Source organism: Pygocentrus nattereri, chromosome 5 (genome assembly GCF_015220715.1).
Source record: "Pygocentrus nattereri isolate fPygNat1 chromosome 5, fPygNat1.pri, whole genome shotgun sequence".
NCBI lineage: Eukaryota > Metazoa > Chordata > Actinopteri > Characiformes > Serrasalmidae > Pygocentrus > Pygocentrus nattereri.
The window spans coordinates 24,514,890-24,803,247 of NC_051215.1; the positions used below are offsets into that span (position 1 = coordinate 24,514,890).

At 40.1% G+C, this 288,358-nt stretch overlaps 9 protein-coding genes, 1 long non-coding RNA gene and 1 other non-coding gene across 14 annotated transcripts; 6 read left to right on the top strand and 5 right to left on the bottom strand.

Annotated features, from left to right (window-relative positions):
- Positions 1–13,932: 13,932 nt before the first annotated feature.
- On the bottom strand, positions 13,933–27,867 carry LOC108425458 (p53 apoptosis effector related to pmp22). Its single transcript, XM_017694114.2, has 3 exons — positions 27,573–27,867; positions 21,347–21,487; positions 13,933–15,273 (listed from the first exon to the last, which is right to left on the bottom strand). The coding sequence occupies exons 1-3, from the start codon at positions 27,775–27,777 to the stop codon at positions 15,062–15,064; spliced, it is 558 nt and encodes a 185-aa protein (XP_017549603.1). The 5' UTR covers positions 27,778–27,867; the 3' UTR covers positions 13,933–15,061.
- A 4,793-nt stretch (positions 27,868–32,660) lies between these two features.
- psmb1 (proteasome 20S subunit beta 1) lies at positions 32,661–38,619 on the top strand. The gene is made up of 6 exons (XM_017694113.2): positions 32,661–32,878; positions 35,362–35,469; positions 35,565–35,646; positions 36,028–36,157; positions 36,741–36,847; positions 38,306–38,619. Exons 1-6 carry the CDS (start codon positions 32,778–32,780, stop codon positions 38,489–38,491), a joined length of 714 nt encoding a protein of 237 aa, XP_017549602.1. The 5' UTR covers positions 32,661–32,777; the 3' UTR covers positions 38,492–38,619.
- A 2,262-nt stretch (positions 38,620–40,881) lies between these two features.
- LOC119263446 lies at positions 40,882–42,859 on the top strand. The gene is made up of 2 exons (XR_005130272.1): positions 40,882–41,119; positions 42,709–42,859. It is a non-coding gene; the product is annotated as an uncharacterized LOC119263446 (long non-coding RNA).
- Positions 42,860–44,435: 1,576 nt separating this feature from the next.
- On the top strand, positions 44,436–70,579 carry LOC108425413. 4 transcript variants are annotated; one of them, XM_017694041.2, is made up of 19 exons: positions 44,436–45,378; positions 45,455–45,621; positions 47,001–47,131; positions 48,021–48,187; positions 48,298–48,383; positions 48,474–48,554; positions 48,646–48,760; positions 51,045–51,220; positions 52,355–52,579; positions 54,056–54,258; positions 54,851–54,982; positions 56,185–56,322; positions 57,531–57,762; positions 58,289–58,490; positions 60,883–61,117; positions 63,336–63,454; positions 68,035–68,204; positions 69,772–69,994; positions 70,194–70,579. In XM_017694041.2, the coding sequence occupies exons 1-19, from the start codon at positions 45,153–45,155 to the stop codon at positions 70,331–70,333; spliced, it is 3,168 nt and encodes a 1,055-aa protein (XP_017549530.1). In that variant the 5' UTR covers positions 44,436–45,152; the 3' UTR covers positions 70,334–70,579. The 4 variants fall into 4 exon arrangements, with proteins under 4 accessions (XP_017549530.1, XP_017549531.1, XP_037394384.1 ...); XM_017694042.2 differs by having other exon boundaries at positions 68,038–68,204; XM_037538487.1 differs by having other exon boundaries at positions 47,025–47,131.
- Positions 70,580–71,698: 1,119 nt separating this feature from the next.
- On the bottom strand, positions 71,699–82,090 carry wdr92 (WD repeat domain 92). Its single transcript, XM_017694109.2, has 8 exons — positions 80,625–82,090; positions 77,761–77,861; positions 76,401–76,531; positions 76,216–76,317; positions 75,993–76,108; positions 75,598–75,732; positions 73,785–73,882; positions 71,699–72,386 (listed from the first exon to the last, which is right to left on the bottom strand). Exons 1-8 carry the CDS (start codon positions 80,808–80,810, stop codon positions 72,179–72,181), a joined length of 1,077 nt encoding a protein of 358 aa, XP_017549598.1. The 5' UTR covers positions 80,811–82,090; the 3' UTR covers positions 71,699–72,178.
- On the top strand, positions 81,965–88,028 carry pno1 (partner of NOB1 homolog). Its single transcript, XM_017694110.2, has 7 exons — positions 81,965–82,266; positions 84,131–84,280; positions 84,380–84,463; positions 85,299–85,359; positions 85,448–85,565; positions 86,377–86,447; positions 87,485–88,028. The coding sequence occupies exons 1-7, from the start codon at positions 82,069–82,071 to the stop codon at positions 87,550–87,552; spliced, it is 750 nt and encodes a 249-aa protein (XP_017549599.1). The 5' UTR covers positions 81,965–82,068; the 3' UTR covers positions 87,553–88,028.
- On the bottom strand, positions 87,805–119,912 carry ppp3r1a (protein phosphatase 3, regulatory subunit B, alpha a). The gene is made up of 6 exons (XM_017694111.2): positions 119,637–119,912; positions 103,442–103,481; positions 92,601–92,777; positions 91,850–91,909; positions 91,571–91,755; positions 87,805–89,401 (listed from the first exon to the last, which is right to left on the bottom strand). Exons 1-6 carry the CDS (start codon positions 119,895–119,897, stop codon positions 89,354–89,356), a joined length of 771 nt encoding a protein of 256 aa, XP_017549600.2. The 5' UTR covers positions 119,898–119,912; the 3' UTR covers positions 87,805–89,353.
- Positions 119,913–123,508: 3,596 nt separating this feature from the next.
- Positions 123,509–131,119, bottom strand: cnrip1b (cannabinoid receptor interacting protein 1b). Its single transcript, XM_017694112.2, has 3 exons — positions 130,941–131,119; positions 125,857–126,001; positions 123,509–123,948 (listed from the first exon to the last, which is right to left on the bottom strand). The coding sequence occupies exons 1-3, from the start codon at positions 131,117–131,119 to the stop codon at positions 123,784–123,786; spliced, it is 489 nt and encodes a 162-aa protein (XP_017549601.1). The 3' UTR covers positions 123,509–123,783.
- LOC119263543 lies at positions 127,667–127,830 on the top strand. The gene has a single exon (XR_005130344.1). It is a non-coding gene; the product is annotated as a U1 spliceosomal RNA (small nuclear RNA).
- A 3,269-nt stretch (positions 131,120–134,388) lies between the features above and the next one.
- plek (pleckstrin) lies at positions 134,389–154,334 on the top strand. The gene is made up of 9 exons (XM_017694107.2): positions 134,389–134,766; positions 138,126–138,281; positions 141,324–141,505; positions 145,890–145,981; positions 146,332–146,516; positions 148,888–148,992; positions 149,163–149,246; positions 150,380–150,452; positions 151,935–154,334. Exons 1-9 carry the CDS (start codon positions 134,725–134,727, stop codon positions 152,072–152,074), a joined length of 1,059 nt encoding a protein of 352 aa, XP_017549596.1. The 5' UTR covers positions 134,389–134,724; the 3' UTR covers positions 152,075–154,334.
- Positions 154,335–255,276: 100,942 nt separating this feature from the next.
- prokr1b (prokineticin receptor 1b) lies at positions 255,277–278,669 on the bottom strand. Its single transcript, XM_017694040.2, has 3 exons — positions 278,569–278,669; positions 266,651–267,276; positions 255,277–256,930 (listed from the first exon to the last, which is right to left on the bottom strand). Exons 2-3 carry the CDS (start codon positions 267,109–267,111, stop codon positions 256,234–256,236), a joined length of 1,158 nt encoding a protein of 385 aa, XP_017549529.1. The 5' UTR covers positions 267,112–267,276; positions 278,569–278,669; the 3' UTR covers positions 255,277–256,233.
- Positions 278,670–288,358: the final 9,689 nt, after the last annotated feature.

A 288,358-nucleotide genomic window follows, 5' to 3' on the forward strand; every position in this document is an offset into this window, starting at 1 on the left:
AAAAGCATTTTAGCTTTACACAAGGTAAAGTGTAACCAGCAGCACGGTTATTCCCCCAGTGCTCAAAGTTCATATTACAGTTCAGAGTACAGCGCACGTGTGATTTCTGCTCAGGGAAAGGTTAAATGTGGTTTTGAAGATCCAGAGGACTACTTTCCATAGGCCTACTGAGAAGTATGTTCAATGGACAGACCCCACTGACAGAGTAATTCAGGACAGATGGTTCATTCCTTATTCATAACCATGCCAGGTGCTCTGCTGTGTCTTTCCCCCAAATACTGGCAAAGAAAGAAAAAACCTTAAGAGATTAACACTCAGGTGTTAAAATATGACTAACGCATTATTAATTATTAAATATGACTGGGGTCTGGGTCCCGTATGAGTGGGTGTCCCACTGACACCGGTCACCAAAATTAGTCAAGTTCCCAAATCAGAAAGCCCCCAAAAGGAGACAGAGTGTGCCCAATAAAAGTGAAAAAGAAAACCCAAGACCTTTTTTGGGCACCACAGGGTTTTACTGGCCAGCGATACGTAATCAGTGAGCATGTTGAAAAGGAAAGGGAATTCCATATTTATTACTATGCAGCAATGTGCTCTTTGTCTGGCCATATCCCATGAGTCAGGAAAAGTTCCAGAGTTGATTTGATCGCTCAAGGTGCATTCCAGGAAGGCTTCATCAAAGCTGCCAGTTCTCAGCTTCTGAAACAATGAGCAAATAGCTCAGTGTAGAGTTTTAGTAGAAATTTCTCAGAACAGATTTTCGGTAAAAGAAGAAAAAAAAATGCTCTAAATTTCTAATTGTGATGGATGAAACTATGATGTATACACACTTCTGAACAATTTATAAATAGACTCACAATATTTGTCCATGTATACATAGATAGATATGAAATTTTCACACAATGAGTTAAAATGATGCGCTCATTGTCCATTTTATCAGCTCCACTTACTCTATAGCTGCACTGTGTAGTTCTACAGTTACAGACTGTAGTCCATCTGTTTCTCTGATACTTTGTTAGCCCCCTTTTACCCTGTTCTTCAGTGGTCAGGACCCCCATGGACCCTCACAGAGCAGGTACTATTTGGGTGGTAGATCATTCTCAGCACTGCAGTAACACTGACGTGGTGGTGGTGTGTTAGTGTGTGTTGTGCTGGTGCGAGTGGATCAGACACTAGTGCTGCTGGAGTTTTTAAACACTGTGTCCACTCACTGTCCACTCTATTAGACACTCCTACCTTGACAGACCACCTTGTAGATGTAAAGTCAGAGACGATAGCTCATCTGCTGCTGCTGCACAGTTTGTGATGGTCATCCTCTAGTCCTTCACCAGTGGTCACAGGACGCTGCCCACAGGACGCTGTAGGCTGGATATTTTTGGTTGTTGGTCTATTCTCAGTCCAGCAGTGACAATGAGTTGTTTAAAAACTCCAGCAGCACTGCTGTGACTGATGCACTCAGACCAATGTAACGAACACACCACCACCACATCAGTGTTACTGCAGTACTGAGAATGATCCACCACCCAAATAGTACCTATCTATCTAGTATAGTAGATAGATAGATAGATAGATAGATAGATAGATAGATAGATAGATAGATAGATAGATAGATAGATAGATAGATAGATAGATAGATAGATAGATAGATAGATAATTTTGGAGCATTTCTATCACTCCACTCCTCATGAAATTAACATAATAATTATACATACAGATGATACATTTGTTCATTTCAAGACAGTTGAAACACCTCAGCAGGGTGGAAAGCACCCAAGGTCTAAAGTTCATGGTACAGTTTTGTGATAAAGTGAAAGAAAAGACCCTAAGATCCATCAGCGCTCACTGCTGTTACAGTAAGTCCACGCAGATGTCCTCTTGTTGACACCCTGGAAACGTGTAAAGTATATAAAAAACATTGCTGAGCGGAGTAAGATCACTATCAGAGAGACCAAAACCGAAAGTTTCTCACGTGCTCAGCAGCCAAGAGAGTGAGGCTGGGAATAGGAGTGATTTGCATGCCCGTATCTGATCCGGGGCCCTTCTAGCAGTCGTAAGGGCCTCGCTGACTCATCCTCTGTTGAGCAAACTGGATCCCGTAAATTTAACCAGCATTTCGTTCTGATTCAAGAAGGGCAGCGAGCTTGGAGGTCAGGGGGTTGTCCCCAATGAACACGGTACGTCTGAGCTAGAGCTCGAGTCAAATGAAGCCGGGCTGAGAACCCCCCCACAGTGTGAATGAGTGAATGGCTAAAGTGGGGGAGTGCACTTGGGGAACATTCAAGGCCTTGAAGGGGAATCACTTTGTCAGGTTTTTTTTTTTTTTGGGCAACTTTTCACTAAGATACCTTTTGAGTCACAGCCTAAACAGCCAGACGCGAGAAGCCTTTGAAGAATGGCAACAATGGTAGAGTTCCCTGGTAGACTTTCAGCACTGCTGCCACAAGCCCTGCACATCTCAGGGCTTCAGGTACGGCGCTGAATGCCCAAAAAAGGGCATTCATATTTGTGTCACAGTGTTAGAGACAGAGGATGTGGCCTGAAAACCCACCGATAAAGTTTAAAACAACACTTTTCACCTTGTGGTGAGCCATTTAAATGGCCTCTCTGAAAACAATACCAGCCTATGAGGAAATAAGAGCAGGAGAGGTTCCTCCTGGAGAAATTACCCATGCTTTGTGATTTGTGCTCAGAAAAGGGAGGGAAATGCCAAGTGGTTTGATCACTTCTGAGTATTTTTTACTCTGCCAGGGACTTGAGAAGACCCATTCACAGCAGGTGTGCCTATGCAGATGCTAATTCAGCAATGTTTAAGCAGAATAGCTGATGAAAAACAGTGGCACCAGTCAGAACGATGGTGCTTTTCTTGCAGTAAGACTGAAAGGTGAAGCACAGAGAGCTTTGGAGTAAAAGCTACGGACTAAAACTGAGCTACAACTCTATTTCTAGCTTTTCATATTGACTCTCCACATTTGCAATGACATCATGGGCAGACACCTTTAATGACATCATGCACATGGATGTGTATAGTGTCACGGTGTTTAAAAGATCAGATGCCGCCATCTAGTGGTGAGAGGAATGTTGGCACATGTATTTCTATGAGTTTCAGCTAGTTTTTTTTGGCGCACACTCAAAGTCAGTGTACAGGAGGAACATTTCTTATCAAAATTCTTCCTTTCTTTTCAGGAGACTCAGCTCCTCAAAGAATCTTCAAACACACCTCCAAAGTTCAGTCTGAGAAGCTGGTTGATGATTTTCTGATGTAATCAAACCCATTCAGTGGTGTCGAGGTCTGGACTCTGTGGTGGTCAGTCCATCATTCAGCTTCTTTGTTTGATGTGTCTGTCTCCTTTTCTCAGTGAGGTTCTTCTTGATCAGCTACACATCCTTTCAGACCCACAGGGCTGAGTGGTCTTCTCACAGTGGAAGGATGGACAGAAACACATGTGGATGTTTTCAGATCTGAAGCAGCTTGATTTTCTCCTCTCTCTCAAAGATGAAAGCTTTAAGTGCTGTTTATCTGATGGGGGCAGTTTTGGTGTCCACCAGGTCTTCCAGGTGGTTGTTAGGAGGCCCATTTTCTCTGTAGCTTTTAACCGTTTTCTAAACATCATTTTTGGAAGTTCCTGTTTTTACACTTTGACTTTCTCCTTTTTTATTATCTTACATCTAATATATACATCTAATAATCTCTCCTGAAAAATTAATAACTTGTGAACACATTTACACATTTTGAGAATCATCAGCCAAAGTTGCAATATAAACAATCTTATTTACTCTTTAATGGGCCAAACTGCTGTTCCATTTAGAAAAAATAGGAACATGTATTTTTATATATTTGAAATACATGTCAAATACCTCACAGACTAAAATGTATATCAGAATATGCTGCCATATTAACCAAATATATTTTAAAATGTATTTATTTTTAAATGTATGGGGAAATTTTACACAAATGTATCAAATACATTTGAAAATGTATGAAAACAGCCAGAACCCTGTTTAATGTACTTTACTATTTGGATTCCCTTTTAAAATGAATTTCTTGTCCAGTATCTTAATTTTAAATATTAGCAAATGAACCTTTTACATGGCAAAAGCAAGTGTTGTAGGTGTTGAGACTCCGTGGAAATGCAGTTATGCTATCTTGTTTATTTGAAATACATATTGTGTGAGCGTACATGGTTAATGTGCAGTACAAAACACAGAAGTCAGTTCTGTTCATTTAGCTGATGTATATTTAGTCACACCTGTAACCTTTGTTAAAACTACATACTGTTGAAAAAATATAATGACAAATACAAATAAATGCATTTAAAAATATATTTAACAAATACATTTTTGGGCCATTTTCATACATTACAAAATTATATTTGCTAAATACATTTGGTATATTTTCTTTTCCTTGTGGGATTTCACGTCCTTAAATGGAACATCAGTTGCCTGTTTAGCCAACATGAATCTAATAAAGTACAACTCTGAAAATAAGACTCAGCTGCCTGTTTAGTACAGTATATTATGTATAATGCTGTGACATTTTGGTTCAGGTGTAGCAGCTCTTACCTGCCTCACATTATTAACCTATAAACTGCAACAGATCTGCAAAAATGAAAAGAATAAACTGGCTGATTGAGGATTTGTTTGGAGCAAAAATTGATTGTACGCTGATTGATAATCTACTAAATATTCCTTGTTTATATCAGAGGGAGCCACTGCTACTCCATGAATTTAATGTGTGAAAGAGCAGAAGGTAGTAAAGCACTAATTTATTGCATTTTTATTGCCCATGTTGTCCCGGGACAAGGTTTGGGGTGGGGAGAGGGGGGCAAGCGCAGAGCTCAAACAAAGGAACCTCATTAAAAGGGGAAAACTAAAGAAACACAAAAGCACTCACGAGCTTGAGGGGAAAATCAAACAGAGTGTGAACAGTGCACAGCAGGTAGATCCGAGGCTGAGCTGAACTTATTTTATTTTTGAATTTCCCCTTTAGATTCTCTTTATTTTATTTTCTTTGCTGATTTCCTTACTTTAAATTTACTCTCTCTCTCTCTCTCTCTCTCTCTCTCTCTCTCTCTCTCTCTCTCTCTCTTACTCTCTCTCTCTCTCTCTCTCTCTCTCTCTGTCTCTTACTCTCTCTCTCTCGCTCTCTGTCTCTGAGACTCTCTCTCTCTCTCTCTCTCTCTCTCTCTCTCTCTCGGCTACACTAACTGCAGTTACTGTGAGCTTTTATGCAGCGCTCCCCTGGAGCAACTGGTTAGTGCTGATTAGCACTAGGGCTTCTGGGAGTTGGACTTATTGGAGCTGCACCAAGCAGCTCTTCTTGAACAATGCACAACAAATAAATATGAGCCTGATCTCTGTAAAGAATCTTTTAACTTCAAAAATCATCCAGATGGTTTTAAAGTTTTGCATATAGCAGCTGTTGGAAGAACACCCCATATCTCCTTTTTTGACATTTGACATTTGTGGATTTTTTCCTGCACAGTAAAATCTCTGAAATTTCAAAAGAAGCACTTTCTGACATTCTGAAATCACAAATATGTCTTCGTCATCTAAACAGGTGTTGTGGATTTAGAGAAGTTACATATTGATAAAATCACCTATTAAAATGGCCGTTGCTATGTGGGAGATAAGAACTAAACAGACCCAGTTCCTGTGTGGTGGTCTTTCGGCCTTAGGTCAGTTTTAGACAAGCATGAATCAAGGGATCAGTTTTGAGCGGGAGGTTATGTTAAGTCTGTTTGTCTAAAGTATGTCAGATGCTCCAGAGTTCAGGGAAACCAAGTTAAGTCACATTTTTGTTCATTTCGAGGTTGCTGAGTTCCTTTGCTAGGTAATGATGGGCTGTAAAATCACTCATGAGAGATATATTAGGGGAAAAATGTGTGCTGCCTGAGGCTAGGGGGACATCTCTAAAATTTTGCACTACACTATGTAGACCAAAGTACAGTGGGTTGCAAAAGTATTCATACCCCTTGAACTTTTCCATATTTTGTCACATTACAACCACAAACATAAATATATTTCACTGGAATTTAATGTGAAAGACCAACACAAAGTGGTATACAATTGTGAAGTGGAAAGAAAATTATACATGAATCAAAACATTTTTTACAAATAAAAAACTAATAAGTGCGACGTGCAAAAGTATTCAGCCCCCCTGAGTCAATACTTTGTGGAGCCACCTTTTGCTGCAATTACAGCTGCAAGTCTTTTAGGGTATGTCTCCACCAGCTTTGCACATCTAGTGACTGAAATTCTTGCCCATTCCTCCTTGCAAAACAGCTCAAGCTCAGTCAGATTGGATGGAGAGCGTTTGTGAACAGCAGTTTTGAGATCTTGCCACAAATTCTCAATTGGGTTTAGGTCTGGACTCTGACTGGGCCATTCTAACACATGAATATTCTTTTTTTTAAACCACTCCATTGTAGCTCTGGCTTTATGTTTAGGGTCGTTGTCCTGCTGGAAGGTGAACCTCCGCCCCAGTCTCAAATCTTTTGCTGACTCCAACAGGTTTTCTTCCAAGATTGCCCTGTATTTGGCTCCATCCATCTTCCCATCAACTTTGACCAACTTCCCGGTCCCTGCTGAAGAGAAGCCCCCCAGAGCATGATGCTGCCACCACCATATTTGACAGTGGGGATGGTGTTTTCAGAGTGATGTGCAGTGTTATTTCTCCGCCACGCATAGCGTTTTGCATTGTGGCCAAAAAGTTCTATTTTGGTCTCGTCTGACCAAAGCACCTTCTTCCACATGTTTGCTGTGTCCTCAACATGGCTTCTGGCAAACTGCAAACGGGACTTCTTATGGTTTTCTTTTAACAATGGCTTTCTCCTTGCCACTCTTCCATAAAGACCACATTTGTGTAGTGCACGACTAATTGTTGTCCTGTGGACAGTTTCCCCCACCTGAGCTGTGGCTCTCTGCATTTCATCCAGAGTCACCATGGGCCTCTTGGCTGCCTCTCTGATCAGTGATCTCCTTGTTCGGCCTGTAAGTTTAGGTGGACGGCCTTGTCTTGGCAGGTTTACTGTGGTGCCATACTCTTTCCATTTCCGGATGATGGATTGAACAGTGCTCCGTGAGATGTTCAAAGCTTGGGAAATCTTTTTATAACCTAAGCCTGCTTTAAACTTCTCCAAAACCATATTCCTAACCTGTCTGGTGTGTTCTTTGGACTTCATGATGCTGTTTGCTCCCCAATATTCTCTTAACCAACATCTGAGGCCGTCACGGAGCAGCTGTATTTGTACTGAGATTAGATTACACACAGGTGGACCCTTTTGAGTCATTAGCAGTCATCAGGCAACTTCTGAATGCAATTGGTTGCACTCAGGGAAAAGGGGGCTGAATACTTTTGCACGTCGCACTTATTAGTTTTTTATTTGTAAAAAATGTTTTGATTCATGTATAATTTTCTTTCCACTTCACAATTGTATACCACTTTGTGTTGGTCTTTCACATTAAATTCCAGTGAAATATATTTATGTTTGTGGTTGTAATGTGACAAAATATGGAAAAGTTCAAGGGGTATGAATACTTTTGCAACCCACTGTATTTTGACACACCTTCTAATTTTTGAGTTCAGGTGTTCCAGCTACACCCATTGCTAACAGGTGGTTAACAGGTCTCACATAGTCTCCATAGACAAACATTGGTAGTAGAATGGGTTGAACTGATGACCTCAGTGACTTTAGACATGGCACAGTCATAGGATGTCATCTCTGCCACAAGTCCGTTGGTGAAATTTCTGTCCTGCTAGATCTGCCCCTGTCAACTGTAAGTGTTATTATTGTGAAATGGAAGCCCTTAGAACAACAACAGCTGAGCTACAAAGTGGTAGACTATGCAAACTCACAGAGTGCTGAAGCACACAGTGCTTCCAGAGGCTTATCCTCTGTTGAATCACTCACTAACGAGTTCCAAATTACCTCTGGAAGCAACATCAGCAAAAGAACAGCAGATTAGGAGCTTCACAAAATGGGTCTCCATGGCTGAGCAGCTACACACAAGCCTAAGATAAAAATGCACAATGTCAAGTAAAGTGTTGTAAAGAGCCTCCCACTGGAACCACGCTTCTCTATCTGTCAGTCTGATGGACAAGTCTGGGTTTGGGGAATGCCAGGAGAACATTAGCTGCCTGACTGCATTGTGCCATTTTCAGGGCTTGGATTAGAACCCTTAGTTCTAGTGACTGCCTTTGGACAACTGTATGCTTCCAACTTTGTGGGTTTAGAACAGTTTGGGGAAGAACCTTTTTTGTTCCAGCTTGACTGAACAACAGTGGACAAAGCAAGGTCCATAAAGGCCTGACTGGGTGAGTTTGGTGTGAAAGAACTTGACTGGCCCTCACAAAGCCCTGACCTCAACCCCATCAAACACCTTTGGGATGAATTAGAGTGGAGATTGTAAGCCAGACCCTCTCATCCAACATAAGTATCTGACCTCACAAATGCTCTTCTGCATGAATGGACAGAAATTCCCACAGACACTCTCCAACATCTTGTAAAAAGCTTCCCAGAAGAGTGCAAGCTGTTAAAGCTGCAAAGGGTGACCAACTCTATATTAATGCCTATGGATTTAGAATGGGATGTCATAAAAGCTCCTGTAGATGTAATGTGTTGGTGTCCTAATAAAACATAGAACAGGACTCACTGAACCAGTCAACCTTCTTCCATCGCTCTAAGGTCCAGTTCTGACATTTGTATGCCTATTGTAGGTGTCTTTGACAGTTGACAGGGGTCAGGGGCACTCAGATAAGTTATCAGCTACACATCCTCATACAAAGCAGGGTGTGGCCCTCACACATCTATGAGCCCAACACTCTGTCACCAGTTCATGGTTTGTCCCTCCTCGGTCCACTGTACAGTAGTTATTCATCACTCCTCTGACCAGGAAGCACCACACAAGCCTTGCCATTTCAGAGAGGCTCCAACAGGGTCCTCTGACCACAAAGATTTAGCTCTTGTCAGATCTGCTCTGGTCTTCAAACTTGCCTATTCCTGCCACACCCGACATGTCGACTACGAGAACAGACTCGCTTAACATCTAATAAATCACAGACCTTGATATGCACAAGATAATAAACGTTATTGGCTTCTTTATGAGCAGTCATAATGTTGTAGCTCAGCGTTGTATGTCATTAGCAGGGGAGGATATATATTATAGGAGCGAAAGTATGAGAATTACTGAAAGACTCAGTGACGTCAAAAATATGTTTAAGTTTGTTTCTTGACTAAAACATAATGTAGTTATGTTATAACTGAAGTTTGGAGGAACATGCCTAAACCCCTCCTTCTTCCAATCTAACACCCTATAAATTTATATCCTCACCTTCCGCTTCCAAGGCGAAGGGTTTGCAATCCCCACTGCCACCCCATCTCCTCCATGGGGGTCTGGCCACGTCACCAACATGGAACATTTCCTGATTCCTTATTCGGATCACCATCTGCCAAACCGTTCTCATTTCATATGGATGTTTCCTTACTTTTGAGACACACTGCATAAAAACACACTTAAAAATAGTTATTTAAGGTTTCTTTAGTACAAAAAAAAGGTTCTATATAGAACCATTAACATGTCAAATGGCTCTTTGAATGATTGATTGATGAAGAATGTGTTGAATATGGTTCTAAATAAAATCTTTTTGAAAAAGGTTCTGTATAGCACCAAAAAGGGTTCTTCTGTTGTTACAAACCCTTTTTGGTGATATATAGAACCCTTTTCAAAAGGTTTCTATATAGAACCATATTCAACACTTTCTCCATTTGGCCGACATTTATGTCAGTTCACTCATGTCTGTGCTGAACAATTTTCAAAGAAAGTTTCCTTCAATACAATAACAAACGATGTTAATAAATGGGCCGACATGGTGGCACAGTGGGTAGTGCTATAGCAAGAAGGTCTTTGGTTTGATTCCCCAGCCACGGGGCCTGCAGTGGGTAGCGCTGTCACCTCACAGCAAGAACGTCTTGGGTTCGATTCCCCAGCCACGGGGCCTGCAGTGGGTAGCGCTGTCATCTCACATCAAGAAGGGAATCCGTTCGATTCCCTGGCTACGGGGCCTGCAGTGGGTAGCGCTGTCACCTCACAGCAAGAACGTCTTGGGTTCGATTCCCCAGCCACGGGGCCTGCAGTGGGTAGCGCTGTCACCTCACAGCAAGAACGTCTTGGGTTCGATTCCCCAGCCACGGGGCCTGCAGTGGGTAGCGCTGTCATCTCACATCAAGAAGGGAATCCGTTCGATTCCCTGGCTACGGGGCCTGCAGTGGGTAGCGCTGTCATCTCACATCAAGAAGGGAATCCGTTCGATTCCCTGGCTACGGTGCCTGCAGTGGGTAGCGCTGTCATCTCACAGCAAGAAGGGAATCCGTTCGATTCCCTGGCTACGGGGCCTGCAGTGGGTAGCACTGTCACCTCACATCAAGAAGGGAATCTGTTCGATTCCCCGGCTACGGTGCCTGCAGTGGGTAGCGCTGTCATCTCACAGCAAGAAGGGCCTGGGTTCGATTCCTCGGCCAGGTGACTAGTGACTTTTCTGTGTGGAGTTTGAGTGTTCTCCTTGTATTTGTGCTCCGGTTTCCTCCAGTGTGTGAATGTATATGTCTGTCTGTCTGTCCTGTGATAGACTGGTGGTCCTGACTTGCTCCAGCTCCCCCTGCGACCCAGAAAGATAAGCAGCTTAGAAGATATGTGTGTTTCTAAATGTACTCCTCTGCTAACGTGTCCTGTGTGCTACAGGGGTTTAGTGTAAGTGCTACAGATACTACCAGTTAGCCTGAGCAGCGGTAACAAAGACAGACAGGACTTTGCGAAAGAAAAAGTGAAAAATCTTCTCTGGTCTGGTGTAATGAGTATTTAAAGGTTTAAATCAGGGGTGCCCATTTATGGTCCTGGAGATCTACCACCCTGGAGATTTCTGATCCAACCTACCTTGCATAATTGTCAGATGCTCCTGGAGGCCTTCATCACCTGGATCAGGTGTGTTTGATCAGGGTTGAAGCTAAACTGTGCAGGATGGTAGACCTCCAAGGCCAAGACTGGGCAGCCCTGATCTAAATGAAATTTCCTTCTGGAAATACAGTTGTGTAAGTTTCAGTAATGCTCAAATAAAGCATAAATCTTACAGGATTGTTCTTAAGTAAAGAAACAAAGTACCACTGTTTATTAGTCATGTAGAATTAAACATTAAACAGATCGAGAAGTGTTAAGGCATTCAGGCTTTGTTCTCATATCAGGTTGTTTTGTTTTCAGTTGACTTACAGTGGGTTGCAAAAGTATTCATACCCCTTGAACTTTTCCATATTTTGTCACATTACAACCACAAACATAAATATATTTCACTGGAATTTAATGTGAAAGACCAACACAAAGTGGTATACAATTGTGAAGTGGAAAGAAAATTATACATGAATCAAAACATTTTTTACAAATAAAAAACTAATAAGTGCGACGTGCAAAAGTATTCAGCCCCCTTTTCCCTGAGTGCAACCAATTGCATTCAGAAGTTGCCTGATGACTGCTAATGACTCAAAAGGGTCCACCTGTGTGTAATCTAATCTCAGTACAAATACAGCTGCTCCGTGACGGCCTCAGATGTTGGTTAAGAGAATATTGGGGAGCAAACAGCATCATGAAGTCCAAAGAACACACCAGACAGGTTAGGAATATGGTTTTGGAGAAGTTTAAAGCAGGCTTAGGTTATAAAAAGATTTCCCAAGCTTTGAACATCTCACGGAGCACTGTTCAATCCATCATCCGGAAATGGAAAGAGTATGGCACCACAGTAAACCTGCCAAGACAAGGCCGTCCACCTAAACTTACAGGCCGAACAAGGAGATCACTGATCAGAGAGGCAGCCAAGAGGCCCATGGTGACTCTGGATGAAATGCAGAGAGCCACAGCTCAGGTGGGGGAAACTGTCCACAGGACAACAATTAGTCGTGCACTACACAAATGTGGTCTTTATGGAAGAGTGGCAAGGAGAAAGCCATTGTTAAAAGAAAACCATAAGAAGTCCCGTTTGCAGTTTGCCAGAAGCCATGTTGAGGACACAGCAAACATGTGGAAGAAGGTGCTTTGGTCAGACGAGACCAAAATAGAACTTTTTGGCCACAATGCAAAACGCTATGCGTGGCGGAGAAATAACACTGCACATCACTCTGAAAACACCATCCCCACTGTCAAATATGGTGGTGGCAGCATCATGCTCTGGGGGTGCTTCTCTTCAGCAGGGACCGGGAAGTTGGTCAAAGTTGATGGGAAGATGGATGGAGCCAAATACAGGGCAATCTTGGAAGAAAACCTGTTGGAGTCAGCAAAAGATTTGAGACTGGGGCGGAGGTTCACCTTCCAGCAGGACAACGACCCTAAACATAAAGCCAGAGCTACAATGGAGTGGTTTAAAAAAAAGAATATTCATGTGTTAGAATGGCCCAGTCAGAGTCCAGACCTAAACCCAATTGAGAATTTGTGGCAAGATCTCAAAACTGCTGTTCACAAACGCTCTCCATCCAATCTGACTGAGCTTGAGCTGTTTTGCAAGGAGGAATGGGCAAGAATTTCAGTCACTAGATGTGCAAAGCTGGTGGAGACATACCCTAAAAGACTTGCAGCTGTAATTGCAGCAAAAGGTGGCTCCACAAAGTATTGACTCAGGGGGGCTGAATACTTTTGCACGTCGCACTTATTAGTTTTTTATTTGTAAAAAATGTTTTGATTCATGTATAATTTTCTTTCCACTTCACAATTGTATACCACTTTGTGTTGGTCTTTCACATTAAATTCCAGTGAAATATATTTATGTTTGTGGTTGTAATGTGACAAAATATGGAAAAGTTCAAGGGGTATGAATACTTTTGCAACCCACTGTATTATCTGACTGCAGTTCATATTAGTCCTTGGTGACTCCATGAGTTGGTATTTTATCGGTGGAAGGCATGTCTTCTGTCTGCTCCGTTGCGTCTTGTCAGTTGTCGTTTTCATTCTAGCCAGAAACCAGATTCCTGGATTATCATAATTCCTCACAGTTTCATTCTGTGAGGCTGAAACGGTGCAAACTTACAGGAACCGTACGTCACCCACAGCTGCACAGCGGGAGCTACTTCAGCACATTCACCTTACCTGATTGATCATTTTAAATAAGAAATGTTGTAAAATAACAAAAAGAAATGTATATTATATATATACTACACCTATATTAGAACCCAAAAGCATTTTATACACTAACATAAGTGTCTTAGACCAAAATACCTTTTCTGCGCTCCAGAAATAACAGAAAATATTCTATATTTCAGAAATATAGAAAATCGTCAGTTTTTCTTTGGATTCATTTTTCAAAATCTTCCTGTACCTAATTCCAGTGTCCAGTATACTGGACAGTGAAATCCATTGAAATAACTAAAAAAGTCCCAATATTATTCCCAAATTTACATAACAGCATCTATTGTGACTCCTACATATACAATTTAATACTAATTTATACTTAAATTAGTTTACTTATACTTATATTAAAACATAACTTACTACATAGAGTCCAAATGTCCACTTTACTGGACATTCAACATTACCCCAAAAATAAATATCTGTTCTATTCTGTAGAAATAAATATCTATTTCCTCGTTGATCTTTCATGAGAGATCTTCTACGAGGACATTCCTGAAATACATACAGGATCATTCAGAAACAATATTTGGTTTCGGAGGCAGCGAGTGTCCATTTCATCGGCTGCTGTTTGTTTTTGTTCATGACCGGATAAAAACAGGAAACATTACAATACAAAGACTGAGTTCTGTAGAAACACATGAAGGTGTGTGTGTGGTACCTGCTTCTCGAAATGAGGAGGATGTTTATTTTCCATGTTGAGGTGCAACAGAAACCAGAATCGTCTTTAACATCTCAATGGAACGACACCAACACAGTCACAACAACAAATACTTTGATGTGTTAAGAGTTTGGTCTTTATTTTATTAAGCATCGTTTTAGACCGAATCCTATACAGAGTGTAGTTTAAACATCGGAAATAGGAAAAACATTAGTAATGTTGGAATTTAGTTCAAGAAGTAGGAAAGGTCATGTATTAAAACTGGCAACCCTAAAATTCAAAATCCCACTGTATTGCATAGTGTCACATATATATATGTTTAATGCTTTCTGATAAGAAAAAAACAAAAACAAAAAACAGTTTGCTTCAGCAACACAAAAACATCATCAATCCACATTTGTACCAGGCAAACACACACAATCTATACAGCATCTGAGGACAGTAAGAGCACTTTGGTGATATGTTGGAATCATGCACAGAGAATGAGATGGGAATGACTTTAGCCAAACTGGGACCAGTGTGAGACACTTAATGGTAGACATTTAATACATTTCTAAAAACATACATGCACTTTTACTACACAAAGCATGAGAAACTAATAGTGCTATTCTTTGCAAGCTTATAGAATAACATTCAATTGGAAGAATGAGGCCTATACAAACACAGGCCTAATAAGGTGACTGAGATACAACCATTACAGTAAATCGGTCAGTATGTATCAGTTAATGCTCAAGTGCCCGCCTGGATCGGAGATCTGCACTACAAACCCACTGTTTCTGGCTGCTTAAAACTGATCCAGGCTGAATGATGCACCAAAGATAAAGGCCTAAGCTGGTCGTAAAATGATAAAAACTGAAATGCTGTCATGTTGATATGCCTCAGGAATGAGATGATTCCCCCAAAAAGGTACAAAAACAAACCCCAAGAGCAACCAGTGTCCTTACAAACTAAAACTAAAGCGCCTTAAAACCCCAAGCAGGAATTGCCCCAAAAAACACACTGGCAGTTTTCAGTATAGGCCTTTGAAATTAGGCGTTCAAAACAACTGTAGAGTCTGTAATACTGTACATATCTTAACCATGCTGTCTCGCTCAGTATACTCAGATGTAGTCTGGGCACGCTGTGGACCTGCTTTTATAAAATTCCTGATTGGGGCTTTCAATAATGTCGTTTATGCAGTCAAAAGTGTAAAGCCTTGGAAGATGTTTTTGGAGAGCAGTGCTCGAGCTGTGTGATGGCAGTTTAGCTGGAGGTGTAGATGTATTTGGTCTTTTCCAGGCCAGTTAGATAGTCGTCATAGCGGGGCAGACAGCAGAAGAGAACTCCGCAGCCCATCATGAGGATGGTGGCTCCCCAGCCAAAGCCGTACGCCCAGGTGTAGTCATAGTGGCCTTCGAAGATCAACTCGTTGAACTTCACTGGATAGATGATGAGAGCGATGACCTGGAGGACGACTGAAAAGACGCACGACATAAGGTCAGTTAGTACAACTATCTTCTTTCATACAGCTCAATATAAACATTTGAATATGTTTCCCTGACCAGAAAACCTGTTAAGTGGAAACACACTTACAATAGATAATATAAATGTGTTCGGAATGAGTTTTTTCTGTGGTTTTATGAGGTTGAAATATGCTGAAGTGCCCAAAGGAGCGCACAGTTCTTCCTCGCTCTTAAGCTTTTATATTAGGTATATTCGTATTATATAACAGTTAACTCTGACAGCACAATCTGACTGCATGAGAAGCGTTTCACTAGGGATGTGCTCTGGTACTGAAGTACTCAGTGCCAGTATCTGAGTACTGAAATTACTGTTTGGGCATTTGTTGCACTTCATTTTGTGGATCGATGAAGAGAAACCACACAAACAAATGGAAAAAAAAATAAAGAAAAAAAAAAAACATTCTTTACTTTCAATGTAAATGGAAAAGTTTGGATCATTTCTATTGGTCCAATCATTACATTTTCCCACAATGTAAAGGACAGCTGCTGAGCTCAAATGATGCAGAAAAGTGAAAATCACAAAAAATGGAGATACGTGTTTATCATTGGATTTTTTTATATCAGAATTGGGAAAAAGTGGTGTTGTGCCATTTTCAGTTAGAGTAATAATAAATGCTCTATTTTACAGAAAATTCGGCAGTCAGAATTGTTCACAGTGGTGGTGATACATTTACGGCATTTGGCTGACGCTCTTATCCAGAGCGCCTTACAGTTTGATCATTTTACACAGGTAGGCGAAGGTGGTGTTAGGAGTCTGGCCTTAAGGACTATACTAATTTTGGTGGTGGAAGGAATTGCCAGTAAAGCATATTTGATATAACGTTCAGGGCTTCACTGATTTACTTTTTTTCTTTAGCTTGCAGAACTGTTGTGTGAAAGAAATAGAAGCTTGACGTTGTGCGTTATCGCAAGGAAAACCTCGCCTGTGATGATCGACTGTACTCCCCTTCAACTTGTGCCTGCGACCGAATCACAGCTCTAATGTTATTCCTGATATCGCACCCCCTCCCATGTTCTACTGCGTAATTATGCACTGAATAATTCATAGTAGCTACTGAATAATAAGTCTTAAATGTAATAAGTGAATAATAAGTCTGCAGTTTAGGGAGTCAAACTGATAAAAGATTCATCCATGCAACCCGGGATGTAACAGGCTCTTCTACTGAACAAATACTGCTTTGCACTTAGGTTTTTTTCATGCTTGTTTACTTTCTAACAGAGCGAAACAACAGGAACCTATTGGCAGGACAAAGGGGACATTCAGATCTTACAATTCCCGCTGGGAACAATAGAATATCCTAAATGGGCTTTCAATAAGGCCACAGAGTGACGACTGCCAGGACTGATAAGCCATTAGCAGGCCCTCAGTGTCAGGTCCTCCACTGTAGCCACTACTATGTCTATCTCAGGCAGAGCAAATCCCATTTATTTCTTTACTTATTTGTTTATTTTTAAAAGAGAATTACAGTTAAATAATTATTTCTGCAAATGAAAGCTTGGACCATACACTGAGTGATACTGATACCAAAGTTTTTTATTGAACATATTATTGAGCATTAGTAACAGCTACTGAAAAATAAGGTTAAAAAAAGGAAAAAGTTTTAAAATCCTGTGTTGATACTTTTTTTTTAAAAGCACTTTAAACATCTTGTTTCACACCAAAGGACTGACTTACATTAAAAGTAAACCCCTGGTTCCTATCACCTCCACTGTAAAGAAGACCACTCAGAATGACTTTGTTTACACCTCAATGGTTGAATTATGCAGACTGGAAAATGGGCGTGAAAAACGAAGTCTTCTTAGTACATAAAACCACATGTATGTCATAAGAGGACTTTGCGGGTAAATAAAAAAAAACTTTTCTTTCCTTTTTTCCCCTCTTTACGTTAACTTTTACTTCCACTTATGAACGTTTCAAGCTTCTAACAAAAACAGAAGCACTTCCGTCACCGCAGGCGAGGGCTGAAGGCTGACGCTCGGCTGGGAGTTTGCAGTGTACATGTGAGTAAGTGCCTCGCCCTGCTCGGGTGTGTAGCTGAAATTCTTTCACACAGCCGTGTGGCTTTGCCTTCGGCACAAAAGATCAGACACAGAGGAATCTTCCTGGCCTCCTGCCGAATTCAATCCAATTCGGACGCAGTGTGGAAGTCTAAAGGTGCTGTTAGGAAGCTGATACAAAGACTCAGCAAATCTGATTAGACCGTGTCTACAGACGGGAGAGCCACGGTGAGGTTCGCTAAGAGGGCAGGTGGTGTCTAATTTAACCAGGCCTCACTCCCATGCCTGTATGTGTGCCTGTGGGGGGCGGGGAGGCGTTCACTATCTCTCTCTTTCTCTCTTCCTCTCTCTACGCTCTGTGCTCTCACATTAGTCACTTAACAATCCACTCCCAGGCCTCCATAGCAACGGCACAACAAAAGCTCAGGGTGACGCTCAAAGGGGCACAACTCATGCGAATTACTCAGTGAGAGCTCAAGGCTAGTTGGTGGTGTTCAGGCTTGCACTGAGTAATGCTAATGCAACCACTTTCCCTGCCATTACCTTGTGCTGGGAGTTAAAGTGACAGTTCAGCAGCAAATCAGATTTGCACAATATACACAATCAGCCAAGACATCTCTGATGTGGAGAAAATTCATGTGTAAAGATGTGTGCTGTGACTGTTTCAGCTAGCCAACATACATTTCTCCACATTCATAGACAACAGTGTGATAATACAGTGTCGGAAACCACACAAGCAAGTTTATTTATTTAGCATTTAGGAACTCTATGCGGTTTCAAGGTGGATATGTGATGGTTTAGGCATGCTGATTGGACAGTTGTGGTATAAGTTATATGCAAAAATAATGCATTTACATATATGTTCAACATATCGCTACTGTTGGAAGAAAACCTTGTATCCCCATTGTTGTTGTTTTTTAGTTTTTGTCATAATTTGAAAATGCCTGTTGCTCTTTACATTGTACGTAAATTTCATGATGAATGGACCAAAAGAAATGGTTCAAAACAACTTGGAAAAATTCTGGTTCCATTGACTTACATTAAAAGTAAAGCATGTTTCTCCTTTCTCCTGTAAAGTCACTATTTTAGACATACAAGACATACATTTTCTTCCAACAACATGTAACTGTGAGGGTTTTTGAAGAAATATGTACTTAAATCACAATTAATAAAAGTTTTGTAAGACTCATTAGCTTGGAAATGATTAAAAATAGAGTTATAACCACTAAACTGAGACAGACAGACCTATAAGGGTTTAACTGAGACAGGCAGACTGATTTACCAGAATAGCAGGCCTAGCAATTCCACAAATGGAATGGAGTGAATTTCCACTCCAGACATAAAGCAGGGTATTGTAAGGAAAGGAGCCTTTGTGGTAGGAAAACAGCTGGAAGGTCAGGGAGAGTGAGAAAACACTGCATGTACAGTAGAAGCTGGCTGGGAATAGGAAGACTAGCTGATAAGGGGTGGTAAGAACCGGTCTTTCAGCCAAATTAATAAGAAAGTGTTACAAACAACGGCTTCAGGGAGGACAGGAAGACCTGATAAAACAAGGCAGAGAAAATTAATTTAAAAATATATATCTTAAGTTGGATGAGAAATAATGGTTACCTAACATCTCAGGAAAATTAGACATATTGGGAATCAGAACTTGAGTCCAGGGACATTAAAAAAGGAGGGGCGATGAAATCACCCCAGGGAGGGGTGATAAACTCACCCAGAGGGATATAAAGTAAAATGTGTTTGTATTGTCTTTGCATTTTTGGAGCCACCTTATCAGTTGGAACTTAGTAAACGAAGAAAGCCATTTCCTTCCTTTAAAAACTGAACCTGCGGCTGAAGTTTGGCTTTTCATCTTTCTGACATAACCATAAAAATGAACACTATTACCTACATTTAAATTATACATGTGCATCTCATCTCTGTCCAAACAAAACCTGGTATCACCAAAATGGCAACTTTTACGGGAGAAGAAAAAACTTTCAATGGACAATTTTTACTTTTTATGAAGTTTTCAGCCTTTCTTTTGTTCCAATCCTCGTGAAATTTTAACAGTTGAAAAAGCAGCCTTTTCAAATTCTGAAAAAATATAAATAAATGACAAAAATGGAGACTTGAGGTTCTGTTCCAACAGTGATTATTGGTTTTAAATATACTAACATACCTTCACAGGCCACTTTATTAGGTACACCAGTCCAGTTGCTTGTTAACACAAATAGCTAATCAGCCAATCACACGGCCGCAACTCAGTGCATTTAGGCATGTAGAGGTGGTCAAGACAACTTGCTGAAGTGCAAACCGAGCATCAGAATGGGGGGAAGAAAGGGGATTTAAGTGACTTTGAACATGGTGTGGTTGTTGGTGCCAGACGGGCTGGTCTGAGTATTTCAGAAACTGCTGATCTACTAGGATTTCAATGCACAACCATCTCTAGGGTTTACAGAGAACGGTCCAAAACAGAGGAAATATCCAGTGAGCGTCGGTTGTGTGGACAAAAATGCCTTGTTGATGTGAGAGGTCAGAGGAGAATGGGCAGACTGGTATGAGATGATAGAAAGGCAACAGTAACTCAAATAACCAACCAAAATCTCTGAGGAATGTTTCCAACACCTCGTTGTAAGTCTGCTAGGAAGAATTAAGGCCGTAGGCAAAAAGGGGGTCCAAACTTTTACTAGGTGTACCTAATAAAGTGGCCTGTGAGTGTATATGCACATATAATGTTTAAATATTTAAAACCGGCACATATAAATTTAGTTTTGCACATATATTTTAAAAACATCACAGAGTGCACACTGATTTATAATACGGGCAAATATATGTACACATACATTAATGTGCACAAGTTTTAGACACCAGTGAAAAACAATATTTGAAAAAGCTTAAAGGTTTATCTGGGCAGTCAGGGTTTATTTGCTCAGAAAAACACAAAAGCATTGAACACTCATCTCCTCGTGGCAGCCCAGATTTATTTGTTTTTATACACTAATACTTTCATTTGTCTAATCAATCATAAATTAAGTAAGGTTTGCTGGTGGCATCAAGGGGAAATCTGAAACGACAAAGCCGAGTTCTTCTAAACAGCTCCCAAGATATTGACTACATTTTTAAAGCAAAAATTTCCTGCTGTTTTAGTGCATGTACATTAATTTGTATAGATTCTATTGCTATACAGGATTTCTACTAGCAAAAAAGCACTTATTGCTGTTATAAAGGCTTTTAAAAAATGTGCTTGGAGGCTTATGACTTTTTCACAGTGCTGTATATTTCTTCATAGCTACATTAATGTTCAAAAAATAAGGGGCTAGGCTACAATTCACAAATATAGTAGGGCTATCGTCTTCAAACTGTACTGACTAAAGGCCTCAACATACGTCTTGCGAAGCCGACGTTCACCTGGCTTCAACGAACAATGACGTAATTGCAGAGAAAGACGTTGCGCGGAGGCTTTGTTCACTGTGTCACGCACACGGCAGGTGGGCGAACTCCGTGGACAAAGACGCTACACGACAGAGCCTCTGATTGGTTGGTAAAAAAGAGGCGTGCCATTAAACGAAGACGAACAACTTTGAGGGCCTTCAGCTTTCGCAGAAACACACATTTGTTAAATAAACAATGAATATCTTCTAAATATAAGGGGTTAAGTCTATTACTCAGTAGTACTAACTAGTATTAAGCACCAAAACAGACAGGTTCTCTTATATTTAGTTCATGAGAGGATGAGGCTGAAGTTGGCTTTCTTCTGACCAGCTTCCTGTTAGACTTTTCCTGTTCCACCTTAAATGGTGTTCAGTGTTCTGAACTCAAACGTCACCATAGTTAGAACTGTGAAAGAATCGTATTCCATCGGCCAAGAAACTCCTCATAAAATGAGGCTAAAAAAGCTTGTAAGCTCGTGAAGACGCTTTCAGCTTCACACAATTCTCAAGAATTTCGTTTTGCTGAAGTTTGTTTAATAATGCCGGGGCCTTAAGATAGAAAGGCTGATTCAGATCATCTCTGAGACAGACATAATCAGTGAGGCTCTTACCGGCGATGATGAGGAGGAGTCCGATGAACGGCAGAAGAGGAATGTTGAGGCTACAGCACAGCGCTACACACGAGATGATGAAGGCTATGATGAGGATGATCAGGCCGATGATCATCAGTGCAGCAACAGCCTGGGCCCAAGCTAAAGGAGAGAAAATCTTTTTAGTGCAGGATCAACAATAACGGCTTTAAGCATTGTTAGCAATTTCAAAGCCATAACATTAAAACCACCTCCTTGTTTCTACGCTCAATCTTCTATCAGCTCCTCTGACTGTATAGGTGCACTTTGTAGTTCTACAGTTACAGACTGTAGTCCATTTGTTTCTCTGATACTTTGCTACCTTGTTCTTCAGTGGTCAGGACCCTCACAGGACCCCCACAGAGCAGGTATTATTTGGGTGGTGGGTCATTAACAGCACTAGATGTGGCGGTGACGTGTCAGTGTGCGTTGCGTAGGTGTGACTGGATCAGACACTGTGTAAACACTGTGTCCACTCACTGTCCACTCTATTAGACACTGCTACCTCACTGGCCCACCTTGTAGGTGTAGTTGGCTGGATGTTTTTGCTTCTGAGTTGTTTAAAACTCCAGTGTCTGATTCACTCAGACCAGCACAGCACACGCTAACACACCACCACCACGTCAGTGTCACTGCAATGCTGAGAATGACCCACCACCCAAATAGTACCTGCTCTGTGGGGGTCCTGTGAGGGTCCTGACCACTGAAGAACAGGGTAAAAGGGGGTTAATAAAGTATCAGAGACTGTAACTGAAGAATTATAAAATGAAACTATGTCAGTGGAGCTGATAAAAATGGACAATGAGCGTAGAAACAGGGACTTGATGTTATGGCTGATTGGTGTGTATCACTTATATCTGTATACTGGTACAATATTGATGTTCAGTTTTATTAGTATTGACAGACAAGTACCTGGTGAACTGAATGTTACCTGCCTCGTCATTAAAAAAAAAGTTTCTAATATGATGTTAATACTCTCATACAACTTAATAAGTTTGTACAAAGCTTTAGAAAAGAAATGTTAAGAGCCGTAGATGATTCAATAATGACTGAGAAAGCTGTAGAATATCAAGAATGAAGTTCTATTAAAATGAATATCCACAATAATTCACACTTGAAAAGTGCTGATTCAGTCTCAGACAGAAAACTTATGAAGAAATTACTACAAATAGATCATTTCAGTATTATTTATCATTTAATACCATCTTACTGTTCTATTACCTAAGTTATGGTGAAATATCTTTGGTGTCTAGCTTTCAGTCTTCAGTCAGTTATTAGTTATTATCCAATAAAATAACAGTGATTATTGATATAACAAGTGTTTAACTGCAGCACACTTAGGTTTTCTTTCTGGGAATGTGCTTTCCGTCTGGTCTAGGTTTACGATGCTGTCTTAGATTCCCTCCGGTGTGAAAGGAAACGGAAGCAGACAAAAGATTCCAGCTGACAGATTACAGTCAAACATAACATCCCTGCTCACATTTGTGTTTTGACGATTTTAAAGTGAAAATAAGTTAACAAAGCCTCTACCACCAAACAAAGTTTGTATTTTTCTGCCAAATTCAGTGTTTCTATGTATTTGCTAAGCTAAGTTTGAATATGTGCAGTTAAAAGGCGTTTTATTGACTTTCTAAGAGTAAATAAGTGAACACATCCTCGACAGAGAGCAGACTACTGAAGATGTTAATGCACAGGTCTTGTTTATTTGCTGAATTTAACATATTGGGGAAAGGACACAACATTAAAGTATGAAACATAATTTTTGCACAGGGCACATTTTCTGTTTTATTATTTTTCCCCTCCATGTGTAATTGCAGCAAATACACAGTAATTGTGCATTGAAATGTGCAGCTGTGCATCTTATTTACACGTAGAAAATAAACAAAATGGGTCAAAAACTTTTGCATAGGACTGTATGTCAGATTTGTAAGCATTCAGGAAGCACATGTTCATGGAATATATTCACGCAAACCTCTAATACTCTCTAGTTCAGATGGCTTGTTGTTGCAGGGCAGGGTGTGGCTGTTTGCATGAGGTTTAACCCTCTGGTTGGAAGTCAAGTCAGACACTCTCACTGTTCTGTAGTTTTATGTTAAAGTTTTGGCTTAAAATGCAATTTAATCAATTTATTTTTATGAATTGATGGGGGTTGGTGGGGGTGCTTCATTATGCCAATTTTAACATTGTCCTTAATATAAAAACCCAAACGACACGTGTCGGTTCACTGGTGGTTTTGCATAATAAATGTCTATATAAGTGTTGTAGTCATGGCGACCCCTGCTCCCTATCACCACCACTGTTAAGTCTCCATAATTTTATCAATACCGCCCAGCACTCAGAGCTTGTTTTACCTGGTAAAAACACGATTACTCATCGTTAAGATGGCCTGTTACTGCAGGGCAGGGTGTGGCTGTTTTCCTGAGGTTTAGATTGTAAGATAAGTCAGACGCTCTCACTGATCTGTTGTCTATGACTCAGGATGACAAAATATGAGAAGCAGAGAAAGAACGGTGGACATCTGTAAGTAGTAGCTCCACCCTGTGACTGTCACCTCGAATTTAACCCTACGATCTCTTCAAAATCGAGACAAACACAAGCAAGAACCTGACTGATAATACAGGCTGTGCATTAATGAAGCTGGAGCAGCTAGAGCACTGCCCAGCTCTACGCCATGTAAACCAGCACTGCGGCTCTGCTTTCTCAGCACTGAGAGATACTTGGCAAGCCTGTCGGGTGCGTTTAGGTTGGGCTGGTGTGTCAAACCACACCCTGTGAAACAAAGGTGGGAGGCAAAGGGTGTGACTATTGAGGTTTACCCTCATTTAATGCTCTGAATTCAGCTCATGAAGGCCACAGTAATTAGCTGATCGCCTGAATCAGGTGTGTTTATTAATGAGGTATTTAATGAAGTCTACAGTGTTTTGGCCCACAAGGAATGGAGTCTGACACGTGTGCTGTAGAGGAGGCATTCACTCGCTTTCACTTAGGAAATCAGCAAAACACGTAATCTCACTGTGGACATTCAGACGCATGCATACAACTGTATATTCAGTTAAGGCTGGTTAGCTGTCGCCACATCAATAAAACATAATAGCAGCACAGGCAGCCTGAGCGAAACACATCAGTAATGATTCCAGCATGTAAGAACCTGTTTATTGCGAGTGCGTTTTGGGGTTGTGTTTCTGGTGAATAACTGAAAGCACCCCGAGGCAGACAGTCAGGCCTACATACACAGTGTACCACAAACTAAATGGTCTCCCTACTGGTTAAACAAGTTTTGTACCACATACAGAGTCACATGTTGGTGAATAAACAATGAACAAGTCTGTGTTTCTCAATTCAAAACGATGGAAATGTTGAGATGCTCAAATTATTCCGTCATGCCTAGAAAAAATACATTTTTAGTCGCCACTCAGCAGTTCAGTGTTCCAGCTGGACACTATTGTAGCAGTGGACCATATGGCAAAATATCATATCACAAGATTAAGTTGTTCAGAGTTTTGATAACAATATTATTTTGTGCCCTGCGATGGACTGGCGACCTGTCCAGGGTGTATCCTGCCTTCCGCCCGAAGACTGCTGGGATAGGCTCCAGCATGCCCCCGCGACCCTGACGGAGAAGCGGCTTAGAAAATGGATGGGTGGATGGATATTATTTTGTTGTTTTTTATTATGTGTAGCCCCTAATAGTTCGACAGTTACAAGCTGTTCAGAGCATCCATGTTTAAAATTACTATTAAAAACTGTGTGTGCAATAAATTTGCACTAAACTGTGTATAACAGAACTGATTATGCAATCTTCATAATAAAACTGGTCACTGACAATAACCATGATATGCGAAGCATATTGCGAAGTAATTTATCACCATAATAAAAACAGTCATATTTCCCAGCCCTACAGAAATATTTTGCTGCGCAGTTCATGTTCACAAATAGAAATACAAAATGCTGCTCACTTTCACGAAGGTGCTGAATTCCAACACCACCTAAGGCTACAACCAGCATAATGTCTCTCTATATATTACATTCTGATGGATTTCCTTCCTTTTATTTTTGTATGTAGCTATATTTGTACTCTTTTTTTCTTTAAAATTATGTGTATAATGACATTGGGTGTTTAGGTGCTTTCCAAGCACATTTCTATTACCTCCACTACTACTACTGTTTTTTGAATTAGTAATAGTGAATACAGCCTAATAGTTACAAGGTCACATCGCTGTTACCAAAACAAAACCATTTTTGTCGTATTTCCAGTTTTTTACATAATTTTTACATAATTTTCACTTAATACCTATTGTCCTTTATATTGTGTCAAACATTGATGATAAATGGGCCTAAAATTGCTTAGAAATATGTCTGTTTCCACTGACTTAAATTAAAAGTAAAGAGGTTTTTTTTCCTTCTCCTGTAAAGTTACCATTTTGGAGATAACAACGATATATTATGTGGATTAACACAAAAAAACACTAAAAAAACTAAACTCAAATGACTATTTCCCCTCACAGAAAGTATTGCCTAAATGTTTCCATGGAGGACAAGGCAGCACTGAAGAGGAGTGAAAACAACAAAATGGTCAGTGCCAGCTCTGCACCTGTGTCCTGAAGTGAACAGTGGTGGACAGTAACTAAATAAATGTAATTAATTACTGTACTTGAACTAAGTACAATACTAACTTTGTGTAAATAGAGCACAATATAGAAATATGTCCACATATGCAGTCGTGACTGACGCTGCTTTTTTTCTGAATTTATACAAACACTTTCATTTTATAGTAAATTAGTTTGGGCTGGTTTATGTTTATGAACAGAGACCTACAGATCAACATAGTAAAGGAGCTCATTTGTGATCCTGAGTTTAAAGCCAGTTTTTATTTAACTTAAACTTGGAACTAAGTTGTAAATAAATCTTAAACTGAAACTTTGCTTGTGTGTAAAAAGTGATTTCAGAGCCACTCGGTTCTCCCTGATGGAAACTGTTTACCTTCAGTGTTTTGTGCTTATGATCATTTTAATAGACGTCAGCGTCACTAATTAATGACCTTCTATTAAAAGACTGGTTTACCAAGAGAGACACTGGAGGATTTTCACCTAAAATGAGTTCATGAAGCGAGTCTTGTTATAAAAATGATAACAGGACATCAGAGCCATAATTAATCTTTTAGTACTTTTACTGTTGATACTTAAGTACATTTGAAGGCAAATACTTTTGTACTTTTACTCAAATTGAGGTCTAAAGGGAGGAACTTCTACTTTTACTGGAGTAACATTTTACCTTGGGTGTCTCTACTTTAACTCAAGTACATGGTTTGTGTGCTTGAGTCCACCATTAGAAGTGAACTATTTTTGTGGCTTATTAGCTACTTTTCGAGTTGTTGTTCCACAGCTTTTAAAAGTCTACTTCCAAACACTTTAAGCTTAAGTGGAATTCCACCAACTTTTTAATATGTCTAAATAATTCAGTCCTTGAAATGTAAACAGTCATTCAGAGTGGTTTGGTGTGAAATGGCTGTAGAATTCTTTACAGTGGTTTTGATAGGAACCAGGGGTCACCATGACTACAACACAAATATAGACATTTATTTATTATCCAAGACCACCAGTGAACCTGTTTGTGTCTGAGTTGTTACATGTAAGGTCAGTGAAGGTAAAATAAGTTTTCTTTGGGGACTATTTTGCTTTAAAACACCTTGCATGTACCCCTCCACCATGAATTAACTGAAATAAATGGATTAAAATGCCTTTTAAGCCAGAACTTCATCCAAAACTGACGAAAGTGTCTCAGACATCAGGCACTGTATTTATGTAATATTAGTTAATAACCTTCTGTGAGGGAGCTTTTAGAGGTAGGGAGCTTTTAGAGGTGGGTGTCTGGTTCCTATCACCACCACTGTGAACAATTCAGACTCGGGAAGGTTGTCCAGAATGGAGCGTTTCACACCAAACCGCTCCTAATGAATCTGTTTTCATATCAACCATTTAATCATGCAGAGTTTTTTGAAGTCGGTGGACTTCCCCTTTAAGTTGTCTTATTCGAATTTTTCGCTCCACCTTAAATGGCCGAGTCCTCGAGTCTGAGGGAAACGAGAAACTCGAACAAGAAGCTGCGGAGCAGGAAACTAACTTAAGCCCGGCTCTAAAACCACTTATACCGAGCTTGTTTAAGCAGCCTAGGCTGTACTAAGCCCGTCGTGGCTGCCCGGCTAACTTACAGAACTCCATGAGCGACTTGCAGGTCCAGTTGTTGTTCCGGCCGCGGCACTGCTCCCACATGCTGGCGTAGTGGGAACTGGCGTCCTCGTCCTCCACCCATCCGGACTGCGCGGCGATGGCGATTATGTCAAAGATGACGGCGAAGAGCAGGAGAAGAGGAAGGATCCACCTGCACCGTGGATACGCGATTCCGCAGCGAAACATCTCTGAAAGTCGGCCGTGTGCGTTAGCGTGTGTGCTCGCGCTCCGCACGGAGTCCGAAGTTGTCTGCGTTCCTCTTCAGCCTGGACTCTGAGCCACAGCCCCCGGAGCTCCACCCAGTGAAACCTGATCAGGGCAGGACAGCAGCGGGAGTCGCCCAGACAGGCGCTTTTACTTTTCCACACCTGTAAAAGAGCGTTTGTCTCTCAAAAAAGACAGTATAGTAAGTAGTAACAGAACGTTTTCCATTAATATGACTTGATATCTCATAGTTATGATTTACTATCTCATAATTACGATTTAGTAACTCATAATATTGACATCCATCCTCATTAGTGTTACTTAATATCTCATAATTATGACTTACTTCCATAATTATGACTTATTATCTCAAGATTATGACTTAATATCACTAAATTATGACTTAATATCTCTCTAATGTATGACTTAATATCTCATAATTATGGCTTCCTTCCATAATTATGACTTACATTCTGAAAATTATGACTTAATATCTCTAAATTATGACTTAATATCTCATAATTATGGCTTCCTTCCATAATTATGACTTAATATCTCTAAATTATCACTTAATGACTCATAATTACTTAGTGATTACATAATGACAGTGGCTCATAATATTGAGATCCAATTTCATACGTATTACTTAATATCTCATAATTATGAAGTAAAATTGTGATAATCCAGCATAAAACTTTGAACGTCTTTAAAACCTGAATTGTCGACGTACAATGAGTTTTATTAAAATGTTTAGCCTTTTTTACTCTCAGTAGCTGTAATATCCCATAAAGCAGTGCGGTACAGTGCAGCGTCTGTGTGTGGTTCTGAGATGAGTGGATTTCACAATGATGAATTACAGTATCGTACTGTGAGGAAAACAGTGTTAGTAAAATCCTAGCAATAATTAACAGTGTAAAATAGTGGTAAATTTTTTTGTTGATGAATATTTTGCCTTATAACACCATGCATGCTCCTCTCTGCCATGTGTGCAATTAAGAAAGCCAAAACTTGCTAGCTTTTAGAGGTGGACGTCTGGTTCTTATCACGACCACTGGGAACAATTCTGACTTGGTAAGTTTCTATAGAATGGACCGTTCTGAATTCACTCATTAGAAAGTCTGTCTGTACACTTTTGGTGTTCCATCCATGGAGTATTTTATGCTAAGGGTGGGACAAAGTTGAGTCAGAAACAGCCTAAATTCAAAGACTGATAGTGTCTCGGCCGTCTGTGATACAATTATCTGCTCTACAAAGCAAAACATCAGTCATGCAAGGAATATTAATTATTGCTCCAGTTTGAAAATAACAGTAGTGGAAAATAGTTCCTGTGTAAATCAATGAATTCCGTGAAACAGTGTCAGATGAAGTCATTTTACAGTGTAAAACTGCATTCATGTTTCTCACTAAATAATTAGTTGATGATCTCACTGTTTAGAGCAGTCTGACAGAAGAGAAGAGTCCCTGAAGAGTGATCAGCAGGGAGTGGCTGAAGACGTGTCCTATTACTAACCTTCGTCACGACTTCACAGCTTTGATTTGTCACATGAAAACATGAAGGGAAAAAAATGTATCTTGTATTGTGGGCAGTCCTGTGACCGGAACTTCGTCGGTTTGATCTTCTGAGTCCCTTGACCGTACGTGACTGAAGTGCCCTTAAGCAAGACACCTAACCCCCAACTGCTCTCCAGGCGCTTTGGATAGGGCTGTCCACTGCTCCAAGCAAATGTGCTTACTGGCCCCTAGTGTGTGTGTGTGTGTGTGTGTGTGTGAGTGTGTGTGTGCTCAGTAGTGTGTATGTGGTGTTTCACTGCACGGATGGGTTAAAATGTGGAGGTGAAAGTTCACCGTTGTGGGACTAATAAGGGTCACTTAATAATATTAGCTTGCACAAACACAGTTTCCAAAACCTTTGAAATGTATCTGGATATACAGAACTGTGAAAAAGTCAGAGACCGTTTATTCAATTATTTAAATTCAGTTATTCGTTTTTCAGAAGATCTTTAAGATGAGATTAAATATAAGGTAATCCACTTGCATAATGAAGGAGAAAGCAGGGAAAATTAAGTGATTTTTCAAAAATGAGTTAAAAGTTACAGAGAAAATGGGCCTCCTAACAACCACCTGGAAGACCTGGTAGACACCAAAACTGCCCCCATCAGATAAACAGCACTTAAAGCCTTCATCTTTTCATGGCCACGCATTATTTTTATTTATACAGGATGTCACCAGTGGGGCTCCATACAGTAACAATAATGACAACAAAAACATGACATTAAGGCCCAGTCCCATTTCTTCTTTTTACCCCTACCAGTTGTTTTTGAGTGTCATTGGAGCTGAATTACAAGGAGTGGGACCCTCAAATAATAAAATATTAATAATAATAAAAAAAAAACTAACTGCTGTATAGGTGACCTGGCCTGTCTGCAGTGACAGCAGAGGAGGGTAAAGTGGAAAGGGTAAAGGGCTTTGGTTACATTTAGAGAATCATATGATCCTCAAAGGGAGGTTTGGGGGGGGGATTATTTATTATCGCTCACTGCTAATTCTTTGGTGGTATAAAGCTGATGTCAGATATTCACCAGCTTCTTGTTTGAATTTTCCTGAAATGGTTAACACACAGAACAATCAAAATGTGTTGTTTATCTCTTTAGTTATACATCGTCACTGTGCGAAAAAAAAAAGTATCTCCAGTTGTTTTGCTGTTCAATTTTCAGGATCATTAGAGCCGAGCAGCTGCCCTTTACATCCTGTCAAAATTTCACGATGAACGGACCACAAGAAGTGCTCCAAAATGGTTACAAGAACAAATCTCATTTTGACTTACATTAAAAGCAAAGAAAGTTTTTTTTACCTTTTCCTGTAAATTTCCTGTTTTAGAATTACTAGATTTCTTTAGACAGTGATGATTTTTCTACTCGTAGTGTTTTTTAACACTTACTGTTTTAAATAAAAACCCAGAGGTCATTTTCTCAGTTGCCTAGGCCTTTTGTACACTACTGTGCATGTCTTTGACCTTATCATTATTTTACTCTGTATAAATACCAAATGCCAATTTTGGGAGGTAAACGATCAAAGTACTTTAGCTAAGCTGCGCCGCAGTGAGGAATGAAACAGGTCTGTGAGGCCTGGATGAACTCTTCATTGTTCTAACACGCCTGCACAACTTGGCAGACCTGATTTTCACACTGATAGACATGCTATGCCATTTCTCACAAGTTGTGCTGCCAGTGATCAAATATCATCTTCCTCTATGTCTCGGGGGGGCCAAGGCATAATGTTTATGGTGGGCACAGACAAAAATGAAGAGGGTTGGTAGGCGTCAAAGTAAGATTTCAGAATCTTACACTATATTTTCATACAAAAATAGTTCAGAACAGCTGTAAAACAAGAATAAGAATGGAATAACTTGCAGATAGTAGAAACAAAAGCTATAAAGTTAAGTGACCCTTATTAGACCGACAACAGGTAAATTTCACCTCCGCATTTTAACCCATCTGTGCAGTGGGCAGCCCTATCCACGGCGCCCGAGGAGCAGTTGGGGGTTAGGTGTCTTGCTCAAGGGTGCTTTAGTGACGTATTGTCAGCTCAGGGGATCAAACCGGTGACCTTTAGGTCACAAGGCTGCCCACCCAACTAATCAGGCTCCTCTAATTTTTAGCAATGTACCACGTACACACCAGCAAATTAAAGTTCTTTTTTAGACCATATTCGTGTGATTAGCATGTAAAGAACCTGTAGTATCTGTACGTTGATATTTATGGCAGTGAAGGCAGATTGTAGTGTTGTTTTGTTGTAATGTAAAGTTTTTAGAAACCCTCAGACATTATGCTGAGTGGATCAGGCACAGCAGCGCTGCTGGCGTTATATACCCCAATAATAAAATCACAATTTTTTTTCTACTGAAAGTTGACCTGTTTTTCCACAGATCTGGGCTATAAACTATAAAGTAGAACTACTCCCCCACCCCCCAGTAGATCCTCCTCCACCCCCCATTACACCTCACTCACCTACAGAATATACTGTGAATCTGTCACCTTTTCCTGTGTGCAACATAATCAACACTCCATATGCATTATATATATATATATATAGATAGATAGATAGATAGATAGATAGATAGATAGATAGATAGATAGATAGATAGATAGATAGATAGATAGCATTGTGTAAATGTTCTTTAGCTTTCCATTTTTAATTTTAGTACCTCATGTGTAAAACTCCATATCCTAACAGTGTAAATATCTTAGCTTTTTATTTATTTATAATTCTTTATATTGTTCATTTTTCATGAAAGACAGAGCTTATATTTTTATCTTATTTTTTTCTTTTATTATTATTATTATTATTATTATTATATATATTGTCTATATAGTAACAAACTGTAAAAGAAAACCCTGTTAAGTACTCAATAAAGTTAATTACTTGCTTGTTGAGTCTTTTCTTGTTACTTATTTTTTTCTTGAGTGCCTTGCTGCCCCTTTGCTGCTGTTACACTGAGAGCTTCCCCGGTGTGGGACTAATAATTAAATTATTATTATTATTGTTATTATTATTATTAATAATAATAATAAGATAAAATATTTTATCTTATAAACAGATTGCGTCTCTTCAGTGATCTGCTCTGTAAAAAATATATTTATTAAAAAAATGTTATATCATTTTCTGATCATTTGAGCGGAGATTTTTTTAATAAATATTTTTTTTATGCAGTTACTGAATAATTGTTACTGTAAATTCGGATGGACAAACCAAAATATACCCTGGAGAACAGGAGGCCAAATCTGTGAGGGGAAAGTTTATCCAGTTCTCTGGTTTATCGCGTTTCAGGCGCCCAGGACTTTTCTTTAGCTCATTCGCACCACCGGAGGAGGTGGAAATCAACTTCCGTCCTCCATGTTGCAGTGAGACAGCGAGTTTAGTGAGGTTTTTGCAGGTGAAGTTTCTGTTCGGCTCAGTTCGGCTCAGTTCGGCTCAGCCCAGCCATGCTGTCCACACACTCTTTAGGAGAAAACGGGAAGATGAAGGAGTATCACTACACCGGGCCGGTAGAGCACAAATTCTCTCCTTACGCCTTTAACGGAGGGTAAGAACCGATCAGAGAGGAGCCGCGGGCTCAAGCTGGCTTCCTATTCGCCGGCTCTTCTTCCAATTATCCGTTCCACCTTAAATGGTGTAGCGGTTACGTTCTGGTGCCTCAGGGGCTAGATCGTAACCGCTGCCCATTTAAGGTGGAACGGAAATTCGAGCAAGAAGCAGGCTGCTTGAATGGGTTTTTTTGTTTGCTTGTTTTCCGTTCCACCTTAAATGTTGCAGCGGGTACCGTCCGGCTCCTGAGGCACTGCCTCGCCATTTAAGGTGGAACGGAATGCTTGAATGGTTTTTTTTATGGAATGGGAGTTTTACAGTGATTTTTTTTTGAGTAATCACATCAAAATATCATAATGAAGAGTAAATAGTTGGTCTTACTTCTAGCTGATGTTCAAATTCGTGATAAAAACTTGCGGAGCTGTGAGGCTAACGAGGCTAAAACAGCAATATTAGCATCTTTTTAGACAGACTTTTATTAGTTGACTGATTATATTACTCTTGTGGCTCAAGTCCAGAACTGAAGAAGCAGAGTTCGGGCATCAGACATGTCGATAAGAGTGAACTTTATTTAATGCTACACTTTATTTTTCGTAAAAAGCGGGTTGCTAGCCTGGCTAGCTAACACTAGCCAAGCTAGCTAGGTGAGGTGTTTTGAGCGCTGCTGTGTTTTTGAAGAATCGGGTTTCGGCAGCGTTGTCTTTTATTTCTAACTACCAGAGTAAATTCCGTTTAGATTCCGTTAGAACTATATAACGTGAAGTTAACACAGTTTAATCCACAGCAGCCGGTTCTGCTCGGAGGTGACAGCTAACTTGCTAATGTTAGCATGAAGATCTGCAGATTCATCTTTCGGTTTTGCTTTAAGGCGGTTAAAGAGCCCATGTCCTACGTTTTTACTGATTTTTGTCTTTGTACCAGAGGATCACTTGGATCATTTGGGGGGTGTTATGTACCAAAAGCAGTCATACGTCCTGTCTACGTGATCATTTTCTTTTATTTCTCTCTTATGGGTGGGGGATATGGAATAGTATATCATTAGTTACATCAGCCATAACTTTAAAACCACCTCCTTGTTTTTACACTCATTGTCCATTTTGTCAGCTCCACTTTACGTCTAGGAGCTGAGCATAATATTCCTACAATTACAGACTGTAATCCATCTATTTCTTTATTGCGCTGGCACAAGTGGATCAGACACAGCAGTGCTGCTGGATTTTTTTAAAACACCTCAGTGTCACTGCTGGACTGAGAATCGTCCACCAACAAAAACTATCCAGCTAACAGCGTCCTGTGACCAGTGATGAAGGACTAGAGCAGGGGTTGTTCTCTGGCTCAAACGCACCCAGTGAACCTTGCAACAGGTGAGTTGAATCAGGTGTGTTTGAGCAGGTAAATCACAAAACTGTGCTGAATACTGGCCTCTGGACTAGAGGATGACCAACACAAACTCTGCAGCAGCAGATGAGCTATCGTCTCTGACTTTACAACTACAAGGTGGACCAACAAGGTCAGAGTGGACAGTGAGTGGACACAGTGTTTAAAAACTCCAGCAGGACTGCTGTGTCTGATCCACCTCTACCAGCGCAACACACACAAACACAAAACCACCACGTCGGTGTTACTGCTATGCTGAGAATGATTCACCACACAAATAATACCCGCTGTGTGAGGGTCCATGGGAGTCCTGACCACTGAAGAATAGGGTAACAAAGTATGCAGAGAAACAGATGGACTGCAGTAATTGTAGAACTACAAAGTGAGACTTTATGGTCAGTAGAGCTGATAAAATGGACAAAGAGTGTAGAAACAAGGAACGTTATGGTTGATCAGTGTACTGTGCTGTACTGAATCCATTCCAGCAGGACTGATTATGGACTCTTTGTAATTAAACATCAGTGTCCTTTAAGTATTGATGATCACAATAACAAAATCTGTTACGACAATGAAAAAATGTCACATTGCCCACTCGTGCTTTCTTTATCTGTTAGAATTAAAGGGTCTGTTTTTTGTACTGTGGCCTTTATGACTGGTATATGTAAATGAACTTCGTTCTGATTGGCCTCGATGAGGTCCTGTGTTGTGTGTGCGCGCGCAGGTTTTTAAAAAATTATTATTTATTTATTTAATTTCATTTAAATGTACAAAATGGCTGAAATGCTCTTATAACTTCCCTGTTAATAAGCAGTGCGAAGCTGCTGTAGGCTGATTTAGCAGATATATGTCAATATGTTGGGTTCCACAGTCTCTCAAAACAGCAAATTCAAAATGAGCCGCTTTGATACTTGGACTGTATGGATTGAGGAGTGAACGGTACGTTTTTAAAAGTTTTAAGGAAAATTTGCTTTTCCTTGCTGTGGCCCCTTTAGTACCTCCTTGGATTTCTTGCCCATTTTACCATGTTAAAGAATTGGTTGTCTTAGATGCCATATGTGGTTGCCTCACTTGTTTTGAGTAACTTTCTTTGTATCTGTCTTGCAGGACGGTGCTGGCGGTGGCTGGTGAAGACTTTGCTATTGTGGCCTCAGACACACGTTTAAGTGAGGGTTACTTGATCCATAGCCGGGACTCCCCGAAATGTTATAAACTGTAAGTGACCACAGCCTTTGGTTTCTGACACATCTACACAGCAGAACTGTGTACAGAAATGTGTTTCAAAATATTTGTTCGGGCTTTTTTTACAGAACAGACACTACGGTTATTGGCTGCAGTGGATTCCATGGAGATTGCTTGACGCTGACCAAAATTATCGATGCAAGGCTTAAGGTAGATTGATTTCACTTTTATAACTGTGGTTTGTGGGAGACTGAAACCCCAAAACCATTACCTGCAATGCTATATCTTATTCATTTACACAGTTTTACTGTATGGGCTTCAGATATTGCTCTTATTGAAGGTCATATAATGATGAAGACGATGATTGTGGGCTTAGACTGATGAGAGCTTGAGTAAATTTCAGCACAGTATTATCAGTCGTTTAATGCTTGATGAAGAAATCAGAATGTGGAATTGCCTGAGCTGAAGCCGCTTGCAGGTTTGTTGCTTATTTGGTAACAGGTTTCCTTTTTGTTCGAGACATCAGCCATAAATGACTAATATGAGAATCCTGCCAGTAGTATATATTCACTTTTTTGTATTCCCTTACAGATGTACAAGCACGCAAATAACAAGACCATGACAAGTGGAGCCATTGCAGCCATGCTGTCAACAATTCTGTACGGACGGCGCTTTTTCCCATACTACGTTTACAACATAATTGGTGGGCTTGATGAGGAAGGTAAGCTGGTCATCATGGTTCAATTCCAGCAGGCTTGGTTTATTTTCACTGTGGACTTCATATTACTTTTTATATGGCCCCCTACCCCAGTCTTACAAAATAATAAGGGAGGGAGAGGCAAATGGAAAGAGAGAAACAGAGATAAGAGAGATAGAGGCAGTAAGCGAGAGAGGGCGAGGCAGTAAGCGAGAGAGGGCGAGGCCGTAAGCGGGAGAGGTAGAGGCCGTAAGCGGGAGAGGTAGAGGCCGTAAGCGGGAGAGGTAGAGGCCGTAAGCGGGGGAGAGAGAAAGAGGGAAGAAAAAGAATTAGAAGCAGAGAGCGAGTGAGAGCAAGAGTGGTAGAGGCAGTAAGCGAGAGAGAGCAAGAGGTAGAGGCAGTAAGCGAGAGGGAGAGGGCGGGTGGAGGAAAAAGAGGGAAGAAAGAAATGTAGAGGCCATGAGAGAGAGCAAGAGGGGAAAAGGGAGGGAGAGAAAGATTGTCAGCCTGTGCTGTGACTGAAAAAGAAAACCAAGACTAGCACAGAAAAAAGAATCTTTTCTTCCTTTTTCCAGCTTATAAAAGCCATGCTTCTATCTTGTTCAAGGTCGAGGTGCAGTGTACACGTTTGATCCGGTTGGGTCGTACCAGAGAGACACTTACATAGCAGGTGGATCAGCAAGTGCGATGCTGCAGCCACTGCTCGACAACCAGGTGAGAAGGATAACAGATTTACATACAGTAGAAAGTCTTTATTAACACAGGTGATGGAAATGTTAACATAGCAGCTGCTTTTATGGAAATTGGAGCTGACTAGTCTGAATTATTGATCAAATGACATAAGAGGAATCTTACTAGTCATGTGTTTTTTTTTTTTGTTTTTTTTTAATTGAATGACTGTATCCGAGATGGATCAGTTGAGCAGAAGAAGAGCTTGATCGGTTGTATGCTGTTAAAGAGATTACCCATACATGGTTGTCAGTTATTTTACACGCCCCAGACAGACAGTACGTATCTGTTTGCTCAAGAAAGACGGTCAGTTTTGTTATTTGTTCATTTCTAAAACCAATGGATGAATTTAAAGTCTGGTTATAAGCTTATAAACACGAACTGACATGTCTGGGAAACTAAGCAGTCAAATCTCATGCTGTGGACTTCTTGGCGAAAAAGGGCCTGGAGCTTATTTTCCACAAATTGTACTATCTCATCCTAAACTCCTTATCCTTAATTAAAGCAGTAGATGACCGATCACACAGCTACTACTATGGCTACTTCAGTTAGATGTTTCCTGACCTGTGGTAGAGGGCTTTCTTGTTCCTGATAATGGCACAAACAGTTATTTGTTTGGGTTTACAACAGAATGTCTGTTATCCTCAGTATAGGCACAAACAGCTGCCTTTATACCCCATAACAGAGTAGATGTTGTCCTGGCATACCTGTTGGGTTTTCTGCAGATGGACCGGGCGTTATTCGAATAAAGACAACACACCCTTCTCTCCTGAACTCTCTTCACTTGGCAACGAAACAGATTTACATGACTGTAGATCCAGTATTATTTACATAACTACACATATATAGATGAACATCTGCTGCACCAAAAGAATCTAAACAAGAAACAGCACGTTGTCTTTATTGGCTCTATTTAATGTTATCGGTGCGTTAGAGACTCCTCTGATAATATTCATGTACATTAAAATACTTTAGGGCTCATTGGAAAACTCCAAGATAGAAATGTTACCTTACCTGATTGCCTGTCAGAAATATGTAATATGGCAACAAACAGATCACACTGGCAACTATTAACTGCAAGATTGCGAGTAACAAAAGTTGACAGAAGAGAGATCCTGAGTGGCTCCTGAGTGCCGCAACCATCTAAGCATTGGCCCTCTCATCAGGGGGATCACGAGTTCAATCCCTGGTGATGCTGTAGCCGCCCGTAGCCGGGAGTCCAAGAGAACACAATTGGCCTTGCTATAAATGTTCATTTAAATGAGCTTTTTTGAAAAATTGAATGTGATGAATATTCCAATATAACTTTTTTATTTTGTTTTGTTTGGCAGATGGTTAGACAAAAAAAGTAATTCTGCTTCATGTCTTTTCACTTAAATTCTCAATACTTGGACAATCAAATTAGCTAAACGTTTAGACTAAACATGCTTTCTTTATGCTCAGATTGGATTCAAGAACATGGAGAACGTTGAGCACGTGCCCCTGAGCCTGGAGAAGGCAGTGCAGTTGGTGAAGGACGTGTTCATTTCTGCTGCGGAGAGAGATGTGTACACCGGAGACGCCCTCAAAATTTGCATCGTCACCAAGGAGGGCATCCAAGAAGAGGTGGTCCCACTCAGGAAAGACTGAGGAGCCTTTTCTGTCATGCCAAAATCAGCCCTCTTCTGTTTTCCTGGAATGTCTTTCACTCTGGATTTTTTTGCTCTGCTGTTCTTTTTATATTCTATCTTAAGAATTAAAATAATAAATAGATCACATTCAGATTGTATTATTTATTTCACATAAATGTATTTTAGGCTGTCTTTATGAAGTGAAAAGGCAGAAACGCTCCCTGGAAAACTTTTTTTTGAGAGGGAATGTTGGTACAAGGTGTCAGGCTAGGCAGTGTAGAAGTAACTAGCCTTAAGCCAGGATTGAGGAATATAAATAGGGGCTGTTGTTCAGCTGCTTAATTAGCAGTGGTGGACGAAGTACACAAACCATGTACTTGAGTTAAAGTAGAGACACCCACGGTAAAATATTACTCCAGTAAAAGTAGAAGTTCCTCCTTTCAGACCTCCACTTGAGTAAAAGCACAAAAGAATTTGCCATCAAATGTACTTGAGTATCAACAGTAAAAGTTCTAAAAGATTAATTATGATAAGCACAAAACACTGAAGGTAAACAGTTTCCATCAGGGAGAACTGAGTGGCTCTGAAATCACTTTTTACAGACAAGCAAAGTTTCAGTTTAAGATTTATTTACAACTTAGTTCCAAGTTGAAGTTTAATAAAAACTGGCTTTAAACTCAGGATTGCAAATGAGCTCCTTTACTATGTTGATCTGTAGGTCTCTGTTCATAAACATAAACCAGCCCAAACTAATTTACTATAAAATGAGTGTTTGTATAAATTCAGAAAAAAGCCGCGTCAGTCACGACTGCATATGTGGACATATTTCTATATTGTGCTCTATTTACACAAAGTTAGGTTAGTTCATCATTTATGTTGAATAGACTCTCCCAAAATTTTACGCTGATGCGCTGACATTGAACCGTGTGCTGCACTGGGTCAGTATGACCAACAGGTCAAAACAAGCTCAAAACAAAGTGACCGCTGTGCCCTGATTGGTGTTCTTGCTTTGTGCTTCTTTCATTTTGACATGTTACGTTTTTATACACACAGAAACCAAAAGGAACGACAGATTTCTCAAAATGTAGTGGAGGAAAAAGTCAGAGATTTGACTTTGAAATGTAGTGCAGTGAAAGTAAAAAGTCGCCAAAAATGGAAAAACTTCAGTACAGATACACAAAAAAACTACTGAAGTACAGTAACAGATTACATTTACTGAGTTACTGTCCACCACTGTTAATTGTAACACTTCTGTGATGTTTTCACGGTTATGAAATGATTAATAGTCTGAGGCCGGAGATGGTGTTTAATCTCAAAGGGGCATTTTGCCATAAACCTGGTTTACAGTATATCGTTGCTATGGGGGCAAAACCTTGTATCTCCATTTTTGTCGTTTTTCATTTTCTGACATCATTTGGGAAAAAAGCCAGTTCTTTGTGTTGGCTCAAAATTTGGTGGTGATTGTACCAACAGAAATGGTCCAAAATTACTTGGAAAAACATTATTTCTCCATTTACTTCCATCGAAAGTCGAGCATGTTTTCCTTGTCCTGTAAAGCTACCTTTTCAGAGATTTTAGTTGTGTACTGTTATCTACGTATATAAGGATTTTTCTGTTGTTTTGAAGAACTTTAGATTTGATGTCAGGGAACATTTCAGGAAAAGATTTTTTTTTGAGACAAGGGCATTAACAAGGGAATTCCACAGATTTTTCATATCTGCACAATTCACACCCTGAGATGTAAAGATCCATTCAGAGTAGTTAGATGTAAAATAGTTTACTGGGGAGAAACTTCGAGTCAATTTCTTTACAGTGGTGGTGAAAGGAACCAGGGGTCTGTGTCTACAACACAAATCTGGACATTTTATTGACTATATAAAACCACCGGTGTGTCTTTTGATATTTTATATGGATTGTTGATGGTAAAATAGAGGAAAGCCCACCCTGCGTGTGCCTCCCCTTCGCTCGCCCCTTGCCATGAAAGGGTCTTTATGTTGAGTCACAATTGGATGTAATAAGTTTCTGTGAGGGAGATTTTGGAGGTGGGCGTGTGGTTCCTGTCACCACCACTGTGAACAGTTCTGATTCTGCAAGTTTCTCTAGAACAGCGTTTCCCACCGAACCGCTCTGAATGACTTTGTTTACATCTTAACCACATAATCATGGAGAGAATTAGAACATTTAGTGGGATTCCCCTTCAAATAAGCTGATGATACACTGATCACTGCTGTAACTAAACAGTATCTTATGAAACAACCTAAATCAGACGACGTCGCGAGTTTCTCTAGAACAGCGTTTCCCACCGAACCGCTCCGAATGACTTCACATGTGCAGAAACTTTGAAAAATCGGTGGACTTCCCCTTTAACGTGTAAGACCCGTTGCCACAGCAACAGCGTTGAACATGAAACCTGTCCCAGAGTATCTACAAACATTGAGCTGAATGCTAAGCCTGGTTTGAAGAGTTAGGCGAAGGTTTCTGGTCCAGAATGGATAACTGTGATTTAGAAAAGCTTTCAGTGGATGGTGTAAAACTCTGTCCTCCGTTCCAGCCCGAAATAACCCTCTATACAGCGACTGTTCCGAGCAACATCAGCACAGTGACACTCGACCTGCTAACGAGCGACTGCGGGGCTTCCTATAGGATAGTAAGTATGCTGCATGCTAACGTGATTTTTTCACTGATTTTACAAAACTGTCTGCATATTTAAGTGGCTAAGATGTAAACAGAGTCATTCAGAGTGTTCACAGTGCAAGCGCTGTAACCTTAGTTGAGATAAAGTAGAGACACCCAAGGTAAAATATTACTCCAGTAAAAGTAGAAGTTCCTCCCTTTAGACCTCAATTTGAGTAAAAGTACAAAAGTATTTGCCTTCAAATGTACTTAAGTATCAACAGTAAAAGTACTAAAAGAGTAATTATGGCTCTGATGTCCTGTTATAATTTTTATAACAAGACTCGCTTCATGAACTCATTTTAGGTGAAAATCCTCCAGTGTCTCTCTTGGTAAACCAGTCTTTTAATAGAAGGTCATTAATTAGTGACGCTGATGTCTATTAAAATGATCATAAGCACAAAACACTGAAGGTAAACAGTTTCCATCAGGGAGAACCGAGTGGCTCTGAAATCACTTTTTACACACAAGCAAAGTTTCAATTTAAGATTTATTTACAACTTAGTTCCAAGTTTAAGTTGAATAAAAACTGGCTTTAAACTCAGGATCACAAATGAGCTCCTTTACTATGTTGATCTGTAGGTCTCTGTTCATAAACATAAACCAGCCCAAACTAATTTACTATAAAATGAAAGTGTTTGTATAAATTCAGAAAAAAGCAGCGTCAGTCACGACTGCATATGTGGACATATTTCTATATTGTGCTCTATTTACACAAAGTTAGGTTAGAGTCCCACTAGTTCGGTATGACCAACAGGTCAAAACAAGCTCAAAACAAAGTGACCGCTGTGCCCTGATTGGTGTTCTTGCTTTGCGCTTCTTTCATTTTGACATGTTACGTTTTTATACACACAGAAACCAAAAGGAACGACAGATTTCTCAAAATGTAGTGGAGGAAAAAGTAAAGTCAGATATTAGACTTTGAAATGTAGTGGAGTGAAAGTTAAAAGTTGCCAAAAATGGAAAAACTTCAGTACAGATACACAAAAAAACTACTTAAGTACAGTAATGAATTACATTTTCTGATTTACTGTCCACCACTGCCAGACGTCCACTTCTACAAGCTCCCTCATAGAAAGTTATTATAGGAAATGGTTATGAATAAACTGCCCGATTTCTGTTTTAGGATAGTTTTGAGAAGATTTTGGACTAAACATTTTGTTTAACTTCATTCATAGTGGAGGGTGTAGGGTATTGTGAGGCAAAATACCCACCAAACAATTTATTTGTTTATTTCTGTTCTAGTATTATGTTCTAGTATTTTACCATCATCAACCTAAATGTGAAACCTCAGAAGACATATGTAGGTGGTTTTGGGTAGTAAATAAAATGGCTACATTAGTGTTGTAGTCATGGTAACCCCTGGTTCCTATCACCACCACTATAAAGAAATCTGAGTATCTGCAAGTTTTTCTTAAGTGAGCCATGTCACATCAGACCACCCTGAATAATTATTTTGGTCACTACTGAGATCCTGATTCTTCTTCTTCTTCTTCTTCTTCTTCTTCTTCTTCTTCTTCTTCTTCTTCTTCTTCTTCTTCTTCTTTCGGCTGCTCCCTTTAGGGGTCGCCACAGTGGATCATCTGCCTCCATCATGCCCTATCCACTGCCTCCTCTACTTTCACACCAATGAGATCATGATTATTGAACATGAAAAATCATTGGCTTTGGACATCATGCATTTATTGAACTTAAAAAAAAAAAAAAAAAACTTTAACAGTGGATTTCCTTGCACTTTAAATACACTATATTTCCAAAACTATTCGCTCGTCTGCCTTCACACGGATGTGAACTTAATGTATAGGGTCTAATATGATGGCAGCCCACCATTTGCAGCTATAACAGCTTCAACTCTTCTGGGAAGGCTTTCCACAAGGGTTAGGAGTGTGTTTATGGGAATTTTTGACCGTTCTTCCAGAAGCACATTTGTGAGGTCATTCACTGATATTGGATGAGAAGGCCTGGCTCACAGTCTCCACTCTAATTCATCCCAAATGTGTTCTATCGGGTTGAGGTCAGGACTCTGTGCAGGCAGGTCAAGTTCTTCAACACCAAACTTGCTCATCCGTGTATTTATGGACCTTGCTTTGTGCACTGGTATACGGTAATGTTGGGACAGGAAGGGCCTGTCCCCAAACTGTTCCCACAAAGTTGGGAGAATGAAACATTAAGAGTTCCTTTCACTGGAACTAAGGGGCCAAGCCCAACTCCTGAAAAACAATCCCACACCATGATCCCCCCTCCACCAAACTTTACACTTGGTGCAATGTACCATTCTCCTGGCAACCGCCAAATCCAGACTTACCCATCAGATTACCAGATGGAGAAGCATGATTCGTCACTCCAGAGAACACGTCTCCACTGTTCTAGAGTCCATTGATGGCGCTTTACACCACTGCAATCGAAGCTTTGCATTGCACTTGGTGATGTAAGGCTTGGATGCAACTGCTTGGCTATAGAAACCCATTCTGTGAAGCTCTCTATGCTGATCTTGAGCTGATCTGAAGGCCACATGAAGTTCAGGAGTCTGTAGCGATTGACTCTGCAGAAAGTTGGCGACCTCTGCGCCCTATGCGCCTCAGCATCTGCTGACCCCGCTCTGTCATTTTACGTGGTCGACCACTTTGTGGCTGAGTTGCTGTCGCTCCCAGTCGCTTCCACTTTGTTATAATACCACTGACAGTTGACTGTGGAATATATAGTAGTGAGGAAATTATACGACTGGACTTGTTGCACAGGTGGCGTCTGATCACGGTACCACGCTGGAATTCCCTGAGCTCCTGAGAGCGACACATTCTTTCACTAATGTTTGTAGAAGCTGTCTGCAGGCCTAGGTGCTTGGTTTTGTACAACTGTGGCCATGAAAGTGACTGGAGCACCTGAATTAAATTATTTGAATGGGTGACTGAATACTTTTTATAAGAGTTTTTAAGAGTGTGTGTGTATATATATATATATATATATATATATATATATATATATATATATACACACACACACACACTCTTAAAAAGATGGTTCTTCAAGGGATCTTAAAAACATTGGTTCTACATACAACCATGAGCACTCAAATAATTATTTCATGCTTTGAGGGGTTCTTTGCATGATGAAATAGTTGTTCAGATTGATGGAGAATGTACTTCATATGGTTCTGTATAGCACCAAAAAGAGCAATCTTTTGTTAAAAGCTTGACATCATAACAATAAAAGAATACTTTTTGGTGCTATACAGAACCTTTTTAAAAATATATCTGTATCAAAACATATACAACGTTTTCCATCAGTCCAAAGAACCTTTTCACGAAAGAACATTTTAAGCATGCTAAAGGTTCTGCAACCATTGTCTTCACTAGGACTGTCTTTTTTAACAGTCCACACTTAAATAAATAAAAAATAATCAACAAAAATAAGATCAAAATAAACCAGATCAACTGTGTTATATTGCACTTCCACAACCTACTAAAAAACTCCTAAAACTACTAAACGTATATAAGATTATTTATAAGAATAAATTAGTCCAAAATACATTAAATCAAGGGTTCTCCTTTTCCACCTGAAGGCCCATCTGTTCATCACTACAAAGCGTGAAGGCCCACAAGAAAACAAAACTCAACATTTTTGCTAAAATATGTCATTTTTGTGAAATTTTTAACTGAGTGATGTTTGGGCATCTACCCTTGCAATATGTGATGTTTATTTGTGGACATAAAATATCAGCAGAATATTGGTGTAAGTGGACAACTGAAAGGTCAGGTCTTTCTAGAGGCAAAGGGCGAAAACATGGACAAAGCTGCTTTTGTGCACTGCTATGGTGAGGCTTCTATTAATGTTCTGAAGTGTCTGAAAACATTTCATATTTCTTTTTTTACTTGAGTCAATTATTTTTCACTGATTTTTAAAACAAAGTGCTATCACAGGCTCACTACAGACCACTGCCCCCCTCGGAACAGGTCCAAGGACCACCAAGGGGTGCTTTGTGGCCCACTTGTGGTCCTCGGCCTACTTACATGCCTATTTGCCTTTTTGAGTTATGTGGTGATGGGTCAAGGACAGTAAAACTGGAAGACGGCTTAAACCAAGTGGACGTTGAGGTGACATCAGAGGATGGCACGCTGAAGAAATACAGCATCGAGCTGACCAAGCTTTCGGCCAGTGAAGCCAGTTTGAGTGCCCTCATTATAAAGAGACAACAACTCCATCCTGCATTTTCTCCAGATACTCACGAATACTCATGTAAGTGTTTCCTGCAGTTAATTTAATTTGCTCATACAAATTTCCCTGATAATGTGGATTAGTTTTATCTATTTAGGCCAGGTGAATTTTGACCGTCATGTGGTCACTGTGGAAGCCCAAGTGCCTGACCACAACATGCAGGTCACAGTGAAGGAGGCTTGCAGCTCCGGGTCTGTGAGGTTAAACGTTGGAGACACGCTGGTCACTGTCAACGTCTCGTCACCAGATGGCACCAATTCCCAAGTAAGCTGCAAAAGCCACTGACATCTAGAGCGTGACATAATGTAGCTGCTGGTTGTGATACTAACATTGATTTTGGAGGTGAGGGAGGAACCTTCATGGGGGTCAGCGATGTGGGAAGTTAATAGTGAGTATGTTTAGCAACAGTGAGCTAAAAATCCTAGTTATGCAAGGCTGCCAAATTCAGTATAACTTCCCATTTACATGGAACAAGCCTACTGTGTGCACAAATGATCATTTCATTCATTTCATTTACAGCATTTAGCAGATGCTCTTATCCAGAGCGAGTTATCAGAAAGTAACTTTGTTAGTTACCTATAGGTCAGAGAGAAAGTCCTGAGCTCAGATTCTGCTAGAAACAAAAAGCCCATGTTGACATAGAGGTAAGAGAAAAAGGAACAACATTGAACACAGAGCAGTGCAATACAATACATTGTAATAAGTGCAATACATTACAATAAATACTTAACTCAGTGCTCATTTAAGTGCTGTATAAAGAGATGCGCCTGCGTTTGAAGACCGCGAGAGACTGTTCACTAACATTAAATGTAATATTTTGATGAAATTCATACACATAAAAACTGCTTCTGCAACACATATGATGTACAAGCAGTTCTTTCTGTGTTGTAAATAAAGTGCAGAGCAGATAAACAACTAGGCAGTGACAGTTTCTGTGTTGGCTCTGCACTCCAGCGCATCGGATTTGATATAAAGAGTAATGTCTGTGAAATTAAAGTGCGTGCTGGCAGCTTTAGTACACATTTAAGTATGTCTATATCAGTTATAGGAATCCAAGAGTTTATGAGTATTGTCTTCCTTATTTAATACCATAGTCGGCTGCTGGGTTGTTTCTCAGCCGGCTGTATTTCATTGCATCATTAGTTCATGCACAAGAGAGCTAACAAATGGCGTGCAGGGTCAAAACAGCAAAAATGGTCACCATCCATTTACTTACAGGCTACACTGTATTTCTAAGGGATGCATTGTGCCATATGGCAACAGCATGTGACAGTGGAACAGCACTATGCAGCGCACACAGTGAGAGTAAACCAGTCCTCGGCATCAGACACAGCCACATTCGTCCTCCATTAAAAAGTCATGTGCATAACATCTGTATAATCATTCATGTTTAAAGAATATAAGTTTGAAAACAATATAATAATAAAACAAAATGTGGAAATGGTTTTATATTCATTTAGTCCTATTGTATGTTTTGCAGATTGTAGTTCTGTTGTCATGCTGTTTACACATTTATTGTAGTTTTTGCAAAAATTTAAAGAAAAATAGTTCTTTTTCTTGCTGTGTGACAGCATGTAGTAAAAGACTAGGCTTGTCTGATAGGTTGCTGTCTTTTGGCTGTTGAAGATGTCTTGTGTTTTCAGGTGTACACAATCTTGATTACTCAGGAACAGATTCCTTTAGCCGTCAGCTTTTGTGAGATGAACGATCAGAAGGAGTTTGAGTGTCCCGTGTCTTTAAGTGCACTTTATAGGCCTTTTTCAATAAATCAGAGGTAGGAAACAATTCAATAACTGTAATATTGCCTTTATTATGCACAGGTTTTTAAAGGAATAAGATGCAGGATAGTATTTAATTATTATAATATTAAACAATATAATATAATGTATAAAAATATAATATAGTTACATAATTATAATAATTGTTGTTGATTGTTGGTGATTTTGTTGATCAGTGTTCCATCATGTCTGTTGAAGCAGTCACATACAGACACCTTACAGGCGTCATGCTGGAATGTGGGAGTGTCATTGTTTTTCTATTCTGACATTAAGCACCATGTTGGTGGAAAAGTGGACTAAACTGGACAGGAATTTAAGAGACCTGGCAGGACTGATGCTCTCATTAAAGGGCCCATATCCTACATTTTTTGTACATTGTACATTTTATTTTCCCCTGCGGTCCATTCATAATGTTAGTGTGGTTTTGTTTCCCAAACTTTATGTACTTTTTATCCCTTAAAACTAATCAGGCTGTTTTTATTACTGTGGCCTTTAATTGTGCTTTGTGCCAGTTAGTTGGCCTGTATGCCTTACTTAAAAAGCAGTACAGGCTAAATAGGTGGATGAATATGAATATTATAGTTTTTGTGACATCACAGAAACAGGCTGTTTTTGCAGCTTAGCTTCCATGTATGGCCCTGTATGGACTGTGGAGTGTATGGCATGTTTTGAAACTCTAGCAATTTAGTATTATGTCAAACTCAATTATTTAAAAAAGTAGCTATATTCAGTCTTTTCTGAAACTTTAAAGCAGTTGGATTAACCAAGTATATATTTATGTGTGTGTATGTTGAGTTTCATACAATGACTTTGAAAGGGGCTGTGCTTTCAGGTTTTAGATGATACAGTGACTCTTTGATGCTTATTTTGACATGTTTTATGCAGTGACCCAAAGGCCGTTTTCTCAGCCCCATATATTGACATGCTGACACGGAGGTCGAAGGTGCATCCGTTTACTGACAGACCTTTGGGAGACTCATGGAAAGTTCCAGAGAGTGAACTCAACAACAGAATGTCTAGTGCATCTGTCAAATGTTTCTTTGCGCATCGTGGTATGAATTTCATTTTAGAAAAAACTGTGCAAAACTGTAACAGTGCATATGAAGCTTGTTTAATGAATGTGCTTATGACTGTCATTAATATTTCGCATTCGGTTGCTTAGGTTGTGAAAGCGTGCTGAAGCTTGCAGAGATTGGAGCACACGCAAAAGGCTGTCCCAACAGACCACCAGTCAACCTGGATACGAAGGTACTAGATATTACATTTAGCATGAAATATTTCATATTAAACGTGTGACTTTTTGTCTGATTCCTCTATTACCTTCTTAAATCCTAATAGGAGGTCACTGAAATGAGCTGGTACAAAAAACATTTCACATCCTCAAGAAGCCTGGAAATTGAGACAAAGCACTGTCTTCAGGTGGAGGCAACATTTTCATTAAAATATTTCACCTTTTCATGACTTTTAAATGAGCTTACCTTAAGCAAAATTCTTCTTGTTGCTCTTTTAGGTTCGAAACTGGGAGAAAAGGCTTCAGACTGCAGTGGACGAGGGCAATATAGACGACTTGTGCGGTCATGCTGAGAGCCAGATAAAGCTGTACAAAGAACAGCTTCCCAAACCAGGTGTGATGCTTTAAAACAGCACACTCTTAAAAACAAAGGTGCCACAAAGGGTTCTGTGGAGCAATGTCACAGAAGGATGAAAAATCTAATTTATCCAAATTGCAATTTCCCCCACGTGATCAGCTGAGATGTCTGGAGTCCAAAATGCTTCTTTAGTTTGGTTTAGTTTAACTGGTGCTACAAGGCTAGTGTTGCTAACACACACCATAAATTAGTAGTCACTAAAATAATCCAAATCTCTTCTGTAAAAACACTTCCCCAAAACTTCTCTCAACTCGCTCAAACTGTATCCAGCTCTATATTAAGGTCAGGCTTGCTGATGTAGTTTAGAGCACAGTATGACTCACTGTGACCTTTAAAAATTAAGCCATTTCAGACATCGCTTGGGTAAAATGGATCACAGTCCTCTGTATTTTTGATGGTTATTGTCACAAATACTGCTTCTAGATCAGAGCTCCTAAGGTGATTTGTGAATACAGACCCTGTTGTCTAGAGTGGCTGCTCACAGTTTTGCTCATTTTTATAGCTCACAGTAAGTCCTACTGTCTTCTAAACCACATAGACAAGCCAGAGCGACCTTAATGAAGACCTGGATGTAATTTGAGTAGATTGAAAGAAGTTTTGGGGATATATTTTTACAGACACTATTTTGGCTATTTGGGTGACTATTGAGTTCTAGTGTTTGTTAGCTACATTAGCTTCACTGCTCCAGTTCTAATGTAAAGAAGCAAGACTCACATATCTGTTGGCCAGTCGACTTCATCTGGGCGAAGTGGAAAATTATGTAAATTAGATTTTTTTGCCGAACCATTTCTTTAATAACCTTGCAATGGATTGTTTTGTCTAGGGCTGGGCAATATGATATTTTATTGTTATCGTGATAAATTATGTCACAATTTGTTTTTGTTATCATTACTGAAGAAAAAAAAAACATATATATGTATAGTTATTATATATATATATATATATATATATATATATATATATATATATATATATATATAGTTATTTTTATTATGTTGTTTTCAGTAGTATTTACAGTATTGGGACTTTTTGCTCTGTTCTAACTTACTAACACAGAAACCTGAAATATCATGACCTGTATTGTGTATTATGATATTGTTTTGAAGTATTGTGATATTACATTTTTGCCATATTTCCCACCCCTAGTTACACCATTGCCAGACCTGTTATTATCTGGGTCAAATAATGTTCACTAGCCTATTACTGAATTATTATGATCTATTAACTTGAATATAATGATCTATATTTTGCTGTTTAAGTTATAGACCTGATTTTCTCACTCACTACAGCCAGAACTCTGCTTCTTTATGATTGATTGATTTTTATTCTGTGCCAGTCAGGACCAGTCAGAGTGCTTTTTGTAATTGAGTAATATCCATAGACTTCATACAGCCAGTTTTGTCTCTTTTTTTTTTGCTTTTTATTTCATTTTTTACTTAAAAAATTAAGTTAATATGAGAAGATACACCTTTAAAACTCAGGCAACAAAAGGTAAACAATTGAGGACCATGTTGTACCTTTGAAGGTAGATTTGCTTTATTTGTGATTTGAATGACTCAGATTTCTATGACAGCATCTTAGTGCCATTGTAATTAAATAATAAAAAATAAAAATAGTAGACATTGAGAAGAAAGTTGTAATATTATGAGAATGCCATAATAGGGGGCTGCCATAATGCTTTGGAGTCTCGGTTGCTGTACTGGCACCGGAGTTCCACATGCTCCTTGTCTCTGTGGATCGATCACTTTGATTATCATTCTCACTGTAAAACTTCATGCCCTCTGTGAATGGCATGAAGATGTAGCCCCAGACAGCTGTGTAGACGGTCAGTGCCTGCGATTCTCCTTCAACAGACAGTTTCCTCCGAGTCCGTCTGGCTCTTTCATCTAAATAATAAATGAGTGTTTAGAACAGACCTTAATCTTTAAAGAAATAATGTGGTTGTTGTATGAAAACTGTGCTACTCACTCTGCTTTTCCCTCTTGTGACGGTTCTGGGGTATTAATTAAAGTGGTACATTTGATTATTGGTTACCAATCAATCCCAAATGAAAAGACAGAGACAAGTTATACCTAACAGGGTGCACTAATCTGTAGGACATATTCTGCTGACTACTGATTAGAGGTTGTGACATCAGAGAATAATAAAGGATTAAACATTCCCATTTTCACTGACCCGTGATGGAGAGAAAACTTTGGTGCTTGGCCATACAAAATGTCTTTTTTTTGTATCTACTAATCTTTCGTTTTTAATTTTGCAGGTGATATGATGCAGTATGAGGCAGGACACTCACCTCTGGATTATTTGGAACAGGCAGCCATCCACTATGCTACTGCCATCAAATTCAAACCCAGGGATTACAAACTGCATTTCCTGCTTGGAAAGACTCTAGAGGAATACTACTATGCTACAGAAATGTATGGCCTGAAAAAGAGGGTATGGACACATTTTAAAAACAATCACTGTACCACAGATGTTATGAGAGAGAGAGAGACTCAAATTCACCAGTCTGTTAGGAAAAATACGACAGGAATTTGTATGTTTTTGTAAATTGGTAAACAGCACATGCAGTCGTGGGCTGGAGGTTAGGGAAACAGGCCTTGCGACCGGAATGCCCTGAGCCGACAGTCTGTGACTGAGGAGCACTTGAGCAAGGCACCTAACCCCCAGCTGCTCCCCGGGTGCTGCGGGTACAGCTGCCCACCGCGCCGAGCAAGTTTGCTCACTGCCCCCTAGTGTGTGCCTTTATTAGTGGGTATGTGGTGTTTCACTGCACGGATGGGTCAGATTGCAGAGGTGAAATTTCCCTGTTGTGGGACTAAGGGTCACTTAATCTTAATCTAATACAGCTACTAGATGTGTATTCTGGGTTGCTGAAGACCAGCCCAAAGTGACACACTGAGTTGACAGTTCATTGAGTACACTTACGATTTATCTACACTCATTGGTGTAGACAGTTTATCAGGGACAGTTGTTTTACAGGAGCACTTCATACCTTACCATTACTGACTGTAGCTCATCTGTTCGTTCATCAGCAATTCATCAGCTGTTATGAAAAGGGATCACTATAGGACCACCAATAAGCAAATATAATTTGTATGGGTGTTCTGTGGTGCCTCTTAATGAAAAACTAGATGACTAACACAAATAGTGTTTGCAAACAGAGGGGATATAGTTTCTAACTGTACACGTACAAGGTGAAGTGTGACTTACAGAGTGGTCAGTAAGTGTATACAGTGTTTAAAAACTCCAGCAGCACCAGTGCCACATATATTACCATGTCAGTGTCACTGCAATGCTAAGAACCCCTGTCACACAGATAATCTGGTTAGTGGTGGTCCTGTTCCACTGATGGATGGAGAATGGTGTTGCTGATAAACTGTGCGACAACAATTGGGATATAGTAAGTACAGTGCACCTATAAAATAGGCAAAAATGAATGTAGATACAAGGTACATGTTGTGCGACATATTGGTCCCTAAACCCACCATTACAGGGCTTATGTGAAAACCGAAAACTCAAAGGGTAAGTGAAGCGGATGTTCTAACATGGTAATTTTTTGTTTCCTAGGTTCTTGAGGAAGATGACCAGAATCTTAATGAAGCCCAGACAACAGGGAGGCAGGAGGAGATCTTGGCCATTTGCAGGCTTCATGGCTTCTTGGGAACACCCACAGTAGAAAATCAGCTGAAAGCCCTTGACAAGGAGTTCCACCAGCTGAAAGAGCAGGGCCAGTCAGGGAAGGCTGATTATGTCCAGACTCTTTTCATCTGGCTTTCCAAAAAAGGTGGAAAGGTACTTTTGGAGTACAATGTTTGTCATAATAAAATGTGCTCATTATGGGTTTGTTTCTGTGTATTGTGCTCGGTAGAGACCATATACAGTGCCTTGCAAAAGTATTCGGCCCCCTTGAACTTTTCAACCTTTTGCCACATTTCAGGCTTCAAACAAAGATATGAAATTTGAAATATGAAAATTTTTTTGTGAAGAATCAACAACAAGTGGGACACAATCGTGAAGTGGAACGAAATTTATTGGATATTTTAAACTTTTTTTAGAAATAAAAAACTGAAAAGTGGGGCGTGCAATATTATTCGGCCCCCTTGCGTTAATACTTTGTAGCACCACCTTTTGCTGCGATTACAGCTGCAAGTCGCTTGGGGTACGTCTCTATCAGTTTTGCATTTTGAGAGACTGAAATTTTTGCCCATTCTTCCTTGCAAAACAGCTCAAGCTCAGTGAAGTTGGATGGAGAGCATTTGTGAACAGCAGTTTTCAGCTCTTTCCACAGATTCTCGATTGGATTCAGGTCCGGACTTTGACTTGGCCATTCTAACACCTGGATATGTTTATTTGTGAACCATTCCATTGTAGATTTTGCTTTATGTTTTGGATGATTGTCTTGTTGGAAGATAAATCTCCGTCCCAGTCTCAGGTCCAAAAAGGTGACATTTGAATGCCACTGAAGAACTGTGATGCACTCTTATTGGAACAGCACTGACAGTGTTCACTGTATTATTACAGCAGTTGAAGTATTGACTGTATGGTTACAGAGGCTACAGTGTTGACTGTATTGCTACACCAGTTACAGTATTGACTGTATTGACTGTGCACTTACAGTGTTGACTGTGCTGACGGCATTGACTGTACAAATACAGTGTTGGCTGGAACAGCTGTTAACTGTATTGTATTGTGAAAGTGGTTAGAACATTGGCAGTATTCTTACAGCAGTTTCAGTGTTGATTGCTTTGTTAGAGCAGTTACTAATTACTGTATTGACTGTACAGTTACAGTATTGACTGTATTCTTACAGCAGTTACAATGTTGACTGTATTCTTACAGCAGTTACAGTGTTGACTGCATTGTTACAGCAGTTACAATGTTGACTGTACTCTAACAGCAGTTACAGTGTTGACTGTATTCGTACGGCAGTTAGTGTTGACTGTGTTGATACAGTAGTTACAGTGTTGACTGTATTCTTACAGCAGTTACAGTGTTGACTGTATTCTTACAGCTATTACAGTTTTGACTGCATTGTTACAGCAGTTGCCGTGTTGACTGCATTGTTACAGCAGTTACAATGTTGACTGTATTCTTACAGCAGTTGCAGTGTTGATTACTTTGTTAGAGCAGTTAATGTTGACTGTATTGACTGTACAGTTATAGTGTTGACTGTACTGACTACAGTTACAGTGTTGACCATATTCTTACAGCTGTCACAGTGTTGACTGCTTTGTTAGGGCAGTTACAGTGTTGACTGTATTGTTTCAGGACTGCAAGGCTGGAGTGTGTGATGAGGAGGGCTGGCTCCACAGAGCCTTTCTGAAGTACCTGGACGCCTGGTCTCTGAGTCCAGAGAAATGGGAGTTGAACCTGCAGGTGGGCCGCCTGCTGCTCTTACAGGGGAAGAGCAGAGAGGCACTGCAGCATCTACTTTCTGCACTGGCCCTCGCACCCTCACAGGTGGTGCTCAGGTCAGACCTGGCTTTTTGGTTGGAATTTTTTTAGGATTGTTTAGTTTCCAGTTGATTAGGTACACGTAGATTCCTACACTTATTGGCCACTGAAAATCTACACTATAAGTCGGTCCAGAAGTATCTAAATGGTGAATTCAGCTACTTTAAAGTGAATTTATTGCTGACACATGAATTCAGTTGAGCACACAGCTTGTATAATCCCTGTCAAAGCATTGACCAATGGATTGATGTGCTCTGGGGCAACCGCAAGGTCAGCATGCCTGATGTCAAGTGTCAGGATTCACCCACCAGAGCATTAGTGAGTTCAGACCCATCATGTTAGATAACTGGATCTCATACACCATTCCAAACACCCCCCCCCTTGAGTGTAAAGCCTTCTCAGAAATGTAGAGGCTGTTTTTGACACAAAAGGTGGTTAACACACTATTAACACACTTGATTTAGGGAAAAAGAACAAGGAAAAATGTGTCCAAAACTAGACACTTACAGACATACAGTGTACCATAGCAAAGCAGTGTTGTGTGGCGGAAAACATCTGTCGTTTTAGATCAGATAAGCTTTATACTCAACCAAAGTCTTGTCACTGTAGGTTCTACATGGGCCTGGCTATCCTGCAGCAGAATGGAGTATCAGTGGAAGAAGAGCGAGAGGCAATTTTGTTCCTCCAGCAGGGCCTAGAGTATGTTATGGACCAGTACTTTACCTCACCAGACCAAGACCGGTGAGGATTATGACCATTTCATCATTCTAAATAAGCTAAAAGAATTGTTTGACACAAACAGATTTGGTCAGAATTCTCTGAAAAAGTGATAGATAAATGCAAAATGCATTGTCCTAACTTTATTCAATAATGTATTCCATTACAGTACACAAAAAAGTATGTAAAATATGTTTAGAGCTCACCTTTATAAGACACATTGGAAAAAAATTACCTGCCATTTTAACGACCTAAATTCTCAACATTTGTATGTTATTTATTTTATGACATTTTAGCTGTCTTAATTTTGACAATGAATCACCAAAAACAATCATGATGCAGTCCTTAAAACTAATTTTGCCAAATAAATAAATATGGAATTTTGACTATACATATACGTATTGTCAGATTTGTTGTCCCATTTGTGCTAATTACACTAAACTAAATAATAATAAATAATAAATATTTTCTTTTAAATATAAATATTTTTTTCCGGAGAATGTTGTTTGTGTGTTTACTATGGAGATTAATAACAAGTTGTAAATAAATAAATCCCACTTGAAAGTGAATTGAATAGCTATGTGATTATTTACATGCCACAAAGTTTAGTATAGCACAAATGCTGACCTTATCACTCATCAATGTGTCCACTACTAAAGAGAGCATGTCCACTGTTTTGGAAATTTATCAGTCTACTCAGGCTTTAGCAGAGCTCAGTAATGCTGAGATTAATAATTGATCACTTTGATTCATCAAGCTCAGTAATGCTGAGATTAATAATTGATCACTTTGATTCATCAAGCTCAGTAATGCTGAGATTAATAACTGATCACATTTAGTTATCAATGTACTCAGGCTTTAGCAGAGCTCAGTAACACTGAGATTAATAACTGATCACATTGATTTATCAGTCTACTCAGGCTTTAGCAGAGCTCAGTAACGCTGAGATTAATAACCGATCACATTGATTTATCAGTCTACTCAGGCTTTAGCAGAGCTCAGTAACACTGAGATTAATAACTGATCACATTAATTTATCAGTCTACTCAGGCTTTAGCAGAGCTCAGTAACGCTGAGTATTGTCCTAAAAATGTAAAAGGGTTTCACCTTCATAGTACTGCCTTTTAAAATTTTAACCTGGACTTCATTCTGTATTCCGAACATGAATTCCATATATTATGTTACATTTCAACCCTGAATACAAACATAGTTTTTTTCCTCCACAGAGAACAGAAGCAGGATGCTGAATATGCTCTGTCCACTGTGAATGTCCAATTTCTGAGAGGCTGTCTCAGTCTGGGAGCACTGCTGTCCAAACATATGACCTCAGGGCAGAAGATTTGTCCAGTGCCGGTCTATCACACGTATGTACCAGTGACAGCCATGAAATGTGTTGATAATGAATGAGTTCTCTTCATTGTAGCAGGGCTAGACATGTTCATGTTTGCATACTTATTTGCACCAGACAACATTATAGAAAAGTGACACTAAAACCAAAACGTGCACCCAAAGGTGGGACTGTAGAATGACTAAAATAAGAAACTCTTAATCCAATAAAAACAGTGCCCAGTCACCATTTCTTGTATACCCAGGCTTTAAGTTATAAGCATGAGAGAATGCAAATGTGTTAATGTCTGTGGGCCTATTGGCGGACCCAAAGTTAACATTACATTTACATTTCTATAACCTAAGAATAGCTCAGCCAGTTTGCATTGAAGTCCCTGTAGTTACTGAATAATAAGCCATAGTATGTAATAAGCCTGGGGTTTTAAGGGGTTAAATGGATTAGTATGTTGGTTACAGTACAATCTGTGTAGTGTTATTTTATTCTGTATTTTAAAACAAACAAATTTATTTTATCCCAAATATATTCAGTCAGCTATGATACAGATCATGTCCAAAAGTTTCCAGACATGCCTAATGAATTAAAACTGCACTACGTAAATTTTATAAGTGTTAAAATTGAAAGAAGTAGTGTTACTGAGTCAGGAGAATAAAAATAGGCTATAATGTGGTGAGCATGCGCTTCTGTGTGTCATCCTGTAATGCCTGAAATAATCATTAGAAATCAGAGGCGTCGGGTCGGGTTGGGAGTTTTTCATACTATGTCAGACATCTTTTCCTCACACGCACAGGTTAGGTCTGGCTCGATGTTTAGGCCTCAAATGCCAACATTATACTGATGAAGATATGACAATAGTAGATCATTCACTCACATCCTCAGAAGACACTTTTTGACTAAGTGCTCTCCCTAGTGTAGCTTTAACTGAAATGCTTCAAGTTGCACCCACTGGTGGCACAAACATTCACTTGTGTGCAAACAGCTGGTCACCTTGCCCAATGTCAGGCACCCCAGCATTGGGCTGTGAAGCAGTGAAACTGTGATCTCTGGAGTGATGGAGCTCCAAACAATACCATGCTGGAGTGATCCAGCACCAGACATCCAACATCAGTACGTGACCTCACTAATGCTCAATCAGATCCTCACAGCAATGTTCCAACATCTAGTGTGAAGAAGAACAGGTGTTACAGCAGCAAACCAGGACAAACTCTCTATTATTTTCCTCTGCAGTGTTGCTTTGTTCGCTGCTCGAGCTGTTAGCATGTGTGTTGGTTGGGGTGAGCTGATTCAGCAGTTGGAGTGGGTGCTGCTCGATGCCCACTTTGCTTTGCTTGAAGTCCTCATGCAGCAGCAGAGCATGAACAGGCAGGTGTGGATCGCTCAGAGATGCCAGGCACTCACTGCTCTGATACGGCTGTCTTGCATCGCCCCCTGCAGGGAGCTCCTGGACATGCAGGAGAAAGTAAGTTCACATTTTAAGAGTAAGATTAAGGGAAATTTTACCTCTGCATTTAACCCATCTGTGCAGTGAAACACCACATACACACAAGTGAGCACACACACACACACTAGGGGGCACTTGCCCGGAGCGGTGGGCAGCCCTATTCGCAGTGCCCGGGGAGCAGTTGAGGGTTAGATGCCTTGCTCAGGGGCACTTTAGTCCCATGCTGTTGGCTCATGGAATCAAACTGGCGACCTTATTGTCGCAGGGCTGGTTCCCTAACCTCCAGCCCATGACTGCCCTTATATTTGATGTTGACTCATTGATGTTTCAATTTAAGCTTGAAATAGCTTAAGTCTTAAAAATGATGCATTGTTCAGAGTGATGTTTTTGAAGAACACCTTTTGGTTCCATAAAGAACCTTTAGTAGCATTACTAAATTATAAAAAAACAAAACGCTGAAATTGTAATTTAGCTTTAGTTCAGCTTTGGCCAAAGTCAGTCAACTTCTACTGCAGGTGTTATTCTTTCTTTCCGATCTGTGCAGGTTTGTGAAGTGGGGGTGATGACCACACCCCGCAGCAGCGCTGCGCTTTGCCTGCTGGGCCTGAGCCAACTGGCCCAGTATGACAGTGACCCCAGCTCAGAAAGTGGTCAGGCAGCCATGGCCGACGCCTGCCTCAGTTTTCAGGCTAGTATCGCATTGGAGGGATCGGAATTGACTGGAGATCCTCCTGAGCAACTGACCAGTAAGTCTTTAGGGTTATCACTTTAAAGTGGGCTCATGCATTTTATACATACTGCTTCTTTACTCTTTAGGTCTTGTGTAATGTTTTAGATATTTTACTTTCATAATGGAAGGCGGGCGGCACGGTGGCGTGGTGGGTAGCACTGTCGATGGGTTCGATTCCCTGGTGGGCGACCAGGGTCCTCTCTGTGTGGAGTTTGCATGTTCTCCCCATGTTTGCGTGGGTTTCCTCCGGGTTCTCCGGTTTTCTCCCACAGTCCAAAGACATGCAGTCAGGCCAATTGGACATGCTAAATTGCCCCTTGGTGTGAGTGTGTGAGTGACTGTCTGTGTCTGTGTGTCTGCCCTGCGATGGACTGGCGACCTGTCCAGGGTGTATCCTGCCTTCCGCCCAAAGACTGGTGGGATAGGCTCCAGCAGCCCCCCGCGACCCTGACAGAGAAGCGGCTTAGAAAATGGATGGATGGATGGATGGATAATGGAAGTCAGAAAATATCTAAATTTCTGCATAATTCGGTCATAAATATATAAACAAAGTCATTCAGAGAGGACTGATATGAAATGAGCTGTGTCAGTCAAACTTACCTGTCAGAACTATCTGAATTGGTTACAGTGGTGGTGATACAAACCAGACATGTAAAGGGTTTAATAACTCTAAACGCTCCCCCACAGACAGTTATTACATTAAAAGGTTATGAATACACTGCCTGATCTCTGTGTCATGAGATGAAGCAGTTTTTTCTTTATTCATTTATGATTGATGGGTGCATGCAGGGCTCTGTAAGGCAAAGCAGTCTCCAGAAAAACTTATTGTTTCAGGTTTACCACAATTTTACCATCATCAACATTACATATAAAAAGATACATGTAGGCTCACTGGTGGTTTTGGATAGAAAATAAAATGGTTATATTCTGAGACCCCTGGTTCCTCTCACCACCACTGTGAGTTGGTGATTTTCTCTAAAATGAACAATTTCACATCAAACAACTCTGAATGAGTCTGTTTACATCTCAGTGATTTAATTATGTACAAATTATGAAAATTTGATGGACTTCCTCTCTAATATATGCTAATGTAATATCTGTTGTCTCATTCATCATGAAATGTTCTCACATTTTAAAAGGCAGCTGGAAAATGTAATGGTACACAGTTTTGAAATAACAGTCGTGATATATATGTGTGGATTGTGTACTCAGTCATTTTGGCAGAATACCTGTCCAAGAAATGCTATTATTATGAGCAATGCCTTGTAGAGGGCAGTCATGGGCTGGAGGTTAGGGTACTGGCCCTGTGACCGTAAGGTTGCCGGATCGATTCCCAGTGTTGACTGTCCATGACTGAGATGTCCTTGAGCAAGACACCTAACCCCCAATTGCTCCCTGGGTGCTGTGGATAGGGCTGCCCACCGCTCTGGGCAAGTGTGCTCACTGCCCTCTAGTGTGTGAGTATTCACTAGTGTGTGTATGTGGTGTTTCACTTCATGGATGGATTAAATGCAGAGGTGGAAGTTCCCCATTTGTGGGATTTTAAAAAGTATCGCTTAACTTAGAGACCACATAGACTGACAGTGTTGTGATAATGTTAAGTATGATAATTAATATGATAACAGAAATAATTCCAGTGCATTTCCATGTAGTTAAAAATGGAGCAAAACTTGCTTCCAGGTGTTTTAGTCAAAAGGTTTTTTTCTATGTACAGAAAAATACATTGACATTATTGTTCATGCTAACAAACCATATCACTGCTGTATAGTATGAAAAGGCCTGTTGCCCTTTATGATGTGACTAAAATTCATGATGAATGGACCAACAGAAATGGTCTACAATTACTTATACATTTACTTCCATTAAAAGTTACTTTTTTGGAGATTAAAGGTTTTGTTCCGACAGCAACACCTTGGGAGCCACAACATTTTATGTCCATTTTACCATCTTGGCTGTAAATATGTCTCAGTATGTGCTGATGAGCTATTTCGGCTAACAAATACAATATAGACGAAAACTTCAACGAAGACTTCACTCTGTTTTAAACTTTAGCTCAGCTGTAGCTGCTTTTCTCACATCTCCAGCAGGAAACTTTTTCAAATGTAGAACAGTTTCTTGTAAAATATCTCTCGACATTCGACTATTACAAAGCTGAAGTCACTTCTCACTCATCAGCTTGTTGTTCAAATTTCTTTGTTCCACCTTAAATGGAAAGAATTTAGAATGCTGCACGATTTAAGGTGGAACAGGGGAATTCGATCAGCAAGCTGGTACAGATAGCTGGCAGACAACGATAAGTTTAGAAGATGCTGCTACATTTAACTGGTTCTGTCATTAATTGTTAACATCATTAGCATTTTGTATGTTTTACCTTTTAAAAGTCTGCTTATGTTTTTGGCTTAATTCAGAGCAGAAGTGGTGGAGGGACCATTTGGCTAAAGAGAAGAAGAAAACAGACAGGCAGGCCAGCGTTAAGGCCACAGAAGCAGCTGGACCTCCTGAGGCCACAGCAGCTGGGAGAGCAGCTGGAAGAGGCATACGTGCTGTAGGCCGAGGTGGAGCCACAGCCAAGAGCGCGGCATCTGCCCCAGCACGTGGGGTCAGGACTGCTGCAGCAGCCAAACAGTCTGGCCAAACAGCAAGGTTACCATTTGAGACACATCTCTTCTGATGGCATATGTACGAAGGACAGGAGAGCACCACTTAAAGGAATAGTTTGGCAGAAAAATCAAATTTACACATTTTGCCCTTACTGTAAACATGGTGAAGGCAAGATATGTTTGGTGTCAGAAGTCTGCACTCCAGCTACAAGGCTAAGACTAAGAAATGGCTGGCAGCTTATCTAAACCAGTTATCATGGTGCTAACTGCATGCCGAATTGATGTTTGCCTCATGTCACAGTGTTCAGTAATCTTACAGTGTGTTTTTGTGTGATGGTGTGTTTTCTGACGCTGTACGCCATACTCTTTACTATAAAAAACATGGAGAACTGTATAGACAAAATTCAGGCTTTGAGGTGGCTGCTACTTCACTTTAGTTATGTTAAGTATTTTTGTCAATTTAATAGATAACAGGTGTCCCAGTGAATGGTGTAAAAACACAGCTTAAAATTACTACTGATTAGACAGGGGTCGGCAACCCAAATGTTAAGAAGAGCCATTTTGTCCTTTCAGCAAAAATCAAACCACCTTGGGAGCCACAGCGTTTTATGTTCATTTTACCATCTTCGCATGTCTCAGTATGTGCTAATGAGCTATTTACGCTAACAAATATAGACAAAAACACAGACTTTGCTGTTTTAAGCTTTAATTCAGCTATAGCTGCTTTCCTCGCATCTCCAGCAGGAAACCTTGTCAAATGTAGAACAGTTTCTTGTAAAATGTCTCTCAACATTCGACTATTACAAGGCTGAAGTCGCTTTTTGTTCGCCAGCTCATTGTTCACATTTTTTTGGTCTACCTTAAATTTAGAATGCTGCATAAATTAAGATGGAATGGGGGAATTCGGTGAATGAGAAACTTCAGCTTTGTGACTTTTTAGCGTTTGACCGTTTCTAGTTGCAGATGAATTGTATCAGGAAACCAGCTGGAGTGATTATAAATGCAAATAAGTCTATTCGTCTCTAAATTCTTTGCTGTTTCATTAGGTACTACCTATGGGTGATTGTTGTCTGTATTGCTATGGTGACCAAACTTCAGGGTTAAAGGGTGAATCAGCAGTTCTACATTAACTCCAGCGTTTAAGACCATTTATTGGTAAACTGTGTTGAACGATCAGCAGAGATTTATTTTACTGCAAAGAGGATTATTTTATTTTTACCTAAAAATCGGATTCTGCCATGGAGCTGCAACAGGGCAGTAAAACAGCCGAGACCCCTGTGATAAGACCTATGTGAGAACTGTCTGGGCGTGGCCTAATATTCTAATGAGCATTATAGCCCTCAGTCCAACACTCCCAGCCGGCCACACCGCTGTAGCAGAACTAAACAGAACGGAGCGCATGAGGAGAAATGAGTGAAACAGGCTCTGCAGACAGAGGTGGTGGTGTTTACCCACTAAAACATTATTCAGCTTTTATATCAGACATGTCACTAAACACAACCACTAAAAGGGCCATATTAAAAAATCTTAACAAATCCGTGGGCCAGCAGTGTTTTTACTTTATTTTTACTTAACATTTTGAACATTTTTAAAATATGCCAAATCTGCAACAGCAAAATAGCCATTAAATACTTTTTTCAAATATAATTCTAAATAAAAATAAATTGTTTTCTGTAGTTTTTTTTTTTGTTAAATTGCCTATTTGCTTGAACTAGGCACTTGGCATATTTTCTTTTTGCTGGCCCACAGATTACTGTTGAGGGAAGGGGATCAGAACACACACTGTGCAGCAGTGCATGCTGGGGACTGTTGTGCATCTCAGCGTGAAACGAGTGTGTTGTGTTTGACACATGGGTTTAATGAGGTGGCATCTTAAAGACAGTTCTTATTCACTTTACGGCTGGAGGTACATCCAGAGAATTGGATGAACAAACTTCCTCTCTACGTTTTTCTGACTTTACGGTGTGAGCAGGTCAGTCTTGTGATTGCAAGAGTACTACTTATGTATGCATGAGATTAGGATTGCCTGGTTTGCACTGAAAGAGCACAATATTACCAAAATGTATCGGCCATTTAGTGGACATGGAAAATCATTCAATGGACATACTCTGTACATGTATATTTTGTGCCCATGAGGATATGACTATGTCTTTTTAGAAAGAAAACATGGATTTAGATTCAATAGTTTGAGGCAAAACACACACTATATAGAATACATGCATCTGCTTAGTATGTGTCTAATTTGTCATGTTTTGTATTAGAGGTGCAGCCGCTAAGAGTGATGGTGGAGGGAAGAGTGCAGCCAAGGCGAGTTCTAAAACTCAGCTGTCTTCCTGCAAGTCCAAACAGGAGTGCAGCCCTCCACAGGCTGAGCCAGCAGGTGTGTCCACTTTGAATTTTGAATTTACTGTGATTGCCAGTTTCAGGTTTAATCATGTCTACTGATCCTTTATTTATTGCTGTAACACTGGCATGTGTTTTTGGGTGTGCCCTGCTATCAGTAGGCTGTGGTGAAATACAGCGTCTCTGATGACTGGGCGTTTTGCCCATCCTTTTTCCACCCATCTGTGTTGTTTGATGAGTAATACATAACAAAATGTATTAGCCAAGCTTCTTGTGCATTTTGCCCTTGGTTATTTTCATTAAAAGGCAGGGCTGATACTATATCAGACACTATATTTAACGTTTTGGGTTGGTCATGTCAAAAGTCACTAAATCCTACATAGACTAAAATTAATAAACTAGAATTTAGGAGTGGCCAGAATAAAGTGAATACCCGAGTACTTGTTTGTTATGTTGTTGATTTAATAGTTAACAGTCGTCCGGGGAAACAGTGTAAAAACACAGCTTAAAATTACTACCGATTAGACAGGGGCGACCCAAATGTTAAGAAGAGCCATTTTGTCCTTTCAACAAAAAAGAAACCACATGTCCATTTTACCATCTTGGCTATTTAGACTAACAAATATAGATGAAAACACAGACTTTACTTTTAAACTTCAGCTCAGCTATAGCCGCTTTTCTCACATCTCCAGCAGGAAACTTTTTCAATAGTAGAACAGTTTCTTGTAAAATGTCACAATGTTTGACTTTTACGAGGCTGAAGTCACTTCTCATTCGCCAGCTTGTTGTTCAAATTTTTTGGGTCCACCTTTAATGGGGCCTGACGCGCTAGAATTTAGAATGCTGCACAATTTAAGGAGGAATGGAAGAATTTGATCAATATCTGATACTATATTTGACACTGTATTTGATGTTTAGGGCTGGTCAAAGCCCTTTCAATAAAGCAGTTATGGTTAATATGGAAAATGTTAAAAGTAAGTCAGTTATAGCTAGTATAATGCTAAAGCACAGATGCCTCAACAATCAAACGTGAAGTACCTTAAATGATCAGATGAAGAAAAACATTGGGAAAATGTTTGAGAAGAGGCTGGAATACCAAAGAGAGACAACATGTTTGATGAATCATGTCAGATACACAGTGATCCTTATTCGAGAACCACCATGCGTCCTATCCACACTGTTTAACTCAGCTTTGTTATTTAACTGCTTCAGACGGAATATCAGCTCTTTTTCTTGCTTTCTTTTCTAATGAGACAGTTTTTCAGCAGTTTGAAACCCTGAGAGCACAAACTGCTGATCTGTTTTAGACTAAATCACAATCACAGGTTTTTTCCAGCTGGATCAGAAAAGATTGTCCTCCACGCAGAGTTAGTACAACTATCACACCTACAGCATCTCTGCATTTTAGTAATTTACTACTTTCATAATAATTTAGGGCACTGTAATGGGAGCGTGTTATTTGGCTGGATCACTCTGGAGTTTTTTTTTCACTCATGTACACAGCAGTAAAAAAAAAAAAAAAAAGACAGGTTGGAAAGGCTTGTGTTTTCCCAGACGTGATCACTGACTGAGATGGTCTCTAAAGTGTGTCTGTTCCATCAGTGGAACAAATGAAAAGATACTTCATTTGTTTTGGAGCACTACTCAGCAATATCAGCGAGTGGTTGAAGGCTGTAAACAGCTGTTGACGCCAGCTGTAGTACAGTCAAACATTTAGAGTCACATGCAAAAGTTTGGGTGCCAAAACTTTTCTAGGTGAAAACAACACATCCTCTACAGAGATCACACTTAAATATGACGTTTTTCTACAGACTTTTTTTTTAAATGTGAATTTTTTAAATTAGCTGAGATTAACATGGTGGAAGGAACTAAAATATGAAAGTATATAATGTGCTTTAACTTTAGCAGAGGCCACATTTTATGCTTTTTATTTTTATATTTTCAAAATGTTAACTTCAGCAGATAAACAGTACCTGGGTAGGAGCTTCTTAAGCTCTTTGGAACCACCGGTGGTTCCAAAACACACTTCATCATATTCTTCATAACTTTCATATTTCATACATTCAGAAGGTGGGCGTCATTTGAGGCTGTAACTCTTCTCGCCAGTCAAATAGATGGTGATGTCATTTTAAAACCTTATAATAAAAGAAGCTGAACTGTGTTTTTTTTCTACTGAAAGTCGACCAATTTTTCCACAAATCTGGGCTATAAACTACACTGCTCAAAAAAATAAAGGGAACACACAAATAACACATCCTAGATCTGAATGAATGAAATATTCTCATTGAATACTTTGTTCTGTACAAAGTTGAATGTGCTGACAACAAAATCACAAAAATCATCAATGGAAATTTATTAACCAATGGAGGCCTGGATTTGGAGTCACACACAAAATTAAAGTGGAAAAACAAACTACAGGCTGATCCCACTTTGATGTAATGTCCTTAAAACAAGTCAAAATGAGGCTCAGTATTGTGTGTGGCCTCCACGTGCCTGTATGACCTCCCTACAACCCCTGGGCATGCTCTTGATGAGGTGGCGGATGGTCCCCTGAGGATCTCCTCCCAGACCTGGACTAAAGCATCCACCAACTCCTGGACAGTCTGTGGTGCAATGTGGGGTTGGTGGATGGAGCGAGACATGATGTCCCAGATGTGCTCAATCGGATTCAGGTCTGGGGAACGGGCGGGCCAGTCCATAGCTTCAATGCCTTCATCTTGCAGGAACTGCTGACACACTCCAGCCACATGAGGTCTAGCATTGTCCTGCATTAGGAGGAACCCAGGGCCGACCGCACCAGCATATGGTCTCACAAGGGGTCTGAGGATCTCATCTCGGTACCTAATGGCAGTCAAGCTACCTCTGGCGAGCACATGGCCCTCCAAAGAAATGCCACCCCACACCTTTACTGACCCACTGCCAAACCGGTCATGCTGAAGGATGTTGCAGGCAGCAGATCGCTCTCCACGGCGTCTCCAGACTCTGTCACGTCTGTCTCATGTGCTCAGTGTGAACCTGCTTTCATCTGTGAAGAGCACAGGGCACCAGTGGCGAATTTGCCAATCCTGGTGTTCTCTGGCAAATGCCAAGCGTCCTGCACGGTGTTGGGCTGTGAGCACAACCCTCATCTGTGGACGTCAGGCCCTCATACCATCCTCATGGAGTCGGTTTCTAATCGTTTGCGCAGACACATGCACATTTGTGGCCTGCTGGAGGTCATTTTGCAGGGCTCTGGCAGTGCTCCTCCTGTTCCTAATGCACAAAGGCGGAGGTAGCAGTCCTGCTGCTGGGTTGTTGCCCTCCTATGGCCTCCTCCATGTCTCCTGGTGCACTGGCCTGTCTCCTGGTAGCGCCTCCAACCTCTGGACACTACGCTGACAAACACAGCAAACCTTCTTGCCACAGCTCACATTGATGTGCCATCCTGGATGAGCTGCACTACCTGAGCCACTTGTGTGGGTTGTAGAGTCCGTCTCATGCTACCACGAGTGTGAAACCACCACCAACATTCAAAAGTGACCAAAACATCAGCCAGAAAGCAGAAAGGTACTGAGAAGTGGTCTGTGGTCCCCACCTGCAGAACCACTGCTTTATTGAGTGTGTCTTGCTAATTGCCAATAATTTCCACCTATTGTCTGTTCCATTTGCACAACAGCTGTGAAATTGATTGTCAATCAGTGTTGCTTCCTAAGTGGACAGTTTGATTTCACAGAAGTTTGATTTACTTGGAGTTATATTGTGTTGTTTAAGTGTTCCCTTTATTTTTTTGAGCAGTGTATAAACAGACGGTGTCTCTTCAGTGATCTGCTCTGTAAAAATTATTTTTATAAAATAATGCAAAGAGCGTCTGAGATTTTTGGCTTTCAGCAGTAAATTGTAAGCATATAGGAATATGTGTGATCAGAAAACACAGGCTCTGTTCATTTGGGAGCTTTTAAAAATAAATAAATAAATAAATAAATAATAAAAATTACATTTATTTCATGCAGTTACTGAATAATTTGCCTTAAGATTTGTTCATGTAAATTCAGATGGACAAACTAAAATATACCCTGGAGAATAAGAGGTTAAAATGTGCGAAAGGGTGTCTCTGTAGAGTATGTGTTCACTTATTTTCACTTAGAAAATCAACAACATGTCATCTGACCAGGGACGCCTAAACTAAATGACAGAAAGGTTTGGACATTCATTTATAGCCAATGCTGTATGAGTGAATTTGGGACATGTTTTGGATGATGTCTGTTTCCTGGTTTTATGTGTCATTCAAAGCTAGTGCCTTCATGTATTAGGACTTAGTTTAGGGTTTGTGGAAGTGCCTTTAAGCAAGCATAAAAAAGTGCCCCAAGTTTTTAATTATTGCATTTTTTGTAATCTTAGTACTGGACACCTCAGCCCACATCTACAGTGTTTTAGCCGCTGCTGTTATTCTGTGTTCAGTAATTAAAACATAGCTTCTAATCTTTGGATTATTACAGTTCATGAAAGAACATCTGCTGAGTTTTAGAGAGGCTTGGAGCTCCTGCTGAACCTTACTGTATAACTGTAGACACTTACTGTGACCAGTAGAAAGCTGTTTAAACTGAAAGGTTTGCATCTTGGTTGTATTGTGTATTTAAGCAGCATCAGTAAAAGAGGAGAGCAGTCTCAGTGGAGCGGCCACGCCAGCCATTATGAACGTGAAGTCGCATGCTCCTCGGCTGGGATTAGCCAGGGCCCTGTCTCGCTCCTCAGACTCGCACCAGCAGGCCTGCTGTCTCTACGAAGAAGTCATCGCCATGGCCCAAGAGGTCAAGTGATAAAAATCTAATTTACCAAAAACGTCCTCCCCAGTTAATCAACCAGACCTGTTTGATGTTTGTACTTAGCTTGTTCTGTCTTGGGCTAGAGCTACAAGGCTAACACCATTGCTATGTCACCAATAAGCATCAAGCAATCTGCGTTCACACACACTTGCCTGATGTGATATTGAAAATGAGTATCGCTCCATTTTCCCCCTTATCCCAAATGTAGGCAAAAAGTGAGGACATGTCTGGGGTCTTGCTTATTTAGTTTTGCACTGGAGCTAAGATGCTTACGTCTGATACTGCTTACAGAGAATCCTATACTCCTCAGTTAACATTATGCAACCGCACGACTAAATCACTGCATATCAAACTACTAAAGACCCCAGGCAGTGTGTTTTTTAACTGGTTAACTCCTCCTGGAGGGCTTATTATGATTATCCAGACTGATATTTCTATCATATATCTTTTTTTCTCATTTAAAAACAGAGATTTTCTAAGATCTGAAAAAAGCCATTTGTGCAGTGCTACGTATGGGATTAGTTCCTTATATCACGTGTCACAGTTAAAAATACTAAAATATATTAAATAATAATTATTTAATATATTACTAAAATACTGCCCTGCGATGGACTGGCGACCTGTCCAGGGTGTATCCTGCCTTCCGCCCGAAGACTGCTGGGATAGGCTCCAGCTCCCCCCCGCGACCCTGACGGAGAAGCGGCTTAGAAAATGGATGGATGGATGGATAATTATTTAATATATTACTAAAATACTGCCCTGCGATGGACTGGCGACCTGTCCAGGGTGTATCCTGCCTTCCGCCCGAAGACTGCTGGGATAGGCTCCAGCTCCCCCCCGCGACCCTGACGGAGAAGCGGCTTAGAAAATGGATGGATGGATGGATATTACTAAAATATATTAAAATATGATAATGAGAGGATCACCACATGGCAACAGGAAACTTGGAGCTTCTCAAATGTGATGTGGTGGTGGTGTGTTAGTGTGTGTGGCGCTGGTGTGAGTGGATCAGACACAGCAGTGCTGCTGGAGTTTTTGAACACTGTCCACTAGACACTCCTACCTTGTTGGTCCACCTTGCAGATGTAAAGTCAGAGACGATAGCTCATCTGCTGCTGCACAGTTTGTGCTGGTCATCCTCTAGTCTACAAGACACTGTTGGCTAGATGCTTTTGGTTGGTGGACAATTCTCAGTCCAGCAGTGACACTGAGGTGTTTAAAAACTCCAGCACAACACAAACTAACACACCAACATCACTTCAGTGTTACTGCAGTGCTGAGAGTGATCCGCCACCCAAACAGTACCTGCTCTGTGGGGGTCCTGACCACTGATAAATAGGGTGATGGGGGGCCAACAAAGCATGCAGAGAAGTGGATACCCTGCAGTCTACAGACTACAGAGAATATAGGTTTCTATGTTAACTACCTTAGCATTGTAGCTCCAGGGCAAAAGTAAAATGGCTCATAGACCACATTCTGGTCAAGGATAAAATTGTGAGTTACTCATTTCTCACATTTGATGCTCATCGTAGTTCATACGGATGTATTTCAGGTCCACGACGCGTACATTGAGCTGGCGAACCTGCTGGTGAAAAGTGACCCTTTGGCTGCTGTGGACGTTTACAGCAGGTTCCCCTTAAAGCCTGTTAATGAACAGACGTTTGATGACGCCTTCATTACAGGGGAGATTGTTCGTATCCTCATGAAACAAGAGCTGTTTGATCACCCACAACTGGCCCCTAACCTGATTGCCTATGGAAAAGTCATGGGGCTCAGTAAGTTTCTTATTAATGAAGACGATTCAAAATCTTATGGCCTAAATCTAAGGCCTTGTTTTGTTTATGTGTTATGGTCATCTCGGCAATCACACCATTTAAAACGATGCTTGCTGTCTGTGCTGTGCGGCTTTGAGACACTCGCCCCTCTCTGTAGTGCCTCTGTCACTCTGACCGGGTTTGTGTCTCTTTTTTTAAGGTTGCCTTGAAAAGTACATTGACATACTGGATGGGAAGTTCATGACCAGCCTGCTGAAGACTGTTTACGCAGGAATTCATGACAAATCAGTGGATGACGAGGACCTTCGAGAGTTTTTCAGATTTAAGTGCTGGATATGAACTTTCCAGCACTTTAATGGAGTCATTCCAAAGAGTCCACAAGAGTTGATGCCATGTAAGAAACAAAAAATCGGATGTTTTTCAACCTTAAATACATTCATTTAAAAAATAACATTAACATAGAATGATATATGCATAGCTAAAAGTATATTATATAGAGTATATTATCTGAGTGTGCAATTTTATGTTTATAGACTGTTACGGTTTCATCTTAAACATCACAAAATACAAGTCATTGTAACATTACTTCATAGCCAAATCCTATTTCACATTAACACTACATCACTGCTGTCAGAGCAAACCTTCAAATATCTCCAAAACGGGAACTTTACAGGAGAAGGAAAAAACCTATTTTACTTTTAGTGTAAGTCAGTGGAACCAGAATTTTTTCCAAGTCATTTTGGGTCATTTCTGTTGGTCCATTTATCATGAAATTTACACACAATATAAAGAACACCAGACATTTTGTTCCTAAAGCAGCGATATATTGAATATAACACTACAATGTAATACAGAAACATTAATTTTAAGAAATATATATTTTTCTGTTATTGAGTTTTGCTTTTCATAGCATTACATCAGCTTATTTAGTATTAGAAATAATATTCTGTTAGCATTTAAGCCTTCACAAAAGCCATGCTCAAAAGTTTTACTTTTATTCAACATTGATAGTTTGTTGTTTTCCATCAAGCAAAACATGTCCAAGTTTTTGGTTTTGATTTTTGGGCTTTTCCATACAAGACGGTTAATTTAGTTCTAAAAAACAAATTAGAAGATGTCTAACCATGTTAACAGGGAGTTTGGTGGGCAGGAAAAATATTTCACCCTGTCACAACTTCAGTCCTCAGAGAAAACACACTGGGCCTCACTCCTCAATATCTTCCTACGTGTGTTCGCGAACTTGCTCTCGAGAAAGCTCCTAAGAGTCTGTCAGATTCATGACGTGTTCTTAAGCCACAGAACTGTTCAGTTCTTTGTGCTCTTGATTGTGTGTAGATTCTGTTTTTATTCCTTGTAATCAGTATCTTTATAAAAACTAAGTGGGGTTTAAGAAGAAATTTCTTCTTAAGAACAGTTCAGTGGTTGCCTACAGACTCATTTTCACTTTTTCATTCTGAGGAATTTATTGGCAGGGTTTAGTCTAAATACATTGAAACATACAGTCACAGGCAAGTGTCTGAACACCAGTGATCAAATGACGTGTTTTGTTGATTTTCTAGTGAAAAAAGCTACATAAAAAACTACAGAGAACACACTTAAGTTTGGCTGAGTATTTTTCTGCATATTTGAGTGCAATATTTTAATTTGCTGAGTTAAGGGAAAATCTCTACTAGGAAAAACTTAAATATGGCATTTTCCTTCAAATGTTAGTTCACTATTTCTATTTGCTGATTTTATCATCACATTATAAAACAATATGCAAAAACTTGTATTTTTCCCCAATATGCAAAATAATCAGTAAATAAGCCGTAATTGTGTAGAAGTGTGTTCTCTGTACAGGATGTGTTCACTTATTTTCACAAAACATAATTTGACCAGGGGTGCCCAAACTTTCACATATGCCATATCTCAGCATGTGTGTGGGGAAAGTATCAGAAATTCAAAACAAATAGAAAAAGTAAAAATTGAGAATTCTGTGTGTGACTGAAGAAAAACTTACCATGCAACGTCATTACTGTGTAAAACATCATTTAATAATTCTATAACAATAGCAGAAAACAGTTTGAAAGAATAGAGACACAATACGTCTCTAAACTGAGGCTTGGAGTCTGTTTGCATATTAAGTGGATTCATTTTGAGTGGAAAAAACAGAGTAACTTCATACAGGTTTCACAGGCTTTTTGCTCAGACTCTGTTCAGCTTGGTGACGATAAGGACTCGCACAGACTGGTCGAAGGAAGAACACACACACAGGCCCTGCTTGTCTGGACTCCAGTCCAGACTGGCGATGGGTTGCGTGGACAGGTTGACGTTCTGCAGAAGGTTAAGTGTCCCAGCCACTCCTCCGTCCACCCCATCTCCATCTTTTTCACTCCTCTTGGCTGGATACTCACTGCAGCAGGTCAGGACAGTTACAGCGTCAATATAAAGTAGTGCTAGAGTAGCTGCTCCTTGCATAAACTCTTAGCTACATTTTATTTGATCTAGATTTAATTTTTTGTTGTTTTAAACATCCTTAATGTTCATAGAAATGTTTGTGTATTTCTATGTATGTACTTCTAACAGTTCCGGCCATGCAAGCTGATCGTTCTAACTGTGCTGTTGTTTCACCATAACATCACAGGTTTACCACAAATCACTTTGTTGAGACGTCGTTGCTAAGCAACGACTTTAACAGCAGTAGGAGACGCTCAAGCCATTTCAACGTTTTTACCTCTTACTTAGCCACAAATAGAGAAAAGACCCTTAAGATCACGTTTGACCGACAGCTGATTTGGTCTCTGAAGATGAGACGATACTAAATTTCCCAAACTGTCAGTTGGTTTGTGTGGAGCTGGAGAACAAACTGTCGGCTGAGCAGCGAGTGGGCAGAGCTCGTTACTCTTATGTAGCAACAAGCTACTTGTTAAGGAACTAAAATTTGGAGGAAGGAACTGAACGTTAAAACATATTAAACGCCGCGTTCACGGCCCAGTTTATTAATTTCTTACTGTATTTATTTAACTGTTGTATTAAAGCAATAGAACCCTCCAGGTCGTGTGTTATCGCTATAACATGACGGCTGTGATGATCTACAGCAACCAAATCACAGATTACCAAATTAATTACTATATTACTGTACTGTATTTTGTTGCATCTCTTTCAGGGCCCCACTATAAATGGGCTAACTAGTGGGCTAACCTGAACGATATGATAAATAATAGAAAGTATTTATTTCTACTTATTTATATGCATGACATGTCAAGCTGTCAGCATGTATTTATTACCATTTTTAAGTTCATGTAATAAAGCCAATGTCAGCATGGTCGCTTTTTCCACCTGCATACAACAACACAGTCCAGCTTATCAGCCTGGCATTTTAAATGAAAGTGTTATTTATCAACTCTTAATAAACATATTAACAGACTGATGAGAATAATTTATGTCACATGTCAGGCTCGAGTCCTTGCAGGTCAAAATATTGCAGACTTCAGCACACTGCCTCATTAAACACACCCAATTCAGCTAATTGGCAAGGCCTTCATGAACTGAATTCAGAGTTAGATGAGGGTAAACGCTGATCTCCACAGCACTTTGGCCCAGAAGGTCCCCAGTTTAACATGCCTGCATTGTGCCTCATGTTAAAACTGAGTTGTGCTACATGTTTAATAGGATTTTTGGCAACGTTCTCTAAAGCTTTTCCAACGCTGCAGTAGTTGCAATGAAAGAAACCATTTGTGGGCGGAGCCTGGATAGACCAAAAATGCTAAAACACTCAACTTTCTAAAACTTTCAGCACTGATCGACTTACTATTTCCATAAATACAAGCTGCCCGCTCCGCCTGCTGTCATGAAGACGTCTCGGTTTTGAGGCAAATGCCTCACTTGCCATACTGTAGATTTATGGGCCTAAAAGCAAAAAAAGAACATAAAGAGTAAACGTGTATAGGTAAAGGGTTCATAAGACATGGTGGGCTGAGTTTTCTGAAGCTTTATTTCAGGCTTCTGTAAAATAAAGTGTATCTAAACAATCAGTATTTCATTTTCTTCTTTCTCTCCTTGAAAAGGCCTGTATCCTATCCTTGAATTTTATTGTTCCCCTGAGGTCCACTTACGAAGTTTTTGTACTAAGAACCGTCAGTTACATAATTTTTCAACGCCTCAGTAAACAGTATACAGGCTATTTTTGTTACTGGGCCTTTAAAATTGACATATGTAAATAATATCTGCTCGTATTGTGCCTAGTAGTGGGCAGTATGGGGAAAAATTAATATCATGGTATAATTAAGATTAAGGATAGTTTCGATATACATCATGGTATAGTGTATTTATGCATTATTGTTGGATAGTTAAGGAAACCTTTTTTTGCAGATTAACAATGGCACTTTATCCTGTATGTCCCTTCACTTTTAATAAAAAACATATTTAACAACTGAAGTAAATCTGAAAAATTCTTATGGGATGAAACAGAAATGAACAACATACAAATAGATGTCAGTATTGCTTTGTAACCCTAACGAAATAAAGGCAAGTGTACGTAAAGCCCACAGGAGCTTCTCTGAGTGCAGAAAAAATTGTACAAAGCTGAAATCAGCTCCTTATTTACCAGCTTCTTGTTTGAATTTTCTTGTTCCACCTTAGATGGTACAGCAGTTACATTCAGGCATGAGAAGCTTTCAAAGAAAGCCAATTTCAGCCTCGTCAAACCGGCCCTGAATGTTGGTTTACATCCGAAAGTAGTTCGTCTTCTTATGTGTATCTCTTCAGCTTTAATGCACGAGACGCTGCTGGAATTTAGTAAATATTATAGCCAATTTTAGCTGAGCTGTTGCCTCAAGCAGCTGGCTGAGTGAGGAGCACCATAGGCAGTGTACAAGAGACTGGCTTTTCCTCCCACCCTCTTTTCCCCTGTTAACTCACTAACTCATTACAGTCTGATGTCTGGTCCTCTGACAATAAACTGGACTGACTTACCTCCAACTGCAGCTCACCACACAGGAGGTGAGGGAATCAGCATGTTTTGCACTGCTTATACGTTGCATTATCTGCATTTATTTGTATAACAATAAAGACAGGACTAATACCTTAAAAAGAATTTCAGCCGGTATATTAGATGAACTGGTATTTCGCCAACCTCTAATCATGCCTTATTCTAAAAGCATCCCAGGCTGAATAGGTGGATAAGCGCAAATGTGTTTGTTTCTGTGACATCATCAAAACAACAAATTCAAAATGGGCACAGCTCAGTTTCATTATATGGACTGTATGGAGTCGGGGGGTGAATTGTACAATGCGAAACTTTAATAATGTTTACAAACTACATCAGACACTTATGTCAGCCACTTAAAACAGTCTGATATATAAGAGTTTTTAGTCATATTCGTTATACAAGTTAAATGGGAATTTCACAGATTAAAAAGAAAATGAATAAATAAATAAAATCATGTAATACTTAACGTAATAATATTAAAATCCACATATTTCTTCCACGTCTACAAACCAAATATACAATTTGTAAACATACACCCATCTTCTGTATGTCTATATGAAATATTTTAGCGCTTTGTGGTAATTATGGGGGGAAAAAAAAAACCAAAAAAAAAAAAAAAAAAAAAAACACATACCTTTTCTGAAACAGATGCAAAGCCTTTGGTCGGGTGCTGAGTTCTCATGTCAAAGACATGGAAATTGCCCTCTAAAGATGTCGCCACGAGTTTGTTCATACTGATATCCTTCCTGTCGAATTCAACACTGCACACCTAACAGAGGCATAAAAAAATGAGTTTAATTCAGACCGTCAGGATAGCAGAATTCACAGACACTCACTGTTTATCATCAACACACTTAAAATATTCTTACATTAAAAAGCTCTAGAACACATCAGAACTGTTTTATGAGCAAAGCCTGTATATCTCTCATAGCCAGGTGTGCTAAATAATGCATCCACTCACACATATGAGGGAAAGTGAAAAGAAATCTCTGAAAGCCAATCAAGGCCCAGAAACCTGCTGCCACTTACGCCATTTTTAATGTTGTTCTCCCATCGCACAGACATATTTCGGAGGTCAAACAGCTTGACATCACCGTTGTCATAACCAGCACACACACAGCGGTCCTGATCATTGAAAGCGTGGCCTTTTAACAAAAATAAATTTAAAAATTGGCGATAATTAAACTGAGTTAAATGTTTTTGGCATTTTTGCACTTTTCATGCATTTATTAGATTCACTGTAAATACATGCCAAAGGCAACTGTCCAACAGTCTCTCTTGGATTCCCCTTCAGCTGGCTCCATGTTTGCCACAGGCGTGTCTTTTTGCCTTGGGTCCCACACCTTCACTGTCCCTATAACAACAAGCCCAAACAATAGAAACATTTGGCCACAAACTGCTACCACAAATATCCCTCAACAGTAACTGCACACTTACCGTCTCGGCTTCCGGTAACAATTTCTGGAGCGCCACCTCCGATACCCAACCCTCCAACTCCATCAATGCAGTTTACTATTTCTTTATGGGCTTTCACCGAGTACACCGGCACCTCTGGCGCTTCCAGATTCCTGAAGAAGCAATTCACATTGAAGTCTGCGTGTTACCGAAAACCAGGATGGTGAAAGTAGTATCACTGCGTTCACACTAGCTCTTGTGGGTGTTCGAGGCCACACGTGTGGACATGCACAACGTCCAGGTTCCGACAAAGAAAACTGTACAGCTGATTTTCCACTGTATCGTACCGACATTACTAAACTGTACTCACCTTTTTTTCCCCACTAGGCAAATCTGGCACCTGGTGGCACCTTTTTATTAATACCACCTCCGTTGAGGTTCCAAGTGATTAACAATTTTCTCCAACCAATCAGTAAACACATATGCTAATGTTAGTGAACAGGTTAGCGTAGCCTTTGGGGTCACTTTTTTTGAGCAACCAGAATCGTCTTGTCGTCTGACTGCTGATGTAGTTTTTCCCCAAATTCTCCTTTTTGTCAGCAGGCTTTCTCGCTGATATCAGCCTCTTCTGAACAGAATTTCACCTCACTTTCATCTGGCATCACTATGACGACTGGCTACATTGAGGGGCACTGCATCTGAAGAGGAAAATTAAGTAGCTGGTACTAAAATGGAGTTGAGCCGTGTCGAGTCGAGCCGGTACCATGTAGATAAAAAATCTCTTTTTTTTTTTTTTTACCCAATTTTCTCCCCAATTTAGTCATTTCCAATTCCACCTGTTACTTAGGACTCCCCCGGTCACATGATACTATCAATGCTAGGAGGGTGAAGGCAACACAGGCTTCCTCTGAGACCTGTGAAACCAGCCACCGCTTCTTTTCGAACTGCCACTCACACAACGTCACAGGACAGCCGAACGCGCTCGGAGGAAAGCGCCAAATGCCAGATCTGTTACGTCAGCTAACAGATACCTGCACTGACTAGTATCATGTTGAGTGATGGGAGGAGAAGGTGGGCCATCCTACTCACCCAGAGAGAGCGAGGCCAGTTGTGCTCTCTTGGACTCCAGTTCTAAAGGCAAACGAGGGTCAAACCTTTTACTAGCAAGATGTACCTAATCAAGCGGCCGGTGTGTGTATATTTGGAGGGAAAAAAAGCGCCGTATAAATAGCCTCAGAGGCTAGACCTCAATAGACCTCAGACCCCGTGCCTACAGCTGGTCAGAAGAGGAGGCTACAAATCGCACACTCCCACAGGAAATGACTGGACGCTTGTCGCTCTGCCGTCTCCTAGTGTGAACAGAGGGTAAGAGAGGAGACAAATGTAATTCATTTTATCGTACCACACGTGAAGATTGCCACCAAAGTCGCCTGTGGCCAAATGCCTCTGCTGGAGAGATGTAGCTCCAAACGTTCCACATTTTATTGGCTTGGGTTTCTCTATCTGAAAGACAGAAAGCAGGACATAAACACAGCATCGATTTATGCAGCTCCGCTAGCACACAGATTTGAGCACACCTGGTTTGACTGGATGCCTCAGAATCAGTGCATGTTTTTATGATCTAAAAGCCATTCTATAAAACGCAGGATGATAAATACTGATGCCTGTTGGTGAAGACTTTCGAGAGCACCCTGGACAGCCAAGAAAACAAATGGATCCTCGACCAAAGCCTCTCATTTCCTCTTGCTATAAACCCAGATAACCAAACTGAATCTCTTAATTCGGACATTTTGTGAGGGGACACAGTTCAGTAAAAAAGATAACTATGCTTGAAAGAGTAAAGGAGAAAGAGGAAAGTCAGTAACAGGATGGATGGATGGATGGATGAACAAGACATTAAGAAGCCTGAGGACCCAAGCAGAAGACAAGTGTCTGGAGAAAAACAACCCATAAGGTCACCAGGAGTCAGAAACAACTTGGTGACACTTAATAGTAATAATAGAGACATTCTGAAGTTTTGTGCTTAAATGCTTGAACTTCGCTTCTAGGAGCAACATAAGGAGCAAATCCGATGCCTATGTAGGAAAAACAACCTAATATTCTATAAAGTAGTTTCAAGCCAATTCAAATACCCAAACTATCCTAAAGAAGTCTGAAAATACTCATGGGAATCCTTTAAATGGGTCTGTTATACATAAGCATAACACAAGACATAAACCTAGTTTCAGTGTACTTAAGACATCCAGCCAGTTTCAGCCTACTTAAAAACTACTACATCTCGCTTAATTAGTTTACACATAGGATTACAAGATGGAAGTTTAAGCAAAAAACTTTAACTCAATATCCTCCCACAAATATTTCAGAACATTTTAAAGTCCAAACAAAGTTTTAAGGAGATTTACTTCACTAATATTTGTTGAAATTACTAATACAAATCTAGTAACACACACTTTCGTTTATAATCCATAGTTACTGACGTAAATCTAGTTAAAACCAGCTCATTTGGATCGGTTTTACAGACTGAAGAGTTGTGTCCAAAAAGCTTCCCAGCATTCAAATAAAATCGAAGTTTATTTACGTAGCGCTTTTTACAACAAGTGTTGTCACAAAGCTGCTTTACAGAAAAATCCGGGTCTGAGACACCGTGAGTGTCGCTAATGGCAACAGAGGCTAGGGAAATCTCCCTAAGAGCGAGAGGAAGAAACAGTTGTTTTATTTGATGCCAAAAATATTACACTAATTCAGATTCAAGTTAACCTAACTAATTAAAAACGAAGCAGAACTTAGTAACGGCTATGGTTCTATTTAGAACAGTTGGTTCTATGTAGATCCATTTTATGCTGAAGGGTTCTTTGCATGGTGAAATGGTTGTTCGTATGAGTGGAGAATGTGTTGATGGTTCTATAAACAGCCTTTTTGAAAATCAAGAAAGGGTTCTGCTATGGTTACGATATCAAGCTTGTACACAACAGAAGAATGCTTTCTGGTACTCTGTTAAACCATGTACTACACATTCTTCTTCAGTCTGAAGAACCATTTCACCATGCAAAGAACCATTTGAGCACAAAATGGTTCTATATAGAATGTAATGGGCCTTTTTCTTAAATGTGTTCTTGATTAAGATCCCAAGAAAAAGTCAAAAGTCAAAGTCAGAATCGTCCTGAAAACTGCTTAAGCGGGTTTTAAGAAGAAATTTCATTTTAAGAATGGTTGGTGAATGAGGCTCATTGCTCTACACAGATGGCCTTCACGAAAAAAAACCCTTGAAGAACCGTGTTTTTAAAGAGTCTAGAGTGCTGCCAGCTCAATGGACACTGTGTAAAATGAAGGGGCTGTGTAAGTTAACCATACAAACTCCTTGTTTCTACGCTCACTGTCCATTTTATCAGCTCCACTTACTATATAGGTGCACTTTGTAGTTCTACCACTGATCTGGTGGATCATTCTCAGCTCTGCAGTGGCGTCTTAGCGTGTGTTGTGCTGGTACGAGTGGATCAGACACCGTAGTGCTGCTGGAGTTTTTAAACACTGTGTCCACTCACTGTCCACTCTATTAGACACTCCTACCTTGTCGGTCCACCTTGTAGATGTAAAGTCAGAGACGAAAGCTCATCTGCTGCTGCACAGTTTGTGTTAATCATCCTCTAGTCCTTCACCAGTGGTCACAGTCTACTGCCCACAGGACGCTGTTGGCGGGATATTTTTGGTTGGTGGACTATTCTCAGTCCAGCAATGACACTGAGGTATTTAAAAACTCCAGCAGCACTGCTGTGTCTGATCCACTCAGACCAGCACAACACACACCAACATACCACCACCACGTCAGTGTTACTGCAGGGCTGAGAATGATCCACCACCCAAATAGTACCTACTCTGTGAGGGTCCATGGGGGTCCTGACCACTGAAGAACAGGATAAAAGGGGGCTAACAAAGTATCAGAGAAACAGATGGACTACAGTCTGTAACTGTAGAACTACAAAGTGCAGCTATAGAGTAAGTGGAGCTGATAAGATGGACAATGAGTGCAGAGACAAGGAGGTGGTCAGAAAGTTATGCCTGACTGGCGTTTAACTCGTATATAAGGTGATTTAAGTTTGAATCTGTTCAGTAATTTCACTTAATTCCTTCGAGGCGGTAAGTCTGCATGACGCTGCCTCTGTCTTGTTGCCATGACAACGAGGCGCGGAGAGGTTTCTAGAAATCAGGCGGTTGTCAGTAAACAGTAAAGAAAACCATTAGAAACATTTATAAGCGGACGAAGCTCACCTCTTTCACCAGCTGGGCGTCTCCGTGCTGAATCTCGTAGATCTGCAGGACTCCGGTTCCTCTCGCGAAGTTACCCAAACACACAAACTTGGCGCTGCAGGGGATCCACCTGCAGTCGAACACCGTGTAGTTCAGACTCTTCTGGACGTGAGCGATAATCTGAGGCTTCTCCAGAAGCGCCGACATGCTGGTCACAAAACGGGATATCTGACAAAATCAGACTAAAACTCCGGAATCTGGTCTAAACCTCACACTTCACACCACAGCTCCACTCTGCCTGTCTGAGTGGGGTCCGTCGGCGCAGGGAGAGTCGTTCACACCGCTGCCTGATCTCTCGCCCGCGATATGCGCCAACAGTACTGTTAATGAGACTTCAGTCGAAGAAACACTGGCCTGAACACATTTATAAAGCCATTACAATATTACTCATACGAGTCAAGTGGGGTTATTTTCTATGTTTGCGTTGATACGGCTGTTTATCCATATTTTATCCCTGGCCGGACAAGCGGTGCCGAGTTTCCTGGAGTCGACTCCGACTCGCGACTCCTGCCGCTGGAAATGACTCCTCGTCTCAGTTTTAGCCAAGACAGCTCCAAAACTGGTTATAAAAGGGTTTTGACGACCCGATAACATTAGCGACTGTGGTCAGAATTCTTTGAAACTGATCCATTTTCAATTCCATCCATTTTCTAAGCCGCTTCTCCCTCAGGGTCGCGGGGGGTGCTGGAGCCCATCCCAGCGGTCATCGGTCGGAAGGCAGGATACACCCTGGACAGGTCGCCAGAAGTTGGGTGTTCTGTTCCTCATGAGGCTGAGGCGGGTTTCGTATTCGCCAGCTTCTTATTCGACTTCTTAGGTCCACCTTAAACGATGCAGCAGCTACTTTAATGGATGTACCTGCAGTGCCATTTAAGGTGGAATGGTAATTTGAATAAATTGGTAAATAAGGAGCGAGTCTCAGCTTCACCCTCTTTTCCTCCTTTTTGTTCCTTGTTCTGTTTGTAGTCTATGTTTATTGCGAGGAGGAGACTTCAAGCATTTCGACTCTTGGAGTCGTTGGCCGAGAATCGACTCCATCTCCCAGGCGTGTTGGAATCGAAGAACCGATTCTTCTGGATTCGACTCCCCATTACTACATAGCTGTTCACATTCCTGCCTGATCGCTCGCCCACGATATGCGCTACTGTTTATGAAACTTTAGCCGAGGAGATTTTGGCCATAACACATTAACCGATTAATTACAATATTACTCATATTACTCAGGAGGATGTAGTTTATTTTTTGCTTCGGCACGGTCGTTTACTGGCACTCTGGCTCTGCTCGGACAAGACTGAGGTCCTTTCAGTAGAATGGCCGCCGCCGTGTGTCGGAGATAAACAGTCCTGCTGGATTATTTTGCGCGTTTTCATTAATTCTGAGTCATTAATCGTCCCACGCGTTCACAATGGCCGCTGCCGATAACACCACACCTGAGCTGACCGCTGTCATGGACTGTGATGGCGAATCGGAGGGTTTCGAGAAAGTAAAATCGAAGAAAAGTCAGAAGCGCAAACGCGTCGCGGCTGAAGCGGAGATGGAGACTGGAGACGCGGCGGCGCCGAAGAGACCGCACTTCCCCCCCATATCGGGGGACAGACTCACGGTAACGGACAGTGGCGTGTTAAACACGTTTAAACGTCACACGTTTAATCCTCTGCGGTGTAAATTCAGCTTCATAAAGCCACGGCTAACTTTAAAGCCCTCCACGTGTCTCTCCGCGCATGCGCGGAACGCAGCTGAGGCCCACACTGAGCACGAGTCCGTCTGATGCGCGAGTGTGGCTGATCAGTTACACAAGTTAAAGATGAACTCCGTCGATTTTTTCACATTTTCCGCCTAATTCAGTCTTTGCGGTGTAAACAAAGTCATCTAGAGCGGTTTGATGTGAAATTATTCGCTTCAGGTGAACTCACCTCTTCAGGGTTGCTCACAGTGGTGGTGATAGGAACCAGAAGTCGCAGCTCTTCAACGCCGCTGTATCACATTCAGAATACTTTATTGAGCCCAGAGGGAAATTGCGGTTATTACAGTTGCAGCCATTTATGTAAAAGAATTCAAAATTTTAATGATTTAAAAAAACAAAAAAGAAATTTGCAATATGAGCATGAGATTTAAATTCTTATGAATACAGTAAAGCAGCAGTGAGTGTGATAATAAAACATGCTGTATAAAGCAGTTCAAGTTATTGCACCTCTGAGTTATTGCACACATTATTATTATTATTATTATTATTATTATTATTACACACATGAACAGTACAGTTTGGTATTGCGATTTGCGCAGATGAACCACAGTATCACACACTGAGGGTGGAGTTATAGAGTTCGATGGCCACAGGTAAGAGTGACTTCCTGTGGCGCTCTGTGGTGCATTTTGGTAAACAACTCTGACTAAGGTTCTTTATCATGACAGACTCCTGACAGTTTAACCCACTGATAACAGAGGCTGATTTTCATCAATCTGTTGGTCACTGTGACTCTAATAGGCCTCTGACAGTAGTAGTCGGCTGTCATTGGGTTATCCAAGTGCTTCTGTCCAGTGACTGGCTGGTTTCTTTTTCCCTTTCCAGTGTTGTACTTTAAAGTCTTTTCCTCTGTTTATGTTGCTCTTGTGTTTCTGTTTTGCTGTCTGGTGTGGACCAGAGGAGGATGGGTTCTCTTTTTGAGTCTTGGGTCCTTTGAAAACTCCTTTGAGTTTTTCTTCCTCTGAGGGAGTTTTTTTTGCCCTTGCCTTGCTCAGGGGGGCCTGGACAACAGCTGCTGTGAAAAGCCCCATATAAATAAACGCTGACTGGACTGGAACAGAGCATTTCACATCAAACTACTCTGAGTGACTGTTTTGTAAACACATCTCAGCCATTGAATTATGCAGAAATGTTGAAAAAAAGTTTTGGCCCTAAATGTTCACTTAAACGTATTTTATGTTAAGAAGGGAAATCTTTATGTGGAAAGCAAAAAAAAAATGTCCGTAGTTGTTTTGGATTCTAAGTTTTGCCGTTCAAGTTTTTGACAATTTGATGATGTAAAAATGCAGCTTAATGTATCCCATGATCAAAATAATTTTTCTCAACTGTGGCGTATTTTATTAATATTTTGAGATACTAGATCAAGGTAATAAATCTTAAAAGGTTTAATGATTGAGTATTAAATTAGAAGAAAGTAAGTAATTATTTCAGGATTATGTTACTTCAATATTAGGAGTCTTTTTTTGACATATTAAGTCAATATTTTGAGAAGGGAATTCATTATTTTGTTATTTTGCCATATGAATCTTTTGGGAAATTAAGTCAGAATAAGTTGTTTTGAAACTTTTTTTGCTGCCAAAAAAAAAAAAAGCAATTTTCTTCTCGCCTTCAGCCTTCAGCTATTTCGTCGTGTTGCCGACCGCAGTGTTGTCCGTCTGTTAAGATGTGTTTTTAGCCATATCGGTAAGTTCTCGATGTGTAACTGTTTTGGTTTGTTTTTCAGGGAGGTGCTGTTGAAATGAGGAAAATACCTGTTCCTCCCCATCGCTACACGCCTCTGAAGGAGAACTGGCTCAAAATATTCACACCCATTGTTGAGAACCTACAACTTCAAGTCAGATTTAATCTCAAAACAAGAAACGTTGAGATTAAAGTAAGAAAAAAAGAATCTCCGTAATTAACGTGATGAAGTGGTGATTCGTTTTCAGTGCATGTTGTTGCTCCCTCCTTTACTGTTCCTTTATTTTTACAGACATGCAAGGAAACACAAGATATTGGTGCTCTGACGAAAGCAGCAGATTTCGTAAAGGCATTTGTTCTAGGATTTCAAGTCGAGGTGGGTATTTAAACAGTATTTTCCAGGTTAAACAGGGTGATTCGAAAAGATTAATCTGGTTGCAAAGTGCCACATTTTTACAACCGTGAGGCGCCTATAGGAACCAATCACATACTAATTGGGAGTCATAGAGTTTCTGACTGTCACTAAGTCGGTTGCCTTCAGTCTGAGAGATGAGACATATGAGCAGAAAGCATTCTGCGTTCTCCACTTCAATTAGAGTGAATCCATCATAACTGCAATGTGATTTTCATGGGCAGCGAAGCTCCAACAGCTTGGAGCGTTCGTCGTTGGTTCCACAGCACTGGATGACCTCCGAAATCACACTGAAAGAGCCGTGAGTGCAGCGACACCGACATGCACAATCCAGTATGGGGTGAATTTTACTATGGTGTTGATGTCGGATAGTGTAGCGGTTAACACCTTTGCCTTCTATGCTGTAGACTGGGGTTCAATCCCCGACCAGGGCAAACACCCTACACTATACCAATAAGGATCCTTGGGCAAGACTCCTAACACCACCTTGGCCTACCTGTGTAAAATGATCAAATTGTAAGTCGCTCTGGATAAGAGCGTCAGCCAAATGCCATAAATGTAAATGTAATGTCGTCTGTACAGCTGGAGGGGATTCAGACTGAGCTCTTAATAAACTTTATGCTCATTTACAGTTTACTGCATTGCTCTGTAATGACTTACAAGTGAAATAAATCATTTTGAAATCGGATGAATCTTTTTGAATCACCCTGCATTTAAAACAGTTCTTAATTATGTTCGTTACTCTGTTGGAAGCAGCTGTTCTTGTCATATAAGCACTAATCTTATGAATATCCTACAGGACGCTCTTGCGCTCATCAGACTGGATGAACTCTTCTTGGAAACATTTGATATCACAGATGGTAAATTTATACCCAGTGTTGTTTCAGAGAAAACATATTCTTTATTTGTAAATGTCTCATTATAATGTCTGCATTTATTTTGGTGCAGTTAAACCTCTCAAAGGAGATCACTTGTCTAGAGCTGTTGGCAGAATAGCAGGCAAAGGAGGAAAAACAAAATTCACCATTGAAAATGTCACCAAAACCAGGATTGTCCTTGCAGACACGTGAGTGTAAACGTTACAAACTTTCACTTATTCACTCTTGATTTTAACGTTACAAACTTTCACTTATTCACTCTTGATTTTAACGTTATAAACTCACTTATTCACTCTTGATTTTAACGTTATAAACTTTCACTTATTCACTCTTGATTTTAACATTATAAACTCACTTATTCACTCTTGATTTTAACGTTATAAACTCACTTATTCACTCTTGATTTTAACGTTATAAACTCACTTATTCACTCTTGATTTTAAGGTGACAAATATAAATTGCCAGTGGTAAACATTAGCAGGTTAACTGGGAACATATTGTGGAAAACTGAATATTCCTGATTTTTCTGAAAAAAAAAAAAAGACTAAAATTTCGACACATGCTGCTCACTTTCCAGTCCATATATGGAGAAAAAAAAATGTATTTCTTGTGATGTTACAAAATTCAACGCATTTACATAAACCCACTAATTCAACAGTTCCTATAGCAGTTTAGCTCCAGCTTACAATTTATAAGGATTGTTTAAGCCTGGACTGCTTTCTGAATGAGGGCAACAAGTTAGAACAGAGCTTATTTCCACATTTTAAAGGCACAGGAACAAAAAAACAGTCTGAGATATTTTAAGATTATTTATCTTTTTCTACTAATTCTAAGAGATAAGAGGGTGGAAATGGTTGTGTTAAAATTAATTATTACTGTTTTTGCTGAAGAAACCCCACTAACATTGTAAATGGACCTCAAGGGGGATGCAAGATGCAAGAAAAAAAAGTTTGCATAGCATGGGCTAAGATTCGTGTTTATTCCTTTCATATTTTGCAGGAAAATTCATATATTGGGATCTTTTCAAAATATAAAAATGGCACGGACAGCGATATGCAACCTTATCTTGGGTAAGTGGAATCAAAAGATTGATATTTTGGGTGTTTTTCTGTTGCACGTTCAAAAACATTTGTTGCAAACATGCATCGAACAGAACTTACGGTTCTAGTTCATCTTCCAACTACTTGACTGATGGCTAGAACCATCACAACAATGATGAACAGTTTTGTCTTTTGGTCATTTTATGCCACTGTAATCTGGCCAATTAGAGGCTTTCCTTGCTAATTATAGCTTAACATATTAACTGATATGAAATGGAAACTAAAACTAGGGGAGCAGTGATGCCCTGTTAACAGCAGGAGGCGCACTCACAAGGGCTTCATTCACCAATGTCTTCCTGTTTTTTTTCTTAAATGTGTTCTTGAGAAAGATCCCAAGAAAAACTCGAGATTCATGACGTGTTCTTATAGCGCAGTACTGTTCACTGTTCTTACCCAAGAACAAACCCCAAATAAGGTTATGCAGAAAACTGTGGCTGTTAAAAGTAACTTCTTAAGAACAGTCGGTGAATGAGGCCAACTTCTGAGTTCATTGCACTATAATAACAGCAGTAGTCGTCAGCTAACTAACATACTTCACATTATATAATGTTATTATTTATTCAGCTGTGTGTATATCTCTTGTTGCTTGGTGAAAGATATAGCAGTTGATTGAGTCCCAGTTGAGTAGTTTAGGGTTCCCAACTTGAGAAGATGTAAAATAAGCTGTAACTCCTCAATACAGAGATTAGCTTCTGTAATAAGAGTGAGACGTAACAGTGTTTGGTGACTGTCTTCACCTGGAAAAGTAAAGAGTTTGCTGTTTGTGTCATTAGCAAAAGCAGAAATAGAACTTCTTTGAGCACCATCACATCCTGTTGCTGCCAACCTTGAGCAGCTACCAAAACCCATGAAACTAGAACCTTTTGTCCTGGGCTGATGGCCAACAGTTCCAGTTTTGTTACCAAAGGTTTCAGTGTTCGTGCAGTGGAAAAACAGCCCTTGTTTGTATGTCATGGTGCTGAAACAAACAGCAGGAACTGGACTGATGTTTCCTTTTGCCCCAACAGGGAGCCCGCCATCAAAGGTGTATGGCAACATTCGGGCGGTTGCCAGTCGTGCAGCTGAGAGATTCTAAGACTGGTTGGAACCATAACATGCTGAACAGCTCATGGACTGATACGGAAACGTGTCGATTTATAGACTCGCAGGAATACCGGCCTGAAATCAACTGACTGGACTCATCCAGTCATCAGAAGACTCGTCTTTGATTCTTATGGATCACTTCACTAATTGCTATGAACATTCACTCGTTGAGTATAACTCAAAAAAATAAAAATAAACCACATCCCACTGGAAATGAGGCAAGTCGTGAATTCAGTAAGAAAGATGGTATTTTAAAGATTTATTTAATTTTCATACAGTATCCCGCAGTAGACAATATAATGCAGCATGCACTGTGGACATCTCTCACCTGAAAGAGGGGGATTTTCAGATGTTGACTCATGAGTGAAATACCCATTTCGCTAAAGTGGAGTGAAATTAACTCTCATATTAAAGATGAGACTTTTAATCTGAAAAAAAAAAAAACTCCACAAGGTATTCTGCTTGAAGGAATATGACTCAAGTCAGTTCACTGCCACTTTTGCAAAGAACTAATTTTGTTTTTATTCAAGAGTATCATCAATTTTCATTTAACTAAACTTGGGCAACATTCATAACTCTCAGATCAGTGATATTTAACATCGTAACCTACGTGTAAACAGTAGGAGTGCTGTAAATCGGAAAACATGCAGAAAGGAAAATGTGCATGCAAGCACTGGAGAAGCTCAGGGGGTTTCAGGATGCAGAGTTGCGATTAAAGAAAGATGAAGATGCACAGAAACGGGTAAAGAGGCAAAACCTTATTTTCAGCCAAACTATTTAGTCTTGACATGCCAAAATCTTAACGCTATGAAAGAGGTTACGTAGTTGACAGTTTGGGTGTGTTGTATTTAAATTACAGTGCACAGTTCTTCCAGATGGGGGCATCACAAGTAAAAAATGAAATGTACTGTTAACGATGATAAAATCTCAGACATTATTTAAATGAACAAGTGCTGCCTGCAGATAAACTATCAATATTTAATCAATGAAATGCTCCTAACGAAATAGTAACTTTTCAAAAGATGTTGCCTTAAATAAGATGTTTAACCATATGTAAACCATAAATACAGCTGTTTTCTTGGCATCTGTTTCTACTGGACTGTCTCACTGAGTTAAACAGAAGAGAGTTACTCTGCAATAATATAAACATTTATAAATAAATATTCTATCACAATAAAAAATGCTATTGTGGAACTTGATTAAATGCAAGTGAAACATCTCATTTCACAAAAATGGAAAGGAAAAAAAAAAACCTGTTCACTTGTAAATAAAAACTGCATCAAAACAGAATGCAAGTCAAACCAGATTCCCCAAAGAATAATAATAATAATAATAATAATAATAATAGGCAGTATTTATGTCTGGTTTCCAGGTTCTGCTTGGCACATTATAACCTACGTCTGTACTGTACTGAGATTTTGAATATTTTCCTCCTTTGAAAGCAGTCTATATACTTGTTTAGAAAAGAAAAAAAAAAAACAAAGACAATAAATATTCCAAAAAATAACCATTACAAAACAAAACTGAACAAGCCAACTCGTCTTCCCGTCTCTGGACAAAGATGCTCTTAGTCGTTCTTCAGTCAGTAAAGTGCTACACCAGGTTATTGAGAGGACTAGAGTTCAATAACACTTACACGTTGGCTTCACCAGGCTCGTGTTAGCAAAAATGTAGCTTCACAGAGTAAATACTTCCATTGAAATATAGAGAGCATTTGCTGGATATCTTGAGCAGATCATCAGAGATGGAAAGGAAAGCGCATGTTGTAGGGGGGCAGGGGACTGGCTGGACGCTCACACGTCCACTACCATTTTTTTGTGTATGTCGAGACCACCGACAACCTGGAAAAAATGTGAGAAGTTTGTCAAAATCATACCAAAACAGCCTGGCAGTAAACCTACTAGCCACAAAGAAAAATGTAAGATTATGTAAAGTGAAAAGAACCATGTAACAGTAAGGCAAAGTGGGATAAATATAACGATCTACAACATGAATCATGATATTTGGGGATTCACTGATATGGGAATTGCAGCCTGATGCAGATATCTAATATGTTTCATAGACTACCTGGATTAGCGTTACAGGGAAATAAACTTATTTCTGTAGAGTTCAGCAGACATTTTATCCTCGCATTCTCCAGGGTGTATTTTGGTTTATCCATCTGAATTCAAATGACCAAATCGTAAGGCAAATTATTCAGTAACTGCATGAAATACATGCCAATTTTTTTTTCTTTTGTAAAAACTCCCATCAAATCAACAGAAAATGTGTTTTGTGATCTCACATATTGCTAAATATTTACAATTTACTGCTGAAAGCCAAAAATTTCAGACGCTCTGTGTGTTATTTTATAAAAGTCATTTTTACAGAGCAGATCACTGAAGAGACGCCGTCTGTTTATAGTTTATAGCCCAGATTTGTGGAAAACGTCTCGACTTTCAGTGAAAAAACAGCTTCTTTTATTATAGGGGATTAAAATGACATCATCTGTTTGACTGGAAAGAAGAGTTACAGCCTCATACGACACCCAGCTTCTGAATGTAGCTTATGAAATATGACAGTTATGAAGAATATGATTAAGTGCGTTTTGGAACCACCGGTGGTCTCAAGGAGGTTAAAGAGGTTCACACACTAGCCCTCTTCCAGAATACAATTACTCTGTATAACAAAACATCAGCTAAATCTAAACATCTGTCCAATGCAGGCTTTGTTTTTAAGCAGTAGGTCCAATATCACCATGCAACTGCAACATTATTTTACAAGTTGGCACTAAATAAAAAAAAAGCAACAGCTGTGCCACATTGAAAAAATGTCATCAGAATTCTTTCTGATGAAAGAATACAGGGATTCCTACTTAGTTGAGATGGAGCTTTCAACTCCGAGCTTAGCATACAATGTCAACTCAACATGGGCTCACACAGTCAATAGTAATAAAGATCCACTTTTCTACGTCTAAATGAGATTTGTTTTAGATCAAATCCACATAAAGGACAGTAGCTGGTTAAATCTACAACACAAAGTTCACCATTTTCAGAATAAAACATCACAAATGTTAAAGTTATCACTCATATCACTGTATGTATGATGTAACCTGACGAGCTTGTTGCTAATAATCCTCTGTCATGAAGGTGCCCATGATTTTTCCCTATTTGTAGCTCAAACATGTGGAGGAAAGTGATTCCAAGCTCCAGCTTCCCACTTCTGACCCAAGTTGAAGTCAGCAGTAGTTCTGCTTGGCCCATAAAAATAAAATGCATCCGTGGGTTGGCTGAATAATGACCAAACAGCTGCTCTGCTGTGTTCAGGGAAGAGGAGCGATTTTCTCTGAGAATAACCTGCAGCCAGCTTCCCCACCTTCCCAAAATAAAAACTCATCACATCTTCATGTTTAACATGAATGACATGCTCATCATATAAATATGATGAATTTTGAAGGGTGATAAATTTGCATGTATGCAAGTAAGTGTAATGTAGATCATTAAAGTTTGAAGCAAGGGATGATTTGGGCCCAATCCCATTTCTTATTTTTATGGCAAGTAGTGGGTGAAGTCTTCCTCTATGAAATGGAACCCTCAAATAAAAAGTGTATAACTTCATTAACAGCTACTTAGTTACATTAAGGGCATCATATGCTTTCCTATGAGGGGCTTATTAATCACCCACCCCTAATTCTGCAGTGATATGAAGCTAAAGTTAGATATTCGCTAGCTACTCGTTAGAAATTTCCCATTCCATTTAAGCTGGAACAAGACATTTAGCTAGCTACCTACTGAGACTTCAGCAAACTACTAGAAATTTGTTGTGCTTGTTGTGAAGAAAAAGGACCAAAATAATGCTAATGACTGAGTGGTAGGGGTGAGGGGTGAAATGGGACTGGGCCTCAGTCCTGTACACACATACAAACACACCCCATGTCTTGGCTGGTTAACTATATGTGTGCTGTGGTAAGTGCTCCTCCTTTAATTTCAGTAACTGTTTAAGCCTGGCAGCACAAAACAGGAGACACTTACAGCACAGAACTCTTCAAATGATATTCTCCCATCGCCATCCTTGTCTGCATTGATGATGGTCTTATCTACAATCTGCTGCAGTTGTGTGTCCTTCAAGTTGTTCCCCACCATCATCTTCAATACTTGAAATAGTTCGCCGTTGGAAATATAGCCGTCCTTATCCATATCATAGATCCTGAATGCGACTGGAGACATTCAGAAAGGGGTTTAGACTCTGACAGAGAGCATCACTACATTACAGCAGGCATGAATAAGGACAGTGCTAGTTGTTGGACTCACATCGGAGCTTCTGTTCCTTATCCCCCTTCACGCTGAACTGCGAGACACCTTCGATAAACTCTGCAGGAAGCAAAGCATGAATAAAAGTGGTTAAGAAGCACGAGGAACTTCAGATATGAAAGTGGAAGAATCTGTTTCCTGCGCATTTATTTGAAAAGAGCTCACCTTTGGCTCTGGGGTGAGTTTAAGTCCAAGTGCTATACAGAAAATGTTTAGGTAGTAAAGTTTAAATAAAGTCTAAGCATTAACGGTAATAAATGTACTAGAAACCTTTTTTGACAAAGACAATGGGTCTGCTTTAATATAATGATAAAATAGTATTTAAACAGAGATTAAATTAATTTTTAATCAAATTTAATTTATTATATATTTATTTTATTTTTTTAAATATTTTTCATATATACTATTTTATGTATGTCTGGGTGCTCATGGTCTATCAACACGTTTTGATGATGTTATAAGTAGGAAATAAATACATAAAATAATACATTTCTTTATAATATAAATGTAAATGTATTAATAATATAAATAGAAGTGTTCCATAATGACACCATATAACATCAACTTGCATTGAAAGTTAAGAAAATGGTTTCATTCTCCTGTAAACTGAATGTATCAGCAGATTGGAGATGCATTCACTTTACAGCAGAATTATGTGGGAGACACCAGTTTTTGCTCTGACAGTAACAACATGTCAATGCTTTTTGTCTCTTGTTAAATGATTAATTATATGTATTCATTGGATCCTCACCTTTGAAGTCCACCTCCCCGTTGCCATCTGTGTCAAATATATCGATAACCCTCTGCACCAGTGGATTCTGCTGCAGCTCAGGCAAGGACATGAACTCCTCCACGCTCAGGGATCCAGAGTTATCTAGGTCGAGTTTCTTAAATCTCTTTCCTAGCCTCTTAATCTCATCAGCATCGACTGGAGTGAAGGGAAGGCAGAGAGAGAAACACGAAGAGCGGGGAATAAACAAACAGATAGTAAGCCAACAACCTACCACCTGTGTCCTCTTAGATGACCACTGTAATGACCCGAATGACCAAAGCTGTTGCATGTAAACACCTTAATTTAGTCCTCCTGAGAACAAACTGCAACCTAACGAGTATCTAATAGTAAATTAAACGCAGAAGAGACTTACATTCTGTAGTTTGGTCCCTTCTTCCAAACAAAGGCTTAATTATTGCATTATACCTCCAAGCCATGCTGCTCCCTGCACCCTTGCACAACACTACTGACAAGCTCAGCTATAAGATAACTCCCTTACTGACCATAAGCTCATTCACATTGTCCCATAATCCTTTACACCATTACTCCTCAACTCTAATCAGTTCTATGAAAGATGTGTCTCAATCTTTAGATGAGCTTTCAACACTGCAGCATATGGAACTTGGCTCTGCAGCATATGGCTTTGTTCACACAGCAGGTAAAAATGGCCCAAATCCAATCTTTTCCTTCATATGTGACACAGAGGTGTGTCTGTGCATCAGTGTGAATAGATAAACACACTGAATCTGGCGATTTCAATTCCGATTTGAGACGCTTTCATATGTGGTACTGACATCTGATCCATATCCAATATGCAGAAATGCGACTTCGCCTGAACAGCCAGATCGGAATTCATGCAACTTTTCCGTCAGTCCAACTTGACAGTCGTCATATTTTAGCGCTGCTGAGACCTCAAACATTGGGGGTGATGTTTCTGTACAAAAAATGATTAGACTCATCCAAAACCCTCCGTGTTCAAAGAGATTTTGAAAGAAATGTCCAAATGCAGATGGAGGAGAGCGAGGGTTCAGCATCAAAGAACAGTTAAAAGTCTGAAAGCAAATTTTAAAGAATACGTGGACGCGAACCAAAGAAGTGACCACGTCTTTTTTACGGCGAGCGCGAACACACTCTGGGTGATGAGCACAGCTGTCAGTCAGTGAAGCTTCATGACGGCGAAGATGAAATTTCCCTCTGGCATCCGTGATTGTTTACCTCTGGATGAGCCATGTGAAGCTCTGTTCTCTTACACACGTGGGTCAGTTTAGCAGCTGATTTGTTCAGACTGATGTCACATATCAATCACATTTAAAAGACACAGTGAACAGCCAAACAAAAACAACAAAAAAAAAGGATTTGGTGACAAAATCAGATTTGGGCCACTTTTGCTGCGTGAACGTAGCCTTTGTTATTGGTTATTGTGTTTTGAGGCTGACATGTAAATGAGTTTGTTCTCATTGGCTCACCTGTATCATGCCTCATTATAAAAGCAGTCCAGGCTGAAACACTGCTTATAACTTAAAAACAACTGGGCGGAGCCAACCTGCTGTAGGCAGATCAGGTGGGTATATGTACATGCACTCATTTTAATGACATCATAAAAACAGTGAATTCAAAATGGGCTTTTGCTGGCTAGTTTCCATTTATTGACTGTACAGAATGGATGTTATGAAACTTTATAACTCATTACATTGTACATCAAAGTGTATGATTACAAAAAAAAGTGTAGCTTTTCAAAGTGTATCCTCTCAGAGCACATTTATATTTCTACACCAGCATAAAATGCAAAAATGCATATTTAAGCGCGTTGTGGTTCCTTGTCTTTGTTTATACATCAGAGCTGGCGACAGGCAAGTGAGGTGAAGATCAATAAATTTACTCCCCTGAGAAATACTGCAGTGATCTAAATCACCCTGCAGTGTAAACAGATCGGCAGGCTGTCAGTGTGTTTCTGGGTCATTCAGTGTGTAGTATGGATTCCGACTCACTCAGCCCCAGGTCTTCAAGGCATCAAGAATAAATGCTTTTTTTGGGGTTAACAGGCTCAATGACTAAATTGCTGATATCACTGCATTTGATATAATATCAAGTTACCAATCACTGACAACCTAATACATGTGGCCCACTACAATAGTGTGAAAAGTAGCATAAATAACATTATTATTTCACCACCTGCAACTAAAACATGCTTACACATCAATGGGAATCAATGTAGATGGGGACAAAATAATGGAGTGTCCCTTCTGGGTTGTATGGAAGCCCATTCCTGCCAGGTGCTGGTTGAGGGTGGGGGTTCTGTTTCAGACAGCAACATGTCAAAATATTTACTTAGTTTCTCAAAATAATTACTTCAACATTCACTAATAGCAGTTAAATATCTAAAAGTAACGACTTGGTATCTCAAATCATTCATTTTAATGACTTGAAATACTTTAAGCAGGATATTTTGAGCAGTCGCACTGAGAAAATGAAAACGTCAAAATAATTTCTTAAATTTTAAGAAAGTAATACTTATTTTGGGATGACAAGTAATTAAGTGAGATACTATGTCACTGACGTACTAAGTCGATATTCTGAGAAAATAAACAATTATTTTGAGATACTATGTCAACAATTCGAGTTCCTAGAAGAACTAGGTCAATATATTGAGAAAAAAAAAATATTATTCTAAATACCAAGTCTATATTTTGAAATAAGTCATTATTTTAAGATGATGCAGTTGACAACAGTGGAGGAAGAGAAAAACTGTTTGCTCTACCTGTCAGGAATCAGCCTTCAAAGAGTACAAAAATAATCTGCCAGCCAAAAATATCCAGGCAAATATGGTTCATACGTGATGTAAACGCAATGCAAAACTTGCATAGGTTTTTTTTTTAATCACTCCAAAAGTGTTTTGCTGCGTCTCGCGGCAACACTGCTTGTTTATTTCTGGTACCGCCATGTTTTTGCACATGCTCAGACAGAGAAATTTGAATTTTCATGCACTCAGAAATCTGATTACTGAACTAAAATTAAGCTCTCTTTTTCAGATTTCTTAATCAGATTTCTAGACCTTACTCTGACCTAAAAAATCTGAGTATGCTGTTTACATGACCATTTGAATGATCAGATAACTGCAGAAAATTATGAGCAGATTAATGGGTGCATGTAAATGCACTCAGTGATTTAAAACCTCCAATGCTGGATTTGATCATTTCATACTCGTATGGTAAATGAGTATTTCTTGTGGTATTTCTGTTATTTTGTACACTCCCTGCACATGCTGGTCCATTAGGCAGAGGCACAAATAAATAAGTTCCACAACTGTTTTTAAAAGCTTTACTGTGTTGTGCATTAACACCTTCTCAGGATAATATCCTGCATTAACCTCATCAGCTCCTTCCTGCTGAAATCAGCTTGAATTAATTGCAGGTTGTATCGCAGCAATAATTACAATCTATAACACCAATTATGGCAATAAGAGAAGTCACCCACTGGCCTGGTAATTGCCTATGGTGAACACATCCATTCCATTAGTATAATTTGTCGTGTTAAAATGCATGACGGCGGGACAAAAAGAGCCATGCTTGATTACGATGATGCCCACGTGTCTCAGTGTTTAAATGGAATAGAAATTAAAATTGAGCTCTCCCAAATGGCTTAGAAAAAATGCCTCTCGACATGTCAAACAAGCTGCAACCTTTCTTTTAAAACATATCAGCCACCAGGCAGCATCATCATCCAGAGAGAATGGAGCTCCTTCATGTCACAGCTTTCCGACATCATTAAAGCCATTACTAAAATGATCCTGTCTGAAGAGCCGAATGCCGACACCATTACATTAATGAGTGCAGGGTAGGCGGGTTAGGCAACAGCTAGAATGCCTGTATTTTTAACCGTGTGGTCATGAGAAAGCCTTGTCCTTGTTGCCCTGACCCTCGGGGCCGGCCAGGGAAACCCTTAGCAACAAGGGACTCCAGCAGAGCAGGATATTTTGAGCAGTCGCAGGCAGCCGAGGATGGTTTTAGGCACTGCTGTGTGCCTCTATAGGTCACCTCATGCTGTGTATGCTTCATAAAATACGCCACTGCTGTGAACAGAGAGGTGAAAATCCAGTCCGATCATAACTCACAGAGGGGGAGTTTCTCTTAGATGTCAATGGCACATTAACATTAGTCATGAACTGACTCATTACAAATAGCAAGAATTAGCATTTTTCACTCAAGATGTAAGTGATTTGTAAGTGTTTGCAATAAGTGGAGGTTCTACAGTGTCATCTAGCTGAGCAATTCCTGCCAAGAGAATCTACAGTGGATTAACTTTATCTGTATGTAGGAGCAATGCATTTCAGCTCAGAACGTGGAATTAAGGATCTCGCTGCAATGAGCAAAAGTAATAGTACACTGCATATGTGGGTTATTCTCATAAAACAGCTTTAGAGCATGTCTGTATACATTTCAGTGTCAATCATAATGCAGATATTCATATTATTTAGAAGATTAACTGGAACGCTGTATGGTGCAGTAAAAAGTTAAATTCATTTTAAAATTTTAGATTTTACCCTAATTCTCTTTACCACACCATATCCACACGTTTCTCGTTAACCACTATTTCAATTACCTACTTTGCTTTCTTTATTTAGAAAAAGAATGAATAATGTCTCTATATCACTTGTAACTACTGAACCTCTAACACTATCCTTGTAAACTCTAAGCAACAAAACGAAAAACTGGTTTTCAGGCAACTTCGGACTGGTTTTTGTTGGTCTGTTTATCATGAAAAAAAAAAAAAAAAAAAAAACAATGCAAAGGGACTAACTGGAGTTATTTCAAATATAAATTTTTTATGGTATTAACAAATTAGTAATCAGATAAAGTAAGCTAGTGTAGGTCATCTTTTCCTTTGGATTTCTTTAAATGTTGGAAGTCTTGTGGAACTGGCAGACAACTTTTTATACAGAGAGAGTATTTTTCCACTCTGGTGGCTTCAAACAGATGAAAAATATCGTCAAGCTTGTTTTTGTTTAATGGTCTCTCTACAGGGTTTAAATCTGGCCAAAAATGAGTAGAAACCATTCTATGCAGGTGTGTATATTATATATACACACACACACACACACACACACACATATACATATATACACACACACACACACACACACACACACACACACACACACACACACACACACACACACACACACACACACACACATATATATATAACCCTAACCCCAACCCTAACACACACACACAGGCTTTCTTCTAGTAAATCAGCACATTTCTCGATGTACTTAAAATGCCAGTGTCTTCACAGCCAGCGCATCACAAGAACAGTGTATGTGAACACAAGCGTTACTTGCTGTGGTGGTCTGCGTATGCAGTGTAGTGGACTCCTGGGTCCAGACACATACAAAGAAGGTTTGCCAGGGATTAAACCAATCTTGTTCTGGCAGCCTTTCATGCAGACAGGTCTGTATGTGTGAGACCGTCTGTCTGGCTGTGCTGTTGACAAGCTGAACAGCTGGGCTGAGGAAGTGGGAGTGCAGGAGGGTGTGTGTGTATGTGTGTGTGTGTAAGGGACTTGCAAATATCACACGACTGAAGTCAGCAGGCCAGCAGCAGGTCAGAGTTATACACCTGTTTATCTCTTGTCTTTCCAGACGCATTACCATACCAACAGACACAGAGGCCTTTTAAGTACACAAATCCAAGCACACTGCAAAATCAGGGCTTTCAAATAAGTCTCATCTGTTTCATCTCTGATCATTTCTGCCTAATCCAATGTTTGAGATGTAAACTAAGTCATTCAGAGTGGTTTGATGAAACAATCTATTATAGAGAAACTTACTGGCTCAGATTTCTTTACAGTGGTGGGTGACAGGAACCAGGGGTTGTGATGTCTACAACACAGTTTCATTTTATTTACTATCCAAACCACCAGTGAACCTACATGTCTTCTGAGTTAAGTTATGTTGACGGTAAAATAGCTAAGTTTTAAATAAGTTTTATTTTTATTTTGCCTCACAACAGCCTGCATGTATCCCTCCATAATGACTGGACTTCAAAAAATTACGCTTTAGTCTAAAAGCTTCTCAAACATAAAAACAATGTTTCAGAAACTGGGCAAAGTATTCATAAGCATTTCATGAAAAACTTTCTGTGAGGGAGCTTTGAGAGGTGGACGGCTGGTTCCTATCTCCACCACTGTGAACAATTCTGACCTGGTATGTTTCTCTAGAGCAGAGCACTTCACACCAAACTGCTCTGAATGACCGTTTATATCTTCAGCTTTTAATTATGCAGATTCTTTGTAAAAATCAGTGGAATTTCCCATTAAGGCAAAAAGGGAGCGAACGGATTCAGATTCACAGTTAAAAGGCGAGTTTAGAGATGAAGTAAAGAGGAAAATCTGTGTTGAAAGCTGGGCCTTGCCACTCATCAGGAACACCCTGGGGCCCTTAAATTGTCTACATTATTTTTGGTCTTGTTTTTTTTCCACTGAGTTCATTAGCTATAATTTTTGTGATCTTTTCAGTCACTTTTTAAAATGATATGACAATTTTCCAATCCCTCTTAAACCCTCAGAATTAAACAGACTGTAAGGCTGATATGCAGTTTGAACCCTTAACAAAATCACACATTTTATTGACTTTGAAAAGTAGAAATGCTCTACAATTTAAACACATTTTAATGCACAATTACTGTTTATTTGCTAAATGTAACATATTGGGAAACATGTAAAATAAGACCTATGCAAGAGCTTTGGCACATTTTATATATATATTTTTTTCCAATGATAAGTTCAGCAAATGAACAGAAATTGTGCAATAAAATTAGCAGAAAATACCACATTTAATTATGAATCTCTGTGGAAGATGTGGTAAATTGCAGGAGTATTAGAATAACTTTCAAAACATGCAATTTGACCAGGGGTGTTCAAACTTTCAACTGTATTTAAATTGCCTTTGTTCTGATTGGCTACCTTGCATTGTGTCTCATAAAAAAAATAAAATAAAATAACCATTATGAAACACACACTTATGTTGGGGGGGGGGGGGGGGGGGGGGTTTTACGCTGGGGGCTTTGAGTTCTTTATGGTTTTGTCAAATACGATGAACTCAAAATAGGCTGTTTTTACCGCTTACTTTCCATTTAAGGACTGGATAGTGGAAGGTGTGGTAGGGTGTTTACTCTTGTTTTAAAAACAAGAAAGATGCGATTTTCCATCAAATGGGCTCTTTAAAAAACTTGCTTATGTTCAATATACAAAAACCTTCATGGAGCAATTAGTCCCCCTGCCCCCTTCCTTCTCTCAGACTCATATTTTCTTATGTTCTACGTGTCAACGATGCCCGGGACACTGAGGAGCAAGAAACCAATTAAAATGGCATATCAGGACTAAAAATAAGCGAGGCTCCATCTGCAGCACTGGAAATGACCTTCACATTAGAGGAGGGCATTTTTAGCCAGGACACTGAGCAGAACTCCTCTTGGTTTCTAGCTCTATTTTCAAACTTGACTTCATATTATTATGAAGAACGTAAGGCACAGGTTAATGTGTGTTAATTAAAGCAGGAGAGAGCAGAGCATAAACTAACATGGATATTATATGTAGTTAAATAAGCTGCAGTAGCTCATGGTCTTCTCGTGTTCTCATAGCAACTTCATCTGTGAGTTTTGACAGCAGTCAGATAAATATTCTTCCAGATTACCATTTTTTCCCCATAAAATAACCTTTTCCATCATATATGTTTTGAGTTTGTGTAGATATGTTACAGAATCCACTCCTATATTATTTCATCTTCAGTTAGCACGGTTTTGAAACAGATACAGTGAAAGCTGGCCAGTCTAAAGCACAGCCTCCACAAGGAGGAAGGGGTGGCTTATGGGGGTGGGTTAGTTTAACACAGTGTTACAATTAAGCCTCCTAAAATAAAAGTTTTTTGGAGGTTTTTGTGCATAGATTCATCAAAAATATACTACAAAAATATACTACACATACTACATTCGCTCCTCTGCTGACTCCACTTAACACAGCTCTGTTTCACTGTTCATATTTATTTTGATTTACTTACTTTGAACTGAACTGTTTGCATCAAGTGACCAGACTTTTTAGCATCTGTTACAGCTAGGCCCTCAGTTTGTAACATTTAACCCCACCTACAGTAATCCCTCGCTACTTTGCGGTTCATCTTTCGCGGATTCGCTCTCTCCTTTAATGAGACGGTAAAGAGTGATTACGGTTCGTAATAAAACCATCATCCGTATGGAAGCTGCTTTGGCTGTATGGATAAACGACTGCCGAAAGAAGAACATAGCCTTGAAACTGAATGCCATCCAAACCAAGGCTAGGAGCCTGTACGAGAGTTTTGCGGGTAGCGATCCCCGGCAACAAAGAGGAAGAAGACAATGAACCGCAACCAGGAACGTCCAGCGAGTCTCAATCTAGCCGTAAAAAATCTTTTACTGCTAGCAAAGGGTGGTTTGCAAAGTTTCAGCAACGCTACGCCCTGCAAATTGTTTCCTTGTGTGGAGAGGCTTCCTCTGCTGGCAAGGAAGCTGCTGAAGCATACGTGAACGAAGAGTTCAAGAAGATTATATCGGATGGTGATTATAAGCCCGAACAAGTTTTTAATATGGACGAGATGGCCTTATTTTGGAAAAGAATGCCGTCAAGAACTTTCCTGTTTAAAGAAGAAGCAAAAGCATCTGGCTTTAAAGCCTTTAAAGATCGTGTAACCCTCGTGGTGTGCGGCAATGCTGCGGGATATTTGTTAAAGCCATCGCTTATTTACAAGTCTAAAAACCCAAAGGCCTTGAAGAATAAAAACAAGAATTTGCTACCTGTACATTGGATGTACAATTCCAAGGTGTGGAAGAAGAGGAAGAGGAAAACGTCAACGTCAAGATAACTGGCAGCAGTACACAATTGCTACGTGCCTTCAAAATATCCAAAAGGCATTAAAAGACATGAAGCCTGCTAATATTAATGCGAGCTGGAAGAAGTTGTGGCCGGCTGTCGTTTATGACGACAAGGGCTTTACACCTGCCGAAATCCAACACTCCGCCGTTCAGAATGACAGCGCGAGACATTGACGAGTTGTTGGACTGTCATTCCCAGCCACTAACTGACATTGAACTCGAAGAATTGACCAAGTCGGGCAGCGAGGAAGAAGAAGAGCAGCAAGAGACTGAAGTTGTCGAGCAAACCGGCTTGACTTTAGAGCGACTCTCTGAGATCTTCAGTCACATTCAAAGAGCAAAAGTGGCTACCCAGGAATGGGAAGTTGCAATTTTGTAACAAGCTTGATGAGGTCTTGCAACCCTACAAGGTGCTCTTTGAGTGGAAAAAGCAGCAGCGACAACAACTTCCGATCACAATGTTTTTCCATCGTTGCAAAAAAGAGTCAGCTGCTACTAGTGCTGCTACTGTCACTATCACTACTACTGTAACTGTTACGACAGAAGAGGAAGAGGAGCTGCTGTCGTTTGCAGAGACATAAAAGTAGTAATGGCTGCGCAGTAAACGTCAACTTCATTAGCGTATTCATTCTTTTTAAAGCGCAGCTAATTCATCATCATCATTCAAGTTTTAGAACTTCGGCTTCTTTCATGGTGAGTACAGTAACAATGATTTTTTTTTAATGTTACGTGGCTTAGACTAAGGTTTTTTATGGTGTGTAAATGAGTGTTTTTTTATTACTGTACTACTGTATTTATTAGAGTAGGTGTGTAAATGAAAAGTTTTTTATTAGTGTACTGTAAAGTATTTATTAGACTAGGTGCCTAAAAATATCATTTTCTTATGGTGTGTAAATTAAAAGTATTTTTTAAAAATTATTTACATGTATTAGACTACGCCTGTAGGTGACAAAATATATCATTTACAAGTATTTCGTACGAACAGTACATGTATTCTTCATGTCCACATCCGAGAGAAATTTACTTACGCTAAATCACAGCTGAGGAATTACTCTATTAAAGAAACTGATAGGATATCACATGAAGTTCCAGCTGAAAACATTATAGAATAACTGTTTAATGCAAAGGGTGGGTTGTTAACAGTACATGGAGGGTTTTAAAAGTCTTGGAACGCATCCCCCGCGAAAAAAGAGGGATCACTGTACTTCCAAATCCCAAGAGCTGTTACTGTACTTACAGCCTACATTATCAATAATGTTGCCTTTACAAGTTGTAAGTGCAGAAATTTTGCCTATTAACACAGACCCCACGAGCTGCCTGTAGATGAAATTAGACTCATTAAAAGTAATCAAACCAAACCAAACCAAACCATGTGCCGCAACATCACCTCAATTAACTGGCAGTCTGGCACACTATGTAAAAAAAACAAGTCTGGACCTTAATTTATAGAAAATAATTCAAATCTCAGTCACAATAATGGTCAGAAAATTTTGTTTTAAACAAACAAACAAATAAATAAATATTAAAATTATATTTTAAATCTAATAAAAAATAATTATCATAATTTTTTTTAAATGGCCTTTTCTTTTAAAGTTGATATTTTGGACAGTGATGTCTTCCCTAAATCATGCAGCCTTAGCTACATGTAAGAATGGCACAGCAGCAATGTGTTAAATATAGACTGAAAGATCAATAATTCAAATCTACTCAGCACCACACAGATTATATAAGAATTACACCATCATAAGTGCTGAATCAGATCATACGATACTGTGGCGTTATATCTTCACTGCAAGGCTACCAGACACTGCTTTTTTTTTTTTATGAAGAGAAGTTGTGACAAACATCCCAACAATAATGATTTGCATGAGTTCAGTGTGGAAAAAGCAAGGGGGCACAATTAATTGTGATACTTACAGTGCGAGCACATCTCCAGGGGATAACTTGCTTCATTTCCCTACAGAAGAGAAAAAAACAGTTATACAACAGAATTACACAATTCTAACATATCCCTGTTCTTCATCTAGGCTTGACAGTCTGGACTGAAAGAAGACTGATTGGTGATAGTGCACCATATTGAGCCAGAAATTAGTTTATTTGGGGGACATCAGTAATATTTTACAGCACTGGTGAAGAAAAAAACAAAAAACAAAAACAATACAACAGAAACTTATTTTGCAAAAACATTAACGAGATTTGGTACCAGATGAACAGGGTTTTGAGTCCTAGTCTAATTACAGACTCATAACAAAGATACATAAATTCTGTAACAAATCAAGAGGGAATTCTATTGATCTTTGAAAAAGACCACATGTTTCCATGGTTAAGATGTAAACAAATCCATTCAGAAGGGTTTGGTGTGAAAAGCTCCATTCTAGAGAAATTCAGAGTCAGAAATGTTCAAAGTGGTGGTGATAGGAACCAGACGTCTTAAGAGTTTAATGCCTGTAAAAGTTCCATCACAAGAAGTTATTAAATGAAACGGATATGAATACACTGCCTGATACCTGATACACTGGTTTATGATAGTTTTGAGAAGATTTTGGCCTAAGACTTATTTAAATCCATTCTAAGTGGAGGGGCATGTGCAAGGCAGTGTAAGGCCTTGTAAGGCCATTGCACATTGGGGCAGTCGTGGACTGGAGGTTAAGGAACTGGCCCGGTGACCAGAAGGTTGCCGATTTGATCCCCAGCATCGACAGTCCATGACTGAGGTGTCCTTGAGCAAGACACCTAACCCCCAATTGATCCCCAGCGCTCTGGGCAAGTGTGCTCACTGCCCCCTAGTGTGTGTGTATTTACTAGTGTGTATGTGGTGTTTCACTTCACGGATGGGTTAAATGCGGAGGTTTGTGGGATTAAAAAAGCATCACTGGCAAAATCATCCAGAAATAAACATACGCTTTCAGATTCATCACCATTTTACCATCAACATTATGCATAAAAACTCAGAAGATATGCAAATTTACTAGTTGCTTTGGACAGCAATTAAAATGGCTATATGTAGTCATGGTGACCCGTTTCCTATCACTACCACTGTACAGAAAGCCGAGTCACCAAGTCTCTCTACAATAATTAATTTACAATTTTTTAAAAATCACTGGAATTCCCCTTTAAATGTGTTTCTATATGCCAAACATACTGTGTTTCTACATCTCTGCCCACCAGTCTCAGTAATCATGATAAGGCTCTGTGCTCTGTGGACACATCTGTGATGTTCCCCCGACAGCTTCTTATTTACATATCACAGGGAGAAAAGGCACGGACTAAACAGATGACTCACATGAGGTGTGTTAGCTCATGTAGCTATAACTCGCCACTCTCACTGCTGCGAGTTAATTAGAAGACTCTGTACTCGTATCTGAACAAGGTTCTAATGAGGTAAAAGCCACTGGTGGCATTTGAGACGGGTGAGTCTAATGTACAACGGGAAATCTGCGGCACGTTACAATGAAGCCATTTATATCCTATATATCCTACAATTCAACAGTGACTTAAAGTTTAAGTGGGGAAAACATGACCCAACAATATAGATCCTATCAACTGGAAGTCTGAAAGCTAACGTGTTGATCTTCTTGGTAAAAAAAGAAGCATCGTATGTTTTTCCTATATCTTAAGTAAGCTGCGTAAAATCTCTTTAGGAACGTGTTTAGGTGGAAAGTGAAAAGCCTCTGCAATAAAGTTTTGTGCTTCTGAAATACACTTAAAACTGTACATTATAACAGTTGCAAAATGTATAAAGTTAAATACTTAAGACGTTTTATGCAAACTGCCACTAGAGCTGAAATGGGAACGTCGCAATTTTGTTTTTAAACTTTGTGCCTAGTAATTGTCAGGAAAGTCATTCAAAGTGGTTTGGTGTGAAACGCTCTGTTGTAGAGAAACTTACTGAGTCAGAGTTGTTCACAGTAGAGCTCATAGGAACCAGACATCTGAAGAGTTTAGTAAAAGCTACAGCACATGAGGCTATTATCCAAAATTGTCAGAAATATACCACCTAAAATATTTTATTTTATGGTAGGTCTTGGATATAGAGCAGTCCTGGCCTAAATTGTACTTTGTTTTTTTTTTTTAATTTTAAACATTTATGGTTGAAGGGTGTATGCAGGGTGTAGGTTGTAAGGCAAAGTAGTTCCCAAAAGCCTCCTGCACCCCCCCCCACCAAGATTTACCACTATTTTACCATCATTACATATAAAAACTCAGATGCATGTAGATTCACTGGTGATTTTGGATAGTAAATAAAAAGGCTATATTTGTGTTGTAGACAAGGTGACCCCTGGTTCCTATCACCACCACTGTAAAGAGTTCATAAGTGACTGATTATAATTCACTATGCAGCAAATTTGCCAGTTACCATTTAAATGTACAGAAAATTTTAATCACATTTAAATTGCAATTGTAATATTTTCCCCAAATCATTCAGCCCTAATACAACAACAGGAAAAACACATCTGTGAGATGTGCATGAAATTCACAAAAATGTATGAAGCACCTTTCAAATCACTTTCAAAGTTAATATTATGCACCAAGGATAAAAGCTGAGAGAAACAAAGTGCTGTCAGTGTGTGCTGACAGAAACTCTGGAAACATCATCATATAACGGTTTGCTTTAAGCTTTTTGCAGTTATTTCAAAATGCTTCCTTCAGTATGAAACAAAAGGTGCTTTTTCAAACAAAAAAGAAAAACTGTCAGGATGGAGATGACTGAAAATGCCCCAGGTAAACCACATCACTTACATGGAGATCCAAAATTCTCTTCATTCACATGATGTACAGTAGAACTCATGGCTTTCTTTTATGCTTTGATTTATTATTTACAATGCTCAGTTCAGCTCAGGGGCTCAAAGGCCATGTTCAACATCCTACCAGCACAAACACGTGTTCTGATAATACTGAATCTCTTCCACCAACTATAAGGGGCATCATATATTGTGATGCAAAACCTACGATGGTGGCGATAAGAAATAAGCTGCATCTAGTGCAACTGCATTGTCTGATGCAACATCAGGCCAGAGCTGCACTTTTCAAATGCCATTCAACATCTCACTTCTGTTGGATCAACGCTGTGCAGCGTGGGCTCAATGGAACGTACCATCCACTGTGTAAAGTGGGGCGGAACTGCTGCTGATTGCAGAGGAGCCTGATCTGATCCCCCGCACTGCTCCTCTATCAACCACTGCAGTCACCACTGCCCACTCCAAGCCAGCCAGGGGAATTTAGCCTGATTGATGCTCCTTGTCTAAGGTTGCAGCTGCACGCCAGCCATCGCCCACTGATGCAGCTTAAAGAAAGAGTGTAGCAACACATCAAATTTGCACAGTTCTCTCCTTTGATCAGCCAAGACATGTTTGGTGTCCAAACCGCTTGTTTATGTTTGCACTGGCTCTATGAGGCTAGTGTAGTTAACAAGCAATGGAAGCTTGTATTCCACCAACTAGTCTTGTGCAATTCATCATATACTTACATCAAACCAGGTCAAGGTGTTAAATCTCAGATAGACTAATAGAAACATGTAACAGTACCACATAGTCCAATACAGTAGCAGCAGCTGCTGAAGTCTGAATTTTGCCCATACAGTTTCAGAAACTGCAAGTGTGTTTGAGATTACTTAACAATTCAGTTGTTTGAAGCAAATGTGATGATTTAGGCTGCAATTATTGGTCCAGAGACGTGACAGAATGCATCCTCTTTTTTCAGCTGGCTGCCTGAGGACGTTCCTTGCAAAATCAAACTGAAATGTAGTCTTGCTATGATCTTTATGTAATTACTGCTCTATTTTTTTAAGTCAAAGTATTAAGCGTCATTAAAAACAAACTGCCCGGTGATGGACTGGTGACCTGTCCAGGGTGTATCCTGCCTTCTGCCCAATGACTGCTGAGATAGGCTCCAGCACCCCCACCCCCCTCCCCCGCGACCCTGAGGGAGAAGCAGCTTGGAAAATGAACGAATGAATGAATAAAAACAATGTTCATAAGGTTAAACTTTTAAGTTTATTAACATTCATCTGCTTGTGTTCAAGCTCACATTTTAAAGTTTGTGGATGAAACACTTGTGTTAAAATATCGGAGCTTTTGCTGCTGTTCCTCCATGTTGCAGGAGAATATCTGAAAAGTGGAATGAATTTTGGTCTCACTTTATTTGGACGGTCAACTATAGTGCCTTACAGATTATCTACAGATGTTTAAGTTGATAAACTATCTGTTGAAACTTGATTCTAAACAGTGGTGGGGTTAGGGCCAGGATTTGGACAAGGGTGAGAGTCAGGTTTAGGTTTTGGGTTGATGTTAAGGTTAGGGTTAGAGAAAATCATGATCAATTTAGAAGATACTTAGTTAAATATGAGCACTGTCTTGCTCATGGGGACTTGGACCTGGATTTTTCTGTAAAGCTGCTTTGTGACAAGACCTGTTATAAAAAGCGCTATATAAATAAACTTTGCTTACTTGCTTAAATGTTACTCAAAAGTAAATTACTACAATGTCCTATCCAAATAAAGCATTACCCGATTTTTTAACACTTTGAAGCTTCCATGAATCAGGCAAACACCACCTGCCTCCTGACTGGGTGAACGCATCATGCTGACCACATTCACCTGCATTACATCCCCGAAATGACACAATCAGACCCATCATACGTCACTTGAACCACAGCACATGAAACCAGGACTTCCCACTGAAAACAAACGGGATGCAAACAAGTTTGAACATATACATGAAACTTGAGCATAATTGCCTTTTCTAGCTGTTAACTTTGGCATAGAACCACAGCATTAGCCATGTAAGGTTCATCTTTGTAACTAGCATGCCGGCAGAGTATAGCAATGAACGTAGGTTACAGATGGAGAAGTCTGTCGAGGCACAGCAAAGTGCATGCTGTGGTTCTGAAAGATCAGGGATTCCCCGAGGAGAAGTAACAAGGCCAAACAGATGGAAGTCTCATTAAAACCAGCACTGAAATGGGATGTTGGACACTAAGGGGTTTGAATGCAAATGGATTCTTCTCCTGAACATTTTCACTGTGCGTGTTTGTTCACATTAACAACAGATTTGAATCTCTTACCTAAACAAGTGTGAACCATCGTGTCAGAAAGATTGGATTCAAACAAAAATCAGATTTGAGAAATGAGGCTTGTAATGTGAATGTAGCTAGAACGATTGATGCTGTGATTACAAGTTCTGTTCAGCAAGCAGTGCATTTCACACAAACTCACACCACTGTTTTTTGGTCCAAAAAGATGTTTTGCTTTGCTTTTCGCCGTCCTCTCCCACTTGCAATTCATAATAAATAAAACAAGTGTTCAATGTCACTTTTATGTCACTAACATGGATGCCCACGTTTCCTCCCTACAGTCACCGAGCTCCAAGGAGAGATCTCCAGAAGGTTAATGAATCTTTACCTACACTGCTAGAAATAAAGGTTCTGTGCAAGTACATTTTTGTTCAGCAAGGTACAAACTTTGTAAATGTTCACTCAAAGCTACAGCAGTGGTTTTAAGGTCTGATTGTGAACCTTAAATCAGTATTTCCAGGTGAAAAGTTTGTATTTGTACCTTTTCATAACCGAATGTTTTAAAACAGAACAATAAAATAAAAAAGCCTGGAGGCGAGACGGGGTTTGTGGAGTCAGTACAGCTTAGAACATATCATTTCAGTGGATTATGGTGCAGTTATGTTCCCTGACTAAAAGGTACTGAGATGTGCCCTTGATGGCTCCACTCCAGTGACAAGAGGGGCACTGCCCCAGTGACACTTTAGTCCCTTTATTTCTGAGAGTGTAGGTACCCATGTTCACTGCTCAATCGTTTCTAAAGTGATGATAGTTTTCACACTATTTGTATGCAGTCTTGTTTTTACTGAATGTATGTACAGTTATCACAAATTATTAAATGCTTTTGCACCTCAGGCTGTTAAACCCGTTGCTCTTTTGCATTTATACAAATGAGGTGGCTGCTCTTCACAATAACGAAAGTCTTTTGGAGTCTGTTGATTATGGCAGCCTCAGTGGCTTCTGTTAAAAGGCAGGAGTTCGTTTAGGTTTTGATGCTTTCAAACTGGTATTAGGCAAGCAGACTCAAAGTGAACGTGGCCACAATTATAGATAATATTATGCAAAAACATATGACTCAAGTTCACATTTCCCTCCCTGCTATACTGAATGATCAGTATGCAAAAAATATTTAAATTTTGATCAGTCCCTGTATTTCAAAGGGAACTAAGACAGATGTTTTTATATAAAAAAAAACAAAAACGATCCCTTTTAAGTCTTCTAAAAAACTGTGGGATTAGACAGTACAAGCACAGAAGGAAGCAGCTTTCTTTTAATGTGTAGGCAAGTTAAGGCAACCTTATTCTTGCATACCAGATTTCTGCGCATAATCAGAGAGTTTAATACAGTCAAGACCTGCCTACTTTGCCAGGAAAGGGCCGTCTGACTAACATGCAAACCAACCAACTACAGAAACAAAGCTGTATTAGCAAAGACACAAGGATGTCACTTAAGAGCTACTGGATGTGCCAAAGAAAGCTCTTGAATAACTTAAGGATTTGATACTGTGAGCTGTTATGTTTTTCAGTCTAGTCAGTCTACCTCACTTTGACTGTGTTTACAAGCAAAGACTTTTGCCAATACAATTGAATATATTCTGATTATAGATTAGGACTGAGGTGTTTATGCTCACTCTACTCAACAATCTGAATCACTACAAGTAAAGCGATCCAAAATAGAGAGTTTAGGTTTAGATGTTACTATGACAACGAGCATCATGTGAGTCCACTCAGAGTGAGATGAGCAGCAGTGAGCAGTGCTTGTGTTTTTAACTGCTTTAAACTGTCAGACTCAGGAAAACGTCCTTCACACGTCCTTATTAAAGAAGGCTGAGAGGAAGACGTCGTGTTCAGAGATACATAAGATGGACGTCCGTCCCACCGCAGCCTTTTAAAGATCAGAGCATAAACTTTGTTTCTTCTGCAGACCAGTTTCTGTTCTCGCCATGCAGAACAGACTCCAACTCTCCGATTGGGAAAGTAATCAGATACAAGCCCACCTTGATCAATCAGATAGAAATTGTATTCCGTTTGGCCTCAAATCGGACTAGTCTATTCTCACTGAGGTGTTTATACGAAAGTATTCTCTTCTGATTGAGCTATTAGATTATTAGGAGGCATAGAAACGTGGCTTTTGAAAGGCTTACTGTTATGACTATGCGACTGCAAATAGTTGCAAAAGTGTTTCCTGTCAGATTTCATTAAAACTGGTGTGCAGAAGTGCGATTATATTGACACAGTCATCCTGAGAATTCACACAAAATCAAATGAATCCTTTCAATATTGGCCAGATCTCAAAAACATGTAAATCTTTCAGTTGCTTTCAAATGAAGCATGCAGCTTAAATGCCACATGCCAGGAAGCCAAACACTCTGCCCAAACTCAGACTGAGAGTCTGCTATGTAGACTAAGCTTGCAAAAACTATCGTGATTTTGTCGGTTCCATTCTGACTGCCTATCTGCACATCTGTGTGAACCGTCTTCTGCGTCTTTTGACTGAAGCTGCTGGCTCTCTGTGCTGTGACTGAGCCTTTTGTAGCAACATGGAGGCTGGATTGAGTTCACCATATAACAGAGTTCACTAAGTTCACCGTATAACATATTTAAAAGTTATTCAGTAATTTAATTTCAACCACTCTGTAGCTTTTAAATGAGATATTCTTACACTTTGGCTGACACCAATCTGTTTCCCGCCTGCCTTTACAAATCACATTAAAACACTGGTCTATTTGCTATTTTGTGTGCCAGTAGGTTATTTTGCCTTTCCTCCAAGTAGGTGGTTCTCAGCCACATTAAGCAGAAGTTTCTCCTTGCAAGTGTAAAGCCACTGATAACAGGTCAGTGGGGGAAGGCATTTTTGTACACTTCACAATACTGTTCTGGACCAAAAAAGAACGTAGATGACTGACCGCTTTTTCAACCGAGAAAGACACAAGGGTGAGTGAAACAAGTTAAATTAAGTTAAAATAATACCAGACTAATAATCTTCACACATTTCTTTAGCGCAACCTAAGCCCAAAAAGCCTGTAAAATATTGCTGCACCACTGCAAAATCAAGCATTTTACTCAGCAACAATCACAAAAAATGACAGCAAAATCCTGGTGGGTCTGCAGATTGGGGAACTGACAAAATCTTGACTCTACATGTACACCCATACACTAGGACTGAAAGACTTCAGTAAAATATATCATTTCAATTTTTCTGACCATTAGAGACTACGATTTAAACTGTAATTGTTTATAACTGAAGTATAAATTGAGGTATGGCCCTTGGAGTGGCTAGGAAGAACGGCGTATATTTTTTCTGGTGTGAGATGTGAACTGTTAACACAGTTAACAGCCTGCAAGTTATTTGTGGTTGTGATGTCACAGCAGTTCACTAGCTCCATGTTATTGGGTAAAATTTCTGTACTTAAAACTTGCATCATATTAACACTGTTGATAACAGACTAAAATCTGAAAATTGCAACCTTTCAAAATGCGATTGATATAAAAACAAATGACAAATCAAATACAGAGAATGTCCAATCAAATGTTAAAAGCAACACCTGCTGTGGTTCCTATTTTGTTCCAAGCCATTTAGTTACTAACATCACAAACAATGATTAACAAACAGTTAGATGAAGATTCCGCTGATGACTAAAAGACAAAAAGTAATTACTGGAGTAATTACTTACTATATGTGTGTAATTTTTTTATACACACAAAATGGAGACAAGGTTTTGTTCTTACAGCAGGGACATGCAAAAGTTTTCAAATGATGATCACACAAGGAACCCCTTCATAGTACGTTTTCGAACATGACAATGTAATATTGCTTTTTCAGTTGAACCAAATGCAGATGTGATGCTGTGTGAAAGTAAATGAAACAAACTCTAAATTGTTTGTCCAGTCATCAGTTTCAAAATCTAAATATGCTTTTGTGCACCAATTGCAAATGTTAGCTGGATCTAAAAATCATACTCGACAAGTGCTGCATTCTTTACGCTTATTTTACAATATCAAAAGAGGACTGTTCAGCTGGAAAGCACAATGACAAGGTGAGGTAATGACTTATGGTGAAAGGATTGAGGGTGTATGATTACTTTCTGACTTAGTCATTCCAGGTGCACAATGTTACTGCAAAATAGCTGCGCTAATGCTGGTTTCAAAAGCACTGGATCATTTTAGACTCTGCTTTTTTTTTGGCCCTTTTCAAAGATTTTCAAGAGCCCCTCATCACAGCATGGCATTAGAGAGAGATCAAACATTCACTCAATTCAGGTCAATAAACTGATTTCAAACAAAAGCTGAAAAGACATTAAAGAAGCTGAAATAGAAAGAAAACAGAAACTAGAGTCAGTCAAGTTTACAGAATGGTTCTTGCCAATAAACACATTCTGCAACCGTGAAATAACTATAAACCATTCCAAACCTTAAAACAGGGCCGGAAATGAACAAAACATTAGTTAGTCTTTCTCAGGCGAGTTCTCCTCCTGAACGAACTAGCTGATTTAATGAGCTGAACATCATCTGGGAAGGCTAAGAGGCGAAACAATCAGTGCGCCTCATAAATAATGGATTCTTCATTCAGAGTCAATTAGACTAAACAAAATATGCTTTGAACAGTGAATACTCAGGCAAGATGTGTGGGCCAGACCACTTATAGAACATAACCTTAGTGATGAATACTAAATATCTGATTATGTCTACAAATAAGTTTTAAAAAAATAAATAAAAGCATAAAACAATACTTCACAGCTGGAGGTGGCATTAACCTAAGCCTGTCAGGCTTTGACAAATCATATGAATTTCATGTTAATGCATCTCAAATTCTGGTTCTTAATAACCTGCTAAGACCAAGTCTTAAAATTTATGGATATTCTTAAAGACACAGTCTCTTCTAAACCACTTCATTTGCTGTAGATACAACAGGTTGAAAGCAAGCACTCTCCAGTAATGAGTTTCTTCTCCCTGTGAATAGACTTTTTCCATTCAACAGATGCCAGGAGAACACAATACAGGATAATGGCTGATATTTGGATAGGCGAATAAAACAGAACATTGTTCAATTATTTACAATGGACCCAAAAAAAAGGCTGAAAGAGGTGTGGTAAACAAGTAAGGGGTAGGAAAGCTCTTCAATTGGTACAGGTGCTTCCACAATTTCAGTGTGCTTGAGTGTTCATCCTATTGTCAGTGTTTTACAAAAGACGCATCAATATGGTAATTGTGGGCCAGTCATTAATCCTATATTTCACGAGTACATATCTCCCAATTATTAATAAACAATCATTTCTAAAATGTAAAAATTAGGACTAAATTCACCAAGATTTACATCACAGATAAATGAAACACTTCAGAGATCAGAAATGCACTTTAGGGTTAGAAATGTAGTAAATATATTGATAAAATGCAGATCTGCTTTTCTAAATAAATAATTACATCTTCAATCACTGGTTTAAAATATGTCAAATCTAAACATCTGCCCAGTTTTTTAAGCAAATATCCGATGATACCAATATGATTCTGATATCAGCATGCATTTATATTGATTCGGCATGAGTCAGGAAAATGAAAAAGAAGGAAAAATGGCGCTGGAAAGAAGAGATATGATAAACCAATGACTCTCACAAGAATTCTACCTTACATAAAATAACCTGTAGGCTAGGCCTTGAGAAACCAGCGTGTTTGCAACAACCACGTGGTCCTATCATCAGATTGGATCCCTGGCAACGCCACAGCCAGTTCCAATACTGGATTTCATAAGCATCCACTTGGCTCACTTTTCCCATCTGGGAAATTTCCCAGCACCATTGTAAGGGCCGCTCCATTACTTAATTATCTCAAGTGAAGTTTATTGTACTGCCAAATTCTAAATGCTATAAAATGCTAAATTTTAGAGTGGCCTTTTATTGTGGCCAGTCTAAGGCACACCTGTGCAATAATTATGCTGTCTAATCAGCATCTTGATATGCCACACCTATGAAGTGGATGGATTATCTCGGCAAAGAAGTGCTCACTAACACAGATTTAGACACATCTGTGGACAACATTTGAGAGAAAACGGCCTTTTGTGTACATGCATACATTTGTGTAAAAGTCTTAGATCTTATGAGTTCAGCTCATGAAAAATGGGAACAAAAACAAAAGTGCTGCGTTTATATTTTTGTTCAGCGTAGATGAATCCTCAGAGGTCCGAGGAACCGAGTGAAGTGTGAAAGGACAGAATAAAGCTGTTCGTAAACGATGGCAGTAAATTACTTTTAAAAGGTTAATACTTCAAAACATTAGATTTGCTATAGTCACTCTGGGTTCAAGAAAGACTGATACACCTCCTGACTTTACTCAGCTACAGTAAAAGGCCACAGCTAAGAAAGGCACTGCAGTACAGATGTAAACCACATATAGCCAGATAAGCATCTATTTACGAAACATATCATCACTGTCCAATGAAAACCATGTATTTTTGTAGATTTTTAGTTTTCTACATCATTTCAACACACCAGCTGTCCTTCACGTTGTGCACAAATGACAAGATGAATGAGCCAATAGAAATGCTCTAAAATCACTTGGAACAAAATGTCTTTACATTGACTTACACTGAAAGGTAAGAGTGTTTTTGTCCTCTCCTGTAAAGTTCATATTTTGGAGATATTAATTTTTCAATGGACAGCGACGAAACGCAAGTTAAGTTTAAACTAAAGATGAGCAATGACAATATTTCATCTTTACTACATACACAATATTAATTAATAAGCATATCACTTGTCTGAACAAAATCTTGTATTTCTATTTGACATTTTTCAGTTTTTGAAAATGTCTGCTGTCCTTTACACTTGAAATCTCATTGAAATATTAAAAGTAAGGTTTTTTTTACTTCTACTACAATCTACCATTGTGGAGATACTAGTTTTTGTTCAAAAACAGCGATATCATGGGCTGCTCAAGGTCTCGAGGGGTTTCTAATAAAACCCTTCTGCGCACAAGCAGCTTGTGTCTTTTTGTAGATGAGGAAAGTCTTGTAACTTTGCAGAAAGAACTTAAAGAAAACTGTTTCCTTACAAAGAGATCATAATTAGTCCTGTTTAACTGCATTGATTGCAGTGTAGTATGTGAAATTAGACAACATTCATTGTCTTTATAGTATGTAAATTTCTAATTGTGATATACTGTTTATCCCCATGTCACCCACTCCTGTGTCAAATTTATCAAAAAACAATTTGCACTGCAACGTTTGCATGGTCAGCTGATGAGCACTCTGAAGCTAACCGTGTTCTGTTTGACCCTCGTTGTCCCACACTCCCTTTGCTCTGCGAGTGGACACTTGTGAAATGTAGCTGTGACACACTTTGAACGAGAAATTAGTCAAAACTTGGTGAAAAACGTGTTTTCTGAAAAAAAAAAAAGAGCAAATTATCGCCTCCGACTATTAAATCATTATTTTATTCATTTGACGAGATCAGTCCAAAAAAGGAACTAGGAAAAACAACGCAGCAAATATGAACTGCTATAATGAGCCAATAACTCTCATAATAACTCTACCTAACATGATATAACCTCAATGCTTCGGAAGCATAAAAACACTATGCCTTGAGAAACCAGACAAGCGTAGGTCCTATCATCAGATTGGATCCCTGCCTATGAATGTTATTATTATATTAACCTGACAAGACATGAGCCAACAAAAGGAAAAAGTGAGTGAAGTATCACTTTCTGACTTCACAAGGCGACTCACAGCAGCGTATGCATACCACATTTTGGCCATTTTTTTCCTCCTAATTTTTCCCCAGTAATGTTACTTTTTCAATTTTACCAGACAAAAATCTTAAAACATAGTGCATCTTTAAACAAAGATTCAATACACCAGCATCATCTTTTGAACGATGAACAACATGTACAACGTAACATGACTATCCTCGAAAATGTGCTGCCATTACCTCGTGTTGCTGGATATAGGCTATATGTATAGCTATGGCAGCATTAATTCGATCCTGATGGCCTGTTACCTTCAATCATGTCCAAACACAAATCCTAAAGGGTCAACATCACATGTTGCTGTAATGGGTTATTAGTAGGCCATACTTAAACAGAGTTGTTAAAATAATTTCATGGGTATTTCTAGTCTCACTCACTACACCCCTCCCTAATGCTGTCAGTTTTCTGCTCATCCAGAAAAAGACAGGAGCTGCTTGTGCACAGCCCATGAGAGTAGAGATCTAATTCATATTCCAATATCTTCTTAAAATGAGCACACAACTTTTATGTATGAACTTGCATACTCAGTGGTCACAGCACCTTAGCAGAATGGATATTAGTGTTGAGTGGTACAACAGTAATAAGGTAATGGTATTTTAAAACAATCATGGATTTTAAAGTTGATGAAGTAAACACATTCCACCCAAATACAGAGGCTGATTCAAACATATTCATCCAATTTCAAAGTCCCATATTTTTACAACCATGGGGCGCCTAGGAACCAATCAGATACCAATTGAAAGAGGGGGTCATAGAGTTTCTGATGGTCACCATACGACAGCCCCCTTCAGTCTGAGAGGAGATGAGACCCATGAGCAGTAAGCATTCTGCGTTCTCCACTTCAAATAAGAGTGAATCCCTCGAACCTCCAACAACTCAGAACGTTCGTCGTTTGTTCCACAGCACCGGAAATCGCACTGAAAGAGCCGTGAGTGCAGCGACACCGACATGCACAATCCAGTATGGGATGAATTTTACTATGGTGTTGATGTTGTCCGTACAGCTGGACGGGATTCAGACTGAGCTCTTGTAAAATTACATAATAAACTTTATGCTCATTTAAACCATTTACAGTTTACTGCTATGCACTTACAAGTGAAATGACTTACAAGTGAAATAAATCATTTTGAAATCGGATGATTCTTTTTTAAGTCACTCTAGATATATACACACTATAAATGGCTCACTGATTGGTGGTCTGAGAGCTCACTGACAGCTGCCACTAAAAGAAAGAGGAGAAAAATCAGAGGTGGAAAGAACCTCAGAAAAATTAATCATGACAGCGGGTTAGCAATGGCAAGAGCTTCACACACCACAGAACACATTCATAATTTCACATGAGTCTCTCAGCTCTGCACTCTCAGATATCCTCTAAACAGATTTCATTTTAGCACCACTTAGCTGGAACTGAGCCTGTGCTGTGGTGTGTGGCAAGTCTAGCCTGCTAACCAAGATATTGTTAGTATAAGCCAGGGATACACTACACAACGTTTACCTCGATTTACCTCATTTACCTTCTGCCTGACTAACAGCTTTTTTATAAAAACAGGCTTAACCCTAAGGTACAATTAGAACACGGTGAGCTTCAATTTGGTTCATTTTGCAACAGCTTAGATACGTTCTAGTCAAGCTGATCGATACCCTGTTTAAGGCCAACTACCTAACTTTTTTCCAGTGGGATAGCGGACGGTTGCCAAGTCTTTGTAAAAAGGTACAACTATAACACTATATTTATATCTACAATGATTTAGAGCTACATTAAACAAAATTCTGACAATATGATTACCCTCAAATTTAACTTATTCACCTATGCAGCCATGTGCAGCTGACAGCTGAGATGGTTCTCTTATGCATTCAATACACATGATAAAATGAAAGGCCTAAATCACACCTGTGACCATCTGACATAATAATTATCATTATCGTTATAAATATGCTTTTCTGAACATATCATGGATATCATCAGTACTTAAAAACATTTCCCAACTGCACATTTGATTACTAAGAGAGCATAATTAGTCCAGTGGTACAGGATTTAGTGCACTGCAGTGTATGAAACGCTGAATATACACCACTGTATTCATTGTTTTGGTAGTATTTTAAATTGTAGCAGTGATTTGTCTGTTGCAGCTTATAGGATGTAAGAAAAAAATAAATATGACAGTGTATTGTGAAAATACTTTATCACAATGCTTTAAAAAGTTGTCCTTTTTGCTATATAGCTCAGCTCTAACCTGACGTGTTCTTGGCTGGGGGATTGAACCCCAGTCTAGAGTACAGAAGGCAGAGGTGCACTACACTATCCAACCACTGTCAATTCAACAGTGACAGTGACCCCAGCAGCACTCATTATGAAGGCTGTTTCGAAAGTGAGCCATGACTCTTTACCAAAACACAACCAGCAGTTCCTACCTGTGCCACACTGAAGACTGATGAAAACAGCCATTAAAGCTACACTCTCAAAAAGATGCTCTTCAGGGGCAATGATACTATCTAGAACCATGAGTTCTACATAGGTCTATTTCATGCTTAAATGGCACTTTGCACGGTTAAATGGTTCTTCGGACTGATGAAGAACGTGCTGTACATGGTTTTATAACGTTAGTTACAGAACCTTTTAAAAATGCTGCTTTACAGCACCCAAAACGCTTCTGCTATTGTTTACAAGCTTGACAATCATAACAGAACCCTTTTTGGTGACATTTAGCACGATATACCCAAACTCCATCAATCTGAAGAACCATTTTACAACGTTAAATAACCATTTAAGCGCAGAATAGTTCTATGTGGGGTTCCCTACTGAAAAAAAAACAAGGACCATATTTTTAAGAGTCTAGTTTAGCGTTATTGTCGAGTAGTGTTCAGCACTACTCGACGAGGCTGAGATTGGCTTCTTATTTGAATTCGCCGTTCCACCTTAAACAGTGCAGTAGTGCAGCAGTTACTGCGGCACCATTTAAGGTGGAAGGGAAATGTCGACTTACAAAAGCTGGCGAATACTAACTCGACTTTACGTCGTCAGTGTTTGTGATATTTTGGGAATTACGGTCGCCTTCAACCATTCTCCACAAACTCGGTAACTGTCGTCGTGCGGGAAGCTTTAAATTTAAACGAAACTGGCGACCGTTGAGAAGCCACAAAGCCAGCTTCTCGTTCGAACTCCCCGTTCCACCTTAACGGTGCAGCAGTTACATTCTCGCCTCAGGCGCCAGAACGTAACTGCTGCACCATTTAAGGTGGAACGGCACAATTCGCGCTAGAAGCTGGCGAATAGGAAGCCAACAACTTCAGCCTCGTTAAGAAGCCGGCGACAAACAGCGTTTTCTCACCATTTTGTTGCCTGCGCGACAGAACTCCGCTTCGAAAACGGGCAGCAGCAGATGACTGCAGAAAATGAGGTCGAGTAATCGGTTCTTCTTCAAGCAAATGTTGTTTTTTTCACACCTCGGTGGGAAAGGGCCGCGCTGTGCTGTTTTCCTTTCTGTGGCTTTTTCACTGCAGAGACTCTCTGAGCGTCCAGCCAGCCGCGAGAGGGGCGGGGCTACCACACAACATCCGGGCACCTCCGTGACAAGACAAACAGAGCACATTTTTATAAACGCACCAAATGTGGAGGTTTATTATTTAATAACACATGTAAGGTTTGCGTTCCAGCTTGAATTTAATTAAACTGGTTAAACATGTACGAATTTTAAAAATCTGTATTTCTGGTTTGCTGTGTTTAAAGGGCAGTTTTCAGATAAAATATCATCTGCTGAATGGTGAGCACACAGGCCCATATCCATCCATCCGTCCGTCCGTCCGTCCGTCCATCTATCTATCTATCTATCTATCTATCTATCTATCTATCTATCTATCTATCTATCTATCTATCTATCTATCTGTCTGTCTGTCTGTCTGTCTGTCTGTCTGTCTGTCTGTCTGTCTGTCTGTCCATCCATCTATCTATTCATGCATCCATCCGTCCATCCATCCATGACATATAGCACTATATATATGGATTTCTCTCATATCCAACTTAAATCATGGCCAAGTATGTCACACGTGGACCTTTGGGTCACATTGTAACAATATACAATAGAAAACGTTTATATATGGAAGACATAGATTACTTATATATGCTAGCTTCATGTTAAATCATGTTTTTTTTATTGTATGTCTGTTGTGGGTTTAAATTTTTTGTCTTTGTCAGTGTTTGTCTCAGACAATCATCAGATTGTATATATGTGATCCATAAATTATACATAAATGTGTTCATCAACCTATCAGACATGTAAGTATGGTCAGTATGCATGTAACATACACATTGATGTTTATATACATATTTTAATACCACATATGTACACATCATTTGAAATATATGCCTAACTTTTTATTTGTGCACATATAGCCATATGTCCGATTTGGGGCTTATACTCACGATATACTCTCTTTATAGGACTGAGCATGATTTATTGTATGTATTAAAGACTTTAATTACATACTAAAGCAAAGGTTCACTAAAAATAATTTACTTTAACCAATTTCCCATACACCTAATTAAAAGCTTCTTTTACTGTCTATTACACAGCCCAAATTCATCTGAGGATAACAAACAGATTGTGATGAATTCATGTCATAAGTTATAGAGTCAGCCTACCTACATGAAAAGTCATCATTGCTCCTTTGATAGGCCTACAGTACTGCTGATTCTGGCCGTTTCACATTCTTTGATGTTTTGTCGCCACCTGCTGGAAACGTCTATAATGTTTACTGATTCACTTAAAGGAGGATTTCACCCAATTTTTGAATTTCTGCCTCACTTATCTGTTGAAACAAAGTCATTCAGTGTGTTTTGGTGCACTGTAGTATTTCTTTACAGTGCTGATAACTGGAACCAGCAATTTTGATGTCTTCAACACACGCATCTAATACATTTTATTTGAACCTGCACCTGTCTTCTGGGTTTTATATGTAAAGTTGATGATGGTAAAATAGTGGTGAATCTGGAAAATTAGTTTTCATTGGGGAATACTGTACCTTACAACACCCTGCATCATGAATGCATTTTTTAAAAATTAAAGTTTTAGTTCAAAACCTTCTCAAGGCTGTCAGAGGCATTAAACCCTTCAGACGTCTGGTTCCTGCCACCACCACTATGACTCTAGAAGGAAGTATTTCACACCAAACCATTTGGTAAGACTGAATTATGCACAAAATCTACTTTTTAAGTAATGACAGAAGTGGTAACACATGCCTTTGTAGCACAACATACACAATGTTTAATTAAGTCTATTCCTCATATTACACACATTTGAAAAACACTGCATAATTCATAAGGTATGTAAACACTAGGCATAGTTGTTTAGGTTGTCATCAATGCTTTTTTACAGGTAGAAGGTAGGTACAAGGTAGTCTTTTCAAAAATACTCAATATCAGAAAGATAAGTCCATCCATCTGTACTGACACTTTGACTATAAATGTAAACATTTAGAGGATTGTCACAAATATTCCATAAAACTGTAAACTAGGGGTGGGCAATATGACAATATTTGTTGTTACTGTGATAAATTATGTCACAATATTATTCTCTGTGCATATCATCAGTACTTAAAAACACTTCACGACAGCATGGTTGCTTAAAGAGCATAATCAGCCACGTTTGATCTAGTGCAGTGCAGTGTGTGAAATGATTGTATGCAGTCTCGATAGTATTTTTAATTGTGGAACTTCTGTTAAAACTGATCATGTCAGGAAAAAAAGCAGTGGCTACGTAATCCCAGGTGGTTGATAAGGCGTTGCTAGGCTGTTGCTATGATGTACCAAGTGACTGCTAAGGTGTTGCAAGGCCATTGCTGTGGTATCCCAGATGGCTATTAGTGTGTTTCTAGGCTGTTGCTATAGTATTCCAAGTGATTGCTAAGGTGTTGCAAGGCCATTGCTGTGGTATCCCAGATGGCTATTAATGTGTTTCTAGGCTGTTGCTATAGTATTCCAAGTGATTGCTAAGGTGTTGCAAGGCCATTGCTGTGGTATCCCAGATGGCTGGTAATGCGTTGCTAGGCTGTTGCTATAGTATAACAAGTGATTGCTAAGGTGTTGCAAGGCCATTGCTGTGGTATCCCAGATGGCTGATAATGCGTTGCTAGGCTGTTGCTATAGTATAACAAGTGATTGCTAAGGTGTTGCAAGGCCATTGCTGTGGTATCCCAGATGGCTGATAATGCGTTGCTAGGCTGTTGCTATAGTATAACAAGTGATTGCTAAGGTGTTGCAAGGCCATTGCTGTGGTATACCAGATGGCTGATAATGCGTTGCTAGGCTGTTGCTATAGTATAACAAGTGATTGCTAAGGTGTTGCAAGGCCATTGCTTTGGTATCCCAAGTGGTTACAAATGTGTTGCTATGCTGTTGCTATGGCATCCCTGTTGGTTGCTGAGGTGTCACTAGGCTGTTGCAGTGGTATCACAGTAGGATGATAAGGTGTTACCTGGCTGTTGCTACTGTATCCCAGATGGCTACTGATGTGTTGCTAGGTTATTGCTATGGTATCCCAGGTGGTTGCTAAGGTGTTGCTAGGCAATGCTATGGTTTTCTAGGTCGTTGCTAAGGTGTTGATAGAGCACTGCTATGATGTCCCAGGTGGTTGTTTGGTCTTTGCTGTTATCCCAGGTGACCACTGTTACGTTAACCCATAGCATCGGTCCCAGCAGTAGCTATGCTGTTATCCTAGGTGGTTGCTAGGCTGTTGCTATGGTATTCCAGGTGGTTGCTAATATAAACAGGTAGAGATGCCCATTGTGACATGTGACAAGCACACCATTACTGTATAGGCTCTATGATACTGCACAGCTTTGTGGTTCTAGTTTCAAGCGACCCACGAAAACTATACCAAAAAAGCGTTGAACAGTAAAACCAAGAACAGTGAATACTGTGACCAATCGCATGTCATTAAAATGTCATGAAGTATGCTGATATTACATAATTGCCATATCGCCCACCTCTACTGTAAACACATATTATGAAGTAAACCTCGTTTACTTCAGGTAAGTCTCAATTCCAGACTTCTTCCGGAAGGTTTTCTGGATATGTTTCAGTTTCACTGTGGAAGTGATTGGTGGCGTCTACCATGAACAGCAGACTGTCACCAGGAAACTGAGGCTACTCCTCAGAGGTAGAGAACACAGACAACAAACTGGACAAACAACAACAAAGAAGGTAAACTGTCTTAAATGGGAAAACATTTCTGCATTTTTTCTTTCTTTTTTTTTAACTGTTCATACCACTTTAAACCAGCAAACACCTCACAACTCAGAATTCTCATTTAGACAGGGCGTTGCTACAGGATTCACTCAATGTTGTTTGATCCTAAAAGAGCTGATATGTTCATTTACGCTGTATTGTTGATAGGTACTGTGTCCAGACAGCTCTCAGACAGAGTGATGTGTCTCCGGTTCCGCTTGCTGTCACCTCATCAAACGGCTGAGGGTCATTTCTCACAGAAACACTTCTTTATTGATCCACATCAGGCTGCGCGTCTCATTGGGTTTGCACTCATACTCTATGCTGTTGAAGCTGCTTCCCCACTGGCAGTGGTCTCTCTTGTTGTAGTTGTAGAATTTCACCTGCCACACAGTCTCAAAGAGGCCAGCCTCGTTAAACTGTAGAGGGGAAGAAAAAGATCCAATGAGTTTCTCACTTTGGTTTCCTCACACATCGTCTCCGTAGAATTATAAGGTTCTATCTGTGTTCTAAGCAGTTTTGAGACATTGAGCTTCAAAGATTTTGCATTCCAAATAGCAAAACTGACACGCCTTGATGACAGATGCCCTAAATTTATTCTAAATATACAAAATCAAAATCTTATCAAATTTGTAAATGAGTTTTTTTTTGGAACAGGTCAAAGTCAGATACAACCTTCTAGTCCTAAGAACCCACTTTATGCTTGGAGTTATAAGGTTCTATCTGACAAAACATGAAAAGAAGCAATGATTTTCAAGGAACACACAGTTTATACTCGTAATTTGTTTTAAAACATAAAATTTGTGTTGTAAGAGAGGGTCCACAGTATCAGAAAATTAAACTTAATGCGTTCTGTGACATTTTTATTATGCATTGATCAATAAATTAAGTATAAAGATCAGTGCTAAATATTTTGTCCAGTGCAGAGGTCAGTTTGAGGTTAAAGTTTCCTTTATTCAGACAGAAATCAGCTACTGTAATAAACTCTCCCAGCTGGTGAGTGTAGCAGGTCAGTCTAAAAGCCGTGTGAGGTTTTGTTTTATATACACTACTCACAAAAAGTCAGGGATATTTGGCTTTTGGGTGAAATTTCAGGATGAACCTAAAATGCACTCTAACCTTTAAAGGTGAACTTAATGTGACCTCTAAACGTTTGAATGCACATGTCCAACTGTTCAATGTTTCAGTACTTCTTACACAACTTGCTGTTCTCTAACAAAGAGCGTAACGGCAAGGTGGTGGTGTTACAGTGTGGGCAGGTGTGTCTAGTCAATACAGAACTGCTCTACACTTTGTGAACGGTACAGTGACAAGCCCGTACTACTGGAATAACATCATTAATCCAGTCATTGTGTCTCTGCATGAACAGCACAGGCCTAATTTCATCTTCATGGATGACAATGCTCCAGCTCATCGAGGTCGCATCATTAGGGAACGGCTGCTGGAGAGTGGGGTACCTCAAATGAAGTGGCCTGCACTTTCCAGACCTGAATCCCATAGAAAACCTATGGGATCAGCTGAGTTGCCGTGCAGAGGCTCGTAACTCTGTACCCCAGAACCTCAATGATCTGAGGGCTGTGCCATGCCTCAGCAGACAACAAGCACATAAGTTGTTGAGACATTGGCATTTTTTGCTGGGGTATACCCACCACTGTTGGCTTTTGTTTCAATAGATTGTTTGAGATGAGGAAACCACCACTGCATGCTTCACTTAAATGCCCTTCTTTCATGATATAATATCACTGTAGCGTGAACTTTTTATGTTTTCCGTAAATTGCACCCAAATATCCCAAACTTTTTGTGAGTAGTGTATGAAATGTGACTTTTATGAGCCAAAATGTCTTATTTTGGGAAAAAGAAAAAAAAAACAAAAAGATGGATGAATGGATAAAATTCATGTTTATGTTGTAATAGCACCCATTCATTCAAATGTTCACAATTTAATGACCTTAAAGGCATAATATTTTTATTTTTTATGACAATAAGACAAAAAAAAAAGCGACATGTTTTCATGTTTCATAAAAGTTTTATAAACTTTTTCCACAGTCACTGAGCAGAGCGGTGACATGACAAAGAAGCAGAACCCGACTGGTCCTCTTCTGTGTAATCAAAGTGCTGATCGGCTCACAGATAAAACCTTATAGAACTAAGTTAGAGTTTGACTAGGAGTCAAAAAATGCGTACAGCTTAAAAACGCCTCACGTAATGTTAAGAAGTTGTCACATAATAAGAATACGTGAAAAACTCAATTTTGACAGACATATCAGTTAAAAGCTTATAATTCCAAGGGTCGACATGCCTTGGTAAGACACACTAGTTCTCCTTACCTGTATGCTGACCTGGACAGGTTGCCTCTCTCCACTTTTGGTGTGGGCCACTCCTTCAGTGTCATACATTCCTGAATACATCACAGACTGGGGGTCTTTGGACTGCTGCTCCAATGGAAAAGTCACCCCACCAATGGTCATCGACCTGAAGGTTCAGACATTTACAGGGAGCATTTTAAATGAAGGATTCTCTAGGCAGGAATATTGAACTGATCATTGGCAGGACACGCTAGCAGTGGGCAATATGGTGACATTTATTATTATCATGACAAATTAAGTCTTCTTATTTCAGTTTTTTAACCGTCTATTGCACAGTGTTGTCATATGGCAACACTAATTGATCTCAGTTTTACTAAATATCAGTAATATAAAACTGTGTTTTCCTATTTAATTGTGGAAAAATAATAATTGGTCGTACGTTTCACTAAGTACAAATTGGATTTGTTTGGTCTTGTTTTCAACAAACATAAGTTTTTAGAGAAAAAATTCTAATTTAAAGATTTTATAGTGCTTGGTACGATTGAGCATTTACCAAATAGCGCACTTAAAAAAAAATTCCATTAAGCAATTTTAAGTAACAAAAACATATTTAAACATTGTCCTCATGTTTGCGTAATAATTCAAGCAATAGATGGTTAAGTATATTGTGCATATTGTCAGTGCTTAAAGAACACTGACCAACTGTGTGAGCAACATTAAATCCAGCATAATTAATGCTGGTTAATTGCATTTAGTGCAACAATTTGAAATATTTTTGGCTAAAAATTTGTTATGCACCATCGCAATCGCAGATTTTTGCCTCGGACATGCAATCGGCTGATTTATCATTTTATATTGGTCTACTCTCCTCACGTTTTGTTTTGCCCTCCCCAGACAATGACCACACACACAGTAGTGTGTGTGCACCACTTAAAGTGGAGTGGGGAAATTCGAACAAGAAGCTGACGCAATGAATGTCGTCTGAACCACCCTGCCTTTTAAGGTGAAACAGGAAACTTCTAACAAATGAATGCCTGAATGTTGTCTAGCTGCTGCACTTTTTAAACGTGAAACAGGAAACTTCGACCAACAAGCTGGCAAAAAAGAAGCTTCAGCTTCACTGAGAGTTGAAATGCATGAAAAGGGATGAGGAGGCTGCTCTGTTTCGGCTTGACAGGTAACATTAACTCATTTCCGCTGTTTCACAGAACCAATAGGTCAGTATTGTTTTGTCCTGTTTGCTAATGTTTGTGATAGCTACTGGTCAGCTTCAGAGCAGCAACTCTACCAACAGTTTGCTAAACTACAGCCCAGCTAACGTTAGTTACACTACTTGCTGTTTCGCTGTTTGCTCTATCGTAACGTCATGGTATTTGTCTGTGCAACAGTTGCAAAGGGTTTTATGGCCTTCACCTCAGCAATGCACATCCACGAATTTGGGAGGCGGTGTTTCTGAAGAAGCACTGGAGCAGGAGTACCTGCTTGCCATCAGTGACGTAAGGAAAACCTCTGACAAATTAGAATTCCACCAGGTGTAATTGGGGGGAGGAGCCTAATCCTTAAAAGCTGCATTAAAGCTAGCTGAAGAAGTGAGAACTGTTGTCACATGTATGCTAAGTTTGTTTTAATGCGCTTGTGTTGGGGGTATTTACTGCAGAAGGCATCTCTTGTGTTAGATGTTGTGCTTAGGCTTCACTATTTTACCTGCTCATTTTACCTTTTACTAGAGACTACAGCTTGTGTGGGGATGTACCTATGTTTGGTGTTTTACCAGTACACAAACTCTGTTCTGTTCACAGAAGACCTTGTCTCTTGTGTTGGGGTTGGGCTTATACTTACCTGGCAGGGGCGATACCATGATCACGAAGGTGGTTCACCCAGGGCGAGGCTCTGCCATTGCACTTGGGTGGTGCTGACCCTTGCGAATTCCCCAAATGCGGGAATCTCGACTGCATAATTTCTGGTAGTGGGGGACTGCGTTCGCACTCTTCCCTGACAATGGGCAGTCATGGGCTGGAGGTTAGGGAACCAGCCCTGTGACCAGAAGGTTGCTGGTTCGCTCCCCTTGGCTGACAGTCCATGATTGAAGTGCCCTTGAGCAAGGCACCTAACCCCCAATTGCTCCCCGGGCGCTGTGGATAGGGCTGCCCACTGCTCTGGGCAAGTGTGCTCACTGCCCCTAGTGTGTGTGCTCACTAGTGTGCATGTATGTGGGTGTTTCACTGCACGGATGGGTTAAATGCAGAGGTCTAATTTCACAATCGCAGTGACACATGATTGTAAATTCATTCATTTATGCTGCCAACACACTCCCACCTTCGTTTACAGGAGCTGCTTGATTATTTGTACCAGCCGGGGTTACAAACAGGTAAGAGGGGGGTGCCTCTATATTTGCACCATGTAGGAGCCTAACCTGCCTAGTTACCTTAAAAAAGGAGTTCTTCAAGGGTTCTTAAGTAAAAAAGAACCATAATTTCTACATGGAACCATTTCATGCTTAACTGGTTTATCAGATCTATATAGGACTTTTTGAAAATAGTTCTATATAACGCACCACAAAGGGTTCTGCTATTATGATGTCAAGCTTTTTGGTTTTATATAGAACCACTTTCAAAAAGGTTCTACAGGTATATTCACTCGAAAGAGGCCCTGAGTAATCTGTCGTAACTCCTGTTAGGATGAAGCAATCCGAACCAAAATAATACACTATGTACCTTGACGCGCTGCTCAGTACTGTACACCACCATCCTGATGAGAGGTCGAGCGACTGAGTGAAGGGGTACGGGCGTCTTGCACCCAGATGTGGCAAATGGAGGTTAAATGCTGTGACGGCCGTCCGGCGCCTACCTCATCCGACGCAGGGGCGTCCCAGCTTGTTCAAAGCTCCACATACTGAGGAGCACATTGCATGTTGTTTGGTTCCAAATAGAACCATTCCTTTTACTAAGGAATCCTCAAAGCACCATGTTCTTTTTATATTACTTAATTAATTTTTAAGTGTGTAGGTCAGAGGGCGGGCGCTGCCCCATGCGCTTTTGGCTATTGGTCAGGGAAAGGACTAGTTAGCTTTTGGTTTAGTTTTATGTTTTCTGTAACTAAGTTCTGTTTCAGTGTAGGAAAGTGTGCCTATGTTTTGTTCTCCTCTTTGGTTCTGTCCATAGTTTGATTCTCCCAGATTGGTACTAGATATCATGGCACAATGTTTTTGTGGTAGTGTTTAATAAAAATGGCTTCAAAAACTTTGTCCATGGTTTATCTCTGCATCAACAGTTCAGTACTTTAATGCCACGTTACTGATGCCACAGCACCTTACCCTCTGAAAAGGATGGTTCTTCAAGGGTTCTTTAGTAAAGGCAGTGGTTTTATATATAACAATGGACACTCAAAGAACCATTTTCATGCTCAAATGGTTCTCTGCATGGTAAACTGGTTCTCCAGCTTGATAGAAAATGTTATATGGTTCTATATAGCACCAGAAAGGGTTCTGCTATCTTTAAATTCTCCATCAAGCTGGAGAACCAATTTACCATACAAAGAACCATTCTGTATAGCACCAAAAAAATTCTTCTACTATGAACTTGAGATTGTAAAAACCCTTTTTGGTGCTATATAGAACCATATAACACCCTCCATCAAGCTGGAGAACCAATTTACCATGTAAAGAACCATTCTATATAACACCAAAAAGGCTTCTTCTACTATGAACCATTCAAGCTGGAGAACCAATTTACCATGCAAAGAACCATTCTATATAGCAACAAAAAGTCTTCTTCTATAATGAACCATTCAAGCTGGAGAACCAATTTACCATGTAAAGAACCATTCTATATAACACCAAAAAGGCTTCTTCTACTATGAACCATTCAAGCTGGAGAACCAATTTACCATGCAAAGAACCATTCTATATAGCAACAAAAAGTCTTCTTCTATAATGAACCATTCAAGCTGGAGAACCAATTTACCATGCAAAGAACCACTCTATATAGCACCAAATAGGCTTCTTCTACTACAACCACTCAAGCTGGAGAACCAATTTATCATCAACCAAAAAAGTTTCTTCTAATATTAACTTGAGATTGTAAAAATAGCAGAACACTTTTGGTGCTATACAGAACCATATAACATTCTTCATCAAGCTGGAGAACCAAGTTACCAGGCAAAAAAAAAAACATTTAAGCATGCAAATGGTTCTTTGCATGGTCAATTGATTCTCCAACCATTTTTAAAAATATACAACACACTCTCCATCTATCTAAAGAACCATTTAACCATGCAAAGAACCATTAAAGCATGCACATGGTTCAAGTGTTTATGATTCTTTTAAAGAACCCTTTTTAAAGAACCTCATTTTAAGAATGTACACTCAAAAATGCTTCAAGCGTTCTTTAGGAAAAGAAACGATTTGCATAAAACCATGAACACTGAAAGAACCCTTAACATGATTAAACAGTTCTTTGCATGGTGAAATGGTTCTTTAGACTGATGTATAATGTCTTGTGTATGGAACCACACACAAGACATTATACATCACTCTGAGGAACCATTTCACCATGCAAAGAACCGTTTAATCATGTTATGGGTTCTTTCAGTGTTTATGCTTCTATGTAGATCCATTTTTCTTCTATTGTTACGATGTCAAGCTTGTAACAATAGAAGAACCCTTTTTTGGTGCTATATGGAACAAAAAGGCTCTGTATAGAAACATCAACAACACACTCCCCATCAATCTGAAGAACGCTTTCCCCATGCAAAGAACCATTTAAGCATGCGAAAGGTTCTTTGAGCGTTTATGGTTCTATCTAGAACTATTTTCTTTACTGAAGAACCCTCTTTTTTAAGAGTGTGGCCAGCATTAATGCATACATGGCATAGCTGTAACATGGTGGATGTCTTTCCTAATCGTCTGCGGATTTGACTGCCAGAGAACACAATCTGTCCTCTCCCTCTGTTCCCCCTGCTCTGTCCAACAGACTGACCACCACACCGGTCACACTGGGAGCGAGCGCCATCCTGAACGCATTTTAGAGAAAGTAGGCTAAAAGTGGGCTAAGCAGACGATGCTCAGTGAGGAGGAGAGGTCCTGCCCCAGGTATCGCGATACTCACGTCGCCTCCACGGCGCCAGGCTTGACCACCACATCGATTTTGTACTTGGTGCCCGTCAGTAATTTGATGGTCCGGTTCTGACCGAACCTCGTCCCGTCCGTCTTGAAGAAGACGGGTCCATTGTTGGGGGTGGTTTTGAGGGACACTCCGATCTTGATGAGCTGCGGGAGGTGGGCCATGCTGTACGGAGGAGCGCGAGCAGGTGAGAGGAGGAGGTCGAGATCCGCCGGCTGTGGTGAACGAGGTCAGGAGGAGGAGGGAAAACACACAGAACAGCCCAGCGATGACGCGACGGCCGTGAAAACTCGGCAGCCCAAGACCAACAAACAGCCCTGATGCAATTCCTACTCTGCCTGAGCGTAATCCCCCGCGCACGAGCCGTAATCCTCCACGGGCTCGCGTGCCAGTCTAATGAGATCATAGAGACGGAGCGTAACCTCTTCCGGTCAGGAGGCGATTTCTGACCTGTAAATCAGAGCCTTGTCTTTGTGTGTATATGTTAGATACCAACCTGAATTACTTACACCTCAACCATTCACTACGCATGCATTTTGGAAAAGCGGTGGACTTTCCCTTTAATCAAGTTAGACACCAAAAAGCGTCCTATAGGAGAAGGAACGGATGACTCCCAGTGCGCCTTTGAATCTGGACTGAAATCCGTGTTTACACACTTAAAGATTTGGTTCTTCAGAGGTTCTTTACCACACAAAACTGCTCTATATAGAGCCATGAACACTTTGCATAATTAAAAAGGTTCTTTGCATCATGAAATTCCCTTTCAGATTGATGGAGAACATTGTGTCCTTCTATATAGGCCCAAAGGGTTCTTCTATTGGTACAGGCTTGACATCATTACAATAACAGAACCCTTTTTGATGCATGAGGTTACAGATTGCAACTAACTGAATCCCCCTCCCTCACCTCTCCCTTTCCAAGGGTGTAGCACACTTTCTGTTGTCGCTGGTCACGTATTCGTTTCGCTTCATGTTTTTTTGCTTCTTTGATGGTGATTCACACTCCCTCGCTTTTTCTTGTGCTAAATAATAAGCATGACCATCCACCTGTCAAAATTTGGCTTCTCAAAATTCTCATAAACAAAATGTTTAGCCAGCACCTGCAGCCAGAGCTGGTTTATGAGAAGCCTGGCCACTTCCTATTCCCCCCATTATATCAAAAATAGGACTGCCTACAGCAGAGGGCGCCCGAGGCGGAGTCCTCAATGAATGGGAGTGAATGGAGCTCAACGGCAAAAAAACGAAAAGCTATAGTAGTTTCTAATCATTCGCCCAGAACTTTCCTTTAATTTTACAAAGTAGAAGAATGTATTTCAAAGAAAATCACCGGTGAGTTTCTTTTTACTACAGCAAACAGGATTTGGGCAGCAGGAGGCGGGCTTTACTGCTAGAGAGTGCTGATTAATTGGTGAGCGGAGCGGCTCATTGGCTGTTTGCACTCACTGATATCATGAACCTACACGAGGTGCCGTTTTAAACTCCTATAACTCGAGTTTAAAAGCTCTTAAAATATAACAGCGGTGTTAAAATGTTTTATGATATTCACCATTCAAGAAATACTGTATTATTTTACATTAAAAATGTTTAAGCATTTATAAACTATGACTTTGCTCAAATGCTCCATATCAACCCATTCATTTTGGACTTGTTCGGGAGCGCCCTCTAGTGTTTGGGAAACCCGGGAGACATTGCAGAGCGGGAATTCTCCTCTCTACAAGTTCTCTGTTGGCAGCAAACACTGTAAAAACACGAAAGGCACCCTCTAGAGCCAGTGCTCGGTTTGTCTGTTCTGGGCTACTATAGAAACCTGATGGCCTGATGGTTGGAGTTGGATCCACTCCCCCTGTAGATACGAAGGGCTCATTCTAAGCTACTGAAAACACAATGATTTGTGATACAGGTGATTATACACTAATATAAACATGATTTTCTATTCTACTTCTGCTAATAGATCCCCCTAAATCTTACACACTGCGCCTTCAAATAGGAAAATTACAGCATTATAGGCTTAAGATTTACTTTCTGAGACAGAGACATGTATCCAGTTACATCTGTTTAAGTAATACTTCAATGGCATCAATACTTTTACTTAAATATGATCATATTTTTAATCAGTTACTTTTTAGTCATTCATATGAAGTTACTAAATGTAGCGTGTGGCCTACATTCTTTAAAAAGCCTCAAAACATCCGTGTGTTCCTTGGAGGGAAGCATGTTTTGGTGCTAGAACCCTCCTATGAAGGACTGTGTTTAGTTCCATTTCAGTGATTAGCGCTAAGCTCATAAAGCCAGTGTGTGTTCATTCCATGCTCTTGCGTTGGCTCAACACCTGCACTACTTCACTACTGTTCACACCTTTTATTTTCTAACTCTAATGTATTATTTTTAACCAAAACGATTAAAAAAACTGATAAACTGTAACTTAGAACCACTGGACTACTGAGAACTCATGAGGCTGCAAACACCACTGAGCAAAATGCGGAATCCTCTCCTTTCATCACTCAGCTGTCAATACTGAACTGTTTTCTTTATCTGTAAAGTGGGCTGTGACCTGTATTTATGTAGGACATCACAGTGACCAAAAGAGGGCACCCCGGAACCTACAAAGAGCTGTCTTTGAGAACGTGCGCATGAAGCGTCTGACAGATACTACAGTATCTCACAATAGTGAGTACACACAGCCATTAATGTCTAAATAGCTGCCAACACAAGAGAGTGATTTGCAGAAATGTGAGGGGTATATTCACTTTTGTGAGATACTGTACACTGATCAGTCATAACATTCTGACCACCTCCTTGTTTCTACACTCATTGTCCATTTTATCATCTCCACTTACTCTATAGGTGCACTTTGTAGTTCTACAGTTACAGACTGTAGTCCATCTGTTTCTCTGATACTTTGTTATCCCCATTTTACCCTGTTCTTCAGTGGTCAGGACCCCATGGACCCTCACAGAGCAGGTACTATTTGGGTGGTGGATCATTCTCATCACTGCAGTAACACTGACATGGTGGTGTCGTGTTATTGTGTGTTGTGCTGGTGTGCTGGTCTGAGTGGATCAGACACAGCAGTGCTGTGGGAGTTTTATATATATATATATATATATATATATATATATGCCCCACAATTGTAATTCACTTTTACATGAACATATATGTAAATGAGCTGTACTGATTGGCTGCCCTGTATTGCGCCTCATTTTTAAAAAACTCAGTGTTGAAACACTCCTTATAACTTCAACATAAATAGGCGGGGCTAAACTGCTGTAGGCAGATATATATGTAAATGTGTGTTTTCGTGACATTACAAAAACAATGGATTCAAAAGGGGCCATTTTTGCAGCTTATTTTCCATATCTGTTGGGTGTGAACCATTTTCCATGATGTGGGCTGCTCTCTTGAAGACTTTCCTGCTTCTGTTTCAGTGAAGATGTCTCACACTAGTTCAACACACGCCAAAATATGTCTCATCTAGGACAAACCTCTTTGACTCACCGGAATAAACTCGTATTAGTTCTTCATTCTTTAGCAATACTAGATGTGAAGACATGCAAGTATCTTTGCGACTCATTTAGAGTGTTGGCTGAAACTACACAGCAGCCAAGCTGACCATGAAAATGTGTGACTCATGTTCACACAACCACTTCCCTTTTGTCAAGAGAGGGTATACGGTTATTATGCAAGCAGACATAAAAACTACTGTTTGGAGCCTCAGTCCTCACACTTACCACACCTTGCAGCAGACACACAGTTGAGCACAGCTCACAGCCATGGAGCCCAGCACCATTCGAGAAGGATACCTGGTGAAAAAGGTAAGAGTCTGTAGATTATAACAGAAAACCAAAGTTCTGGTTTGTAGTGGATGCCTCTTCAGAATACAGAAGGCACCCATTTTATGTTAGCACCCATTTTGAACTGATGAGAGATATTCTTGACTTAAACAAAGATATATATATATATATATATATATATATATATATATATATATATGTCATTAACTTTTAAACTGCTGGTTTATTATTCAGCTATAAATCTTAAGACTTATTCAGTAACTACTATGAGTCAGTAACTATCATAACATAAACAATTCAAAACTGATTTAAATAATTCAGTGGCTACTATAAACAACTCAGCAACTAATAAATGATTCTGTAACTATTATATATGATTGAGTGACTATTGTAAATGATTCATTAATTAATCTAAATGATTAACTATTTTAAATTATTGAGTAACTAGTGTAAAGGATTCAGTAACTAATCTAAATGATTCAGTAACTAATATAAACGGTTCAGTAGCTGTTATAAAAGATTAAGTAATTAGTGTGAACAATTCAATAACTATTATGAATGATTCAGAATGATGAAGTTTTCAGGAACTACTGAAAATGGTTTAGTAACTACTATAAATTATTCATATCTACTATGAAACTAATACATGAATAATATAATAATGCAAAGAAATTGAAGTGCCTGGCCACAAAGATTCCCTTGCAGTTTGATCATTTTAGTAATAATTCGTTTTTCAGCATCATAAAGCAAAAAATGGAAATGCCTCAGCTGCTGAATATAATATGCACAGTATGTGGGTTATGAGTGATTGTTTGTTTGGAAAGTGAGGCTGTATGCACTTCTTGGCTGTCGTTTTCTATGCTTGGTTGTGTAGTAAGTCCAGTAAGATTTCAGCTTCTGGCTCTGAGAGATGAACAGTCCGACAGCAAGAGCGCTCAACTAGAATACTTTTTCCTTTTTTCTGCTCATATTTGGGGCGGAGAAGACAAAGTAGCAACTTCCCCTCAAACCACAGCTAAAAATACTTCTGCAACTGTCAGGTTTTGATGAGTAGAGTGTCAGATGGGCAACATTGCGCATTAAGGTCAGTCACAAGAGACTCAATTTGGGTGTGAGATAAAGATAGAACTCCCTCACATTTTGAAAAAAAAGTTGCTATATTTATTAGTTTATGTAATAAATGGTCAGGACCTGCCCTTGGGTAACTGAGCCAGTCGGCCTTGTAGTCAGTGTGGTTACTGAGTAATAAGATTTATTTAAAAGCAAGTAAAAAATGTTGCCTACTTGAAATGGGGCTCAAAACCTCTGATGAAATGACATAAAACTGAGATGTCTGTTCTACTTGTTGTATTTTTGGCTGTATAAAAAGCACAATGAAGGACAAGGTACGACTTTGTGGAAAATTGTTCTTTTAAGTTGTTCCAGCTGCTGCTTACAGTGTTCTGAGCCTCAGAAAGAACCTGCAGGGTTTATACAAGAACACATGTAGGACTAAGAATAGTCAAAAAGCAGAACTTTGCCTGAAATGAAAATGAAAGAAACTGTTCGCTACGTTTCAATATCTGCTTTCCGCTCTAGAACTGTGCTCTCCATTTACAGTATTTCATTTTCAGTACATCTGTCCTGTGATTGGGGGCGATGGTTTCATGCCACTTGTACAGAGTCAGAATTATTCACAGTAGTGGTCATACGAACCAGACGCCCACCTCTAAGGACTCCCTCACAGAAGGTTATCACATGAATTGGTTGCTGTCTTAGACGTTGTTTTAGGGCACATCTGCAATAAAGTTATTTTTATATGTTAAATATTTGGGGCAGTCATGGGCTGGATGTGACTGAGGTGCCCTTGAGCAAAACACCCAACCCCCAACTGCTCCCAGGGGCGCTGCGGATAGGGCTGCCCACCACTCAGGGCAAGTGTGCTCACTGCCCCCAAGTGTGTGTCTTCAGTAGTGTGTATGTGATGTTTCACTGCACGGATGGGTTAAATGTGGAGGTGTAGTTCCCCCCTTTGTGGGACTAATAAGAATCACTTAATCTAATCTAATTAAAACACATTCAGGAAGGTACATGGGTGTTGTAAGGCAAAATAGACACATTTAACTACTTTTGCCACCAACATTACACATGCTTTGGATAGTAAATAAACTGTCTATAATTGTATTGTAGTCCTTTTTTGAAACCCCTGGCTCCTATCACCACCACAGTAAAGAAATTTGAGTATGTTTCTCTACAGTGGATGATTTCACATTAAACCATGGGTTGTTACACAGACTCTGTTTCCTGTACTGTAAAATAAGCTCATGTGCACCCAGAGACATTATAAAGTAGGACACTTTGGCACAGCTGGGCTTTGAGGAGGGAAAAAATGCAGGATCTGACTAATGGGTGTATGTTTGCAGTCACAAAAACCTTATTACAAGCTAATAGACTGATCCAGTAATATTCAGCTAGGCTTAAAGTTTAGATATTTACTGAATGATTAACTTTAAAACGTAAAAAAAGTAAAAATATTACCTGGCATGTTGTCTCATTTTTACTATTTTAGTTTAAACCCACTAGATGGTAAAACAGCTTACAGGGTTATCAAGTGTGGTAACATTCAAATAAATGACAGCTCAAGTTAATGAGTGTCACGGTTGGCTCCTCCCACTACCCCATGTGCCCCTTTGTTTTGATCTTCCATGTGCGTTTGTTTTGGTTTTCCAGTCCTGCCCCCTTATTTCATGACTCCACCCGTGATTGTCTCCACCTGTGTTTGCACCTGTCACTCGTTACCCCTATATATTTAAGCCCCGCGTTTGCCCCTTGTGTTTACTGGTCTTTGCTTGAATCTCTGTCTGTGTTGTTTGGATGTTTATGCCTGTGTTCATTTTGTCATGTCTGTCTTTCCTGCTCTCCGTATTGGCTATCTGAACCTGGACCGTTTAGACTATGACCCTGGATTTGCCCATAATAAATCTCCCTTATCTCCACATATGCATCCGCCTCCTCGCTCCTATAGAAATAATAGGCTTATTTCTATAGGCTATAGAAATAAAGATCAAAATGCAAGAGTTGCATCTTGTTGCATTATAAACACATCTGGGCACCCAGAATCAAAATCGAATCAAATCATCAGGTTGCTAGAGATGTTGACCCCTAAAAACTACATTAAAGTTGTAGCCTCCTGATATTATTGATGGTCGGAATGGTGTTTTTCTGCTGTTGGTGTGATTATTTGGAGTCAGTGTGCACAAACCAGCAATGTCACCTGAGTATACAACACAACCAAATGATTTGGGCTTGTAGATGACAGGAAAATAAAAATGGCCATTATGAAGAAGCTAGAAGTTCATTTATTACACCACACTGTATTTTTCTTTTATGTCTTTCTGCAGGGTACTGTACTGAATTCATGGAAGGTGATGTGGGTGGTGTTAGCAGATGATGGAATAGAGTTTTATAAGAAGAAAACAGACAGCAATCCGAAGGGGATGATTCCATTAAACGGAGCCACACTGACCAGCCCCTGCCAGGACTTCAACAAGAGAACGGTGATACAAACTACACACATGACAATACTACTATGATCACTACCACTACTACTAAAAATAATGATAATAACAAGGGATGCACTGAACGTTAAGTCACCAAAAACTACTTTCCAAAAATAGTTCATAATGACACCTTCAGTTTTTGGCCAGAAGAGAAAGATGGCCAAGATGTTGACAGGAATAAATAAATAAATAAATAGGCTTACAACAAAGCATCAAAATCATTTGTTAATTAAAATGTGAAAGTGATTAAAAACACTGTTTCCTTCACCTTCCTATGCCAGTCAGCACAGATGTGTTCAAACAATTGAAGCGGCAGCAGATCAACATCGAGCGACCATGTATGATTATCACAGTTTTTTTGACATTAGATACAAAATCTTTAATTTCCATTCATGTTGAGTATTAATAGAGGATGTAAAACTCATAAGAACCTCTTGACTACCAGTTTGATTTGATGCCATCTGTAGACTCATCTTTTAAAAATAGCAAAAAGTTCATAAATAACAACCAACATGAAAAGTATAAAATAAAATTATGGTGGAAACATTCTATGTTGTTAAGGACATTGGACACTGCTACTACTAATAGTGCTACTACTGCTGCTGCTACTACTATGCTGCTACTGCTAGTGCTAATACTGCTGCTGCTGCTACTACTAGTGCTACTGCTAGTGCCATAGACTGCTGCTATTGCTACTACTACTACTGTTACTACTACTAAGAGTGCTACTGCTGCTGCTACTATGAATGCTAATGTTAGTGCTAATACTGTTGCTACTGCTATTACTGCTACTGGTGCTACTCCTAGTACTGCTACTACTGTTATTGGCAGTGGTGGATGAAGAACACAAATCATGCACTTGAGTTAAATTAGAGACACCCAAGGTAAATATTACTCCAGTAAAAGTAGAAGGTTCTCCCTTTAGACCTCCACTTGAGTAAAAGTACTAAAAAATTAATTAACTTAATGCAACTTAGTTACAAGTTTAAGTTTAATAAAAACTGGCTTTAAACTCAGGATCACAAATAAGCTCCTTTACTATATTGATCTGTAGGTCTCTGTTCATAAACATAAACCAGCCCAAACTAATTTACTATAAAATGAGTGTTTGTATAAATTCAGAAAAAAGCCGCGTCAGTCACGACTGCATATGTGGACATATTTCTATATTGTGCTCTATTTACACAAAGTTAGGTTAGTTCATTATTTATGTTGAATAGACTCTCCCAAAATATTACATGGCTGCGCTGACGTTGAACCGTGTGCTGCACTGGGTCGGTATGACCAACAGGTCAAAACAAGCTCAAAACAAAGTGACCGCTGTGCCCTGATTGGTGTTCTTGCTTTGCGCTTCTTTCATTTTGTTACGTTTTTATACACACAGAAAACAAAAGGAACGACAGATTTCTCAAAATGTAGTGGAGGAAAAAGTCAGATATTTGATGAGAATTGTAGTGGTTAAAAGTCGCCCAAAATGGAGAAACTTCAGTACAGATACACAAAAAAACTACTTAAGGACAGTAACAAATTACATTTACTGAGTTACTGTCCACCACTGGTTATTGCCACTACTGCTACAACTACTGCTTATTATAATAAATTCTATGTCAAGGCTCCTTTACATCAGCAGTATGATGCAATTAAAGCAAATTAGAGAAACAGTAAACTGATCAACACATGAAGATATTAGCAGAAAGAATAACAACAGAGCAAAAGTAAATGGCAAGAAGTTGCTAGATTGATAGATGGTTTGTGACAGGCCGTTTTCACAAGAAATGGAAGCGCGGAAACGCTGGGTAAAATAAGACCGGACAGTTATTAACCTCTGAAATACAGGTGTTCGTATCACTTCAGGCACCACAGAAAGGTTTAACTTTGTCATAGCTGCCAAGACTGGAATTCGAGGATGAGTCCAGAATTGTTGGAGAACCAAGCACACAACAATATGTGAGCCCAAACTAAATAAAGGATATAAATGCTTTGTGAAAAAATCCTTCACAGCTATCAGAGTTACATCAGCTGACATCTATAGAGAGATAAATCGATAAATAAGTGAAGAGAACTATAACCAAATGCCAGATTAGTCATGTTAGCTGGAAGTGATGAAACACCTCACTGACACTAAACTAGTTGGCAAAACGTTAAACACGCACACATACCAGCCAGGTTGTCATGGTCTGTAGTGCCATCGTAAACATTTTACACAAACCGTCAACCCCAGTGAACGAACATCCAGTCCCCGCTGAGCCTTCGCTCTCTCAGATACTGACTATTTTTAAGGGAGAAAATGAAAACTGTTTCTCTGCAGCAGCAACTTTAAAGCACAAACTGCATGTTAAGGTTAGTCAGCAGTGGTGAAACACTGTCACAGAGGTTCTTTTACTTTGTATGACAGTTTATTCCTTTGTTCACTGAACATTTTTTTCTCGGGTAACTGTCTGCTGACAAACCCCTGAAACTGAGATAAGGCTGTTTGTGCTTCAGACCTAAATACACACACACACACATTTATATATATATATGTGCGTGTGTGTGTGTGTGTGTGTGTGTGTGTGCGTGCGTGCGTGCGTGCGTGCGTGCGTGCGTGTGTGTGTGTTTTGTCGGATCAAAACAGGAGAAGGTAAAAAAGTAATTTTAGGTCATTTCTTTGGGTCTATTCATCAGGAATTTACACACAATATATAGGACTATGGGTATTTTCAAATTATGTCAAAAACTGAAAAATGACAAAAACGCAGATCCGACAGCAATGATATACAGTAAGATATACAGCTTGTATTGCAGTATAGACTTACTGTCTCCTGAAAAGAATTCAATACACAGCCATTAATGTCTAAATAGCTGGCAGTAAATCTGTACTGCTATACAAGCTGGGCACTGACCGCTTTAAGTTATATCCAAGTTTCATTTCTATAGTGTTGTCCCAGAAAAAGATATAATAAAATATTTGCAGAAATGTGGGGATGTACTCACTATTGTGAGATACTGTATATATGGTGAGAAGCTATTTGCCACAATTCTGTTCTTGCTCTCAAACAGTTTGTGTTTAAGCTGAGCACAACTAAGAAGCAGGACCATTTCTTTCAAGCAACTCACCTGGAGGAGAGGGAGCTCTGGGTCAAAGACATCAAGAGAGCCATCACATGTTTGCAGGGAGGCAAGAGGTTTGCCAGAAAGTCTACCAGGAAGTCCATTCGATTGCCTGAATCAGTTAATCTAAGGTATGATTTTGCTGAATACCAGGAAAAGAGAGTGTTCTTATACAGTGTCCTCCAAAAATGATTGAGTATAGTGGGAAAAGCATTTTTAACTGTCATTTAAAATTCTGAAAGATGAAAAAGAAGATAATACGAATGAGTTTTACTCTGAGTATCTTAAATAGAGTAACCTTTCTTGTTCCTTTGCTCCATTGCTGTTAGCTTTTGCAACACATGCTCTGGAAAAAAGAAACTGAATATCCAGTAACACATGCATTTCACTTCTTGAAATGCAGACTTAAATTGGACACCCCCTGAAACAAAGAAGAACAGAAAGTGGCTGAAGGATAGTGTGTGGGTGACTGGCTCTAAGTTGCAGTAAAAGCAATGCATATGAGACCGAATACCATGTTCATAGTAAAGTTATTATCTCAGAATTATGCTTGTGTTCAATCTATACTGGTGATACTGAACACATCACAGAAATATCCCTATATAAATGTCACATTCTGTAATTTTGCCTTAATTCAATTCCAATGATAAAGACAGCATTGCTGAGACAATCTGTAAAATGCTAATAAAAACAGAAAGCAGTGATTTGTAAACTCAACAGACCTGTATTTAAAGAAAAATGCTTCAAAGACAAAATGTTTAATGTTTTATCTTATCAACATTATTGCTTTTTGTAATTAAATGCCCATTCTGAAATGGATGTTTCAAAAAAGTTGTGACAGTGAAATTAAGGACTCAGTAATATCTGTCTGCAGAACCGCAGTTTCACTGTAGCAGGTTCAAGCCAGTGGTGTTCAGCCCATGTCCCGACACTTGTTTCGGTTTTAGGATTATGATTTAGTGACCTTTATTAGTCCTACAACAGGGAAATTTCACCTTTGCAGTGAAACACCACATACACACTAAGGAAGACACACACCTGAGGGCAGTGAGCACAATTGCCCCGAGAAGTGGGCAGCCCTATCCTCAGCGCCTGGGGAGCAGCTGGGGGATTAGGTGCCTTGTTCAAGGGCACCTCAGGCTCTGAGGATCGAACTGGCGAACTTCCAATCACAGGGCTGGTTCCCTAACCTCCAGCCCACGACTGCACTTTTCTTAGCGATTTTTAGGCTCATCAACATTTCAGTCATTTTATGTGGTTTTCTGATAGATTTGTGTTGGGCTAATGTTATATTTTAAGCTTTAGGCTAAAATAAACTTTGGTTTGGACGCATATAGAGACACTAAGGGTAAATATTACACAAACTATGGCTGATGTGGCCTGGGTAAATAATGGGTTATGTGCACATATAGCTCAGTTAACTTAAACTTGATACAGAGCTTTATGTGTACACTTACATTACATGTACAAGAATAAAATTTTACTTAAACTGACCATAATTTTAAGCTTAAACAAACTTTTTTTTGTTTATGATGGTTTTGTAATGTATTTTGGCTTATGGTTTAACTGATTACCAATGGTTGATTATTTTATTTTCACTTCCTGAATGGTAACATGCATACAATCTGCACAAACAGTCACTGTTTACATCAGAGATGTTATAAATGAGTGTTATAAATGTTAGAAATATAAATGGGATTCTTGTAACACTCAACTTTTCTATAAGGACTTTGTTTACTTGGCACAATCGCGCTGTTCAACTGTACATGCGTTCCACTGGCCTGAAACCACGGGAGTGAAACTGCGGGTGTAAATTTGCGGCTCTGCAGCTCTACAGTCAGACCCTTCTCTAGGGACTAGAGACACTGTGAAATGTTCAAACATCTTAGGGACTACAGACACTGTGAAATGTGAAAGATTAAGAACAACATTCCTGAACAAGCAGTTGCAATTTTGACGCATAAAGGTCAAGGTCAAAAACCAAAACTAAATGCCCATCAATCAGTTAGATGGCACTGCTTTAAAAAGCACCATGCTTCTGTGATGGATATCACCACATGGTCTCAGGAATATTTCAGCAAAGCATTGTCAATGAACACCATTCTTTGTTGCATCTACAAAGTAAAGACTGTACATTGTCATACAAAGCCTTTAAGCGATTGAACACGAGAGGGAGTGTGTTATCACAAAATAGCATCACGGCTGTGATTTGGTTGCAGGTCACTGTAGATCATCATAGCTGTGATGTTATAGTGATAACACACTCCTCGAGGATTCCATTGCTTTAATACAACAGTTAAATAAATAAAGTAAGAAATGAATAAACTGGGCCATGAAACGTGGCATTTAATATGTTTTAATGTTCAGTTCCTTCCTCCAAATTATACTTTAATATAATAACAAGAAACTTAACCTTAAGAAGAAGCTTTTTTGCTATGTCAGAGTAACGAGCTCCACTCTACTCCACTCGCTGGACAGCCGGCAGTTTGTTCTCCAGCTCCTCACATTAAATTCCCAAACCACTGGGCAACCACTGGGAAAACCATCACCACTGAGCAGCTTTTTTGTTTTTCAGTGTATCAGTTTTATGGCTCAGTCCGATTTGGTCAGACTCTGAAGATCAGATGACACGTTTGGCGAATGGTATTGGGTTAATTTCTGGCTGATTCAGATTTTTTAGCTGTTCTTCTGTCACAGCTGCCGACTGAAAAGCTGCTCAGTGGTGATGACAGTTTGGAAATTTAGCGTAGTCTCATCTTCTGACCAAATAGGCTGTTGGTCAAATGTGATCTTAAAAATGTCCATTTTCTGTTTGTGGCAAAGTAAGAATGAAAACGTTCAAACGGCTTGAGTGTCTCCTATAGCTGTCAACCCTGTTGCCTAACAACGCCGTCTTAGCGGAGTGATACAGTGTTTGTAAAAAATAAACTGATGTTATGGTGAAATAACAGCACGGCTAGAACACTTCACAACCAATCAGATTGCGTGGCCGGAACTAACTGTTGTATAAAAGTCAGCAACATCCATAAGCATCCAGAAACCTCTCTGGGCATGAACACATCTGAAATGGACTGATGCAAGGTGTATGCATGTATTGTGGTCTGATGAGTCGACCTTTCAGACTGTGTTCTCTGGGCCAAAGAAGAAAAGGACCATCCAGATTGTTACCAGTGTAAAGTTGAAAAGCCAGTATCACTCCTGATATGAGGGGGCATTAGTGGGTAACTTGCACATCTGTAAATGCACTATTAACACTGAACCCCTTTTAGGGCAATATGTGCTGTCTTCAGGAAGATGTTTTTATCAGTGACGTCCATGCTTATGTTGACATATCCCTACCAAGCCACATTCTGCATGTTTCAACAGCATGATTGTGTAATCAGAGAGTAGGGATGCTAGAGTGGCCTGTCTGCAGTCCAGACCTGTCTCCCATTGAAGACATGGTATCACTTTATTTAGAGTGGTCCTATTTAAATGAAATAAACACTCAACAGACTCTTAGTAACATCAACAACATATCCATGATGTAGCAGCAGTGAATACATTTGGTAGATTATCAACAGACATTTAACCAACTTTGTAAATAAAATTAGTTGAACATTAATTAAGTTTAATACAGACCATCAACATCCTCAACAAGCTGTTAGACACACTGACACCATCCTGTACCTGGAGCTTAACTGGATTAGATTTTATTTAAATTTAGGTTAAGATTAGGGCCAATGTGAGAGTTAGGATTATGTTTGTGGTTGAGGTTAAGATTAGGGTTAGGATTTGGTAAGGTGTTGGGTGAGGTTGTTAAGGTCAGGTTTTGTGTAATGGAAGTAACATATTAACAACACATCTACTGAATGTAAGTAATGTATCAACAGAACATCTACAAGATTTTATTTACGTTAGTATATTGAGATGCTTCACTACTGCTACCTCACTCAAACGCTGTTGAAGTGTTCCTGATAAGCTGGTAAGAGTTCATTAATAATCTACAAAGGACCATTCCAAATAATGTGTTCCAAAAATGGGTGGTGCATTATGAAGTGCAAAATATAATAATGAAGGCCCCAAATGGCTGCACAGCTGAAGACTTCTGTAACAGAAGAGTGGCAGAAAAATCTGCGTTTTTGTCTTCAGTCCCAAAAATGATTAATAAGTGCTGTTAAAAGATGAGGTGATGTTACACAGTGGTGAACATGCTCCTGTCCCAACTATTTTGGAACTTATGGTAGAAATCAAATTTGGTTTCTATACAAGTATATAAAATTCATGAGAAAAATATCAAATATTACACTGTTTTCAGCTGAATACAGGTCAAATAGAATTTGTTAATCTCTGCTTTCTGTTTTTGTTAGTGTTACACATACTCTCACAACTTTTTTGAAGTTTGTCATTTTATAAATTTGTACAAGAAGACATTGTAGATAGGACTTTGTGACTTTGTCACACCTGAGCAGTGACAGTTTTACTTTCTGTAAATGTGTGATGTTAAACAAAGGCTGCTGTGTGTTCTCTTTCAAGTGAGCTCTACATTTTGATGAAAGACCAAGACTCAGGCATTAAAGAGATGAAAGTGGAAAAGGACAAGAAGCTCTTCAGCCACTGCTTCACTGGTATGAAACATCAGACAGAATGATATATATATATATATATATATATATATATGTGTGTGTGTGTGTGTGTGTGTGTGTGTGTGTGTGTGTGTGTATATATATATATATATATATATATATATATATATATATATATAACTTATACATCGCTCATTTCAGAACAAAACCTTGTATCTCCAAAATTATATCTTTACAGGAGAAGGAAAAATATGTATGCGCGTATTGCATAGACTGATAGACTGATGCACGTCAGAATAATTGCTTCCTTTATGCCATAACAAGTCAATGAGTCATGCAGTGTCTGTCTATGTCTGTAAATAATATCTGCCCTGTACGTGATTTCCTGGCAGGTAACACAGTGATTGACTGGCTAATCTCTCAGGGGAAGGTCAGAAACAGGGCGGAAGGTGTGATGTTGGCCACAGGGCTGCTGAACGAGGGCTTCCTGCAGCCCGCTGGAGAGATTTCTAAAACTGCTGCTGAGGGTGGAGCAGAGTCAGTGCTGCTAGACCAGCATGATGCTCTTTACTACTTTGTAAGTGAACTTGACCAGAACATGGGACTCTGCACACACCAGTAGCCTCTACACAGAGCCTGTCTGAGCACTTTGAAAATACCATTTGGATTAAGAGCACACCAACAATCTCACCAATCTCTGCTCATTAACTTTGAAAGGACTAAAAGATCTACATATATATATATATATATATATATATATATATATATATATATATATATATATATATATATATATATATATATATATATATATATATAGCTCTACAATTATGTTATACATGTATGTGTATATTTATTTGTATATCCATATATTTATATGTATATATGACTGTGTCTGTGTGTGTGTGTATACATATAAGTGCATTGGGTTTCATGACCACAAAAAATGAACATGTAGTATAGTATAGTCTACATTACAGACTGTAGTCCATCTGTTTCTCTAAATACTCTGTTTTCCCACTTTTACCCTGTTCTTCAGTGGTCAGGACCCCCACAGGACCACTACAAAGCATGTGAGTGGTGGTTCATTCTCAGCACTGCAGTAACACTGGTGTGTTAGTGTGTGTTGTGCTGGTGCAAGTGGATCAGACACAGCAGTGCTGCTGGAGTTTTTTGTCCACTCAGTGTTCACTCTACTAGAAACTTCTACCATGTCAGTCCACCTTCTAGATGTAAGGTCAGCGACGATAGATTATCTGCTGCTGCACTGTTTGCGTTGGTCATCCTCTAGTTCGTCATCAGTGGTCACAGTCCGCTGCCCACAGGACGCCGTTGGCTGAATATTTTTGGTTGGTGGACGATTCTCAGTCCAGCAGTGACGCTGAGGTCTGATCCACTCAGACCAGCACAACACACACTATCACACCACCACCACGTCAGTGTTACTGCAGTACTAAGAATGATCCACCACCCAAACAGTACCTGCTCTCTGAGGGTCCTGACCACTATACATACATACATGTTGAACATTGAATGATTCAACTTGAAGACACAACTTCTTAGTTGAGTGAAAAGTATTTTTTTAAAATTCTGCATCTTATTTAGGTAAATCTTTTTTTTTTTTTAACATTCCCCACTAGACAGGGCTCTTTCTGTCACACAATCTTACTAGACATTTTTCTTCTTGGATATGAAGTTATGGATGGCTGTGGTATCACTGGGGCTCAAACTCACAAACTCCTGTTGTAGTGACCGCTTAGCCCACTGCACCACTCAGGAATACATGAAGTAGGTCAGATTTTGTTTCTACCAATGTTTAATACACGGTACAACATGTGGTACAAATGTCGAATAATCTAAGCTCTACATCAGGAGGTTGTGAGTTTAAATCCCAGCAACACCAAAGCTGTCCACATCCAGAAGCCCAAGAGAAAAATATGCCAGACAGAATTGTGTGATAGAAGGAGCACCAGTTAGTGGAAAGAAGAAAGCAGAATCAGATTGTTTATTTAACAGACCTAGAAACAGTAGCTGGGAGAGTTTTTGACTCAACTAAGAAGTTTGAGTTGTGTGAATTCTGGTGTCCTCAAGTTGAATCAACTTGAAACTCTGTATCATGAAACTTCGATACAGAGTAAACAGTAGCTGACGTAAATACCACAGAGGTTGGTATACAATGTCTGGTAACACTTTATTTGGATACACTTTAGATGCTTTGTAGATACATAATTTACTTTTAAGCTACATTGAACAAAATAGCTACTTAATAAAAAAAAAATTCTCTAACTGTAAACCTGCTTTAATCCTAACCATAACCTTAAACTCAACCCAAAACCTAAACCCAACCCTCACCCTGCTCCTAGCCCTAATCCTGGTCCAAATCCAATCTTAAACCCACCACTGTTTAGAATCAACTGAGTTTCAACAGACAGTTTGTTAACAATTTAAATATCTATCCATCAAAATATATCTATTTCGTGGACTATCCAAATAAAGTTGGTTGGTTAGTGTAGTGGTTAACACCTCTGCCTTCTACGCTGTAGACTGGGGTTCAATCCTCCACCAGGGCAAGCACACTATACCAATAAGAGTCCTTGGGCAAGACTCCTAACACCACCTTGGCCTACCTGTGCAAAATGATCAAATTGTAAGTCGCTCTGGATAAGAGCATCAGCCAAATGCTGTAAATGTAAAGTGAGACCCAATGTTTTGTTTTGACAAAACCTAAACTGCAATAGGCTATATGTCAGTCTTAAAGGCAGAGCAACAAAATCAGCATGTTTAATTCTAAGGGGTAAAGAGAGGTTGGAAAATGCTCATGTAAAATGAATTATAACTGTTTTAAGGTATATAAACCCATGCAGGCATTAGAAATGGAGATCAGGAAAACAAATACAAGAAAACTGTAGAATATGGGAATAATAGGAAGTGAATCTGCTTCTGTGCAGGCTGACAGCGGCTTCTACTGCGAAGGCTACTCGAGTGACGAGGACGTGATTGTGAAGGAGGAGTTCAGAGGAGCCATAGTCAAACAAGGCTGTCTGCTCAAACAGGTATTGAGGCTTACAGTATGACTCTCACTCATCATGCAAACAAGAAAAGAGGAAGGATAAGAGAAGTTGTGGTTATTGACAGCTATTCTCCTGTTCTACATCATCCTCTGGCCACTGGAGGTTTACGCTCAAAGAGGAAGCCTGAACTTCTTCCTTTTTGTGTTCAAAAGGGTCACAGAAGAAAAAACTGGAAGGTGAGAAAGTTTATCCTGAGAGACGATCCTGCGTACATCCACTACTACGACCCTGCTAAGGTAAGGACAGTTCTGTTATCCAGAGGAGGCCTGGACTTAGTCTCTTAAAGGGACCATAGCCTTTTTCTCTTTCAGTTTTAAATCAAAGAGTTTAAGTTAGTCTGTAACTGTTGACATTTTAAAGGGAACCATTCACTACCGCTCCATACAGTCCATATATGGAAACTAAACTTTCTGGTATTAGCTCATTTTTTTGTGAAGTCACAAAAACCAGTGCCTGTAAATGTTAATGTTAATCAGTCTACAGCAGTTTAGCCCCACCCATTCACACCAAAGTGATAAGGAGTGTTTCAGCCTAGACTCACAGTAAACCAGATCTGCATTGTGAATTAAGTACAGTACAGGGGAGCCAATCACAAGAGAGCTCATTTACATATATCATATATATCTCTCCCTCTCTCTGTCTCTGTCTCTCTCTCTCTCTTTCTCTCTCTCACTCTCTCTTTTTCTCCACTCCTCTCTTACCCTTCATCTGTTTGTCTCTTTATCTCCCTCCCTCTCTCTGTCTCTCTCTCTCTCCACTCATTCTCTTTCACTCTTTTTTGGCACCCCTCTCTCTCCACTCTTCTCTTACCCTCCATCTGCCTGTCTCTTCATCTCCCCTCCCTCTCTCTGTCTCTCTCTCTCCACTCATTCCCCCTTTCTCTCTCTTTTTCTCTACACATCTCTCTCTACTCCTCTCTTACCTTCCATCTCTCTCCTCCCTTTCTCTGTTTGTCTCTCTCCGCACTCATACTCTCTCTCACTCTTTTTCTCCACCCCTCTCTCCACTCCTCTGTCTATCTCACTCTGTCTCTGTGCCTTGTTTCTTTCTCTCTCCCCTCTCATTCTCTCTTTCTTTTTCTCCACCCTTCTATCGCCACTCTTCTCTCTATCTCTGTCTCCATCCCTTCTTCTCCCTTTCTCTCTCTCCTCTCTCTTTCTCTGTTTGTCTCTCTCCCCACTCGTTCTGTCACTCTCTCTTTTTCTCCACACCTTTCTCTCCCCACTCCTCTCTGTCCTTCCATCCCTCTCCCTCTGTCGCTCTCCCTCCTTCTGACTTTCTCTCTGTCTCTCTCTTTTTCTCTCTCTCTTTCCTTCTCTCTGGCCCCTCCCTCTCCTCTCTTCCCCCCTCTCTCTCTCTCTGTCTTAAGGGTGAAGATGATCCTCTTGGTTCAATTCCCTTGCGTGGGTGTGTCGTAACTGCAGTGGATTACGTGCCAGATGGTAAGAGAACAATGATTATAGTTATTCACTGATCATTCATCACTCAGAACAATAAGACTCAAAGATATGGTCTAAATACACTGAAGCATGTCATATTAAAGTAAATACGCCAGTGTTTTCCAGCCTAATCTCAATCTGCTTCATCTGTAGTGGATGGTCGGTGTCCTGTACTTAGAAAAGAACATAAAGACTCATTGTCTTAAAGGACACTTACAATAGAAGCTGATTGGTAGATGCATTTTTTAATAAGTACAACATTACTGTCTGTGGTAATCAGCTGGAGAAGGCCGATCAGTATTGATGCTCCTCGATCAGACATTGTTTACAAATTACAGTTGTGCACAAAAACCCCACAGGAACACATTCACTTTGGATGTATCCTTTAGCATCTTAGAAACCTGGAAAACATTACTGAGTGATATTCTCTTTGGTGTAACTATTTACTGGCTATCTTCTTAATTCTGTTACAGGTGTGTTTTAGTGAAGTGCTTCAGTTTAAATGGCTCATTTTGAATATCATTTTTAATTTTTTTTTTCAAAATGTTCGACTGCCCAACTGAAAAAACTGCACAGACCAGAATGGATAACATAGTGCTGGTCTGGTGCTGGTTTACCAGCTTCCAAAACACAACATATCACTGCTGTCAAAACAAAATGTCGTATCTCCATTTTTGCCGTTTTAATTTTTTTTTACATACATTGAAAATGCTTGTTTCTATTTATACTGTGTGTTAATTTCATGATGAATAGATCAACAAAAATGGCTCAAAATTACTTGGAAAAATGTCTGGTTCCATTGACTTACATTAAAAGTAAAGTAGGTTTTTCCTATGGTAAAGTTACCATTTTGGAGATACAGCAGCGATATGCTGGTTTTGCTGGTGATCAGCATAATAATAACATTGCTACTGACCAGCATACCACCCAAAACACATCATCTCTGTCAGAACAAAACCTTGTATCTCCATTTTTGTATTTTTATTTTTTTTTACGTGTAAAACATGCTATGATATAAACATGCCAGTTGCCCTTTAAGCTGTGTGGTAATTTCATAATAAATGGAAAAATAGAAAAGGCCCAAAATTACTGGGAAAAACTGGTTTCACTGACATACAATAAAAGAAAAAAGGATGTTTTTGCCTTCTCTTTCAAAGTTAACATTTTGGAGATACGAAGTTTCGTTCTGGCAGTGATGATATGCTGTTTTCGCTGGCGATCAGTAATGCTGGACTACGCTGTTTTTTTTCTAGCAGGGCAGTCAATATCGACCAACATTCAAGCTTTCATTATCATTATCTGAAGAGAATAAGTGGCAGATGGAGATTAGACTGGAAACCTCTAGAATAATTAATTCAGTGCCTTAAATATGACCCTGTGTAATACTAACAACCTTCCACTGATGTACCAGAGCGTCTCTGCAAATCTAGATCTTTCCAAGAATTACAGAACATTCCTTTTAATGTTGTGCTAACTCTGCTGCAGCTAAAAGGCATGATGTGGAGGGAAATCTGTTTGAGATCATCACTTCAGACGAGGTACACTACTACCTGCAGGCAGCGACTTCCGAAGAGCGCAACGAGTGGATCAAAGTCGTTCAAGTGGTGGCAAAGTCTGGAAAATAACTGCAAAAGACCCGAGAGCAATCCAGACAATGAAAATCTACATTATTTTGAAGAATTCTGTCATTCCTTTCAAATGTGCAGGAAAAAATTTGATACAAATTGACTGAAAAAGACTGGAAAACTCCCATATGCAGCCGTATGCCAACATCTCTGGTCAAATGATGGTTTGTTGATATTCTAAGCAAAAATAGGTTAACCAATCCTCCACGGGGAACTTAAATATAACATTTTTTGCAAATATTATGCCAAAATTTCTATTTATTTCTAAAAAATATAAAACATAAAACATATAATGTGCCATAACTTTTGCAAAAGCCACAATTTACATACTATTTCTTTCCAAACATGTAATAGTCATCGAATAAACAGGTGATTGTGCATTAAAATGTACAGGAGTGTGTTCTCTGAGAGGATGTGTTCACTTATTTTTACTTAGAAAATCAACAAAACATGTCATTTGACCAGGGTGCTCAAGCTTTTACACACAGCTGTATTGCTATTTTAATGTGAAGCATCAGTCTCTCACTTAAGTGCATAAAATTCCCCTCTACAAGCCTTTAATGGAGCAAGAGATGGACACAACACAGGATATGGGTTTATTTATCAGTGATTCTATTTATATGAGACAGAAGAGTGGAAACTGCTTGAAGCATCTACACCGTCCAGCAACTTCCTGTTTCTATTTCCACATGCATCACTTCCTGTCTGTGAATATGCCACTGTGTGGTTAGCCTCGTTGACATGAACTGCTCACTGTGTCTATCTACTGAGGATTGGACATGACCATCACTGTTTGCCTCGTCAAATCAAACACATGCAGTCTTATGGTAACTACATGTGTTGTTGATTTTCTAAGTAAAAATACGTGAACACGTCCTCTACAGAGAACACACTTCCCCATGTTTTAATGCACAATTAATGTTTATTTTGCTGAATTTAACATATTGGGAAAGAAATAAAATGTTACACCTACAAAAAGTTAGACCTAGAAGTCTTTGGGATTTGGAGACCTCTCTGGTGGAAATGTGTAATTACACCTAGGGATGGGTCGATACTGATACTGGCATCGGGTATCTTCCCGATACTCATCCTCATAAACATGACCAATACTAATATCTGATACCACCTGATGCCATATAACATTACCTGAACGAGGGTCTGCTCACACAGAGAAATGCTGCTGGTGGTTGGACACAAAGCTACCAGTCACTTTAAACATTCCGACTGGTTTATTCTTGCCAAGAGTTCACGGTGCAATTTCAGCCCATTTTAAAACACACACAATCACAACCGCTTCACTAATACAATTCCCTAATGGAAACTTTATTGATAATTTTCCCTAGACAGAGCTGTCTGTAGAGGTTATGTCTCATTTAGCAGGTCAGTATGAGCATTTTTCATGCAATGTGATTATGTAACTGCAGGCTTTGTCTGCGCACAATTTATTTGAACTCTTCAAATAAAGCGTGAGGCACCAAAGAACAAGACATGTAAAATCATACAGTATATGTCTGGCTTTAGTGGACATACAACTACAGCTCAACCAGCCAAACAAAAGTCTCTGACATGACATAAAACTGAAACTGAGGTGAGCTCTTCAGATGTGATTCCTGCTGTCGCTGTGCTACAGAGACAGATACTGAAAGAGAAAGATGAGGATCAAAACTATGAAACATACATTACTTACAGCTGTACAGATACACTTTTCTGATAAAACCTGTTAAAGTGCATTGCACTCATTTACACTAACAACTGCTTAAAAAGTAATTACTCATGGTATCAGTGAATACTTCAAAAAGATATGTACTCGCACTCTGTCTGAAAAAGAGTATCAATGCATCATTAATTACATGCAATGTGCAGAAGATCTTGAATCTTGGGCTGTGATTTGGAGCACTTTGAAAGAGAATTTAAGAAGAACTCAATCAATCAAGTTCTTGGTGAAGTATGCATATAGTAAGGATGTGAGTGAATATGTTATTGTTATCACATCTTCCTCAGCGTAACACTGATGTTGAGATCATTTGAGACCTAAAAATCGAGCGGGACCTTCTTTTGGGTCTTTTGAGTTGTCTGAAAAACACCTCTGTTTTTAAAATGATTATTTCAGGTTTTACGGGGCCACTCGCAGCAGCGCACACTCACCATATTTTACCCTGTTTTTATTCTCCTCACTCAATAATGCTACTTTAAATTTTAACAAAAAAAAAAAAAAAGTACAGCGGTCATTTACATATTCATATTGAGTCTTAAAGGCTTACTAACAAAAACAGTCTGTTTACATTTTAAGGGCTAAAGAGAATTTGGAAAATGTTCTGTAAGAAATGAATTATGACTTATGAATTATTATATTATTATGTTTTTGGTACATAAACCTAAAAATACTGTAAAAATAAAAAATCCTGTAAAAAAACAGACTTTGTTGTTTCTTTCATATTGACAACACTACATACTAGTGAATGAACATAGGTTTGTTTACATTGTGAACCAGGTACAGTTGTAAAATAGTTGTGTTACACAGCAATGTTTAATGCAGAGACTTTGTAATTAATTTTATAAGCAGCCCTCTGATGTACAATTAGCTGCTAGCATAATGCTATTTTCGGTTAGCATCCCTGTTTGAGGATTCTATGCCAATTCTAGCTTCAACACTGGCAATCGAACTTTTTAACAGGCATACAGTTAATGTGTTCTTTATTCTTTGCACAGTATTACCATAACTGCTCTTGATAGGCCAGGTGTTTTTAGCCTGTTAGCCTGTTAATCTGCTGGCCTTATCTAGTGGGGCAGAATGTAGACCAATTGAATACAGCTTGAAAAAGCGACCAACGATACTCAAATGGCAGCTGTTCAGACATGAATATGTACTATAACAGCCTTTTTTATGCAGTGCATAAGCGTGGCACTGAATATTTTGGGCAGCATCCACTAAACTTTAGGCAGAACAAAAAGGCGAAAAAGATGTAAGGCAGTTTTTTTTAAATCAATAGTTCATCAAACAAAATGTCATTACATCTTGATGATATTGAAAGTTGATGCTGCAGTTCATCTTTAATGTCAATCTGAAATCAAAACTGGCCTACACACTAGTGAATGAACATAGTTTTGCTTATGCTGTGAACCAGGTACAGTTGCAGAATCAGGAAGATGCAGAAACCTTGTAATTCAATTTATAAGCAGCCTTCTGTTGTCCAATTTTAACATAAACACAGTCATGCAGATAATGTGTTCTTTATTCTATATGCAGTTTTACAGTAACTCTTCTGGACAGAGCCAGACTTTTAGCCTGTTTCTCAATATTGTTGAAGCAGCCTGTTACCCTATTAGCAACTTGCTTGCCTGATCTAGTGAGGCAAAATGTAGCCCAGCTATGGTGAATATAAAGTGTAAACACAGCCTTAAACAGCAACCAATGATACTCAAATGGCAGTTCTTCACTTGGTTGCATTTTATAGACATGAATTTGAGCTACAACAGCCTTTTACATGTGAAGAATTAGTGCCGCACTGAAGGAATATTTTGGGCAGCATCCATTAAACTCTGAGCAGAACAAATTGTAGTTATGTTATAACTGAAGCTTGGGAGGAGGAACATGCCTGAAGCCCCTCCTTCTTCCAACCTAACGCCCTATAAATTCACATCCTCACCTTCTGTTCTCATGATGAAAGGTTTGCAATCCCCACTGCCACCTCATCTCCTTCCTGTTCCTCAATACTACAGCAGTCTTACTACAGCTATGAGGGGGTCTGGCCTTCTAGCTTCAGGCAGAAGCTGCAGCTGGTCTAAGTTGGTTTGCACTGGTCGAGTGTTGGTCTCTTGCTATTTAAGCTGGTTTACACTGTTCTTGTGCTGGTCTGGTGCTATTTTAACTGGTTTACACAGGTCTAGTGCTGGTCTGGAGGCTGACACACATACTTGCAACCATAATGCAACATATGCTGGTTTTGCTGGTGACCAGCTATACTGTTCTGTGCTGTTTTTTTCCAGCAGGGCGATAACATGATTCACACACAAGTATATCATGATAGGGAAGAGAATGGAGTCATACCTTTCCATTCAGATTATCTTTAAACATGTCTGCTGTTCACTGTAGGCTTCCATTTAAGGTTTATGAAGAACTTCACAGTAACATTTATTAATAATTAACATTATTCAGTCACAAAAGATGGTGTAGCAAAGGAAACATCACATGACAATACGGCATCAAAATATACATATTAAAGCATTTTATTCCATATTTCTTCTCTCATGCATTGCTGAGTTTGGAGGATAGTTATGTAGGATTCAAGGCCTGTTTTCAGATGTTTTGTTATCAATCTAAAGGCCATGTGATCCTCAGAAACTCATCTTGGGTTGAGCCATTTTCTCACAGTTCCCTTTTGCCCTGTTATCAGTTTGCACTCATCTTTTCTTGTGAGAAACAGGAAACTGTCCCAGCACAGGAAGGTTAAAGGGGGTACTGAAGAGGCACTGGTGGACTACTAACAAATAGTCCATATTTCTTCATGACTGGGATTGACCCTGGTCAATGAGAAGTCATCGTGTACACATACTGTCAGTTACTCAGTGCCTTCCCTGAAGCTCCTTTAATTTGAGCTGTGTCATACCACTGTTAGAGGGAAATGACACATATGCTTCACTACTTAGGTGGTGTCGGTATATCACAAGACTCCTACTCAGTCTTTACTGTGGATGGTAGTTGAATTCTAAACCATTTTAACCAAGTAGGGTTTATAAACTGTAGATGTACTCGATTTCTTAGGGAAGGCGAAAGAGCCTTTTCAGACATTTCTCATCTAATACTTTGAATAGACTATGTGCATTGTTGTACCGCACTGGTTCAGAACACATCTCAGACTTTTAATTGAATTAGACTTCAGATTAAAATCCTTAAATAGCGATCCTATACCTTGACTGTGTTTACTTTATTAAACTAAATGAATAAACATTCAAATCTCTCACTAACAAAGTAATCATAACACTACATACCACTAAAGTTTACCAAATGTTTCAGTAATGACTAACAATTTGAGCTCATTTTGAGCAGAAATCAAAAACACTAGTCAGTACATGACTAACAAACACAGCTTTGAACAGCTGTACACACATAAAATCATCCTATTTTTCACTAAAACATACAGTATTCTGAAACGTGTGTGACAATTTTCAATCTTAAATGCTGATTTTCAGACTTTGGGACACATTAACTTGATCTGACTGCTCACCATGAGGCCATGATTGACAGGGATGCAGCCTCACTTTCTGCTCTACAATGAGGGGTGTGGCTGAAATAAGACTCCACCTTAAAACATGGGACAGATTTTTTTTTTAATTCAAAAAATAAACTCATGATGACTCAAGATTTTTCAAAATGATTGGTTTAAATGGTTCAAAGCCTCAGAAAGTCTCACTGCTCCTGTCACACAGGCAAAACTCATTTTATTACTCAGATTTTCCGTTGCCTTGTTATTTCCATTAGTTTTCTCAAGATTTCATCGTGTCAATGTCAGTATAATTGAAATGATACATTTCAGGACTTTGAGTCATGAATCTGACCCAGATTTTTTCTAAGAACCTTTCTCAAGAACACATTTAAGAACAAACTTATGTTTGTGATGAACAAATACTGGAGAATGAGGCCCAATGTTATGTCATGACAGCGATATGAAGAACTCGAGATACTGAGAAAACAATATCACACAGTTTTCAATTGTTTCATATGTTTTCCAATGTTTTGGTATATGTGACGATGTAAATGTTTATTTGTTTGTTTATTTATAAATAGGGGGACGGATTCCCCTTGCATTCCCCCTCAAAGCAAACCATGAGCGTCATAGACTTTCACCATATACTTCATATACTTTGGGCTGTTTTGTGTGCTTATTTCATTGTTTTGTCTTTCTTAGGTTCATCTTCTCAACACAAGGAGGCGCTATATGTCAAAAATTAAATTTGACCAAGCAAAGTGAAGCAGGCCAGGCAAAGATTTGGGGTCTTTAGGGACTTCTTGTTTTGAATAATGTAACATCAACAACCTGTGGTTAACAAACCTGACAGACGTTTGGTTAAAAACTACAGAAAACAAAGTCCTTATAGAAAGCCATGCTGTCACGTCGTCAGGGTCTCTAACAAAGCATTTACAGTAACCTATTTATTTACCTTTGTGAACATGTTTCACTGTCTTTGGTTTATGCAAATAAGAGCTCAGTGGCTAATTCATTCCAGCTGCATAGATGACCTTAATTACTTTATTATTACAGTAACTGTGACCTTAGACATCTGTATGATGACACAGGTGTATAAAATATATAGAGGATACAGTGTTGTCGAGGCAAAGTAGTCTGTGAGGCAAAAAAAGACTTGTTTTAGATTTATAACTATTTCACCATCATCAACATTCCATAAAAACACTCAGAAGACACATGTAGGTTCACTGGTGGTTTTGGACAATAAATAAAATGGCTATATTTGTGTTGTAGTCATGACGACCCCTGGTTCCTATCACCACCGCTGTAAAGAAGTCATTTTTGCATCACCATTGATGATAAAATGTAGTCTTACTGGGCACAAATAAATCCACTACACAGACAAGCTGAAAAACCTCAAAAGTTGTTCTTCTTGAAGCTGTTTTAAGTTCAAAGACCTTTGGTCATGTGTTTACCACTGTAGTACAAAAGAAGATGCTACTCAAAAACGTCCACCTTTAATCCTGAAACACTTTCATGCTACACTGCTAGAAATAAAGGTTCAGTGCAGGTGCATTTTTTGTTCATCAAGGTACAAACAATGTAAACGTTCCCTCAAAGCTACAGCAGTGGTTTTTAGGTCTGATCGTGAACCTTAAATCAGTGTTTCCAGGTGAAAAGTTTGTATTTGTACCTTTTCATAACCGAATGTTTTAAAACAGAACAGTAGAACAAAAGCCTGGAGGTGAGACGGGGTGTGTGGAGTCAGTACAGCTTAGAACATATCATTTCACTGGATTATGGTTCAGTTATGTTACCTGACTAAAGTTACTGAGATGCATCCTTGAGGGTCCCACCCCAGTGATAAGAGGGGCACTGACCCAGTGACAGTTTAGTACCTTTATTTCTGAGAGTGTAGGCAATTGTAGTTGAGTCTGAGAGTTACTATCTATATTTATGGCACACATTGATCTGAACTGGCCTGAATTAAATTCCCCATCCACATTAAAGGAGAATTCTACTGGTTTAATAAAGAAATGTCCACTTAATTCAGTGGTTGAGAAGTAAACAGTCATTCAGAGTGGTTTGATGTGAAATGGTTAATTTGTAGAAACTCAGACTTCCAGTGGTGGTGACAGGAAGCAGGGGTCACCATGACTACAACACTAATATACCCATTTTATTTACTATGCAAAGCCACCAGTGAACCTACACATGTATTTTTTTCCATGGAATGCTGATGATGGTAAAATAGTGATAAATATGAAAAAATAGGCCTTTTTTGAGTATGACATCCTGCATGTACATCTTTGGCATGAACGCCCCTGCGACCCTGAAGGAGAAGCGGCTTAGTAAATGTATGTGTGTGTGTGTGTGTGTGTAGTTACCATGATGTTCCAGAATCAGATACAAACATCTACTAACTTTCAAAGCTTTTCATGTTCGCACTCCTGCTTACTGACTGTCCATCTCATTCCCTCAGATATTCTGGCTTTGGACTTCTTGCAGTCCTACGCGCAAGACATCAGTGGGCAGCAGGTCATTCAGTGCTGCTGCTCCTAAACGTTGGAACCTTTTGGCACAATCTCTTCATGACCTCTGGCCTCCTTTAAAGCTCTTCATAGCGAAGCTCCTCTTTTCATCCAAGACCTGGTGTTTAATAAACTCCCTAATGTACATCGTCCATTGTGAAAGACTCTATATGAATCAAACCACTTCTTATTATTATATCGACAGTAGAAAGCTTCCTTTAATGAACCACCAATAGTTCTACTTGGATCTAATAGATCTCTGAACCCAAACTATAATGTCATTTCAGTTTGACAAAAATCTCCATCAGCTTTAGAATCCTCCACGTTATTTGTTGATCAGTTTCTTTTTATGAGCAAAAATGTAAACAAACAAGAAACTAATATCTATCATAGAACTGCCTATAAAAGCTTTTGGGATAACAAATCGAACAATAAAGATATGTGTTTGTGTATGTGTTTTATTTTTTTCTCTCAAGCTTCAAAACAAGCTGTTTTTTGCATAAAGCTTATTTTCCATAAATGGACTGTATGGACTATTGTGGCATGCGCCCGCCCCCCGGGCCCCGACGATGACGGACGAGAGAGCCGGCAGAAAGGCGAGCCTGAACATTCAGCAGCGAGGCAGAGCCGCGAGTGTGGAGCTCCCCCGACGTGCGGGAGTGACGGCGGGAGGAGGAGGACGACGCTGGCGCCGGCTACGAGAGATGCCGGAGAAAGTAGTGAGTCCCGAGCTCCGCCACCCGGGCCCCGGCCTCTGTTACACAGTGAGGCCTACGTTCAACCCAGGCGGCCAAGCTGCCAGCCGGGGGCCATAACGAGGAGGCGGAGTGGCGAGCTCTCGTTCCCTCTCGGCTCCAGCGCTTACGCTGCCCTTAATGAGAGCAGTTGATTCTCATCTGGCGGGCAGCCTGAGCGCCTTTAAAAAGAGAAAGAGAGGGACGAACTGCAGGAAAAAGAGACTGGAGAGCTGAAAAGATCAAGTGACTGAAAAGTCTAGCTTAAGTCACTGAAAGTGGCCAGCATAGCTTTGGTTTTGGTTGTTTGGTTTGTGTTTGTTTGAACGTGGAAAGGAAGCAATGGCTGCTGCAGCACTGAAGCCTGCCTCCAGGGTCCTCCTTGAGCCCGGGGTACTACATGCTACTATGTGTATGGTTAATACGCAATATTCAACTCTTCTAACTTCAAAAACTTTAAACAAGAGAAGGAAATTCAATTTCAACTATGACTGGCTTTATTTAACCTTGCTGTTGTGTCAGATTGCTCTTTCTGTCGCTGATATGATGAAATAGATTCATGTTTAGAATCGTGTATATTGCTTACTGTTTGCGCATTAATGTGTTATCTATTGCTTGGTAAGTTTTCTGGAATTTTTTTGGTGTGTCTACAAGAGAATGTAGGATAGTTGAATCTATGTAGAACACACTTAAATGACATTTTTCAGTGTGTGTGTGTGTGTATATATATATATATATATATATATATGTATATATATATATGTATATATATATATATATATATATATATATATATATATATATATATATATATATATATATATAGATATATATAGATATATGATGCATTTTTCCAAGATGTCTTTTCTGTCATTGCTCAGTACATGTGCAATGTAATGACATGCAGCATCTACCAGAAGTGCAAATAGAAATAGTGCAACACACATATATGACATATCTATGAAATATATAAATATATGGACAATAGATACATACAATTATAAATATATCTATGACTGATACATGTGTATATATACACCAGTGGTGGACAGTAACTAAGTAAATGTAATTCATAACTGTACAATAGTAGTTTTTTCGTGTATCTGTGCATTTCCATTTTGGGTGACTTTTAACTTTCACTCCACTACATTTCAAAGTCAAATATCTTACTTTTTACTCCACTACACTGAGAAATCTGTCATTCCTTTTGTTTTTTTATATGTAAGCAAGAACACCAATGAGGGCACAGCGGTCATTTTTTTTTTAGCTTGTTTTGACCTGTTGGTCATACCAACCCAGTGCAGCACATGGTTCAACATCAGCACAGCAGCGTAAAATTTTGGGATCACATATGTCTACCTAAAATATGGTACTAACCTAACTTTGTGTAAATAGAGCACAATATAGAAATATGTCCACATATGCAGTGACTGACGCAGCTTTTTTCTGAATTTATACAAACACTTTCATTTTATGGTAAATTAGTTTGAGCTGGTTTATGTTTATGAAGAGAGACCTACAGATCAATATAGTAAAGGAAGCTCATTTGTGATCCTGAGTTTAAAGCCAGTTTTTATTAAACTTAAACTTGGAACTAAGTTGTAAATAAATCTTAAACTGAAACTTTGCTTGTCTGTAAAAAGTGATTTCAGAGCCACTCGGTTCTCCCTGATGGAAACTGTTTACCTTCAGTGTTTTGTGCTTATGATCATTTTAATAGACGTCAGCGTCACTAATTAATGACCTTCTATTAAAAGACTGGTTTACCAAGAGAGACACTGGAGGATTTTCATCTAAAATGAGTTCATGAAGCGAGTCTTGTTATAAAAATGATAACAGGACAGTAGCGCCATAATTAATCTTTTAGAACTTTTACTGTCGATACTTAAGTACATTTGAAGGCAAATACTTTAGTACTTTTACTCAAGTTGAGGTCTAAAGGGAGGAACTTCTACTTTTACTGGAGTAATATTTTACTTTGGGTGTCTCTACTTTAACTCAAGTACATGATTTGTGTACTTCGTCCACCTCTGATATACACATAATACAATAAATACAATATATACTGTATTTTAGAGTAAGATTAAAGATTGAAACCCTTATTAGTCCCACAACAGGGAGACTTCACCTTCGCAATCTAGCCCATCTGTGTAGTGAAACACCACATACACACTGGTGAAGACACACATTAGAGGGCAGTGAGCACACTTGCCTGGAGAGGTGGGCAGCCTAGCCACAGCACCAAAGGAGCAGTTGGGGGTTAGGTGTCTTGCTCAAGGGCACCTCAGTCACATCCTGTTGGCTCATGGGATTAAACCGGTGACCTTTCAAAAAATGGAAGCTTTGTTATTTTTTCCTAAAGAACATCAAGAACCACCTTTATAAGCAGCTGTCTGACTGTCTTTTCTGCATTGTTCTTGAGGACTAATATGGCAGGTGCTCCATGGTAAACATGTTGGATATCTAGTCACTTGCTTTTGTGTCCAAGATCTGAAAAAGTGCTGTTCCTTGCTTCCCACTTTGGCTGAATAATGAATCTACATTGGAATCAGAGATGAGTTTGATCAGTAGTTACTAGAGCAAAAAAAAAATGTCAGCCCTGCTGTGGAGATGACCTGTTTATTAGAAATTATGTTAAAAAACATCCCTGAATTGTCCTGTTCCTGCCACTAATAGATCTTCTTGAGCAAGGTTGCAGTGCTTTTGTATGAAATTTCAAATTGGACATGCTTGAAGTTGCACACTTGTTTACCAGGCTTTAGAACCAGTAGGCCTCAGGTCACATCGACTTCTGAGGGTTTGAACTCATCAACTTTTGTCAGCTTTATTATGAAGTCTGGCCTCTCACTGCTTTTAAATCTGGAGGAAAAGCATGTAGATGAGTTTATTACTTCGCTCTTACATTTTCACATTTGCTAGGTTGGTACTGAGAGCACTGATTAGGGTCCATGTTCCGGAGGCAGCACCATTTGCACCATCAGACTAATGGAGAATATAATTGTAAGCATAGATAGTCTCTCATAGTTTAAAAGGAAGCACTCTTGTGGGCTTATGGCTGCCACAAAGTCTACATTGAAGTCCCCCAAAGTCATAATATCTACCATTAAAAAAGGCTATGTTGAATATAGTGCTGTGAAAAAGTCTTTGCCCCCTCTTGACTTCTATGCTTGCATATTTTTCACACTTGTTTCAGATCTTCAAAACAAGGTAAACACAAAATACAGTTTTTAAATGAACGTTTCATTTACAGAATTAAAAAAAGTTAGTCGACACCAACTGGAGCCGTGTGCACCCTTAATAAAGCTTAATAGGGCAATATGACAATATTTATCATTATCTTGACAAATTGCATCACAATATGTCACAATATGCTTTTCTGAGCATATTGTCGATATTGTCAGTACTTAAAAACACTTCCAAAAAGCATGTTTGCTTACAAATTAAGCACAATTAGTCCTGGTCAGTTGGATTTAGTGCATGAAATATAGTGTGTGAAATATTCCACAGTAACAGGTTTCATACGTTTTGATAGTATTTTTAAAATGTGCCACTATTTTGTCTGTACACAGGCAATACACAGGGAAATCTGAAAATACTTAGCAAATGCAAATTAGATTTAAATCAAATTTAACTTTTAAAAAATATTCTCACAAATGTATTACTCATTTTACTTTCTTTAATGTTTTGCTGATATATTTTTGCTTCAGGAATTTTATTTTTGCTTCTGACTTTTGGCACAACTTGGGGTGGGTCTTAGAAGAGGGCCTGCACTCTCTATTGGTCAACTTATTTGGTTTGATTTGACTGCTGGGATAGGCTCCAGCACCCCCCGCGACCCTGAGGGAGAAGCGGCTTAGAAACTGGATGGATGGATGGATGGATGGATGGATGATTGAACTCTCATTAGTCGAGAGTTAAGGGGCCATCCCCAAACTGTTCCCACAAACTTGGAAGCATGAACTTGTCCAAAATCTCTTGGTGCTGAAGCATTACGAGTTCCTTTCACTGGAACTAAGGAGTTTAGTTCCATCAAACTTTACACTTGGCACAATGCAGTCAGACAAGTACCGTTCTCCTGGCAACCACCAAACCCAGACTCATCCATCGGATTGCCAGATGGAGAAGCGTGATTCGTCACTCCAGAGAACACATCTCCACTGCTCTAGAGTCCAGTGGCGGCGCTTTAAACCACTGCATTCGACTCTTTGCATTGTGCCTGGTGACATAAGGCTCGGATGCAGCTGCTCCACCTTGAAAATCCATTCCATGAAGCTCTCTACGCTGTTCTTGAGCTAATCTAAAGGCCACATAAAGTCTGGAGGTCTGTAGCGATTGACTCTGCAGAATGTTGGTGACCTCTGCGCACTACACGCCTTAGCAGCCGCTGAATTCAGCCGAATTCAATGATCATTGCATGGGTGAATGAATACTTTTGGAAATAAAGTGTATTACCCACCTGTACTCCTTAACTACTCAATTGAAAAAATTTAATTGATAATTGGGATTAATTAAACTAGACACACCCAGGCTTGATTACAGCCAGCCCTGCTAAATTAAAACATCACTTAAATAGAACTTTTCCAGCAATGTGAAGCAGCTTAAAACAAGCAGCACACTATGACCATGATCAAAAGAAGTTATGAAAGTGATGAGAAAAAAAGTTGTTGAAAAATGGTATATAAGATAAAATATAAGAAATGGTTACAAAGCCACTTCTGAGACTCCAGCAAATCCCAGTGAGAGCAATTGTCTTCAAATGGAAAAGACTTTGAACAATGATGAAACTTCCAGAGGTGGCTGACCTACCAAGAGCACAGCAACATATCATCCTGGATATCATGGAACCGTTTATGGCACTTGTCAGATGCTCTAATCCAGAGCAACAACTGATTGTTTTACAGAGGTAGGCAAAAGTCCTGCCCAAGGACTCTTATTGGTATATTGTAAGGGGCTTGCCTACGTAAGGGATTGAACCTCAAACCCAAACACTTAACAGCAGGTCTGGCTCAGCTTAGGTAAGGTCAGCGTTCATTATTCCACTATTAGATAGAGCATGTGTGTCAGGCTCCAGTCTTCATGGGTCAAAACACTGCAGACTTTAGCTCACAGCCTCATGAAAGACACATGATTCAGCTCATCAGCAAATTAGCAAGACCTTCATGAACTGAATTCAGTTAGATGATGGGAAACATTAATCTCTGCCGCACTTTGCCCTGGAAGCTTCCCATATTGACGTGTCTGAGATAGAGACAGGGAAAAAGTGGTATCTGTGGGAGAGTTGAAAGGTTGAAAACCACTGCTAACCAAGAAGAGCATAAATATGTGTCCCAGATATGACAAACACACCTTGATAACCCGTGAATCCTTTTGGAATAATGTTCTGTGGATTGATGAGTCAAAAGTAAAACCTTTTAGAGTAAAGCGATTCTGCATTTTAGAAAATGTGAACTCTATGATTTGTGTGTGGGACACATTTGACTCAAACATCCTCTACACTCTCAGGAAAAGGTACGGCTCTGTCACTGGGGGTGGTACCCTTAAGGGTCCATCTCAGAACCTTTAGTCAGGTAACATAACTGAACCATAATCTGTTACAATCATATTTTCTAAGTTGTACTGACTCCACACACCCTGTCTCATCTCCAGGCTTTTATTTTACTGTTCTGTTTTAAAACATTTAGTTATGAAAAGGTACAAATACGAACTTTCCACCTGGAAAAAACTTATTTAAGGTTCACAATCAGACCTTTAAACCACTGTTGTAACTTTTGAGGGATCATTTAAATTGTTTATACTTTGTTGTTTAAAATTTGACAATTACCATTATGTTACCATTATGTTGTCTAAGATGCTGGAGTGAGGGGAAAGAGTGACCTCAGACCATACAACTTTCAGTCTACACTCCTTACAATTTCAGTGTGAGTTTCTGTGGGTACAGGCCAAATAGGTGAATATATGCAAATGAGTAAGTGATATAAATGTAAAACTTTTTGTAAAACAGATTTGTAGCAATTTGATAGCATAGTGGGGAATTTTGCAGCTTATTACACTGCATGTCAGTTTTTATATCCCTGTTTGGGCCCTAAAGTTTGTGTTTTTGGCTGCCTACATTTGATTTCCTCTGAAAAATATGCTAAACTATTTCTCTAAATAGTGTTTGCAGTACACAGTATAGTCACATTCATATTGATCTTTTTATTGTGTCTCCTGAATTTTCTGATGAGGGTCAGAGGGACTATTCAACCCTGTAGTTCATTCAGTAATACAGGTTTTGCTGAGCACTGTGTGGTTTATAGTCAGTCAGAGATTATTACAGAACTCATGACTATTCATGCCTGCAGAGATGTCAGCAACTGTTACCTGATACTGTCTGTGCAATGTTTGGAGCAAAGAAAGAGCTAGGGTCTAGGGTGCAGTCATTGGTGAGACACAATGTGGACAGGGCAATGTTTTTGGTCGCAGGCAGAGGTGGAGACTATAACAAGTTATAACGCATGCAGTGCACAGGAAACACCTTCATACTAGTGTCATACCAAAGGACTGCATGTCTTACCTTAAAGGACAACAATCTTCCTCCATTATAAAACAGATTTTGCCCATAACATTTCCTCATTTGGGAATCCCTGATGCCATCTTAAAAGGTGGATCCATTACTGTATTAGCTTAAGTGGAGTTTGATAGATGACCTCTTTAAAGGGTGACACATCAAGTCAACATCAAAGTAGACCTCAGCAGCATAACCTGTCAAGATATTACTACACATCTGAGACCATTTATTTAAAAAAAGTAGTAAGACAGATATAGCTGCATGTAAAGCAGAGTAGTAAATTACTGTAAAATACTTCATATTACAAAACACACACACACACACACACACACACACACACACACACACACACACACACACACACTTTCCAAGCCGCTTCTCCCTCAGGGTTGCAGGATATTACAAAATAATATTTAATTTGCTTCATTAAAATTGACCTTACAGTGCAAACTAGTCCATCTGTTATACAATGGGGTCCAACACTCTGAGAGCACTTGTGAAAATGGTCCTATTGCTAATTTAATACAAATGTTTTACATCGCAAATTTTAGAAATTTTAGAAAACCATTTTTGCTTTAAATACAGCATGCTATCCATTTTGAAAGAGTTAATTCCACATAATCTTTATCCCAATAGCCAAGACAAGGAGAACAACGTCTAGTGAAAATAAAGAGTAGAATAAATTAAATTTGATCGTAGCAAGGTAATTTGGAGAGCTAACACCAACTAACACTTGGCTGACTAACAGGGGCTAAACTGTACTTAATTCTTCTGAGTTAACACCATCAGGTGTGTGGATATTTTAGCACTCAATATTGTTTGATAGCAAGCGAATGTTTTGTTATGAATTTTACATTTAAACTATACTGTATTTTCCAATTTGTTTAAAGTAAAATACAACCAATGTGTGCTGTCATGTATTTTTCATAAAGACTGTCTATATGACAGCAGAATGCCAGCAAACATGAATATCATAACTGTGAGGAACAGAGTCAAATAATTTAGAGGCGACCCTTAATTCCCAAATGCTTAAGATTGAGTTATAGATGCTTTTTGAGATTGACTCCGAGCCCTGCTTTACTCTGCTAGCACGCTAGTAAGCTGCTAAATACTACACAGCTAGCTAACAACAGCTAGCAAACAACAAGAAAGGCAGTGTACCTCAGTTTTCACTCTCAATCTGAAGCTCAAGGCCAATAGAGCAGGTATTCACACAGTTTATTTACTTCATACTTGGACTTTTTTGAAAAAGTTTAGGTTTCAAGGCAAGGTTTGCTAGCCAATTAGCTCAATGAGGCTAGCCTGAGGCAAATATGTTCCTACAAAAAAAACTCTGCTCTTAGTCAGCCTTCCTCCCCTCATTTTGCGAGTGACCACTTGTGTAGGTGCTATACTCTTCAAAATCATGAGGTGAAAGCGTGTTAGAAATGAACTCCAGTCTACAGCGTAGAAGGCAGAAGTGTTACCCACTACACGACACCAACCACATGAACCAGCTGCTGTCTCGCTCAGAGTCCCAGACAGACCTTCCAGCAACTGTGCTTTTCTAAATTTGTCAGCAGTGCTTATTATAAAGGTTTAATACACTGTTTGTAGCGAAGCTAGACTGTGCGATACTAGCGCGATAGCTAGTAGTCCTCTGTGGAAATAAAATGACACATTAGCTTAGTGCCATGTAAGCTGCTCCCCCCCAAACATCAAGGCTCGCAGTGTTTCCTCACAATTGTACTTTACAGGCGTGGTGCACAATGAGGCACAAAAGAAATTTCTCCAGTGTTCACAAATATGACCATGAAAAGCTTGTGTGACCAGAGTTCTAGTCCAGCAGTTAGCTAGCTCTAGCATCGTTGCCATCATTAGCATTGTAGCAGAGAGCTTGTAGAGAGAATTCTCACTCTGCAATGTCTTCCCGGTTTCTAGATGCTAGAGGGCGCTCCCGAGCGACTCTAAAATGAATGGGTCACGACAGAACATTTCAGCACAATCATAGTTTATGAATGCTTAAGGATTTTTAATGTAAAAGAATGCATTCACATTCTGAACAGCAAAAAGCATTTTAACACTGCTGTTATATTTTAATAGCTTTTAAACTCGAGTTATAGGAGTTTAAAATGGCAACTCATACACGTTCATGATGTCAGTGAGCATGAACAACCAATGAGCTGCTCCACTCGCCAACCAATCAGCACTCAGCAGCAGTAATGTTAGCGTCCTGCTGCCCAAAACCCGTTTGCTGTAGAAAAAAGGAAAACATACAGATGAGTTTTCTTTGCTTTTTTAGTGAAATACATCCTTCTACTTTCAAAGATTTAAGGAACATTCTGGGCGAGTGATGAAAAACTATTTTAACATTTCATTATTAGCCATGTAGCTCCACAGTTTATTGAGGACTTGCTCTTGGGCGCCCTCTGCTGTTTTGCAGTCATGTTTTTGATATAACAGGGGAAACAGGAAGAGGCCAGACTCCTCATAAACCTGCTCTGGTGTTAGTCACCACTTCACTGGCACCAAGTTGTTCTGACGTCTCTCACGTTTCCAGAGAGACGCCACGGTCAGTTGTTGATGGTATCTGATACACCTACACAGAATTTTTGGAACATTTACTTGCTGTTAAATTGTGTCTATTAATATATCGTTGCTGTCGGAACAAAATCTTGTGTCTCCATTTTTGTCCATTTTCAGTTTGTGACATAATTTGAAAAAGTATGTTGGCCTTTAGATTGTTTGTAAATTTTATGAACGATGGACCAAAATAAATGGCCAGAAATGGCTTGGAAAAGATTCTGGTTCCATTGACTTACATTACGTCCAATGTATTTTTTTTCCTTCTCTTATAAAGCAGCGATGTGTTTCTTAAATATAACACAACACTTAAGCGCTTTTTCATGGCGTATCTTTACTATTAAAACACAATCTATAAATTTTTCAATAGTATTGAGTTTTAGTGAATAAAACATATAGTTTAGCAGTTTAGTAAATTTGGCAAATATTTTGATGCTCATTTAAAAGGATTTTTCAGAATGTCTGCATAATTAAGTCAATGAGGTCTAAACCATCACAAGGAGTTGTTTGATGTGAAATGGTTCATTGTAGTGAAAACTACCATCTTAGATTCCTTTACTGTGGGGTTGATAGGAACCAGGTGTCACCAAGTCTAACCATTCTAAGACCAGTGAACCAGAGTATTTACATGTAATACTGATAGTAAAATAGTGTCAGGTAGCAGGCAATGTATTCATAATTCATTCGTCTAGAACAGAGCATTTCACACCAAACCACTCTGAATGACATTGTTCATATCTTAACTTCTTAATTATGCAGAAATGTTCAATGGGCCTTTAATGAGCTTCATCAGTTCAAAAAAGTGGTTAGAATATTATCTTGAATTCAGACCTCTCACAAGATTCACACCTATGGTGTCAAGTAACCTTTCATGGTCACATGACAGCCTTTGACATTCAGAGTGTGAACTGGTCTTAAATGTCATGGTAAAGATGATATGACAGTGTTTAGTAGCTGACAGGTCTTGTCTCAAGCTGGTTTGACGGCCTCCTTCATACTTGTTTCAAACCACTGATCTACTCAATTCAAAATGTCTGCACTGGTGTCACTAAAAGAGCGTCTCTTCTTCATCACATGCAGGTAGATGGAACTTGATCTCAGGAATTATCCCTCTATGTTCAGACATGCATGTTGGAGTGGTTGTTTTGTCTCACCAGTGTAGAAGTCTGAGCAATCCACGCTGCATGAGACTTCATAGTGTCTCTGTCCAAAAACAATCATTTGAAAACTGCACCTGTACTTTACATGCATGAAAAGGTTACAATGAATGGACCAATAGGAATGATCCAGAATAAAATCTCTTTACCTTAGCTTATATTAAAATTTAAGATATTTTTGTCTTTTCTTGTAAAATGACGCAGTGATTATGTACAGTCATAAGCGAAGTTCACACACTTGGTCAAATTACATGTTATTGATTTACTAAGTGAACACTTCCTCTACAGAGGACCCACTTCTGCACGTTTTAACGCACTAGTATTTTTTATCTGAAGAATTTAGCAGCCCACTGAGCAGCACTGCTAATGTGTACTGTGCAAAATATTAGCGTGGTCAAAATTCTGTGAAGATTAACAAAATAATGGCTGATTTCTTAAGCAAAATGAGGAGGGTTTTCACTTACTTGTTAGATACATTACTACCACTCGTGGATGAAGTACACAAACCCTGTACTTGAGTTAAAGTAAAGACACCCAACGTAAAATATTATTAAAAGTAGAAGTTCCTCCCTTTAGACCTCCATTTGCTTAAAAGTACTAAAGTATTTGCCTTCAAATGTACCTAAGTATCGACAGTAAATGTACTAAAAGATTAATTATGGCTCTAATGTCCTGTTATAATTTTTATAACAAGACTCTTCATGAACTCATTTTAGGTGAAAATCCTTCTTTTAATAGAAGGTCATTAATTAGTGACGCTGACGTCTATTAAAATGATCATAAGCACAAAACACTGAAGGTAAACAGTTTCCATCAGGGAGAACCGAGTGGCTCTGAAATCACTTTTTACACACAAGCAAAGTTTCAGTTTAAGATTTATTTACAACTTAGTTCCAAGTTTAAGTTTAATAAAAACTGGCTTTAAACTCAGGATCACAAATGAGCTCCTTTACTATGTTGATCTGTAGGTCTCTGTTCATAAACATAGACCAGCCCAAACTAATTTACTATAAAATGAAAGTGTTTGTATAAATTCAGAAAAAAGCCGCGTCAGTCACGACTGCATATGTGGACATATTTCTATATTGTGCTCTATTTACACAAAGTTAGGTTAGTTCATCGTTTATGTTGAATAGACTCTCCCAAAATATTACATGGCTGCGCTGACGTTGAACCGTGTGCTGCACTGGGTCGGTATGACCAACAGGTCAAAACAAGCTCAAAACAAAGTGACCGCTGTGCCCTGATTGGTGCTCTTGCTTTGCGCTTCTTTCATTTTGACATGTTACGTTTTTATACACACAGAAACCAAAAGGAACGAAGGATTTCACAAAATGTAGTGGAGGAAAAATTGAGATATTTGACTTTGAGTGAAAGTTAAAAGTCACAAAAACTTCAGTACAGATACACAAAAAAAATATTTAAGTACAGTAACTAATTACATTTACTTCACTACCATCCACAACTGTACAACTGACTAAAGTGTTTTGCGCAGGTTTTTGAGGGATCAGTCTTAGTGCAGTGATCGATTTGAGTACACAGCCAGAATGTAATGTAATTCTGAAAATCCCTTAGACACAAAGAGAAGGAGCCACGGTCAGCATAATGAACTATTACACTGCTAAATACTGAGCCATCATGAGCAACGTGGAACATCACATGCAGAGGTCTTAGGATTTGGTAACAAACTTCAAGAGTTGAACAGAGAGAGTGTCCTATGACATCATATCATTATTTCCAACCACAGCAGTTAAAGGCAGAGTTGAGAGTGTGAGGGAATGGCTAAGACCAGATTGTTATTTTGTGACAATGCTTCGCCAAACCCCATGAGGAGAAACAAAGTCACCGGGTAGGTTGTGGTTGAATGGTATGTAAGATGAGGATCAAAGTTGAAAATAGGACGACTCTGAGTGGTTCTTTGCAAACGATGTGTGATTTGTGTACAATGTGCAAACATTAAAAAGAAAAACTGTGCAAACGTAAACAAAGGTGTTTAAAATGTTACCCTGACTCATTGGCAGTACAGGTAAGTATAATTAGCCCTAGGCCGCAAGGCCATAGAACTATACTTTTGGCTTACAACCCCAATTCCAATGAAGTTGGAACATTGTGTAAAACATAAATAAAAACAGAATGTTTAAATTTATGAAAAATGTTTAATACAGTGCACACATTTATTCACCTGTGTAACTATTTTCTGGGACCTAGTTTGGAGACATCACCCCTCCCATGAGCTAGCTGTGGGCCCTTTGGTACAATCATGAATGAGCTCTGCCTGATCTGCCTCCCTTTTGCTGACTCTGCTATGGAACAGATGACAGATGAGTATTACAGGTAGGCATTCAGGTAAGTATTACACACACACACACACACACACACACACACACAGAGTCTCTGGTGATGGGCAATGCATTAGTCTCATCACACATTTTTGTGGATAAGGGAAGTAGGGGTTTTGTTGGCATAATATGGTGACACTTTTGGGGTGTGGCGGTGGTGTGGGGACAGTCCAGCAGAGTCTGACACTCAGAGAAGCCCTTGATGAGCAGATCAAATCCATCTGAGATTCGTCGAACACAAGTTTCAGTTGAATGGAAAAGATTATTCCCCTTATTCCCTGGCCTTAACAAAGTCAACGACTCAAATTTCCTTAATGTCTCAGACACTTGGACCCCACTGCTGCTTTGTTCTATATTCATGTTCTTCAGATCCATCATGAGGTCTGAATTTATATTGTTTTTCCATTTGGCAATAGATTGAGAATCTTCCCCTCTTTGCATCTCAACCAGCAGTTGTTTTAGTGTCATGCTCAAGAAGCAGCCAGCAGGGGGCGAGGGAAGTGATTCAGCTTACTGTAAAGACCACATCGGTTTACCGTGTGTGGATGGAGTTCATAGAAACAAAAAATATTCCATTCCTGTGTTTTTCAGACCCAACAACACAATAAGAAAGAAACTCATACAACCAGAACACTGAACACAGCGAGATCCAACAACCCAGCACAACAAGGAATGCACATGAAGCTAACAACCCAGGCCAAGGCTTTCTATATTTGGGCATAAATGATGAACAGCACATCAGCTACTTACAAAGAAATCACATCTTTAATCTGAGAGCTTCACATATGTTCACACTGCCAGGTTGCCATTTGACCCTATAGCCCACATATTGCTTTTTTAAAATGAATTCAATATACCATGATAACATTGTTAGTTTACTCAATACTATTACAATGGAAACTAAGCTGCAAAAATAACCTATTCTGAATTCATCATGGTTGTGAGCTCACAACCATGAATTCACTTGCATATCACCAGACATTCAGGATGCAGCAGTTCCGCCAGGGTATATTTCGGTTTGTCCATTTGAATTTACGTGACCAAATTGTAAGTCAAATTATTCAGTAACTGGATGAAATAAATGTACATTTCTATTTGTTTATTTTATGTAAAGGCCCCTCAAATTAACAGAACATGTGTTTTATGATCACACATATTGCTATATGCTTACAATTTACTTCTGAAAGCCAAAAATCTCAGACGCTGTATTATTTTATAAAAGTAATTTTTACAGAGCAGATCACTGAAGAAACATCATCTGTTTATAGTTTATAGTCCAGATTTGGGGAAAAACGTGTCGACTTTCAGTAGAAAAACAACTGAGTTCAGCTTCTTTTATTATAAGGGTTTAAAATGACATCTATTTGACTGGAAAGAAGAGAGTTAAAGCCTCATATGATGCCCATCTTCTGAATGTAGCTTATGAAATATGACAGTTATGAAAAATATGCATTTTGGAACCACTGGTGGTCTCAACGAGTTAAAAAGGTTAACTCATCTATTCGCGCTGAAGTTGCTGTTACTCCTGCAGTGAAGTATGAACAAGCGGCAGCTGAATACTGTGGCATCAGCACAGAAGAAGACACCGCAAACATAGTGCATATAGGTAAATGCTCTTAATTTGAGCAGGCACTCTAACAGGCATCAAGAAACACCCAGTGTAACTCAACAAGAAACCCAAGCAGAGTTAACACGGGGAGGACTTGATATGCATATGTGTGGAGGGTGGACACTTCAACACATTATAACCCACCCTTCTCAGTCACAATTACTCCAAACAACACAACGTCTTTATCCCATAAAGATGTCAGCAGAAATAACAGTATTCAGATTAAAATTTAGAAAATAAAGATTTCTAAATTAAACAATGAAAGCAAATGCACAGATGGCACAGTTATATACGTAGTGTAAAGTAACTGGTCACTGCAGAGACTGAACCCTCAATTACAGTATTGCCAGACTCACATGCTACAGCATGCAACCGAAGAGGGCAATGGCTGTGCTTAAAGATGCTATGCTTGATTCCAGAGCACTGAATCAGTATCGATCTATACAATTATTTAAATGCCCCGGTTATTCAAATACACCTGGTCTTCCATGGGGTTAAACTGGTGAACTTGAGACCCAGGTCTCAAGTATGTGATCACTTTCATTTATGCAGCCAAAATAAAGTGAGATGTGTGATATGTAACCAAACGCCATCATACTTCAATGCTTCTTGACATCATAATTATTTCCATTACCACAAATTTTACAGTATGACAATTACTTGAAGTTTATGAATGCATGATAAGAAGACAAATAAAGGTATTTTTAATATGATTGTCTTTCGTACTATGAAAAGCATATGTCAGTGGTATATTTGTTTAATGTTAAAATTAACACATTGTTGTAATAAAGGTTTAAATAAGCTTTGTGCAAAAAATATGAAAATCAATAGGAAGCAGTCATTGTAGGAAATTGAACGGAACAGTAGATGGCAGCATGAAGCCAGGTGTCAAATGCTTCAAAACACTGAACCATTTTCTGATACAATTGCTTCAAAAAGCTTTGTAATGGCCATCACTAGCTGTACTAGTTGTACTCTGGAGAACAATTTGAGGAAAGGAATGACTCCAAACAGATACCAAGTCAGAGCACCATGCACATAGCAGCATGAACTCAAGACTGAGAGGCAAGCAAAGTGAGCACCCCTTAAGTAGGGTGCCCACAGCTGCAACCACTCAGCCTTAATTACTCAGCCCTGGCTCTCTGGCCCCTCCTAGCAGTCAGAGGTGTCCTGGCAGGTTGCCTGGATGTTACAATTTTATTTATAATAAAAATATTAAACTAAATATCTAAATTAAACCAAATCTAAGCATTAAAGATTTTTTAAAATTTAAAAACAAAAAAGTTAATTATTTGAAAAATAAAGATTTAAAAAATTATTTTAGTTAATTTTAATACATTTGATGTTTTTCACATGTTTCAAGACAGTTGAAATACTTCTGCATCAAACTTTAAATAACCAGGAGATAGTGATGCCTTTGAGTAATTGTGACCTAGCTGTGCTTAGTTTATTATGCGTCATGTAAACAAGTAGACATCATTGGAAAAATACAAGAAACATGTAAATATGTGGCCAAAATATGAATCATATGACAATTATGTGGTGGTGGCATTTAAGCCTATGTTGCGCTGGTAAGTACAGCTATAAATTTTAATGTGTTTCATCTGTTTTAGTTTAATCTGCAGAACCAAAGACCAGAACTATATTGGCTTTTTTACTAAATCTGTGTGGATAGTGCTTCCAGCAGACTGCTGTGTTAAAAACAATAGACTTAAGTTATTCACTATGAAAAGGACAGTGTACCACTTCAGTAGCTGCACATACACCTAATTTCCTGCAGAAGAAGACCTGTAGCCCCTCTCAGTAAAAGACTACAACCTGAACAAGTGAAGTAGGAGGGCCTATGAATCATTAGCCTCCTCCCTGAATAGGTGTTGCATTATTTAACATAGTTACAAAAATAAAATCAAAGGACTGTATAAGATGCCAGGTACTGCATGTGGTACCTGGAGGAACCCGCTACAGCAGGGGTGTCAAACTGGATCCAGAAAGGGCTGGTGTGGGTGCAGGTTTTCATTCCAACCAAGCAGAAGCCACCTGGTTAATTAGTTGATCCTGGCTTTAAAAAGACTATCAGGTACAGCTTCTGCTTGGTTGGAATGAAAACCTGCACCCATACCGGCCCTTTCTGGATCCAGTTACAGTGTATAGAATCCCACTGTAGGATTCATCTCTGGATAATCAGTGTGGTTGGAGTTTGGATCTACAAATCTAATGTTGTCATACAGAGGCATTTGTTGTTTTGGTGAGGAGATTATGTGCTTGATGCATAAAGGCCAGTGGTAGTGTAACTCATGCTGCTATGAAATATTAATAGAGCAGGGAATATGGACGGGATCAACACACTGCACTGCAGCCAAAGTACCTAGGGTGAGTGAGTTGAGAAAGTAAATAATTCCTCTGAAAAGTGATGTCTTTCCTAATATATTTGGACACATTTTAACAGTCTAGTACAGTGTGGTGAAGATGTGTGCTATGTCATTGCTTTGCTCAGCAAGATGCTTATAAATAACCTGACCCTAAAGAGTTGTCAGCAGAACTTTGAGAGAGTTTGGCTTTGTCTCATTCAGCTCTGCTCACAGAGAAGCTAGAACAAGTGCATGTCCATGTTGGTCATAGAAAAATGACTTAGCATGTGGAATTTAATCTTTCTGTGTGAGGTGTTGGGCTATTCACAACCTTAGTTCTGTATTACTCTTTAAAACCCAAAAATGGCTGTACTACTACGACTACTGCTACTATTACTACTACTAATAATAATAATCATAATAATAACAACAATTACAATAATAACAATAATAGGGTTAGGGAACCGGCCTTGTGATCAGAATGTTGCCAGTTTGATCCCCTGAGCCAACAGGTCATGACTGAAGTATCCTTAAGCAAGGCACCTCACCCCAACTGCTCCCCGGGCGCCATGGATAGGGCTGCCCACCAGTCTGGGCAAGTGTTCTTATTGCCCCCTAGTGTGTGTTTACTAGTGTGCATGTATATGGGTATTTCACTGTATAGATGGGTGAGATGCACAGGTCGTACAGCACAGTTGTCCAATAGTTCTAAATTCTGATTCTAAAATTATAATAAGAATAATAATTGTAACAGAACAGAACCAGCCAGACATTTGCAGTAAAAACAAGAAATGAGGTGTTGTTTATTCTCAGTTGTGTAGGTGGGATGACGAAAGCTCTGTAGACACTATCTGAATTTAAAACATGAACAACTTTATTTCAAATTAAAAGCCCTTGTTGCAGAGACCCAGAAGCTAATGTGGAATCTCCCTCAAGTCCAAGATGCTTCAGCTTTTTAAACAAAATTTATGCACACACATAACGCAAAATCCATACATTAACATGTGAAAACATCTGGAAAGGCTTATTCTTACAGCTGACAAGGCAGCTAGGCAGCTAGGGCCTCAACTCTCCCTTCAACATATATATTCACACGAGAAAACAACTTATGGTATGGCTTACATCTGGTTTTTGTTATTATGGCCTCAGCTTCTAGAAGGACAGAGAGGCCCCCTCACTCATTCCAAACCCTTAAGATATAATGTTCCCACAGAAAATCTGACTTTACATAAGGAATGACAGATAAAAATATAAAGAAGAACATGAATATTGCAATATAACAATATAACAAATACAAGATAAGTGTAAATACACCTCAGAGGCTTTACTTGTAAAGGGTTTGACATTACTTGTAGTCAGTAAAGAAAAATCCAGAAGAGACAAAATACAGAAAAGGACAAACATAACAAAGAAACGATCAGGCAACCAAGATCCACAAAGAGAAAAGGCCAAAAGGCCAGAAAGTCCAGAAACACGTTCACAGTAAGAAAAATAGCGCACAGGAAATGCTTAGTAGCTCCACTAGCAGAAGCAATACCTCACAAAGTATCTTTTCTAAAGCCCAGTCTTAAAAACAAAACTAGGACTAGTCACATGAAAAACAGCAGGTGAAAGATTAGATCTTCAAGTGATTGTGTTTGTTAATTCGTGGATTGCGGAGATTATACAGTCATGTGATCTCCATGTCTCTATCCTGAACGATACAGGCAGTCAGTGCAGTTTTTAAATAGTAATGATTTGATCTCTCTGTTTTGTTTTTGTTAGTTCTGTGCTACTACATTTTGTATGAGTTGTAAAGGATGTATTGTTTTCTTAGGAATGTCCAGTAAGAAGATCATTACAGTGATCAACTCTGCTGGAACAAATGCAAGAACACGTTTTGCTGTGTCACTCTGAGTATAAAAGGCCGACCTTTATGATATTTCTCAAATGCTAAAAAGCTACTTTAGTGACTGTGTTTACATGTGGGATAAAACAGAGCTCAGAGTCTAAGATCACACCCAGATTTCATACTTCAGATTTGGTGTATGAAGCTAAAGAGCTGAGCTTCTCATCAAGCAGCTTTCTTTGAGTTTAGATCAAGGATCAATATTTTAGGTATTTTGTGTTTGTTATATACAATTTTGTGGCTAAAAAATATCTGACACATAGCTAGCCTGTCAACAGAGTCTAGTTTATCAGAAGGAATGGAAATATATAGTTGTGTCATCATATCTGTGAAAATTGACATTATGTTTCCTAATGGTATCACCTAAGGGTAGCATGTACAAGGAGAAAAGCAAAGGCCCTAAAACTGAACCTTATGGGACTGTACCAACTGGAAAGCAAAAGAAATGGTGAAAGAAATATATAGTTGATCATAGGAAACATCATTTAAATGGTCTGCCACTCTTCCTGCTACTGAATAAGACACAGTCAGTTACGCTGAGTGAAATGGTGAATGGCTGGTGTCATTTGAAAACGAAGAAAGTAGTGAGTGGAAACAGTAGAAAACAGCTGCCTTAAATTAAAACTTAAAAAACAAAATGTAAATCTTAAAGAGTTGTTCCCAAATGAAAATCACAGATGGCACAAATGTAAATTATGTGCTAGTGCAGGCATGGATAATCAATATTGAGCATATTCATAATTTTTTTTGTATACATCAACAGCATTACAATACAATGCAATTAAAGCAAAAGGTGTGAACTGGAAATCAGTGCTGAACTGATCATTTTTTATCTGCCGTCATACTAGCTAACCAAATCGCACAGACATTTACTGTGTGGTCACTGAGATAGAGCGTGGAAATATGATTTTGGATTTTGCATTTAGACAATAATCCAAAATCATCCATAATGTTAAAAGGATTTGGAAGGGAGTTTGTAGATCAAACATATATAAAAGGGGATCATCCACATAGAGCGATATTAAATGATTGGACTTTTCTAATTTCATAGGTGAAATAAGTTGAATGAAGGATCATTTGCACAAGCAGTGCAGCTGATAAGTCTAAATTTAAAGGTGAAAGAGGGCAACCCTTTTCTAGTCCCATGACGAATATGAAACATCTCAGATATAAATGCTCTTGTAGATATTTGCTTTTGAAAACAAAACAAAACAAAACAAATGAATGTCCATGTCTAACATGATGTCTCTTACAGTAACAGAGGGTCCTGATGGCTTCTGCAGGTGCTGCAGATTGAACATTTAAAGCGACAGTTGAGGGAAAAGGAAAACACACAATGCTTTAATGAAATTTGTATGTGCTGCCTCTGCTGTCACATCCCACAGCTTGACATGGATTTGGTGGGTTCCTCTCATTCTGCTGCTAATGGAGTTTTTGGAAATACACTTAAGCAGATAAGATTTGCACACCATGAGCCACTTTTCATGAGATAACCAGTCAAGAACGAAGGATTAAACCGACATGCCGAGCAAACACAGGCCTTTACAGTAGGATATTCTTGCTCCCATTTGCAGTATAAAAATATAAATGTGAATTAATGGGAAGTCAGTTAACGTGATTGTTAATTGACTGGCATCCTCTCTGTTGCTATATATCACTGTTGTTGGGACAGAACCTCATTTTTCAGTTTTTGACATCATTTGAATTATATGTAAATTCCATGATGAATGGACTAAAAGAAATGACACAAAATGACTTGGAAAAATGTCTGGCTCCACTGACTGTAAAGTTACCATTTTGGAGATACAACGTTTTGTTTCAATAGCAGACTTGCTATAAGGTTTGCTAAAAGATCTTGAGAAATAGATGATATGTACCCCTCAGCACTGTAGCTTGGGGAGTAGCTTACTGTAAGGGAGAAATGTGATGGTGTGTCAATGGTCACATGAACTAAGCCGAAAGAACCCGCTGGACTTTTTCTCCTTTTTTACCTCCAATAAGTATTGGTTTCTTTAGCTGAAATTCCCACCCATAAAGATCCGCTTTGCTCTGTCTCTGCTTTGCTCAACTCCTCACAGATGCACTTCTTGTCTCTCTGTATTTGCTGCGTGATTAGGATGTGCTGTCTGTTGTGCAGATTTTTCAATGCTGCTGCCTCTCCCTGGTTTTCGGACGCCTCGCTCTTGATTTATTCTGTCACTGTATGTTTCGAGCGTGCTCTATGAAAATGGATATTATTGATCTGTTTTGATAGAGTAACAATAAAAATCCACTGAATTGTGACGTCTATGCACATTCATGCGCTTTCTTGTTAAGAGTCAATTTGCGACACAAACAAAATTTAAAAAGGCACATTTTCAGCTTTCTTAGCTCATATTCTTTATAAGTCAAAGTAAGTGTGACAGCAGCAGTGAGAAATCACGTCAGTACAGGATAAAAGCAGATTAAAAGGCAGAAAGTTATTGCTGAGAGAACAAAGCCTGAAGCCACAAAAGCTGAACTGAAACGGGACTTTGCTGTAGGACGACAATTCGAAACGCTTGAATAAATCCTCAACTAAAAAGCTCAACAAAGAAAAAAAGGTCTTGGATTAGTCGAATGAAATCCAAATGAAATGCTGAGGGAGTGGGCTCAAGGTGGGCTAGCTTCAAAGTTTCCAACAACATTACATCCAAATGATTTTAGAGTTTATGCTACCAAGGCTACTCGCAAGAGCACCCCGGCCACCAGCGGTGTGAAGAAGCCTCATCATTACAAGCCTGGCACTGTGGCTCTAAGGGAGTCCCACAGTTACCAGAACTCCACAGAGATCCGCAATCTGCCCTTTGTGGGCAGTCATTCGTTAATTCTATAATCCGCTCATCAAATTCAGACCCAGAGCACCACTTACAGTATATGAGTTGTATTTTACAGCTTTTAAAGCTGAGGAAACTGACATGTTTGCAAGCTGCATTGATTACAGTGTGTCCACATTGATGGAAAAGCAGTGTGCAAGCTTGTGAAAGGTACACAAAGGCAGAGCTATTTTTTCTAAAGAGATCTTTATATCAGGTCTCTTTAACAGAAGCAGAAAATGAATGTAATTCATTACAATATTGTAAAATTTATTTTGGTTAAGGTTCAGCTTTTGATCCAGACAACAGTATTAACCATATTCATGTACAGGAATTGTTTGTGTCCATTTTGAAGACAGACATGTTCAAAGACATGTTTGTGTCCATTTTTTTGTTTTGTTTTTGAAAAGACAAACATTTCTGAGGTTGAGGCAAAAGTGTAAAATGTACAGAGAAACTGTACATAACTAGATGCATATTTATTAAATCATGATTAAAATAATGTGTCATTTTTAAAATTTGAAATATAAGATTTTTATATCCACGATCCCAACTATGCACTGCAGAGCTGACCATCAAGCAAATGCTGGCTATCTGGCAGCACCAAAGGTGGGACAAAACCCAGACAATACCTAAGCCAGAATTAGTGCAAAATAAAGCAGTCTGAGGACTGGTAGGCACCCCTAGAAATTCTTATGAGCGAAATCTAACTGAAGCATTTTAAAGTTTGTCTGAACAATTAGGAACATTTAACTGGACCGCCATGAATTTCTGTTTCACTAGGGAATAAATATGAGGTAACACACAGGCTAAATGCCCTCTGTCATCCATGAATATGAGAAAGACCAGAGAAACCAGCAGTGATGTGCAGCAAAAGGTTGTTGAGCTGCTTAAATCATGAAAATGGCTAAACAGTAGAAAATGCCCACCTCTACTATCAGGGCAATAAATAAGAAGTTTAAAATGACTGGAGATGTTAAGAATCTGCCAGGAAGAGAATGTATGTCTATATTGACTCCACACACACTGAGGTGGATAGTTTGAGTGGACAAAGAATCTCTTTATAACCACAAGCTGTTTGTTGGGGCTACCAGAAGAAAGGCTCTGCTGTCACGAATCAACAAACTCAAATTCCTACAGTTTGCCAGAAACTTTCAGCAGGAGTGTGTTCTGTGGTCAGATGAGACCAAAATAGAGTTTTTTGGCAACAAACACCAGAGATGGGTTTGATGTAGATGCAAAGACAGCCAAGCAGAAAAGCACCTTTGCCTCACTGTGAAGTATGGTGGTGGATCTGTGATGTTGTGGGGCTGTTTTTCTTTAAAAGGCCCAGAGACTTTATTGAGTACCAGCATATCACTGATTTCGGAAGAAAACCTTGTACCTCCATTTTTGACATTTTTCAATTTTTGACATAATTTGAAAATGCCTGTCACTCGTTACACTATGGATACATTTCATGAAGAATGGACCAGAAGAAATGGCTGAAAACGACTTGGTCAAAAGTCTGGTTCAATTGACTTACATTAAAAGTAAAGTAGGTTTTTTCCTTTTCCTATAAAGTTACCTTTTTGGAGATGGTAACAAGGTTTTCTTCTGATACCAGCGATATATTAAATCAAAACCTGACTACCTCAGCCAGGAAGCTTAAACTGGGCAGTGGTTGTATCTTTCAGTTGGACAATGATTCAGAACACACCTCAAAATCATTACAAAAAAGGTTTTGTCATGGTCACCCCAGTCCCCAGACCTAAACCCCATAGACAACCTGTGGGATGAGCTGAAGAGGGGAGTCTACAGTGTGGATCTGAGGATCTGAAGGATCTGGAGTGGTTCTGTTTGGAGGAATGGTCTCATATTCCTTGCTGTGTGTTCTCCACTCTCATTAAGCATTAAAGTATAAAGCTCAAAAGCTTTTTATGTTTATAAAGAGCTGCACAAAGTATGAAATGAAAGGGTGCTAGCAGTTAGATTTTAGAAAAATATTTATTTTGTGACATGATTTTTTTTTGTACTTCAAATAAAGGTTGAGGTTTTGTTGGATGAATGATCAAAAAGAGGCAACAAACTGCACTTTTTTTGTTGCACTTTGCTTTTTGCTATTTAACATACATATTACATATGGGATATATTACATATAGATGACACACGTTTCATCATTGTATAATCTGCTCATCAAAGTCAGACCCAGTGCACCACTTACAGTATATGAGTTGTATTTTACAGCTGATGAAACTGACATGTTTGCAAGTTGCATTGATTACAGTGTGTGCACGTTGATGGAAAAGCAGCGTGCGAGCTTGAAAAAGGTGCACAAAGGCAGAGCTATTTCTTCTAAAGAGATCTTGAGATGAGCTCTCTTTAACAGAAGCAGAAAATGAAAAGCACTCAGCAGAGTCTCCTAGCAGCACAGACAGCAGTACAAAACTAATCTTCCTCCCACAGACAACCCCCCCCACCCCCCAGGCCGCTCATCCATTTCACACTCAGACACGGGCATAAACAACTGTGTACGTGTCTGTAACAAAGACGAGACGTCCAGAAGTTCATAATAATGTCTTTATTGCAAGTCCGTTAACAGGGATGCCCCTGATTAGTATGGTAATGATGTCATCTGTGAAGTAGGGGTGTTATAGCACAACCCCAGTACAGGCAGTTTCATATGGAGAGCTTCATGATATGACAAGCCCATGTGGTATTGAATTCAGACTAATGCTGCTGATTTTTAACTGTATCAGGAAATTCAATTTTCATGTCGTAGGGTGAAAATATTTTACTTGTGTAAGCAAAGAGCAGATTGGGTAGCGCCAAAGGGTGAAACCAAAGACACCATTTCCGTCTGGTAGCAGTGAAGCTTGGCTTGTGTCTGTGGTAGTGCTGCAGGATATAGACCAGTGGTGGCTATGCTTTCTGACATGGGGAAGCAGCAGTGGTGATAATCTACTGCCATATTAAGCCACGTTAAGTCACATTAATATAGCACATTTGTATTCACTAATAATTTATCTCAAATTTAAATATTATCATCTACACAACAAAAGGCCTTAATGATGTTTTACTTAATATTTCTTAAGTATTAGGGATCAAAAAGCAATTATAAAATGCTAAAACATTTACTGTAATTATCCATTTAGAAAGTGTTCTGCCTTTGACCACCGCCTTTGATACATGAGACTTTTGAATGTTAATCTACACAGACTTCAATGCAAACTGGCTGACTGTTCTTAGGTTATTGAAATGTGTATTAAACTTTAGGGGTTAATTAAGGGGACATTTGAAGGGTTAATTTATTATACTGCTGTTCTTTATACTATACAAATTAATCTGTCTACTTTCTGGACAAATATAATACTTGCTTACTTCTTTTTTTGATTCTCTGGTTTTATTTTCATTTAAAGCATGTGAAGTAGGAGTGGGAATCTCTTGGTACCTCACGATTTGATTTGTTTACGATTTAGAGGCTGCGATGTGATTATAAAACGATTATTGATGTATCTCAAGGCATCTTTTTCCTATTCAGGATTTCTATTTTGTCACTGTGTGTCTTCGCAGTTTTAAAGCAAAGTGTTTGTAATGACCCTGCTATGATGTATGGTTTGGAACTGTGGCTCCGTCTAAAAGGCAGGAGGCTGAGCTGTGTTGAGGAGGAATAGTGGATATATTGGGCAAAGAATGTTGGAGATGGAGCTGCCGGGTAGAAGGAGAAGAGGTAGACCTCAGAGAAGGTTTATGGATGTAGTGAAGGTGGACATGGAGATGGTTGGTGTGAAAGTAGAGGAGGCAGTGGATAGGGCAAGATGGAGGCAGATGATCCGCTGTGGCGACCCCTAAAGGGAGCAGCCGAAAGAAGAAGTTTGTAATGACCCATAATGAATTTTTGTCCAAAATCTTTTATAAAACAAATGAAAGTGGTTTGGCGAGTGAACTGGAAGGCGTTCATTCACTGCGCTTGTTTGGATCACATGAGACGCTACAGCTGCCACTCATCTATAAAATGCGCAGTTACGGTAAAATAAGATTCAGTGGGAGTGGATGTCCACGCAGCACATGTTACAGCCGTCATGCTCGTTTAATTCAGTGATTTTATAACTTTTTCTGGTTCTGCAGGTCACATAGCAACGATGCGATATTAGCATTTATAAGCACCAGTTTCCTGGTACTTCCTGGACACCTGCAACGAGTGGCTCCATCTCCTTAATGAGCTTGTACTTCAGAGGATCCTGTGACATCCACCCCCATGATTCTCACCATGGTCTAAATCATTCTCATTCATGTGAGGTAGCGATATTGATGACTGATTAAAAGATGACCCCACGTAATGTTCAGAACCCTAACAATGAAAATAGTGCAGAAATAGATAAACCTAGCAACTCAGCTGGCTGGCTGTGGATGATATTAAGCAGGAGGCCTCTAATGCCTTAATATACAAAAGCAAGAGTCCAGCAGGGATACAACTGGACTTGAAGATAAGAATCAATCCCGCTCCTTCAGCCTCTCCTCTCTGACATACTAATTCAGCCAGGCATCCTTCTCGTCACATATTAAATCAAATGTTTAGTGCTTTCTTGCCAGCATGAAAGCACAAACACCTTACAAAGATGGAGATTACTGAGTTGGGTAAAGAACCAAACAGTAAATGTCAGCTGAGGATTTTTCATTCCTGACACTACTCTAAAAGCGCTTCTTCCAAGTTAGAGAGGTTTGGCATTTCAGGATTTGGAACAGCTCACAAATTACAAAGGTCAAATTCACTATGTGACTCAGCGAACTCTTGATGGACGTGTTTGGATGAAAAACAAGTGGCAGTCGTGGTTTTGACAAGGTCATTTATTACCCATAGATCACCTCTGATATCCCCACAGCAGAGCGCTTGCATCAGCTCAGAATTCCAAACAGATTACGGAAAAAAGGTTCAACTGTGTAGTGTAAAACATTTATGTGACTGATTTATATACAGTCATGTGCAAAGGTTTGGGGACCCTTAGTCAAACTGTTGATTTCCTAAGTGAAAATAAGTGAACACATCCTCTACACTTTTTCACAGTTGAATGTACAATTACTGTTTATTTACTGAATTTAACATATTAGGGAAAAACATAAAATGAGGTCTGTGCAAAAGTTCTGACACATCTTATGTTTTGTGTTAAACATAGAGAATGAATGAAAATTAATGATTTCTTTCATCTTCTAAGATGCTTATCCTCCTAGGTCACGGGGGTGTTGAAGCCTATTCCAGCAGTCATTGTGTGGAAGGCAGGAAACACCCTGGACAGGCTGCTAGTCCATCACAGGTAAACACAAAAACCAAAAGCCTAACACTTACCCTGGACCTAATCCTAACATTAACCTAAACCCAAAACCCTTGCCTTAAACTTAACCGTAACCTCAACTAAAAACCTAATCCTAACCTTCAGCCTGCCCCTAATCCTAAACTTAACTTTATCCTCAACCAAAACCTAATCCTAACTCTCACCCTGAACCTGATCCTAACCCTAAACCCCAGCCCTAATCCTAACTCTCACCTTTACCTCAACCCAAAACCTAACGCTAACACTGGACCTAAACCTAACCTTAACCTAAACCCAAAACCTAACCCTCACCCTGGCCTTAAACTTAATTGTAACCTCAACCAAAAACCTAATCTTAACCTTCAGCCTGCCCCTAATCCTAAACTTAACTTTAACCTCAACCAAAACCTAAACCTAACCCTAACCCCAGCCCTAAACCTGACCCTAACCTTAACCTCAACCCAAAACCTAATCCTAACTCTCACCCTAGCCTTAATGCTAAGGCTGGACCTAATCCTAACCTTCAGCCTGCCCCCAATCCTAATCCTAACCTTAACCTCAACTCAAAACCTAACCCTAACCCTCATGTGTTTTTCAGTCTGTTGAGTATTTGTTTCATTTCAGAAAGAAAATAAAGACGTCAACAACACATCATTTAATCAGCTGGTTCAAACATTTGATTCCCTAGATACATAGATACACACTATACGGTCAAAAGTACGGACACCCCTCCTAATTCTTGATTTCAGGGGTTTCCATCCGTCAGCAGAAGTGGTATAAAACATGCTGCCACTCTGACTCTGAGCAGTGGGATGAATCACTGGTTTGGAGCCAGGCCTCATCTTCCAACATCATTCAAGACTGATACAGCCACAAAGGGTGGCAGCATATTAAAGTCTATGGTTTTGGAATTGAATTTCCAACAAGGTCATATAGGTGCCCACATACTTCTGGTAATACAGGGTGCATTGAGGCCTAGAAGTTCTTTCCTTTTTGACCAACTTTGAGAAGCAAAATCCAGCAGATTGATGTTTCATTTCAGACATTTGTTTGTCAGCCTAATCAGTGCCTACACAGTAATGGAAACGACTCACGAGAATGCATAAGCATTTCTGGATCAGACCAGTTATCAAACAGAACTCAACTGCAATTATTATTTTAATTTTCGTTCGGCTGGATAAAAACTGAATCAAAGGGCCACAATAGTTTGCTGATGTAAGTGAAACACAGTGCTCACACATGAAAGGGGATTCTTTTAATTAGGGACAGAGAGAGAGAGAGAGAGAGAGAGAGAGAGAGAGAGAGAAAGGGGGAGATGGGCAGTGAGAGGGAGAGAGGGGTGGAGAGACAGGGAGAGAGAGAGGGGGGAGAGAGAGAGATGGAGAGGGTGCAGAGAAAGAGAGGGAGAGAGGGGCAGAGAGAGTGCGGGAGAGGGTGCACACATGTATACACACGTATACAGTTAACACTTAATCTTTAAATAATTAATATATATTTTATGTATATTTTCACTGTTTATTTATACTATGAATGCTTTGACAATACAAATACAGAGAGAGAGAGGCAGAGAGAGAGAGAGAAAGGGAGAGATGGGCAGAGAGAGAGAGAGAGGCAGAGAGAGAGATGGAGAGGGTGCAGGGAAAGAGAGGGAGAGAGGGGCGGAGAGAGAGGGAGAGAGAGAAAGGGAGAGAGGGGCAGAGAGAGACAGAGAGAAAGGGAGAGAGGGGCAGAGAGAGAGAGAGAGAAGGGGAGAGAGAGAGAGAGAGAGAGAGGGAGGGAGAGAGAGGCAGAGAGCGAGAGAGAGGAGAGGAAGAGAGAGAGAAAGGGAGAGAGGGGCAGAGAGAGAGAGAAAGGGAGAGATGGGCAGAGAGATAGAGAGAGAGAGAGAGAGAAAGGGAGAGAGGGGCAGAGAAAGAGAGGGAGAGGGGGCGGAGAGAGAGGGAGAGAGAGAAAGGGAGAGAGGGGCAGAGAGAGAGAGAGAGAGAAAGGGAGAGAGGAGCAGAGAGAGAGAGAGAAGGGGAGAGAGGGGCAGAGAGAGAGAGAGAGAAGGGGAGAGAGAGAGAGAGAGGGAGGGAGAGAGAGGCAGAGAGCGAGAGAGAGGAGAGGAAGAGAGAGAGAGAGAAAGGAAGAGAGGGGCAGAGAGAGACAGAAAGGGAGAGATGGGCAGAGAGAGAGAGAGGCAGAGAGAGACGGAGAGGGTGCAGAGAAAGAGGGAGAGAGGGGTGGAGAGACAGGGAGAGAGAGAGGGGGGAGAGAGAGAGAGATGGAGAGGGTGCAGAGAAAGAGAGGGAGAGAGGGGCAGAGAGAGTGCGGGAGAGGGTGCACACATGTATACACACGTGTATACATTTAACACTTAATCTTTAAATAATTAATATATATTTTATGTATATTTTCACTGTTTATTTATACTATGAATGCTTTGACAATACAAATACAGAGAGAGAGAGGCAGAGAGACAGGGAGAAAGGGAGAGATGGGCAGAGAGAGAGAGAGAGAGAAAGGGAGAGAGGGGCAGAGAGAGAGAGAGAAGGGGAGAGAGGGGCAGAGAGAGAGAGAGAGAAGGGGAGAGAGAGAGAGAGAGAGAGGGAGGGAGAGAGGCAGAGAGCGAGAGTGAGGAGAGGAAGAGAGGGGCAGAGAGAGACAGAAAGGGAGAGATGGGCAGAGAGAGAGAGAGAGGCAGAGAGAGACGGAGAGAGTGCAGAGAAAGAGGGAGAGGGGGCGGAGAGAGAGGGAGAGAGAGAAAGGGAGAGAGGGGCAGAGAGAGAGAGAGAGAAGGGGAGAGAGAGAGAGAAGGAGGGAGAGAGAGGCAGAGAGCGAGAGAGAGGAGAGGAAGAGAGAGAGAGAGAAAGGGAGAGATGGGCAGAGAGAGAGAGAGGCAGAGAGAGACAGAGAGGGTGCAGAGAAAGAGAGGGAGAGAGGGGTGGAGAGAGAGGGAGAGAGAGAAAGGGAGAGAGGGGCAGAGAGAGAGAGAAAGGGAGAGATGGGCAGAGAGAGAGAGAGGGAGAGAAAGAAAGGGAGAGAGGGGAGAGAGAGAGAGGCAGAGAGCGAGAGGAAGGGAGAGAGAGGCAGAGAGCGAGAGAGAGAAAGAGGGAGAGAGGGGCAGAGAGTGAGAAAGGGAGAGATGGGCAGAGAGAGAGGGAGAGGGGGCAGAGAGAGAAATGGAGAGAGGGGCGGAGAGAGAGGGGGGGCAGAGAGAGAGATGGAGAAAGTGCAGAGAAAGGGTGGGAGAGAGGGCAGAGAGAAAAGGACAGATGGGCAGAGAGAGATGGAGAGGGGCAGAGAGAGAGAGGGAGAGGGTGCAGAGAAAGAGAGGGAGAGAGGGGCGGAGAGACAGGGAGAGAGAGAGAGAGAGGGGAGAGAGGGGCAGAGAGAGAGAGAGAGAAAGAAAGAAAGAAAGAAAGAAAGAGAAAGAGAGAAAGAGAAAGAAAGAAAGAGAGAGAGGGAGAGAGATAGAGAGAGAGCAAGAGAGAGAGAGGGAGAGAGAGTGGGAGAGAGAGAGGGAGGGAGAGAGAGGCAGAGAGCGAGAGAGAGAGAGGAATAGAGAGAGGGAGGGACAAGGAGAGGGAGAGAGATAAAGGAATAGAGAGAGGGAGAGAGAGAAAGGCAGAGAGCGAGGGACAGAAAGAGAGGGAGAGAGAGAGGCAGAGAGAGAGCGGGAGAGAGAGAGGGAGGGAGAGAGAGGCAGAGAGTGAGAGAGAGAGAGAGAGAGAGAGAGAGAGAGAGGAATAGAGAGAGGGAGGGACAAGGAGAGGGAGAGAAAGAGGCAAAGAGAGAGAGAAGGGATGAGACAGAGAGAGATAGGGAGAGAGAGAGAGAGAGAGAGGAAGGGAGAGAGAGGCAGAGAGCAAGAGAGAGAAAGAGAGAGGGAGAGAGAGAGAGGAAGAGAGAGGCAGGGACAGAGAGAGAGGGAGAGAGAGCAAGAAAGGGAGAGAGAGGAGGGAGAGAAGGAGAGAGGGGCAGAGAGAAAGGGAGGGAGAGAGGGCAGAGAGAAAGGGAGAGATGGGCAGAGAGAGACGGAGAGGGGCAGAGAGAGAGAGGGAGAGGGTGCAGAGAGAGAGAGAGGGAGAGAGGGGCAGAGAGAGAGAGGAAGAGAGAGGCAGGGACAGAGAGAGAGGGAGAGAGAGCAAGAAAGGGAGAGAGAGGAGGGAGAGAAGGAGAGAGGGGCAGAGAGAAAGGGAGGGAGAGAGGGCAGAGAGAAAGGGAGAGATGGGCAGAGAGAGACGGAGAGGGGCAGAGAGAGAGAGGGAGAGGGTGCAGAGAAAGAGAGGGAGAGAGGGGCGGAGAGACAGGGAGAGAGAGAGAGAGGGGAGAGAGGGGCAGAGAGAGAGAGAGAGAGAGAAAGAAAGAAAGAAAGAAAGAAAGGGAAAGAGAGAAAGAGAAAGAAAGAAAGAGAGAGAGGGAGAGAGACAGAGAGAGAGCAAGAGAGAGAGAGGGAGAGAGAGTGGGAGAGAGAGAGGGAGGGAGAGAGAGGCAGAGAGCGAGAGAGAGAGAGGAATAGAGAGAGGGAGGGACAAGGAGAGGGAGAGAGATAAAGGAATAGAGAGAGGGAGAGAGAGAAAGGCAGAGAGCGAGGGACAGAAAGAGAGGGAGAGAGAGAGGCAGAGAGAGAGTGGGAGAGAGAGAGGGAGGGAGAGAGAGGCAGAGAGTGAGAGAGAGAGAGAGAGAGAGAGAGAGAGAGAGAGGAATAGAGAGAGGGAGGGACAAGGAGAGGGAGAGAGAGAGGCAAAGAGAGAGAGAAGGGATGAGACAGAGAGAGATAGGGAGAGAGAGAGAGAGAGAGAGGCGGAGAGAGAGGAAGAGAGAGGCAGGGACAGAGAGAGAGGGAGAGAGAGCAAGAAAGGGAGAGAGAGAGCGGGAGAGAGAGAGGGAGGGAGAGAGAGGCAGAGAGTGAGAGAGAGAGAGAGAGAGAGAGAGAGAGAGAGAGAGAGAGAGAGAGGAATAGAGAGAGGGAGGGACAAGGAGAGGGAGAGAGAGAGGCAAAGAGAGAGAGAAGGGATGAGACAGAGAGAGATAGGGAGAGAGAGAGAGAGAGAGAGAGAGAGGAAGGGAGAGAGAGGCAGAGAGCAAGAGAGAGAAAGAGAGAGGGAGAGAGAGAGGAAGAGAGAGGCAGGGACAGAGAGAGAGGGAGAGAGAGCAAGAAAGGGAGAGAGAGGAGGGAGAGAAGGAGAGAGGGGCAGAGAGAAAGGGAGGGAGAGAGGGCAGAGAGAAAGGGAGAGATGGGCAGAGAGAGACGGAGAGGGGCAGAGAGAGAGAGGGAGAGGGTGCAGAGAAAGAGAGGGAGAGAGGGGCGGAGAGACAGGGAGAGAGAGAGAGAGGGGAGAGAGGGGCAGAGAGAGAGAGAGAGAGAGAGAGAAAGAAAGAAAGAAAGAAAGAGAAAGAGAGAAAGAGAAAGAAAGAAAGGGAGAGAGGGAGAGAGATAGAGAGAGAGCAAGAGAGAGAGAGGGAGAGAGAGTGGGAGAGAGAGAGGGAGGGAGAGAGAGGCAGAGAGCGAGAGAGAGAGAGGAATAGAGAGAGGGAGGGACAAGGAGAGGGAGAGAGATAAAGGAATAGAGAGAGGGAGAGAGAGAAAGGCAGAGAGCGAGAGAGAGAGAGGAATAGAGAGAGGGAGGGACAAGGAGAGGGAGAGAGATAAAGGAATAGAGAGAGGGAGAGAGAGAAAGGCAGAGAGCGAGGGACAGAAAGAGAGGGAGAGAGAGAGGCAGAGAGAGAGCGGGAGAGAGAGAGGGAGGGAGAGAGAGGCAGAGAGTGAGAGAGAGAGAGAGAGAGAGAGAGAGAGAGAGAGGAATAGAGAGAGGGAGGGACAAGGAGAGGGAGAGAGATAAAGGAATAGAGAGAGGGAGAGAGAGAAAGGCAGAGAGCGAGGGACAGAAAGAGAGGGAGAGAGAGAGGCAGAGAGAGAGCGGGAGAGAGAGAGGGAGGGAGAGAGAGGCAGAGAGTGAGAGAGAGAGAGAGAGAGAGAGAGAGAGAGGAATAGAGAGAGGGAGGGACAAGGAGAGGGAGAGAGATAAAGGAATAGAGAGAGGGAGAGAGAGAAAGGCAGAGAGCGAGGGACAGAAAGAGAGGGAGAGAGAGAGGCAGAGAGAGAGCGGGAGAGAGAGAGGGAGGGAGAGAGAGGCAGAGAGTGTGAGAGAGAGAGAGAGAGAGAGAGAGAGAGAGAGAGAGAGAGAGAGAGAGAGGAATAGAGAGAGGGAGGGACAAGGAGAGGGAGAGAGATAAAGGAATAGAGAGAGGGAGAGAGAGAAAGGCAGAGAGCGAGGGACAGAAAGAGAGGGAGAGAGAGAGGCAGAGAGAGAGCGGGAGAGAGAGAGGGAGGGAGAGAGAGGCAGAGAGAGAGAGAGAGAGAGAGAGAGAGAGAGAGAGAGAGAGAGGAATAGAGAGAGGGAGGGACAAGGAGAGGGAGAGAGAGAGGCAAAGAGAGAGAGAAGGGATGAGACAGAGAGAGATAGGGAGAGAGAGAGAGAGAGAGAGAGAGAGGAAGGGAGAGAGAGGCAGAGAGCAAGAGAGAGAAAGAGAGAGGGAGAGAGAGAGGAAGAGAGAGGCAGGGACAGAGAGAGAGGGAGAGAGAGCAAGAAAGGGAGAGAGAGAGGAGGGAGAGAAGGAGAGAGGGGCAGAGAGAAAGGGAGGGAGAGAGGGCAGAGAGAAAGGGAGAGATGGGCAGAGAGAGACGGAGAGGGGCAGAGAGAGAGAGGGAGAGGGTGCAGAGAGAGAGAGAGGAGAGAGAGAGAGAGAGAGAGAGGCGGAGAGAGAGAGGAAGAGAGAGGCAGGGACAGAGAGAGAGGGAGAGAGAGCAAGAAAGGGAGAGAGAGAGCGGGAGAGAGAGAGGGAGGGAGAGAGAGGCAGAGAGTGAGAGAGGGACAAGGAGAGGGAGAGAGAGGCAAAGAGAGAGAGAAGGGATGAGACAGAGAGAGATAGGGAGAGAGAGAGAGAGAGAGAGAGAGAGAGAGAGAGAGAGAGAGAGGAAGGGAGAGAGAGGCAGAGAGCAAGAGAGAGAAAGAGAGAGGGAGAGAGAGAGGAAGAGAGAGGCAGGGACAGAGAGAGAGGGAGAGAGAGCAAGAAAGGGAGAGAGAGAGGAGGGAGAGAAGGAGAGAGGGGCAGAGAGAAAGGGAGGGAGAGAGGGCAGAGAGAAAGGGAGAGATGGGCAGAGAGAGACGGAGAGGGGCAGAGAGAGAGAGGGAGAGGGTGCAGAGAGAGAGAGAGGAGAGAGAGAGAGAGAGAGAGAGAGAGAGAGGGAGAGGGTGCAGAGAGAGAGAGAGGAGAGAGAGAGAGAGAGAGAGAGAGAGAGAGAGAGAGAGAGAGAGAGGCGGAGAGAGAGAGGAAGAGAGAGGCAGGGACAGAGAGAGAGAGGGAGAGAGAGCAAGAAAGGGAGAGAGAGAGGAGGGAGAGAAGGAGAGAGGGGCAGAGAGAAAGGGAGGGAGAGAGGGCAGAGAGAAAGGGAGAGATGGGCAGAGAGAGACGGAGAGGGGCAGAGAGAGAGAGGGAGAGGGTGCAGAGAGAGAGAGAGGGAGAGAGGGGCAGAGAGAGAGGAAGAGAGGCAGGGACAGAGAGAGAGGGAGAGAGAGCAAGAAAGGGAGAGAGAGAGGAGGGAGAGAAGGAGAGAGGGGCAGAGAGAAAGGGAGGGAGAGAGGGCAGAGAGAAAGGGAGAAATGGGCAGAGAGAGACGGAGAGGGGCAGAGAGAGAGAGAGGGAGAGAGGGGCAGAGAGAGAGAGGGAGAGAGCGAGAGAGAGAAAGAGGGAGAGAGGGGCGGAGAGAGAGGGAGAGAGAGAGATTTGAGATTTAACACATCTTTATTACACCAATATTCTTACAGCTCCGTCATTCAGTCCATCCAGAAATATGAAGTTAAACCACAGTTAAAACTTGAAGACTAGGTGAGAATCAGCACAGCACAGCACAGCACATCACTCTATCACACTCATATTCCACTCTAATCCACCCTGCCATCATTCACACAGCCAGCACCCATGGCCTCATTCTTCCTCGTCTTCCATATAGATAATTTAGCCGTCCCTATAATATAATTTAAAAGACACATTTCCTCTGCTTACTACTCTTGTACTTCACCCCAGCAATGAAAATTCTATCAGTGAGAGAGAGAGAGAGAGAAAGAGAGATAGAGAAAGAAAGAATGAAAGAAAGAAAGAGAGAGAGGGAGAGGGAGAGAGAGATAGAGAGAGAGAGAGAGAGAGAGAGAGAGAGAGATCAGTCAGTTCTTTCTCCCTGATGTCTCCCATTCATTGAGATCTCAGTAGGTAAAATTACACAAAACACTGTGCCAAAAGTTTGTTTGGCCAAGAGAACACATTAGTGCTTCAGCTCAGCCCGAGAGGCGTCTGAGGTTAGAGCTTCGTTCTTCCCTGTGTTCCTCCCCATCAGGCTGATCATCATTAAGTGTGAAATCTCTGAACATGACAGCATTAGGTCAGGCGCCGCTTGTGTGGGGTGTTAGCAAGCAGAGAGACAGAGTCTTATGCACCAGAATGCTTCATTCAGTCAGTCAGGCCGTCCCTTGGAGCCTCACTACAGAGAACCAGGCAGAAACTGGCCTGGAAGCCCAGTCCCACCTTCAGAAGGAACACTCCTGGGGAGCTGTAGTAATAATACATGTGAATGGTTGAGAGAACCAGGACAGACACAGCTGGCTTTAACTTACATTTGGGTTTAGAAGGCAGGCTAGAGTCTATGAAATCTTCATGTTTACCAAGGTGAAACTGCACCGGTGGCTGGGTTAACTGTGGGCAATGTGAGAAAAATAGAACAACATGACATCTGATATTTTCTAAATGTACAGTGTGTTTATGGATCATTCTACCAAATTGGTTCCAAGTCAGAGCTCAAACACATTTTGGATTTTGGACTTTAGACTAAAGTCATTTTGCTGTGAGTGACCCTGTACCTTAATTCTGTTTAGTTTCTTCAAATAAGTTATTAAACATTCAGTTTTTTCAAACAATCATTACTGAACAGCAACTGGAACCGTACCAAATGTTTCAGTTTTGACTTTTCATTGTTTCGTGGTAATGATTTTAGCTTATTTTTAACATAACTCAAAAAATACAGCCAGTACATGACTAACAGACACAGCTTTGAACAGCTGTACACACATAAAATCATCAAAGTGTCACCATCATTAAAACACAATAAAGTGCTTAAGTGCACAAAATCTGTGTTTCGCGGGTGACAATTCTTAATGTTTCACACTGATTTTCAGACTTTGGGACACATTTACTTCTAAACAATGGTATTTAACTGCCTACCACGTGGCCATGAGGGACAGGGATGCAGCCTCACTTCCTGCTCTAAAATGCAGGGGCGTGGCTGAAATAAGGCTCCACCCACAGACTAAAACCCTTCATGTTTCAGTAGTGACATAAAAGTATGGGACTGCAGTTTTTGAATAAAGCTTTTTAAACAATATATCCCAACACAACTCTTGTAAATATCTAAGATTTGGTTGCTTAATTATTTACATTATTCATTTAATCTAATTCAGTAAAATTAAACATATCGCTGCTGTCGGAAGAAAACCTCGTATCTCCAAAATCGTGACTTTACAGGAGAAGGAAAAAATGATCATGAAACTTACACACAATGTAAACAACAACAGGCATTTTCAAATTATGTCAAAAACTGAAAAACAAAAAAAATGGAGATACAAGGTTTTCTTCAGACAGCAGCAATATATTTTAGCAACATTTAAAAGTTTGGAGTAGACAAAATGCGCAATGCCACATTTTTAAGAAGCCCATTATAAACTACAGTGTATGATGTTGTATGTTAACACATCCTCTAGAGAGACACATTTCTGCACAGTTTAATGCACAACTGCTGCTTATTTAGCTTATTTAACTTATTTGCTGAATTTAACATATTGAGGAAAATATAACATTGAATGTGATTCATATTCCAGAAGCAAATCTTATCTTAATTTAGGAATCTTATCTTACAGCATCTTATCTCAAGTTAGGAAATCCTAACCAACTCGATCAACGTTGGCAATCAACCAACATTGTCCAACCAACGACCCGTGCACAGCTGAAACGTAAACACAATCAAACTAATGTTAAAAAGTTAGTTAGCCAGGTAACTATCATCCCTGCTGAAACAAAACATAGAAACCATTAAGTGTTGCCGTTGGTTCCTGAATGTTTTTGTAATGTGTTTTGACTTATTTAATGGATTGATATAACAGTGAAGGATCCTAATGTGACCAACACAGGTGATTAACAGGTGAACACCGGCTGATTAAAATGCATCTGATGATTTCCTAATGGGATTTTTAGGAAGGTGTTCAACAGGAAACTAATGGAATCTATTAACCATTATGCCAATTCCTGTTAGAAAGCAAAACCATAAGGCTTTAATCTCAATGGATTTTCAATGGAGTCATTTTTCAGCAGAGATCACAAAAATATAAAAGTGGCCAAAACAAAACTAAAGTGCAATAAATTGGAAGTTAGGAATATTATGACAGCATCTTCTGCTGTTTATCAGAGCGTTGCCACCTCCCAGTTTAGTTTTTTTTATTAATCTAAGCTTTAGCCACCGTGCGTGATAATGCTGTGCTAATGCTATTCCTCCTAATAAACAGCTACACATTCACCTCTGTCTCCTCATTATCCCCCACAATCACTGTAACATTTAATCTCACTAGTTTTCATCAACATCATGCTTGTGACTGTTGCCAAAAAACAATAGAAATGCCAGTTAAAACAGAAGTTTGGACTTAAAGTTCGGAAAGTTTTACGGAGATTTAGCCTAGTTAGGATGCTTCTGTAGCATTGTTTTCTTATCTAAGTTCTTATCTAAGTTAGAAACTGCTATCTAAGCAATAGAACACAAGAGGGAGTGTGTTATCATGAAGTGTGCTATCACCTTCGGCTCGTGCCTGTGACCAAATCACATCCGTGATGTTATATGCAATAACACATGACCTGGAGAGTTCTATTGCTTTTATACAACAGTGAAATAAATAAATAAACTTACAATTTGATGTCCAAGTAACTCCACATTTTAGGTTCAATTAAATTCAATTATTTGTTTTTCTGATTAAATATTTTGTGTGTATTTAAAACTAAAATGAACATTTTGAACCAATATTTTAAAGTTCACACTTTGGATTGAACTTCAACAAACTGGGTTGCAAGCGTTATTTTACACATCACCTTTGCTGTTGTGCTATCACCTCATTTGTCTGGTTTTAACTGACTTTTAGAGGATTTATTCACTAAAGCTGATTGTAAAGTGGGTTTTAGACGGTTTAGATGCTCCAGCTTTACTGCAAAATCCTTTATCTGAAACTAAGCAGGTAGAACAAGCCACTTACTGCAGCTTTTAACAGAGGCTTACAGTCTGTCTGTGTGAGTGTCTGGTGGGGAAGTGCAGTGATGTGGTGCTTCTCTACATCAAGTTTCCACATTTCAGACTCACTCAGTGTCACCATACACTTCTGGGAGTCTCTTATCTGAGTCACAGTCGACCTCTCCCTCTGTGCTACGGCATCCTGTCTGCAAGGTCTCCTCTCCAGCTCTCTCCAGGCCTGCCCGTCTGCATGCCTGCGCAGCCCTCAGGTTGGTGACATTGGACAGCCAACTCAAGGAGGATTGGTTGGAATGAGTGGAGTGATATTGTTCAGTCATTCATCCATTCAGCCTCAGCCAGTGTTTCATCATTCATTCACTGCATTACTCTCGCGACACGACAAGTCAGTGATCTGGCTGGAGTCAACAGAACTGTGAATGATGTAAAAGTGATGTACATTAAAAAGTGCTTTGATATACAAGAATTTTATAAGAACTTCTAATTCTATTCAATTATTTTACATTTAAAAATAATATTTTACAATTTTTTTGTCTTGCAGTTTTCTTACTTTTGCCAATAATTTAATATAAATCCCAGTAAAAAAAAAAAAGTCATGCTTCTCCTCCCTTGCCTAAAACGCTCCAGGACTCCTAGAATTCCTATCATCATGATGTAACCCCTTCTGCCAATCACAGGCCTCTGCCCCGTTCACAGTCACACGATTACTAATGCACCACACCTGTGTTCATTTGCTTCAGACTTTAAAAGGATCCTGGTTTGTTCTTCTCATTGTGAAGTATTGCCGCTCTACTGGTTTACTGAGCGGTTCTCTTCTGATTTCATCACTAGTGGTACTGAACCCATGACAAGTGGTACTGAACCCATGACAAGTGGTACTGAACCCATGACTAGTGGTCCTGAACTGAAGCATTGCCTGTTTCTTGACTATTCTTCTTTAGGATTTGCCCTTTTACTCTGCTTGCTTATGTTTTTATATTTTGTTTTTTTTTTTACTTTTTGCCCTTTTCGCAAGTAACAGAAGTGTGTAAACGCTGGGTAAAATAAGTTCTGTTATTGCCTTACACACTGTTATTAACCTCAGAAATATAGATGTTTGTATCACTTCAGCTCAGCACAGAAAGATGTCCGTCACTTTATCTTTGTCATAGTTGCCAAAACTGGAACTCGAGGATGTGTCCAGTATGGTTGGAGAAAACACACAACAATGTGAGAGTTCAAACTAAATAAAGGATATAAATGCTTTGTGGAAAAATTCCTTCACAGCTATAAGAGAATAATAATGTCAGCCGACATCTACAGAACAATAAATTGATGGATGGTGAAAATACAGTGGGTTGCAAAAGTATTCAGCCCCCTTGAACTTTTCAACCTTTTGCCACATTTCAGACATTTCTAAAAAAAGTTTAAAATATCCAACAAATTTCGTTCCACTTCACGATTGTGTCCCACTTGTTGTTGACTCTTCACAAAAAATTACAATTTCATATCTTTATGTTTGAAGCCTGAAATGTGGCAAAAGGTTGAAAAGTTCAAGGGGGCTGAATACTTTTGCAACCCACTGTAACTATAACCAAAACGTTAGATGTGTGTTTGCTGGTGATGTTGAAACTGCTAACAGTAAACTAGTTGGCAAAAAGCTAAACACACACACATGCCGGTAGGTGGGCGCGCTAGGCCATCATGGTTTGTATCGCCACTGTAGATGTTTTACACAAACACCAACTCCAGTGAAGGAAGATCTACTCCCCTCTGAGCACTCACTCTCTCAGACACCGACAGCTTTTGAGGGAGAAAATGAAAACTGTTCCTCTGAAAGCGGCTGCAGTAGCAACCATAAAGCACAAACTGCACATTAACGTAACTCAGCAGTGGTGAAATGCAGACACACAGGTTCTTTTCCTCTGTGCGACAAAGTTTATTCCTTCGTTAACTGCACAATCTTATTTTTCCTGTGCTAATCATCAGCTGACGAACTACTGAAACTGACATTACGATGTTTTTACTTCAGGCTTGAACACTTGAGTGAGCTGTACTTGCTGTACCCATCATCATCGTTATTGTCATTGCTTTTGCGGACGCGGCGTCACCCTGCAACGTTTTCAGCAGAGACAATGCAGAACTGTGAAAAAGGCCTATTGAACTTTTCAGACTAAATAAACAAAACAGTAACTTGTCTTTTTCTGCTACCTTAGTATTTGAAGTTCAGCACAAGCACTTTTAAGGCAGCAGGCTTAATTACTTTTTAAATCCCTTAAAGTCCCAGGCTTATTATTCAGTAACTACAGGGACTTCAGTGCTAACTGGCTGAGCTATTTTTAAAGTATAGAAGTGTGTAATAAAACGTTGGGCCTGCTTGTTGCCCCTGGCCATCTCAGGGGTTAAAGATAAACCTTTATTTTTGATCTTAAGAGAAAAGTAGAAAGCATGCATTTAACAAATTACACAGAAGCCTCAACAACTAAACATAATACAACAATCCCATTGTCACGATTGGCCCCTCCCAGTCCTGTCCATGTGCGTTTTTGTTTTGGTTTTCTAACTCCGCCCCTGATTGTTTTCATCTGTCCCTCGTTTTCCCTGTGTACTTAAGCCCTGTGTTTGCCCCTTGTGTTTGCCGGTCTTTGTTGTATTGGTTTGTCTTGACGCTGTTTGGACTGTCTTTGTGGTTTGTTTTAATTTTCACTTATGTCTGTCCTCGACTTGGTATCGATTATTGGAACCTGGACTGTCTTGACTATGACCCTGGATTTGCCCCTAATAAATCTCGCTTATCTCAGCGTATGCGTCCGCCTCCTCGCTCCGCGTTACACCCATAATCTAACAATTCTATACGATGCACATGCAAGAAACCCTTTGCAATATTACATGGTTCTTTGCATAGTCATTGATGGACAGTGTGTTGTATGTTGTTCTATATAGCACCAAAAGGATTCTGATATTGTTACAAGCTTAGCATTATAATATTAAAAGAAGAACCATTTCTGGTGCTATATAGACCCCTTTTTCAAAAAATAAAAGCATAAAGCCATCATCAGAATATTCCCCATCAATCTTAAGAACACATTTACAATGCAAAGAACTATTTCATCATTCAAATGGTTATTTCAGCATTCCTTATTTTATATAGAATCATGTTCTTAAGTGAAGAAAACAACATTAGCTTAAATGAGCCTGTTTAATTCTAAGGGATAGTGAGAGATTGGAAAATGGTCATGTGAAATAAATAAGATGTTTTGGATGCATAAATTCTAATAAACATTACAAGTGGACCTCACAGGCACAGGTTGGATAAGGCCGCTTTAATTTGTTATTTGATAGTGCAGTAAATGCCTTGTTAATTGCCTTGTTGCCTTGTTTGAAACTTGATAAACTTGTTATGGTACTCAAGTAGCTGTACTGACCCGCTTCCTTTTTGTTCTGTTTAGTTTTACAGCATGAATCAAGTGTCTCAGTGTGGAGGAATTTGTTTACAAGACAAAGTCCATTAAACTCAGTTAGGAAAACACATGTCCCTAAGACGTGGAACATACTGGAACATCAGCTCTGATCATCGCAAACCTTCTTTGAGTCTGAGACCTTGTAGGAGCAGTAACAGCACAGCATGAATAAATAAACGCACGGTATGCTAATGTGTTCGCCACCTTACTGACCCCTGTGTAATTATTACCCCCAGAATTGGGGCTGTTATCACGCCACACATTAAATCCTCCAATATGCAGCAAAAGTTCAGCACTGTACTGTTCTCTGAATGACTTCACTGTGAATGAGTACTGAGTGATTATGGAATCTGGTGTATCTTGTGCCCCAAACAGGTTCAAAAACCACAAATAAATGGTGAAAACACAAACATCAATAATTATTTTTTTCTCTCTGAGCTCGCTGGCCATTTAATCTCTGTGATAGGTGGTTTAATACAAAGAAATAAGGAATAACCTTAGGTTATTTTAATCCCATGCTATAAAACAAAGTGATGAAATAGAAATAATCCCAGGTTATATTAAACCCATGCTATACAATACACTAAATTTTGTTAATTAACAAAATACATTTTTTAATCCCTTGCTGTAAAACAAATTGAATAAATAATCCCAGGTCATATTAATCCTGTGCTATTAAATGAATCATAAAAATAATGCCAGGTTTTGTGAGTTCTACATGTTAATTAACTGTACAAATAATACCAGGTTATACTAATCCCATGCTATGAAATGAACCATAGAAATAATCCCAGGTTATATTAATTTTGTGCTACAAAATTAATTTTAGAAATAATCCTAGGTATTGTGAGCTCTGTTATTTAACTGTATAAATAATCCCAGGTTATATTAATCCCATGCTATAAAATGAACCATAGAAGTAATCCCAATTTTTGTTAATTCTGTGGTGTAAAACAAATGGTAGAAATAATCCCAGGTTATAATAATCCCATATACAATATTCTTCCTTGAGTATGGAGGCTAATTTGTGTTGTACCACCTCAGGTAACCAACTCTTACACTAACATAACAACCATTACTGTAAGGGGGAGCGAGGAGGCGGACGCATACGCGGAGATAAGCGAGATTTATTAGGGGCAAATCCAGGGTCGTGGTCAGAACAGTCCAGGTTCATATAGCCGATGCGGACGGAACGGGAAGTAGACCTGACAAAAACCAGAGCGACCAGCAAACAACCTTAAACAAAGACCGATACAGGGATACAAAGATACAAAGATACATAGACTGGCAAACGGAAGGGGCAAACACAGGGCTTAAATACACGGAACAATGAGGGACAGGTGATAATCAGGGGCGGAGTTACAAAACCAAAACATGAGCACATGGACAGGACTGGGAGGAGCCAACCGTGACAGAACCCCCCCCCCCAAAGGCACGCCCACCGGGCGTGCCACACAGAACAAAAACCAACCCAACAAAAAAGCGAAACCCAGAGAAAGACAAAACTAAACTGGCACAGACACCGAAGCCAGAGCAGAGGCAGAAACGGGCACAGAGGCAGAAACGGGCACAGAGGCAGAAACGGGCACAGAGGCAGAAACAGAACCACAAGGCACAGGAACAGAACCACAAGGCACAGGAACAGAACCACAAGGCACAGGAACAGAACCACAAGGCACAGGAACAGACACAGACGGAGACACACCAGACACAGGAACAGACGAAACAGAACGAGGACAAAAAAACGGAGGGAGGACGAGGAGGCACAAACACAAAACGACGCCGACCGAGAGACGACCGGAGACACAGGACGAGGAAAACAAGAACGAACAACAGACCACGCAAAAGACAGGGGAACAGGCACCAGGACAGACACGGGAACGGACACGGGCACGGAAACAGAAACAGGAACAGAAACAAAAGGAGACACAGGAACGGGAACCACAACAGGAACGGGAACCGAGACAGACAACAGTAGGGAACAGGACAAAACCAGGGACTGAACAGGGCAGAAACAAGGGAACGGAAACAGACACAGAAGGCCCAGGGGGAACAGACACAGACGAGGGCGGGATGGGTGGGAACAAAGGGGATGTAATGTCCACGGAGGCAGGCGGGCCTGCTACGACGTCCACGGAGGCAGGCGCGGGGCCTGCTGCGACGGCCACGGAGGCAGGCGCGGGGCCTGCTGCGACGGCCACGGAGGCAGGCGCGGGGCCTGCTGCGACGGCCACGGAGGCAGGCGCGGGGCCTGCTGCGACGGCCACGGGATCAGAAGCGCCGCGGGGTGCGGCCACGGGATCAGAAGCGCCGCGGGGTGCGGCCACGGGATCAGAAGCGCCGCGGGGTGCGGCCACGGGATCAGAAGCGCCGCGGGGTGCGGCCACGGGATCAGAAGCGCCGCGGGGTGCGGCCACGGGATCAAGCCTTCGGGCTGGGGGCCTCTGCTCCAACCTGGAGGAACACACAGATACTGGACCCACTCGGCCGTTCCCAATGCTCACTCGAGCGATTGGCAGCTCGCAGTGACGCTTGCGAACGAGCCGAGTACCAAAAAACGGGTCATCTGAATGCTCCTGCCGTCTGACACCGTCTTGCACTGCAGGTCGCTCCTCCCTGCAGTGGCGCTCAAGACGGGCAGACCCAAGGCGCTTACCTGAGCTCTCGTCGCCCGGACACAAGGCGGGAAGGCCCTCCGCTTTCTTGCGGGACCGACGAGACGCTCGTGTTCCCTCAGCGCCAGGGGATTTGCTGTCTCCGGCTTGGTGGCGTTGGGACACGACGAACTCGGGCTGCTTTAAAACAGCCGGAGTTTCGTCCCAACGGAACAACCACATGCCGGAGTCTCGCTTACCTGCTGCGTCCTGTGGTGGCCAGTCTTTCTGTAAGGGGGAGCGAGGAGGCGGACGCATACGCGGAGATAAGCGAGATTTATTAGGGGCAAATCCAGGGTCGTGGTCAGAACAGTCCAGGTTCATATAGCCGATGCGGACGGAACGGGAAGTAGACATGACAAAAACCAGAGCGACCAGCAAACAACCTTAAACAAAGACCGATACAGGGATACAGGGATACAAAGATACATAGACTGGCAAACGGAAGGGGCAAACACAGGGCTTAAATACACGGAACAATGAGGGACAGGTGATAATCAGGGGCGGAGTTACAAAACCAAAACATGAGCACATGGACAGGACTGGGAGGAGCCAACCGTGACAATTACATTCAGGGTGGAGGAGTAGATGAGATGTTTTCCCAGGAAAATATGTTTGTTTGTTTGCCTACTTACTTATTTATCTCTTCGGTCACCCAAACGTCTCTGCTCCTTCAACATCACCACTCAGGTACAGTTCTAGGAAAAAACCTTTAACTAACATAGAACCTTTACACTGTGTGGGGGCTCTTTTAACTTTAAAATGGTTCTTCACACTCACACACCTCTTTTACAAAAATGGTTTAGTAATACTGGGCTGGAGGTTAGGGAACCGGCTTTGTGATCAGAAGGTCACCGGTTTGATCCCCAAAGCCAACAGTACGTGACAGAGATGTCACTGAACAAGACACCTAACCCCCAACCACTCCCCAGGTGCCACGGATGTGGCTGGCCACAGCTCCAGGCAAGTGTACTCACTGCCCCTAGTGTGTGTGTATTCACTAGTGTGTATGTGGTGTTTCACTGCACGGATGGGTTAAATGTGGAGGTGACATCTCCCTGTTGTGGGACTAATAATGGTCACTTAATCTTAAAAAACTAACATGATGCTAACAGATGTGAGAATGTCTGTCTATTCTTTAGTTACAGACCTTCTTGCAGTAGCTTAAATGGAAACTGTTCATAATCAGTTCATGTTTCTAAAAGAAAGGCAAGAAGTGCCTGTTGTGACTTTGCCAAAATGAAGCCTGAGCAACATGCTGTTGTAGTTTCTGAACTCGTTTGGCAACATCTCCCCAGATTATCATACAACCCCAATTCCAATAAAGTTGGGACGTTGTGTAAAACATAAATAAAAACAGAATACAATGATTTGTAAATATTGTTTTTTGTAAATATTCACTCATTTTGAATTTGATGCCTGCAACACGTTCCAAAAAAGTTGGGACAGGGGCATGTTTACCACTGTGTTACATCACCTTACCTTTTAACAACACTCAATAAGCGTTTGGGAACTGAGGACACTAATTGTTGAAGCTTTGTAGGTGGAATTCTTTCCCATTCTTGCTTGATGTACAACTTCAGTTGCTCAACAGTCCGGGGTCTCCGTTGTCGTATTTTGTGCTTCATAATGCGCCACACATTTGCAATGGGAGACAGGTCTGGACTGCAGGCAGGCCAGTCTAGTACCTGCACTCTTTCACTACGAAGCCTCGCTGTTGTAACACGTGCAGAATGTGGCTTGGCGTTGTCTTGTTGAAATGAGCAGGGACGTCCCTGAAAAAGACGTTGCTTGGATGGCAGCATATGTTGCTCCAAAACCTGTATGTACCTTTCAGCATTAATGGTGCCTTCACAGATGTGCAAGTTACCCATGCCATGGGCACTGACACACCCCCATACCATCAGAGATGCTGGCTTTTGAACTTTGCACTGATAACAATCCGGACAGTCCTTTCCCTCTTTGGCCCGGAGGACACGACGTCCATGATTTCAAAAACCAATTTGAAATGTGGACTCGTCAGACCACAGGACACTTTTCCACTTTGCTTCAGTCCATCTCAGATGAGCTCGGGCCCAGAGAAGCCGGCGGCGTTTCTGGGTGTTGTTGATATGTGGCTTTTGCTTTGCATGGCAGAGTTTTAACTTGCACTTGTAGATCGAGCGACGAACTGTGTTCACTGACAGTGGTTTTCTGAAGTGTTCCTGAGCCCATGTGGTAATATCCGTTACAGAATGATGACGGTGTTTAATGCAGTGCTGCCTGAGGGATCGAAGGTCACAGGGGTCCATGGACACAGGAAATTATAGTAAACTGAGATGTTGGTGCTGTCGTCCCGCTGCTCGCATGCGGTCACTCAGGTTGGTGGACGGTGGAGCGGAGGGATGCCAAACTGTTTCAGAGTGCCCCGTGTCTGTGTCCTTCTGGTTCTCTCCTTTTAGTTAAGCTGTCATAGTCAGATCTGCCGGAGTTATTCACCACACTCTGGAAATGTTCACATTCCCTGTTCTACGTACAAACAGACAGAATAAAACTAATTCCATCTCCCTGCCTTTTTTCCGAGTATATGAACGCCCACATGTCCGGCCGGACACTGAAGGACGACTGACTGTTGAGCTCTCCTGCTACCAACTTCAGACCAGCTGCCCACGCCCCAGCTACTGCCACCTGCCTTGGACTAGCTGCCCACCCTACAGTGATGTTTTCATAGACTCCTAGCTATTACTTCTACTAATACTACTGCCATTAATATTAGTAGTATAATCACCTGTACGTAGTTTGGCCAGAGGAGGATGGGTCCCCCCCGGTGAGCCTGGTTCCTCCCAAGGTTTCTTCCTCAGTTCTGAGGGAGTTTTTCCTTGCCACTGTTGCCCCCTGGCTTGCTCACCTGGGGTTTTTTACATTCTTGTTAAAACTCTGTCTTTTGTGGAATTCTGTGAAGCTGCTTTGTGACAACATCCGTTGTAAAAAGCGTCAAAATGAATTTGCTTTTATTTGATTTGATTCCCCATTTGCTGTAACCTTTATCTAGCCCTTTGTTTTAGTCAGTGGTTGTCTGGTCTACTTGTCACTCATGACTTTGTCTTATGTAGTTGTTCTTTCCCTGCCTCTCATTTTGTTTGTGCTTCATGTTTCTTTGTTTAAGCCCTGTAGTTTGTTACTTTGCACTTTGCTAGTTTGTTTTTGTGATTAAAGTCTGCTTGCACTTAAATCCAGCCTCCCTGTGCATACCATACATGACAGTTTCTTAGCCCTGATCTTGGGTCACATCACACATTAGTCAAGTGTGATCTCACATTGAGAACATCTTGGGACAAACATGAGGCATTTCGAGCTAAATGTGGGTGGGAGCTAAGTGAGTTTCAAAGCCAATCCAACGTCCTGTGAAGGTGGAACTCTAATTAGAGGCAAATGGTGAGCCTGTCAACATTGTCTGGAAGACGACAAGCCTGTCATAAGCCTAAGGATGTAGCATAAGTTAACATCGCATATTATATGAAGTAAGAAGTAAGCTTAGACTTCTTGTCATGCGTCTATTTCTTCTTTTTTGAAGAAAATACTGCCTTCACACTCATATGAACTTGAGTGAGTTCCCATTCTTTATACATAGGGTTTAATGTAATGTTGGCCCACCCTTTGCAGCTATAACAGCTTCAACTCTTCTGGGAAAGCTTTCCACAAGGTCTCCACTCTAATTCATCCTAAAAGTGTTCTATCAGGTTGAGGTCAGGACTCTGTGCAGGCCAGTCAAGTTCTTCCACACCAAACTAGCTCATCCATGTCTTTATGGACCTTGCTTTGAGCACTGGTGCGCAGTAATGTTGGAACAGAGGACATGTCTCCACTGCTCTAGAGTCCAGTGGCGGCGCTTCACACCACTGCATTCAATGCTTTGCATTGCGTTTGATGACGTAAGGCTTGGATGCAGCTGCTCAGCCATGGAAACTCATTCCATGAAGCTCTATATGCTGTTCTTGAGCTAATCTGAAGGCCACATGAAGTGTGGAGGTCTGTAGTGATTGACTCTGCAGAAAGTTGCCAACCTCTGCACACTATGCGCCTCAGCATCCGCTGACCCCGCTAGGTTATTTTACGTGGCTGACCACTTCGTGGCTGAGTTGCTGTCGTTCCCAATCACTTCTACTTTGTTATAGTACCACTGACAGTTGACTGTGGAACATGTAGTAGTGAGGAGATTTCACGACTTGACTCAATAAACAGGTGGCATCCGATCACGGTACCACGCTGGAATTCAGTGAGCTCCTGAGAGCGACCCATTCTTTCACCATTTCACCATTCTAATGCTTAGGTACTTAGTTTTATACACCTGTGGCCATGGAAGTGATTGGAACACCTGAATTCAGTAATTTGGATGGGTGACTGAATACTTTTGGCAACATAGTGTATACTCAAGAAAAGCTATTAGATTTGAATTTGAGCTAAACGACTGTACTATGTTAAAAGAGTTTGGACTACAGGAATTCAGTGGGGGGTTTAGAGAAGGGTGTACCCTTGTTTGCAGCAGATTTTGTAGTGATCCAGCACCAAAAGTGTGTTAAGTTGTTCCCAGAAGTCTTTTCTCATTATGAGATCACATCTCACCCTGCATGAATAGTAACACTTTGGCTCATTGAGGGAAGATGACATTTGCAAACTTTACAAACTATTCTCTAAATTGTCTCTCAGACTATTAGCTTGACAGGCCAGGCCCTTCAATATAAGATCAAAGATTCTTTTTTTTTTTTGACTTCACTCTTATTACCAATCTCAAATGGCTTCCTCTAATCACATCCATGGCTCTAATGCCAACGGACAGGGAGAAAAGACTGAGCACAGGGTCAGCCAAGCTACAGTGCCCTTGGAGAACATGGCGATTAACTGCCCTGCTCTAGGGCACTGTCATCATAAGTAAATGGTATGTGTGTTCACTTGCTTGTGATTCATTCACACCTTATTCACACATTCCACTGGCGTTGGGCCTGGCCTACCAATATACGCAGCCACAGTGTGTTTTAATGTTCGGTTTACTATGACTGCAGCCACACAAACTGAGCAAAGCCCTGCCCACTAACTGCTCTTGTGAGGTTCAGAGTTTAAAATATGCAGTGCAATAATGGAGATGTCAACAAGCTTGAGACAAAACAGGAAATGAAAGAGATGAAGAGAGAGAAGTGTTAGTAAAAAAGTTCTTTCCCACCGAAAGGCAAGGCAAGTTTATTTGTATACCACCATTCAGTCAAATCAGAATTTAAAAAGTAACAAATTAAAGAGGAGAGTACACATGGAAATGTGAATAAAACATGATTTAAACTGATTTCAAAAGAGAGGAATCATTAAAATTCTAAATGAAATAAAAATTAAATTAGGATAATAAAGTGCCCTTACTGGAGAGGAGTTGTGGGGCTAAGATTCAGAGCATTTACATGCATTTAATAATCTGATAACTGCAGAAAAAATGTTTTTTCAGTAATCTGATCAACGCATTTACATGCACTTCAGTAATCAGATACAAAAAACATGCTGTCTCGAGGCAATACTGCTTGCTTATTTCCAACTGTTTTTGCAAAAGCACAGACTGAGAAATCTGAAAGAAATCAGAATAAGAGTTCATATATGCTGAGAAATCTGATTACTGAGCTCAAATCCAGCTCTCTCTATTGGATTTCTTAATCATGATCTAGTTGATGATTTTAAGGTGATAAAAAGCTGGTTTAGTAACTACTTTGACACAACTGCTAAAACTATGATCAGAGTCCATTAGTACTCCAAGGTTTTGTACTAGTTCTTTAGATTTTAGGGCTCTTGAGTCCAGAAAAATCTGTTTTATCTTTATCCAACTGCAGATAGTTTTGTCCCATCCAGTCAGTGATGAGCTCAAGGCACTTACAAAGGCAGTCAAGGGATGACTCTTGGAAGGAAATGGACTTCATTTCCCAGACTGGAAGATCACATGACAGAGCAACTTCCTTCTGACTCGGAGTCCGTGATGGACTCCATTGCCCACAACACTTTGGGGAATCACATGACTTCTGATGCTTGCACACCTATCAGCGCTCACAATCTTCCAATTACTAATGCTGTTCACTTGCGTATGTTGTCATATGACTAGAACAGTTTAGTATATAAGCTCAGTCTTTAGTCAGAAACGGTGTGAGGTGTTGTTTCTTTGAGAACTTGCTGAGAGTTACTCTTCTGATCACATTTACCCTGTTTTTCGACCTTTGCTTTGTTTCCCTGACTCTGCCTTTTGCTTGACCCTTTTTGTACTTTCGCCCATTTTTGATCTGTGTTTTTGCACCATTTGGCCTGTTTATTCGACTATGTCTTTTGTCTTGTCCCTTTGTATTTGTCCACCTGATGTTATGATCACCATTGTGATCTTACTGTGTGTTTTGGATTTGGCCCATGCCTGTTATTGGACCACACTTTTGCCTAGCGATAATAAAACCACTGTTGCCCTTTTTATCCATGAGCATCTGGATTATTTTAATTTGAGATGTAGAACTATTTTAAATTAAATTTATGTGCAAACATACTTTTAAAAATGAACTGAAAGTGTTATATTTTAAAGATTAAATATTCCGACATCCAGTAAGTTAACATGAAATGTAACCTAATTTTAAATGCAGTTTGTTTTCATGAAAATCTGTGACACGAGAGAACAGGCACTGTGGGCATTGTATTGACAACTTCAAAAGTTAGTCACCTGACTGTCCAGGAGGCATGCAAACAGTATCAGGCAGGCTCTGCTTGGCCTCCTAAAGTGTTTGAGTGCACCTGTTGACTGGCTGAAATTGCTCTTCTAAGAGCCATTTAAGAGGAAAAGCCTGTCGGCTCATGGCCACCAGCACGCAGAGGTACTTGACCTTATCTTGATCGTAACGAACGTGGTTTTTAGTAGCCATTTTTCACTTGGAGCCGTAATGTTTTAATGGATGGCACCAGTGGAAAGTGCCTTACCAACACTCAGGCGGCTTTTACTGGTCTCACAAACAAAAAAGCAGGACATAAACAACCTTTTTTTCTACTTGTCTATTAAGTGACAGAGCCACTTCCCTACAATTCTCCTTGATCAAAACTAATGCCTCAATAAGAATGTCCACCCCCCCCCCACCCCCCCACCCCACCCCTGGGAAGTGTCTGCTGTACGCAGTGAAGCAAAGGCCATTTGTTTCCTGCCGCGAAAAGACACAAAAGCAAAAGGCACAGCCGACCTGGCTCAACTGACACGCCGTAAAACGCTGTCCCTCAGGTACAAAAATGAATAGACTGTGCGGAAAGATGGTAATGCTGACAATTTCATCTGTCCTACAGGGACGGGCAGAGATCATAAAACCTGACACTGTTACGAAAGCCCAGCCTCAGCGCATGGTGTAAACAGATATGGTATCCAGTTTGATGGTCATTTACGAGCTGGGTGGGTAATAAAACCATGTAGCCTATTTATTGTGGGATTATAACGCACTCTGCTGTGATTCATGGGGGTCGTTTTGCATTGTATTAATATTTATTATACGTTATGCTCCCTCTCGTCAGGATAAACTCTGATGCCCTTGGCTTATGTCTAATTTTATGGATATAGACTTGAGAGAGCTGAGATAGCCTTTTTGCCACTGACCTTTTCAAATGCAATACTGCAAATCCAGTGAGAGTGGCATTTCCTTAGCACCAGAGATGGGGACTCGAGTCGTACTCAAGTTGCATGTTAACTCACAATTAGGGTTGCCAGATTTCAGCCATGGTATTCACTGAGTGAGTGATGAGCAAACAAAAATGGGTTTAATTTGGTTTTATTTGTTAATTTTCACACTGTTCTTTGTATTGTACTACAACCCCAATTCCAATGAAGTTGGGACGTTGTGTAAAACATAAATAAGACCAGAATACGATGATTTGCAAATCCTTTTCAACCTATATTCAATTGAATACACTACAAAGACAAGATATTTGACGTTCAAATGAATAAACTTTATTGTTTTTTCACTCATTTTGAATTTGATGCCGGCAACATGTTCCAAAGAAGTTGGGACAGGGACATGTTTACCACTGTCTTACATCCCATGCCAGCTAAGGGTGGTTTTACAAATAACACAACTGACAACCTTTTTATCTGAGTTTGTGTTGAAACGCTGCCACACTCCTGAGGATTTTGTTTTTTGAGGCTGCCATCGCGCTTTTGTTAACTCTCCGGTGAGCAGTAGTGTCAAAACATTCCCAGTGAGCGCGAGAAAGAGAAAGACTCGTAATGACGTCACCAACTAATCCACCTCTGAATAAGTTAACAACTAATTTGATTGTCGATTTTAGTCGAATAATGAAAAATGAAAACAGGGGTGTCTGTCCAGCTCCTCTCTCTCCACATCAAGCATCTCCTCCACACATCTCCTTTCTGAAGTTCAGTAACACAGGAACACCTTTGTTTACAGCTGTTATCCCCTCAGTCCCCTCGGCCCTGCCACTCAGCCCTGAGCCCTCTGAATAGTCTTTCAGTAAAGCTCTTCTCGACTAAGGACACGTCCACACACATCTGGGCACTTTTGAAATGGTCGTTTTTTTTCTATAGTTATGTTTACATTACAAGCCTCGGTGCTCAAATCCAATCTCTCTGACTCGATGGTTCACACTCGTTTAGGTAAGTGACTCAAATCCATCATTGATGTGAACGAACCAGTGTCCTGAAATGACCCTCATGAGCTCCTCCTCCTCAGTAACGTCACGTAACTGAATCATCAGCACAAACTAACGAGCAGAACGAGCTTCGCTGAGAAGATCATTAACTCTGATCAGCCCTCAGCTTCATTATTAGAACCAGACGGAGGAGAAAAAGGCATTAACGTCTGGTCAGTGCTGCTGCCATGGTAATGCTGAATGATGACGCAGTGGAAAAAAGCACATGAATTTCCGATCTGAGCGTCACGTTAAGGTCACTTTACCACAAATCAGACGTATCCGATCTAGGACCACATATGAAAGTGTCTCAGGTCAGATTTGAAAAATATCAGAATTGTGTGTCACACAGACCTGAAAACAGTCACATTAGGGCAAAAAATCAGATCTGTGCCACTTCAACCTGGTAATGAGGACGTAGCCTATGTTGTCAAAAAACTCTGTGACACCAACAGCATTTTTAAACATCTCTCTGTTCACATGCGAAGGCAGAAATTTCCCAAAAACGCTCGATGACCACGCCAGCCACATCTAAAACCAGAGAATTGTACAGAGGAGAAATACCAGAGCTGGTTCATGAAGAGCCTTGCCTCTTCCTATTTCCCCCGTTATTTAAAAAACCTGACAGCAGAACGCCAGAGGGCGCCAGTGAGCGAGTCCTCATTGAATGGGGGTGAATGGAGCTAAATGCCTAAAAACGGAAGCTTCTGGTAATTCTTCCATGAACACACATCCCCCTCTCTAACACCAGGGGGCGCGCCTGAATGAGTCCAACATGAAAGGGTTAAGATGGAGCATTTCTTAAATAGCTTGCTACCTGTTTGGCCAGAAGATCTTCACTGGCTGTTCAGCTAAAATCTATAAAGATGAGATAAATAGTAGCAGGACTTTAGGGAGGAGGTATTTAGAAGACATAGTTGAAGAGAGAGAAGAAATGCGCAGGGACCTTTGACTGTGGCATATATATATATATATATATATATATATATATATATATATATATATACACACCCATTTAATACATATCAAATACAAACATATGATATATTGTTTATGGACAATCAAATCACACGAGTGCGTATTTGTCCTTAATTGACTAATTCAATTCATATTGAAACTGAACTGCACAAACAACCTTAAATGCTCATTAACCTTCATCACACTCAGCACTACATTTTCTGTGACTTCTGAAATAAAACGATTCACCCATTTCCAATTCTATCGTAAAATAGATCAAAAATTATATTTTATGTTGCAGATTTTTCTCCATTTTTACAGGAATGTGTTGAAATGTGTGATTTTAATAACAGAATCATGTGTAAATGGTTTTCTGTGGTGTTAAAGAGCTGATTCTGCTGGTTATAATGGTGTTTATGTTGTTTGTTTTGTATCAAAATCGCCCAGCAGGGTGTTTTTTCAGTATCAGCGCCACTGCAGACACACACGGAATGCGAAGGAGCGATGATGTCACGACGAGGAGGCGAGCCTCCGGTGATGTCACAATTTGTGACGTGACAGCGGGAGCCGGGCTCCTGCTATGACGTCACAATGGGGGCTCGGGAGGGTATAAACAGAGCTGACGACTGATCAGCTCAGAAGGAGCTGCTACAGGTGAGCTGAGTTTCTGTTCCTCTGGTTCTCGTTAGGAATGCAGGCTTTATATGGAGCTCGTTTTGAGCCAAAACTAATTAAATAATAGCAAATAGATCAATATTAGTATAATATTATCACTAATAATATTGTGAAATATATGAATTTGTTGTAATAATAATAAAAATGGTAACACTTTCTGTGAATGTCACATTTGTAAGCATCTATAAACACATTTCTGACAGGTTGTAATACGTTCATAAGGAATTAAAAACATGGGTATAAACTTGTATAAAGATCAATTACACTGAATTACACTTTGTAGTTATGTTTATTATATGTTATGATTTCTTATTATAATGCATTATAAGCAGTTTTAAGTTAGTGCCAGGCTAACGGTGGTGAACATTGACTTTCCCACATTGGGTGAAACACTGATGCTGCTCTAGTTTAAACTCTAACAGTTGAAGCCCGTAATGAGCTTTATTGTGGATGTTTCAGTGTTTCAGTAAATCCTTCAGTAAATTCTTCAACTTGAAGCCTCAGTCTGAACCCTGGAGGAGGCTTTAGTACAGTATGCTTCACTTTACTTAGAGCAGACTAGTACAGCTTATGAGCTCTTATAATTTGTTATGAACAGTGCTCATAATGCATTATGTTAACAATTCATACTGCATAATAAGGATGGCTATAACGTGTAATGCATTTTTATAAATATTCGAATTTGCCTTGAATGCATTATAACATATTATGAATGTGTTTATAGATGCTTACAAACATGACATTCATAGAAAGTGTTAGTAAGAGTTAGTGTTAGTCTCCTCTTCCAGAGGACTATTGCCTCTGGACCTACATACCCCCCCCTCCATCCACCCCCAGACACACACACACACACACACACACACACACACACACACACATACATTACTCCCCCACCAAAGCAAACACACACAAACACACACAGTACTCATACATTTAGGATCCTGGGGGCAGGCATGTCGCCAGGGGTCGATGAGGTCGACCCGCTGTCATGGCCTCACTCGTCTCCTGATGACTGTCTGTCCCTCAGTTTTTACTGCACTTTAGACATTTAGGGCTTTTGAGGGGACGGTGTAGACGGACACCGTAGACCAGTGGCCCGGGGCTCTGCCCATGTTTGCCCCCACACCTGTCCCCCCAATTTTAACTACACCATAGTATCACACACTACCCCACATTCATATGCACCAACTCCTGCACTCAACACTTCACACATCCCTCCCGCACATGTGCACGTTCGTCCCATGTATGCATCCATATACAAGCCGGTACTGGGTGGGCTTTCCATTCGCCCCCACCTCAGAGGGTGTATGGATGTGGATGATTGTGTGTCTATGTCCTTATCTCTTTCTGTATGGGTGGGTGAACGTGTATATTTAGGGGGGTGGGGGGGTGTATATATGGGTGTGTGTGTGTGTACATATTGGGGTGATATGTGTATGTATATATGAGGTTGAGTATGTGTGAGGACAGCTGGTTCTGGGTCGGGGGATTGTTGTCCCCGGTCCTCTCCCGGCTACTCCCCTGTGGTTGCTACTTCCCCCCCGGATGGGGGGCGCCTTGGGGTTTCAGGGCCTGGCCTGGTGCTCCGGCGTGACGGTTGGCCCGCTCCCCTGGGTGGTTGGGTTCCGTGGCGGCTCAGGGCCCCTCGGCGGGGATGGGGCCCTGCTGGGTGTTGGGTGGCTCTCGGGCGTATGAGGCGCTGGGTCTTTGCTGCTGGCTCGTGATGCGGGGGGCATCCTGGGGGCGGCTCTGGTTCATCTGTTTCCCCTGGACCTGCGCTCCGTGGCTGGGGGGGGTGCTGTCCGGAGTCCCCCTCTCCCTTCCGCTGGGGTGGGCATGCAGGGGTCACTGGGAGGTGCGGCCCTGGGTCTCCCCTACTCCTCGGGGGGCCGCGGCGGGCGGGATTCCCTGTTCATTCTCTGCCTTCCTCTGGCCTCTGGGGGATGTTGTCCCAGCTTTCTGCCCTCGCTATTGAGTGCATCTTGTGACAAATTTATACTGTACTGCACTCACAAACACACACACACACACACCCACATACACATACATCACAGTCATTTGTGTAGTCTTTCCAAGCGCTGTATGTCTCAGGTACGCTTTCTTCTCTTCTCTCAGGAGCAGCAGTTGGTGAACCATCGCCGAGTCATTTGTGCTGTGTTCTTTCTGCCCTTTTGTTATTTCCCTTTTTTACTTTCTCCCCCCCTTATCTCTCCTCTCCCCTGGCCTGTCAAGTCTGGCATGATGTTAACACATTTACAGTCATAAAAATATCACAAATGTATAAACAAAATGAAATTAAATAATTAAAAAATAAATAAAGAAAGAAAGAAACACTGACAAGATGACCCTATAATCTATAGTGCTCATTTTGGAAAAGTAAATTTGTTTGGCACAGGAATGCAGTCTGACCATAATTCTGATTGCAAATCTGCCAGACAAGACAGGCAAAAAAAAAAAAAAAGTTAGCGTTATAACAACAATAATAGCAACATTAATAATTAATTAATTATATTAATAGCTTTAATGCCTGTTAAGTTTTTACATAATAACATTGATAATATTTGGTTTATATTATTACATTATTATATTTAATGTACAGTCATTTTTAAATGAATAAAGCTCACAAATATATTTATTTAACTGTAATAATAATGAAAACAATGATAATATGTAACTGTGCATTTAGATCAGTTTGTTTTTTCACTCACATATTAATAAGTGTTTGATGATGATTTGATCTCTAGAAATGTCAGGAATGCGCAAACACGCGTGGAAACAACCAGGAACGAAAACCACCGTGGAGGACACAGCTGGGAAGCCCCCACAGGACCCCCCTCCTCCAGAGAAGCTGAAATGCTTCCAGGACATCCTGGACATCGTTTGCGGTCTGAGTGATGAGTAAGTTTCTGCTCTGCTCTTCAGCTTCATTCTCTGCTCTGATTATGATGATATGATTCATTATTGATGAATTCCTCTGGTTGATTTCTTTCTTATTTACTGCAGTAATGTAATGATCTGTTTATTGTGTTGTAGGGAGTGGAGAGCTCTGACCAGCGATGCTCCGCATGCAGTAAGTACTGAAATCAGAACTTCTCTGCACTTTTAAACAGGAACCGTGTTCATGTTTAGTTTGTTCTGTGCTTCAAAATGAAAATAGAAATCCTGAAACATGTAGCTGATTATTGCTTTATTGATTCATCAAACAGAGATCAAAGGCTGAGTTTGCCTCATTGTGCACAAACATCATGATCTCAGTGGGAAAATCAGCCGTGAAGAGTTTCCTGCCGACTCTCATTCACACTCTGGGGATGGAAGCGGTTCTCACTGCAGAAGAGCAGCTGAGGAAGAGAACCCAGTCTGAGTCCAGGAGCCGCTGTGGCCAGTCGACCACACCCACCAAGCCTGCAGCCTCATCACACGACTCAGATGAAAGGTGAGTTTTTAAAAAGCCTGCAGTTCAAATAAATCATGTATAATAATAATAAGTATCCAGTTATGTAATAACAGCTCCCATTAGAAACTACACAAATGTGTTACTGTCATATTAAACATGTGCAAACAGATCATTTAACATGTTTACAAACAACTTATTTAACTGATTTAATGACATTTAATAAAGAAATTCAAAAATGTTCTTATAAATTAATAAAATGCTTCTATAAGTATCCTATAGAACCATGAGCACTCAAAGAACCATTACCATTACACAGTTCTCTGCATCATGAAAGAATTATGCAAATTGATGGAGAATGTACTGTAGATCGTTCTGTATAGAACACTTTTGGAAATGGTTCCATATAGCACCTAAAGGGGTTATTGTTTCACTATAAAGCTTCACACTTAAAAAGATGGGTCTTCAAGGGTTCTTTAGCAAAGAATGGTTCTATGTAGAACAATTAACACCTGAATAATCATTTGCATGATTCAAGTTTTTTTTTACATTGTAAAAAGGTTCTACAGATTGATGAGAGTGTGTTATATATGATTCTATTTCACATCAAAAAGGGTTCTAATATTTCTACAAGCTTGACATTGTAACAATAGAAAAACTATTTTGGTGCTATAGAGAACCACTTTAAAAACGGTTCTATATAACACCATCTTCAAGACATTCTGCCTCAGTCTGATGAACGGTTTCATAATGCAAAGTACCATTTAATCATGGACAGGGTTCTTTTTGTGTTCATGGTTCTACAAAGAACCATTTTATTTACTAAAGATCCGTTGATGAACCATCTTTTTTAAGAGTGTATGTTCCAGATATTTGTTCCTTGTCTTCGCTCTAACAAAAAGAAACGATTTTCAGAAAATCTTAACTTAGACTTTTCATACTGCAGCTGTTCTGTAATACTGACGATTTTCTTCTGTTCTTGTTTCTCATTTTTCAATCAAGATCTACTGTGGAACCATCTGCTTTCGTCTGCACCATGATTGAGGATTTTATCAGTGAGGTAAAGGTGGCGATGCAGGAAGCAATCTGCAAACGCGCCTCCTGTAAAGCATTTTCTAAGAGCTGGGAACCAAAGCAAAGTGCGATGGCTGAGGAAATGGCCAATGTCCTATCAGAGCTATTCAAGAAGTCTGAGCGTGAGGACGCTCCTTCAACCGGACGGAAAATACACAAAGCAAAACAGGAGACTGAACGTGACATTGCCGATATTACTGGTAAAATCGTTGTGGTTGTTCTTGATCATATGGATGGCGGCAGTGTTGATAGAACAGATCTTAGAACCAGTGATCTGCTGAACGCTGTTGCTGAAAAGATCAAGCAGATAATATCGAGCTCAGAGGACAGTACCAACAAGAGGACGCTGCTTGAGCAAAGCAAGAGGCAAAATGCTGAGGACCACCAGGCCACCAGATCTGTGAGCCAAGTTCTTCTCGAGTCTGTAGTTTTGGAAGTGAACGGTGGCTCCCCTGAGATGCCCAGCAGCCTTGCCAGCGAAGCAAATCTGGACTCTGTGTTTAATGTCTGTAAGAAGGCTCCTGTGTTCAGCTTTGGCTTTAGGGTAAGTAAAAACCTTTAGAAAATAATAACTGAATTATGTCACATGAATCCTATTCATATGATTGATTTACATGATCAGTGATTGTGTTAAGCTTTAAGACTGTGTGGTGTTTTTTAATTGCTGTTTTTGTCTTAAATGCTGATCTTTTCTTTATGAAATGTTTTTTCTTCAAGAAATTAAACAAAGTGTGTCCTGCTGGCCTGCTGTCTGCTGACCATCCACCAAACTCCTCCCCAGAAAATCTTCATGAGTGTAAGTACCTGAAACAAAACACACAGAGGGCAGGTTATTCTTTCTAAGTGGAGACAGTCATGACAGTGTTTTATAAATTTATGCGCAGGTTTGACTCGTAATATCACATCTTTGTGTCTTAATGCAGTGCAGTGTATAAATCAGGTTTCAGTTGTTGGTTCTGATTGATGTTTTTCATCTTTTGCAGCTTTGCAGACCCCCTTCAAGAAGGCACGCAAGCGCCTGTCCAGGATCTTCTCGTCCGTCTGCAAAGCTCTGCTGAACCCCCTCAGTTGCATGACCCAACCATCTTAAACCCTCCTCTGCACGTTTATTTAAGACAGTATATTCTGCACTTTTTTCATGTAAAATTTGAGAATGCTAAATCAGTTGTGTATTGAGAGCTGCATTTCCCATTTGAGAGTGCAGTATTAAAGACATTCATATTCACCCTCACACTGGCTGCTCAAGCACCAATGTAAGTGACACTGAGACCAGCGGCTCGCAGGACTGTCAGAGGAGCACTGGTCCCGGAGGAACTCACATCAGACTCCTTCCATGTTCTATCCAAACATTTAGTCCATGATGCTCTTTGGAAATTTGTAGTGCCGCTCCCTGCAGAGGAACCCATGAACATGCCAAGTGCAATGTCTGCTGATTCAGATGTGCTGTTCAGAAGATCTTCATCAACGTTAATGAAGAATCTGAACTCTTCAGCCTCTGAAATCGAAAGATATGTTTGCACTGCTTTTCAGGGGTTTTTAGAGAGTTTACACAAATCGGAGGGCATCGCTTCTGATTCTGTGCGTTTGTTCGCTCAGTTTCGTCTGTTCAGAGATGTGCGAAGGAAACTGACTGAAGTTTTCAGTTTGCTGCACACATCTGATAAATCAGACATCAGCAGCACAACAAACGAAACTGAGAAATATACAGTGTGGACCAAATCAACCAGGTCAACAACACCTCAGAGTAAACCTGATGGTATATGTTCATCAGCTGTGTCAGAGAGATCCTCCAACCAAGAGAATGGTGTCATTTTTAAGAAGCCAAGTTCTGCTGCTGAAGAGATCACCCAGCATCAGTTTTAATGACCTTCTGCCACAAACCAGCTGACACCTCTCATTACTGATGAGCCCACATGCTTTCATGAAGTTGGCCTAAGAAAATGCCTTGGAAGTAGACCTGGTCCTTCTCAGGCTTGTAGGAGCAACTCAGATTCTGTTATGGAGACATGGGCGAGGAATCTGCTGAGAGACCCTATTCAGGTTCCTTTAGCTCTGGTCTACCCTTTTGTAGAGGAGTCTGAAGAGTTTGCTCCTGCACTGTCTGAGCCCACATGCTTTCATGAAGTTGGCCTAAGAAAATGCCTTGGTAGTAGACCTGGTCCTTCTCGGGCTTGTAGGAGCAGTAGTGACGGGCTGTTTTTGAGCTGGTTCCAGTCCAAAATCATCTTATTGATAAGTTCCTTCAGGACCAGCGTTGGTAAACACTGCGCTAGCCCCCAGTGGCCCTGCGCCTCCTTAATAAGAATATCCATGACAGGCCGTCCAGCTCCTCTGACAGCGCTGAAACCGGTCATGCGGTCACCAACATTGGTGTTTGTAACAGACACAGGCTCTCCTAATCGGTTAAGAATCACAAGAAATAACAGACTATCGTTTTGGAGAGAATTCTCCTCGGCCTGGTTGAGAAGTTTATTCCTCAGGTCCTCTTAAGATACGCCCCACACTAAACAGTCCCTCTTGATGTCCCACCCACAGTGTTTGATTGACAGGAGAGCCTCGTTAGCAGTCAAAATGCATTTATAAACAGGATTGCAAATACATTTTCTTTTTGGCAGAGTTGGAGTGACGATGAGGAAATGCAGTTGCAATTATTGCTTAATTTTTAGTATTAAAAATACTATTGAAAGCACTTTACCTTCACATAAATCACTTTTCCAGCTATCATACTCATAAAGTGTTGATTTAAATGCACATTTGTATTTGAATAAGAATTATGTCTTAAATAATGCACACCCATGTCGGCAATTAAAAATACACAATTTATTTAGTATTTCCAAATTTGTCTTTGAATTTGGGAAAAAGCCCAGAATATACTGCTAGTACAAATAAATGCCCTTGACAGCACAGTACTTTGTGTGTGTGTTTATTTATTTATTTATACAGCTAAATTTACTCTCATTAATTGAGTAAACCAATGAATCTAATCTTGTCAGGAACTGTCGCAAGACCTCCTTCATATGTATAAGAGCTGCAGCAAATGACTAATTTCATAGTCAAATAATCTTTTGATTATTGAAATACAACAACCGATTGGATTATTAATCACTAAATTACAAAATAACTCGCACCTACGAGCTTTTGAGCTTTATGTTGTTATATGCATTTTATTAAGTTACAATGAAGACAATAAAGATGAATAACTTATTCAAAAATTCACTTTCATGCTAAAACAAAAGATGAATAAAACTCCAAAATATGTTTAAATCAAGGATGTGAAAAGTATCAGCAAAAATGATAATATGATAGTTTTCCTTTAATCAGGTAAATTAAAAAATCGGTCTAAATTGAAATGTTAAATGGACGCGGTGCAGTCTGTGCTCTGTGTGTTCTGCAGCCTGTCTAAATTCTACAATCACAGGTCTTTACTGAAACAGCGGAAGGTCAGCGTCTCTCCGTGCTCCTGTATCGCTCTCCTCTGAGATCAGATATTCCCCTGCAGAGAAGATGATGGAGCTGATGGAAAAGTGGCGCATGTTTGTGACAAACTTGTTCTTTAAACAGTTAAATTTGTGCGATTTTGTGTAAACATTTTATTTTAACGGTAACCCTCTATGTTCGCATAGAACTACCTCTTGAAACCGACTGCAAGTGGTGCCAAATGTTGGCAGAAAACTGTTTGGAAACGTTCTCCTATGTTTGCTCAACACGTCTGGGTTAAATTCCCTGGCTGGGCGACCGGGGTCCTCTTTGTGTGGAGTTTGTATGTTCTATCTGTGTCTGCGTGGGTTTCCTTCCGGTTTCCTCCCACAGTCCAAAGACATTCAGTCAGCCTGACTGGACATGCTAAATTGCCCCTAGGTGTGTGTGTGTGTGTGTGTGTGTGTGTGTCTGTGCGCATGTGTGTGTGCGTGTGTGTGTGAGAGAGAATGTATATGTCTTTCTGCCCTGCGATGGACTGGCAACCTGTCCAGGGTGTATCCTGCCTTCTGCCCAATGATCTTTTGTTGCCCTTGTGCCAACTTCTTTGGAACATGTTGCAGACATCAAATTCGAAATGAGTGAATATTTGCAAAAAACAATAAAGTTTATCCATTTGAACCATCTTGTCTTTGTAGTGTTTTCAATTGAATATAGGTTGAAAAGGATTTGCGATTCATGTTCTGTTTTTATTTATGTTTTACATAACATTCCGACTTCATTGGAATTGGTGTTGTATAAGGAATATTTGTAGATGAAAACATTTTCCAGTCTGCTATTTGGTCTGATATTGTATTAAATAAATTCAACCGCAACCCATGGCATTTCAAATCTTAAAGGGGAATTCCACCTGTTTTTCTCAATTTCTGCATTATTCGATCATTGAGATGTAAGCAAAGTTATTAAGAGTTTAACAGAAAATTATTTATTCTAGAGAAACTTACAGACTGATTTCTCTACAGTGGTGGTGATAGGAACCAGGGGTTGCCATGTCAACACAAATCTGACTGCGTATACTCACTGATCACAGCATGTTGAATAATCTTTGAACCTCCACAACCCTACCTCATGCTCAGAAATGACTGCTGTGTTGGCACACATTGGAATTAGACTGCCGCATTTAACCCATCTGTGCAGTGAAACACCCACATACATGCACACTAGTGAACACACACTAGGGGGCAGTGAGCACACTTGCCCCAAGCAATGGGCAGCCCTATCCATGGCACCCTGGGAGCAGTTGAGGGTTAGGTGCCTTGCTCAAAGGCACTTCATTCACGTACTGTCACAGCTGAGCGGCTTGAACCGGTGACCTTCTGATCACAAGGCTGGTTCCCTAACCTCCATCCCACGACTGCCCCCCCCCCCCTTTTTTTTACTTTGTTTACTGTATCTAATGTCTGTTTTATTATTATTATTATTATTATTATTATTATTATTATTATTACATACTTGTACATAGATGGAATGACACTAAAAGCCTCTTGACTTGAAATATAGCCATTTTATTTATATACAAAACCATCACCGGACCTACACGTGTCTTCTGAGCTTTGTATACAATCTTGATGAGTGTTAAATAGTGGAAAAATCTCATTTTAAAAGCTTTCTTTAAAGGAGACGATTAAGGGCAAAACCTTAATGGAGGACTTTCAATGTCTCAGACATCAGGCCAAGTAGTAGTGACCATCTCATATAATAACTATCTGTGAGGGACCTTTTACAGGTGGACGTCTCCTTCCTATCACCACCACTGTGAAAATCTCTGACTCGGTAAGTTTCTCTAGAGTGAAGCATTTCACAGCAAACCACTCTGAATGAGTTTGTTTACATCTCAACATTTTAATTATGCAGAAATTGTTCAGAAAAATCATGTGAATTCCCTTTTAATGTAGTACATGAATAAAACCTTTCATCTCCAACCTCACATGGTGTAACGTGGAGCGAGGAGGCGGACGCACGTGCTGAGATAAGCGAGATTTATTAAGGGCAAAATACAAAATCAGGATCGAGACAGTCCAGGGTCATAGAGCCAACACAGATAGATCGGGGGGCAGACATGACAGACCAGAATACAACAGAACATCCAACACAGCATATAACAACCAACAACACAGACAAAGATGCAAACAATGCAAACAAAGACAAGGGGCAAACACAGGGCTTAAATACACATGGAAAATGAGGGACAGGTGGAAAACAGGTGGAGAAAATAAGGGGCAGACTCATGAAACAAGGAGGCTAAACCAAAACAAACGCACATGGGCTAAACCAAAACATGAACACATGGACAGGACTGGGAGGGGCCAATCAGGATACATGTGTAACTTTCTGTCAGTTTAGTGATACTACTGCTGTAACGCTGGTCTCCCACAGCTTGTAGCAATGGCAGGTTCTGTACGGCTTCAATTAATGAGTCTTTCATTACAGAAAAACCTTGAGGATGATGAACAGAAAGGGGTGCTACATAGTAACATTACAAGCCATTGTAGCTGAAGCTGCCAGCTAATCTAGCTTACGTGAGTTAGAGACCCCATTCCTTTTAAAATGAGCTATTATGCTAGCTACCTAGCTTCTGTACAGCATAACCCCTTAAAATGTCAGGCTTATTACATGCTAAGGCTTATTATTCAGTAACTACACAGACTTCAATGCAAACTAATTGAGCTATTCTTAGGTTATAGAAGTATGTAGAAGCACTTTGGGCCCTGACAATTTATGGAGACACACTTCAGACTAACCAACTGTTTTGCCTCACATGGCTAACTGCATAAAGCGCTTCAGTTCTACTGTTTACTATACTATACTTATACTATTATACTTCTATTCCATATTATATACTTCAGACTGAAAGCTATCCTGTAATGAAAGGCTTGTTATCGGTAGCTCGGTTGAACCTCACAGGTTTTAGAAGAGGCCTACTTTTGTACAACTCTGTGCCAGCAGCTAAAAAGAAGACTAAACTAAAATTCTCTACTAAAGACAAAAAACTCAACTCAGAATTGTACTCAGAAATTTAAGTCTCAATTAAATGACTTGGGAACATCTCTGCAGAAGCATTAAAGGCTGGGGGATGTAATCCAGCGGATAATAAGCATGTAGAGAGGAGGCATGAGTAACGGCCGGCTTTTCTGTCAGTTTTCTCAGCCCTTGCTGAAGGCAGATCCATCTGGAAAAGATCTGTATAAAAGCCCCGATCAATACAGGTCACCGCTCAGTGCGTCTGTGCTGGTGGTGTTTTTCAGCTGGGAAAACTCATGACAAGAAGTTCAGCACTCTGGGTGGAAGATTAGATGGGAAGCAACATATCATGCTTCCCTCGGACTCCCTTCAGAACTCCATATCCCAGCATACTCAGGGCGATCATGTGAGTGCTCCGACACAACCGGAGTCAGATGAAGTCATGCCATCAATTCAAACAGTTTATCTCACTGGGTCGATGGACAATAAAATAAACAGAAGATTCTTTATTGGAGAGCTAAAATCTGGACATTACATTTTGTGCAATGTGTTCAAATGATTTAAGAAATAAAAATGATTCACAGGTGTATACGTGTATAAAATCAAGTGCCTAATCATGCAATCTGCCTTTACACACATTAGTAAAAGAATGGGTTGTTTTTAAGAGCTCACTGAATTTTTAGCATAGTGCTGTAATAGGATGTCACTGCAACAAATTGCAAAATTTCTTCCCACTTAGATATTCCATAATCAACTGTGAGTGGTATTATTGAAAAGTGAGTTCCAAGCCTAGTCTGGCATCAACATCAGCACAAAGACTGCATGCAAGCATTACATCACCAAGCACAATGGCAAATGTCGTAAGGAGTGGTGTAAGGCGCTGCCGCTAGACTCTGGAGCAGTGGAAACCCTTCTCTACCTGTCAGTGTGTTGGACGAGTCTGGGTTTAATGAATGCCAGGAGAACATTACCTGCCTGACTGCACTGTGCCAGCTGTAAGGTTTGGTGGAGGAGGGATAATGATAAGGGGGTGTTTTTCAGGGGTTGGCTTAGAACCCTTAGTTCCAGTGAAGAGAAATCATAATGCTTCAGTACCAAGACATTTTGGACAACTATACACTTTTAACTTTGTGGGAACAGTTTGGAACCTTTTCTGTTCCATCTTGACTGAACCCCAGTGGACAAAGCATGGTCCATAAAGTCCTGACTGGGTGAGTTTGGTGTGGAAGAACTTGACTGGCCTTCACCTCAGATCCATCGAAAACCTCTGGGATGAATTAGATTGGAGACTGCGAGCCAGGCCCTCTCATCCAACATCAGTGTCTGACCTCACAAATTCCCACAGACACTCTCCAACATCTTGTAGAAAGCTTCCCAGAAGATTGGAAGCTGTTAGAGCTGCAAAGGTGGACCAACTCCGTATTAATGCCAATGGATTTAGAATGGGATGTCATAACTCCTGTAGGTGTCCCAATACTTTTGTCCATATTGCATATGTCATCAGGTAACAGTTTGATATACTGATTACATCTAAAGATCTGTTGGATTTGATTTAAAATGCAATTATTTGCTGATACTGATACATGATATCATTGTGCATCCCTATGAGCCTGTTGCCTGTCTTCACTAAAGTAGAGGTTCTGCGCCAAACTTTGGATCTTGTAAGGAGAACTTCAAAACTCTGTAAAGGTAGAAGTCATTCACTAACTGTTCTAAGTGTCTGTGGTAATGTCTTCCATTTTTCAGGGCTTCGTAACAGACCCTGCTATTACCATGAATGGAGAAATGGTATTTAAGTTTCAGTTTAATTTATTTAATCTAATTTGCTAAATGTATTTTTTGCTAATTTTAATTTAATCTAATTTGTTTAGATAAGCATATTTCAAAGGCTGCTGTCAGAGGGAGAGCACGCAGTGTTTGGAATGGAATGGGGAGGTAAGGAAAAGAAGAGGCGAGGAGGAGAGGACGCTGTCCTCTGGCAGACAGAAATGTCATCATCCAGCTGGCAGTTCGTCATTGTGAACAGGAAGATTCCTACAACTGTAAGTCCTGCAAGGAGAGATTTTCACTGTCCTGCACGCAGTGCTGACAGGCACTCACAGCTCCGGATAATACAGAGCAATCACTGTATCTGTGAAAGAGTGCTTGAAATAAACCAACCCATTACTGTCATTTGTTCCTTGGCTGTTAGTTTGAATATGTGAATGTCATTCTTTTCCAAATTTTCACCAGCATTTTGGGCCACAATATGCAAAGACTACACGTTGTGCCCTATCAACAAGACCACCTGCTTCTGGACACATTAAAATCCAAACAGAAAACAATATTGCTTTAAAAAGGGGCTGTTTATGTTTCTGTGTGATAAGATGGATCATTAGACACCGTTTTAAACTTAATCTTTTCTTCCACATGAAAAATGTCCTAAACACACGCGCGCACAGACACACACACACGCGCACAGACACACACACACACGTGTACAGACACACACACACGCGCGCATCCACACACACGCGCACAGACACGTGGAAAGACACACACACACACACACACATGCACACACGCGCGCACACACACAGACACGCACACAGACACACACATGCACACAGACAAACCCGCACACACACACACACACACACACACACACACACACACACACACACACACACATGCACACATAAATACAGTGGTGTGCAGAAGTTTGGGCACCCTTGTCCACATTTCTGTTACTGTGAATATTTAAGTGAGCTGAAGATGAACTGATCTTATGTTAAAGATAAAACATTCTTTTCAACATGTTAATCAAGACTAGTGTATGATTTTTGTTTTGTACAATTTTAGAGTGAAAAAAGTAAACACCATGCAAAAGTTCACACACACACACACGCGCACACACACACACACACACACACACACACACACACACACACACACACAGAGTTGGGATAGTGTAGTGGTTAACACCTCTGCCTTCTACACTGTAGACTGGGGTTCAATCCCCACCTGGGCAAACACCCTACACTACACCAATAAGAGTCCTTGGGCAAGACTCCTAACACCACCTTGGCCTCGCTGTGTAAAATGATCAAATTGTAAATCGCTCTGGATAAGAGCGTCAGCCAAATGCTGTAAATGTAAATGTTCAGGCACCCCAAGAGATTTGAGCTCTCTGGTAACTTCTATGAAGATCTCAGACCTTAATTAGCTTGTTAGGGCTATGTGGTACAGTTGTAAATCTCAAAGCATTATAAATACTCAAAGTTTTATAAATAATAATAAAAACAATTTTAAAATATGATTATTATTATTATTATTAATAATAATAATTAATTAATCTAAATAGCTTTTCGTACTCTTTAAATCTTGTCCCAGCAGTCAGCAGCCATGGGCTTCTCTAGGCAGCTGCCTAGCACACTGAAATGTAAAATAATTGACACCCACAAGGAAGGAAAAGTCTTTAAGAAGATAGCAGAGCATTTAGGTAGCTGTTATCTTTGTTTGGAATGTAGTTAAGAAAAGGCGGTCAACTGGAATGGTGGAGGTCAAGTTGAGGTCTGGAAGACCAAGAAAACTGTCAAAAGGAACTGCTCATAGGATTGTTAACCAGGCCTATCACTGTTGACTGCAAAAACTCCAGGAAGATTTAACAGACTCTGGTTCTACTATGCAGTGACACATGCAGCAAGGATGACCTTCAGAGTCAAAGGTAAACCTTTTCTGTGTCAGAAGAGTGCAAAGGAACATCTAAACAAGCCTGATGCAAGTCCTGTGGACGGATTAAGTTAAATTAGTAAAATTAGTAAAATTAGTAAATTAGTAAATTTGACTATTTTAGCAAAGGTATGTTTGGAGGATTTCATGAATGAAAACCTGCCCAACTATTAAGCACGGGAGCATCCGTTATTAAGCATCAATCAGGCTTTGCACTTGTGTTACAGCCAGTGGCACGGGGAACACTGTGGAAGAATGGATTCAGTGATATCAGCAAATTAGATTAGGACTGAGATGTTTATGTTCACTCTAATCAATAATCTGATGGAAAATCTCTGTTTAAATGCTCTCTACAAATAATACAATCCCAACTTACACACATGCATAGAGAACCACTTAGTGTAGACTTTACCATTAAATCAAGCATGCAGTCCAGTCAGAGTGAGATTAAACTTTCCGATATGGAATGTAAACAGATGCAGGCGTTTACATGGATATTATTTTCTATTTAATGGATTATTTAGAGGTTTACCCACCTCGTCCAATCACTTAGAAACTGTATTCTGAATGGCCTCAATTGGACTAGTCTATTCCGATTGAGGTGTTTATATGAACGTATTCTATTCTGATTGCGCTATTAGTCCGATTATTAATGGATTGTTAGACTGCATGTAAATGTGGCTTTTGTTGGAGTGCACATATACCATAGCCAGGCCTCCAGAGTCTCTCAGAGGCAGCGTCGGCCAGTACCATGATGCTACCAGTGTTGTTGAGTGGTGTAGAGCTGAAACTCTTTGTTGGGTTCTTTTTAATATAATACAGGCATTTTATCTACTATCTTCCACTAGATGAAAAATCTAAGCCAAGTCAAATACAAAGCACACAAAATAAAGCATGTGTTTGGTTAATTTAGAGGAAATTCACTTTGACTTAAGCTTGGCCAGTTCACCTCAGGAGGATTTACTGTCCCTTTCACGTTGATGTTAGAGATGAAAGTTCTTTAGGGAGATTATCTACTGCTAGATAAATCCGTTCTGTTCATGCTCAAGTTTCTGTTACCTCAGCTGTGCTGAATCTGCAGACATTTGTCAGGTCTTTATCTTAAAAAACAAGCAACAATGTCCCTGAGAAAGAATCCACGGCAGATTAACTGTTGTTGATTTGTCTTAAGAGAAAAGGCCTTAAGCTTATATCGGACTAAATAGAAGATTCAGCATTAAGATTGAAATCTGGTGCTTCCAAGGAAAATGAAGAGCCCTCAAACAAACCATGACCATGTAGCTTTACTCATTTATGCCCATTTATTAGTGCAATTTCTAAATGCATTTTCATTTTTAAGCTATTTTCCTTAAACACTGTGGCATCATCTTCGGAGGAGATGCAGGAGAGGCCATTCATTCTGTCTAGAGAATTGTTCTTTTATTTATGCCAGCAGAAAACACAACTGGGGAGCAGACAGGTCACTTCTAGCCATACGTTTCCCAATTGATACACATCTCCCCAAAGCCCAACACAAAACAACAATCAACACATACCACATTTAAACGACCTAAACAGCAACACAACAACGAAGCAACAACTGTCTCTTTTATGGAGGAGGTGCTGCGCACAGCATAACTTTGCATACCACACACTGTGGAGCATGTGGCACAATGTTGTACTCTGTAATTTTGCCAGATGTCCTTCTCGGTCTTTGTTTTCAACTCTCGTCACTTAGAATTAAAATTGAGCAGCCCTACAGGACACCACTTACAGGAGAACTATCGATAAATCAACAGGCAGGAAATGATAATAGCAATGTGAAGTGAAACTACAGCTCCCTCAAAACATGGTGTAACACAGCAGTATGTGAGCAAAACTCTGTAATTACACAGTAGCTGAACAACTGACTGTATGAATGATGTATGATATATACACTCCTGGTTGTCCCACTCTGTGGAAATCACATGATTTCCATGTTCAGGTTCTGCTTTCACATGGTGAAAATAATGTCACTGAATTATTAAGAGTAATACGTACAGTCTAAATAAGTTTATTTTGCCCAGCAAAGGGTGACAGCAGGGAGGTGCCATAAGTTCAGGAAACTCCAATTCCCAGAAGCCCTTGGGCTGATTAGGCTTGTGTTTGCTCCACTAAGAGCAAACAGGTGAAACATAAAGTCTACATTCTCAATCACAGAGGAAGTGTTTTTTGTTTTCTGATGGTCTTTTATTTCACTTTCCTGTCTCAGCCTTTGTTTGAGCGTGCAGCTTTCACCTTCCCCTTTTCCCACCCTTTCTTTTTTAATGTCCCATTCGTTGATGTGTTTTTCCCGTTTGCATCAGTGCCTCCCGGTGGTGCAGTGGTAACTCCTTGGACAGCCAAGCAGTACATTGGTGGTTCAAGCCTGGCTCCAACAGGCACAATCACCAAATTCTCGCTCTGTCATCTGTATAAATTAATTTAAGACCCTTTTCCTCTCCGCACTTGGGTCCGCCTCGCTGCCATCCGGTAAAAATAGCAAAATTTACAGCATTTTAAATGGAGAATAATCTGATTAATCGCAATTCAATATTTTAACTCTTTGACAGCCTAAATAGACATACAGCATGCAAACAATATACCACATTAGTATAAATAACACAAACATCAGGGGACTCATATCTCGAAGACTTCAACTTTTTGTGAGCTCACAAAGTTGCAGTTTAAGAGTCTCTGTATGGAATTATGGAGTAATGGATTTTAATAGAGGCTTTCTTTGAAGTTTGATGTTTTGCTTATATTTTTTTAGATGTTAATATTGAAACTTCTTTCAGTTCTTAGATTTTCAAACTGCCCAAAGGATAAATCTTATTTGAATACCTTTAATGCTTTCACATTTGTATTTGAAGATGGGGATATTGAGGCAGTAAACATAGCTTTAAAGAATCTGTGGATGTGTGGAACAGCACAGATCAATCAGAAGAGTTGGATCACAAAATTAGTGCCGTTCATTTTGATCAATATCATAAACATTTATCTTTGGGTAAAATAAAGGCTCCTTTTTCTTTCGTCAGTAGGATGTTTATGGTAAATTCAGTTCATCACAAGATGTGTGTAATCAGGTCTATTAAACAGCCTAGTACTGATTATTCAATCTTTCATTTAATGCTTTGTTTTTCATGGTGATGTAATGAAATAGTCTTATCTAACACTTTCCAGCTGCTGCGTTGCTGATTATAAGTGGGGTCTCAGTTCTAATGTACACTGAACAAAGATAATCAAAGGCATGAAATACCTGCAGATCTTTAGTTCTCATTCAAGGGATCATTGTTATTTTGTCTAACGATTCTACAGTGTGCCCTTTATCAGAGTTTTGTTGGATGCCCATAACTATGGAGTGTTGCAATGGACCGTGGACTGACAGAGGTCAAAGTCTAGAAATCATTTTAAAACATTTTCCAGTCTGTTGAGATCCAACAAACCTTTTTTTACATATATATAATATTATACACACACACACACACACATGTATATATATATATATATATATATATATATATATATATATATATATATATATATCTTCAGAGACTGGGAAGGCAAGAACATTGAACCTACTGTTATGTTAATTACACCAGTTTAACATGACTTTTGCTTTGTGACATGTTGCATATACATGCTGGAAGCAGCCGTTAGAAGACTATAATTTGTGGTCATGAAGGGATGCATGTGGTCAGCAGCAATACTCAAACTGGCTGTGGCATTAAAGCAATAATTGATTGCTAGGTTACAATAGAAATACACTAACCAGCCCGTCTGGGACCAACCAGTCATGCCACAGTCAACATCACTGAGATCACATTTTTCCCCATTCTGGTGGTTGATGTGAATGTTACCTGAAGCTGTTGTCCTATATCTGCATGAATTTAAGCACTGCTGCCACATGATTGGCTGATTAGATAATTGTGTAAATAAGGAATGAGTAGACGAACAGGTGCTCCTAATAAAGTGTTCAGTGTGCATATATGAGGTCATTATACCCACATGTTCTTGACATCAATCACTAAAATTACCTCTAATAATCGTTCATGTAAAAATCCAAATAACTTTTTTCACAACTGTACTTTCTTAGTTTCCAAGATTCCACAGCTTTACAATATAATTCGATGATTTACAAAACTGGAAGTAAACAGGATTTGGAGGATTATGCCTTCATAGGGGCAATATACACCATCAGGCATAACATTATGACCACCTCCTTGTTTCTATGCTCATTGTCCATCTTATCAGCTCCACTTACTCTATAGCTGCACTTTGTAGTTCTACAGTTACAGACTGTAGTCCATCTGTTTCTCTGATACTTTGTTAGCCCCCTTTTACCCTGTTCTTCAGTGGTCAGGACCCCCATGGACCCTCACAGAGCAGGTACTATTTGGGTGGTGGATCATTCTCAGCACTGCAGTAACACTGACGTGGTGGTGGTGTATTAGCGTGTGTTGCACTGGTCTGAGTGGATCAGACACAGCAGTGCTGCAGGAGTTTTTAAACACCTCAGTGTCACTGCTGGACTGAGAATCGTCCACCAACCAAAAATATCCAGCCAACAGCGTCTTGTGGGCAGCGTCCTGTGACCACTGATGAAGAACTACAGGATGACTATCACAAACTGTGCAGCAGCAGCAGGTGGACCAACAAGATAGGAGTGTCTAATAGAGTGTAAAGTGAGTGGACACAGTCAGTGGTGGACAGTAATTAGTTTCTGTACTTCAGTAGTTTTTTTGTGTATCTGTACTGAAGTTTTTTCATTTTTGGCGACTTTTAACTTTCACTCCACTACATTTCAAAGTCAAATCTCTGACTTTTTCCTCCACTACATTTTGAGAAATCTGTCGTTCAGTTTGGTTTCTGTGTTTATAAAAACGTAACATGTCAAAATGAAAGAAGCACAAAGCAAGAACACCAATCAGGGCACAGCGGTCACTTTGTTTTGAGCTTGTTTTGACCTGTTGGTCATACCAACCCAGTGCAGCACACGGTTCAACGTCAGCGCAGCAGCGTAAAATTTTGGGAGAGTCTGTTCAACATAAATGATGAACTAACCTAACTTTGTGTAAATAGAGCACAATATAGAAATATGTCCACATATGCAGTCGTGACTGACGCAGCTTTTTTCTGAATTTATACAAACACTTTCATTTTATAGTAAATTAGTTTGGGCTGGTTCATGTTTATGAACAGAGACCTACAGATCAACATAGTAAAGGGAGCTCATTTGTGATCCTGAGTTTAAAGCCAGTTTTTATTAAACTTAAACTTGGAACTAAGTTGAATTAAGTTAATTAATCTTTTAGAACTTTTACTGTTGATACTTAAGTACATTTGAAGGCAAATACTTCTGTACTTTTACTCAAGTGGAGGTCTAAAGGGAGGAACTTCTACTTTTACTGGAGTAACATTTTACCTTTGGTGTCTCTACTTTAACTCAAGTACATGATTTGTGTACTTCGTGCACCATTGGACACAGTATTTAAAAACTTTTGAACCACTTTTGAACTCTGCAAAAAGAGGCTAAAGACATTGACATTGTAATGGGTGGGAGCGATAAGGAGGAGGATGCATATGCGGAGAAAAGTGAAATTTATTGAGGGCAAATCCATAATCAGGGTTGAGATGGTCCAGGGTCAGTGAACCAATATGGAGAATAGGAACGACAGACATAACGCAAAATGAACACAGGATAAACAGACTATGGAGGCCGGAAGAAACACAAATCAAACAGCACGAGAATACAATACATACAATACAAAGACCAACAAACAACTAGGAAAAACACAGGGCTTAAATACAAGAGGGCTAACAAGAGATGACAGGACACAGGTGGAAAACACAGGTACAAGGGGGCTGGACGACTTACCGCTATGGATCTGAAAGGACGTTCAAGTACCTTACTCAGAAAAGGAGACGGACACATCAAACAAAGAAGCTGAACAATGGACTGACCACCCCAGAGTCCAGACCTCAGCACCACTGAATGTGTTTGATTACTTCAGAAAATCATCAACCAGCTTCTCAGACTGAGGCGTGTCTGCAGATTCTTTGAGGAAATGAAAGTAAATCTCCTGAAAAGAATGGAGGCTGTAATGAAGGTGAAGAGTATATGTTTTCTGTTTTTTCTGTTTCATTCCTTAATAACTGGTTCTTAATGGTACATAACCATGAAGGGTAATCTCATAACTTTTGCATAGTAGTGTAAATATTTAAGTTAACTTACATTTCTGCTCAAACAATACCTCCCTATGAGCTGGAAATGTTCTGACTCGCCAGCATATGCAGTCTGTGTCAGCATATCTAGGCATTTTTATCCATTTCCATAAGATAAACACACTATTTTTAGGTGACAATGCAGATTTTTTGCTACATATGTTTTGAAAACACTGACAGTTTCATGAACACTGTACTAGGTTAACAATGTGTGAAAGAGGAGCATCTAAGCTCAATCATCTCCTTAAACACAGTTATGATGTGACTGAGCAACATATTTCATGAAAACAGAACGTCTTCTGCAGCCCAAGTCATGACCAGAATCTAAAAGGGCCCACAAGCAAATGAATTCCAGCATGTCCTATATCATAAACTCTCACACCGTTTCCTTGGCAACACACTCAAGTTATGTAGTAATATGGCAGTGCTTCTAAGTGTTACCTCATGTATTAGATGAAGATGGGAATTAAATGCTGTGTCTGCCTTGTAAATCCTACAATATTATTCATCAGCAATTGCATACAGTGGTGCTTGAAAGTTTGTAAACCCTGTAGAATTTTCTATACTTCTGCATAAGTTTGTGTCTGTGAGGTTGCAAAGGAACCCAGGGTAACTTCTAAGCAACTAAAGTCCTCACAGTGGCTAGAGTTAACGTTCAAAGTTAAAGGTTGAGTCCACCATCAGGAGAACAACAATGGTGTGAATGGCATGGTTTCAAGGACAAAGCTGCTGGTCTCCAAAAAGAATATTGCTACCCATCTACAATCCATTTACTAAATATCACATGAACAAGCCAGAAGGACATTGGAGCAATGTTTTGTGGATAGATGACACCAAAATAGATATTTTTGGGTTAAATTAATTACTATGTTTAGAGAAACAAAACACTGCATTCCAGCATAAAAACCTTATCCCATCTGTGAAACATGGTGGTACTATAGTATCATGGTTTGGCCCTGTTTTGCTGCATTTAGGCCAGAACTGCTTGTCATCACTGATGGAACAATGAACTCTGAATTATACCAGTAAATCTCAAACTCAAGAAACTCAAGAGAACATGGATCATGCAACAAGACAATGACCCTAAACACACAAATCATTCTACCAAAGAATGGTTAAAGAAGAATAATGTTAATGCTTTTGAATAGCCAAGTGGAAGTCCTTACCTTAATCTTATAAAATTGTTGTGAAAGGACCTGAAGCAAGCAATTCATGGGAGGAAACCCACCAACATATCAGAGTTGAAGTTTTGTACAGAGGAGTGGACTAAAATTCCAGCAACTCATGTGCAGGACTAATCAAGGGAAATGTTTAGTTGCAGTTATTGCTGCACAGGGGGACACCAGATACTGAAAGAAAATGTTCACATACTGCCACTCACAGATATTAAATACTTGATAATTTCCCTCAACAAATAAATTACCTAGTCTAATATTTTTGTCTTATTTGCTTAATTTGTTTCTCTTTTTCTACTATTAGGATTTGTGTAAAAATCTGATGATGTTTCAGGTCAAATTTATGCAGAAATATAGAACATTCTAAAGGGTTTGCAAACTTTAAAGTACCACTGTGTTTGGGTTAATAGCTTGGAATAACTGCAGAACATTCCCTCCTTCCATACTGAAACTGAAATACAGAGTTCAAGCTAATACAATTTTCAGCATCTCAGATGTAATGACTGTTTGTAATGTAATGACAACTTTGCTAGTCTCACAATATTTGTGCAATTTCAGGTTCATCACAAAAAGCCAGGTATAAAACTGTGGAGCTTACTAAACAACAAATCTGTGATATTTTATCATACATACCTATTTTATCTGTTTAATTATTTTCTGCCACATTTAGACTTTTCACTAATTTGGTGAGTTGGGCCTTCAACTCTAAGAGTGAAAGTGGAAAATGGCAGGTGTTTGATATTTCCTCGACAGTGAGAAAAGGAATAAGAAGCATCCTGCTCTTCCTTGGGGAGCAGCATACTGCAAAGGCCTGATTTAAAAGCAGAGGTGGCAGACCAGAACATTATATTAGCAGTGACTCGAGGGGTTAACAGAACATTGTGTCCCCTCCACATCCCCCCATCTCACATCACTGAGTCATAGTCCCACTTGTGGATGTACAGGGAATATTTCAGCAATGACTGGGAGCCTTGAAATAATTTACAAATGCCAAAGATGAAACAATAATTATCTCATATCAACAGCATGTCAAGGTCTAGGATATATTAGAAGGTAAGAGAACAGTCAGTACTTGTAGTCACTGTATTAGAAGCAGGAGTGAAGCAGGTGTGGAGACCTGGACTACTTTGACAAGGGCCAAATCATATGACTAGACGACTGTGTCGGAGCATCTCAGCCTGTAGTGCTCTCAGTCAGCAGTGGTGACAATCTAACAGAAGTGGCCTGAAGATGGACGAACCACAAACCAGTGACAGGGTGCTGGGTGCAAAAGGTTCACTGATGTCCGGGAGTAACTAAGGCCCTCCCATTTGGTCCAAACTGACAGAAATGGTCACCAAAATTTTTAATGATGGTTATGGAAGGAATGTGTCACAATACACTGCATATCTCACCCTGTTGTGTATGAGGCTGTGTAGCTGCAGACCTGTCGGAATGCCCATGATAACTCCTGAACGGTGGGTATGTGCCAGGCGCTGTTTACCTGGGGAAGTGATGGCATCAGGATGCACCATGGGAAGAAGGCAAGCCAGTAGAGAGACTGTAATGCTCTGCAATGGTCTGCTGGGAAACTCTGGGGTGGGTATTTATGTGGACATTATCGTGCACCAGGTACACCCCTTCAAGGCAGTGGTATTCCCAGGTGGCAGTGGCCTCTGTCAGGAATGATTTGAGGAAACAAAGAGTTAAAGAGTTTCCCTGGCCTCCAAATTCTGATTGAGCATCTGAGGAATGTTTGATCTGTGATGGCTCTACCTCACAACTAAGGTACTGTTTACCCAGGGAAGGGATGGGAAAAACACAAGCTGGTGGCGAGACTGTGATGCTCTGCAATGTTGTGCTGGGAAACCCTGGGTCTGAGTATTTATGTGGACATCACTAATCAAAATTGTCCACCAGGGGCACCCCTTCAAGACAATGGTATTACCCACTGACAGTGGCCTCTTTCAGGAATGGTTTAAGGAAACAAAGAGTTTGAGTGTCTGAGGGGTGTGCTGGAACAGCAAGTCTGATCTGTGGTGGCGCTACCATGCAACTTACAGGACTTAAAAGATCTGCTGCTAATGTCTTGGGGCGAGATACCACAGGGAACCTTTAGATGTCTTGTAGATTCCATGCCTTGGTGGGTTGAAGCTGTTTTGCAACAGCATACTAAGCATATTAGGCTTCTGGGTCTATATCAGTCTTAAAGGCACAGTCAATAAAACAGCCTGTTTGTTTCTACACAATAAATAAGAAGTTGAAAATGGTTTTAGAAAAACTATCGTTTTGTTACAGTAAGTGGACTTCAGGGGAAAAATTAGCATACAAGAAAATGTCAGGATATGGGCCCTATAAATGCTTAATCATTCAGTAGTGTGGAATGCTGGTTTTGATTTGGTGTACTGTCTTTTTCGTGCATTTTTGCGGGTTTTAGACACATTTAAAGCAATCTGACAACCATGGACTTGTGCTTTGTGCGTGTCATCCAACACAAGCAGATACTAGCTTAGCTCTTAAAAGCACTGGCATGGGTTAAACGACAAACCACTGGTTAAGTGGTGTCAGTGTGACATGGCACCTTTTTTGTAGAGTGCAGTCATAAACAGTGTTACATCATGAAACATTATCTCTGCACATTAAAGCAAGCTTTGACCTTGAGGTGACATCACCTGGAGAATCAGAGCCACAGCTTCCTACTGATAGAAAGGAGAAAGTGCTTCAAAGACAAGTCAATCTTTTTCTTTTAGTGAGTCAAATAACAACACATATGTTAAAAGGCAGCATTTACTGTATTTCCTGGCTAGGAATTCAAGAAAATTGGGACTTATTAAGAGTGTGAAAGACTGTGAAAGCTGGTTGAAAGCAGTCAGAATGGCATGCATGAAAATATTTTGTAAAAATCCAAGAGTAAAATTTGACTGTGTGGTACTGTTTATGCCTTAGTGTGAGATGAGCGCACCAGCCAGACTCTACTCATTCAAATCCAATTTCAACTTGCTCAAAGCGCTGTAGTGACACAGACGCATAAAAGCTCCCAAAAGAAAGGTCTCCTGCATTTTAAACTGAACAGACTTGTGATTCCACAGACCCGTCATTTAAAATCAAATGATATGCCACTGATCCTGCAACCCTGGATGTCAGAGGCTGGTATCTGCGTCTCAGCGAAAACAATCTGTGCACAAAACCAATATGACTGAAAAGAGTTTCTGACACATCTAGTTTGCAGTTAAACATTGAATGTTGCATTTATCACTAGTGAAAGCAAACGCATGGTGTAATTTGAAATGTATTATTTTTCTCCTGTATCTCACTGAAACAAATGGAGCATATCAAGCAAAACAAGCACAGACATTTTGTGCCATTTATACCCTTTCCACTGATATCACACTTGTGTTTGTAAGTAGAGGAGGAGATGTATTATGAGTTGAACTTGGTGACAAGTTACCTATGTCAAGCAAAAGTACATGTGCAATGTATACAAATGCTGGTGATACCTTAGTATCAAAAGAATTTTTAAAGGGAAATTGACACTATTCAGGTTTTATAGGCACATGCCAAGGGCCCAGCCACAGGGGGCCCCCCATGAGCAATTATAAGAAAATTTAAACATCTGTTTGGCTCACGGTGGGAACATCACTAGCTGTACAGTGAGGGCAGTCATGGGCTGGAGGTTAGGGAACTGGCCTTGTAAGCAGAAGGTCGCCAGTTTGATCCCCAGAGCTGACAGCATGTGACTGAGGTGTCATTGAACAAGGCATCTAACCCTCAGCTGCTCCCCAGGTGCTGCCTACCACTACAGGCATGTGTGCTCACTAGTGTGTATGTGGTGCTTCACTGCACAGATGGGTTAAATGTGCAGGAGAAACTTTCTTGTCACTTACCTCATTCCTCCTCACACTCTCTTTCCTCTACACCATCTGCCTTACTTGAAAAGACCAGAATTATATGTGGTGTGATGGTTTCACCAGCAAAGGAGCTTCCTGCTTCAACTGAACATGTTTACTTTCCCTCTTTTTGTCACATTTAAAGTGGTCAGTGCAGGAACTCTGTCAGGAGCACTCATGTATGACCAGAGTATGCTTGAAAAGGCCAGACAGCACAGCCTAAAATGAGACAGTTAAGTGCCTGCCTGATTTCATGGCTTGCAGTGTTTTGTGACAGGTGTGAGCGTAATAGAGGATGGATCCTCAGCAGCCGCAGTCCCTTGAGTAACAGATGCATCCATCAACATATTAACACAACCCACAAAGCCACAACAGCTTCCCTGTTCATTTTCAAAGCTGCAGATTCAACATATATATGCAGCACTGGAAGGGCTTACATAGAGCACTCCAGGCAAATGAACTGATGGAACTGATAGCTCAAGTAACTAGTGGGGTTAGAGCTTATGAAGCTTATTATTGGGATTATTTTAGTTCATTATTGAACCTCTTAAATGGCCAGGGCCTGCTAGTGGCCTCAAACTTTTATCACACACTTCTATAACCTGAGAACAGCTCAGCCAGTTTACACTGAAGTCCCTGTACTTAATGAATAATAAGCCTTAGTGTGTAATAAGCCTAAGATTTGAATGGGTTAAATCTACATTTACTTTGCAAATGTCCTTTCAGTTTATTCTTCTAGATTTAATTTACAATTAGTGCATTCACTGTTTGTATATGATACTTTGAATCTGAACAGATGGTGTCTTATTTTCATATCAGAGACATGGAGGCCAAATGGAGGCGCACAGTTTTGTTCATTTGAGTAAAACCAAAATGTCCTAGAAGTAAAAGTACAAGCAGACACAGAAAACACAGAAGTATATTTATAAAACAATTTGGGGAAGCTAATGACAAGCCCACAACATATGGGAAAAACACCTGAAAGTCCTATTCTAGCTGGATTTTCCATTAGCTGTACAAAGAGGAAGTTGTAATGTAATTCAAGAAGAGATCTAACTGGCTCGTTCATACAGGATAGAATATATGTGTAGCACCCTAAAATTACCACAGACAGCCCAGATTGAAATCATCAGCTGGATGTTTAGATCAGTGTGAGATGACAGCGCAACACTCAATAACAATAACAACACAGTGCACATCCAAGTCTATTAAAAGGTTGGTAACCCATTATTTTATTGCCCCCCCCCCCTTTATTTATTTGCCTACCAGGTAAGTGTGAAGTACTAGCTTCAAAGTACTATGTCATTATTTCAGCATGATAGTAAGTTCAGGGGCAGTTTAACTAAATTACTTTGAATGCCTAACAGGTTGTAGGCACTTATTGGTTTAGTGTTGGGTACAATCTCTAAAGGGTTTTGCTTCATAATGCTTCATAATTATTTAGAGTAACATTTATTTTATTTCCAGTCAAAATATCCATTAAGTAGGTTTACACATTATTCAAAAAGCAGAAAACATCTAAATATGATATCAACATTTTCAGTATTTAGTGTGTCACTCTTTCCTTTCATTACAGCTTCCATTCTTTTCAAGAGACTCACTTTCAGCTCTCCAAAGGATCTGCAGACACGCCTGTAAAGTTCTGTCTTAGAAGCTGGTCCATCATTTTCTGAAGTGATCAAACACATTCAGTGGTGTTGAGGTCTGGACTCTGGGGTGGCCAGTCCATCATTCAGCTTCTTTGTTTGATGTGTCCGTCTCCTTGTCTCAGTGAGGTTCTTCTTGATCAGCTACACATCCTTTCAGACCCACAGTGCTGAGTGGTCTTCTCAAAGTGGAAGGATGGACAGAAACACCTGTGGATGTTTTGAGATGTGAAGCAGCTTGATTTTCTCCTCTCTCTCAAAGATGGAAGCTTTAAGTGATGTTTATCTGATGGGAAGCAGTTTTGGTGTCTGCCAGGTCTTTGCGAGAAACCAAGCAAAGCCTCACACACACTCCACAGATGAAATAGGAGAACTGTTTGCAAATGAAGTAGAAAACAGAAAATAACTCTAATTTGGAATCAGCCTTTGCCTGAATTTCTCATGATGAGAGGCAATTTCTCCTTTCTCTACTACTGAATATTATCAAAGTCCTCAGAGGAGAGCTTCTCTGCTCTGTGGCTTCCTTAGTAATGCTCTCTGGCAGTTATTTTAGTCATACAAATCCAGGCTTCCATCTACTTGAATGTTTAGAGGCCTGTAAACAGAAAACTGATGGCCCTGCTAGGGTTTCAAAAACATTTTGGAAATCACTAGCAAAATCTGACATGTCAAACTGATTTTAGGAAATGGGTTAAATTACACTCTGTCCAGTGTCAAGCTGGCCCAAACAAAAAATCAGTTTAGCAGAACAATAACACATTGTGGTTTAACCTTATGGTAGTTTATCTAAATACTACATTCTAAATGAACAAATTGATCAAATAAACATCACTTACAAAACAGATTAAATGTTCAGACCAGGACCATAGCCAGAGGTAGACGTGGGCTTACCCAGACTGATCACAGTCGTACCCAAATAAATGGGGACAGAATATTAATTAAGCTGCATTTGTTAAAGATGTACTTCATCAAGCTATGCCTTATTTTCTCAGCCCTCCTATCACTGCTTTGAAACTGTTGCTGCCATTGCTTCAAGCCTTCGGTTTGTTATCTGCGCTCCAGTGTTTTGAATTTGAAGATTAAATTAGATGCTGTCAAAGGTTGAAATATACAATTAACGTAATTACATTTACTTTTCTTATTGTACTGGAGTACATTTAATCCAGTAACACTAATTTTGAAGTAGAATTAAATCATAGTACTTTTGTTACTTAATTCCAAATATAATTAGAGGTAATTTTAATGAAGTAAGTTCACTTGGTGTCACACTTCCTATTTATCAGTCGCACTATATACAACTCCAATTCCCAAGATGCCTCAGTTTGTCATGTGACTCAGCAAGCCAATCAGCATTCAGTCAGCAGATTCCACTCACTTGAGTACTGATTATGTTCACTATGTATACCAAGTCTTTCATGTGTTTTGCCGTTTTCCTGTTTTGACCTTGTTTTGTCTCTCGTTGTATTTTGGATTAACCCCTTTGACTTTGTTTTGGCTTTTTGGTTACAACCCTTGCTTGTTTCTCTACTTTTGTCTGAGCCCAAGTATCTTGTGTTGCAGCTCTGGCTTTTGACCTGGTGTGGTGTAAACCCTGATTCTTTGGTGAATTCTCCTTTTAATAAACCTTCCGGTTTAATTTTATATTCACAAGTGTCTGGTTTGTCAACCCAGCATTAAATGTGGCCACTTACTTTGTAATGGCAGAGTAAAAATAAACTATGAGCAACAATTTTAAAAGGGTGAATTAAAATTACAACCCGAATTCCAATGAAGTTGGGACATTGTGTAAAACATGAATAAAAACAGAATACAATGATTTGCCAATCGTTTTCAACCTATATTCAATTGAATACACTACAAAGACAAGATATTTAATGTTCAAACAGATAAACTTCATTGTTTTTTGCAAAAATTCACTCATTTTTAATTTGATGCCTGCAACACGTTCCAAAGAAGTTGGGACAGGGGCATGTTTACCACTGTGTTACATCACCTTTCCTTTTAACAACACTCAATAAGCGTTTGGGAACTGAGGACACTAATTGTTGAAGCTTTGTATGTGGAATTCTTTCCCATTCTTGCTTGATGTACAATTTCAGTTGCTCAGCAGTCCGGGGTCTCCGTTGTCGTATTTTGTGCTTCATAATGCGCCGCACATTTTCAATGGGAGACAGGTCTGGACTGCAGGCAGGCCAGTCTAGTACCTGCACTCTTTCACTACGAAGCCAAGCTGTTGTAACACATGCAGAATGTGGCTTGGCAATGTCTTGCTGAAATAAGCAGGGACGTCCCTGAAAAAGACGTTGCTTGGATGGCAGCATATGTGCTCCAAAACCTGTATGTACCTTTCGGCATTAATGGTGCCTTCACAGATGTGCAAGTTACCCATGCCATGGGCACTAACACACCCCCATACCATCAGAGATGCTGGCTTTTGAACTTTGTGCTGATAACAATCCGGACAGTCCTTTTCCTCTTTGGCCTGGAGGACACGACGTCCAGGATTTCCAAAAACAATTTGAAATGTGGACTCGTCAGACCACAGGACACTTTTCCACTTTGCATCAGTTCATCTCAGATGAGCTCGGGCCCAGAGAAGCCGGAGGTGTTTCTGCTTGTTGTTGATATATGGCTTTCGCTTTGCATGGCAGAGTTTTAACTTGCACTTGTAGATGGAGCGACGAACTGTGTTGACTGACAATGGTTTTCTGAAGTGTTCCTGAGCCCATGTGGGAATATCCGTTACAGAATGATGACGGTTTTTAATGCAGTGCTGCCTGAGGGATCAAAGGTCACAGGCATTCAATGTTGGTTTTCTGCCTTGCCGGTTACATGCAGAGATTTCTCTAGATTCTCTGAATCTTTTGATGATATTATGGACTGTAGATGATGAAATCCCTAAATTCCTTACAATTGCATGTTGAGAAACATTGTTCTTAAACTGTTGGACTATTTGCACCATAAAGTGGTGAACCTCACCCATTTTTGCTTGTGAATGACTGAGCCTTTCAAGGATGCTCCCTTAATCATGACACTCACCTGTTTCCAAATAACCTGTTCACCTATGGAATGTTCCTAACAGGTGTTTTTTGAGCATTCTTCAACTTTCCCAGTCTTTTGTTGCCCCTGTCCCAACTTCTTTGGAACGTGTTGCAGGCATCAAATTCAAAATGAGTGAATATTTGCAAAAAACAATAAAGTTTATCCGTTTGAACATTAAATATCTTGTCTTTGTAGTGTGTTCAATTGAATATAGGTTGAAAAGGATTTGCAAATCATCGTATTCTGTTTTTATTTATGTTTTACACAACTTCATTGGAATTCGGGTTCTACAATTAAGCCAATATTCATGAGTTTTTGTCATTTAGAAAAGAGGTATTTTAAGCAAAATTAAAATAAATTGGAAGCAAAAAACACCCAGGGTAAGGAAAAGTGCCTATTGCCAAACACCCCCACCCAAAAAAACATTTCCACACAAAATCAGACATCAGGCGCTGATGCTATCCAAATATGAGTCAAACCCACAGTGCTTACCACTGTTAGAGGGCTAGCCCCCTGGTGTAGCAGTTATAAGAGGTCAACAAGCTTTGCTTTCCACATCTCAGAATCAATGGCATGAAATCAGGAGGTAGCTGACACCTCTTTACAGGTTCAGAGAGAGTGTGGATGGGAAATGTCACCCATCACAGCCACTCTAGTTATCTGGACTATGAAGCTACAGGCTCCTCATTTACGACAGATACGAGTCCGATTTATGACATTATTATGGATCATAAATACAGACAGCTCTGTTATATCATCTTATTTATTCTTTTCAGTTTATTTGCTCTCCACAGAGGGAAAGATTACCCTCTATTAGAGAGAAGCTCAGTGTCAAATTAGAGCATCTTCAGTGTCCTTGACGCCGTCATCTCACTCATGATCAGAAGGAAATGTAGCACAAATCTTCAAATGTAAATGGTAAAAAGTAGCTGATTCACAGTACTGTGCAAAAATCAGAGAACACCTTTTGTAATGTCTGCTGCAGAAGGTTCCCTTACCCAGGGGAGGTCACTCTCGTCTGAATACTATACGTTTTACTCCCTGTTTCCTGTTGTCTGCTAATTTGGACAGATAAGGCACATATTTCATTCCATTCTTTGCAGTCTTATTTCGCCCATGTCAAACAATTGAGTGGGACTTTCTGCTGTGGTTTCAGGTTTAGGAATATTAGTGTGTGCTTTTGGAGTGTTTGCCTTGATCGCCGGCCTGTCCGATTTTGACCTTGCCTGGTCTGATTTTGAGTTTGGATCAATAAACTTGTACTTATCTCCTGATCTCTGTAGTGGTGACCATTGTGACACCCCTTATTATTAATGTTGTTGTTCTGTCAGACAAACAGACTGGCCAGATGCGTGCAGTTAAATAGACTTGACTGGGGTTGAAGAGACATAGCCAAAAAAAACAAGCCAAGAAAACAAGCTTTTATACTAACTAAGCAACACATCATAATCAGACTCAGCTGAGGCATATCAGTATTCAGGCGAAGAGAATGGAGAATGGTTGGTGTTGGTGAGGAGATGTCCCTGAGAGTGTTTGGGATAGTGTAGTGGTTAACACCTCTGCCTTCTACACTGTAAACTGGGGTTCGATCCCCACCTGGGCAAACACCCTACCTACACTATACCAATAAGAGTCCTTGGGCAAGACTCCGAACACCACCTTGGCCTGCTTGTGTAAAATGATCAAATTGTAAGTCGCTCTGGATAAGAGCGTCAGCCAAATGCCGTAAATGTAATGTCCCTGAGAGTTCGCTCCTAAATGAGTCCAAAATGAATGGGCTAATAAGGAGCATTTCAGTAAAGTCGTAGTTTCTAAAAGCACACACATTTTTAGATAACATTTTAACTTTTGTTATATTTTTACATGCTTTTGAACTTGAGTTATAAGAGTTAAAATGATGCCTCATGTATGTATATGAATGTCAGTCAAATAGCCAATCAGCACTCGGTAGCAGTAATGTTACGTCTTGCTACCCAAAACCCATTTGTTGTAGAAAAAAGGAAACATACAGGTGAGTTTTTCCTTGCTTTTTTTTTTTTTAGTAAAATACATCCTTCTACTTTCTAAAATTAAAGAAAAGTTCTAGGTGAGCAATTAGAAATTATTTTAACTTTTCGTTTTTAGCCATTGAGCATGTTTTTGTATAACAAGGGAAATAGGAAGAGGCCAGGCTCCTCATAAACCAACTCTGACTGAGACCACTAAGGACTGAAGTGCCTCAGTCATGTGAATCTTTCATGCAGGGTCAGAGGGATGTGTGACATACTTGTTTTTCAGCATCAGGAAAAAATCAGAAAGCATATATTCAAGAGAAATTACACAGAAACAACAATTATAACTATATATATATATTTTTTTAAGTATTTAGCAAGTCACTCTGTACCTTGACTACAGCGTCCATTCTTTTCAGGAGACTCACTTTCAGTTTCTCAAAGAATCTGCAGACATGCCTCCAAAGTTCAGTCTTAGAAGTTCGTTACATTAACAAAGCCTCTATTAAATATAAAAACTTGGCAATTTACTTTTACTGTCATGCGGCATGATGCTAAAAAGGAGCTTAACTGAGTGAAAGAATCATATCTCGTTAGAAATGCTGTGGTAACACCTTGTGAGTTCAAATACTAGTTTTAATAGTAGTACAACCCCAATTCCAATGAAGTTGGGATGCTGTGTAAAACATAAATGAAAACAGAATACGATGATTTGCAAATGTGCAACATGTTCCAAAGAAGTTGGGACAGAGGCAACAAAAGACTGGGAAAGTTGAGGAATGCTCAAAAAACACCTGTTTGGAACATTCTACAGTTGAACAGGTTAATTGGAAACAGGTGAGTGTCATGATTGGGTATAAAGTGAGCATCCCTGAAAGGCTTAGTCGTTCACAAGTAAGGATGGGGCGAGGTTCACCACTTTGTGAACAACTGCATGAGCAATTAGTCCAACAGTTTAAGAGCAACGTTTCTCAACATGCAGTTGCAAGGAATTTAGGGATTTCATCATCTACAGTCCATAATATCAAAAGATTCAGAGAATCTGGAGAAATCTCTGCAAGTAAGCAGCAAGGCAGAAAACCAACATTAAATGCCCGTGACCTTCGATCCCTCAGGCGGCACTGCATTAAAAACCGACATCATCCTGTAATGGATATTACCACATGGGCTCAGGAACACTTCAGAAAACCACTGTCAGTGAACACAGTTCGTCGCTCCATCTACAAGTGCAAGTTAAAACTCTGCCATGCAAAGCGAAAGCCATATATCAACAACACCCAGAAACGCCGCCGGCTTCTCTGGGCCTGAGCTCATCTAAGATGGACTGACGCAAAATGGAAAAGTGTCCTGTGGTCTGACGAGTCCACATTTCAAATTGTTTTTGGAAATCCTGGACGTCGTGTCCTCCAGGCCAAAGAGGAAAAGGACTGTCTGGATTGTTTTCAGCCCAAAGTTCAAAAGCCAGCATCTCTGATGGTGTGGGGGTGTGTTAGTGCCCATGGCATGGGTAACTTGCACATCTGTGAAGGCACCATTAATGCTGAAAGGTACATACAGGTTTAGGAGCAACATATGCTGCCATCCAAGCAACGTCTTTTTCAGGGACGTCCCTGCTTATTTCAGCAAGACAATGCCAAGCCACATTCTGCACGTGTTACAACAGCGTGGCTTCATAGTAAAAGAGTGCGGGTACTAGACTGGCCTGCCTGCAGTCCAGACCTGTCTCCCATTGAAAATGTGTGGCACATCATGAAGCGCAAAATACGATAACGGAGACCCCGGACTGTTGAGCAACTGAAGTTGAACATCAAGCAAGAATGGGAAAGAATTTCACCTACAAAGCTTCAACAATTAGTGTCCTCAGTTCCCAAACGCTTATTGAGTGTTGTTAAAAGGAAAGGTGATGTAACACAGTGGTAAACATGCCCCTGTCCCAACTTCTTTGGAACGTGTTGCAGGCATCAAATTCAAAATGAATGAATATTTGCAAAAACAATAAAGTTTATCTGTTTGAACATTAAATATCTTGTCTTTGTAGTGTATTCAATTGAATATAGGTTGAAAAGGATTTGCAAATCATCATATTCTGTTTTTATTTATGTTTTACACAACGTCCCAACTTCATTGGAATTGAAGTTGTAATAGTGAATATTCAACCACCAAGAATATGCAACCACAATGTCACATAATGTAATTTCATTAGTTTTAACATGACTTAATCACTACTGTGTAAATATGAAACTTAGCAGAGTCTTTGGGAAGCCATGAACTTGTTTTTTGTAGGTCTTGATTGAGGCTTCATACTAAGCATGATTATCTGGGAGAGCTGAAGCCTGACTCTCAGTGCTGATTAACTGTTCCAGTAATGTCATCCTTATCTCACTGGGAAGAAAGCTTTCAGTAATAGGACTTGCACATGAATTTATACTTCAAACGATGATTGTGAACTGTTCCAATTCATCTGGATTATTCACAAAAACTTGGTCTTAAACTTATTTAAGACCAATAGAACATATTACAGATAAACAGATGACAGACCAGCAATGACCTATGGCTATTAGAGCTAGACTTTCATGTTAAGGCCATAAACATCCAACGTATAGAAAATAAGTACAGACCATTGCATAATCAGCTGTGATAATGTTGTACAAAAACAATATAAAACATGATCCTTCTCAACATGGTTGTATTTGGGAGTGATTAAAATGTCATTACATAACATTGGTTAAAGGAATGATTTGGCAAAAAATCTAATGGACACGACTTTCTACATGGCCAACAGTGCTAACAAACTTTTGAAACATATAGTCACCAAAATAGTTTCTGTAAAAATACATCATCTAAACTTTCCTTAATCCACTCAAACTGCATCTTCATTAAGGTGGCATAGAGTCGTTGGTGTGGTTTAGAACTTTGTGAGCTTTAAAAATGAACGGCTGGGCTGTTATTCACAAAGCAGGACTGATTTTGGATCAGATTCCTCTGTATTCCTGTATGAGTCATTGTCACAAACACTGATTCCTGACTCCTGATGTAGTTTGTGAATACAGACCCTGTTGTCTAAAGTGGCTGCCTGCAGTTCGGTTCCTTCTGAAGTCATTCAGTGTCCTAAACCACATCAAAAATCTGCACCACCTTAAAAAAAAAAGAAAGAAAAAAAAGAAGACCTGGATGCAGTTTAAGTGAGTTTAAAGACGTTTTGGGGATGTATTATTCTAGAAAAATTTGGGGCTATTTGGGTGACTACTGAGTTCTAGTGTCTGTTAGCAATGTTAGCGTCGCCGCTCCTGTTCTAAATTAAAGATGTTTTTTTTCCTCTGTCAACACTGTCTAGGTTTATGTACATGTATGGATACAAACGAGGGTCAGACTATCAGAGCTTCTCTCATGCTTGGCATGGGTTTGAAAATTAGAAGCTATGCGCTAAGCTCAGAGCTGATCATGCATATGATAGAAAATATCAATAAAAAGAAATTTCTCTCACGTTTTCGGTAAGTGGGGGTGTTACACAGCTTTACTACTTTCAGAGGATGCAGGATTTATGAATTGAGTTTGGAAAAGAACAGATGGCACAGTGCTTTAATATTTCGGTCCTGGGGAAATTAAAGAATTTATTTATTTATTTATTTATTTATTTATTTATTTATTCCTCCAACTATTCCTCCTGTCAATGCTGTTTTACTAGAACGAACGATGCTCAAGATTTCAAAACCATGTAAGTTATGATTCCTTAGGCCTAACAATGGCACATGAGCATTCACTCTTTCAGCATTGTTAAGAGTTCCTTAGAAGACAGAGTTTTGTGTTTCTATATTAATTGCCAACTAAACCAAGAAAGGCTACTCTAGAAGACAAATGAGAGCAATAAAAACTGCCCACGATAATGGTAAATTATGAGTCCAAAGAATTGCTTCAGGAAAGCTTAGCATAATGAGCTACAAATTCCATTAGACCACAAACACTACATGACCTCTCTAAATGAATGGAGAAAATTAGCAAACCTGTCACCAAGACTGTGACTAAGGCTAAGAAATGTCAGGGTTTGTCAGAATTAAGCAGGTAATTTATGGTAAATTGCCATCATATTTGCCATATTTTGGCTTTTTGTTGTTTATATTTTTTAAATAAATAATGTGATGTCTATTTCTTATATAATGCATTGCTTAATGAATGGTTAAGTGCAGATGGTTAAGTGCAGAGTGCCTGGCCTCACTGAGCTTTTTCTTTCAATATTTAATTAATGTCATAATGTTTAGTGATTTTCACGCATTAGTGGCCCACTGTAACAAATTAATGGATGAATATTTGAATATTTGAAAGTGATTTATAATAGATACAGAAGGGATTTAGAGTTTAGAGTTAAAATTGCTCAATTAAGTGCTCAGGCTTTATTTTTAATTGTAGCCCTCCATTCACTTATTATACACCTAAAACTCAACATGAACTGAAAATCATAACACAGATTTCTTCCATCATGTGATGACAACAGGGACGAAAGATGATATTATTGCTTCCGGTTATTGGTGGTGTAGTAAAAAGTGTACTTAGTACATTAGTACATGTACTTGTGGTCAGGTGCAAGTTGGTCAAGTTCTTCTACACCAAACTTATTAGAACATTTCATTATGCACCTTGCTTTGTCCACTGGGCCACTGAAACATAAACTTCGTTATATTCCCCTTGGATGTACCACAGCCCAGGGTCACCAACATGCTGCTCCAGAGCTGCGTGTAGTTCTTTTACTGTCCTGTTGCGGCTTCACAGCAGAATTAGATTTGTAGGTTAAAATAAAATAATCCTCCTTTGCAGTACAATCTTGCTTAGCTAGTAGCTAACAAAAAGGTAAAGAGAAAGATTTAAGACAAGCATCATTAATTTTGAGACGAATGGACTTATTTGTATTTATAAGAACTCAGTTGGTTTCCTGATATGTTTAATCTGCAGTGAGAAACTTTCAAACACTAAAAAGTTGCGATGTTGCAATCAGTCTCTTGTTTGAATTTTCCCGTTAAACCCCAAATGGCGCTGCAGTTACATTCTTGCGCCTTAAGCACTATTTAAGGCGGAGCAGGAAAGTTCTAACGAAAAGCTGCTGAATAAGAAGCGACTTCAGCCTCATAAAAAGCTGAACATTCAGAGAGACATTTTACAAGAAACTATTTTAGTTTTGTGGGAAGGTTTCCTGCCAGAGATGCTAGAAAAGTGGCTGTAACTGAGCTGAAGCTTAAAATAAAGCAAATTTTTTATATTTATTTATATTTTTAGCCTATACTAGCACATCTGCACATACTGAGACATACTTACAGCCAAGATGCTAAAATGGATATAAAATGTTGTGGCTCCCAAGTTGGGTTGATTTTTGTTGAAGGGACAAAATATTTTCTTAACATTTGGGTTGCCAACCCCTGACCTAGGGGTCAGGGGTGTAACATGATGTAACATGGAGAATGATATGAAGGATGGAAGGGAAGGACATGGTCAACAGCAGTACCACCTTTAGACAATGTTTTACTTTGATAAAGAGATGTATGACACAACACTGCACACCATTCACCATAAATGGGTTTCAGTCAAGCAGGGAAAGAGAGGCTAATAGACAATGAACAAAACATACAGCTAAGCAGCATCAATAGTTTAAATATGTTTTAGGCAAACAAGGCTGCTTAATAACACTCAATGTGATCGAAAAGACAAAGAAATTGAAGTGAACATTGAGTAAATACCTCTGGGAGTAAGACTAATCTATACTCAGCCAGCGGGTAAGGTAGACTACAGCCAGTGCCAAAGAAAAGAACAAAACAAAATACTTAACTTGTCTAACCAGAGCTAACCAACAGAAAATACAGCGGGTGGCACTCGTCCATTATCTGATGTGTCTATACCAAGTGATTCCACCTTGATAAATGGAAAGCTGCGCCCGAGCTGCCTGATCATACATCATGCTGGATGGAGAGGGACCAAGTGAGAAAGTGAGAGAGAGAGAGAGAGAGAGAGAGAGACACACACAATGTGAGCCTAAGGCAGTAACTAAGCTTGCTATATATGTAAACAACAGTGTGGCAAACAGCAATCAACATACTGCCTGCGACCTAATGGCCTCACACACACACACAATGCTCCATTCCATACATTCGCAGGTAGGTGCTTTAGACAAGTTAGGTGGAAGAGAAAAAACAGAAAAGAAGAGAAAAAAGTGGCCCATCTGCACTCGATTCCCTAGAATTTCACTGTAAGCTGTAGCATTATTTTCCTTCACTGGAACTAAGAGCCCAAACCTCTGTGAAAACCAAACCTGCTCTGTGAAAAACAGCTCCAGACTATTTATTCCTCCTCAACCCAACTTTACAATTATGAATTCTAGCACGTAGCATTCTGTCTCTTGGTTTCTTTAGGTTTGGAAACTTAATGCATGAAGCTCCCTATAGACAATTCTTGTGCTAAATGTGATTCCAAAGGCAGTTTGGACGTTGGTAATTGTTGCTGCCAAGGATAGGTTATTTTTAGTCCTATATTTTAGTCCTGTTCTATGAGCATGTGTGGCCTACAGCTTCACAACTGAACTATTGTTACTCCTTTCTACATCACAATAACAGCACTTACAGTTGACTGGGGCAGCTCTAGCATGGAAGACAAGTGATTTGGTAAAAACATGGCATCCCAAGAGAGTGCCACATTTAAAAATCACTGAGCTTTTCAGTATGAGAAGCAAGCTAGCAGCTAGGTTTCTTTGGGGATTAAACATGGTCCCAAAGATTTCATTAGGGCCAAACTTCAGGTTTTGCTTATTTGTTTGCTTGCTTGTTTTTTTCTTCATACATTTTCCTAAAACTGACACCTTAGAGAAATTCCGATGCTGTTGTGGAAGAAATCCACCATCATCATGCACTTGCAGTGATGAAAATGCAGTGAAACTGTAAACATTCTGTTGCATTACAGTTTGAAAACTACTATACAAATCAAATTCTGTAATCAGTGATAGAGTCATTAGATATGGTAAGGTCAGAAAGCATAGGGGTCAGTGTGCATCCACTTTTAGACTCTCAGCTATTCTGTGGCTTCCGGCAAAATGCTCAGCTCTCTGATGTAGCCATCTTCCATTCTGGAAGACATGAGCTACTCAGTGCTGCTCACTTCATGGGATGCTGGATAATTTACTGGTGCCTATCAACCTGTTTGTCCTTTAGTCTGCATTTCATTTCATAGACATGTATAATATCAGACATGACGTTAATGCACATCACTGTAATGTTAGCAACGTTTCTGCCAATGATATGTCCCTGATTTAGTGTAGCTATTCTCATTCTGGAGATGCAGCTGTCAGTGCCGCCTTTTATATTCATTTCTCCTTTCATTTAATATAGTCTTACCATGATCCCTAAAGATACGATGCTCAAACATCTCTTACAGGCTAACACTGGTTATCTTACTATGTTTTTGTGTTCTCTGTTAGGGAAGGCTGCCAGGTCCATCAAATATCTCCAGACCAAAGTTTGCTTAAAAGCCACTCAATAGAAACAGAAACTGCATTTTCAAACCAGCCCAATTTTTTGGGAAAAAACACAAAATTGATCTGATTCATTATACCAAAAACTCCACAACACAACCAATGAAGATGGAGCGCATGATTGTACATAACCACCTCTTCTGTAGGTGCGCATGTCCTAATCATAACTTTTTGTTTGTTTGATACAAATAATTCCTGTAGTGTGTACATCCCACATTTGGATGGAATAAAAATATTAATAATTGAGATATTAAGTGATATCATCTAAAGGTGATGGAAAGGTTTACAAAGGAGGTGTTTTTTATGCCCTAGCACCAACCCCCCCACCCTACCCCCTTCAAATCAAGCTCTTTCTGTAATCTGATACATTATTCATTTAATGCATTTAGCAAATGTTGCAACAGAAAAAAAATAGAATCCCCCCCAAAGAAATACATAAAAAATAAAACCTTTTGCCTTACATATGAAGTAAATCGAGTGAAATTGATTCTTCAACTTCAGTTGAACTGATCTGTCTTCTAATGTGAAGACAAGAAAAACACCTGGAACTATTTTACCATATATTTCAAACAAATATCATAGTTAGCCACTGATAAAAACATACATAGCTACAATTTTTTTTTCTCAAATTGAAATTATTCCATGCACAAATAACATATCACACACTATGACATTGATAAATTACCACAGAATAAATAAAAATGTAAGAATTTCTGAAAATCCATTGGTCCACTTGTCATGTCCTTCAGCTGATATGAATAATACCTTTCAGAAACAGCCCTAAATGTGTCTTCAGTAACAGTGCCATAAGAATTATTTTTCACTTACATGCACCTCAAGACATAGCATCAAAAACATAGAGAGAAATATTCAGAATAATAATATACTTGTACTTAGGTTGAATTATGAACATTCTATCAGCATGAATATTGCACATTTCCACTGAAAAACATGTCAAAAATCACCAAAATTGTACTGCGTAACAATATACTGTACACAAAATCACCACTACATGAACAGTGCGTCCGCCTAACGTCTCAGGAGTCACTTTAATCCTCTGCATTGGAGATGGAACTGAACATGTTGACGGAAGCTGCCATTTTACATTCAGTAGGACCTCACAAAACTTTGTGCCAGTAACAAGTGGTCAAAGTAAACGAGCAAAGCTTTTATCTGTACAGCCTTTCCAAAAAAAACATTAGCTTGGCTCATTGCAGTTCATAGATAGGGTCACTGGTTACCCAGTTAGGGTTAATATCTTTGCTATGCAATGTCAGCAAATCCTATTCTCCACCAGGAGCACCAGGACTCCAGGCCTTTAGCTTGCTTTGAATGATCAGTGGCATACAACTGCTGCCAATCTTCACCTCAGTTGTATGCAGTCAATCTCCTCTGTCACAGGAATGGACAGCGTCCTCACCTCTGTCTCATCCACTGTCTTCCTGGAGGTGTAGGTGGACTTCCAGCGAAGCAGAACAATTCTCTTGAAGTACTTCACCGTGTTGTTCTTCACACTGACGAAGCAGAAGGTGTTGATCATGCTGTTGCTCATGGCGATGCACTCGATGATGTAGAAGGCCACCAGTGAGTTCTTCTCCCTAGAGATGATGGTTGGGTGGAAGTCGCGCAGGATGGTGTAGCCATAGTACGGGGCCCAGCACAGAATGTATGCTGTGAGGATTCCAATGAGCACCATGACCGTCTTTCTCCGGCAGCGCAAGCGTTTTCGGATCTGCTCCGTCTGGAAGCCGGGCACGTTCTTGAACCACAGCTCCCTGGAGATGCGGATGTAGCACAGGGCCATGGTGATGACAGGGCCCAGGAACTCCACGGCGAAGATGAAAATGAAGTAGGATCGGTAGTAGAGCTGTTTGTCCACCGTCCAGATCTGAGCGCAGAAGGTCTTGCTGAGGTTGGCACTGTGGGGCACCTTATTCGCAGAAGTGAAGTAGGCAGAAGGGATGGATATGAGGACTGGAACAATCCACACTCCAGTGATCAGGCAGTAGGCTGTCTGATGCTTCATCCTCGGCCTTAAGGGGTGAACAATTGCCATGTATCTGAAAATGTGAGAACATGGTATATTTAACGACGAGCTGCAGGTTATATACACAGTTATATGCACCCTTTCAATTAATGCACTGGTGTTTGTTTATTTATTTATTTATTGTAAGGACTGAAGGCTTATTTGACTCATTATTCACCCATGGAAAAAACATATAGTCAAATACATTTTTGAAATGTATGTATATGGCCAAAAATTTGATTTGTTATATATATATTTTTTAAATGCATTTTAAATGTATTTTCCAAATGTATTCATCAAATATATTTTTGCAATGTATGAAAATGGCCAACAAATTTGTTAAATGTATATTTAAAATGAATTTATTTGTATCTGTCATTATATTTTTTTAATTACATGTAGTTTTAACAAAGGTTACAGGTATGACTAAATATACATCAGCTGAATGAACAGAACAGCACATTAACCATGTACGCTCACACAATATGTATTTCAAATAAACAAGATAACATAACTGCATTTCCACAGAGTCTCAACACCTATAACACTTGCTTTTGCCATGTTAAAGGTTGATTTGCTAATATTTCAAATTAAGATACTGGACAACAAATTCAATTTAAAAGGGAATCCAAACAGTAAAGTACATTAAACAGGGTTCTGGCTGTTTTCATACATTTTCAAATGTATCTGATGAATACATTTACAAAGATTTATTGTGTTATGGGACAGTTCTATGTGTAATATTTTCCAATACATTTTCAAAATATATTTGGCTAATATGACAATATATTCTGCAATATATTTAAGGGTTGGGAATGTATTTCAGCATGAATTGCAATGCATTTGAAATGCATTTCAAATATATAAAAAATATTTGCCCATATTTTTTTTTCCATATGGGTAGGTACAGACAATTCCAGAGTGTACCTCAACAGCTATGGGCTCGTCTAAGCAGCTGACTGAGGATCAGATAATAAAGATGACTCTTATGAAGCAAGGGAAGACTATAAAATATATTTAAACAGTTCACGTACATGTTTATTTTTCACTGTCCGGCATTGTAGTTAAGGAGAACTGTTGATGTAAAGCTAAAATAGGGAAAACCAGGACAAACCTGATAGAACCACTCATAGACTGATCAGATATGCAAAGACAAATCACTGTCAGGGACCTACAGGAAGATCTGGCTGGCAGAATAACAGTAATGCATTGGTCCACTTTGCAATGTTTTTGGACAAACATCCTCTACATAGAGAATCCATCTCTGAAGCACACAAAAAACCCAAGGCATTTTGGAATCAAGTGCTGTGGATTGTTGAAGTAAAGCCTGAACTCTTTGGTGTCATTATTATACTGCACTTATGTATATATGTATTATATTTTATTGTATTGAACTGTGAATTGTACTTTACTGTATTGTATTGTATTGCACTGTATTGTATTACATTGTATTGCACTGTGTTCTGAGTTCTGTGTTCAACTCTGTTCCTTTTTTCTGGGTATCTACAGTGACTTTAGTTTCTAGCAGTACCTGAGCTCAGCACTGTCTTTCTCTCTAACCTATTTGTAACTAGCAAATATACTTTCTCTAGATAGACAAAGCACTTCTTGTAAGTCGCTCTGGATAAGAGCATCTACTTCTTCTTCTTCTTTCGGCTGCTCCCTTTAGGGGTCGCCACAGCGGATCATCTGCCTCCATCTTGCCCTATCCACTGCCTCCTCTACTTTTACACCAACCATCTCCATGTCCACCTTCACTACATCCATAAACCTTCTTTGAGGTCTACCTCTTCTCCTTCTACCCAGCAGCTCCATCTCTTCTACATTCTACATTCTTTGACCAATATATCCACTATTCCTCCTCAACACATGTCCAAACCATCTCAACCTGGCCTCTCTGGCTTTATTTCCAAACTGCTCCACCTTCACTGTCCCTCTGATCTGCTCATTTCTAATCTTGTCCATCCTTGTCACTCCCAACGAAAATCTCAGCATCTTCATCTCCACCACCTCCAGCTCAGCCTCCTGTCTTTTAGACAGAGCCACAGTCTCCAAACCATACATCATAGCAGGACGCACTACTGTCTTATAAACCTTCCCTTTCACTCTTGCTGCTATCTTTCTGTCACACATCAGCCCTGAAACCCGTCTCCACCCACTCCATCCTGCCTGCACCCTCTTCGTCACCTCTTTTCTACACTGTCCATTGCTCTGGATGGTTGACCCAAGATATTTGAAGTCATCCACCTTTATGAACTCTCCTCCTTGCATCTTCACCTTTCCATCTGCCTCCCTCTCATTCACACACATGTATTCCGTCTTGTCTCTACTGACCTTCATTCCTCTGCTTTCCAGTGCAAACCTCCACCTCTCCAGATTCTCTTCCACCTGCTCTCTACTCTCACCACAGATTACAATGTCATCTGCAAACATCATGGTCCATGGAGCCTCCTGCCTGACCTCATCTGTCAACCTTTCCATCACCATTCCAAACAAGAAATGGCTCAAAGCTGATCCCTGATGTAACCCTACCTTCACCTTGAAACCATTTGTCACTCCAACTGCACACCTCACCACTGTCTCACTATCCTCATATCAAATCAAATCAAATCAAATTTATTTGTATAGCGCTTTTTACAACGGATGTTGTCACAAAGCAGCTTTACAGAATTTCGGAAAAGTTTTAACAGGACTGTAAGAATGTACAAAAACCCCCCGGTGAGCAAGCCAGGGGCAACAGTGGCAAGGAAAAACTCCCTCAGAACTGAGGAAGAAACCTTGGGAGGAACCATGCTCACCAGAGGGGGTCCATCCTCCTCTGGTCAAACTACCTACAAGTGATTATACTACTAATATTAATAGCAGTAATATTGGTATTAGGAATAGCTAGGAGTCTATGAGAACATCAGTGTAGGGTGGGCAGCTAGTCCAAGGCAGGTGGTGGCAGCTGGGGCATGGGCAGCTGGTCTGAAGTGGGAAGCAGGAGGGCTCGGCAGTCGGTCGTCCTTCAGTGTCCAGCCAGACATATGGGTGATTGTATACTCGGAAAGAAACCAGGGAGATGGAATTAGTTTTATTCTATCCATTTGTACATAAAGAGGGGATGTAAACATTTCCAGAGCGTGGCTAATGACTCCGGCAGATCTGACTATGACAGCTTAACTAAAAGGAGAGAACCAGAAGGACACAGACACGGCAGCACTCTGAAACAGTTTGACATTCCTCCGCTCCACCGTCCACAAACCTGAGTGACCACGTGCGAGCAGCGGGACGACAGCACCAGCATCTCAGTTTACTATAATTCCCTGTGTCCATGGACCCCTGGATCTGCTGCCTTTATCTAAGGTGGAACATTAGCTACCAAAAGCTAAACATACATGTCCTGCACCACCCTAACATACTTTTCAGCTACACCTGACTTCCTCATACAGTACCACAGTTCCTCTCTTGGCACCCTATCATATGCCTTCTCTAGATCCACAAAGACACAATGTACCTCCTTCTGACCTTCTCTGTACTTCTCTACCAACAGTCTCAATGCAAAAATTGCATCTGTGGTACTCTTTCTGGGCATTAAACCAAACTGCTGCTCACTGATCTGAACCTCTCGCCTTAGCCTTGCTTCAACAACTCTTTCCTATACCTTCCTGGTGTGGCTCATCAACTTTATACCTCTGTAGTTACTGCAGCTGTGCACATCACCCTTGTTCTTAAAAATAGGGACCAGTACACTGCTTCTCCACTCATCAGGCATCCTCTCACTCTCCAGGATTTTGTTAAACAACCTGGTTAAAAACTCCACTGCCTTCTCTCCTAAACATCTCCATACCTCCACAGGTATGTCATCTGGACCAACTGCCTTTCCATTCTTCATCCTTTTTAAAGCTGCCCTCACTTCCACCTTACTAATTCTCTGCACTTCCTGATCCACTATCTCTCCCCCCGTTGTCCTCCTCTCTCTCTCGTTTTCCTCATTCATTAGTTCTTCAAAGTACTCCTTCCATCTACTCAACACTCTCTGTTCACTCACTAGTACATTTCCCTCTCTATCCTTTATCAGCCTAACCTGCTGTACATCCTTTCCAGCTCTATCTCTCTGTTTAGCCAAACGATACAAGTCCTTTACTCCTGCTTTACTGTCCAGCCTCTCATAGATCTCATCATAGGCCTGAGCCTTTGCCTTTGCCACCATTCTTTTCACTATGCGACTAGCCTCACAGTACTCCTGCCCACTTCCTTCATCTCTCTGGTTGTCCCACTTTTTCTTAGCTGCCTTCTTCTTCTGAATACTCTCCTGGACTTCCTCATTCCACCACCAACTTTCCTGGTCTTCTTTCCTCTGACCAGACGAAACACCCAACACATTTTTGCCAGTTTCTCTCAACACCTTAGCTGTAGTCCTCAGGTAGCTCCTAGGGCCTGTTGCAATTTTTCCCTGAACTGCCTGCAACCATCCTCCTATTCTACCTATATACCTCGACCGATCCGCTATGGCAATCATATTTGTGATCAGCATGATAGTTTTGGCACAAGTTTTACATCGGATGCCCTTCCTGTCGCGACCCTCACCATTTATCCGGGCTTGGGACCGGCACCAGAAGTACACAAAGTACACCCCTAATGGCTGGTTTGGATAAGAGCATCTACTAAATGCTGTAAATGTAAATGTAATGTAAATGTGTCAGACACAAATGTATGCCAAGGTTGGACAAAAAAAGGAGCAGCATTTGATGAAAAGAACACCTTGCCAACTGTTAACCTCTTAACGGGCGCTGGCCCGCCAAAAGAGTGTGGCGTTTCAAACAGGAGATTTTTTTTTTGCGAAACCTCAGCAGCCGTGCGTATCGACCCCTGCCGGTCGGAAGAACACCTCACACGGAAAACGCCCACGTCATCGCTTACCTCTCCTTCTTGGCTTCAAAATGACACCACACCCGTGTATTTCCGGTAACGCGTTCGGTAGTAATCCTCTTTTTTGTGCAAAGACTGCTTGAAAAAAACAGAAGGCAAAAATCTTTTATGTCTAATTTAAACCCAAATTAAAATATGATCTCTTTGTCCTATCGATTTCAAACAAACGCGGTCGTAAAGCTGAGATTCTCCCCTTTCCAACGACACGTCACTCAAACCTGTCGACCAACCAGGTGCCACGTTAGGCGGAGGCGCAACAGGGGAGGCGGGATATAACCCGGAAGATTAGCGTCAAGTGCGTTTTATTTGGCTTTTATAATACAGTTAAAATTGTTGTTATAACAAATTTTGTCAAATAATGTAAAGAAATACACCATAGGATGTTGCCATCAAGAGTAGGTAATACATAAACACTTTTTTTCCTGCAAAAATTGTTAGAAAATTCGTTGTTTTCAATTTGGAGAGGTTGTGGTCCTTTGGAGATTTCCAAAGGGACACTTGGAGAAATGTACACAGACATGTATGTACACTGTCTACTCTAGACTGAATAACTTCTGATCAGTGAGGGTAATCAGTTTAAAATTATACATGGTAAAAATTTGACCCCAAGGGGCAAAATATGGAACTGCAAAAACATTTCATGGACATGACCTCTTCAGTTTATGGTCCCTAAAATCTAAAACAAAAAAAGAAATTTTGAAAAGCGCCTTGTTTTTTTTCCTATTTTTACCATATTTTGGCCATTATAGTTTAATTTCAATAATTTCAAGTAAGTGAGTAATAATGAGTAATAATACTTCTTAAAATTGCCTCTGGATTATATAATATTTGAGTAAAAAGCATTAATATTTGGGTATGTCATTTCAGGTGAAAATTGGCAAAAATAGGCTTGGAGTTTAAGAGGTTAAGCAAGGGGGTGAATCTATTATGCTTTGGTGTTGTGCGGCAGCCAGTAGCACAGGAAATTGGGGATAGAGGGAAGAAAGGATTCTAACAAATATTAACAAATACTGGAAGCCAATGTGCCATAGTTAGTCGTGGGCTGAACCAGCCCTGTGACCAGAAGATTGCCGGTTCAATCCCCTTGGCTAACAGTCCATGACTAAAGTGCCCTTGAGCAAGGCACCTAACCCCCAGTTGCTCCCTGGGTGCTGTGGATAGGGCTGCCCACTGCTCCAGGCAAGTGTGCTCACTGCTCTGTAGTGTGTGTGTAGAAATCAAACACAAACTACTTCTGAAAGGCATTCTGCAATAAAAAGATTAAAATTAATTAAGAATGGAGACTGTTTTCTGGCTACAAGAAATGTTGGTGCTGTGATTTCAGCCAAAGAGGGTCTTACTATGTCCTGACTGCAATTTTAATTTTTCAATATGTTAAACTCTGCAAAATAAGTAATAATTGTGCATTAAAATTGGCAGAATGTCATTTTTAAGTTTGTTCCATGTTCCAAAAGCAGCAAAATGTGCCCAAATGTTGCATAAAGCTACAGCTCGAGGACTTCTGTAAATTTCAGTCTAGCTAAGCATTACAATATTGCACTAAACTTGAAATTGAGTCTATAATTTCATTTAGCCATACATTCATGCTGTTATGTCAGCACCAGGTTGAAGTTATAGTCAACCACTTGTGATCCATGACTTTCATCAGTGTTGAACGGCCTGCTGTGAAGTTCAAACAAACTCTATCTTGTCACAATGATATGGTACCCATACTGTAATCAGATTAAGAGGCAGACTTCAAAGACTGTTTTGATTAGGGAGACAACATTGGTGTCTCCATGTTGACCATTTTCTGCGCAATAGGGCTCAGAATGATGAGGCATTCTGTGACTGTCTAGCTGACCTTTCCTTGAGCATAATGACTGCTATTCCTGCATAATGTGACAGCAGGGCGCCAAAGCTAACAGAGTCTGGGGCCAATTCTGTCAATCATTAACCTTTTCAACTCCTTGAGCCCACCAGTGGTTCCAAAATGCACTTCATCATATTCTTCATAACTTTCATATTTCATAAGCTACATTCAGAAGGTGGGTGTCGTTTTAGGCTGTGATTCTTCTGTCCAGTCAAATAGATGGTGATGTCATTTTAAACCCTTATAATAAAAGAAGCTGAACTCAGTGTTTTTTTTCTACTGAAAGTCGACCCATTTTTGCCCAAATCTGGGCTATAAACTATAAACAGACGGCGTCTCTTCAGTGATCTGCTCTGCAAAAATGACTTTTTATCAAATAATACAAAGAGAGTCTGAGATTTTTGGCTTTCAGCAGTAAATTGTAAGCATATAGTAATATCCATCCATCCATCCATCCATCCATCCATCCATTTTCTAAGCCGCTTCTCCCTCAGGGTCGCAGGGGGTGCTGGAGCCTATCCCAGCAGTCATCAGGCGGAAGACAGGATACACCCTGGACAGGTTGCCAGTCCATCGCAGAGCGCATATAGTAATATGTGTGATCATAAAACACATTCTTTTAGTTTGAGGAGAGCTTTTACAAAAATAGATAAAAACAAAGTAAATATTTGCATTTATTTCATGCAGTTACTGAATAATTTACCTTATGATTTGGCGACGTAAATTCAGATGGATAAACCAAAATATACCCTGGAGAATAGATGTCAATGTGCTTCAACTGGAGGTGGCAAGATATTATTTTGCATTTTCTAATACTGATACTGAAACCTTGCACATCAGCCAATACTGGTTTTCACCAGTTTGGTGAAAATTGAATTTTCATGAATTTTGACATTGTCTGGTGCTTCCTTAGCATAGAACTGGAACTGCTAAGCTAACAGTGCAAACGAAGAATGGAAGTCAGATGTCACCCAAACCATTTCTAAAATACAATTCTGTAAAATGACATGGACAGACCATATTTAAACTAAAATTGGAGCTAAATTATCTTCTGCATTAAGTTCTGCTTTCTGGTCCTATTCTGCTTTTAAACTGTGCGGGTTAGGAGCACAGGGGCATACTGTAAACCATTACTACGCAGGTAAGTAGTGTTAGCACAGTCATGCTTAACACTTGCTCACTATAAGAGAGTTAGAATTGCATATTGAGCAGGGACACCTCAGTCAGCATCAGCTGCCACCTGTACACTCATCCAGCTTCTCTTCCTTCATCACTCTACAGTGCGTCTGTGTTGTGAAGCCTTATCTAAACTACTCTGAGAAGGTTTCATACTTAGAATTCATAGTGAATCAGACTCTGTTGTAAGCAACATTTGCCTAGCAGCTCTAGTTCTACACTAAAGAAGCAAAATTTGGACACCAAACATGTCTCGGATGATCGGCTGCATTTAAGGAAAATGGAAAATCTTGTAAACTCATTTTTTTCCCACACTATGAATCCCCACTGGTGACATTCCATACAAATAAAAATAATGCGTGGCCACGTTTTATTAACACATGTGAATGAGATCCTAATGTGTGGCCATGACATAGCAAGGCATGGGAACAAGATAATTAAATTGTGGCCAAGTACTAGGATCTTGTTCCCACACATTACTAAATCATGGCCACAACTTAATTATCGTGTTCCCACACCTTACTAAATTGTGGCCATGTATTATTTTTATTTATACAGAATGTTACCAGCAGGGCTCCATACCAAACTGTTCCTTAAAAACAATTTGTTCTGGGGGCTCCCAAGTGGCGCAACTGTCTAAGCGTTGGCTCTATCATTAGGAGATCACAAGTTTGATCCCTGGTGATGCGACAGCCGTCCGTAACAGGGAGTCTAAGAGAGCACAACTGGCCTCGCTCACTCTGGGTGGGTAGGATGGACCCCCTTCTCCCCCCATCACTCAAGGCGATACTAGTCAGTGCAGGCATCTGTTAGCTGACATAACAGATCTGCCGGTTGGCACTTTCTTCTGAGTTCGGCTGTCCCGTGACATTGCGTGAGTGGCAGTTAGAAAAGAGACGGTGGCTGGTTTCACAGGTCTTGGAGGATGCCTGTGTTAGCCTTCACCCTCCTAGCGTTGATAACATTGTGTGGGGGAGTCCTAATTAGCAGATGGAATTGGGGAAAAATCCAACAAAAAAAAAAAACACAGAAGCATTTCACCTAAGGTGAATATTTAAAAGTAGGCAATCATGCTTAAGTGCTCTACTACCCCACCAGAAGGGTATTTGATATCCTATAGAGCTGCTTCTGCTGATATTGACCTCTCTTTTCAATATATTCACAGTGTAATTGCACTGTTTGTACTGTATGGGTACAATACAAGACCTATTAGAAGGAGTGAGATCTACAGAGATTCATTCTCTTCGAACTCATCTGATATTTGCTGATAAAACCTTTTCTGGTCTTAACCTGCTATTGTGTCTGTTCTGTTGATTTGGAAAGTGCTTTGCAGATTCACTCTCAGAGAATAGGGAGCAATTCCCTATTGTTCTGAAAAACAATTCCAAGCATGGTTTCAGTATAGCCATATGCCACTGTTTAGCACCATGTCCCTTCACTGAATTAAGTTTTCATCCAGTGCTTTTATTTCTTATTCCTTCATGCAATTACCTGGCACAGCTCAGTGTTATGCTCTGCATGCATTCCCACAAAATGGATATAAGCTTGCTTGCTCTCAATGACTTATTGTGTAAACACAATAGAGTATTGAATATCTCCGTTTCGTTTTTGTGCACGGAGCGTCTCAGGATTCACAGCCAAGTGTCCATTCAGAGGACATCAAGCCATGAACACTGGGTAAATGTCCAGGGGAAATGTCACGCATGGTCAGTTGTTTTTCATTTTAAGTACATTATGGTGAGTCAGGCCTCAGGGCTGTCTGTCTCAACACAATGACCCTCTACCAGCGAGACGCTGATATTTGATTTCTCCTACCTGTCCACAGCGATGGCCAATAAGGCATTGGTGGACACATATAAGGACATAGTTCGAAGATAGTTCACGCAGGCGCACAGCACTTTTCCATGGTCCCAGGACAGCTGTTTCACCACATAGTAATCCACCAGGAAAGGGCAGCACACCACAGCCACGATGAAGTCTGAGATGGCCAGATTTGCGATCAGAAGGTTGGTGAGGTTCCGCAGCTTCTTGTACCGGGCCAGAGTGGCTATGAACAGAAAGTTGCCGATGCCGCACACCAGCATGATGCAGACAAGAACGACTCCGATAACAATGGTGGCCACAAAATACGCTAGCCCCTGCGTGGTGTCCGGCATCTCATCCGCTGGGACCCCATAGTCCATATCATAGAGGTCCTGGAAGGGATCATGTTCTTCTGTGGGCATTTGGCCGTGGGGGTCCACAAACACTGCGGCCAAGTGCGTGATGTTTTCCATGACAAAGACAAACTGCTACGAAGACAAGTTTCCTGGATGTTGCTGTGATGTTCAGGATGTCAGGGTCAGTCACTTTATATTAAGTTTAGTGGTCACAACACAGGCCAGAGGAGATTTCATGGTGCTTTCATGGCACTTCTAGATCAGTCAGCAGACCTTCCACACCTGTGATAGTAAAAGCACAAGTGAATATAACAGAAAAGCATTCTGACATTTAATAACTCAAATATGGGGATGGCGTAAGTTCTGAGTAGGTAAATGGGGAAGCTGCCAGTGGGCCCGATTACTGATGACTAACATATCATTGCTGTTGGTACAATATCTCCAAAATGGTAACTTTACAGGAGAAGGAAAAACAGTCTTAACTTGTAATGGAAATTAATGTAACTTTTTGTTTTGTCTTTTGTAATGATTTTTTCTAGGTCATTTTTGATGATTTCTGATGAAGTCCATACATCATTAAATTTTAACACATTGTAAAGGGTAACTGAAGTTTTCAAACTGTGCAAAAAAATATGAAATTACAAAAAGAATGGCGCATGTTTTGTGCACGACAGTAACAATATATAAATACAGGTATATAAACACTAGAATGCACAGACAAACTGTACATGTGCACAAACCATGTTTATATTTGCAGTAATGTAATCAGTGTGCACTCCCAAAGTGGTACAACCCCATTGCTGACTGTGAGTGCATTTACATCCACTCATTAATCCGATCATAATCAGATTTTTGCAGTTACCTGATTATTCAAATGGTCATGTAAACAGCACACTCCTAGAAGGACCTAGAAATCTGATTTAAAAAGCTCCATAATCAGATTTCTCAGCGCATGTAAACTCTTACTCTGATTGCTTTCTGATTTCTCAGTCTGCGCATGTGCAAAAAAAGACTGCAATATTGGAAATAAGCAAGCAGCGTCGTGGCGAGATGGGGCAAAACACTTTTGGAGCAATGCTGAAAACAAGCACATTCTAAATGAAACGAAGGATTCAAATATCTACATCATTTTCAGGTAAAGCGGCACAATGTTTTTTAAAAAGCCACGTCAAGAAGTTTGTTTTACATTACGTTTACATCACGTCATTTTCTGTGAGTTTATTGGCTGGTTGTAAGGCAGAAATCTGATTGCTGCCTGATTCATGTAGACCTGGAGTTTCCCCATTATCTGATTACTCCAGTGCTTGTAGACGTGTTAACTAGATTACTGACAAATTCAGATTGTCTGACACGGTTTAACATTTTAGTATATCTTTAGTTATTGTTTCATTTTTATTATTCTGTTCTTATTTATTTTAATAAGCCAAGCAATTATTTAAATGAATTAATTATTGTATTTATTTTATTAATTTATTTATTTATCCTTATTTATTAATTTACTATATTGTTGTAAATTTAATGTTTATAACTTCTCATACCCTGATCTCTGTATTGGCTTGGCTACATTGTAAATGAAGGACTCCCTCACTGTACTCAGAGTTTAAATAATCATTGATGGATTGATTGATTGGTTGGTATTGGTTGATTGATTTATTGATCTATTGATTTATTTTTTAGTTGGCACGGTGGCGTGGTGGGTAGTGCTGTCGCCTCACAGTGAGGAGGGCCTGGGTTTGGTACCCCGGCTGGGTGACCGGGGTCCTCTCTGTGTGGAGTTTGCATGTTCTCCCCGTGTCTGCGTGGGTTTCCTCCGGTTTCCCCCCACAGTCCAAAGACATATCAGTCAAGCCAATTGGACATGTTACATTGTCCCTAGGTGTGAGGGTGTGAATGATTGTGTATGTCTGTCTGTCTGCCCTGCGATGGACTGGCGACCTGCAAATCTTTTTCAACGTATATTCAATTGAAAACACACCAAAGACAAGATATTTAATGTTCAAATGGATAAACTTTATTGTTTTTTGCAAATATTCACTCATTTTGAATTTGATGCCTGCAACATGTTCCAAAGAAGTTGGGACAGGGGCATGTTTACCACTGTGTTACATCACCTTTCCTTTTAACAACACTCAATAAGCGTTTGGGAACTGAGGACACTAATTGTTGAAGCTTTGTAGGTGAAATTCTTTCCCATTCTTGCTTGATGTACAACTTCAGTTGCTCAACAGTCCGGGGTCTCCGTTGTCGTATTTTGCGCTTCATAATGCGCCACACATTTTCAGTGGGAGACAGGTCTGGACTGCAGGCAGGTCAGTCTAGTACCTTTCAGCATTAATGGTGCCTTCACAGATGTGCAAGTTACCCATGCCATGGGCACTAACACACCCCCACACCATCAGAGATGCTGGCTTTTGAACTTTGCACTGATAACAATCCGGACAGTCCTTTTCCTCTTTGGCCCGGAGGACACAACGTCCATGATTTCCAAAAACAGTTTGAAATGTGGACTCGTCAGACCACAGGACACTTTTCCACTTTGCGTCAGTCCATCTCAGATGAGCTCGGGCCCAGAGAAGCCGGCGGCGCTTCTGGGTGTTGTTGATATATGGCTTTCACTTTTCATGGCAGAGTTTTAACTTGCACTTGTAGTGTTCCTGAGCCCATGTGGTAATATCCGTTACAGGAGGATGTCAGTTTTTAATGCAGTGCCGCCTGAGGGATTGAAGGTCACAGGCATTCAATGTTGGTTTTCTGTCTTGCTGCTTACTTGCAGATATTTCTCCAGATTCTCTGAATCTTTTAATGATATTATGGACTGTAGATGATGAAATCCCTAAATTACTTGCAATTGCATGTTGAGAAACATTGTTCTTAAACTGTTGTTCACAAAGTGGTGAACCTCGCCCCATCCTTGCTTGTGAACGACTGAGCCTTTCAGGGATGCTCACTTTATACCCAATCATGACACTCATCTGTTTCCAATTAAACTGTTCACCTGTGGAATGTTCCAAACAGGTGTTCCCAGTCTTTTGTTGCCCCTGTCCCAACTTCTTTGGAACGTGTTGCAGGCATCAAATTCAAAATGAGTGAATATTTGCAAAAAAACAATAAAGTTTATCTGTTTGAACATTAAATATCTTGTCTTTGTAGTGTATTCAATTGAATATAGATTGAAAACGATTTGCAAATCATCATATTCTGTTTTTATTTATGTTTTACACAACGTCCCAACTTCACTGGAATTGGGGTTGTATGTTTGTGATTACACCAGAGATAAGAATATTACTCAACTTTCATGTTGAGGAAATATGCTTGAGCAACACATGATCACTGAGATTTCCATGAAAATGTTATTGAGGGAATACTGGACCCTGAAACTAAATTCTCCTTGTTTATCGAGTTTAAAGAGGGCTGGTCTGCGCTATGCAACCCCACATCACAAAACAAGTCTCACTCCAGCCCTGCACCAACAAGAAATAACAAAAACTTGCAGTTACAAGTAAATGACCACATCTCTGCTTTACCATCTTTTTGCCCTGATCCATGGCTCTGTCCCTTTAACTGTGGACCATAATATCTGTTGTAAATTCGTCTCTCAACAGTCCTGATAAGATTTCTGACAATGCAATGTACTGAGTGAGAGTAAAACAGTCACAAGCAAGCTAAAAAAAGTAGCCCATTCATTTAAAAGCATAAAATGCCTATTAACTCGAGACAATGGCAAATGGGAGACATGCAGTTCAATGTGCTGCCTAAGGCTATGACTACAGCTCAGACTGCTTTGTACTAAAGTGGTGAAAAACTAAATTCTGGCGTAGCTTAATAAATCAGAGATTAAAAAAAAAAACTTCCTGTCAAATAAAACGTGACTGTGCAAATTGTTAACATCCACATTCCAGCAAATCACAGAAGGTTTACTTGACAAAAAAGCAGAAATTTTCTAAATTATAGATCAGAGTGAAACATAACAGCCTCTGGTGCGTGGAATACTGGTGGAATGGTTTTGCCCTGAGGGGCTCTGCTTGACGTGATGATTTCAAGCGTATTCTCAGATGATATTACTGAACATGAGAAAATAGGGTCTTTTTCACCGTCAAAAAGTTCTGAATGATTATGCTGACTTACTGAATTAAGATATTTTCCATGCTCCACCTTCAAAGTCCTGTAGATTTGTATGATATGTCAGAGGGATGATATTAATATTTACAACCTGAGTTTCTCTCCTGCTTCTCTATATCTTTTATTATGCAACAGCTGGAAGTTGCAGTTACATTTTGAAGATTGAGAATGGAGTTTTATGCTCAACCTGGTCCAAATCCTAACCCTCACCATAACCTCAACCCTAGACGTAAACCCAACCCTCACCCTGGGCCAAATCCTAACCCTCACCTTAACCTCAACCCTAAACCTAAACCCAACCCTCACCCTGGTCCAAGTCCTTATCCTAAACCCACCACTTTTTAGAATCAAGAGTTTCAACTGATAGTTTGTTAACAAATCTGAACCCATGTCAATGATCTACACACTCTTGAGATGAAGGTATTAAACTATCACTGGGGCAGTGCCCCTCTTGTCACTAGGGTGGGACCCTCAATGGCACATCTCAGTACCTTTAGTCAGGGATCATAATTGAACCATAATCCACTAAAATTATATATTCTAAGCTGTACTGACTCCACACACCCCGCCTTGCCTCCGGGCTTTTATTCTACTGCTCTGTTTTAAAACATTCGGGTATGAAAAGGTACAAATACAAACTTTTTACCTTGAAAAACTGATTTAAGGTTCACAATCAGACCTTAGAACCTCTGCTGTAGCTTTGGGTCAACATTTACATAATTTGTACCTTGACAACCAAAAATGTAACAGTGTAGGGGTCTATAGTGCACTATCCAAACAAAGTGAGACCATTAATTGAAGACTGATCTGTGATAGATGCCCTCATATGTCCTCTGCTCTGATCTATTTGTGCCAGTTTTGCATTATGGATCAGAGTTTTAACTCCCTGGCGATCTATATATTTGTCACCTTTTCCCTCAGTATTGGGAAAGCCTATTGAGCTCGTCCATTAGAGGCTGTTGTTTGGTCTGCTCCAAAAGGGCACTTTAGTCTCAGTTCTCCAGTCTGATAGCTTTTTTACACTCTCTTAGCTTAAAGTTCCATTCCTGTCTTTCATGCAGGTATGTCTCCTTTTTCATTTGGTGTGTTTCCACTAAGAGGCAGATTTACTAATGTTTTGAACCATCGCAAACTCCATTTAGGCATTAACAGGTGTCTGTCGTGAGCTACTAAACATCCACAATGGCGGTGTAGTGCCCACGGTAACATCAAATGAGTGGTGGCTGCTGTCTTGTGCTTTTGCCTTATTGCTTATGCATTTATAGGAGTTTTCCTCTCAAAGCGCAAAACACTGAGAAGAGATTATTTTTATGGTAGAGATTCTTGCAGCACTTATTCTGATTTACTAAGACTAACAGAAAATGCTGACTGCACTCTGGTTAACACCCGAGACAAGCTCCTCTCATTTTTGGTGCTAATGTGGCTGCTAAAAACCTTTTCAAACACATTTATTTATTTTTAATGACAAAAAAATCTTGGAAAAGCCTGCCATGAACATTATTCTTAATTTGATAAACAAAATAAAAATCTAAGCAAATAGTTTTAGGAAAAAGAACATAGAAAAAACATTTTAAAATGATATTTTGGGTAGATTACTTTCAAAACAAGTGCTTAAAGCACATTTTCAGACCCCTCAGCTCTGCAATCCCTGCTTTACTAATGCTACTGCTTCCTTTAGTATTCCTGCACTGGGGCTTCTGTGTGCTGTGGTTTATGGGTGTTGTGGCAGGAATGTCACAGCTATTTGATGTACTGCATGTAGCTAAGCAGTTACACTCAAAATCACACATTTTCTCAAAGGGCCTGAGTGCAAAATATTAAAACAATAAAACAATTTCACAGTATTTATAATGTATTTAAATAGAACTGGCACAGAAAGTAAAATAATATTATTATTTTATATGTATTATTAATTGAGCTCAAATTTGTCAAATTAATGTCTTATTTTCTCAACACATACTTTCTTGATGAGCAGTAATTTATTTTTTGAGTTAGTCATTATTCTGAATCACTAAGTCAGAACATGGACAAAATAAGTCATTGAGTATGTTTACATGCACTCAGCAATCCCAACATAATTGGATTTCTGCAATTATCTGATTATTCAGATAATTCAGAGATTGGAGTGAGGTATAGAAATCTGATTAAGAAATCTGATAAAGAGAGCTAGATTTTAGCTCAGTAATTAGATTTCTCAGTGGATGCAAACTCTTACTCTGATTTCTTTCGGGTTCCCTCCGTCTACACACGTGTAAAACAAACCGAAACAAAGCAAATGCGGCAAAAGAGATGGCGGCAAAATACACTTGAAACCAACTACATACTTGATGAAAGAAGGACTTAAATATTGTTAGTCTTCTAGATAATGTATGCTCATGTTTTCAGGAAAAGTGGCACCTCAAGATGTTTGAGTTTTACATTATGTTTACATGATGGCTTCTTCTGTGTGTTTATTGGCTGGTTGCAAAGCAGAAATCCAATGACTCATGTAGACTCGGAGTTTCCCATTATCTGATTACTCTAGTGTATGTAAACGCATTCATCAGATTATTGGGAAAATAAGATTTTCTGCAGTTGTCGGATTAAGTGCATGTAAACGCACTCATTATTTCTAAAGAGTCATAATCTGAACCTGAAGTGAAGAAGAGTGTATATAAAACAGTTTATTTTATTATTATTATTAAAGAGTATTTCGCTGCTGTTGGAAGAAACATTTTTGTCGTTTTTCAGTTTTTGACATAATGTGAAAAAACCTTTTGATCTTTACACTGTATGTAAATTTCATTAAGAATGGAAAGAAACAGCCTAAAATTTGGAAAAATTTCTGCTTCCATTCACTTACATTAAAAGTAAATTAGGTTTTTTCCTTCTCCTGTAAAGTTACCAATTTGGGGATCCACAATTCCGACAGCAGCGACGTACAAAACAGTTTATATAAAAACATGCGAGTCAAACAGCCCGATGAAGACTTAACACTACATGTTGGAACATTGCTGGGAGGATTGGATTGCATTCAGCCACAAGAACATTAGTGAGAACAGGCACTGATGGAGCAGCACTCCAGTTCTTCTCAAATAGAGCTTCATCACATATAATGCAGGTCCACTACTCCACCAATGCTGGGGTCTTTATACCCCTTTTTTTTTAGAATTCTTGGTCTGTCTTCCTCCATGTCTACAGCTTTTTGAAATACGCTGTCAGTAGACCTTTAAATTAGTGGCTTCAGTTATCTAATAAACCAGTCTGCAATCAATATATTTTAAATGTTAGGTCACTGTAAAAGGGCCACACATTTTAATGTGCACCATGAGATGAACAGAGAGTGTCTGGAGCCACTGGTGACCTGCACAGCAACAAGAGAGACAGGACAGCTGGGGGCAGGGGTGGGTCTACGACAGGTTCTGGAGCAAGGACTGGAGCAAGGACTATAACAAGGCTTGGAACTGGGCCAGGAAGTGACACAAGGACAACCACAGAGACAGCACCAGTTACACAGCCTGGCTCAGGGACTAACAGACCATATTTTTTTCCACTCCTACAACTTAAACCTACATGTCAAGTGAAAATGATCAGTACATTCTGAAAAACTAAATGTTCTTTGCAAGACCATAGAAGGTTTTTTATGGCAAGACACTGCAGGCAGAAATTATGAATGGCTTAAGATAAAGTGACCCTTATTAGTCCCACAATGGGGAAATTTCACCTCCACATTTAACCCATCCGTGCAGTGAAACACCACACACACACACTAGGGGGCAGTGAACACCCTTGCCCAGAGCAGTGGGCAGCCCTTTCCACGGCACCCAGGGAGCAGTTGGGGGTTAGGTGGCTTGCTCAAGGGCAATTCAGTCACATGCTGTTGGTTCAGGTGGTTGAGCTGGTGACCTTCCAGTCACAGGACTGATTCCCTAACCTCCAGCCCACGACTGCCCCATACACGTGTGTCTAACTGTATTCTCTAAAAATAGCGAATCTAATGAAGGCTTAGCTCTGCTCACACTTGCCACAACCACAAAATATCCTATGTCTGAAAAGCTTCTTTCCTGTAGAATCTAATTAGAAAATCCAAATATGTCCATTTCCTTTGTATTACAACCTCCACTAGAGACTAGTTTAAAAAAAAAAGCAATCATCATGGAGACGGTGGTTTACCAGCTACATGCACAATTTCTCGGTTAAAACTGTTAGCAGAAACGTTCCGAGGTGAGAGACAGGAGCAGCTACTGAGCTGTTGCATTTCCGCAATATTAAACTAAAGCGTATTCACTACCCTATAAGATTTTATTTTAAATAAAACCTCTAGTAAAGCTAAAGCTATCAGTTCAGGGTGTATAATAACTACCATTGCACCAACACAAGAAGAGGCTTGAGAATCTTAAAAATGGAAAAATTTTAATGAGAGAGTCTTCAGTACGCAAGTCCAAATAAAACACAATCTCAGGGCAAATCCAATATTGTAGTCCAAAAACAAAACAGTGGTCAAAAACCGGAATAACCAAAACATACAGACAAACAGAGCAGAAGGGCAAATCCAAAAGAGCAAAATCCAGAAAGCAGGCAAAAGGTTCAAAGCACAAATCAGAGAAAAGAGCCACTCAATAGTCCAAGAAATTGGCAACACCTCACAAAGAGGAGAACAAACCAAGTACTATTTAAGTTCTGAGACAAACACAAGCACAGGTGAATTGAATTAGAAATCAGGTGAATGAGAACGAGGCAATTGTGCATGATTGGAGGAATTGGTGATGTCATTGGGACTGGAATTATGGGAAATTGAGTCTTGGAGCATGTTAGGTAAGGGAAGAAAACCTGGAAGCGTGACAATAACATGCATGTAATGAAAAAATGATGTGAATTAACTGTAATTTAATGTCACTGTCAGCCAAGCAATCAGATTGATCGATCACATTTGATCATAAGTCAATATTCAACACAATCTAAAATGGATTTGGCTGTATTATTAACTGGCAGAGTTAAAAATGACACACTTGAAAATGGTGGTTCTTCAAAGGTTCTTCAATAAAGCTATAGCTATATAGAAGCTTGAATGCACAAAGAACCCTTTGCATGATTAAAAGTATGGTTCTTCAGCTTGTGGGTGAACGTGCTATACATGATTCTATATATAAACTCTTTGAAAAGGGTTCTATATAGTAATCAATCAGTCTCCCAGAGCCTTGTAGGTCTTTCTATCTATGCTATGCTGCGATTACTTTGTATGCTGTTTATTCTTACTGGTGTAAACTTCATTCGGATTATAACCTCATTATCTGGTGCCACTAGGAAGAGGAATTGTCCCTCATTTTAGATCCTGGTTCTTCTCAGCATTTCATCACATGCTCAGAGTTTTTTTCCTGCTGCTGTCACCTCAGCTTGCTCATTAGGTGTGTAGAACGAGGTTTGTCTTCAGCTGCTTCATGACAATGTCTGTTGCTTCTCCCACGCGACCCTTAAGACAGGAAAGTGCTTGACAAGATACACTATAATGTCCTCCCAGCACAGGTGTTCAAATAGCTTGTTTAATCCCCACAGAAATGTTCTATCTCACAAATAAAATGTGGTGGCCTGGAGCTGCCACACATGAGCCTAAGGTCACCATGCCTGATGCCAAGCATGGGCTAGAGGGGTATACAGGGCTTACATTCGGCTGTGGAGCCGAGGAACCATCAAATACCCTTGTGATGAGCTGGAGTGATCCAGAACTGACCATACAACATCAGTACCTAACATCACTAATGCTCTTGTGGCTGAATGCAATCGAATCCTCACAGCAATCTTGTGTACACACTTCCTAGAAGAATAGAGGCTGCTTCTGCAGCTAAGAGAAAATCAAGCTGCTTCAGATCTAAAAAACATCCAAAGGTGTTTCTGTCCACCGTGGGTAGACGACTCAGCGCTCTGGGTCTGAAAGGATGTGTAGCTGTTCAAGAGGAACCTCACTGAGAAAGGAAGACGGACACATCAAACAAAGAAGCTGAATGATGGACTGACCACCCCAGAGTCCTGGATGTGTTTGATTATTTGGACTGAACTATAGAGGCATTTCTTTGAAAATGTGTGGTTTTCTATTTTTTCCTGATGCTAAAATAAGTAAATAAGTTGGCTGTTTTGCGTACAAATCACATACATCATGCATCTCCTACATTTGCTCATTACATACACCTCATACCCCCTAAATGGCATCATTATATGAGAAGGGAAATGTTCTTCCCTATTATGTATGTTAATGTAACAGGATTTTCAAGTTCATCTCTATTGGTCCAGTCAGCATGAAATGACCACACAGTTTTAAAGTCAGTCAGCATGTTGAAGCGATATAGAAGATAAAGAATGAAACAAATGGAAATACAAGACAATAAACACCAGCATAGTTCAGAAATGATCATCTAAAGCCATCAGGTGCTTTGATTAATTTGGAAGCTGCTGCAAAGCACCTGCTTCAGTGAAGTATGAAGTATGATCACTTAATCACTTTTAATTGGTGTCCCTGGTCATTCAAACACTATTTCACCGTAATCAAAGCGAATGGCGGTCCAACGAAATATTAGAGTGTGTGACCTTTTTTTGGCCAGGCAATGTATAATACACACATACATATATGCATATCGCTGATGTTGGAACAAAACCTCATATCTCCAAAATGGTAACTTTACAGGAGAAGGAAAAAAACCTACTTTACTTTTAATGTAAGTCAATGGAACCAGACATTTTTTCCATGTAATTCTGGGTCACTTCTTTTGGCCCATTTATCATGAAATTTACACACAATGTAAAGAGCAACAGGAAATTTTTTATTTTGTCAAAAATGAAAAACAACAAAAATGGAAATACGAGGCCAGCGATATTCAAGGGTTTTATACATACATACATACATACATACACACACACACACACACACACACACACACACACACACACACATATATATATATATATATACACACACCATTTAATATCGCTGAACATGGTATGTATGTATATATAGTTCTGCTATAGACGAGGCCAGTAAAGTTAATAATAATGCGATAATCATAGTAACCATAAGGAAGCAGACATAAGGATAAGGATGCGTGCAGTTCTCGTCTTTATATCAGTCTTTCTCCGCTGTTACAGAAGCAGTAGCGTTATTAATACTAGGCTGAAGTCGGCTTCTTATTCGAAGTTTCCCGTTCCACCTTAAATTCTACCTCAACGCTCATCAGCGTTTGACGGTCCACCTTAAATGGTGCAGCAGTTCATTCGGGCGCCTCAGGCGCTTCAATGGAACTGCTGCACCATTTAAGGTGGACCGTTAAACGCTGATGAGCGTTGAGGTGAATGAGGAGAGACAGTGAAACAAATACTGCCGAAAGTTTTCATGTGTCACAAACTCCTTAAACCCAGCTGTTCAGTACATCAGGATCCAGATCAGCACAAAATGTCTAGGTTTTGAGGAGATGAACGAAAACAACTCACCGCGCGCGAGGAATTCCGGAACGTTCTCCATCTCGCCTCCTATTCCTGTAGTGAAGTAGTTTCCTGCGAGAGGAGAGAGGCTTTCCCTGTGCAGACGTGGGGTCTCAGTGATCTCTCTCTCTCTCTCTCTCTCTCTCTCTGTCTCTCTCTCTCTCTCTCTCTCTCTCTGTCTCTCTCTCTCTCTCTCTCTCTCTCTCTGTCTCTCTCTCTCTCTCTTTGTCTCTCTCTATATCTCTATCTCTATCTACCTCTCTCTCTATGTCTCTCTCTCTCTATCTCTCTCTCTCTCTCTCTCTCTCTCTCTCTCTCACTCTATGTCTCTCTCTATATTTCTATCTCTCTCTATCTATCTCTATCTCCTCTCTCTCTCTATGTCTCTATCCCTCTCTATCTCTCCTCCCTCTGTCTCTCTCTCTCTCTCTCTCTCTCTCTATGTCTCTCTCTATATCTCTATCCCTCTCTATCTCTCCTCCCTCTGTCTCTCTCTCTCTCTCTCTCTCTCTGTCTCTCTCTATATCTCTATCTCTCTCTATCTACCTCTCTCTATATGTCTCTATATCTCTATCTCTCTATCTCTATCTCCTCTGTTTCTCTCTATGTCTCTCTCTATATCTCTATCTCTATCTCCTCCCTCTGTCTCTCTCTCTCTCTCTCTCTCTCTCTCTCTCTCTATGTCTCTCTATATATCTCTATCTCTCTCTATGTACCTCTATCTCCTCTCTCTGTCTCTCTCTCTCTCTCTCTCTCTCTCTCTTTGTCTCTCTATATCTCTATCTCTCTCTATCTACCTCTCTCTCTCTATGTCTCTATATCTCTATCTCTCTCTATCTATCTCTATCTCCTCTCTCTCTCTCTCTCTCTCTCTCTCTCTCTCTCTCTCTATGTCTCTCTCTATATCTCTATCTTTCTCTATCTGCCTCTATCCCCTCTCTCTGTCTCTCTCTCTCTCTCTCTCTCTCTCTCTCTCTCTCTCTCTCTCTATATATATATATATATATATATATATATATATATATATATAGAGCATGTTACCATGATCGGACGCCACCTGTGCAACAAGCCCAGTCGTGAAATTTCTTCACTACTAAATATTCCACAGCCAGCAACTCAGCCAGAGCCTCTCTCTCTCTCTCTCTCTCTCTCTCTATATATATATATATATATATATATATATATATATATATATTCACTGAGCTCCTGACAGAGACCCATTCTTTCACTAATGTTTGTAGAAGACGTGGGGTCTCAGCGATCTCTCTCTCTCTCTCTCTCTCTCTCTCTCTGTATCTATCTGTCTCTATCTCTATGTCCTCTCTATCTCTCTCTCTCTATCTCTCTATCTCCTCTCTCTGTCTCTCTCTCTCTCTCTCTCTATATATATATATATATATATATATATATCTTTCTCTGTGTCTCTCTCTCTATGTCTCTCTCCCTATATCTCTATTTCTCTCTATCTACCTCTATCTCCTCTCTCTGTCTATCTATGTCTCTCTCTCTCTCTCTCTCTCTCCATCACTCTCTCTCTCTCTCTCTCTCTCTCTCTCTCTCTGGCTGAGTCTCTGACTGTGGAATATTTAGTAGTGACAAAATCCATGACTGGGCTTGTTACACAGGTAGTATCTGATCACGGTACCATGCTGGAATTCACTGAGCTCCTGACAGCGACAGTGACAGTAATGTTTGTAGAAGCAGTCCGTAGGCTTAGGGGTTTGGTCTTATACACCTTTGGCCATGGAAGTAATTGGAAAACCTGAATTTAGTGATTTGGATGGGTGACTGAATACTTTTGAAAATATAGTGTTTTATATATATATATATATATATATATATATATATATATACACACATCTGTATTACAGAATGATGTGGTCATAAAAATCATTAACATTTGTACAGTTGCTTGTACGCAGTGCTTTACAGGAATGGAGGATTTTTGGTTTCAGTCTAAATTTAAAGTGCATGGTGTCCATGTTGGTTAATGAGTGCTACCAGATGGAAGTGGCTGGAAGACCTAATGTTCAGGGTCAGCTATAATCTTGCCAGCATGCTTCATAACCCTACTGTTGTACATATTGTATGTCACCACTGCTGGAACAAAATCCTCAAATCTCCATAATGGTAATGATCTTAACCTTTACTGACAATTCTGTTGGGAAAAGTTAAAAATGACAAAAAGTAGAGAGACAAGTTCTGACAGTGACTACATATAAATCATTCAAAATAGTCAATACATTCATCCATTTTTCCATCTATTTTCTAAACCGCTTCTCCGTCAGGGTCGTGCTGGAGCCCATCCCAGCAGTCATTGGGCAGAAGGCAGGATACACCCTGGACAGGTCACCAGTCCATCGCAGGGCAGACACAGACAGTCACTTACACACTCACACCCAGGAGCAAATAAGCATGTCCAATCGACCTGACTCCATGTCTTTGGACTGTGGGAGGAAACCGGAGAACCTGAAGGAAACCCACGCAGACACGGGGAGAACATGCAAACTCCACACAGAGAGGACCCCGGTCACCAGGCTGGGGAATCAAACCCAGGCCCTCCTCGCTGTGAGGCGACAGCGCTACCCACCACACCACCCGTCAAAACATTCATTTTTTTCTATTTACCACTATTTTACCATTGTTACATATAAAAACTCAGAAGACACATATAGGTTCACTGGTGGTTTTGAATAGTAAGAAAATGTCTATAGTTGTGTTGTCATCGAGACCCCTGGTTCCTATCACCACCACTGTAAAGAAATCTGAGTCTGTAAGTTTCTCTAGAATGGGCCATTTCTATAGCTATATGGTGGTGGGGGGTTTGGCCTTCTATCTACAAGCAGAAGGTGTCCAGACCTCCAGTCCAACTTCTCAGGATTCTCCCCGTCTCTCAATCAGTCTTCCCTCATACCACCACCATGATGTTGCAGGGGTGATCTAAACTAACAAAATAGGCCTGGGATTTTAAAGGGTTCAAGGATATGTGTTAACACAAGCCTGGGGGCTACTGGACAGGGGGTCCTGGATAGGGTTGATTTGCAGTCAGCCTGGCAGGTCAATCAACAATGCTACCTTGTTACAGTTTGTCCATTAATACCTAGAGACTTCAAAAGCTCATTAAGATTTTATTACATGATCCATATTCTTTCCCAGCAACTAGTCACAGAGGTTTTGGTATCAGACGGCCTGATTCTGTGTTTTTTTTTTTTCAGCAGGTGAAAGTAGATCCCTCTCAATTTAATATGGTTACCTCTACAGTCTCTCCTCAAGGCTGTGCTCTGTCTCCCTTGTTTCCTGTTTACACAAACAGTTGTTCCAGCTCCATTCCTCAGAGATAATTTGTTAAGTTTGCTGACAATACTGCATTTGTTGGCCTCCTCAAAGGAGAATTCCACCAATTTTAAAAAATGTCAGCATGGTTGAATGGTTGAGAACAAATTCATTCAGAGTAGTTTGATGAGAAACATACCAGCTCTGATTTCTTTACAAAGGTAATGGTAGGAACCAGGGGTTGTGATATCTAATAAAGCCAAATATCCAAGCCAAATATTTACTATCCAAACCACCAGTAAACCTACATGTATTTATATGTAATGTCGATGATGGTAAAACAGTGATCAATCTGAAAAAAGACAACTAGTGGAACTCCTCTTTAAGGGAGAAGAGGAGGAACATGGCCCTGTCTTAGAGGAGCTCAGCACATGGTGTGAAGATGCACATGCACTCTTGAGACTAAAGAGATGTGAGGTGATCTTAGGAAAGACCATCAAATGTCGATCTACTGAGTCTGTCACTAACTACATACATCTTTGTGTTGTCCTACACCCTTAAAATGGTTCTTCAAGGGTTCTTTAGTTAGGGCAATGGTTCATATGGAGCTGTGAACACTCAAATAACCATCTAAATGCATAAATAGATCTTTGCGTTGTTGAATTGTTCTTCTCTATGATGTAAAATCTGCACAGAAAGCATTCTGCTGTTGTTACAAGTCAAAGAACCTTCTTTTGGTGCTACAAGGAGCCCCTTTGTTTGCTAGGAGTACGGACAGTGAGCTCAAATGGGAGCAATGTACTCAAATGTATTAATATGAAAAGGGCAGCAAAGGCTTTATTTTCACAGAATGCTGATTTCCTTTAACAGTAATCAGACAATATGGGAGATGTTTTCAGTGCTTTTATTGAGTGTTTTGTTGTTTTAAATGTAGCTAAAAGAAACGCATTCAGAACTATTTTAACACATGCAGGCAAATTGCAGGGCGTCCACTTCACTGTTTTAGAAGATATTTATGAGTCTAGACCTCTTTTCAAAGCAGTGAAAATCATTTCTCAAGGTATCTGCTCTCTTCTGCTTTTGCTCTGCTGCAAGTATATTAAATCAAAAGTACATCTGTTTGTGGTACGTTTTCTGTCCAGTAGACTGAAAAGAGAAGAGCTCAGCTGTATGGTTTAAATGCACTGTAGTTAATGTTCTACTGTAAGATCAATGTTTAACTGTGGCTTCTCTCAATGTGTTGTGTTGTGTCGTTGCACTAGCACCAAACATGTTTTTACTAAAAAAAACACAACCGTTCTTTCTCTCTTACTCCATCCTAGTTAACTAAGCTGGGTAACGTTATAACTAATTTTTGAATATACTTCCAATACAGATATAAACTTCAAATGTTCACAGACATGTCTTTTTTCTTTGTACCGTATTGCCCTGTCTTTGTCTTTCTCTGCTCCTTTAGTTTCTTTTTCTATGTGCTTTTGTTTTTGCATGCGCTTATGTTGTTTTGCTTTGTCTCCCAAGTCCTGCCTTCATGTTATCTGTCTCTCCTGTATGTCGTCTGTAGCCCCGCCCTCTCTGTGTATTGTTTTGTTTTGTTACACTAGTACCAAACATGTTTTTACCAAAAAACAAAACACAGTTCTTTCTCACTTGCACTGTCCTACTATTTAACTAAGCTGGGTAAAGTTATAACTACCTATTTCAATGAATTCAATGAATTCAGATGTTTATAGTCACACATAACCTTATGTGGTTGAAATGTGCATGTTTATATTAGAGATTAACATGAACTACAGGGGAACTCTACAAATTTTTTAAAAATTCTGCTTAATTCAATGGCTGAGATGTACACAAAGTCATTCAGAGAGATTTGGGGTGAAAGTATTAATTGTAGAAAAAATTACTGACTGACAGAATTTTTTGTCCTTCAAAGGCAGCATAGACCCACGAATGCTGAACTGAAATGAAACGGTCTGCTCTATGGCGGCTTTCAGCACCACTGAAATAACAGCATTGCTGTTTCTGCCCTTAACGCTGCATCTCGAAATGTCGCTCTTGTCTAGTTCTTTTAAAGTTCCTTAAAGCCGGAGCCAGAAACTTTGATTTTATTTTCTTTTTTTCATGTATTAGAGCTAGAGATGCTTCTCTCTGTCTGCTCTTTGCTCCCTAAAACAAAATGAAACATTAGCATAAGTTTCGTCTCAGACCACATTGGCTTTTTTAACATTTGTATTGTTGGCTATTCAACTCAGTTTAAGCCCAGTATTTACATTTAAGAGTCTCTCTTTAGCCGTGGTTTGCTCCTCTGCTGACACCGCCATATAATCCAACCTTGGGATACGTTAGCTGGCGAAGGATCCACCCGTTGCTATGGAAAGGAAGGACACGTTTCTTTGCCACATATGAATGTGTCTTCAAAATTGGGCAGCCTAATCACACCACTGTGTTGCAATTGGCCTTTAAATGCAGCTGAAGGACACAGTCACTGAATTGGGACACAGCTAAAATTTCACAGTTGGCTCTTCGAGAGCTGATAAAGAAAGTAAGAGAGAAGCCAGCAGTCACTCAAAAAGAGTTGCAGGGTGACCTAAAAGCAAACAGTAGAGCTACTGTGGAACAGTGTACTCTGGTCACATGAAACACACTCTTTGGCAGCTCGTCCAGTTTGGAGAAAAAATAGTTGTGTGTATGATCCCAAGAACACTCACAGTGAAGTATGAAGATAAGATCATCACGATATGGGGCTCAATGTGAATGGAGTGATGCACTGGGAGATACAAGAGGAGAATTAAATCCCATCAGCCAAGAAAAAGAATTTCATAAGCCAAACTTACAGCCAACACAACTGTAGAATGTGCAGGTGCTTGAACTGAAACGCAGTGCTGCAAAAAGCCAATTACTTCTTACTGTAGATGAGTCAAAGCTGTAATTGCCCACAATGGCTTTGAAGCAAGGTACACAAACTTTTTTGTTCATACTTCTAAATACAAAGTCAAAAAACCCAGAAGTGTGCACCATTAGGTTACAGCCCATTAGGGATTATAATACCCTACTATGAATGTACTGAGTGTTCTGGCTTCTGTGATGACTCATGCAAATTTGTTGCTTTGGTTAGTGAGATGTCATTGTGTGTAGGTGCTAGAAGGAAGACAGAGAAAAATATTGACTGCAATGAATGAGTTCTGAAGTAAGTGCAAGAAAAAGAGGTCATGAGATGATCTGAGCAGATTCTATAAAATGAGGAGACAGTCTACGGTAAACATTACACACCAAGAACTTTCATCATTGCTAGCAACACGTCTCTGATCCAGGTTTCAAGTAAGATCAAATCTTTATCTTACACTTTCAGCATGTGCACAAAGTAAGGCATGTTTACTTTGACTTAGAAATCTATTCTACATCCACGTGAAAGGTGTATTAATTCTCTCATTCTAAGGATTTTTTGCTACACTTCATGCATCTGCAATGAAAACTTGGATGGCCAGTATAATCTAGATTTTTTAAAGTTTGCCTCCAAGATCTCAAAGTTGTGTTATTCAGTGTTAGCTTGAGGCAGGTTGATGGATAAACTCAATATGTGTCTGTTTTTTTCATTCGGTCACGCGACGTAGAATCACCAGCAAACAGCAGCTGTCAAAGCAGCCAAGCATCTCTGGCCCTGAGTACTCAAGAGAGACAGATCGCCCGAGGGAGTTGCTCAAAACACAGCCCTTCCACACCTTCAAGTCTGAGCATTAAACTTTAGTCTGCCTTAGACTGTGTGGTCAGTCTGAACAGGCTGTGTTTATATCTGTATAGCATGCAAATGTGAGGCTTGTTAATGAATACATTTTATTCTGGATAAATGGATAAGAGGATGGATGATGGACAATGGATGAATGAATGGATGGATGGACAAGAGGACAGATGGATAGGAGGATGGATGATGGATGGGCAGATGCAGATAAGGATAAATCAAGGATGGACAGATGGACATTGATGGATGGATGGATGGATGGATGGATGGATGCATGAAGGATAAATTAGAGATGGACATATGGGCAATGATGTATGGATGGATGAATTGATGGATGGATAAATGAATGGACAGAGGTATGCATGGAAGATAAATTAGAGAGGGACAGATGGACAGTGATGGATGAATGGATGGATGGACAGATGCATGAATAGAGGGATAATAAATAAATGGACAGATGGATGGATGAATGGACAGATTAGGTATGGAAAGATGGACAGTGATGTATGTATGTATGTATGTATGTATGGATGGATGGATGGATGGATGGACAGATGGATGGACAGAAGTATGCATGAAAGATAGATTAGGGATGGAAAGATAGACATTGATGTATGTATCTATGTACAGTATGTATGTATGGATGGATGGATGGATGGATGGATGGATGGATGGATGGATGGATGGATGGATGAATGAATGAATGGATGGACAGAGGTATGCATGAAAGATAGATTAGAGATGGACAAATGGACGGTGATGGATAGATGGATGAATTGACAGATGCATGAATAGAGGGATGATAAATAGATGGATGGATGGATGGATGGATGGATGGATGGATGGATGGATGGATGGATGGATGATTGAGGTATGCATGAAAGATAGATTAGGGATGGAAAGATGGACAGTGATATATGTATGTATGTATAGATGGATGGATGAATAAACTTTAGCATTAGCAGTTCTTATCCAATGATATGATAGATGATAGATGCATACAAAAAAAGAAAAGTATTAGCAACTCCTGTTTACAAATGTATGCATGATGGACAGATGGATGAATGAATGTATGGAGGAACACATGGGCCCATAGACGTACAGAGGCAAAGGTGGATACATGGATGGATAGACGAAAGCATGGATTATGGATAGATAGGTGAATGATGGATGGATGGACTACCAAAAAAGCATTAGCAGTTCCTATCCAGTGAATAGATTGAAGGATCGAAGGTTGGGTAGACAGATTCGTAGATAATGGATTGAAGATGTATGGGTGAATTGAAATATGAATGTACAGACAATGGATAGATGGATGGGTTATGGACAGATGGATGATGCATCAGTGATCAGGTGGATGGATAGATGGATTACAGAAAAAGGGAAAATATTCGCACCAATGGACAGACAGGTAGCTGATGGATGGACAGACAAATGGATGAACGGATTATTGGATGGATGGATTGATGGACTATAAAAATAGCATAACAATAATAAAGTCTTATTCCCATGTACTTTGGTTACTCCTACTAAAAATCTCTCTCGCTCTTTCTCTGAGAGGGTTGACAGTTTCAGCACTTGGTTAAAATTCCTTTTACAGGCTGCATTATAAGACAGGAAAATTGCACTAATGGGCAGCATATATGCTCTTCAAAGCTCCTGTTATCTTTGCTGGGAATAAATCAAGAGTGATGCATATTTTGCTGTGGCAGAAGAGAACATTTTACAGTGTTATGTAAACACCACATCAGCCGCTCCTAAATCAGCTTTCATCAAGGTGGGCTAACAGTTTCCATTCAGGTTACACCTTCACCCATCCCTCGAATGCTGTTACACAATAATCACAACACAGAACTCAAACATCTTGATTTATTTGAAACACATCAATCATGGCGGTTCGATATTGACACCACATTCATCCATCTACTTAATATCCAAACAAGGTGGGCATCTTCAGGAATATATTAATTATTTATGGATTTTATATCCAGTCCAGTTTACATAATGAGCTTACTGACACTACACCCAGTGGTGGACAGTAACTCAGTAAATGTAATTCATTACTGTACATACGTAGTTTTTTTGTGTATCTGTACTGAAGTTTTTCCATTTTTGGCGACTTTTAACTTTCACTCCACTACATTTCAAAGTCAAATATCTGACTTTTTCCTCCACTACATTTTGAGAAATCTGTTGTTCCTTTTGGTTTCTGTGTGTATAAAAACGTAACATGTCAAAATGAAAGAAGCACAAAGCAAGAACACCAATCAGGGCACAGCGGTCACTTTGTTTTGAACTTGTTTTGACCTGTTGGTCATACCGACCCAGTGCAGCACATGGTTCAACGTCAGCACAGCAGTGTAACATTTTGGGAGAGTCTATTCAACATAAATGAAGAACTAACCTAACTTTGTGTAAATAGAGCACAATATAGAAATATGTCCACATATGCAGTCGTGACTGACGCGGCTTTTTTCTGAATTTATACAAACACTTTCATTTTATAGTAAATTAGTTTGGTCTGGTTTATGTTTATGAACAGAGACCTACAGATCAATATAGTAAAGGAGCTCATTTGTGATCCTGAGTTTAAAGCCAGTTTTTATTAAACTTAAACTTGTAACTAAGTTGTAAATAAATCTTAAACTGAAACTTTGCTTGTGTGTAAAAAGTGATTTCAGAGCCACTCGGTTCTCCCTGATGGAAACTGTTTACCTTCAGTGTTTTGTGCTTATGATCATTTTAATAGACGTCAGCGTCACTAATTAATGACCTTCTATTAAAAGACTGGTT

Bases quoted from the DNA above. Each gene is read 5' to 3' on its own strand.
- LOC108425458 (XM_017694114.2), bottom strand. From the start codon at position 27,777: ATGTTTCGCTGCGGAATCGCGTATCCACGGTGCAGGTGGATCCTTCCT. The intron at 21,488-27,572 runs GTAAGTTAGCCG...TCTCTCCTTTAG, and splicing joins CAAGTCGCTCATGGAGTTCT to CTTGGGCCCAGGCTGTTGCT. The intron at 15,274-21,346 runs GTAAGAGCCTCA...GCGTCTTTTCAG, and splicing joins ACTCCTCCTCATCATCGCCG to TCGTCCTCCAGGTCATCGCT.
- psmb1 (XM_017694113.2), top strand. From the start codon at position 32,778: ATGCTGTCCACACACTCTTTAGGAGAAAACGGGAAGATGAAGGAGTAT. The intron at 35,647-36,027 runs GTAGATTGATTT...ATTCCCTTACAG, and splicing joins TTATCGATGCAAGGCTTAAG to ATGTACAAGCACGCAAATAA. The intron at 36,848-38,305 runs GTGAGAAGGATA...CTTTATGCTCAG, and splicing joins AGCCACTGCTCGACAACCAG to ATTGGATTCAAGAACATGGA.
- LOC108425413 (XM_017694041.2), top strand. From the start codon at position 45,153: ATGCCTATTTGCCTTTTTGAGTTATGTGGTGATGGGTCAAGGACAGTA. The intron at 45,622-47,000 runs GTAAGCTGCAAA...TTGTGTTTTCAG, and splicing joins CAGATGGCACCAATTCCCAA to GTGTACACAATCTTGATTAC. The intron at 68,205-69,771 runs GTCAAGTGATAA...GATGTATTTCAG, and splicing joins TCATCGCCATGGCCCAAGAG to GTCCACGACGCGTACATTGA.
- wdr92 (XM_017694109.2), bottom strand. From the start codon at position 80,810: ATGTCGGCGCTTCTGGAGAAGCCTCAGATTATCGCTCACGTCCAGAAG. The intron at 77,862-80,624 runs GTGAGCTTCGTC...TCTGTCTTTCAG, and splicing joins ACGCCCAGCTGGTGAAAGAG to ATAGAGAAACCCAAGCCAAT. The intron at 76,532-77,760 runs GTACGATAAAAT...TTGCTTCTTCAG, and splicing joins GGTGGCAATCTTCACGTGTG to GAATCTGGAAGCGCCAGAGG.
- pno1 (XM_017694110.2), top strand. From the start codon at position 82,069: ATGGCCGCTGCCGATAACACCACACCTGAGCTGACCGCTGTCATGGAC. The intron at 82,267-84,130 runs GTAACGGACAGT...TTTGTTTTTCAG, and splicing joins TATCGGGGGACAGACTCACG to GGAGGTGCTGTTGAAATGAG. The intron at 85,360-85,447 runs GTAAATTTATAC...ATTTTGGTGCAG, and splicing joins AACATTTGATATCACAGATG to TTAAACCTCTCAAAGGAGAT.
- ppp3r1a (XM_017694111.2), bottom strand. From the start codon at position 119,897: ATGTGCTCTGTTTGTCTTGTCACGGAGGTGCCCGGATGTTGTGTGGTA. The intron at 103,482-119,636 runs GTGAGAAAACGC...TCTCTTCTGTAG, and splicing joins GTCGCGCAGGCAACAAAATG to GGAAATGAAGCAAGTTATCC. The intron at 92,778-103,441 runs GTAAGTATCACA...CCTTCACTCCAG, and splicing joins CCTGGAGATGTGCTCGCACT to TCGATGCTGATGAGATTAAG.
- cnrip1b (XM_017694112.2), bottom strand. From the start codon at position 131,119: ATGGCCCACCTCCCGCAGCTCATCAAGATCGGAGTGTCCCTCAAAACC. The intron at 126,002-130,940 runs GTGAGTATCGCG...CTGAACCTTCAG, and splicing joins CCTGGCGCCGTGGAGGCGAC to GTCGATGACCATTGGTGGGG. The intron at 123,949-125,856 runs GTAAGGAGAACT...TCCCCTCTACAG, and splicing joins CTGTCCAGGTCAGCATACAG to TTTAACGAGGCTGGCCTCTT.
- plek (XM_017694107.2), top strand. From the start codon at position 134,725: ATGGAGCCCAGCACCATTCGAGAAGGATACCTGGTGAAAAAG. The intron at 145,982-146,331 runs GTATGAAACATC...ATTTCCTGGCAG, and splicing joins CTTCAGCCACTGCTTCACTG to GTAACACAGTGATTGACTGG. The intron at 149,247-150,379 runs GTAAGGACAGTT...CTCTGTCTTAAG, and splicing joins ACTACTACGACCCTGCTAAG to GGTGAAGATGATCCTCTTGG.
- prokr1b (XM_017694040.2), bottom strand. From the start codon at position 267,111: ATGGAAAACATCACGCACTTGGCCGCAGTGTTTGTGGACCCCCACGGC. The intron at 256,931-266,650 runs GTAGGAGAAATC...TCACATTTTCAG, and splicing joins TTGGCCATCGCTGTGGACAG to ATACATGGCAATTGTTCACC.